General features: G+C 43.3%; 6 protein-coding genes, 2 long non-coding RNA genes and 2 pseudogenes across 27 annotated transcripts; 2 read left to right on the forward strand and 8 right to left on the reverse strand.

Annotated features, from left to right (window-relative positions):
* Nucleotides 1-20684: 20684 nt before the first annotated feature.
* On the forward strand, nt 20685-42908 carry TAF12 (TATA-box binding protein associated factor 12). Of its 3 annotated transcripts, none has more exons than XM_079776524.1 (6): nt 20685-20784; nt 32623-32874; nt 33897-33974; nt 39285-39399; nt 40740-40828; nt 42433-42908. In XM_079776524.1, the coding sequence occupies exons 2-6, from the start codon at nt 32707-32709 to the stop codon at nt 42466-42468; spliced, it is 486 nt and encodes a 161-aa protein (XP_079632650.1). In that variant the 5' UTR covers nt 20685-20784; nt 32623-32706; the 3' UTR covers nt 42469-42908. The 3 variants fall into 3 exon arrangements, with proteins under 3 accessions (XP_079632650.1, XP_079632651.1, XP_079632652.1); XM_079776525.1 differs by lacking the exon at nt 20685-20784 and adding an exon at nt 20836-21245; XM_079776526.1 differs by lacking the exon at nt 20685-20784 and adding an exon at nt 31827-31913.
* Nucleotides 42909-49120: 6212 nt separating this feature from the next.
* RAB42 (RAB42, member RAS oncogene family) lies at nt 49121-62492 on the reverse strand. 4 transcript variants are annotated; one of them, XM_079776522.1, is made up of 2 exons: nt 62439-62492; nt 49121-49858 (listed from the first exon to the last, which is right to left on the reverse strand). In XM_079776522.1, exon 2 carries the CDS (start codon nt 49801-49803, stop codon nt 49435-49437), a length of 369 nt encoding a protein of 122 aa, XP_079632648.1. In that variant the 5' UTR covers nt 49804-49858; nt 62439-62492; the 3' UTR covers nt 49121-49434. The 4 variants fall into 4 exon arrangements, with proteins under 4 accessions (XP_079632648.1, XP_079632646.1, XP_079632647.1 ...); XM_079776520.1 differs by lacking the exon at nt 62439-62492 and adding an exon at nt 50746-50842; XM_079776521.1 differs by lacking the exon at nt 62439-62492 and adding an exon at nt 50742-50823.
* A 153-nt stretch (nt 62493-62645) lies between these two features.
* Nucleotides 62646-65392, forward strand: LOC307103807. Of its 2 annotated transcripts, none has more exons than XR_013813841.1 (5): nt 62646-63098; nt 63892-63988; nt 64309-64392; nt 64663-64714; nt 65179-65392. It is a non-coding gene; the product is annotated as an uncharacterized lncRNA (long non-coding RNA). The 2 variants fall into 2 exon arrangements; XR_013813842.1 differs by having other exon boundaries at nt 62646-62933; nt 65179-65387.
* Nucleotides 65393-66309: 917 nt separating this feature from the next.
* Nucleotides 66310-79561, reverse strand: TRNAU1AP (tRNA selenocysteine 1 associated protein 1). Of its 3 annotated transcripts, none has more exons than XM_079778346.1 (9): nt 78843-79451; nt 78610-78707; nt 76123-76222; nt 75454-75506; nt 73837-73968; nt 72749-72868; nt 70219-70378; nt 69976-70009; nt 66310-66740 (listed from the first exon to the last, which is right to left on the reverse strand). In XM_079778346.1, the coding sequence occupies exons 1-9, from the start codon at nt 78879-78881 to the stop codon at nt 66604-66606; spliced, it is 873 nt and encodes a 290-aa protein (XP_079634472.1). In that variant the 5' UTR covers nt 78882-79451; the 3' UTR covers nt 66310-66603. The 3 variants fall into 3 exon arrangements, with proteins under 3 accessions (XP_079634472.1, XP_079634473.1, XP_079634471.1); XM_079778347.1 differs by lacking the exon at nt 78843-79451 and adding an exon at nt 79465-79561 and having other exon boundaries at nt 66344-66740; nt 70219-70381; XM_079778345.1 differs by having other exon boundaries at nt 66344-66740; nt 70219-70381; nt 78843-79445.
* Nucleotides 79562-79909: 348 nt separating this feature from the next.
* Nucleotides 79910-99934, reverse strand: RCC1 (regulator of chromosome condensation 1). 5 transcript variants are annotated; one of them, XM_079776699.1, is made up of 11 exons: nt 99547-99924; nt 89854-89935; nt 89260-89325; nt 88209-88396; nt 87854-88033; nt 86869-86965; nt 86632-86754; nt 85672-85827; nt 85346-85465; nt 84857-85009; nt 79910-83746 (listed from the first exon to the last, which is right to left on the reverse strand). In XM_079776699.1, exons 2-11 carry the CDS (start codon nt 89924-89926, stop codon nt 83571-83573), a joined length of 1332 nt encoding a protein of 443 aa, XP_079632825.1. In that variant the 5' UTR covers nt 89927-89935; nt 99547-99924; the 3' UTR covers nt 79910-83570. The 5 variants fall into 5 exon arrangements, with proteins under 5 accessions (XP_079632825.1, XP_079632824.1, XP_079632826.1 ...); XM_079776698.1 differs by having other exon boundaries at nt 89218-89325; nt 99547-99923; XM_079776700.1 differs by lacking the exon at nt 89260-89325 and having other exon boundaries at nt 99547-99922.
* A 3366-nt stretch (nt 99935-103300) lies between these two features.
* Nucleotides 103301-106197, reverse strand: LOC307103901. 2 transcript variants are annotated; one of them, XR_013813848.1, is made up of 3 exons: nt 106128-106197; nt 104655-104687; nt 103301-103963 (listed from the first exon to the last, which is right to left on the reverse strand). It is a non-coding gene; the product is annotated as an uncharacterized lncRNA (long non-coding RNA). The 2 variants fall into 2 exon arrangements; XR_013813849.1 differs by having other exon boundaries at nt 104655-106176.
* Nucleotides 106198-113371: 7174 nt separating this feature from the next.
* PHACTR4 (phosphatase and actin regulator 4) lies at nt 113372-181411 on the reverse strand. Of its 5 annotated transcripts, none has more exons than XM_079776513.1 (15): nt 181014-181411; nt 169552-169605; nt 139211-139238; nt 138047-138223; nt 137275-137355; nt 131211-131375; nt 129322-129720; nt 125543-126128; nt 124952-125136; nt 124195-124348; nt 121959-122014; nt 119739-119800; nt 117844-117981; nt 117185-117261; nt 113372-115477 (listed from the first exon to the last, which is right to left on the reverse strand). In XM_079776513.1, exons 4-15 carry the CDS (start codon nt 138189-138191, stop codon nt 115462-115464), a joined length of 2064 nt encoding a protein of 687 aa, XP_079632639.1. In that variant the 5' UTR covers nt 138192-138223; nt 139211-139238; nt 169552-169605; nt 181014-181411; the 3' UTR covers nt 113372-115461. The 5 variants fall into 5 exon arrangements, with proteins under 5 accessions (XP_079632639.1, XP_079632635.1, XP_079632638.1 ...); XM_079776509.1 differs by lacking the exon at nt 139211-139238 and adding an exon at nt 152389-152685 and having other exon boundaries at nt 181014-181086; XM_079776512.1 differs by lacking the exon at nt 139211-139238 and having other exon boundaries at nt 181014-181150.
* On the reverse strand, nt 156993-161848 carry LOC307102833 (enhancer of rudimentary homolog; annotated as a pseudogene). The gene has a single exon. The product of its transcript is annotated as an enhancer of rudimentary homolog (transcript).
* A 6025-nt stretch (nt 181412-187436) lies between the features above and the next one.
* On the reverse strand, nt 187437-187779 carry LOC307103519 (dynein light chain 1, cytoplasmic-like; annotated as a pseudogene). Its single transcript has one exon. The product of its transcript is annotated as a dynein light chain 1, cytoplasmic-like (transcript).
* Nucleotides 187780-203968: 16189 nt separating this feature from the next.
* Nucleotides 203969-207033, reverse strand: MED18 (mediator complex subunit 18). Its single transcript, XM_079776523.1, has 3 exons — nt 206676-207033; nt 206132-206273; nt 203969-205149 (listed from the first exon to the last, which is right to left on the reverse strand). Exons 2-3 carry the CDS (start codon nt 206202-206204, stop codon nt 204596-204598), a joined length of 627 nt encoding a protein of 208 aa, XP_079632649.1. The 5' UTR covers nt 206205-206273; nt 206676-207033; the 3' UTR covers nt 203969-204595.
* Between the last annotated feature and the right edge of the window lie 26808 nt (nt 207034-233841).

Raw genomic sequence — 233841 nt, forward strand, 5'->3', positions numbered from 1 at the left:
TCAGTGCTGTTTCCAGGATCAAAGGAGGAGACTTAGTACCCGTGTTAGTGTCTGTTGTTATGATCAAGGACTTAGACATTAGCAGATGATTCTGAATTTAATGGGGAATGGTCATGACTGGACTGTTGACCTATGTGAACTATTCTTAGTGGGGCCATTTATATCTTTTGATTATGTATCAAACACTCATTGAACATTTACTCAAGCCCTGTCCCTGCTTTCATAAGCTCTTAGTTCACCTTCTGCAGACAGAATTGTAGACACACAGGACAGGACAGTGTGATAGGTGTTATCCTGTTACTAACAAAGCACTGAAAATCTACAAAGGACCCTCCCTGGAGAATTCCTGAAAGGCTTCACAGAGAAGGGGATATTTGAACCTGGTCTCCAGGATGAGCAGGAGTTCATCACAGGGAAAAGTGAGGAAGAGCATTCAAAAAAGTACATGAGCAGAGACAAAGAAGTAAGAAATGATGGGAGATGGGACTGAAGAGGGAGGCTGGAGCCAGATGGTTGGCATAAGGAGTAAGGAGCTATCCTGAAGAGGGTGGAGACCCAAGGGAGGTTTAAGTCCTCTCCAACTGCACTGCTAACACCCAGCCCCAGCCCACAGGACTTGCCTGGACCGCTGCAGCAATTTCCCAGTAGTTAGCAACCCTGTCCACCCTATCCTCAATTGCTATTCACCCTAGGCACCTAGAGTAATCTCTGAAGAATTCAAGTTAAATGTGACGTCCCTGTTAAAAACCTTTTAATAACCTCCCATTGCACTTGGAATAACACCCAGACTCCCCTCTAGGGCCCCATGCATGATCTCCTTCCTGCTGCTGCTTCTGTGCCCCTCATTCACTGTGCCTTCCCTGATTCCCAACTGATAGTAGGGTTCCCAGCCACATTCTTCTCTATCATCGCCGCCCCTTGTTCTATCAAGGCACCTGTTATGTTCATTTGGTGGACTATTTCCGGGCAAAGACCACATCTGAGAACTCTCCTCCCCAAGCCCTAGTTACTGACTCAAGTCCCTCTGCTTACCTTCATAGCAATTCCCACAATTTGAAATTCCCTAGATGATTTACTTATTTAGTTTGTGCCTTTTGTTTACATCACATAGCATTTGGAGCAGAGTTTAGTGGGCAGCTAATATGTATTGATCGAATGAATGATCAGAAAAAATTATAAGGAGTAGATAGGAGAAAGGCCAGGAAAAGAAAGCTGTGGGGGGACTCCTATGATCACCCAGGCCAAAGAGAAGAAGGGCCTCATGCAGGGCAGAGCCAGAGGGAACACATCAGCAGCCTTGATGTGGAAGCAACAGGTGTTAGTGACAGAGGAATGTAGGGGGTGAGAAAGAGAAAGGGACAAGAATGACCCCCAGTGAAGGAACAAAGCAGGAAGAGTTGGTTGGGGATTGAGGGAAAATAGAAATGGTAAGTCCATTTAGACTTAAGTCTTAGGTGTTTGAGGGACATCCAAATGAAAGTGTTCAGAAGGAAGTGGGATTGACTTGTCCCCAGCAAGAGGCCAGTGCTGGAATTTGGGATGGAACCACAGAGTTCCATCAAGACAAGAGTGGATGAGGTAACCCGGCTGGCGAGGCTCAGTGGTTGAGCGTCGACCTATGAACCAGGTGGTCACGGATAAATTCCCATCATTGATGTTTCTATCTCTCTCTTCCTCTCCCTTCCTCTCTGAAATCAATAAAAATATGTAGATATTTTTAAAAAGTGGATGAGGTCACTCTTGGGCTCTACATTATCCATCTGTGAAGAAGTGTGGCCTATGGGTCCAAGAAAAATGTGCAGAGGGACGGGGCTAGAGGCCCAAACCTGGAAAATATTAAGCCTTGAGGAACCTGCTGGGATCACCCAGAAGTGGTCAGAAAGGTTAGGTCCCTGAACAGAGGGGAGAGAGGTAACCAAGAGAGGAGTCAGGGGGCTTTCAGAAGGAGGGGATGGTGCCAACAATGTCAGATATTGCAAAGATCTGGCAAGGAATAACAAGCCACTGGATTTGGCAACTAAAGAGGTCATCCCTGATCCTTCCAGGGCCATCACCTGGGGATGGGGGAGGAGGCCAGACTGTGGTGGATCAAATAGGGAAGGGAAGTGGCAGGAACAATAAGTAGGTACAATTCTTTAAATTTTTTTTGATAGAAGGAACTAGGACAAAGCAATATGATTATTTTGAGAGAAAAATAATGTGAAGATTTTCCTTTTGAATTTTCCCCCTTAATTGTTTTTCCTGTTAATTACATGTTCACTGTAGAAAATTATAAAGTGCATAAAAAGATGGAGAAGCAGAGGGAAAAAAAACAAACAACACTTGTATTTAACATCTGTCATATTTCCTTTCCATCTTTTTTCTCTGCATTTTTTCCCCTTTACCTGGATGAATTATCCTGAAAGTGCAATTCCATGTTATACTTCTTTTCCCTACTAAACGCTGTGTCCTAAGCATTGAAGAGAATTATTTTTTTTACTTCTTCTACTTCTTTCTTTTCTTTTTTTAAATATGAGAGTCAGCCATGGCTGGTGTTTCTCAGTGGTTAGAGTGTTGGCCGCACACGGAAGGGTCCTGGGTTCAATTCCTGGTTAAGTAAGGGCATGTACCTTGGTTGCAGGTTCGCTCCCCACCCCCGGTCAGGGAATGTGCAGGAGGCAACCAGTCAATGTGTCTCTCTCACATTAATGTTTCTCTCTGACTCCCTTCCTCCCTCCTTTCCACTCTCTGAAAAGCAATGGAAAAAATACCCTCAGGTGAGAATTAACAAATAAATATGAGAGTTGAATGGCCAGTCTAGTTATATCCTCCCTTCTAGCATTCTTGAAGTCTCCCTGATATCTGAGCAGACAAATTTTGTTTGGAAAATAATTCTGTTCATTTTGGGTGAATAAAAAAGTTGAACAATGGCCGAAACCGTTTTGGCTCAGTGGATAGAGCGTCAGCCTGCAGACTGAAGGGTCCCAGGTTCTATTCCGGTCAAGGGCATGTACCTTGGTTGCGGGCACATCCCCATTGTGGGGTGTGCAGGAGGCAGCTGATCGATGTTTCTCTCTCATCGATGTTTCTAGCTCTCTATCCCTCTCTCTTCCTCTCTGTAGAAAAATCAATAAAATATATTTTTTTTAAAAAAGTTGAACAATAGAAGGGCCAAAAGTAATTTTGGGGGCAGCTGGCAGTGTGGGATGTTTAAGACATCCAGGCCCCCTTGGAGAGATTCTGGGTCTGAGCTGGGCATAGGCCCAGTGGCTGCAATAAGTTTGGAAACAGCAGGGAAACTGAAGGCTGGTGACGCCTAGGTCTGTTGAGAGTTTACTAGCTGACAGGCATTGCTCAAAGCACTTTAGATTTTTTTAAATATATTTTTATTGATTTGAGAGAGGAAGGGAGAGTGAGAGAAAGATAGAAACATCAATGATGAGAATCATTGACTGGCTGCCTCCTGCACACTGCACACTGGGGATCAAGCCCACAACCCAAGCATGTGCGCTGACTGTGAATCGAACCATGACCTCCTGGTTCATAGGTCGATGCTCAACCACTGAGCCACACCAGCCAGGCAGCAATTTAGACTTATACAACCTCCCAGGTCCTATTATTAACCCATTTTAATGTGAGAGGTTACGAACTTGCCCAAGTTCATACATCTGCTTATTGGCTTGGTTGGATTTGAACACAGGCAGTTGTACTTAGAGCTCATGCTCCTGGCTCCTCCACTGTGGATCTTCTATCCCTGGCGACATGTAGAATCACTTGGGGAGATGCTATAGAACACCTTTACCAGGGTCCCGCCCCAGATGAATTCAAGTGGGATCTCTGAGGGTAGAGCCCAGACATTAATATTTTCTAAAATGTCCATAGATGACTCTGATGGCCAGCCCAGTATAAGAACTATGGTTCTGCTGGCTCTTGAGTATATTTATTCCATGCTAAGTAAGAACAACAGCAGCATAATGGCTATCACTTACTGAATGCCATGCCATTTTTTAAAAAATATTTTTTATTGATTTCAGAGAGGAAGGGAGAGGGGGAGAGAGAGAGAAAAATATCAATGATGAGAGAGAATCATTGATTGGCTGCCTCTTGCACATCCCACAACCAGGGCATGTGCCCTTACCTGGAATCAAACCGTGACCTCCTGTTTCATAGGTCAATGCTCAACCACTGAGCCATGCTGGTCGGGCCATTTTTTAATTTTTTAATCCTCACCTGAGGATATGTTGTTATTGATTTTAGAGAAAGGAAGGAAGAGAGAGAGAAAAACATCTATGTGAAAGAGAAACATTGATCGTTGCCTCCTTTCTTTCTTTATTTATTTATTTTAAAGCCTCCTTTATGCACCTTGATCAGGAGAGAAACCCGCAACATAGGCATGTGCCCTGACTGGAAATCAAACCTGCATCCTTTTGATATATGGGATGCCGCTCCAACCAACAGAGCCACCCAGCCAGGGCTGCCATGCCATTTTAAACTTATTTAATAATGGTATGAAACTAGAAGTCAATCACACACAAAAAAAATGGAAAACACATAATTTATTTAATCCCACAAGGTAGTACTAGTAGTGTTCCCATCTCACAGATAGGAAGATAACTTGCATAGCTGGTAAGTACTATGGCCTAGCCATTCTGATTTCCTGAGACCAGCTGCTCACCAGGTTAAAGGGAAAAGAAACTAATATTGAGCCCCTTCTGTGTCTGCCACCGTGCTAGGAGCTTTCCCATAGATGAAATTCCAGGCAGAGAATCTGCTTTCTGGGAAGGGTGTGTTATCCCCATTTTTCGGAAGAGGCAAGACAGGCTCAGTGAAATTAAGTGGCACACCCTGAGTTACGTGGCTGAGAAGGCGCAGAGCTGCCACTCCCAGCTTTGGGGTTGTCCAAAGTCAAGGCTCTGTGCCAGGTCAATTTTTTCCTTTTCTAGGGTGCCACCTTCTGCCCAGGTCAGAGTTTGGAACTCCAGTGCTGCCAGGACCAGGCCTTGAATGAAATCTGCAGCCGTCCTGCTGGGGTCAGACCAGCCATGGGGTCCATGCCCCATCCTCTGCCAGCCCGCCATGGCCTTCCTCGGATGTTGGCCTAGTTGGCCAGAACATCCAATTTGGAAGAGAAGGTAGAAATCCTGAGTTTGTTTAATTAGTTGATAATCAATTTAAAAAACACAAAAAACTTCAAGCATCTCTGGGCTCTACATTATCCTTCTATGAAGAAGTGTGGCCTATGGGTTCTCAGGTGGCAGCCTCTGGTCTCTCCAGGTATCTACCTCTAACCTGGAACAGTGTTGCCAGCTGCCTGGCCAGCCACTGATGCTACAAACTCAACATGTCCACAAGCGAATTCATAATTTCTATCCTTCCCTTTCCTTAGATTCCCCCCAACCACCAAACCTGCTTCTCCTCTTGTCTCTTCCACCTCAGAGACTGTCACCTTCATCACTAAGTCATCTCCCAAGAACCCCCTAACACCACCTCCTCTCTCAATCCCCACTTGATCTGGGCCACCATCATTGCCTGCCTGTTACCTTAGAGCCAGAATTTCCTAATTGGTCTCCCCACTTCCTGTCATTCTGCCTTCCAGTCTTCATTCTTTTTCTGTTGTTGTTGTTGTTGTTGTTGTTGTTGTGTGTGTGTTTTGGGTTTTTTCTTTTTTTTTCTTTTTACCAGTCTTCATTCTTGATTCTTCCAATGGCCTTCCTTCTCCTTAGAATTAACCTTGAACTCCTCACCACAGTCTACAAGACCCTACAGAGCTGGCGCTGGGATCTTCTCTTGACTCCTTTTCTTTCTGTCCCTCTGCCCCAGCCTCTCTAGCCTCCAAGTTCCTGAAAACCACAGATTTATTCCATGGCCTTTGCCCTTGCCATTTCCCCATGGAATCCTGGAACGCTTTCTTCCAGACCTTCAGCTGGCTCGTTCTCATCCTCTGGGTCAAGCGTGTCACACTCAAAGGCTGACACGGGCCAAATAAACAAGGTTTAAGTTTGTGTGGGCCGCAAAAAAACAAAAGCTTCAATTTTCATAGAAACGTAGGTTTATTTCGATACAGACATGCTGAGTACAAAGGGCTGAAATAAACGAGTAATCGTTAACATAAAATAATAGAACACTTTAATAAAAATTATATTTTTCTTGAACATTGACTTACCACTGAATAACTACACAAATTAATAAGCATAACGCAAATAAACCTATTTTTCTTGTTCTCCGAAAGTGAAATATTTCCTGTTGCGCACACCAAACGAGTCAGTACAGGACTAATGACGTGGCAATCGGCTGCTAAAATATTCGCTGCTAGATTTAGTGGAGAGAAATGGTGCGCCTGCGCTTAAGGCACATAAGGGAAATGAATGCAACACAATTATAGTCATCAGTCATTAGTGAATGTTGTAGTTCATTATTAATAATTATGTATAACAGGATATTGTAAAAATTAAGTTACGAAATTTTTATTAAAACGTTTCTTACATACCGTTATGTTGGCTGGGCCTCAAAAATATTCGCTGTGGGCCACATGCGGCCCGTGGGCCACGAGTTTGACATGCTTGCTCTAGGTCTTAGCTCCTGAGCCACGCCTTTTCTGTTCTGTCTTCAGTGTGTCCCCTCTCAGTCACTCTCTCACATTTCCTTTATAATCTTTTTGGTTTTTTTTAATCCTCACCCGAGGATATTTTTCCATTGATTTTTAGAGCGAGTGGAAGAGAGAGGGAAAGACAGAGAAAAATAGCAATGTGAGAAAAACACACCAATTGGTTGCCTCCTGCATGAGCCCGGACCAGTGCCTGAGCCCGGAAGAGCCTGCAGCAGAGGTATGTGCCCTTGATCAGAATCGAACCCAGGTCTCTTCAGTCGTAGGCCGACGTTCTATCCATTGAGCCAAACCGACTAGGGCTTCCTTTACAATCCTTACTGACACCTGACCTATCTTGTTCCTTATCTGTATCTACTCCCCTCTCCTCCCTCATTCCCTCTCCCTTTCTACCTCATCCTCCTCTCTAGCCTCACCCCCCACCCAGACACACATATACACTCTGCAATGAAATATCCTTGAGAGCAGGTACAAGGTCTATTTTTATTCATGGCAGGACTACAGCTCCTAATCATTGCCTGGTACATACAGAACAATAAAAAAAAAATGTGTGCTTATTAAGGATTGCCTGCAGTTAAGGGTCTGCCTCCCCATCCCCCACCCTCTGCATCACATTCCCGGGAGCCAGAAGCCCTAACAGATGGGGAGTGAATCAGAAAAGGAGGCAAAAAGAGAAAAAGGAGTTCTGCCAGTGGGTGCAAGGAAAAAAGTCTGGACTGAATCTAGACACAGTCAAGTGAATCACCTCCTCCTTCCCCCCAGCCCCACCCTTACCCACTGTCCACCACCAGGACCCAAATAAAAGGCTGCCTTTCTGGTTTTGGAGTCAGAGAGGACAAGATGCAAGCCCTGCTGGCTCTGTGACCTTGGATCAATCTCTGTTTCTGCATCAGTTTGTTAATCTGTAAAAGGAAGATGGTTAATGATACCTCACAGGGGGTTGTGAAGAGTAAGTGAGGACTTAGAATAATGTCTGGAATGTAGTAAGCACTCAAGAAATGCCAGCTGGTATCACTATTAATATTCTAACGGGTACCATCCACCTCCTTATAGAACAGAGTCCAGTCAGCTGCCTACTTGGCTACAGGACCTTAGTTAAGGCCCTCTCTGGGCCTCAGCTCTTGGCCTATGCAGCACTGTTTTGTCAACTAGAGGGTAAACCTCCTGAGTTGGTAACCAGCTTCCAGCCCAGTGCCAGCGACATCATAGGCATGCCCAAAATCTTGCTCTTCACCATCTTTTCTTTACATTATTTTATTCATTTAAAAAATTTTTAAATTATGGTAAAATGTACATAACACAGATTTTACCATTTTAACCATTTTCATGTGTACAGTTCAATGGCATTAAGTACATTCCTATAGTTGTGCAACCATCACCACCATCCATTTCCAGAACTTTTTCATCACCCTCAGCTGAAACTCTGTGTTCATTAAATAATAACTTCCCATACCCCCTCTCTCCAGCATCTGTTAACTACTATTCTATTTTCTGTCTCTATGAATTTGACTGCTTTAGGTACTACAAATAAGTGGAATCATATGATATTTGTCCCTTTTTAAAAATAGTTTATTGCCCTAGCCAGTTTGACTCAGTGGATAGAGCGTCGGCCTGTGGACTGAAGGATCCTGGGTTCGATTCTGGTCAAGGGCATGTATGTATAGTGATTGCAGGCTCCTCCCCGGCCCAGGCCCTGGTCAGGGCTCATGCAGGAGGCAACCAATTGATGTATTATTCTCACATCAATATTTCTCTCTGACTTTCCCTCTCTCTTCCACTCTCTCTAAAAAGCAATGGAAAAATATCCTTGGGTGAGGATTTAAATTAAAAAAAACACACAAATAAATAAGTTTATTGATATTTAGAGAGAGAAATATCAACATGAGTGAAACATTGATCAGCTGCCTCCTGCAGGTCCCTACTGAGCATCGAGCCTGCAACTCAGGCATGTACCCTGACCAGGAATTGAACTGACAACCTGTGTCAGGAATGATGCCCAACTGAGCCACACCGGCCAGGGCGATATTTGTCCTTTTGAGTCTGGTTTATTTCACTTTGCATGTCTTTAAGGTTCATCCATGTTGTATCTCCTTGTATATGAACTTTATTCCTTTTTATGGCCAAGTAATATTTCATTGTATGGATATTCATTCATTTTGTGTATCCATTCATTCTTTGATGGACATTTTTATCGCTTTCATCTTTTGGCAATAATGAATAATGCTGCTGTGAATATGGGTGTACAAACATCTTTTTGAGATTCTGCTTTCAGTTCTTTTGGGTAAAAACCCAGAAGTGGAATTGCTGGGTCATAGGCAATTCTAAATCCGATATTTTCAGGAATCACCATAATGGTTTCCACAATGGCTGTATCACTTTACATTCCTACCAAGTGCACAAGGATTCCAATTTCTTCACATTTTTATCAACACTTGTTATTTTCTAATTTTTTTTATAGTAGCCATGCTGATAGGTATGAAGTGGTATTGATTTGCATTTTCCTAATGATTTGTGGTTTTGATTTGCATTTTCCTAATGATTAATGATGTTGAGCATCTTTTCATGTGCTTATAATCCATTTGTATATCCTTAGAGAAATGAGTATTCAAGTCTTTTGTCTATTGTTGAATTGTGTTCCCTTTTTTATTGTTGAGTTGTAGTTCTTTATATATTCTGTATAGTAACCTCTTATCAGATATGTGATTTGCAAATATTTTCTCCAAGTCTGTAGGTTGCCTTTTCCTTCTCCTGATAGTGGCCTTTAAAAATATATATATTTATTTCAGAGAGGAAGCGAGAGGGAGAGATAGAAACATGAAGGATGAGAGAATCATCGATCGGCTGACTCCTACACACCCCCTACTGGGGATCGAGCCTGCAACCCGGGCATGTGCCCTGACCAGGAATCGAACCGTGACCCCCTGGTTCATAGGTCGATACTCAACCACTGAGCCACGCTGGTTGGGCAATAGTGGCCTTTGATGAACAAAAGTTTTAAATTTTTATGAAGTCCAATTTACTTATTTTTTCTGAAGGTCCCAGGTTCGATTCCGAAAAAGGGCACATGCCTGGGTTGTGGGCTCGATCCCCAGTAGGGGGTGTGCAGGAGGCAGCCAATCAATGATTCTCTCTCATCATTGATGTTTCTCTCTCCCCCTTCCTCTCTGAAATCAATAAAAGTATTTTTTTTAATCAACATAAAAAAAATTAGTACTAGCCAGTTTTACACAGTGGTTAGAGTGTTGGCCCTCAGACTGAAGGGTTGCGGGTTCAATTCCAGTCAAGGACTTGTACTTTGGTTGCAGGCTTGATCCTGGGCCTGGTTGCAGTGCATGTGCACGGGAGGCAATCAATCGATGTCTCTCCCTTTCATCGATGTTTCTCTCTGTCTCTCCCTTTCTCTTCCACTCTAAAAATCAATGGAAAAAGCCGAAACCGGTTTGGCTTAATGGATAGAGCGTTGGTCTGTGGACTGAAGGGTCCCAGGTTCGATTCCGGTCAAGGGCATGTGCATTGGCTGCGGGCACGTCCCTGGTGGGAGGTGTGCAGGAGGCAGCTGGTCGATGGTTCTCTCTCATCAATGTTTCTGGCTCTCTATCCCTCTCCCGTCCTCTCTGTAAAAAATCAATAAAATATATTTTTTAAAAAAATTTAAAAATCAATGGAAAAAAATATCCTCTGGTGAGGATTAACAAAAAAAGAAAAAGAAAGAAATCAGTAACAAATCCAATGTCATGAAGCTTTTTCCTGTTTTCTTCTAAGAGCTCTATAATTTTAGCTCTTATGTTTGGAGCTTTGATTCATTTTGAGTTACTTTATGTATGTGGTTCAACTTCATTCTTTTGTATGTCAATATCCAGTTTTCCCAGCACCACTTCCAGTCATTCCTATCAAAAGACCTGGGCTCACCTCTGGCTACTTTCTATGTGATCTGGGCCTCCCAGAGCTTCTGTTTTCTTATGTAAAGTGAATATAATACTACTACTTACCTCACTGACTTATGTGATGACTTATGGGAGTTAATATATCTAAGAGCATAATACAGAGCCTGGCACTTGATAAGTGTTCCATAGAGGTGGACCATTATCATAAAATACTTCTGTTTCTTTTTTTTAAAATTATTTTTATTGATTTCAGAGAAAGGAAGGGAGAGGGAGAGAGAGATAGAAACATCAATGATGAGAAAGAATCCTTGGCTGACTCCTGTACACTCCCTACTGGGGACTGGGCCCACAACCCAGCATGTGCCCTGACAGGGAATCGATCCAGCAACCTTCTGGTTCCTGGGTTGATGCTCAACCACTGAACCACACCAGCCAGGCTGTTTCAACATTTTTTTAAATTATTATTATTTATTTATTTATTTTTAAAATACATTTTATTGCCGAAACCGGTTTGGCTCAGTGGATAGAGCGTCGGTCTGCGGACTGGAAGGTCCCAGGTTCGATTCCGGTCAAGGGCATGTACATTGGTTGCGGGCACATCCCCCGGTGGGGGGTTTGTTTGCAGGAGGCAGCTGGTTGATGTCTCTCTCTCATCGATGTTTCTAGCTCTCTATCCCTCTCCCTTCCTCTCTGTGAAAAATCAATAAAAAAATATTAAAAAAATAAAATAAAATATATTTTATTGATTTTTTTACAGACAGGAAGGGAGAGGGATAGAGAGTTAGAAACATTGATGAGAGAGAAACATCGATCAGCTGCCTCCTGCACACCCCCCACTGGGGATGAACCCGCAACCAAGGTACATGCCCTTGACCGGAATCGAACCTGGGACCCTTCAGTCTGCAGGCCGATGCTCTATCTACTGAGCCAAACCAGCTAGGGCTTATTTTTATTTTTAAATATATTTTTATTGATTTCAGAGAGGAAGGAAGAGGGAGAGAGAGATAGAAACATCTGTGATGAGAGAGAATCATTGATTGGCTGCCTCCTGCAAGTCCCCCACTGGGGATCGAGCCCACAACCCGGGCATGTGCCTTTGACTGGAATCGAACCTGGGACCTTTCAGTTCGCAGGCCGACACTCTATCCACTGAGCCAAATCAGCTAGGGCATGTTTCAAAATTTCAATGAGTACATGGTATTCTATTGTGTGGCTATCCCATATTTGGTTGGACCAGGCTCTTTTTGCTCTTGAATTTGTAGGCCAGGGGCCAGTAAACTATAGCTTCCCGGCTGTTGCCTGAGAACCTAAGAACGTTTTCACATTTTTAAATGGAAAGCAGAAAAAAAAATACCAAAAGAAGAATAGTTTTGCCTTCTGGGTCAGGAGGCTGAGGTATAGAGACCTTCCTCTGCAGCTTTAGAATTAAATCCTCACACCAATAGGCCCGTTTTGAAAAGGAGAATTGAAAGAAGACAGAAAGCATAGGGCAGGTCCTGAAACGCGGTGATCTGGAGTCCATCACCCTGGGGCTGGCCTGATCTCCCATGGTGTTGGGATGTGAGTAGACAGGTGCTGATGGCTTGGTAGAAACCTTTTTCTCATCTTATGCTCTGCCTGCATCCCAAGAAAAGGCACCACATTCTAGACCACCCAGACACAAGTAGGATTCACAGTAAGGAGGGAAAACAAGAGGTCCCACACCTTGGGCTCAGACTCAGAAGTGGAGAGGGTGCAACTCACTGCTTAACCTCGTCATGCCCATACCTCTGAGTCAAGTGGGGCCAGGTGGGCAGCGCACCTGTCACTCTCCTTGTGGTAGTTGCTACCAGCTTTGCTCCCTATCCTCCCATCAAGAAGGTAAGTTGTAAATAAATACTGTCTCTTCATAGCTTCTCACTATATACCACCCTTGCTATTCTGGTATCTCTACATAGAACAAGCCTAAGTGTTACTGGTTCAAGGTACATGTGACCTATGCTTCAAATGCCAATATTCAAAACATCAGAGTTTAGAGTAAGGCAAGTTTTATTGATTGAGAAGGTGCCAGCTCAAAAAGATGGGGGACCTTAGAGTTTTCTCAAATCCATCTCAAGAGCCCAGAATTCAGGCTTCTTTTATGTTAAGGGAAGGGAGATGAGGTGGAGAAAGAAGTGTGTGAGACCTCAGACATCTAGGTGTTAACAGGGATCTAAGGAAGTACAGGGAATCTCTAAATCTCATTGTTTCCAGTCTCCTGCTAATCTGAGTCTGGTCTGGGGGCTCCTAAAAATCTTTGCCAAAAATTCAAGCCTCAAGCCAAATTTCTCTAAAATTAGCATATCTATAGCAGGAGCTATTTGCCTGAAGGCCATGGGGCAAATGCAGGTTAGAGTTAAGATAGAGTCAGAGAGATTAGCATTTCACTTTGTTACATAAGTTTTCCCCTAATAAAATAAATAAATAAGGTTTCCCCTCACACACAACTATTGCTCTCTCCTGAAGTGCCCACCTGGCCTGACATTCCTGCATCCTACCCCCTCTGCTAGCTGGCGCTGCTGAGCCAGTTCCTGCTTCCCTGGCCCTATCAAGGCTGGTGGCTCTCTCAATACCTGGTCCCCAACAGGTCCCAGCAGTATCGGAAAGAACAGAATTCCATCAGGACCAGCATACCTTTGATGATCCTTGGGGCAGGACTCACTGAAATGAGATAAAAACAGCAGGAATAAAGGTGTTATGGAAACATGTGCCTGATCTATGAAGAAATTCTGTTCCAAATCATCCTATATAATAAAAGGCTAATATACAGATTGTCCCCTCTGGAGTTCTACCGGGAGACAGGGAGTTCGATCGCTCGCTATGATGTACGCTGACCACCAGGGGGCAGCGCGAAACATGGCAGGCGACCAGCTGCGGCAGCGGGGTGCTGAGGGAGCCAGGGAAGGAGGAGGCGGGGAGGCCGGGAGTTGGGGAACCTGATCCCCGGACCTCTAGTGTATATTATACAAAAAGACACTGTTCCTACGGAGAGGAGTGACATTTTTCATCGTTTTGCAACAGTAGAGTTGAGTGGCTAGCAAAGACTATAAGGTCACAAAATCTAAAGTATGTACTATCTGGCCCTTTGCAGAAAAAGTTTGCTGATACCTGGTGTAGGTAATTTTTGATTTCTTCTGCTTTATAGAAAACACTGCATGGAATCTAATGAACAAAATGAATTGACCAAAAAAATAAGACCCGAAGCATGGAAGCATGGAGCAGACTGATACCTCAATGTGGGGATGGAGGGACAAGGAGAGATAAACCAAAAAACTTACATACTTATATGCATAGCCCATGGGCACAAGCAATAGGGTGCTAAAGACCTGGGGGGTGGGTAGAGGCTGGGAGGAGAGGAGTAAAGGGGGGTGGGAATAGGAGACATCTGTAATACCGTCAACAATAAATATATATAAACAAATAAATACTGTAATGAACATCCCAGGCTTGTGAGACCAGGCCTCAGCGGAGTCTTCAGACTTCCCTCTGTCTTGCCAAGTGGATGGTTTCACTCTGAACATCTTGGCCTTTCTTGGACTGCAGCACAGTCTCCCTCAAGGCTTTGGCTTTACTTAAACAGCCCTTCCCTCCCACTTTGCCTGATTGTCTTCTATTTATTCTTTAGGTTTTAGCTTCAAAGTATTTGCCTCAGGAAAGCTTTCCCAGACATCCCACTCAGAGCCCAATTCAGTGTTATCCTCCCTTTGCTATTCTCTCCCTTCACTAAATTTAAGCCTTGTGTAGTCAGGCACTGGACTGGGTCCGTTGGAGTACAATACATATTTACTGTTAGAATGAATCTCTATCTCTCCCTCTCCCTTCCTCTCTGAAATCAAGAAAAATGTATTAAAAAATAAGCTATTGGCCGAAACCGGTTTGGCTCAATGGATAGAGCGTTGGTCTGCGGACTGAAAGGTCCCAGGTTCGATTCCGGTCAAGGGCATGTACATTGGCTGTGGGCACATCCCTGGTAGGGGGTGTGCAGGAGGCAGCTGGTCGATGATTCTCTCTCATCGATGTTTCTAGCTCTCTATCCCTCTCCCTTCTTCTCTGTAAAAAATCAATAAAATATATTTTTTTAAAAAATAAGCTATTGAATGAATGAACCCTTACCGTTAAATATCTTAAGCATAATCTTACATAGGAGGATACAAACATAGGAGATGGGATATGTGTTGCTAAGTTGCTGTCCAGAAAGGTTGTTGCTACCAGCAGTAAGAGAGTACTACTTAATTGGCGTTTTAAACTATTGCCCCTGTTTTTAGTTTTTATTTTTTAAAATATTTTTTATTGATTTTCTACAGAGAGGGATAGAGAGTTAGAAACATCGATGAGAGAGAAACATCGATCAGCTGCCTCTTGCACACCCCCTACCAGGGATGTGCCCACAGCCAATGTACATGCCCTTGACCGGAATCGAACCTGGGACCTATACGACTCAAGGGTCCCAGCTTAGATTCCGGTGGGGGGCAGGTTGCGGGCACGTCCCCAGTGGGGGGTGTGCAGGAGGCAGCTGATCGATGTTTCTAACTCTATCCCTCTCTCTTCCTCTCTGTAAAAAATCAATAAAATATATTTAAAGAAAAAAAAAAAAAGAACCTGAGCTTAGCTTTACGAATGGACACGATGTCAGCCTTAACCTGGGGGAACACAAATTTCTTGCGTTTGTACTATAACAAAAACCCGAGTCACTTCCTTTACACCTCACAGCACGGGCGCCAGGACCAACGATCACCAGCTGCCCAGGTACCAAAAAATTATGCTTCCGAAATCTCTTGATGTCGATTCCGCACGCAGAGCAATCAGGCTGCTCTACATGTGCCACTCACGACAGAAGCCCTTTTTGCTGGGCCGCTCTGAAAGCAGGGAGGCAGTGTGAGCGAACCCCCGTTTTGGTAAAAGTGGAAAAAAAAAAACTGTTTACAAACTCCTATTCTATGCTCCAGAAATTGAGGAGGAAATTTCAAGATCTTATGAGTCAGATGTAATGCTTTACAAAGAGATTCTTATTTGCCTTTTTATTTTTATTTAGAAGCAAAGGCAAAAACTTAGTCGATATGCAAATACCGCAGTGCTTGCTGGGAAGGTGCCCTGGGCACAGAGGAAGGGGCGGAGAAGACCGGTTGCGGAGGGGGAAGGAGGAACGGAGCTCTCCCCGCTGCAGTGGGCGGGGTCGCTGCTCCTGCCCTCCGCTTCTCGGGGGCTAGAGGTACCTACCTGGGAAAACAAAGCCTACACTTATTCAAACTGAAAAGGCACAAACGTGTGCCAGCCCCAGCACGCGAGCACCAAAGGCACGTGATCATCGTAAGAGCGAAAAACGGAGCAGCCTAACCTCCTCGTTACAATGGATTAGCAGAATGTGGTGTGGTCATAAAATAGAGTGCCATCTGCTGCCCTTTCAAGGAGTTAAACATAAAAAACACTGACGGTTAGAGCATCCTCTTGTACACCAAAAGGTTGCGGGTTCCATTCCAGATTAGGGCACATACCTAGGTTGCGGTTTGATCCCCGGTGGGCAGGTAAGAGAGGCAACATATCCATATCCATGTTTCTCTCTAGCTCCCCCTTCCGCTCTCTAAAATCAATTTTTTTAAAAAATCCTCAGGTGAGGATTTAAAAAACCACACTGATGAGAGGTGCAGAATAAGGTACAGCATGATAGAAAGAAAAAAAGCAATACTGTACTTGAAATGTTGAAGTAGGTCTTTATCAACAGATATAAAAATAGTGAAAAAGGTGTTGAATAGAGTATCAGGTACTGCATGATACCATTAATGTAAGAAAAGAGCACACACGTGTATATATATATAAGTGTTGTATGTTTTCTATGGCCCAGGTTTGTGTATTTTTAAAAAAAAGATCTGGAAGAACAAACATCAGTGATTACCCCTGAGAAGGAAAGAGGGGACTCAGGATGGGGTCCAATGACACACAAGACTTTAGATCCGTGGTCAGCAAACTGCGGCTCGCGAGCCACATGCGGCTCTTTGGCCCCTTGAGTGTGGCTCTTCCACAAAATACCATGGCCTGGGCGAGTCTATTTTGAAGAATTGGCGTTAGAAGAAGTTGTTGGTGTTTTTTTTTTATTTTTTAAAATATATTTTATTGATCTTTTACAGAGAGGAAGGGAGAGGGATAGAGAGCCAGAAACATCGATGAGAGAGAAACATCGACCAGCTGCCTCCTGCACACGCGCCACCAGGGATGTGCCCGCAACCAATGTACATGCCCTTGACCGGAATCGAACCTGGGACCCCTCAGTCCGCAGACCGACACTCTATCCACTGAGCCAAACCGGTTTCGGCAGAAGAAGTTTAAGTTTAAAAAATTTGGTTCTCAAAAGAAATTTCAATCGTTGTACTGTTGATATTTGGCTCTGTTGACAATGAGTTTGCCGACCACTGCTTTAGATTGACCTGTAATGTTCCAACTTTTAAAAGCATAATGGGTTATTATTGTGTAATTAAAATATTTTAAAATATAATCCTTGCTTTATTTTCCCTGCATATTTCATTTTTTGAAGTTAGATTTATTGAGGTATAATTTACATACAGTAAATTCATTTTTATTTATTTTATTTATTTTATTTCTTTATTGATTAAGGTAAGTAAATTCATTTTTAAAAAATTATTTATTTTTTTAGAGAGAGACACACACACACATCTATTTGTTGTTCCACTTACTTATACCTTCATTGGTTGATTACTGTATGTGCCTTGACCAGAGAATTGAACTGTAACCTTGGTGAATAAAACAACACTAACCAATTGACCCATCGAGCCAGGGCCTTCACTTTTTTTTGATCTTATATTTCAGTGAGTTTTAACAAACTCATAGACATTTGTCTGTTATCACAATAAATAAAAATATCAAACATTTACATTACCCCCTAAAGTTCCTTTGTCTCCTTTTCTAGTCACCCCCTCCCCCTATCCCCCATCCTGACACCCACTGATCTTCTCTGGCCCTGTAGTTTAGCCTTTTCCAGAACAGCATAAACATTCAAAGAATGAAACCACCATTTGCAACACACATGGACCTAGAGGGTAAATATTATGCTATGTGCAATAAGTCAAACAGAGAAAGACAAATATCATATAATTTCATTTTTATATGTAATCCAAAGAACAAATGAACAAAGAAAACAGAAACAAACTCATATATAGAACAAACTGATGGTTGCCCGAGGGGAGGGGCACATGGGGGAGTGGGTGAAAAGGTGAAGGGATTAAGAAGTGCAATTTGGCTAAAGAAATAAAGAAGTGCAGATTGGCAGTTACAAAACAGTCCCAGGGATGTAAAGGACAGTATAGGGAATATAGTCAATAATATTCTAATACTATGTATGGTGTCAGGTAGGTACTAGGTTTATGGGGGGGGGGGGGGGGAGAATCACTTCATAAGCCATATAAATGTCTAACCACTACACTGTACACCTGAAACTAATATAATATTGAATGCCAAGTGTAATAGGAAAAATTTTTAATGGAATCATTCACAAGTACTTCATTTTTAATATAGAAACAATAGGTATGTGGTAATTATAAAGAAATCAAAACAGCACAGAATTTTAAGAATGCTTTCCTCAAACTACTATTGACAGTTTAGTGTTCATCTTGCCAAACTCTTTTTTTTCTATGTATGTATACATCATCTAGATTTTTTTAAAGGTTTTATTTTTAAAAAATATATTTTTATTGATTTCACAGAGGAAGAGGGAATGATAGAAACATCACTGATGAAAATCATTGACTGTCTGCCTGCTGCACGCCCCCTACTGGGGTTCGAGCCTGAAACCTGGGCATATGCCCTTGACCGGAATCAAACCTGGAACCCTTCAGGCCACAGGGCGATGCTCTACCCACTGAATCATACTGGCTAGGGCCATCACGTATTTTTTAAAATATATATATATATATTTAAAAATATATATATATATTTTTTTGTTGATTTCAGAGGGAGAGGGAAAGAGAAATAGAAACATCAATGATGAAAGAGAATCATCTGATCAGCTGCCTCCTGCACACCTCCTACTGGGGGTCAGGCCCACAACCCAGGCATGTGCCCTTGACCAGAATCGAACCCAGGACCTTTCAGTCTGCAGGCTGACACTCTTTCCACTGAGCCAAACCAGCCAGGGCCATCATATAGATTTTTAAAAAACAAATAATATAGACTGTTAGGCCTTTTACCTTCCTTAATATAGTATAATAATATGTGGAGGTCCCTGAGCTCTACAAAGTAGAAGCTGCAGGAGGAGTCATGTAAACAGCTTACACTATAAAAGGAAGCAGATGTGTAGTATAAACTAGTGGAAGCCTAGATAAAGGAGCTCTCAACTGTGTCTGCTGGGGACTCCACCAGTCATCCCCTAAAAAAAAAATAATTCTTTTGATCTCTGCTCAACCCTCCAATGCCTTCCCATAGCACAATAAATAAAATCCTATGTCCCCACTATAGCCTACAGATCCTGCCTAAGCTGACCCTGTTGCCTGCCTGTCCAACCTCAATCACCCATTAATCTCCAGCCAACTTGGGTCCTTGAATAAGCTGTTTCATAGCCAGCTAGATAAATCTAATTTATTCTGGTATTCTCTCATTTTACATTTCTGTGTACTTGCTAGTAATGTTTCCCCATTTCAGATTGTAAAATCTCTAAGGATAAGGATATTGTCTGTCTTATTTACTGACACCCAGCAACTAGCAAAAAGCTGGGCGCACGATAAACAATCAATCTATTTGTTGAATGTACTTTTAAACGAGGTCTTAAAAAGATGGATAGGAGTGCAAAAATAAAAAATAAAAGTGGTATGCTAGACAGCAATGGCAGGAAAGTAAGACTAGGAAGATGGCTTGGTGCCTAATGGTGAAGATTCCGTAAATTTGGATAGGTGGCAGTATAAGGGTGGATTAGAAATTTGGTAGGACGAGGATGGGAAAATATAAAGACTGGCAAGGCAGGTTACTGTACTAATCCAGCTGGAAGGCAGCTCTTCTCCATTCCTGCAGGCAGTTACAGCCACTTGCTCTGGACTGTCACAGCCCTTTTCACATTCCTTTACGTTTCACCATCTTAGTGTGGGGACCTGGGCTCCAGAAGGACTTAGGCTGGAATCGGGTCTTGTTTACAAGTCTAGCATCTCCTAAATGCAGCCTTTCTCACCAAGCATTTGACGGCTGAACTAACGGAAACAATCAGTTTAGTGGTTAGAGGACAGGGTTTTGGAGAATTCCGAGTTCAAACAGAGACTCAAAACTTATTAGCTAGGACCTTGCTTTATCTCTCACAGGTTTCCTTTACTCCTTATTTTATTTTCCATTACCATTTATCCCCCCTATCCCCTCTTCCACCTCCACCCACCTCACAGGTTTCCTTTAAACCATTAAAAGATTTACCCGGAGCCCCGGTGTGGCTCAGTGGTTCAGCCTCAGCCTATGAAACAGGAGGTCACGGTGGGATTCTTATGGGGCACCTGCCCGGCTAGCGCGCTGGGGGGATGGGGGAGGAGGGCGGGTACCAGCCCATCCATGATTCTCTTTCATCATTGATATTTCTAGCTCTCCCTCTCCTTTCCTCTCTGAAATCAATAAATATATTTTTAAAAAGTTTTCATATATATATATATATATATATATATATATATATATATATATATATATATAAAGATTTACAAGAGGTGAAGGGCTTGGCTAAGTCCTGACAGCGCTCAATCAATATTATTATTATTGTTAATTGCCAATTCACAGGCACAATCGGTCTCTCTGGTCCTTAGGTTCTCCTGCCAACTCCCCCTCCCCCCCCCCCCATACACACACACACGGGGCCCAACAGGATGCCTACGGGGTATTGCTGTCCCGGGTGATTATCCCGGTCCTGCGATCGCTACAAAGGCACCATGCAAAAATGGCGACCTCTAACCCACAAGAGGGCGTCCATTACCGGTCATGGTAGCGATATATACGACAGGCGGAGTCGGCTACAAACAACTAGGTCAGGGTTCCCAAAGCTTGTAGAAGGCGCCGAGGCTGCCCAGACTTCAGCCAACACCAGCGGGAAAAAGCCGAGGCGGCGGACCTCCGCCACAGCCCGGGCCTGCGACCACGTGTCCCAGGCCGATCTGCGCCTGCGCGGCTCAGGCGCGCGCCCGCCGGCCGGAAGAGCCGCGCGTTTCCGGGTTGGAGGCGGGGAGCGGTGCCGGAAGTACTCGGGGAGGGCCGAGCAGTCGGACCGGCTGCCGAGACGATCGCTTCACTGGGGCAGTCTCCGCATATCATGGGGAGATAGACCTGCTGCCTGTGAGTCTTGGGCCCTGGCAGTGGAGGAAGCAGAGCGGGAGGAGGGAGTCAGTACCCAGACCCACAGTGGGTCAGTGTCTGAAGAGGCAGATTGTGGCGGAGACGGGACCGTGAGGAATCAGGCTCTTGGGACGGGACTTGAGGGGATCGGGGATCGGAGAAGAGGCGGCTGCAGGGACCCGGGCTCCAGACGGGACTTAGGGAACGGGGACAGATGTGAGTTCTCCGGCCCCTGAGGGAAAGCAGTCTAAGGGGGACAGGACTGTGAGGACCCGCGCTCCTAAGAGGAGAGGGGTCGGAACGGAACCGGGCGTGAGGACCCGAGCTCCTGAGAGGCGAAAGCGGAGCTGTGAGGACTTGGACTCCTAAGAGGCAGAAGCGGGACCGACCGTGAAGACCCATGCGCCTGAGGACTCAGAAACAGAGCAGCAAAGCCTTAGATCGTTGAGGGGCGGAAAAAAGTAAGAGAACGTTTGGGTTTGGGAGGAACAGGAGCGGTCAGTGAAGTCGGGCTTCCCTGGGTACAGGATCGGGGCTTGGAGGCTCCGGAGTAGCTGAGGGAACACAACTGTGAGGACCCGAACTTCTAAGAGCGGCGAGGTTCGGGGGCCCTGGCTGTAAGAACAGCCTCTAAGGGAAAAGGAGAGAGTTTGGAAAAGATAGAGTGATCCATTCCCCACCCCTCGTATTCTCTGAGCCCAGCGTGCTGAAGGATGTGTTCGTGGGAAGACGACTCCTTCGCTCTGCCTACTTGGCTTTTGCCAGGCTTTTCTTGTATCAGATTCTTAATCTAGGAAGCCCACATGCAAGCATCTTCGTTTTCTGCATCAGTCTTGCGAAACTCTGATGTGAAGTTGAAGCAGTTTGAACTCAGTTATATACTTGACAAGTGCTTTAAATTCCATTCCACTCAACCCTGATCTCAGAGATGGAAGGAAGGGCCCGAAAGATAATCTTTTTTTTTAAAAAAAAATCCTATTTGACATGTAAAGAGGGCTTAGGATCACAGTGAAACAGTTTTGATTAGATCATGATTTTGGAGCAGAACCCTCCTGTACATAGCAAATAGGAAATGCTTGGTTACTATCCCTTGAAAACATGCTTCTGGAATCTATCTGCTCTAACTTCAAACCTCAGAGGGAATTTTCCCAGATTTTACTGCTTTATTTTTAGTCTTGTTACTGTATTGACATTGATACAGTGAATGTCACTACCAGTTAAGAAACCTTTAAATGAAGCTCATCCCTCCCCCCAAAATATGTCGTAAGCCATTTAGAAAGTTGCAGATACATAAGCTGTACCCTGTATTTTTAGCATAAGCACTCACTGGAGATGGCTGCTTTTAGATAAGGTTGGCAGGGAGACTTGGACCAATATCACTTCTCTTCTTCAACAGTATCTTGGACTGAAACCTACTCAGGCTAACCAGGCACCATCATAAAAGCACTTTCAAGTATCATGCCATTTAATTACCACTTACAGCCCCACACGTTAGATATTGTTAGTCCCATTGTACAGATAAGGAAATTGGTTCAGAGAGGTTAAGTACCTTGCCTGAAATCACAAGGACTAAGTGGTCCAGCCCCAGTCAAACGCAGTTTTGTGTTTGACTAAAAATTTTTTCTACTTTTCTAAGTGGATTCCTCTTCGTGTCTGAGTTTGCCCATCATCAAAATAGAAGGAATAGTTATACAAAGCATATCATCGAATGAAAGCACCCTTCCTCCTTAAGACTCAGTATCAAGTACTATAACTTATTAGGGTACTTATGTAGTGTGGTATTTAAGATTGAAATCCCTGTGTTTTAATCTGTATTATTTTTTGTTTTTATCTTTTTTTCCTTTTTAAATTTGTGTGCTTTTAAAGAAGCATAGATATTCAATGTAGAAAAACAGGACCTGAATAGAACTTTTTGGGAGGCCAACAAAGGCCAATTTGAATCAAGGGCTTAAACTTTACAATTGTAACATGAACTAGATGATTGGGGAAATTGGGCTAACTTAATTGAAACTATTTTTTTCCCAGTGAGTTAGCCTGTGCTATTTGCAAGTGCCTATACTGTATGTCTGTCAGTGATCAAAAGTTACACCAAATTATAAGATTAATTAATGATAATAAAAGGCTAATATGCAAATCGACTGAACAGTGGAACAACCGGTCGCCATGATGCGCACTGGCCACCAGGGGGCAGACACTCGACGCAGGAGCTGCCCCCTGGTGGTCAGTGCAGCTGCTCAGCCAGAAGCCAAGCTCACAGCTGGCGAGCGCAGTGGCGGTAGCGGGGATGGGGGGGCTCCCCTGTCTACACAGCAGTGCTAAGAATGTCTGACTGACAGCTTAGGCCCACTCCCAGAGGGCTCCTGGACTGCGAGAGGGTGCAGGCTGGGCTGAGGGACACCACCCCCTTCCCCACCCCCCATGCACAAATTTTGTGCACCAGGCCTCTAGTAAGATTAATAAGCATGCCCATGCCACCATTTCAAGCAAGGTACTTAATGGTTTAATGATAATTTATTACTGGGTTAATATCCTCATCTGTATTTATAAAATGTACTTATTTCACTCATTGGTGGCTCTAGTATTGATTGAGTTATTATAATAGGATTTCAAAGTACCTGATCAGAAAACCATTGTATTAATGCAGATATGAACGTGGAACATATTACTTTTGACCAGAGGTTTTTGTGGAAAGCCCCAAAATACTTTGCAGGGGACATATCAACAGTACTTACAGTCTGCACAGTAAAACAGGTATGTTGGAGGCAGAAGACAAACTTTGAACTCTGTACATATAGCTTAATTTAAAATCTTACACACTAATTGTTAGAGCTAGAATGGACTTTAGAATTTGCCCGTAGAAACTCTGGCCACAGGGAGCTCAACTCAGTGGCAGAAGTAGGATGGTATCCAGCACCTCATATAAGTCTCCTTGTAACCATTTGCCACTACTGTTTTATTTCAATCCACTTCCTTTTTCTAATGTCTGTAGTCATAAAATAGTTATAGGATGCCTTTTAGTTTTAACACTCTGATCTTTATAACTAACATTTAGAAGAGGAGAGCATATATTAGCAAACATGTTTAAAACATGTTCTCCTTTGTAACACACACTTGAACTGCTTTAGATACATAAACTTAGTGAATTCTCACAACAATCTCATACGGTATACTTTATGATTAATTTCATTTTAGAGATGAGGAAATTGAAGCAGAAAGAGATTAGGTAAGTTGCTCAAGGACATAAAGTTAGTATGTGTCAGAATTGGTACCTGCACCCAGACACGGTCATCAGAGTCCATGCCCTTGACCACTGTACTGTACTGCCTTTGTATTAAGTCAAAACCACCTAAATAGGATCAAACTAGTTCAAAAACTGGTGAGGGGAAACCTATATTTCTCTTGCTCTCCAGTCTCACAGACTGCAATTAATTGATTCCTTCTGGTTCATTTAGGCTGGGAAATCTGAGCTCATTTGGTTACATCTAGAAGCCAGTGAGGAAATAAACAACCAAGTAGAAAACCCAGTCATTAAGTCAAGTCATGCACTACAGTAATAGGGCTTTTCTGCTATCAGGCTGATAGTCCCCTGGTCTCCGTATTTTGTTTAAATAGTAACTTTCTAAACATTTCTAAGGTAAAATGGTGTAAAACCCAATTTGGCCTTCTATTCTCCTATTTTCTTCATTAAAAAAAAAAATTCTATTAATGGAACAGATGGCAGAGAGAAGGCTAGGTCTTTTTTTTTTCCTCCATGAGGAGGCCAGGTCTTGTGACTACTGCAAAGTCAACACTGGTTTCCTACCTTCTGAAAAATCAGATCTGTTTAATAGAATAAGAGCATTGCAATTGGATTTCTGTTTAAGGAACAAAGTTGCTAAAAGCAAAAATAGGGCTTTCGATCCTCAGTCGATTAACAACAGTTTAAATGTGATGGGTTACTCGCAGCCATTAATCTTGTTTTGATAAAATTAATAACTACCTTTCAAAGTAGATTACTGGGGCATGGACTTTTCTGGACTTTGTGAATCCCATAGCACGTGATTTCCACATAATAGGTGCTAGTAAGGGTTTACTATTTTAATTGTTCTCTCAAACTCTCCCAGAGTTAATGCCTGTTTTTACACAGCAGTACATCCCTATCTCTTGGCATTTTAAGGACATGAGAGTAAGAAATTTGAGTAGCCCAGAGGCAATCATGGTACATTACATAATGGAATTCAGATTATTATTGGTCACTTCATTCCATTATACTTGGTCAACCTCATCCACATGGGTCTTGATGAAAGTTGTCAGTAAACAGATCATTTGGGGAGCCATTGACCATTCTGATCAGGTTGTGATACTTTGTTTTTTAAATTTATGTACCATAAAATTCTCCCTTTGGGGGGTATGGTTCTGTGAGTTGTAACAAGTGCATATTGTCATGTGAGCACCATAGCACTTTGGTTACCTCTCAGTTCCACCACCTCAAAAATTTCCCTCATGCTGCTCCTTTGTAGATAAACCCTCTCCCACCCAAATCCCTGGCAACAACTGATCTGCTCTCCATCCATATAGCTTTGCCTTTTCCAGAGTGTCAGATAAATGGAATAATACATTAAGTAACCTTTTGAGTCTTGTGTCTTTCACTTAGCATAATACATTTGAGATTATCCATGTTGTTGCATGTATCAGTAGTTCTTCCTTTCTATTGCTGAGTTGTATTCCATTGTATAGATAAACCTGGTTTGTTTATCCATTCTCCAGTTGAAGGACATCTATCTGGATTGTTCCAGTTTTTAGCAATTATGAATAATGTTGCTATGAACATTCATATACTGACTTTTGTGTAAATACTATAAATTTTCATTTCTCTACAGTAAATACCTAGAGTGGGATTGCTGGGTCATATCCTATATAATAAAAGCCTAATATGCTGAGGGTCCGGTCGGCTGGTCGGCCATTCAACCAATCAAAGCATAATATGCTAATGATATGCTAAGGCCACTCAACCGCTTGCTGTGACGTGCACTGACCACCAGGGGGCAGACGCTCCAACCAGTAGGTTAGCTTGCTGCTGGGGTCCGGCTGATAGGGACTGAGCGAGATGGGCTGGACACACCCTGGAGCCCTTCCGCGGTCCCTTCCTGGCCTGCCAACTTCCCACATCCCTCCCCGGCCCTGATCATGCACTGGTGGGGTCCCTCAGCCTGGCCTGCACCCTCTCGCAATCCGTGCTGAGGGGCCTCCCTCCAAGTGCATGAATTTCGTGCACCAGGCCTCTAGTTAGTATATATTTAACTATAAGGAGCTGCCAAACTTTTCCAAATAGACTGTACCATTTTACATTCACAGCAGAAATGTTCATGGGTTCCCGTTGCTCCACATCCTCTCCAGCACTTGTTTGTTTATTTTTTTTATTTTAGCTGTTCTGATAAGGATTTAGTGGTGTCTCATTGTGGTTTTACTCTGCATTTCTCTAATGATATTGAGCATCATTTTCTGTATTTATTTGCTATCTGTGTATCTTCTTTGGTGAAGGGTCTCTTCAGATCTTTTGCCCATTTTTTAATTGTATTTTTTGTTTTCTTATTGTTGGATTTTTTTGTTTAAATTTCTTTATTGATTAAGGTATCACATATTTGTCCTCATCCCCCCATTCCCATCCCAAACCCCTCCCCACGCATGCCCCCACCCCCCTGTTGTCCTTGACCACTGGTTATGCTCATATGGATGCCCACAAGTCCTTTGGTTGATCTCACCCTCCCCAATCCTCCCTCTGAGGTCCGACAGTCTGATCCATGCCTCCTTGTCTCTGGGTCTGTTCTTGTTCATCAGTCTATGTTGTTCATCATTATTGTTGGATTTTAAGAGTTCTTTGTATACCCTGGTTACAAGTTCTTTGTCAGATACATGTTTTATTTTCTTTTGCAGAGCAGAAGTTTTACACAAAACTTAAGTCCACTTTTGTTTAAGTAATAAATTTTCAAACATTTCAAAGGTAAAAGGGTACTTAAGGCATTCTGGCCTTCTAGTCTCCTATTTTCTTCATTAAAATAAAAACTTGTTAATGGAACAGATGCCCAGAGAAGGCCAGGTCTTCTAACTACTTTATTGGTTTAAGTCCACTTTATCAGTTTCTTTCTTTTGTGAATTGTGCTTTTGGTGTTGTGTCTAAGAACTACCAGACCCAAAGTCATGAAAATTTTCTCCTAAAATTCTTACACTTTTACATTATTACATCTAAATCTATGATCAGTTTTGAATTTATTTTTGTAAAAGTGTGAGATGTAGGTCAAGGTTCATTTTTCTGGTTACCACTATATTTTTTGTTATATTTTAAAAATAGGGATCATGCCCGACCTATGTGGCTCAGTGGTTGAGCGTCAAACTATGAACCAGGAGATCACGGTTCAATTCCTGATCAGGTCACATGCTCGGGTTGTGGGCTCAATCCCTAGTAGGGGGGTGCAGGAGGCAGCCGATCAATGATTATCTCTCATCGTCGATGTTTCTATCTCTCTATCCTTCTCCCTTCCTCTCTGAAATCAATAAAAACATATTTTTAAAGATAAAATAAAAATAGAGATCTGTATTATCTGTTTCTTCAGAGGAAATAAACCAAATAATAAATTTTTAAAATCTTTCTCATAGGTATCATATATGCACATAGTACAGGATTTAGGGTGTACAATGAAAAGTAAGTCTTCTCCCACCGTGGTCCCATAGGCCACCCAGATACTGCCATTCCTCCACCTCCCCAGGCACCCACTTTTATCCGTTTCTTATGTATCTTTCCGGGAATAATTTATGTGTTTACAATTGTGTGTCTGTATGTTTTTTAATAAGTGATAGCAAATTATTCTCACTATTCTATACCTTGCATTCTCATTGAACAATGTTTATTGGAGATAATTTCATGAGTGTCCTCTCATTTTTTTTTAAGTTTTTATTATTCTAGTTTTTTGTTTTTTAATTGATTTCAGAGAGGAAGGGAGAGGGAGAGATTGAAAAATCAATGATGAGAGAGAATCATTGATCGGTTGCCTCTTGCATGTCCCCTACTGGGGATTGAGCCCGAAACCCAGGCATGTGCCCCTGACCAGAATCGAACCTGAGACCCTTCAGTCCGCAGGCTGACATTCTATACACTGAACCAAACCAGCCTGGGCTCATTTTTAAAATATATTTTTTATTGATTTCAGAGAAGAAGGGAGAGGAAGAGAGACATAGAAACTTCAATGATGAGAGAGAATCATTGATCGCCTTCCTCCTGCACGCCTCCCACTAGGACCGAGCCCTCAACCCAGGCACGTGCCCTGACTGGAATTCGAACCGTGACCTCCTGGTTCATAGGTCTATGCTCAACCACTGAGCCATGCCAGCTGGGCTAGACATTTAGATTTTTATGTAATTGAACATAGCAGTAACTTCTTTTATGGCTCCTGAGTTTTGGGTTATCTTAAAACTTTGAGGTATCTATAGATACTCTTGAGAATTTTTTCCCTAATTTTTAAAAAGTGAGGTAATTTTAGATTTATATGCAGTTGCAAGAAATAATGCAGAGAGATCCCTTGTACACTTTGCCCAGTTTTCCCCAATGGTAACATTTTGCAAAACTGTTATGTAATATGACAACCAGATATTGACATTGATACAACCTAGCAATTTTACTCAGATTTCCCCAGTCTTAGTTATACACTTTTGTTTGTGTGTGTATGTGCATTATCTCATATAATTTAATCACTCTTCATTTATTTATCGCTACAGTCAAGATACTGAGCAAATCCATTACCACAAGGGTCCCTGGTATTGCCCTTTTATGACCATTCCCACTTCCCTCTCACCCAGCCTCTGACAACCTCACTAATCTGTCCTCTATTTCTAAAATTTTGTCATTTCAAAAATGTTCTATGTAAGTGGAAACATACAACATGTACTCTTTTTGGATTGGCTTTTGCTTTGCATAATTCTCTGGAGGTTTATCCAAGTTGTTTATATAAATAGTTTGGTTCTTTTTAAAAATATATATTTTTTATTGGTTCCAGAGAGGAAGGGAGAGGAAAAGAGAGTTAGAAACATCAATGAGGAGAGAGAATCATTGATCGGCTGCCTCCTGCACGCCCCCTCCTGGAGATCAAGCCCACAGCAACCCAGGCATGTGCCCTGACCACGAATCTAACCATGACCTCCTGGTTCATAGGAAGACGCTCAACCACTGAGCTACACCAGCCTGGCTAGTTTGGTTCTTTTTATTGCTAAGTAATATTCTATGGCATGATGTACCACAGTTGGTTTAACCATTTGCCTGTTGAGAGACATTTGAGCTGATTTCAGTTTTTGGCTATTACAAATGACGCTACTAGGAACATTCATGTACAAGTTTTTGTGTGAACATAAGTTTTCACTTCTCTAGGATAAATGCATAGGACTGCGGTTGCTTAGTCATATGGTAGTTGTGTGTTTAGTTTTTTAAAAAAAATAAACTTTATTAAGGTATAATTTGCATACAATAAAATGTAGGCATTGTAAATTTATGGTTCTATGAATTTCGATAAATGTATGCAGCTATGTAAGTGTCACCCCACTCAAGATATAGAACTTTATATCACCTTAGAAACTTCCCTATACCCCTCTTCAGTCAGTCCCTGCTCCGACTATCAGTAGAGATTAGTTTTATTAGTAACTAGAGGCCCAATACACGAAATTCGTGCAAGAATAGGCCTTCCTTCCCCTGGCTGCTGGCACTAGCTTCCCTCAGGCACCCGGAACCCAGGCTTGCCTCTCAGCCCAGCTTCATTCGGAAGGTCATCCAGAAGGACATCCGGTCTAATTAGCATATTATGCTTTTATTATAGATAGAATTTCATACAAATGGAATGATGCAGTATTTTTTCTTTTGAGACTGGCATTTTTCCCCACTTAAATATTTTAAGATTCATCCCTGTTGTTTTGTGATTTAGTAATTTTTTTGTGTTTTATAAAGTAAACTAGAGGCCCGGTGCACGAAATTTGTGCACTGGGGAGGGTGTCCCTCAGCCCAGCTTGCACCCTCTCTAATATGGGACCCCTCGGGGGATGTCCAACTGCAGGTTTAGGCCCAATCCCTGTGGAATCGGGTCTAAACCTGCAGTTGGACATCCCTCTCACAATCCGGGACCGCTGGCTCCTAACTGCTCACCTACCTGCCTGATTGCCCCCTAACTGCTCTCTTGCTGGTCTGATTGCCCCCTAACTGCTCCTCTGCGGGCCTGATTGCCCCCAAATACCCTCCCCTGCTGGCCTGATGACCCCCAAGGCTTTTATTAGTATAGATTATTTCTTAGAAAAGTTTTAGAAAAATTGCAAAAATATAGTACCTAATACCCAATTTCTTCATCATTAGCACTTACATTAGCATGGTACATTTGTTGTAATTAACTAAAGTCTATAATTTATTCAGATTTCATTTTACTCCTAATGTCTTTCTCTATCCCAGGATTCCATCCAGGATACCACATTACATTTAGTCTTCAGGTATATTTAGGCTACTCCAACAGTACATGCTTAGATTTTTAAGAAACTGCAAAGTATTTTTATTATTATTATTTTAGAGAGAGAGGAAGGGAGAGAGTGAGAGAGAGAAACATTGATCAGTTGCCTTCCATATGTGCCCCAACCGGGGATCAAACCCACAACCTCATTTTAGTTTTAACTTGCCTTTCTTTAATGACCAATGATGTTGAACATCTTTTCACGTACTTATTTGTCATCTATATATCCTCTTTGATGAAATGTCTGGTCCATTTTCTAATCAAATTACCTTTTTGTTACACTGTTGAGTTTTGAGAGTTCTTTATACATTCTATTTGGAAATGTAGTTTGTAAATATTTTCTCCCAGTCTGAAGCAGAAAGTACCAAACCATATACATACAATGGTTTTTCCTATACATACTTTCCTATGCTAAAGAATAATTTATAAATTAGACACAATAAGACATTAAAAACAATAACTAATAAATAGGACAATTATAATAAAAATTATGTGAATGTGGTCACTCTCTCAAAATATCTTTTTGTACTGTACTTATTTTCTTCTTGTGATGGTGTGAGATGAGGTGATGATACAATGCATAAGTGAGGTGAATGACATAAGCACGGACATAGCATTAGGCTACTATAGGGTAACTTGGACATAAGCACTGTGATACTGTAACAGTTGATCTTATAACCCAGATGACTACCAAGTGAGTAAGTGCAGGTAGCATATACAGTGTGGATATGCTGGACAAGGGGATAATTCACGACCTAGGTTCAATTGAGTGGGGTTGCACAAGACTTCATCACACTACGCAGAAGGGCAGGTAATTTAAAATGTACAAATTGCTTATTTCTGGAACTTTCCACTTAATATTTTCAGACTGTGGTTGACTGAAAGTGGAAAGTGAAACCTTGGGTAAGGGGGCGATGGGAGAACTGTATTACTACTATGTTAACAATCTTTTCCTAACATGATTCTTCCCCTGGTAGCATTTCTGGGCAAGGGAGAAGGCATGGACTGTCAGTGATACTGATACTCTGCTGCCCCCCTCAGCCGGCTCTTGACCAACAATTTTCTCTTGATCATTTAACCAGTGCAGTTAGTTGCTTTTATTAAGAGTAAGCCAGGGGAAGGTGTCATATCAAAGGGGTGCGTTGGGGAAGAACTCAGCAATAGGGGCAACAGTAGAACAGATGCAAATATTCATTCAGGTTGCTAAGCATTCTGAAACCATTGCCATGATTTCTGCAAGTTAAAATTCCACCATTTTGGCTAGTTATGGTATTTCATATGCTGCTAGTTTATCCCTAACAATAGAGCATTCATTTTATAGGAAGAGAGTCTATGTTATTATAATCATTAATCAATTTTAAAAGTTGTATATGAAAGAGATGGAGATGTTTTTCTTGGTGCCCAGAAGGGATAAGGAGATGTTTCTCCGCATACAGTTTGCCTGGTTCCTGGTTGATGAAGGTGTGCCAGGCCATGGGACTGGAATGGTTCTGTGGCAAGGGTGGTGCTTGATGTTAGTTGTTCATTTACAGGTAGCTTTTGAAAATGGCTGCCTCTCATTTCACCGGGCTCACAGCTGTTGCTGATGTAATTAAAGATCTAGACACTCAGATAGCTGTAAGTAAGTTCTTTGAAGCCACTGTGAATGGAACATGGTGAATGTGCTTCTGATCTTGGTGACACAACAGCTGATGTCACCTCCTGGCTCTAAAATTTAGGAGTCCCAGCTCCTCCAGGCTAGGGACTCTGCATGTACTTAAAGATTGCTAACACTCAGAGAAAGTTTGCTCTTGATGACAAAAAAGATTTTCACAATTGCTAAAAATTGTGTTTACTAGGTATAGCCCTGACATAGAATTAAGCATGTTTTGAAATGCCAAAATGAACTAATCTGTTTTCTGAAGTTTTGTGGTTGGGTTTTAAGTATGTGACTGTGCCATGATTTATTTGAAGTTAACATTATTTGATGCTCAAAAATAATGCATGTAGTACTTAACCATGTATTCTATTTTTACAAAGTCTTCAAAAATGTCTTGCTCATTCTAGTTTATTTTTGCACATGAGATTCCTCGTTTCATTTACTTCCTTATTTCAATTTTGTGGACTTTTCATTAAGCTTTTGGAAAAGAGATGGTTTCTAAATATCAGGTGAGAGCAATCAATATTCTTCATTCCCTCCATTTTTAATGTGCAGGTATCAAATAGTCACTATTCCTGATATACTGAAGACTTTTCAAAGTCTGGTAGATCTCCTATTATTTTACTTTCAAAACTCATCCTTTATTACAGGTCTTCTGGAGCTAATCTTTGTGTTTGCCTTCCACAGTTGATTGGTCTTGGTCCTCATACCTCCAGGAAGAAACAGGATCTCGATAAGCTCTATGAGCTGAAGTCCAAAGCTCGGCAGATTATGAACCAGTTTGGCCCCTCAGCCCTCATCAACCTGTCCAATTTCTCATCCATAAAACCGGAACCAGCCAGCACCCCTCCACAAGGTTCCATGGCCAATAGCACTACAGTGGTAAAGATACCAGGCACGCCTGGGTCTGGAGGGCGTCTCAGCCCTGAAAACAATCAGGTATAATCCTCTTATTTTTTGCTCTCTGTAGTCTTTTCTTTATTTGAACCAGTAATGCTTTGAGAGATGTCCATCTCAGATGCTGCCTCTTCCTCTCGCTGAAAAAGGTCTTTTTCCTCCTTGGACTTCTGAAGTTCTATATTGGCCCAGACGGTGTGGCTCAGTAATTGAACCAGGAAGCCGTGGTTCAATTCCTGGTCAGGGCACATGCCCGGGTTATGGGCTGGTTCCCCAGTGTGGGGTGCGTAGGAAGCAGCCAGTCAATGATTCTCTCTCATCATTGATGCTTCTATCTCTCCCTTCCTCTCCCTTCCTCTCTGAAATCAATAAAAATATATTTAAAGAAAAATAAATAAATAAAATAAAATAGAGGAAGTACCATGAGCCAAGCAGGTAGGAAGAAGGGTGGAAGAGCATGTCCAAAGCAGCAGAGGCACTGTATGGTTTGTGGTGGTCAGAAAATGGCAAATTATTTACTGTAGAGGGAAAGTGAGGCACAGTGAGAAAAAGAGATGAGACTGAAATAAATTGACAGATGTTGGCCTCTCTTCCAAACTGCTCTTTCTGCCTTTCCCTAGGCTACTTCTGTCTTTTTTGTTGTTGTTGTTAATCCTCACCTGAGGATATTTTCCCATTGATCTTTTAGAGAGAGTGGAAGAGAGAGGGAAAGACAGAGAGAAACATCGATGTGAGAGAAACACATCAATTGGTTGCCCCCGACCAGGGCCCAGGCTGGGAGGAGCCTGCAACCAAGGTACGTGCCCTTGACCAGAATGGAACCCGGGACCCTTTGGTCCGCAGGCCAACCCTCTATCCACTGAGTCAAACTGGCTAGGGCGGAGGCTACTTCTGTCTTGAGAGTGTAATCTTACAGCAATGTCACCAGGTAGGCCAGACTGTTAACTCTGGAAAGCAGAAAACTAAACCAACGAATTTACAACCTTTCTGCATCATAGCATAACGAGTCCTTTTGCTTGTTGCCTTGATACTTGGCTGAAAAATCTTCTCCTAATTAACTTTAGGTGTTGACCAAGAAGAAATTACAAGACTTAGTAAGAGAAGTGGATCCTAATGAGCAATTGGACGAAGATGTAGAGGAGGTAAGAAGGGACTGGGTACCACAGAGGGTGTGGCCCTGAGAGCTAGTATATAATAGTGGTGAAGAGCACAGACTTTAGAGGCAGGCAGATCTGAATTTGCATCTTGGCTCTGCCAGTTAACAGCTTTGTAGCTGTGGATAAATTACTTAGGCTTTCTGAGACTCAGCTTCCTCCTGTGTTGGTAGGGTATGACATTATTTATCTACATGGTTATTATGAGGGTCCCATGGAATAATTATACAAGACACTTTATACTTAACAGCTGCTGCTGCTTTTGCCTGTCAAAAAGGACATAGTCTGCTTCTCATAGGCAATCACAATAGTTTTAGTTGTTCTTAGATTATTCCTCCGTATTTCTAAGTAATATACTTAAACATATACTCTTTGACTCATTAATTATTTTAAGATTTAAAAAAATATTTTTAATTACTTTTTTAGAGAGAGAGGCAGGTAGAGGGAGAGAGAGAGCTTGCACACCCCCTACTGGGTATCAGGCCCAGAACCCAGGCATATGCTCTGACCTGGAATCAAACCAGGACTCCTCAGTTCATGGGATGACGCTCAACAAACTGAGCCACTCTGGCCAGGCTTAAAAGATTTTTCAATTGATTTTGAGAGAGAGAGAGAGAGAGAGAGAGCGAGAGCAAGCATCAGTGTGAAAGTGAAACATTGATTGGCTGCCTCCTACAAGCCCCCCACTGAGAATCAAGCCTGCAACCCATGCATGTTCCCTGATCAGAACTCAAACTGGCAATCTTTCTTTCGGTGGTGCATGGGATGATGCCCAACTAACTGAGCCACATCAGCCAGGGCTGATTCATTAATTTTATAATAGTCCATTGACTTCCTATTGTGGTAGATGACAATTTTAGAGTCTTTTTCCTATTCTCAATTTTTATATGTACCTTAGTATATCTCTTTTTTTTCATCTGTTGTGCTGTTTTTGGAGGCTTCTTTTACTCTAGAAACTTCTGTGCCTTAATGCTGGGGTGATTTTGTATATTTTTTGGGATGTTTTTGTTTTGCCTTTGCTGAGTAATATGTAATGATAGAGAAAGAAAATGCAGGTTATAAAAACAGTATAACTCCATTGTTTGTTTTAACCAGAGGGAAAATATTTGCCTTTTTTGTATATGTGTGGCCATTTGGAACAGCACCTTTATTGAGATGTAAATCCTGTACCACAAAATTCATCCATTTGAAATCTATAATTCGGTAGGTTTTACTATATTGAGAGTTGTGCAACTGTCAACACAATCAATTTTGGAACATTTTCATCATCCCTAAAAGAAACCCATACCCATTAGCAGTCATTTCCCATTTTTACTCAGCCCCCACAGCCCTAGGCAACCAACTACCAATATATTTTCTATCTTTGTAGATTCGCCTATTCTGGACATTTCAAATATATGGAATCATAATACTTGGTCTTTTGTGACTGCCTTCTTTCACTTAGCATAATGAGTCTAAAGTTCATCCATGTTGTAGAGGGCATTATTTCTTCATTCCTTATTATGGCTGAATAAATATTTCATTATATGGATACTAGAGGCCTGGTGCATGGATTTGTGCACCAGTGGGGTCCCTCAGCCTAGCCTAACTGGCTCTCCGACATGCCCCGAGGGCTCCTGGATTGAGAGAGGGCAGTTCTTGGGTGACACACCCCGGAATCGGGCTCCCTCCTCTTTGGTTCTGGGTGCGTCACCTGAGAACCGCAGTTGCCAAGTCACTGCAGTTCAGCAGCTCCTGCATTGAGCATCTGCCCCCTGGTGGTCAGTGCACATCATAGCTACTCGCCGATCGGCTGGTCGGCCGGTCACTTAGGCTGTTATATGTATAGATACCACCTTTTGTTTATCTATTCATCAATTGATGGACATTTGGGTTGTGTCCACTTTTTGGCTATTATGAATAAAGTTTGCCATGAACATTCATGTGCAACCTTTTTTGTTTTTTGCCTCTTTTTAAAAAGTTTCTGTCCAACGTTTTGTGTGAACATATGTTTTCAATTCTCTTGGGTATATACCTAGGGGTAGAATTGCTAATTCATATGGTAATTTTGTTCCTTTAAGGACTATCTAACTGTTTTTCTAGAGTGCTTCACCCTTTTACATTCCCACCAACAGTGTATGAGCAGTTCATTTTCTTATATTAGGTTTGTTTTTTTTTAAATCTTTTTAATATATTTTATTGATTTTTTTACAGAGAGGAAGGGAGAGAGATAGAGAGCCAGAAACATCGATGAGAGAGAAACATCGACCAGCTGCCTCCTGCACACCCCCCACTGGGGATGTGCCCGCAACCAATGTACATGCCCTTGACCGGAATCGAACCTGGGACCTTTCAGTCCGCAGACCGACGCTCTATCCACTGAGCCAAACCGGTTTCGGCTCTTATATTAGTTTTTGATAATTTCTTCTCTATTTTTGTTTCTTTCTGGGATGATAATTGGTGGTATATTGGATCTTCTGAATTGATCCTCTTAGATTTTTTGGTCTTTTTACTCCTATTTTTCATTTCTTTGTAATTCTAAGTTCTGCTTTCGGGGGAGATTTTCTTTAGTTTATCTTTTAATCCTTTTAACTTTTTTTAAATATAAAAATTTTAGTTTCTACAAGTTGCTTCTTCTTGTTCACTGATTATTTTTTTTATTTTCCTAAGCCATTCTGTTCTTATTTTTTGGTTGTAATACCTTCTCTTATCTTTCTCTCTGAGGATATTAATTACATTTTTTGACATTTTCTTCTTTTCCCTGCATTGTCTGTTTCCTCTGGGTTCCTTTTCCCCCCTTTGGTCTGTTTTCTGTATTTTCTTTTTTGTGTTAGAGACTTTCTTCAAATTTCTGCTAATCCTAGCTATCCATCCTAATATATAAAAAGCCAGGGGCCGTCACAACCGAAACAACTGGACTGACGACCGAACACAGGCTGCATGGGGTGACCAGGCTGGCAGGGGGGTTAGTGAGGGATGACCAAACGACTGAACAGCAGACTGCGTGGGGCGACCAGGCAAGCAGAGGGGGGCAGTTGGGGGCGACCAGGCCGGCGGCGGGGGGCAGTTGGGGGTAACCAGGCTGGCGGAGGGGGACAGTTGGGGGTAACCATGCTGGCAGGGAGAGGCAATTGGGGGTGACCAAGCTGGCGGGGGGGGGTAGTTGGGGGTGACCAGGCTGGCGGGGGGGGGCAGTTGGGGGTGACCAGGCCGGCAGGGGGGGCAGTGAGGGGCAACCAGGCTGGCAGGGGGTCAGTTAGGAGTGAGCAGGCTGGCGGCGGGGGGAATTGGGGGCAACAGGCTGGCGGGGGGGGGGGGGAGGGTAAGATGGTGGCAACCAGGCCGGCAGGGGGAGCAGTTATGGGCGATCAGGCTGGCAGGCAGAGGCGGTGAGGGGTGATCAGGCTGGTAGTGGGGGCAGTTAGGGGTGATCAGGCAGGCAGGCAGGTGAGCAGTTAGGAGCCAGCGGTTCCAGATTGTGAGAGGGATGTCCGACTGTTGGTTTAGGCCCGACCGGCAGTCGGACATCCCCTGAGGGGTTCCGGATTGGAGAGGGTGCAGGCTGGGCTGAGGGGACCCCCCCCCCATGCATGAATTTCTTGCACCAGGCCTCTAGTTCTTAAATAATGAGCCATTAAAAATCTGATTTGAATCAGAACTTATTGGCTTTGTTCAATAATGTGCTGATAAATGTTTAACAACCAGCTCTGTGAAGAAAATGACCCTGATTTTCAGCATTTTCAGATTTCTGGGGTGTAAAATTCCCACTATGCCCTATGTTAAGTTATCAACATATTGTTGCTGAATGCAAAATTGGTAAAAGTGCAAAAATTGACTTTCATGAGCTTATCTCAGCTGGCTCTAGGGTACCATTGGCTCCACTTCAGAATAATTGGTCCACAAATCGACCTTTTATTGGGGGCTTCCTAAATATCAGTATCTGTAAATCTCTCCTCTGGAGTCATTTAGTATCTCTAGAGAAAAATCCTCCAGACTTCTGTCTGGAGGGCTTATCCCTAGCTCCTAACATTCTGGAAGCAAGACAAGAGAAAGGGGCTGTGTCTCCCCTTGCTCTGCCATGTCTGGTATATTCTAATCCAGAGCCACATTCCCTTCATTTTCCATGGGGAATAAACCTGCTGTGTTCTGGGTCAGGTAAGTGTGGCTGCTTTTGGAGTGCAGGGTCCAGTGGGCTGCTCTGTGTATTGACATGTAACAATTCCCCAATTTTTAGTTCCATACCTCAGCCTAGTCTTCAATGATAAATGGAACTTCCAAATCCTGGTTCTCTTAGGAGTTGTGAAGGGAACATCAGAAGGGAACATTAATTCTCATTGGTGTCCTCTCTATAGGCACTTGTGTTGTAACTTCTGTATGCTAGTTCAGTTTTCCCTCTTCTGTTATCTCTATAGCAAAAATTTACTTTAAAAGTTTATTGGAATTTCTTTTCATTAGGTTTTCTCTCCCATTGAGGATTTATATGTCTTTTTCTTTACTATTATTTTCATGGATTTAGGGAGGGAGAAGAGGTCATTTTGGGAGTTGACCTGCCATGTTTAATCATAATTATTTCCTTTAGATGGTATTCATTTGGTTCCATAGGAAAGATGACAATGCATTAATGGCCCAGCAGAACAAGGAATGTCTACATCTATGATAGTAATTTCATTTTAATTTTTGGTCAGCAAAGGAAGCCATTGATTTAAAATTTCAGTTTCTTCATGTAGACTGTTAGCTTCAGAATTCTGATTTTGTTTATCACACAGTCCAGGATTAGTATAATGAAGTGGAAAGAACCCAGGATTTGGACTCAGAACCTTGAGGTTGAAACCCACTGCTTAGTAGTTACATAGCCATGAGCAAGATAGTCTCCTTGAGTGTTAGCATCCCCTGCTGTAGAATCAGGGTAAAATTCATGCCCCATTTTTTTCACAGGATTATTATAAGGACTAGATAAGATAATGGAAATAAAAATGCTTTAAGAGACTGTGAGTGAGGGATAATAATAATAATTAACTTTTGTTTTCCCACCTAATTCATAAGACGATACGGGGGTGAGGGATTGGGCTGGTTGATGCCTGCTGGGTAGAAAGTCCAGAAAGCTCTTTCTCAGGAAGGTGTGAGTTGCACTCCACCTGGTTAATGAGTTAATGTGTTTCTGTTGCCATCCTCACGCTTCCTCTCACCTTAGGCCAATGCTAATTATAGGCCCTCTAATAGGGAGCCTGACTGAATATGTGGTTCAGGCAGATACAGTTGTCCCAGCAACAGGAGCTTAACCTGCCAGTGACATGGTTACTCTCTCCCACTTTTCCCCAGATGCTGCTGCAGATTGCTGATGATTTTATCGAGAGTGTAGTGACAGCAGCCTGCCAGCTGGCTCGGCATCGCAAGTCCAGCACCCTGGAGGTGAAGGATGTCCAGCTGCACCTAGGTACGTGGTCTCGTTTCTCCCTGAGGTGTCCCCATGATTCCTCCTTCAGGACCATCATGAGAAGTGTAGTCAGAGGAACCTTTGTGCCAGGATCAGACTTTCAGGCTCTGATATTTATGTATTCCCAGGCATTGGGTTTGCCACTATCTACCTGTGTCACCTTATCTTTCTTACTTAATTTCTCTTAGAGTCCATTTCCTCATTTGTAAAGTGGAGATCATAATATCCTCCTTACAGGGTAATTGTGAGAATTATGAATTAGGTTTGTAAAATGACTGGCACAGGACCTGGCTCAAGGTAAGAGATTAGTAAATGTAGCTATTATATCTCCACCATTCAAAAAGTGGTGTTTCCTTTCCAGTTTTTAGCTTATTTATGCATTTTTCCAAGAAAATTATAATCATAATGTGTATATAAATTTGTATTCTGCTTTTCTACATAATAGACACTAAATTTGAGCTTGGGTTTTTCTGGGAGTTACTCATCTAACACATTTATTTTTTTACATTTATAGTACTGTACATGTATTTTTTCTTCCTTAAGATTTTCTTGCCCTAGCCAGTTTGGCTCAGTAGATAGGGCGTCGGCCTGTGGACTGAAGAGGTCCCGGTTCGATTCCGGCCAAGGGCACATGCCTGGGTTGCGGGCTCAATCCCCAGAGGGGGCGTGCAGGAGGCAGCTGATCAATGATTCTCTCCCATCACTGATGTTTCTTTCTCTCTCTTTCCCTCTCCCTTCCTCTCTAAAATCAATAAAAATAATTAAAAAAAAAAAAGATTTTCTTAACATTTTCTTTTCTCTAGCTTACTTTATTTTAAGAATACAGTATACAATACATGTAACACACAAAATTATGTTTATTAACTGTTTATGTTATCGGTAAGGCTTTTGGTCAACAGTAGACTATTAGTAAACTTTTTGGGAAGTCAAAAGTTATACATAGCCCTGGAAGGTTTTCTCAGTGGACAGCCCTCGGACCAAAGGGTCCCGGGTTCGATTCCAGGTCAAGGGCAAGTACCTCAGTTGCAGATTTGATAGGAGTAAGACAACTGAAAAATGACTCCTTTTCTGTGGAGCTGCATGGAAACCTTAGGACTCGGCACCCATGGCTTTGACCCATTTACTTTGCAAGAAAGTCAAACAGTATCCGTTAAACTTTGGGGCATGACACAAGATTCCCCCGTTTGTATTCCATAGAATCCCTCTGCAGGGTTACTGTTACTTAGCTTAGCCGATTGCTTAGATTCGTCCCCCCTGACCCTTGTCTGAGGGTCACACTGCACCCTGACCCGACCCGGCCTTCCCAGTCCCTTATCTCTGTGCTGGCCTCTTCCTTGCAGAGCGTCAGTGGAACATGTGGATCCCAGGATTTGGCTCTGAAGAAATCCGACCCTACAAAAAAGCTTGCACCACAGAGGCTCACAAACAGGTGAGGAGTCATCAGAGCCCAGGGCAGCCACAGCTGATCCCTTGAGCTACCATTGCAGGTCACAGCTACCACCACTGCAGTTATCGCTCCCTCTCACAGCAGCAGCGCTCCATGGGAGATCAGTCAGATATTTCCTTGATGATTAGCTGTTCCCACACCAGGGGGAGTGGGGGTGGGGGAGTGTCTCTGGTTTCTCTCTCAATTCTGATGGGCATTGCTTAAAGCTGTTGAATCTAGCGTCTTTGATATGGATGGAACCTTATGGATATAACTTGAACCTGCCCATCTCCTTAATGAAGTCTTCCTTCATTGTTGGTGCTTTGAACATACACATGGTCCTGTGACTGAGGACAGGTTAAGGAAAGCAGAGATACGTGTACTTGCGGTGAGAGGTAGCACTCGGACTGCTCTGCCAGGCATTCTGATCTCCATCCTAGCTTAACCTTTGTTCTCTGCCTCTCTTACCGTGGGACTGAGGAGTCAGTGTGAGAATCTGACACCACTTCTGCTGTGGAGCAAGTTGTCCCTGTCACTGGTCAGTCTCGTGGCAATGGTGGCCTCCCTTGACAAGGCTGTCATTCCTGTCTTAATTTAACTGGCTACTCGGAATTGAAAAGTGAGCTTGCCCTGGCTGGTTTGGCTCAGTGGATCAAGCATCGGCCTGCGGACTGAAGGGTCCCAGGTTCGATTCCGGTCACAGGCACATGCCCAGGTTGTGGGCCTGATCCTCAGTAGGGGGCATGCAGGAGGCAGCCAATCAATTATTCTCTCTCATCATTGATGTTTCTATCTCTCTCCTTCTCCCTTCCTCTCTGAAATCAACAAAAAAAAAATACATTTTTTAAAAAGTGAGCTTCATCTAAGCTTGACAGGCATCCCTGGGAGCCTCTGTCCCTTGCTTTTCCATAGAGTGGATCTCTGGAGCAGGTATGTTTCCAGAGCTCACAGAGGAAGCCCTGCAAGGAAGCGGTCAATAGCCTGACTCGAAGGACCACAGTGTTCTTCAGAAAGGAGTCCTCCAGATAACAGATGGTCATTTGGTCTCAGTTCCCGAATTATCCACTTTTTAGCTATATATATATATATTTACCAACAAATACAATGTTTGAACAATCTCTTGGTCAAAAAGAGTGAGCCACGCAAATCAGTAATCTGGCCATGGCTGGTAGTAGTAGAATTGAAGTCCATGATCTGACTGTTTCCCTGGTGGGCTGTGGTGGAAGTTGTTGGTGTCAGTTCCCTTCGTTGCAGGTCATCAAGTGTGAAAGGGCAGCAGGTTGGAACAAAGGCCCCTTTCCCATTTCTCCCCCATCAGAGAAGAGTTGGGCGTGGGTGGGAAGCTAGAAATCACTGCTTTGATGGCTTTTCCCCTTAAGTCCCCAAAAGGCAAGAGCTGTCACCTTTTAACCTTTTTGCCATCCCGCTAGCCTGGCCCTGCAGATCGTCCTCAGATTGGGTGGAGCTTGCTGATGAGCTGCCCTACGCCTGTAGGTTCCCGCAGGCTCCAGGCTGTGATGGAGATCGTGCTGCCTGCTAGCCACACGTGAACATCCAAAAAGTTCCTGACTCTAACCCGTGCATTGCTTCTTTCTCTCCCCTTTCAGAGAATGGCATTGATCCGGAAAACAACCAAGAAATGACACATGGAGAGCTCAGGGGATGGACAACGTTGTATTTGGAGACACTTGAGCTGAGGCCTCAGCCCTCTCCCCTTTGGATTTTTTTTTAATGCTTTACAGAGAAGCATATATTTTTTATTAACAGTGCAGCAATATCTATAATGACTGAGAGGATCTGCCAAAAGAATAAAGCCTCCTGCTCCCACTTTGGCCCCTTTTCCCTGCCGTCTCAAAGAGGAGCAATTTATCTTCCAGAGAAGATTTTATTTGTGGTTTATTATATAAGTGATTGAATATGGGACAAAGCAGTATCGTCTTGTTTGGTGAGACAGTATTAGCAGGATTGGTAGAGGTTTTTGTTTCCTTCTCCCTTCCTCTTTCCCCTGTACTTTGTAATGTCAGTGTTTATATGAATATGACTTTCATTTGCTTTTCCAGAATAAAAATGTTATTAATTGAGAGACACAGGATGCATGGCTTACAAGCCTTTGAAATCCCAGAGGGAGTTAGGAGCAGCAAGTCTGATGCAGCGCCCCAGTCAGCAGGTGGCAGCAATGTTATCCGTTTCTGTGGTTAAGAAAAAACCATGGGGTTTCCATTACTGTTCTCTAAGGAAGGCTACACCATTAGTAGAAATTTGAGTTCAGTTTCTCTGCCATAGAATTGGGTAGGGTGACCTTCTCTCCTGAGCCCCAAACTGAAGAGGCATCCTGGTTTTGGCAAAGCCTGCTCTTCTGGACTTCCTAGAGAAAGTTGTGCTCATCCTGAGCCCGAAGAAGGGACGGGGAAAGGCCTGTCTGTGCTGGGGCCTGTCTGCTCTTAGTTGTTGGTATCCCTGGTCCTGGTGTTTTCACCATTGCATAGAGGAAACCAGGCTCACTTAGCATCATCCTGTCCTGTGCCCAGCATAGCCCTTGCGGGTCCTGAAGGTTTCATGGCTTCAGGGGGTGTGGCTGGTCCACGCAGGGAACACCAGCACGGGCACTTCCCCCTTGCCCTGCTTTGGTTCTCTGTCTCCTGAGGTTGGCCTGCAGTGGGCCCCTGCTTTTCACTCCCATTCAGTTTGGCCCCATGACCCCTCTCTTCACATCCTCATAGATCTCTTGAGTGAGCAGCTCAAAGGCTGTGCAGATGGTACTGTTGCTGTTGGCTGAAGTCTCGACATAGTGAGCACCCAAAGAAGAGGCAGCCAGCTTCTCCCCTTCTTCTAGCACCACCTGTCACTCAACCACCAGGTCACTCTGTGACCTACCACCAGGAAGAGGATGCCGAAGGGTTGCACTTTCTCCAGAATCTCCTGATGCCATGTTCTGTTGGTGATGTCAAACAGCAAAAGGCCTCCCGCCAAGTTTTGATAGTAGGAGCCAGTCACTGACCTCGGTAGCCAAGGATTCCAGAATTAGTGTTGAATCCTCCATTGAGGACAGAAGGGGATGGGGAATTCGGGCAGTTTAATGGAAAGAGCTGGGGTAGAGCCAAGAGACCTCAATTCTCCATCAGCTGTGTGACAGGTAAGTGAGTAGCTTCACCTGAGTTCTGTCCCATTTGCATGTGGAAGGACCTTGTTCATTCAACAAGCATTTGTGAGCTGGGCCTGGGCCTGGCAGTGGGTTACTGTGATGAGTAAAATAAAAACGCAGGGAGCAATCCTGTGATTGGATAAATATAAAACTCTCTGTGGCCCTAACTGGTTTGGCTCAGTGGATAGAGCATCGGCCTGTGTACTGAAGGGTCCCGGGTTCAATTCCAGTCAAAGGCCTGTACCTTGGTTGCGGACACATCCCCAATGGGAGTTGTGCAGGAGGCGGTTGATCGATGATTCTCTCCCATTGATGATTCTCTCCCATCGATGTTTCTAACTCTCCCTCTCGCTTCCTCTGTAAAAAAAATCAATAAAATACATATTTTTAAAAAAACTCACTGTGGCCAAAACCGGTTTGGCTCAGTGGATGGAGCGTCGGCCTGTGGACTGAAGGGTCCCAGGTTCGGTTCCGGTCGGGGGCATGTGCCTTGGTTGCAGGCACATCCCCAGTGGGGGGTGTGCAGGAGGCGGCTGATTGATGTTTCTCTCTCATCGATGTTTCTAACTCTCTATCCCTCTCCCTTCCTCTCTGTGAAAATCAATAAAATATATTTTTTTAAAAAAACAAAAAACCTCACTGTGATGGGCTGCAAAGGAGAAGTTCACAGGGCCAGGGGGAGGGGGCCATAATCTTTTTTTTTACCCTCACCTGAGGATATTTTTCCATTGATTTTTAGAGAGAGTGAAAGAGTGAGGCAAAGACAGAGAAACATATTGATGTGAGAGAAACACATCAATTGGTTGCCTCCTGCAGCACCTGCCTGTAACCAAGGGACGTGCCCTTGACTGGAATTGAACTGGGGGGGCGGGGTTTGGTCCGCAAGCCAACACTCTATCCGCTGAACCAAAGGATCTCTCGTGGCATGCATGTATGCCATCCCTGAGGCATGTGGTGGGCCAGGTCATGGTGCGCCTTGTCGGCCCCAGCAAAGGGGGTCTTGACCCAAAAACTAACATTGAAGGATTTTAAGCAGGAGCGTGACATGGTCAGCTTTGCATTTTGAAAAGATCACTGGCCAGGCAGTGGAGAACAGACAGACTGGAGGAGGAAGAGAGAGAGAAACTAAAAGCAGAAATTCATCAGAAGGCTGCTGCCTGGATTGAAGTGGAGGTAGGTGGTAAAGTGGAGAGAGGGATACATTTGAAAAGTTGAAGCGGTGCCCTCACATGCCTGGGTGACAGGATGTGAGGGTTTAGGAGAGGGTGTCACCCAGTGAGCTGTAAGGGATTCTCGGACTTGGAGTGTCCATCTCTGGTGCAGTTCCGCCCCCACCTGGGCATGAGGCCCTCTACCCCCTAAGCCAAGTAACCTCCCCGGGTCGATGCAGGGTTGATGATAAGCAACTAGCAAAAGAAGAAGCTCACAGTGTGGGAGCCCCTCCCTGTGGTAGGGGTTCATTTAATCACTTAATCCTCACAACAACTCTGTGAGATAAAAGCTATTATTATCCCCTCTTTACAGATGGGGAACCTGACATTTCTGGGGGGAGGCAGCGGGGACAATGGGCATTTTCTCTGCCTTGGAGGTAGACCCTGCCCTGGGTGGGCCGGGCTTCCTGCTGGTTCTTCAATACTGGGCCAGGATTTTGAGAGGGAATGGTCGTTTTTTTCTTCCTCTCCTTCTCCAGGGATGTGGGACTTTGTTTTGAGCACCTGACAGTCAAATCCCCACCTCCATCCCCAGGATTAGCTGCTTAGCCCCCAAGCAAGCTCCAGTTTAGACCTGTATCCTGGGTGGGGAAGCTCCCGGAGATTAAAAACCACACCAAGTTAAGGGCACTCCCTGCTGCTTCACTTCATTCTAGGGGCTAGATCTCCAATAGATTCCTAGGAAAAGCCCAGCTCGTACTTGCCTCCAGGCTCTCCCTTGTACTTCCTGGCTGCTGCTTTTTAAATTTTTATTTATTGATTGATTTTTTTAGAGAGGAAGGGAGAGGGATAGATAGAAACATCGATGAGAGGAAAGTATCAATTGGCTGCCTTCTGCATGTCCACTACTGGGTATCAGGCCCGCAACTGAGCATGTGCCCTGACCGGGAATCAAACCTATGACCTCTTGGTTCATGGATCGATGCTCAACCACTGAGCCACACCGGCCGGACCTTACTGGCTTCTTAACCTCTCTGGGCCTCATTCTCCATATCAGTAAAATGGAAAATTAAAGTAACTACCTTATACATTACACTGGGAGCCCAGTGCACGAATTTGTGCACCTTGAAAGGAACTGTGGGCTGCGAGGCTGCAATGGGCACAGGGGCGGGTTGAGGCCCATCCTCTGCACCCCCACCCAGCCCCTCCCACCATGGCCCCTGGTCCCCTGTCTGCTGGCAGCGCCGCTCTCGCCGCCACTGCTCCCACACGCTGATGGCGCCAGCCCCACTTGCACCCGCTGATGGTGCAGAGCCATTGGGGCCGGCGCCAGCAGCAGGTATGAGCAGGGCTGGAGCCGTCAGTGGGTGCGAGTGGTGGCTGCTGCCCCGATCACCCCTCAGGAGCAGGGGGAGTTGGAGAAGCCCTCAGGGGCGATGGGGGATGGCAGCAGCCACTTGCACCTGCCGATGGTGCCAAGCGATCTGGACCTGCACCAGGCACCAGCAGTGGGTGCGAGTGGTGGCTCTGGCACCAGCAGCGGGTGCAAGCAGGGCCAGTGCCGGCAGCAGGTGCGAGTGCTGGGTGGGACAGCAGCGTGTGGGAGCAAAGAATTTTCAGTAACCACCAGAGGCTCACCCCGATGACAGCGACCTGCGCCCCGCCTTGGTCTGGTGTCCCCGCTCACCTGCTCCACCATCCTGATGCCCACCATGTTCCACATGCGCCCCTGGTGGTCAGCACACGTCATGGCAACCAGTTGTTTGGTTGTTCTGCCGTTCGGTCTATTTGCATATTAGGGTTTTATATATAGATAGATAAGAAGTGCTCAGCCCTGGCTGGGTAGCTCAGTTTTAGAGCATCATCTCGATACACCAAGGTTGCAGGTTTGATCCCTGGTCAAGACACATACAAGAAGCAACCAATGAATGCATAAATAAGTAGAACAACGAATCAACATTCCCCTCTCTCTCTTAAGTCAATAAATAAAAGTAAAAAAATAAAATAAATGCTCAGTCGGTGCTGGCAGCTGTTCCTTCTGCCCAGATCTCTCGGCTCTTTGCTCCTTCTCCTCCAGGTTTCAGCTCAAAGGTCATCTCCTCAGAGAAGCCCTCCCCAACCACCTGCTCTAAAGGACCCACTCACTCTGTCCCACCTCCCTTATCTGTGATCTTTATGGCACCACAACTAGAAATAGTTTGGTTCACTTATTTACTCATTTTTTTCCCTCTCTCTTCCATTAGCATGTCAGCCCCAGGAGGCAATTCTGTATCTCCAGAGCCCAGAACAGAGCAGATGTTCATGTTTAAAAATCTGATGAAGGAATAATAATATGCTCTAAAGCAAATCTTTTCCCTCTTCTGGCCCAAACTTTCCCATCTGTGAAATGGTGATAATTGTGTCAGTCTTGCAAGATTGTCATAAGGATGAGTGAAGATTTTTTTGGAAGAGGAGGCAGGGAGAAAGCAGTGCACAGGGAGACACCACCTGTCCCAGTTGCCATGGGGAGGAAGCTAAGAAACTCATCCTGATTGAAAACCTCCCAAGAACCCTGGGATGGAGGGAATGTCAGTCACCTGTTACTGAGAAAGAATCTGAGGCTCAAAGAGGTGCAGTAACTGGCTCCAGGTCACAAAATTAAGTAGTCAGTGCTCTTTTTGCTGTGGCAACTGTCCATGCCCTGTCCATGCCCACTGACCCAATGACATCCTCAAGACACCCCCTCTACACCTGTTGAGATTCTTCCCAACACAAGCACCATCTCCTCCGTGAAGCCATCTTTGATTGCTCTAGGTCCAGTGGTCGGCAAACTCATTAGTCAACAGAGCCAAATATCAACAGTACAACGAATGAAATTTCTTTTGAGAGCCAAATTTTTTAAACTTAAACTTCTTCTAACGCCACTTCTTCAAAATAGACTCGCCCAGGCCGTGGTATTTTGTGGAAGAGCCACACTCAAGGGGCCAAAGAGCCGCATGTGGCTCACCAGCCGCAGTTTGCTGACCACGATCCTATCCTATATAATAAAATGCTAATAAGCAAATTGACCGAATGACAGAATGACTGGTCTCTATGACACGCACTGACCACCAGGGGACAGACGCTCAATGCAGGAGCTGCCCCTGGTGGTCAGTGCACTCCCACGGGGGAGTGCCGCTCAGCCAGAAGTCAAGCTCACTGCTGGCAAGCGCAGTGGCAATGGCGGGAGCCTCTCCCACCTCTGAAGCAGCGCTAAGGATGTCCAACTGACGGCTTGGAGCAGGCCTAACCCATCAGTCGGACATCCTCCGAGGGCTCCCGGACTGCGAGAGGGTGCAGGCCGGGCTGAGGGACCCCCCACTGAGTGCATGAATTTTGTGCACCCAGCCTCTAATGAGTGATAAACCTTCAGCATTGGGACAAGAAAGCCTGGCCTTTGACTACCCTGCCCCCATTAGATCCTCATTGGATGTGGGCTGCCCTGAGGGTTAGGGAGTTCCCAGAGAGTGTCTTCCTCATTCCACAGCACTCCCAGCAGCTGGGGGGCGTGGGGTGGGGATGAGGGTGAGGAGGAGGCTATGGGTTCTTCAGCTCTGCCTCCCAGATCCAGATCCAGTCCCTGGCCTTGGACCAAGGGCACTGGGCTGCAACAACCACACCTTCTTTCCATGCCCAGTCTCATCCAAGCCTGAGGACCTAAGGAGGCTCTGAGCCAGGCTCCCCCTGAAATTCCCTGCACTCATCCTCACCTGTGCGGCCGTGTACAGACTCAGCGTCTCAGCGTCCCAGCCCCGGAATGCTGCTGGAAATGGCCACATCCCAGCCAAGAGGAGCGGTGATGACAGTTCTTGTCACTTAGTTCTCAGCAAGTGCCAGGTTCTGGCTGAGCATATCCCATCCATTGTCTCATTCATGCACCTCCCCACCCCCCACGCCCTTGAGGCAGGGTGTTTTATGAGGAAGCAGGCTCAACAGGAAGCTGTACACCTGCCTCTAGAACTTGCTTTTATTGATTTTAGAGAGAGAGGAAGAGAGAGACATTGATTTACTGCTCCACTATTGGTGCATTCTTTGGCTGAGACTTGTATAGATCTAATGGACAACCTTGGCGTATTGGGATGACACTCTAACCGACTGAGCTCCCTGGCCAGAGCCTAGACCTTTCTGGTGCAAAGGGGCTGAGCTCTAAGATCCAAAATCCAGGAGCCATGACTATGCCAGGAAACTGTTTATATCAACCCTTTGGGTATTTTCCGCCATTTGCCCTTTGGAGAGACAGTCTCCATCCCACCAGCACGTCTGAGGTTGGCACTGTTTTAACCCCTTTCCTCCCAGAGTCAACACTGGCACGGGCCTGCATGCCGCTTCCTGCTGGGGAGCCTGGGAATTGGAGGCTTGTTGATGAGCCGAATGCCCCCCCAGTCCTCCTCCAACTTGATGTCCCCCTGCTGCAGGGCCTGCTGGATGGCGTTGGCAAGAGTCTGGAAAGCTAGGTCCACATTGCAGTTATTTCTGGCTGAGGTTTCCATGAAGGCCATGCCCAGGGAGGCAGCCAGCTCCTCTGCCTCCTGGGCCGAGACACAGCGGCTGCTCTCCAGGTCACTCTTGTGGCCCAGGAGCAGGAATATTGCCCTGTCGGGGCCCTGAGTGGCCATGACCTCCTGGTGCCAGTCTGGAATGTGTTCAAAGGACTTCCTGTTTGTCATGTCGAAAACCAGCAGGACACCCACCACATTCCGGTAAAAAGACCTGGTGATGCACCTGATGGGATCGAGGAGGAAGGAGTAAATTGGGAGAGCCTGATACCTTCAAGACACCCCCAGAGGCAAGAGCTCCCGTGCATCCACTGTCTGCCTCCCCTCCCCCTCTCCCCCCATTACAGCTCATTTCACACTGCCTGTCTCTCTCCCAGGAGAAGGGCTCTTCTCAGTTGGGAGTAAGTTTGATGCACATCCTCTCCGGACCATTCCTCCATCCCTGGAGGAGGCCTGATGTTTGCCTGCCTGAAAGTCCGCTTCCCCGTTCTCGGCCTGGCAAACTCCCACGCATCCGTCAAGGCCAACGCAAACCTCTCCTCCTTTCCCATCTCCGGGACCTCGCTCTCTGTGCTCCTGTGGGCTCCCTCGCACCCACATCATTCATCCCTCCAGGTGTCAGTGTGGGGACCTTCCCCCATCCCAAGGCCTGAACTTCCTGGCGGTGTGGGGGAAGGCGCCACAGGTCTCCAGCACCTGGCTGGGGCTTGGCCCGCCCAGCGGCCTGTGTAGGTGGCATGACTCCAAAGGGAAGGGCTGGAGACCCACACCTCTAATTGGGCCTCTGAGGCTGACCCCTCGGAGGGGCCCCCTTAGCCAGGTGGAGTGATCCCCAAACCCCAGGTCCCTCCCCTCCTCGTCCCTCCCCTTCTTGTCCCTCCCCCGGCAACTCGCACCCACAGCCCCCTCCCCCCCCGCCCCCATCCCGCACCTGAAGCGCTCCTGGCCCGCGGTGTCCCAGAGCTGCAGCTTGACCCGCGGCCCGGCCGGCAGCTGCAGCGCGCGGCCGTAGAACTCGACGCCCACCGTGGGCGCCGCCTCCGGCTCCGGCCCGGGCTCCAGGGTCCCGGCCGCGCCCTCCACGAAGCGTCGCAGCAGCGAGGTCTTACCCACCGTCGCGTCCCCCAGCACCACGATCCGAAACTGGTAGCGGCAGCCCTTCGCCTCCATGGCCCGAGCCTCGCCTCCAGCCTGTCCCGCGGGCATCGTCCCGCCCCGCCCCGCCCCGAGGCTGGGAAGGGGGCCCCGCCCCGCCCCGCCCCGCCCCCCGGGCTCTGAGCGACCCGCCACCCGCACGTAGAGGACTGTGGAGCCCGGCGTGTTATCAGCCCTGGAGCCCTGACTCCCAGGAAACCGGCCGGTGAAGGCACCTGGGCAAGTCACTTACTCTGCGAGCCTCAGTTTTCTCCCCTGTAAAATGGGGATGAGAGTAAGCCCGCTTCACGGGATGAAAAGGTCGGGGAGGAGAACTGGGGAGGAGCGATAATCCCGATTATCCAGCGTGCTCTGCCCAGCGACTACAGCGCTAGACCGGCCACGACATTCACCCATCTGTGGGGATGGTTTCTCTCTCCGGCCCCAGCCTCCGAAGTCCCCAGTGGGCCCTGCTGCTGGACCTGGGGACTCCACTCAGAAAGATGACGGCTTATAGGTGCTTCCTTCCTGTCCCGAGGGGGACGCCGGGGGCCTTTCTGGAGCCCCACTGATCCTGACCTGGGGCCTCCTGCTCAGTGTTGGGGTTCAATGTTCAACAGCCCCGCTGCTCCTCCTGCCTGCCTGTGCTGGGACCTCCGGCCTGGCAGAGGATGTGACCCGAAACGAGGCAGAACAGACAACTGTGATTCCACAGGGAGTCGTGGACGAAAAGGGGCCACATGCTAACCTGACTGACTCAGGGAAGGTCTGCATGGAGGCTTTGCAAGGAAAGAATGGTCCTGAAATTAAACTTTTTTAAATATATATTATTGATTTTTTTTTTTTACAGAGAGGAAGGGAGAGGGATAGAGAGTTAGAAACCTCAATGAGAGAGAAACATTGATCAGCTGCCTCCTGCACACTCCCCACTGGGGATGTGCCCGCAACCAAGGTACATGCCCTTGACCGGAATCGAAACCTGGGACCCTTCAGTCCGCAGGCTGACGCTCTATCCACTGAGCCAAACTGGTTAGGGCTGGAATTAAACTTTTAAAAATATTTTTATTTATTTATTTCAGAGAGAAAGGGGGAGGGAGAGAGAGATAGAAACATCAATGATGAGAGACCATCATTGACCAGCTGCCTCCTTTATGTAGGCCCCACACTGGGGACTGAGCTCGCAACCCCGGCATGTGCCCTGACCGGGAATTAAACCATAACCTCCTGGTTCATAGCTCGATGCTCAACCATGCCAGCCAGGCTAATTCTATTCTTTTTTAATACATATTTTTATTTGGTTTCAGAGGGGATAGGAGAGGAAGAGACAGAAACATCAACAGTTTTAAAAAAGAAAAAAGAAACATCAATGATGAGAGACAATCATTGATCTGCTGCCTACCGCAGGCCCCACACTGGGATCCAGCCCGAAACTGGGGGCATATGCCTCGACTGGGAATCAAACTATTAGGGGCAAAAATAGAATACTGGGGACTAACTATAGTTATAAGAACCGGCGAGGGCTGAATGTTTTGTATGTTAACAGAGTGCAATTGGCGTGTGGACTGGACAGCTAACATTAATAAGGCCAGATGGGCTGTTCCGTATGCTTTCTGGGCAGCAACCCTTTGTGAGGGTCAGAGTGTGCCCATTTTAATATATTTTATTAATTTTTTACAGAGAGAAAAAGGGAGAGGGATAGAAAGTTAGAAACATCGATGATAGAGAAACATCGATCAGCTGCCTCCTGCACACCCCCTACTGGGGATGTGCCCGCAACCAGGGTACATGCCCTTGACCAGAATCGAACCTGGGACCCTTGAGTCCACAGGCCAACGCTCTATCCACTGAGCCAAACTGGTCAGGGCGAGTGTGCCCATTTTAGAGTGAAGTTCAGATGTATGGCTTGTTTCAAGTCACACAGCAGAGCTAGGACTCACATCTGAGTTTGTCTCACTATGTGTAACCCCCTCGATATGCCACTAAAGGAGGCAGCAAAGTAAGTCCTAAGACAGTGATGGGCAACCTTTTGAGCTTGGTGTGTCAAACTTCGCCAAAAAACTGAGCATAACTCGGGTAGTGTGTCACTTTGAGGAAAAAACTAACTCCAAGACTCTAGTCGCAAATGTTTCATCCTCAGGAGCAGCAAATGTTTCATCCACGGCATGCGGCCGCGTGTCATCAGAAATGGCTACGCGTGTCAGTGCTGACACGCGTGTCATAGGTTCGCCATCACTGTCCTAAGAGGACCAAGTGGTCAGGTCCCACTTGGGTTAGGGGCAAGGGTAAGGCAGGCACATCTGCTTCCAAGATCCACTCCACCCTTTGCAGCTTGACCTTCTGGCAACCCAGGGCATCAAGGCTGGAGTTCTGGCTGGTCCCACACAAGTGGATTTTACCAGTTTATCTTGTTGTGGCAAATTGGTGGGCTGGGGGAAAGTACTCACTGTTGCCACCATCACATCGTTGTATTTCCTCCTCACCCCGCCTGTGAGCAGATGTTGTTATCCTGCCCGTTTTTACAAATGAGGAAACTGAGGCTCAGAGGAGTTAAATAACCATAGCCCAAGGCCACTCTGCAAGGAAGACAGACTAGCTCCCAAGTCTACCCAAGGCCAAGGCCATGCTTGCTGTTTTTGCTTCTGGCTAGACCGGTTGGGGATCTGAGAGGGCCCACGTTTTCTTCTGGCTAATTCTAAACAAGTCAATGAGGAACCATCTTGTCAGGTCTCTCGGGATTCCTGGCTGTGGGTCACCTCCGCAGTAGAGCCCGAAGGAGCCTGACTCTGTTTGCCCCCTCCCTCCAGGAGCAGGAGGGGAAGCTGAGGCCCGAGGAACCAGGAGGCGCCTCAGGAAGGTGTGTGGGTTGGAGGGATCCTCTCCACTGGCTCTGCCCAAGCGAGTCTGCCCGCTCCCACCTGCCTCACCCATTCCTCCATCAGAACGTTCTTCCCACCTCGCTCTATTAGGTGCCAGAGCCCCTTCTTCACCTCCCACTGGTGCTCTGAGCTCCAGCCATGCCGAGCATCTTTCCTCAGGCCTCGGGTTAGATGCCCTCAGAAGCCCCTCGGTGACTGGCCAATAAGGTCACATGTCATTTTGTCCATGGTGATGTCTGTCTCCCTCCTAGGCTCGAGTCCCTTGAGGGCAGGAACAATGGTTATATCCTCAGTGCTTGACACAAAGTAGAAACTCGGTAAATATTTATGGTTGAATGAATGAATGGAAGTGGCTAAGTGCCATTCACTCATTCATTGATTCAGTCAGTCAGTCAGTCAGTCAGATACCACAACAGAGTAGGACTCAAGGAGGTCCAGGGTCAGAGAAGGCCTCGCGGGGAGGTGATGCTGAAACTGGGTCTCTAAGGACAGTGACAGCTGGGAGGTCAGGGCAGAAGGGAGCTGAGCAAGGGCAGGGAGGTATGAAAAAGCCTGAAATGCAGTTTGAACCCAGTCTTCCCAGAAGACTATGGTCAGCACATGTGGGCAGTGCACTGTCAGCATCAGGCTCCTTGAACTTCCTCTCCCTGTGGGCTGGGGTCATGTGCCTGCCTGGCTGCACCTGACACTTGAATCCAGATGTCAGCTGACCTGAGGGCAAGTTGAATCCCCTCCCCATCCCTGCTCCCCCTTCTGCTAAGTGAAGCAAATCACAGTGCCCACCTCCCAGGGTAGTTCAGGAAGAACTGTGTAACCTAACAGGTAAATTTATGCATATTTGCATTAGACAGATCTGGGTTTAAGTCCCAATGTGGCCTTGGTCAAGTTTTATTCATTCATTAATTCATTCACTTAGTAATTATTTCAATAAGTGCTAGCTGTCTTATATACTAGGCATTTATACTGCAGTGACAATAAAGAGACACAATTCCCGTTCTTGGGGAGCTCACACTGTAATTGGGAAGACAGAAAATAAATACATAGATAACGTGATGACAGGGAGCAGTAAGTGCTATAAATAACAAAGAGGGCAATGGCTTGAAGGGTGAGAGCATGCTGTATCAAAATAGGATGATCTGGTCGAGCCGGCATGGCTCAGTGGTTGAGTGTCGACCTATGAACCAGGAGCCCAGTCAGGGCACATGCCTGGGTTGCAGGCTCCATCCCCGGTGTGGGGCGTGCAAGGAGGCAGCTGATGAATGTTTCTCTCTCATCATTGATGTTTTTCTCCCTCTCTCCCTCTCCCTTCCTCTCTGAAATCAATAAAAATATCCTATCTAATAAAGAGGGAATATGCTAATTGACCATCACTCCATCACAAAGATGGATGCATCCACAGCTGAGGCCAAGTTCCCATAAGGAGCCTTAACGAGCAATCAGCAGGGACCTGAGGCTATGCCCTCCCCCACTGTTGTGAGGCTTGACAGGGGACCTCAGGCTGTGCTCCCCACCCGGCAGGGCTTGACAGGGGACCTCAGGCCGCGCCCCCCACCTGGCAGGGTTTGACAGGGGACCTCAAGGTGCGCTTCCTGTCCTGGTGCTGGGCTAGGGAACCTCAGGCTGCTCCCTCTGCCCCAGGGCCAGGCTGGGGGACTTCAGGCTGCTCCCCGCACCAGGTGGGGCTTGACAGGGGACCTCAGGCCATGCCCCACGCCCCACGCCCCACACCCCAGCACCAGGCCAGGGGACCTGAGGCTGCGCCCCCCTGCCTGGCTGGGCTTGACAAGGGACCTCAGGCCGTGTCCCCCACCCAGCGGGGCTTGACGGGGGACTTCAAGGTGCACCCTCAGTGCTGGGTCAGAGGAACTCAGGCCGCACCCCCGCCCAGCGGGGCTTAACGGGGGACCTCAGGCCATGCCCCCCACCTGGTGGGGCTTGATGGAGGACCTCAAGGCATGCCCCCCATCCCAGTCTGGGCTGGGGGACCTCAGGCCACACACCCCCGTCCTGGCACCGGGCCAGGGGACCTGAGGCTATGCCACCTGCCCGCCAGGGCTTGACAAGCGTGGGACTGGCTGGGTCTGGATCTAGCCCAATGAGGGGGGGCCAGCCGGGTCTGGGTCTCACGCGATTTTAAGGTGCATGTGGGTGGGCGGGGAATTGACTCTAGGTCCCGTGGTGAGCCCCAGACTCTGACAGGAGGAAGGTTTTCATATACATTTTACTAATTTTCTTTCATCTCTGACACTTCTATTATAGAGAAAGGGCAAATAGCAATAGTAAATTATTTCCTCAAATTAATCCCCTTTTAATGTGCACGAATTTCTTGCACCAGGTCACTAGTATTTTAAAAAACAGGGTGGCCTGGCCCTAGATGGTTTGGCTCAGTGGACAGAGTGTTGGCCTATGGACTGAAGCGTCCTGGATTTGATTCCAGTCAGGGGCACATGCCTGGGTTGTGGGCTCGATCTCCAGTGTGGGATGTACAGGAGGCAGCTGATCAATGATTCTCTCTCATCATTGATGTTTCTCTCCCTCTCCCTTCCTCTCTGAAATCAATAAAAATATTTTTTTAAAAACAGGGTGGTCTGAGGTGACATCTGAACAGAAATCAGGGGAAGTGAGAGGGTGAGGGAGTAATGAGGCTGTCTGTGAAGTCCAGGGAGGATCGTTCCAGGCAGAAAGAACAGCAAGAGCAAAGGCCCTGAAGTGGAAGCAGGCAAAGCGTACTCCAGCCCTCGCTGGTTTGGCTCAGTGGATAGAGCGTAGGCTTGTGGATTGAAGGGTCCTGGGTTCAATTCCAGCCCAGGCACGTATCCCAGTCCTGGTCAGGGTGCATGAGGGAAGCAACCAATCGATGTGTCTCTCTCTCTCATTGATATTTCTCTCTGACTCTCCCTCTCCCTTCCACTCTCTCTAAAAATAAGTGGAAAGCCCTGGCCAGTTTGGCTCAGTGGATAGAGCATTGGTCTGCGGACTGAAGGGTCCCAGGTAAAATTCCAGTCAAGGGCATATGCCTAGGTTGCTGGCTTGATCTCCAGTAGGGGGCATGCAGGGGGCAGCCCATTGTTGATTCTCTCATCATTGATGTTTCTCTCTCTCCCTTCCTCTCTGAAATCAATATATCTACAATAATAAAAGTGTAATATGCTAATGAGACCAGACGTCCTTCTGGACGACCTTCCAGACAAAGCAAGGGAAGCTGGCGCCGGCAGCCGGGGGAAGGAAGGTCTACTCTTGCACGTAATTCGTGCATCGGGCCTCTAGTTTATAAAAAAAAAAAGTGGAAAAATATCCTCAGGTGAAGGTAAAAAAAAAAAAAAAAAGGAAAAGAAAGAAAGAAAAGAAAAAAGAGTACTCCAAGAGCTGAGAGACTGGGAAGAGGGAACAGAAAGGGGGAAGTAAGTGGTGGGCGATGATGACAGAGAGGAGGAGGAGGCAAATCATAAGTGGCTTCAGAGGCCAGTCTGGGGACTTCAGCTTTTGTATCAAATGTGTTCAGAGGTCAGTGATTTGGAGGCAGGCAAATTACATGATCTAAATGTTTTCTTGCTGTCCCATCCGTGTGGCTTGAACCAAGAGTCATCAGTTCAATTCGCGGTTGCGGGCACATCCCCAGGTTGCAGGCTTGATCCCCAGTGGGGGCGGTGCAGAAGGCAGCCGATCAATGATTTTCATCAATGATGTTTCTATCTTTCTCTCCCTCTCCCTTCCTCTCTGAAATCAATAAAAAATATATTTAAAATAGGTTTTCTTGCTTACATTTATTTATTTATTTATTTTTGTTAATCCTCACCTGAGGATGTCTTTCCATTGATTTTTATTTTTATTTTTTTAAATATATTTTATTGATTTTTTACAGAGAGGAAGGGAGAGGGATAGAGAGCTAGAAAGGGATAGAGAGCTAGAAACATTGATGAGAGAGAAACATCGATCAGCTGCTTCCTGTACACCCCCACCTGGGGATGTGCCTGCAACCAGGACACATGCCCCCCACCGGAATTGAACCTGGGACCTTCCAGTCCGCAGGCCGATGCTCTATCCACTGAGCCAAACCGGTTAGGGCTCCATTGATTTTTAGAGAGAGTGGAAGGGAGGGGAAGAAACAGTAACATTGATGTGAGAGAGACATGTTGATTGGTTGCCTCCCACATACGCCCCCAACGGGGCTGAGGATGGAGCCTGAAACCGAGGTACATGCCCTTGACCGGAATCGAACCCGGACCTTTCAGTCCCAGGGCCAATGCTCTATCCACTGAGACAAATCGGCTAGGGCTCTTGCTTACTTTTAAAAAATATCTTTATTGGGGTATAATTGACACACAATAAACTGCACATATGAAAACTGTACAATATAAGGAGTTTGACATGTGTACTAGTATACCCATTAAAACTATCACAATTAAGATAATGAACAGTAATTACCCCCAAAAGTTTCCCCATGTATTTAATATATATATTTTATATATATATAATTTCAGAGAGGAAGAGAGAGAGAGAGAGACATCAATGATGAGTGAATCATTGATCAGCTGCCTCCTGCACCACACGGGGCATGTGCCTTGATTGGGAACTGGATCATTACCTATTGGTTCATAAGTTGACACTCAACCACTGAGCCATGCCAGCTGGTTTCCCAATGTATTTTAAAAATATATTTTTTGTTGATTTCAGAGAGGAAGGGAGAGGGAGAAGATAAAAACATTAATGATGAGAGAGAATCATTGATTGGCTGCCTCCTGCACACCCCACACTGGGGACTGAGCCCGAAACCCGGGCATGTGTTCTGACCTCCTGGTTCAGGAGAGTATTATGCTAAGCAAAATAAGCCAGTCAGAGAAAGACAAGTATCATATGATCTCACTTATATGTGGAATCTAATGAACACAATAAACTGGTGAACAAAAAAGATCCAATCCAAAGACATAGAAGCATGGAACAGACTAATGACTCTCAGAGGGAAGGCAGGGGTGGGGGGTGGGGAGAGATTAACTAGGGTACTTATACACATACTAGAGGCCCAGTGCACGAAAATTCGTGCACTGGTGGGGGTCCCTCAGCTTGGCCTGCCCCCTCTCACAGTCCAGGAGCCCTCGAGGGATGTCCTATTGATGGGAGGCGACCAGGCTGATCAGGGGAAGGCGCTGCCCCCATCACCCCACTGCTGCTGCCACTGCCTGCCACTGCGGCTGCAAGGCCCGAGCCCCAGGCCTTGCAGACACCAGGGCTCATGCCTCATAACATACCCCGTGCCTCACAGCTGCTGTGGCTTTGTCCGGATGGATGTCCGGAAGACGTCTGTCCTAATTAGCATATTACCCTTTTATTAGTATAGATATGCAGCATAACCCATGGACATAGACAACAGTGTGGTGAAGGCCTGGGAGAGGTGGATGCAGGGTAGAGGGGGCCAATGGGGAAAAAAATAAAGGGGGTATCTGTAATACTTTCAACAATAAAGATAAATTTTAAAAAAATTTTAAAGAGAAACATGGATCAGCTGCCTCCTACATGCCTCTGTCCCCCCTTCCTGGGGATCAAGCCTAAAACCAAAGCACATGCCCTGACCAGGAATTGAACTGGTGACCTTTTGGTGGGTTTATGGGATGACACCCAACCAACTGAGTCACACTGGCCAGGGCCCCATATAGTTTTTAAATTCTTCTCTCCTGACCCCCACTCCCAGGCAACCACTAATTTGCTTTCTGCCACTAGATGTTACTTTGCATTTTCTCAAAATTTATATAAATGTAGTCATTGGCTTCTTTTTACTCAGCAACATGAAAATTCATCCAATTTTAAAAAATATTTCTTTATTGATTTCATAGAGGAAGGGAGGAGAGAGAGATAGAAACATCAATGATGAGAATCATTGATTGGCTGCCTCCTGCACGCCCCCTACTGGGGATCAAGCCCTCAATCCAGGCATGTGCCCTTGGCCGGAATTGAACCTGGGACTCTTCAGTCCGCAGACTGACGCTCTATCCACTGAGCCAAGCCAGCTAGGGCAAGATTCATCCATTTTGATGCAAATATAAATTTTGTTCCTTTTAAAAATATATATTTATTGATTTCAGAGAGGATAGGGAGAGAGGGATAGAAATATCAATAAGAGAGAATTATTTATTTTTTAAAATATATTTTTTATTGATTTTTTTACAGAGAGGAAGGGAGAGGGAGAGAGAGTTAGAAACATCAGTGAGAGAGAAACATCGATCAGCTGCCTCTTGCACACTCCCTACTGGGGATGTGCCCGCAACCAAGGTACATGTCCTTGACCAGAATCAAACCTGGGACCCTTCAGTCCGCAGGCCGACACTCTATCCGCTGAGCCAAACCAGTCAGGGCAAGAGAGAATTATTGATTGGCTGCCTCCTGCATGCCCAACACTGGGGATTGAACTCGAAACCCCAGCATGTGTCCTGACCGCCTGGTTCATAGTTCAACACTCAATCACTGAGCCATGCTGGATGGCCAAAGTTTGTTCCTTTCTATAACTGGGTAGTATTCCACTGCACTAACATACCACAATTTGTTTATCCGATCCCCTGTTGAAGGACATTTGGGTTGTTTCCAGTCTTTGGGTATTACAAATAAAATTGCTGTGAACATTTATATTCAAGTCTTTGGGTAGATGTGTCGTTTCATTTCTCTTGGGAAATACCTTGTAGTGCAATGGTTGGGTAATATGGTAGGTGCATGTTTTCCTTTATTAGAAACTGACAAACTGTTTTCCAAAGTGGTTGTACTATTTTACAATCCCGAACATTTATGAGAGTTCCAGTTGCTCTACCTTCTGGTCATCACTTGATTTGTCATTTTATTTAATTTTTAGCCATTCCAGTGGGTTTGTAGTGTTACCTCATTAGAGCTTTAACTTATATTTCCCTAATGACTGATGAAGTTGAGCATCATCCATGTGTTTATTTGCCATCTGTTTATCTTCTTTGGTGAGATGTCTTTCAAATTTTGTGGCCATTTTAAAAAATTGAGTTGTTTGGCTTTTTAGTGTCGAGTTTTAAGAGTTCTCTTGCTTTTTATTTACTTAATACTGTCATTTGAAGATCAAGATTTTAAAATTTTGATGAATGTATAGAATGCAATGCTCAACCACTGAGTCACATCGGCCGGGCAAAACAGTGATTCCTGAGGCATCTGTAAGACGGAGAATACAGGACTTGCTGATGTATTGGATGTGAGATGCTAGAGAAAGAGGAGTCCAGGGTCATTCCAAGGGCTCACTGAGAAAGGGACGAGGTTTGGAGGGGGAAGTCTGCGTTCTGAGAAGCCTGTTTATCAGACAGCCCAGTGTAGATGTCAAGGAAGCAGCAGGATAGTAAGGCCTGGAGCTCAGGAGAAAAGTGGGGCTGGAGAAACACATTTGAAGTCATCAGGAAGCTTCCTCCCCTCTGTCTGTTGCCTTCTCCATAAATTGGGAAAAAACAGAAGTACCTACTTTGTAAAGTACATGTATGGATAAAAATTAATGACTAGATTAAGCCCAGAATAGGCGCTTAATTCTTTTTTTAAAAAACTTAATATATTTTTTGACTTCAGAGAGGGAGAGGTAGAAATTGAACCCAGGACCCTTCAGTCTGCAGGCCAACACTAGTCTAACCAGAGCCACAGCAGCTAGGAAAAGGTGCTTAATTCTTCACAGCTACTATTTGTTTGTATATTGACGCTCATTCATTCAAAGGACAAAATATGCAAAGGACACAGTGATTATGACTGTGGTCTCTGGAGTGGGCTCCTGGATTCCAGTCCTTAATTCACTTGCTAGCTGTGTGATACAATCCTGTTTCCTCATCTATAAAAGGGCATAATTATAATATCTATACATAGGGTTATGAAAAGTCCCTGAGACAATTGAGTATAGTTACTTAGTAAGCACTCAGAGAAATTACTTATCTACTAGAGGCCCGGTACAGGAAATTTGTTATATGGGTGCGGTCCTTAGGCCTGGCTGGTGATCGAAGCAGGAGCATCTGGCGTCTAAGGGCAGGTCTCAGCTGACCGCTGGGCCCTGGGCAGCACCTGGCCCCCCCCACCCCCCTCTGCAAGAGTCATTGGGCCCCGCCCAGCTCCCTCAGTGTGCATGGAAGCCGGACATCCACCATACCCATCAGGGCTGCCAGCACTGCATTGTCAACGCCCGCCATGTTCCATGCCGCCCCCTGGTGGTCAGTACATGTCAGAGCGAGCAGTCGAACTCCCAGTGGAGGGGACAATTTGCATACAGGTATTAGGCTTTTATTATATAGGATTAGCGGAAGAGACAAGCCTTGAACAAATAATGCTTTCATCATATGAGCAACCAATTACCTCTTCTTTTTTTTAAAAAAAATATATTTTTATTGATTTCAGAGGGGAAAGGGAGAGAGATTGCGGGAGAACATTGATCGGCTGCCTCCTGCACGCCCCCTACAGGAGACCCAGCCTGAAACCCAGGCATGCGCCCTCCACCGGAATAGAACCCAGGACCCTTCAGTCCATATAGACCAACGCTCTATCCACTGAGCCAAACCGGCCAGGGCTCTATCACCTCTCCTTAAGGCGCCCCCTCCCTCTCCCCTCCCAGACCTCCCAGAGCCGCTCCCGCAGCCCACCCAGTCGCTGCTCCTCCTCCAGCCCACGGCGGTCCCAGCGGAGCCCTTCCTCTCCAGCTTCGGAAATCTCCCGACTGAACTCGAGGGCACGGAGAGTGATTCTTTGTAGGCCCAGCGCCCGGGGCAGGGCGCTCAGTGAGTGAACGACGGCGAACGCGCCTCCTCGGCCTCTGAAGGTACCACTTACCGGTTCCTCCATCCCCTCCGGAAAGGCCTCCGCGCCTCACGCTCCTCCGACCGGGAGCCGACGCCCCGCCCCGAAGGCCGCCGGACTCTAACTCCCAGCGGTCCGCGCGGCGCGCTGCTCCACTCGTCAGGCGCAGCCGCAGCCGCGAGCGGCGGGGCCTATATATACTCCCGCCCGGCACCCGGCCGTCCTTTCTCCGACCGCCGCGCTCCGGGAGGTTTGTGCTGTAGGGAGCTCGCCTGCTGCCGCCCACGTCCCTCCTCCACTCCCCCACCCTCCGCTCCTAGTCCCGTCGCCAGCGGCCCCGCACTCACCTGCACTGCCCCCCGAGGCTGCAGGATGTTCAGTGCGGACTGGAGGAGCCGGGCCTCCCCGCCTGCTGGGCCGGGGTCCTTCAGGGCACGGAGGCCGCATGCGCAGGGAGAGGGGCCGAGGCCCGTGCGAGGCGCGCCCTTCTCCCGCCGGAGTCCGCGGCCCTGCGCCCCGGTGTGACAGGTGAGGAGCGCGGGCAGGCCGCCGGGCGCGCGGCAGTCCTGAGCCTCAAGTGATTTAATTTGGGGGAGGCCGCGTGGCGTCAGCCAGACTTTGAATTGAACCTGCATCTGCTGGGTGACCTTGGGCAAGGGACTTCACCTTCATTACATGGCTGCACCACACCTGGTACGGAGGTCACATGTTCTGGAGGGTGGGTTATAGTCATGCACGTTCTCAGTGGTAAGGAGGACCTACAAGGGCGGCTGTTCTTCTGGCCCCAGGACGGTGAGTGTCAGGAGGCGGTAATGATGCACAGGACCCAATGGCCTGGGGGCTGAGCAGCGGCTGGGTTCTCCTGTGCGACACAGTGGCCCTTATCGAAGCTGCAGCTGCTTCCACGTAGCTGCTGCGGTCAAAAAGGAGCCCAGAGTGACAGTTTTCCTTGACGGTCGCCGTTCTGTTTGCTGTAACCGATCTGCAACATTTCAGGAAAAGACAATGCTCATTGTATCCGCCGTTTCTCACATAAACAGACCTTTATTAAAGTTGACATGTCTCCAGAGGCCAGCAGAAATGTTGATAGTGCAGCGATTTCCGACCGGTGTGGCAAGAATTTTTAAAACAATGCAATACCTGGCTAGTCGGGGGCACTGGTCTCTTTTCCCCAAGATGGTTTAGTCTTACCATGAGATGGAAAGGTTGAATATTGCTGTGATAGGGACTTGCATATAGAATTAACAGTAAGGCTTTTGAGAAGTAGCTTGTTGAGGCCAACCAAGATAGTATTGGGGGGCAAATGGGAGTGGTTTAGACATCAATACGGGGAAATCCAGTGGCAAGCAGCACAGATCTAGGCCATACTTTAGGTCATTGCCCTCAAAAGTTTAAGGCGTTAGTACCAGGATCAAAGGCCAGTTAAACCTTTATGATTCTGCAGACCAAGAAAGCTCATTCAGGACAATTTCTGTTCTTGTCTTAGCTGTGCCAGATGAAGATTGCAGGATGGTTCGAGTTGATTCTGCTGGGTGAGCACTCTGGAGCCATGGCAGTGATGGACACAACCACTGCAGGACCTGGTAGGTTTCTTGTGGAGACTTAACCCTTTGCACTCGCTTGCTTTTTTCTCGAGTTGCTACCGATGCTAACCGTGCAAAAGGTTAATTTGAGAGCTGCCTGGTGGGTCAGTGCATGTTCCCAAGGGCTGTGGCTGGTTGTAGCCATAGGCTCTCCAACTGCATGCAAGAGCAACCTGGAGAGACTTTGACAGCTCAGGTGAGCATAATACCTGCAGCTGCCACTCGCCTTTCCTATATCTCCGGACCTGGGTTTGGGTCCATGCAGGTGGATGTATTGAATCAACTTTTTGATTTAGAGCTCTCCCACTTTTTTCTTGTAGATTGCCTCCATGTTTCCTGGCAGCGTCTGATAATGACATAGCTGAGGATACCAGCTTGTTGCTGCTCCTGTGTTTTAGAATAAGGTAAAGTTAGATGTTGAAAACAACCTGACCCTCCGGTTGCCTTTCCCATCGGATCTGAACACCGATCTTGGTGGTCGTAGAGGAGGAAAAGTAACAGTGAAGTTGGCCTCACAGTGCTTGTAGTCTGTGGGCTGGTTTCAAACAAGGTTGAATTTGCTTTGAACTTGTTCCATCCTTTCCTGTAAAATGAGATAAAGGGAGGATGGATGGATGTGAATCTGGGCAGTTGGTGTACTGTCTTAAAAGTATCATCCTTTTTTTTTTTTTTAGATCTGTTACCAGTAAGCTGTCTTCGTTTATAATTAAGGATCTACAGAGCTGGGTAAGTTGAACAGCTACCTGACATCATTTACATGTGGCCTGCCTTGTGTGCTATATCTATTATAGCTGCTCATGGCCAGGGACCAGAAATAAGTGTTTACAGAATGGTTTGGTCTGTTAGGTTTGCCCACCCCAAAGCTCAAGAGCACATTCTGCTGTGAGAGTAGAGTGTAGCAGAGGAAACGGCCCTGAACTTGGGGCAGCAAGAACTGATTGCTGTGAAGATCCTCATTTGGGGTGACCTTAAACCACAATCTTACCCCCTCTCCTCCGGGAGAGGGGAAGGTAGATCGGGTGTAAACAAGTCGTGCCATGACTGGTCTGGGATGAAACCTAATCTGAGTGGACATCTATGGATGATAAATGCGGATATGGGACTGAGACCAGTTCTTACTTAAGAAAGGGCCTGGGTGGCATTGATTAATTGGGGTAGTACTAACACACTGGCTTATACTTCCTTCACAGGAGAGCTCTACAGTAAGAGGCAAGCTACAAGACAAGTTTGTGAGACTGTTCTACGTGACAAAAATCTCCTCGGCTCCTCCACGCTCCGAGGCCTGCTGGTTTTTGAAATAGGCCTTTCTTGGCCCACCCCTTATTGTGGGGCTGGTTCCTTATCCCCCGCCCTGCAGCATGGATTGTCTTGTGTGCTACGTTCCCTTAATAAATTCTTGATGTAATGAAGTTGTCGGCTTCTTTCTTTGGGCTCAGCCCCAGGAAATTCTCCTAACAGGTTATTTTAGGTGGAAACGGGACTGGTCGTGTTTTTGAATGCTGGTGTATAAGTAACCAAAGACCTTGGAAGTATGTCATTTTCTTTATGTCACACACAATTCTGGTTTGTTTTTTTTCCTATCTAAATATTAAAGACCCAAGTTAATTCATAGTCTCAGTCTTTATGTAAAAAAGTCTGACCTCTCAGAAGGGCCAATATGATCAGTTCCATAATTGCAATTGGATATTCTCCTTTGCTGAGCCTAAGATTGGATCTTTGAAGGCTTTCTGTGGTATAGGCACTTTAACTCAAATTTTATCCCCTTAACTTGCCACCCCCCAAATTACTCTGGCACAAAACTAAAATCTGAAGCAGATTTCTAGCATAGACCCAGACTTCAGGTCCTGTGTACCACATGACAATATAAGTTGGAAAAGGGGCTTTCCTGATTCATTTGGATAATGTGAGGAAGGTCATGCATTTTAGCTGACTCCCATTACTTCCTTTTATACCCTGGACTAGGCAGACACTCCCTTCCCTCCGGAAATTTGACTAAGTGGCCACATTTGAAGCCAATGTTGGCAGTGCTTAAATTGCTCACTTAATATACAGCAGGTAATTCATATATTCTGATCCCAGAGAACTTAAGGACTTAGGTGTCACCTGAGAAGGGTCCCTGGCTATACTGATTCATATGGTTTATAATTCTACTTTGGTTAGTAATTCCAGCCTTGGTCTGTCTGGCTTGGTTGAGTGTCGTCCCATGTCACAGGTTCAATTCCCAGTCAGGGCACGTGCCCAGGTTAGGGGTTCAGTCCAGATCAGGGTGTGAATAGGAGGTAACCAAAGTTTCTCCCTCTCCCCTCTTCTCTAAATTTTTAAAATGATAATTCCAAACTGTTCCCTCCAGGAGTAGATAACTACTGGATAAATGATTATTGTTCGAAGACAGATGGGAACCTTGTCCAACCCTCTTCATTGGTCCCTTGGTTTCCAAACTCCAATGGCTACATCAAATAAAGGCAGCAGTGTCGCAGTAATAGTCGTAATCTTAGGAAACCTGATTATTAAAATCGTACAAAACATTTCCCAAAAGGTGAAAGTTCTTGAATTGTTTTTAAAGAAGTCTTTTCTCCCTCACATAGTCCTCCATTCTGGCTTGTCCTCTGTCTTGGCTACATCACAGCAGGGATCTCTGAAGACACTGTGTCCAGGGGCTGCCAGTGACAATCCATCAGTGCATCGTACAGCTCCTCACTCTGCTCCATGAACTCCTTGTTGGCCTCGGTCACGTCCAGCTGTGGCATGGGGTCTGGAACAGAACCAAGCATGTATTTAGGGAGCACCCAGGGGAGAAAGTATTCCGGAGCCACAAGACCACGAGACGGGTTCAGCTCCCTGTCCCCAGGACCTCTGTTTCCTAGGGCAAGTTCCCTATCTGTGCCAGAGTTCCCTCCTAACTCAGGGGCTGAGACAAGTGCCTTGCAGGGTTCCTGTGAGGATGAAAATAGGATAATGTAAGGTGTAGTTAGTACTCAAATAATAGTACACATTTATTAAAAGTAACACCTATATTTAGCTGAAAATCATGTGCCCTGGATTTTCTGGTGCGGTTGTTTCAATTTTGAGCTTGGAAACTGATCCAAATTTACTAAGTCCAAAGCACTAGTCTTAAAAGAGAATGAATATTATATGCCATTGAAAATGAACCTTGCCCTGGCCAATGTGGCTCAGTTGAGTATTGTCTTATGGACTGAAAGGTTGCCAGTTAGATTTCCAGTTAGAGTACCTACCCAGGTTGTGTGTTCGATCCCCGGTCGGGGTGTGTATCAGGGTACATACGGGAAGCAACCGATCGATGTTTCTCACATCAATGTTTCCAAAATCAGTAAAAAAACACCAAAAAAAAAAAAAAAAAGAACCTTGGCTGCACACAACTTGAGTCTAAACTTGCATGAGTATTGAATGAAAGAAGACAGTAGTACATTCAGTATGACTGTATTATACAAAGCCTGCAAAACAAAACCATATTCTTTAGTGATACCTAGTGATAAAACTATAAAGAGAAGGGAAAAGTGGTCACTACAAGAAGCTGTGGGTTGTGATTGGGGGAAGGATGGCTTCTGGAGGCTGGCAACATTCTACTTCACTGGAATTCGGGTCTCATGGGCAACTGCTTCATGACTACAAGTTAAACTATACGTTTGCTTTATGTACTTTTCTTTCTTTTTTTAACTATGTTTTTATTGGTTTTAGAGAGGAAGGGAGAGGGAGAGAGAGAAACATTGATTGGTTATCTCCTGTACGAGGCACCCCGACAGAACCAAACCCAAAACCTGGGCATGTGCCCTGACCAAGAATTGAACCAGCAACCTTTTGGTGCACAGGACGATGCTCAACCAAATGAGCCACACCAGCCAGGGCTGCTTTATGTACTTTTCCACGTATGTGTTATCTTTCACAATAAAAGTTCAAAATAATGTTTAATTACTATGACTGATAACATTTTATATTTTTAGTCTGTGTTGGTTTAAAATGCACACACACATTGATTAAAACACATTTAAAAACGAACTGGAAAATTAAAGAATACCTAATAAACAGAAAGACATCCCATGTACTTGGATTGAAAAATGATTTTATAAAGATGGAAAAATTCTCCAAATTGATCTATAGCTGCAGCTGTTTTTGTTTGTTTGTTTTGCAGAAAATGACCAACTGATCATAAAATTTCTATGGAAATGCAAGGAATCCAGACTAGCCAAAACAATCTTTAAGAAGAACAAAGTTCAAGGACTCACGCTTCCCCATTTCAAAACTTACTGCAAAGCTACAGTAAGAAAGACCAGCAGTAGTTTAAGGATAAACATATGGATCAACTGACTAGGGTTAAGAGCCCCAAACTAAACCTATACATTTATAGTAAACTGCTTTTCAACAAGCGTAGCAAAGACAATTCAAAGGGTAAAGAACAGTTTTTCAACAAATGGTGCTGGGTCACCTATAATTATACAGGCTGGGGTAAAAGTAGGTTTACAAGTTGTGAGTATGCAAAAGTTTATTCTTATTATTTTTTGTATTGTATTTTTTATATTATTATTTTTTGAAAGAATCGTTTATTGATATTTAGAGAGAGGAAGGTAGAAAAACATCGATTGGCTGCCTCCTGCAAGCCCCGCACTGGGGGTCAAGCCCACAACCGGGGCATGTGCCCTGACCTGGAATCAAACCTGCAACCCACAGGATGACCCCCAACCAACTGAGCCACACTGGCCAGGGCTTGTATTATTATTTATTAACTGCTGTATTACTTCCCATATGAACAACCATAAGCCTATTTTTGCCCCACCCTCTATAAGGTGACTTAACTAGATTTAGTGCAGTGATCATTTTACAATATGTCAAAATTGAATCATACATCTAAAACATACATTTTGTTTAACAAATCATGTATTGGATATTTACCTGTACTGATGATTATCATTGGGAATAAAATCTTTCAAGTAAAATTACTGATTTAAAGCATATTAACATAGTAAGAACTTTTATAGAAACATGGTATATTCTAATTTGTACTTATTAATAGTGTGATAGTTGAATTTTATGTATAAACTTGGCTAGGCTATGATGCCCAATTGTTTAGTCAGCCACCAGTCTAATGTTGCTGTGATGGTATTTTGTAGATGTGATTAACATCTGCAATCAGTGACTTTTTTTTAAAGTTTTGCTTCTGATTTTAATTATTTATTTGTTATTGATTGATTAAAAAATATTTTTAATCGACTTTTAAAGACAGGAAGGAAGAAGGATAGAGAGAAACATCGATGGGACAGTGAAGCATTGATCAGCTGCCTTCTCCATGCCTCCCACCGGGAATCAAACCAACAACCTTTTTGTGCATGGGACGATGCCCAACCAACTGAGCAACACTGGCCAGGGCCATTCATTGATTCTTGTAAGTGCCCTGACCAGGGATTGAACCTGCAAACTTGGCACATCAAGATGATGATCTAACCAACTTAGTTACCTGGCCTAGGCTGATACACACACTTCTTACTGCAATTATGTATACACCGGCTCTCTCATCCTATATAATAAAAGCCTAATATGCAAATTTTCCCCTCAGGTGGTCATTTGACCAGGAGTTCGACCGCTCGCTATGACGTGTGCTGACCAACAGGGGGCAGACATGGCAGGCATCAGTGACATGGTGCTGGCAGCAGGCAGCAGTGGAGGAGCTGCTGGCACCAATGGGCCCTGACGAGAGCAGGACCACAGCAGGATGGTGGAACAGGTAAAAGGGCAGCGGCAAGACAAGGCAGGGTGCCTGGCAGGGCTGCGAGGCTGGGGCCCAATCTCCGCAGGCCACCTTGAGGACCCCACCTGTGCACGAATTTGTGCACCGGGCCTCTAGTTAGAATATAAGTTCCTCAAGGCAGAATTCACCATGCATTCCTTCAGCATCTAGCTGAAGGCACAGTGCCAGCCACAAAGCAATCACTGCATTATGGCTGACAGAGGGAATAAGTGATGGGCTCCTTTCTTACCTTCCAAAGCATCATCTCCAACTTCTTCATATGTCTGTCAAGAGACAGAGAGGTTGGGTGAGAAGGATCCTGGCCATAACAAGGATGGCTTATTTTTAACAAGAGCAACTAGGTGGCTCCATCTTTCCCCATTTTTTTTCTGAAGCCCAAGCCCCCGTCCTTATCAATCCCATCCTGGAGAATGACCCATGTCTCTAAAGGATGACAAAACCCAAGAGAGCAGACTTGCCGAATCATGGTTACCTGCATGGTGCTCTGGGTATAGCCATACTGGGGATAACTGTAGCTGTAGCTGCCTGTATTCTGGTCATAGCCCCACTGAGCGTAGTAGTTCTGGTACTGCTGGTAATACTGGTTGTAGCTGTAACTGTACATCTGACTATATTCCACGGGCTTCACACGACTACTGTGAAGAAAGAACCAAAAATAAACAAATGTGAGCAAACATTCCTATAACACTTATTAACATACAGATGAGACTACCGAGTCTGAAAGGTTAAGTGATTTACTCAAAACCACGCCCACAACTAGAGCCGAATGTAACTCCAAGGTTCATGCTAACGCCACACCATTACATACAGCAGCTGGCCTGATAGACTCAAGTCCTACATCCTGCATTTGCCAGTCAGGGCTGAGGCCCAGGGTCAGGGGAAAGCTTTCTTATTCTGATTGTACAGCTGCCCCAGTTGCTAACCAAAGACAATGTCAAGTCTGCAAAGGACCCACTGCTCTCAAAAACATAAAGAAGTACATGTGAGTAGGTTTCTGAAAAAGGCCTGAGGTATGAGGTCCCAGCTGACAGGAATGAAAGAACATAACTGAAGACATGACAATGTTCCTCCAGAGCCATTGTACTCGATGGGCCAGAGTCTATCATAGGTGTACAACAAACACACGCAGGAGGCCAAGGCTGGTTTATAAGGAAAATTATAACAGTCACATAGTGTGGGACGTGGGACGTGGGACGTGCTCATGATTGGTGCATTCTATCTCGGAGTGAAACTGAAGAAGAAGCCAAGTCATAAGCAGGAGTTGAACCACCATAGAAATCCCCATCACAGAAACCACAAAATGCTCGTCTGAATGAGCTCTTCCCAAGTTCCTTGCAAGTTCAATGTCTGCGTGGTGAGCAGGACTCAGCCAGAGCAGTTTGAGAGACTCCACATCTGATCACCTCCTGACGGGGTGGCTCGATGATGACAAACAGCATGGACTCCCTCTCCCTGCCCAGGGCCAGGCGAAAACTGACAATATTTTGTCTCCGTAACTCCCCTTCCATGGGTGCTTCCAAGGCCCACCACCCTCTGCCAGGTTCAGGTACCGCAGGTGCGGTCTCGCCACACTCAGCTCTTACAGTCTAGCTCTCAAAGGGAACTCTCATCTCCCTCAATTCCTACTGCTTGAGGACCTCCCCCTGGAAACAGGCACCAAATACTGACAGCAACATTCAATGAAGAACTAGATATAACAATGTAACCTCTCTGCAGAAGGGACTTTGTCAGAATATACAATCAAAAGAATTACCTGCAGTTAAAAATATAATGATGATTAGGCAACTACTAGTATGTGGAAAAGTGAATGTGTACTGAGTAAAGTAGGGGGAAAAGAGCACTGTTATTGTGAAATGAACAAAGAAATAAATCTACAGTAAGTAAACTGACTCATATGTAGTGTGTGTATGTATGTGTATGTCATGCATAACTATGGAGGAGCCTGGATACAAACTCAGAAATTATAATTAGTATTTTAGGGTAATGAGGAAATTTCTTTCGTTTAAATAGCTTCTTTAATGTTTTTATATCTACAATAGAGTTTAGAAAAAATAACACTTTGGGGGAGAAATCACTCAGGTTGATCTTCTCTGTATTAAAAACACAAGTAGCTATAAGGAACCTCCAAATCTTTTGCTGCTTTAAAAAACACGATCATTTGGAAGTCCCACCCTAAAGCAGCAGCCAATCTCGTACTTTTGAAAGTTTCTCAGTCTTGGCGTTACTGACTTTTGGCAGAGGGAGGTGAGCAGGTAAGTGTTTGATGTGGGGGTTGTCCTGTGCATCACTGGATGTTTAGAGCATCTATTCATTAGATGCCAGTAGCACCCTCTGAGTTGTAACAATTAAAGTTGTCTCCAGATGTTGCCAATGGCCGCTGGGGGACAAAAATTGCCCCTTAATATAGACAATCACTGCTTTGACCAAAGGATGGAAGATTCTATGCAGAAAAAAGCTGTCTTACATCTGAGTGAGAAAGCTGCTTGGAGTTGTTTTCTACCGAGCATGACAGGTACAATAGTGATGTATACACCGGTCTATAGAGTGTTTGGATCATTAATCCTCAGCCATTCCCATAGCATGGGACAGTCACAGGTTTGTAGGTTTCATTGATTTAAATAAGCTTAAAATTGGGTATAAATTTTTCCTTCTGTTCAATTCTTAATCTCTGGATCGATGTCTAACAGTGGCACTACTGGGCAAAGAGGGGGGCATTACGTATGTGGTACCGAACTGCTTCTCCGGCACTGCTATCAGCAATGTCTGACTGTATCTGTCTTCCCAGTCACAGCTCTCCCCCAACCATAGGCTCCTGGAGGGTTATGCTCATTCATCTCCAACACCCAGCAAACAGCCTGGCGAGTTCAGGCATTCCTTATTTGTGAGCTGAACTGAATCTCTGTAGCCTCCCATCCAGCATGTGATGATCAACGAACAGCTGAGGAGTATCCAGGTGGGGTCAGTCCAGAGGCCCCATACCTTCCCTGTCAGGGCGGACTCACGCTTTAGGGATTGCCACACTCAGCCGCACTGGTTTAGAGCCCAGGCCTACTGCTCCCTGGCACTCCGTCAGGGCTCGCTTCTGTTCCAGTTCATCTGTGAACTTCACAAAACCATAGCCCCTGCAGGAAAAACAACACACACGATATACAGATCACAAATGAGATGAAGGTAAAGTCTGAGAATGGAAAAGGGGCTGAAAGGGATAGAGTCCATCAAACTATGTGGGCAGGAATGAGAGCCCCATGCGGGAGGCATGTCGCAGAGCAATGTGAGATTCAAGCACTGGAGGATCCTGAGATCTATAGGAATCCCCACTCTCAGTTCACCATTCTCCCTACTTTCACTGATGAGTCTCCTGCCCAAACAGTAGCTTCCCTCCCAATCTACTAGGAAATGTTACTTTCATTAAGGTAACAGCAGTAGTAATGGTTTCTTCAGCGAATATTTACTGAGTCTGTCTGTATGCACTAGGTCTTGGTAGTCATAAGCAGACAAGGTTCTTGATCTCCTGAACTCATATTCTCCTAGGGGGAATAGATGAATGATAGCTAATATCTAATGAACACTACCTCCCAGACACTGTGCTGAGCATTTTTCCAGGGTTATCTCATTGAACGGTCCAACAATTTGATGTAGTATCCACATTTACTGAAGAGGGAACCAAAGTTCAGAAAGGTTTACCAATCTGCCCAAAGTCATAGTAGAAATGGGATTCAAATCCAAGTCTCTCAGACTCCAAAAAATGAGTGTTTTTTGAGGTTTTTCTACTTTTGAAGTAAAAATAATAAAATACAAACACCTATACAGCATTTCCCACTGCTTTATATCACCTCATTTAATCCTTACATTGCCCTGTGAGCAGACACTATGAATCAGTCCCGTTTCAGAGATGAGGAAACGGGGTCAGAGGTTCAGTAACTGTCTCCTTATACCTGGCCGGTACTGGAGCCCGGATTCCAACCCCGGCAGCTTGGCTCCAGAACCTGTGTGCTTAACTACCACGCTGCATGGCCTTTCTCTAACACCTCACCTATGAGACAAATGCTGACACTAACAGGGCGAGCGTCAGTAACACGGGAGGTCTTACTTAGACACGCCTGTCTGGTCCAAAACCACCTTGCCTCCCCGGCAGGAGGGGTAGACTTTGACGAAGAATTCATACAGCATGCCGTCATCCACGTCTGGGGTCAGGTCTCCCACAAAGAGGGAGTACTCAGGGCTGAGAGGAGAGAATGAGATTCAGACACAAAGACCTTTGTTCTGACAACTTCTTTTGGCCCATTCTAGGTAAACCCTTTCTGAGCCTTTTCAGGGCATGACACATCTGGTGCGTCCTTAACCAGGTCCTAATTTGTTTCACTTGGCAGTCCTGGCCGAAGAGGTATGGAGGTAGTCCCCTGCTCCACCCAAGTCCTCCATCCATCCACTGCACAAAGGCCGTCTGGCTTCAAGGATTACATGAGTGCAGATGGAGGTTGAGGTCAGAGGTACTCAAAATATAAAACTAGATGTTCTGCAGTCATTGCCTTTTAAAAAAACCTTACCTGAGGGTATTTTTCCATTGCTTTTAGGTAAGAATGGAAGGAAGGTGTGGGGAGAAAGAAACATCAATGTGTGAGACACATCCATAGGTTGCCTCCCGCACACGCCCCAAGCAGGTGCGTGCCCTTGACTAGTAATCGAACCCGAGATCCTTCAGTGTGAGGGCCAACACTCTAACAACTGAACCAAACCAGCCAGGGTGTCACTGCATACTTTTAACTTAAATGGTGAAACACAGAGAGAATGAGAACTGGATATTATCTACTAAACACCTTAAAACCTAGCTAAATGCAATCTCCCAAATTTTAGAATAAGGGTCATCAAACTTTTTCTGTAGAAGACCACTTTTTTTTCTGAATAGTATTTTTTCATTTTTAACTCAGCCAACATCTTGACATGTCATTATTCTGCTACAACATGACTTATTAATGGATATATCGCACTTCTACTAATGAATGTATTATAATTTAAACCACTTCCCTATTATTAGACTTGGTTTTCCCCCAATTTTGCCCACTATACATAATATTTCAATTAATACCTTTGAGGCTAATCTTACCCACATGATGAATAAATTCAGAAAAGCAGAATTATGGAGGTCAGTGGGTACACATCTTTCTAAAGATTTTGATACATTGTTTTAAAGTTTTCACACAGCAACCTGAAATGCTGAATCAAATTATACTGCTATATGCCCGGCTGGTGTGGCTTAGCGGTTGAGCGTCGTCGACCCAGGAACCAAAAGGTCGCCAGTTCGATTCCCAGTCAGAGCACGTGCCCAGGTTGTGGGCTCCATCCCCAGTGGGGGCCGTGCAGGAGGCAGCCAATTGATGAACTTCCTCTCTCAACGATGTTTTGATCTCTCTATCCCTCTCCCTTCCTCTCTCTAAAAATCAATAAAAAAATATTTAAAAAAATATATTTCTACAACAGATCAATTATTATGGAATCAAACCTCAACACTGTGGGAGTAATGGGGTGGAAGGCACAGGCCTCAACATGAAGCATAACAGTAAGGCGCCCTCCTTCAGGAGGGAGGCAAAGTGGAGCCAAACTCAACTCCCATCCTCCTCTTTGGTAGTGACCTGCACAGTGACACATCTTGTCTCTCTCTAGACATTTCCTGGGGCTTGAAGCTAGGTCGGGGCTACTCTGTACTTACCTGTTATCTGGTTGTTTCCCATAAGTAGCATAGTTCAGTTTAAAACGTTTTGCCTGGAAATTTAAAAACAAACCAACTAAAACAGAGAAAGGTGTTTTAAGAGTCAAACAATATTTGAAAAAAACTGAAATAAATTACCTTGCCAAAACATCTCCCCCTCTCTAAGCCTCAGCTTTTTCTCCTGTATAAAATGAGGGGGTTGCACGGATGACCGCTAAGGGCACTGCCAGCTCCATGGTTCTATGAGCCCCCGTGTGCCAGCTTGGTGCAGCTGGAAGCTAAGTAACTGTGGGAAGAGCAAAATGTAACTCTCTTGAAATGTGTCCTCACTACTGCCAGCCTGTTCTACTTTCTCACTCAGGCAAGAGGTCTAGTTTCAAGTCTTCCATGAAGAGAGGCAGAGGTGCAGAGTGGAAAGGGCGTGGATTTCAGGGTCAACCAATCTTCATTCTGCATCCTGGCATTGCCACTCACTACCTGTTTTGCCTTGGGCAAGTTATCGCACTTCCCTGAGCTTCAGTTTCCCAGGCTGTCAAAGATGACAATGCCTACTCCTCAGGGTTGTTACAGAATCAAATAAAATAATATAATATATAGTAGGGATTCAATAAATGATAGTTACTGATAACAATAAAAATGGCAACATCATCATTATCTAAGTGTCCTTACAGGTGTGGCTCCTGGAAGGGGTTTCCCATTAATTTTATGCAAACACTTCTCGGCTGTGGCCAAATCTGCAAATTCTACAAAACAGTAACCAGCTGGAATTCTGGAAAGAAAGAAAACAGAGAGAATGGTTAAAGATGCAGTTCCCAGCCCTAACCGGTTTGGCTCAGTGGCTAGAGCGTCGGCCTGAGGACTGAAAGGTCCCAGGTTCGATTCCGCTCAAGGGCATGTACCTTGGTTGTGGGCACATTCCCCGGTACGGGGTGTGCAGGAGGCAGCTGATTGATGTTTCTCTCTCATCGATGTTTCTAACTCTCTATCCCTCTCTGTAAAAATCAATAAAATATATATATTTAAAAATATTTTAGGCTTTGTAGGCCATATCTGTTGCATATTCTTTTTTATTTTATTTAACAACCCTTTAAGAGGATAAAAGTCATTTTTAGCTCAAGAACAGACTTCAGGCTGGATCTAGTTTTACTTAGAGATACTAAAGCTCCCACATAAAGTTACTTAATCAATCCCCTGTCGAAAGACACACAGGTTGTTTCCTCTCTTTTTGTTATTACAGATAATGCTGGTGATCCACTAAGCCAAACTGGCTAGGGCTTAAAACGTTTTTTTGTTGTTGTTTTTTTAAAATATATTTTATTGATTTTTTTCAGAGAGGAAGGGAGAGGGATAGAGAGTTAGAAACATCAATGAGAGGGAAACATCGATCAGCTGCCTCCTGCAACACCCCCTACTGGGGATGTGCCTGCAACCAAGGTCCATGTCCTTGACCGGAATCGAACCTGGGACCCTTCATTCTGAAGGCCGACGCTCTTATCAACTGAGCCAAACCGGCCAGGGCGCACTACACCCATTTAGACAAGAAGACTGAAACTTAACAGAATTATACAATACGTTGTAAAACACACAGCTGGGTTGGGTTTGAATTCAGGATAATGTGATTACATCCTTTACCCAACATTATATTATGACAAATTCCCAACATAAAAACTGAAATAAGCCGAAACTGGTTTGGCTCAGTGGATAGAGCATCGGTCTGCGGACTGGAAGGTCCCGGGTTTGATTCCGGTCAAGGGCATGTACATTGGTTGCGGGCACATCCCCAGTGGGAGGTGTGCAGGAGGCAGCTGGTCGATGTCTCTCTCTCTTCGATGTTTCTAACTCTCTATCCCTCTCCCTTCCTCTCTGTGAAAAATCAATAAAATATATTTAAAAAAACAAAAAACTGAAATAACTCCATAGCAATCATTCACATATGGATCACCTACAAATGAATATTTTATTATACTATTTTATCCAACTATCTATTCTTCTACCCATGTATCATTCTTATTTTTTTTTCTTTAATATATTTTATTGATTTCAGAGAGGGAGAGGGAGAGAGAGATAGAAACATCAATGATGAGAGAGAATCATTGACCGGCTGCCTCCTGCACATCCCCCACTGGGGATTGAGCCCGCAACCCAGGCATGTGCCCTTTGCTGGAATCGAACCTGGGACCCCTCAGTCCGCAGGCCGACCCTCTATCCACTGAGCCAAACCAGCCAGGGCTCATTCTTATTTTCTTGATACATTTCAAAGTAAGTTGCAGATATTGGTGTACTTGCCTCAATGACTTTAACATGCATAGTGTTACCTAGAGTTCAATTATCATTTACAGGTTTTTTTTCTCTCTTGGTTTATATGCAATGAAATGCACAAATCTTCCAGATCCTGAGTTATTTCTACCACAGATGAATTTTGTATATTCTAGAATTTTCAATTAGTGGAATCATACAGTAAGGCTTCTTTCATATAGCATAATGCCTTTGAGATTCATTCATGTTGTCACTATGGAGTAGTTTGATCCTTTAAAAAATATATATATCTTTACTGGAGGACATGTTTTTATTGATTTTCAGAGAGAGGAAGGAGTGGGGCATATTGAGAGAAACATAAATGTGAGCGAGACATAACCTGTAACCCAGGATGTGCCCTGATCAGGAATAGAACCTGAGACCCTGTCTGTGCAGACGCTCTAACTAGTGAGCACACCAGCCAGGTCTTTTTTTTTTTTTTTTTTTTTAAGAATTGTGGTTAAATATACATAACATGCCCTAGCTGGTTTGTCTCAGTGGATAGAGTGTCGGCCTATGGACTAAAGGGTCCCAGGTTCGATTCCAGTAAAGGGCACAAGGAAACATCAATGATGAGAGAGAATCATTGATCGGCTGGCTCCTGTTTATCCCTCCTCACTGGGGATCAAGCCCGCAACCCAGGCATGTGTCCTTGACCGGATTCGAACCAGGGACCCTTCAGTCCACAGGCCAACGCTCTATCCACTGAGCCAAACCGGGTGGGGCTAGCCTTTTATTATATAGGATAACTATAATTACGGTGAGAAGCCCAGACTTTCTGCGATGTTTATATTTACCCAAATGACACTTGCCGCATAATTAAGGGAGAAATAACTGAGCAGGTTGAAGGAAAGAACTTACCCAGTGAGGCGGTTTCGGATAATTTTGACGCTCATCACGGTCTCCCCCATGGTGGCAAAGGCTCTGGAGATGAAGTTCTCATCCATGTAGGGCTCCAGCTGTGTAAATACAAGGGCAGAGCGACTCAGGCCAGCAGGCAGGCTCCGCACTCCCGGCTCCAGGGCCCCCGCCCCTCAGCTCAGGGTTGGCTACATGCTGCGGGGGGTGGGGGGTGGGGGTGGACAGGTTCTCACCTGCAGAGCGGTCTGAACTGCAATGCCATCCCTTGCCATTAAACTTGCACCCTCGGGAGCCTCCCCCGTGGACTTAGAAACCCCACCCCTCCCGTCTTAAAACCCAAGAGCCCTGCCCTGGCCAGTGGCGGGTACCATTCCCCATCCAGAGTGTGTGCTGGGGTTGCAGGTTCCTTCCCGCCCCCGCCCACCACGGGCCGCCTGGGGGAGGCAACCAATCGACTCACGTGGATGTTTCTCTCTAGCTCTCCCTCTCCCTTCCTCCCTTCCTTCCACTCTAAAAATCAATGGAAAAAATACCCCCGTTGAGGATTAACAACAATAAAAAGACTTTAAACAAACAAAAACAAAGAGCCCTTCAAAAGCCTTGGGGTTCTCCCATTCTCAGTCCCCGAAGCACCTCCCTTTCGCCTCCACGACTCGCGGCGAGGCCCCAGGACTCCTCCCCCCAGACTCAGTCCCTAAGCCTGGATGCTGGGACCCGCTTCTGTGCCGCCCAAAGAACTCCCCTTCCTGTTCACGTCCATCTTTTGGGATTCGAGGACCCCTCCCCTTCAGACCCTTCCTCCCTGCTGACGCTAAGATTCCTCCTCGTGGGACGCGGAGAGCCGCCCTCACTCACGTCGCCCATCCACAGGCTGGCCGCCATGGCCCCAGTCGGGCCCGGACTGGGGCTGCGCCGCGCTGGCGCGAGTCCTCCGGGCCGGCACCGCCACGGAGCATGCGCTTACGACGCCTCCTGCGCATGCTCGGAAACTCAGCCCTCCGGCAGCGCCGGCCGGTGCGGCTTCGGAATTTTCCGGAGACTCGGTTGGCGCAGAGCTTCCGGGTCCCTTCGGGCCGAATTCGGATCCGAGTCCGCCGCGCGGTGCAGGGTGGACTTCACGCTGCGCAGGTTGGTGGGTTGATGGGATAACTGGCTTTCTCGGGTTTCTCACTTTTATATATTTAAACAGACGTACAAATAACATTTCAAAAGTAATATACGCTCATTGTAGAAACTTGCAAATACAAGTTTTTATTTATTTTTAATATGTTTTTATTGATTTCAGAGAGGAGAGGGAGAATCAATGATGAGAATCGTCGATTGGCTGCCTCCCGCACACCCCCCACTGGGGATTGAGCCTGGAACCTGGACACGTGCCCTTGGCCTAATCGAACCTGGGACACTTTAATCCAGGAGTCCTCAAACTTTTTAAACTGGGGGCCAGTTCACTGTCCCTCAGACCGTTGGAGGGCCGGACTATAGTTTAAAAAAAAATATGAACAAATTCCTATGCACACTGCACATATCTTATTTTGAAGTAAAAAAAAACACAAAACGGCAAAAACACCCGCATGTGGCCCACGGGCCGTAGTTTGAGGACGCCTGCTTTAATCCGTAGGCCGAGGCTCTATCCACTGAGCCAAACCAGCTAGGGCCAAGTTGTTTTTAAAGGTGAAATGTCCCCTTTGGGAGCCTATACGATCCAGTTCCACTAACTCTGTGGACAAGCCACTGGTCTGCCCCAGCCACCCAGTTCGAAAGATTTTTGTTGAAGCTGGAATGGGATTCCTCCATCATTCCTGTGACTCGCCTGAGGGGCGGTAAAAAGGACTGTAAATTGGGGCAATCCTGTCACCTCAAACCAGTCAATCCCCATCTTGTCACTCTGCTCTCTTGAGTCCCACATCCACTACCCTAATCCAAACCGCCAGGAACTTTCACCTGCCCATGGAAGGCCCTCGGTAAACACGATTTCGATGACTTTAATCTTGAGTTTAACAGAGTCCCAGGCCATCGCCTCACTTTGGTGCCCATTCCTCAGAACGGGACGCTTCTGTTGGTGATAGTTGTCTCAAATAGTGAAGTTCCTAACAAATGCTTCCGGATCCCTTTCTGGGACTCCCAACTGGGCTGATGAACCAAGAGTTGCCAAAATTGCCAAATTTCACTGCAATAGTAACATAGTGGTTGGGTGCCTTGGCTATAAGTTATTGAACCTGAGATGAATGTGGATAATAGCAGTGCTTACCTCATAGGGTGTTGTGAGGCCTTCAAATGATAACTTATAGCAATATAGTATTTAGTAGTGTTCACCAACCTGTGCTGTGCTCTTTGCTTACTATTTTTAAAGTATGGAAAAAATTTAAATACTCATTCTGTTGGGACAATGATTTCCAAATCTTTTCCTTAGAATTTCCTTGCATATTTCTAAATAACATAGTACTTATTCTTCATTTATAGTTTCAGATATTTTAACAACTGCCCCTCTCTCTATATATATACTTCTCCATCTTAATTTTTGTGAAAGCAGTATTGAACATTTACATTATTTATAGCTGAGCCACATGGGGTACTCTGACTACATTTGTTTTGGGCTAACCAATCCAGGATGGAGGAAGATGAGGGAAGCTAGAACTAAGCATTTGAAAAACAAGGCAATTAATTATTAATTCCAGGGAATAAGAAAAAGTACAATAGTCATACTAGAGAATACTTACAGAACACTTACTATGTGCCTGACAGTTCTTATATACATAAGGCACCAACAGAGAACTTTACAGTTCTTACATGCAACACAAGGAAAAGGACTGGAGTTCTGGGCTCAGGTAGAAGCTGATTTAGATTCTAGCCTACACTTACTTGACTTCAAGCAAGTCACCTGAACTCTCAGGGACTGTTTCCCGAGAGACAGCAATTACTACTTTAAAGGCTGATGTGAAGTGAGGATTAAACAAACTATTATTGCCTATAAAGTGCTCAGCACAATGCCTGGCCCATTTTAGGTCCCACTCCATAAGAGCTATTATTAAAGGCACGTCCAACCTGCTATATTGTCAAAAGGGAAAAACTCCAATAAATCTAATCCAACTGAAATTGGTGGTGGATGGGTATGAGGTGGATGGGGGAGAGGGTTTAGCAGATACATAAATGCTTCTTTACAAAGAAAATATAATCAAAGTGTGATTTTTTTTTCTTTTAAGAATTCAATTTCTAATCAGTATAGTGCCTGTATCAAAACTAAAAATTCAAAAGGGGGGAAAAAATCACAGACTACATTTTAAGTTATTTTACATCATATTCATTTTTCCAAGAGTCACTGACATCCAAGAAAAATCCTCCTGGCCCTAATAAAACTTTCTTTTTATACATATACAGACCTGCTGTATCAACAATGTCCACTGTGGCCTTCTGCAATTATAGAAACGTTCTATAGCCCAATACCATAGGCACTAACTACACGTAATTATTGAGGACTTGAAATGTGGCTAGTGCAAAAAAGGAATCAAAAATTTTTACACATTTTAATTGATTTAAATGTAAATGGCCACATGTAGCTAGTGACCATATTAGACAGGCCAGCTCTATGATTTTGTTTGCTCAAATGCCTGTGAAAATCTACATCAATATGAATAAGTTGTCTTAAGAGTTACTGTGCAGTTAATCATGTTTTATCATTTACATCAGCTGTTGACAATGACACAACAGCAAGCTGAGTAAAAATATTTCTAGAGATGTACCATCTTGATTTGGGATTAGGATGTTGAAAGAACCATTCCACGTCTCTCATATTATGCAGCATAATTTTTTAAAAATACAGTGATTCCTGAAACATAAATACCTAAGCAAAAATCAAATCTTTTTGGATTTGTATGGAAGTCACAGCTGACAGGCACACGAGGACATCCTGACATCACCGTAAATCCTAGTCTTCACAAAGTCCACAGGTGCGGGTTTATCCTGCCCTTCCCAACACAGCAGATGTTCCCTTAAAAAAGCAGGGAATGTGTAGAAAACAAGTGGCCTGTTTTATAAAACTCTAAATTTATTCAAAATGTTAAAAGATTTCACTCTCTCTTCTAAAATACTTTACATTAAAAAAAAACACCTGCTTGCTGTTTTCTCAGACACGGTACAAGCTTCTGCTTCCCTTTCTGGAAACCAGTCTCTGCCCATCCAACCCTCTCCCCGGCCCTCCCTTCACGCTCCATATTGCTGTTTGTGTATAAAACCCTCCTTCCCCTCGCCCCATGTCCTGCTCTGCAGGCCTCACTTCCTTTCCAGATTTCAGGCGGGTGAGGCAGGCTGGGTGGGCAGTGCAGGACGGAATACTTGGTGCTTCGGGGAGAAAAGCTGATGGGCCTTTTTCTTGATCAAGTGGAGGATCGCTATTTATTTGCCCCTTGGACACCTGTTCAGGACCAAATATTTGGCTTGGGCTTGCCCACGGCTGGTAGCCCTGCCCCTTCTCCAGTTTCCCCCAGGCATAGGTGCCTGACAGCTGGGTCCGACAACTGTACCATCTGTCGCCTGTGGATTGTGAAAGACATTCAGAGTGGCACATGACTAGAGTAGGGCTCAATGGAGCCCCAACTCCTTAGGGTGTAGGAAACCAACCCCCCAGGGGAGGAAGTTTTGGTTGTTTGTAGACAAAACCAAGGTCAGCCAGGACCGTGGGAGGTAGGGATGAGGGGAAAGGTCTAATCGCATAGTTCTGGGGTGAGGAACATTCCAACAAAACCCACTCCCCTCTTCCATCCCGCCCTCTTCATCCTGTAGGTTACAGGATGATTCCAGAAAGGAGGAATAAAAAAGAGGAAAGTGATTCTGTTCTGTGGATGGAAAAAAGGCAGGTGATGACAAAGTACTTGGGGTTGGGGAAGGCCTGTTGGAGTCTCAGTCATCACAGCTTCTGTGTTCCAGAAGGGAGGGGGGGGGCCGGGAGCCAGGCCCTAGAAGCTTCATCAGCTCTGTTCCTTGTCCCTGACCAGTAAGACTGTGTGCTGGCCCCCGCTGGACACAGAGAGAACCAGGCGGTTCTCCAGCTGTTTGCCTGTCATCTCCACGGGGATCCAGGCATCCTCCTCCTGTCCTGTGCCCAGCTGGTAGTTGGTGCCCATGCCCCAGGCAAAAACACGACCTGCAAGAGAAAAGAAACGGGGGCAGCTATCTTCAGAATCTGTGGTGATAGAAGCCTGGGACATAGGGTGAATCTAGCCTTGGCCTGTAGCAGCCTTTGGGAGTCCAGGGAAGCTGGGAAAAGCCAAGGAGATGATGGATAAGAAGCTTTGTCATCCTGGGACCACAGTCCCTAACCACCGCCAATCACTTCTCCCTATTCCTAGGCATGGCATTCAAGGCCCCACGTGACTAGCCACTCCGCAAACCCCTACACCACCCTCCACTCCCAGGACCAGCCACCTCTGAGACGGCTCTGGATGTTTCTGTGCCAGGATGCCCTCCTTTGCTTATGAGAAATCTTCAAGGTGTAGCACAAGCCCCACTTCCTCACGAACTCTTCCCAGATAGTCCCGCATCAAGCACCTCCACCAGCCTGACTTCCCAAGGCCTCCATGGCTGAGACCCTCATCCACTCAGGTTTTGGTGACTGCTCACTTGCACCCTCCTCTGCTGTGCTTGCCAAACCCCGACTACTAAGCCTTCTTTTTCCTAATAAAATTCTAAGTATAACTCCCTGGGACACTGGCACATACTAGGTTGTAAATAAAGAGGTCATCATGGTAGGAAATGTAAAGAAAAGCCTGAATCAGGAGTCTGGAGACCTGGGTTCAAGTCCTACCGCCTGGCCAGGTCTCGGTTATATATCCCCTTTTGCTGTTTATTTTCCCTCTACAGAACAAATCACCTTTATTAAAATAATTATTCCCCTGGCCAGTGTTGCTCAGTGGAGAGAGTATTGGTCCATCCACCAAAGGGTTGTAGGTTCAATCCCCAGCCACAGCCATGGCACATGCAGGAGGCCAACCAATTGATGTGTTTCTCAAAACAATATTTCTCTCTCCTCCCTTTCTGCCTTTCCACTCTCTCTCTATAAAAAAATAATAATTTTTTAATTCATTTTAAGTTCATCAAAATCAAAGCTTTTGACAATCAGGAGAAAAACCATGTTTTCATCAATACTGCTCTGCATCTCAGCTCCATCTCATGGTGGACACCAGAGCCTGCTGGGTTATATGATAGTCACAACCCCCAGGCCCCAATCAGACTGAATGTGGGCAGCCCCACTTACCATCCTTGGTCACGGCATAGCCCACAGAGGCCCCACAAGCCACTGAGGAGACAGTGGGCAGCCTGGAGATGAGGGTGGGCATGCTCTTCTCCTCAGCACCCTCTCCAAGGCCCAGCCGCCCATACTCAGCCCGGCCCAGGCTGTATGCTTTTCCTGCGGGAGGAGGGAGAGAGATGAGGAGTAGCAGGCTGTATTCCAGGTTGGCCAGGTGAGTTCCCATATCCATGGGAGCTGGTCCCCACTCCCTGGTGGTGAGGAGGAGGTCTTCAGTATCTCTTCCAGTTTTGGGGAGGCCTGGGAGAACCTCCACAGGCCCCCACTGAATTCAGACTTGGCAGAGCACCAGGACTCTGGGGGTTAGGTGTAACCCTCATAGACCCACATCTGGCCCAACCTATGAAGCAGACCCAGGTTCCAAGAGCCATGGTCTCAGGAGTCAGGCCAGGCCTGTGCAGAGGGATGAGGGCATTCCTGAGCCAAAGGTCCTACCTTCCGAATCCATGCAGACTGTATGGTGCTGCCCACCAGAGAAGCCCACCCAGGACTTGGTAGAGTTCTTGAAGGAGGTCAGGTTCTGGGGTACAAAGCAAGATTCTGTGCCTGAGGTTCCTGGAAGGCAAGGCCAGGAGAGAGTTGTTAGGGGTGAAAGTGTCCAAGGAGCTGTTCTTCTTCATCCCCTCCCACACTGAGGCCATCCTACCCTCTGCCAGTATATGAATAGTCTCACTTTACAGATGACAAAACTGGCTCCGAGGGGAGCCAGGATGGGAACCCAGGTCACTCTGGATATGCCTGATGCTGGGTTTGGGACTCACCAAGTTGATGGTAGTTTGAGAGGCCAAAGCCATACACATGGCCCTCGAGGGAGATGGCAAAGGTGAAGTAGGCGCCACAGAAGGCATCCTGGAATTTCACATGGCCCCGGGTTCCCCTGGATTTCAACATCACACACTTGGGGACCAGGAGTCGTTCTGCAAGCAGAGAAGAAGCCAAGGTCAGTGGCAGACACACAAAGCCTCACCTCTCTGCCCGGCTGGTTTCTCCCACATCACTAAAGCCCTCGAAGGGATGCTAAGCAGGGACTTTTCTCCCTATTAGACAGAAGAGGTATCAAGAGAGTCAAGAGCCTCACCCAGACTCCCACAGCCCTCCCTAAGAGGTAATATTTACATGGGATATTTACCAGGTGCCATTCTTCTCTGGTAACTCACTTAACCTCACAACCCAACGAAGTAGGTAGGTTTAGAGATGAGAAAACTATGTCCAGGGTCCCATAGCCAACAGGTGGTAGAACCAGGATTCAAAACCAGGATAACCTGGCTCTCTAGAGTCAAAGTTCTTATCTATCATCTATCTATCTATCTATCTATCTATCTATCTATCTATCTATCTATCTATCTGGTCCATCATAGCATGCATCATAGCGACCGGTCATTCTGCCATTCAGTCTATTTGCATATTCATCTATGAGTGAATTTATTTATTGATTTGAAAGAGGGAGGGAGAGAAAACGATTTGTTGCTCCATTCATTTATGCAGTCATTGGTTGCCTCCTGTATGTGCCCTGACCAGGGATTGAACCCATAACCCTGGGGTATTGGGACAACGGTCAAACAAACTGAGCTACTGGCCAGGGCTAGAGTCAATGTCCTTAACTACCACTGCAAGTCTATCTGATGTAAGCCTAAATGCACATAGAGAATCCCTCCTGCCTATGACCTTCATCAGGGGTTGTATTGCCGAGTTGCCCTGCCAGAGGGACCTAGCCCACCTACCAAGGCCCTGCCGGCCTCCACGATTGGCAAATAATTCAGGGACACGGCCCAGCTGACCCTGCTCCCCGCAGCCCAAAGTGTAGAGGTCACCATCAGTTGTCAGCATCACCAAGTGGTCGTTTCCTGAGGGCGAGAGGAAGGCAGGAGATGCAGGACTTGTCTGTAGAGCCCAAGGCTTGGCCAACACCAGAATGAGGTTCTCCAACTACTGCCCAGAGCAAGTAACACCAGACTCACCCGAGGCCACCTTCACCACAGGCACACTCAGCTGCACTTGCACAGGTACCATGCTCTTCTTCATGGGCTCCAAGAGCCCAATCACACCATTATTGTCCTAGAAGGAGGGGCAAAGCACTATCAGCCAGTCCTGCATGCCCCATACCAGCCAGATCAACCATAGAGCTGTCTGGTAAGGGACACTGGTGCCAGATGGGGATGGAGAGGTGGACAGCAATGAGGCCATATAGTGAAATGCTTATGAATGAAATCATGGTCTGCTATCAAAGGAGTGCCCTAGCCGGTTTGGCTTAGTGCAGTGGTCGCCAACCTTTTGGACTTCACGGAACACGAGTGGTCTGCGGGCCACCGGTTGGTTTCCTTAAACCAGCGGTCGCCAACCTTTTGGACCTCACGGACCACCAGTTGGCGACCGCTGGCTTATGGATAGAGCTTCAGCCTTTGTACCAAAAGGTCTTGGCTCAATTCTGGTCAAGGGCACATGCCCGGGTTGGGGGCACGATCCTCAGTAGGGGGCAAGCAGGAGGCAGACGATCAATGATTCTCTCTCATTATTGATGTTTCTATTTCTCTCTCCCTCTCTCTTTTTCTCAGAAGTCAATAAAAATATATTAAATAAAAATTAATATAAAAATCCAATATTACTGAGAAGCGTGGAAGACAGCTAGGAAGGGAGGAGAGGTTGAAGGTAGCAAGATGGGTGCGAACAACAGGCTTCCTGGATCAGCCTCGGCTAAAGACATCCTTGACCCACCCACCTCTTTCCTAAGACACACTTCCCAACATCAGATTCTAGGCAGCAGCCAATGGAGTGGACAGGCCTGAATAAAGAAGCCAGAGACCTGGCTGGGTCTGGGTCCAAGCTCTACTTCTAGACCTTGATTTCCTCGCCAGTAAGTAGAATAGGGGCATGGAGATAGGTTATCCTTGGGGCCCACCAGTTAACTCTGTCTGCCAGCCCATGCAGTCTTCCAGCCCATCTTACCCGGAAGGAGCCCCAGAGGAAGACACGGCCATCCTCGGTGAGCGCCGCTGTGTGACTGTCTCCTGCTGACACTTGCACCACTTTCTCTTGCAGTTCCACTTTCCCAGGAACCATCTCTGAGCCCTCCACTGATGTGTCCCTTCCCAGAGCACCCTCATCGTTGCAGCCAAAGGAGTAGACCTGTGCCCAGGATGCCCCCATTAGTGCAAGATCTGGCCTTTCAGTCCATTCTTGTTCAGACCACCCCATGCAGCTAGCCAGCTCCATCTCCACAGAGAAATGTGTGTGGCTTAAAGCTCCTTCTCCAAGCCCCCTCCCCCAGACCCTGTCCATCCCACGCCACGCCCCAACCTACCTGGCCACTTTTGCTTAGACACACGGTGTGCATGCCCCCAGCCTCAGCCTGCACAATGTCTTCCGGAATGGTTACTACAGCTGGCTTCTTCCTCTCCATCACATTCTCGCCCAGCCCCAGCTGGCCCACGTCACCCTGGCCCAGTGTCAGCACCAGGCCCGGCTCTGTGCGGTGGGACCTATGTGAGACTGAGGAGTGAAGAAGACAGCCGAGTGTGTAGGATGATGGGAGAGAGGAGAGGTCACTGCATGGGCTCTGGGTTCAATCCCCTGCTCTGCCACAGACCTTAGTATGACCCTTCTGAGCCTAAGTTTCCTCATTTGTGAAATGGGGATATCAGAAGTCCCTATCTCATAGGGTTTGCGTAAAGGTTAAAAACTGAGCACATTAATCTGAAAGGAAGGAAATAGAAACAAGGAGACTCTCAATATTGTGAAATGAATCTTGGTGGGGAGAACAGTGAGCACCTAAGATAGTTTTCCTGATTAGCTGTAAGTTCTTGATAAGGCGCATGGTGCCGAAAGTGAGGGCTCAGGTAATAGTCTACTCTTTACTGACTGCTTACTCCACTAATGCTAAAGTGTTCTGTAGGTCCCCAAATTATGCTGCAGACCTTCCTTTTTTAAGATCCCATTTTACAGGAAAGGGAATGGAGCCTCAGAGAGGTTAGCAGAGCTAATAGGTAGTAGAGTTTGCACTGAAACCAAGGGAGCCTACATGAGTCTACACAGTCCCTAGCTCCATCCTCAGGGTGTCACGGAACTCCTGAACATAGTCACACAGACAGACACCCTGGTTCCTCTAAGGAGCAGATACACAACCACAGCTGAAGAGGGAGGAGCAGCAGTAAGAGCTAACAGGTTTTTGCCGAGGGAAGCGCCAACCAGTGGGCGGTCCAGGACCATCTGCTGGCCAATGGCAACCGTCCGCGGCCCTGGACAGCTAATGTTGTCCAGCCCCTCCCCCAGGGTTGCCAGGGCCTCTGAGGCTGCGCTGGGCAGGGAGCCACCTGGTCGGGTTTTCTGGTCGGCAGGGCTCGGCCTGCAGGCACCTCGGGTGTAGCGGGCGCCTGGAACACGGTGGGAAGCAACGGCCCTCACTGCCTGGTTACGAGGGTCTGCAAAAGACAGACACTGTCTGAGTATGGGTCCACACTCCACCTTCTCAGATTGGGGTGGGTCTCTCCTCCCTGTCTCCCTCCAGGGTTCCAGAAGAGAAGAAACCACAGCCACCTCCCTCAAATGCTACCATGACATTATCTCATTTTCCTCACAACAGGCCAGTGAGGTTGGACTTGTTCTCACCTCTTATTTCATGAAAGGGGTAATCCAAGCTCAGCGAGATTAAGATACTTGCTCAGGGCCAAGGGCTTGAACCCACATCTGGAAGTCAGTGGTCCAAACCATAAGCCATTACTGCCTGGGGCAAAGCCTTAGGGTCTAGTTTTTTGCTAATGCCACCCGAGTGCTTTTAAAAAAGTCTCTGTGCCTTGAGGGTGGGATTCAATGACCTACAGGAGACCTGCCAACTGGGTGGAGCTTATGGAGTTCAGGCCCCTCAGCTTCAAATGTCAGCGGGGAAGCAGCCCAGTCCCAGATTTTGGGGCTTCAAGAGGCCATACATACTGAGACAGAAGCCAACTTACCCTTCACTTTCTTGCTTTTGGGGAGAGCATCTTCTGGGGGTGACCTTTTCTTAGCCACACGCTTGGGTGGCATCTTCCTGTCCTGAAAAGCCCAGGCAAATACTCCATGTCAGATGGCAATCAATGTCCTGCTCTGATCAGGCAATATTAACAAAAGAAAAAGCCCTTTACAAAGGCGAGAGGCACTGCCCAGCAATTCCACTTCTCAGAATTTAAGAACAAGAACAGAATAATACACCCAAAGAGTAAGTTCCACAGATATTCTCTACTGTATGCTTCATAACATTAAAAAAAAAAAGGTGGAGCAACCCATGTGCTTAATAGTAGGAGTGGCTATGTAGTACATTCATGACAGAACAGTATGAAGCCACTAAAAGTGATGCTTTCAGAGACTTGTTTATTGAATAGGAAGATGTTTACCATTGCCAAATAATATAAGCACATCAAGAAACACTCCATCCCATTTTTGAAATATAAATGCCTACACACATGTAAAAATAAGTGTAGAAAAATGTGTAGAAGGAAATACGTTCATTATTAACAATGATAACCTCTGGAAAATAAGATCATGGACAATTTTTACTTTTTTCTTTACACTTCCCTATATTATATAAGATGTTTAATAAGAAGCATTACATATTTTTATTATAAAAAATGAAAAAGCTGGTGTGGCTGTAGCTGAGGAACATTAAGTAACCCTCATACCTGCCCTCAAACCCTGAGATAATCACTAGTAACTTTGTAACTAATGGTTAACTACATAACCACTATGTAACTCTGATGTATTCCTGTTATTATCAGACTTTACAAAGTTATTCTAATTAAGTAAACCCAAACCTGCCCATTTGTGCCCTTTGATCACAAAGTGCCACTTCCGGGAGGAGCCTGGCTTTTCTAGAGTCCAACAAGGGCACTGTATACCAGTATATACACTCCCACTAACACACCAACACCAAGTGTTACAAAAGAGGGAAAGGAAATCACCTCCGGTGACAAGAAGGGTTGTTGGGCCCTAGCTGGTTTACTCAGTGGATAGAGTGTCAGCCTGTGGACTGAAAGGTCCCGGGTTCCATTCCAGTCTGGGGCACATGCCCAGGTTTCGGGCTCGATCCCTGGTGTGGGGCGTGTGGGAGGCAGCCAATCAATGATTCTCTCATCATTGCTGTTTCTATCTCTCTCTCCTTCTCCCCTCTTCTCTGAAATCAATACAAATTTAAAAAAGAAAGAAAGAAAGAAAGAAAAAGGGAAGGAAGGAAGGAAGGAAGGAAGGAAGGAAGGAAGGAAGGAAGGAAGGAAGGAAGGAAGGAAGGAAGGAAGGAAGGAAGGAAGGAAGGAAGGGAGGAAGGTAGGAAGGAAGGTAGGTAGGTAGGTTGGTTGTTGGACCCGGGATGATCCAGGGCAGTTTAAAGCCTGTCTTGAACCCCCTCCCCTCCTTTAACTGCTACAGCTCCCCAAGGTCTTCAGGTCTTCTCCAAGGCTGCTGAGAACAGAGGCATTCTCTCTCAATACTAATCCAGCCAATTTGTGCCCAAAACTTTTTCCTCCACAAATGCATCTTTATTGAGCCCTGGTCTTTAAGACTATGAAGGACAGTCAGGTTGTCTAAGCCTGGGGTGCCCAAACTCTGAATTGTGATCTTTCTGTATGGATGGCTGGAGCCAGGACACTTTAGAGCTGTCCTGATGCACAAGTGGTACAGCCTGTGGCAGTTAAGAGTCTAGCCTCTGCCCTAGCTGGTTTGGCTCAGTGGATAGAGCGTTGGCCTGTGGACTGAAGGGTCCCTGGTTCGATTCCGGTCAAGGGCACATGCCCAGGTTTCGGGCTCGACCCTCAGTGAGGGGCGTGTAGGAGGCAGATGATCCATGATTCTCTCTCATCATTGATGTTTCTATCTCTCTCTACCTCTCCCTTCCTCTCTGGGGAAAAAAAAAAAAAGTCTAGCCTCTGGCCCTAGCCACTTTGACTCAGTGGATAGCGCATGGGCCGGGCAGACTGAAGGGTCTCGGGTTCAATTCCGGTCAAATCCCTGGACGGGTCAGGGTGCACGTGGGAGGCAACCAATCGATGTCTCTCTCAAATACTGATGTTTCTCTCTGTCTCTACCCCTTCCCTACTACTCTCTCTAAAAATCAATGGAAAAATATCCTTAGGTGAGGATTAACAAAAAACAAAACAACAACAACAAAACGAGTCCAGCCTCGGGAGTCCAGCCCCGGAACCTGGGCTCAGTTACTTTCTAGCTATTTGACCTGGGGCAAAGTTATTTAGTCTCTTCTTTACTGAGTTTCCTCCTCAGTAAAATGGGAATAATAAGAGTACCTAAAAAAAAATAAAAAGAGTAATTACGTATTAAGTGTTCAGTAAACCAATATTGGATTACATGGTCTATGGCCAGGTTACTCTCCAGCACAGATCTAAACTAACCTAACCGTCCTCTCCCCGTGTTCGTAGATAAGGGATGGAGACTCTTCCCAAGGTTACAGATGGCATTTGTAGAACAAGAGCCCTTTTCAGGCTCAGCTGTGGGTCTACCCAGCAGCCCACTCCCTGTTCCTCTTTCCCTTCCTTCCTTCCAGCAGGTCCTTGAGCCTCAGTCTCTCCAGCTCCCCACTCCACAATATGTGAATACAGACACCAGTAGCCTCTAAATTTGGGGGGACATTCTGCTGACTCCCCTGAGGGAGAAGAACAAAGTACTGAAGATAAGGAAGTAGCTGTGCAGGTTGTGACTGGCCGAGTTCTGACTCTCATGAGGTGGCAGTTCTGAGCTTCACCCAACTCTTATTCTCCCAGGCCGGGAAACCTCCCCTCTAACCTACCTCTTTGAGACCCCTCTTCCCACACTCAAAACGCACACTCCTTGGGATTAGAGGGAAGTGGATTCACTTTCCAGAGCTGTGGCTTGTTCACCTGGCTTTTGTGACCATGGCTGGCTAGCAGCCTTAACCTCTCTGAATTGTATCCTCATCTGTGAAAGGGGTTGCCATACTACTTCTTAGGCTGCCCTCAACACTGCACATCCATTAGAATGGCCCAAATCTGGAACACAATGCCAAATGCTGGTGAGGATGTGAAATAAAGAATTCTCATTCATTGGTGGTGGGAATGCAAAATGGTACGGCCACTTTGGAAGACAGTTTGGCAGTTTCTTACAAAACTAAATACAATTCACCCTAAACAACACAGGTCTGAACTGCCAGATCCACTTATATGTGGGGTTTTTTCAATAAATATGTACAATGCTATAAATGTATTTTCTCTTCCTTATGATTTTCTTTTTTAAAATTATTATTATTTTTAATTGTCTAAAGTTTTACATATGTCTCCTTTTTCCCCATTGTCCTCCCTCCTTCCCCCCCCCGCCAGCCATTCCCATCCCAGGCAAGCCCCCTCCGCCCCAGTGCCTATGTCCATTTTGATTTTCTTAATAACTTTTCTCTAGCTTACATTTTTTTTGTAATACAGAATGTAATACATATAACATAAAAAAGACTTTATAAAAAACTTTTAAGTGCCAAGTACACAATAAATAGTAATTCCACACTTAACAATGTCAATAGGTTCTGTGACTTTAAGTGAACAGATTACAGTGTCTCATCAACATTATAATGAAACAATGTTGAATGCAACATTATTCAAGGACCTGCTGTATTCAATACATGGAAGCTCAAGCGTTCATTCATTCCACAAATATTTACTGAGTGTCTATTACCACTGTTTGGCTTTGGGCCCGAAGTAGTAAGAAAAACACACACCACTAACCCTCCCCCTGTTCTCACGGAACTTACATTCTAGTGGGAAAGAAAAAAATTGTTACAGAAGGTGCTGTGTGAAGGATAGCCAAGGTGATACATAGAGAATAACTTGGTCACACAACAATGTGAATGCAGTTAATGCCACCAAACTGTACATGTATAAATGGTGGAAATGGTATGCATATTTTATCATAAGAAAAGAGAGAGATTACCTGGACTAGGGGAGGAGAGTGGTCAGGGAGGTGACATTTAAGCTAAGACCTGAAATGAGAAAGCCAGGAGGGGAAGACCTGGACACAGTGTTCCAGTGAACAGTGTGATGGGTTTGGGAATCTGGGGAGGCCGGTGTGGCTGTAGCTTGAGAACAATTAGTCAAATGGCACAGGGGAACAGGCTGGATCATGCAAGGCCTTGTAGGAAACAGAAAAGTTAGAAGAAGAACGTCTCGATCAAATTTAATTTTTAAATGATTTCTCTGGCTACAGTAAAGAAATGGGATGGCCCTAGCTGGTGTGGCTCAGTGGATAGACTGTCGGTCTGTTCAATTCCAGTCAAAGGCACATGCATGGGTTGCGGGCTCAATCCCCAGTAGGGGACGTGCAGGAGGCAGCAGATCAATGATTCTCTCTCATCACTGATGTTTCTCCCTCTCTCCCCCTCTCCTTCCTCTCTGAAATCAATAAAAATATGTAAAAAAGAAAGAGAAAGAAAGAAAGAAAGAAAGAAAGAAAGAAAGAAAGAAAGAAAGAAAGAGAGAAAGAAAGAAAGAAAATGGGATGGGTTGGAAGGGGAGGCTATTGCAGGCATCCAAATGGAGATGATACTGACTTGATTTGGCCTTAGGCAACAGAGAAAAGTAGACAAAATAGATAAATTTAGAAGACAGACTCAATATGGGGCACGAGTGGAGGAGGAATCCAGAATGGCATTTCCATTGTAAAAAACCCAGGTGATCCTGGTCAGAACTGGGCTTGGCCAAACACAGACTCACAGGGTTTGACTTAACCTACTATGTGGGTGGTAGACTTCCATTTAGTGAGAAGAACACTGTGGGGCAAGCAGGAGAGGAGACCTGGATCTCCATTTTACCAGGTGCTTTCATTGAGTCTGAAGTGCATGGGAACCACCCAAGAAGAGATGTTAAGTAGACAGAGCAGGGGGTTAAGGGGAGTGAGATATAAGAGGTAGACAGCTTGTACCACTGGCCAGGCTGGCAGCCAGCTCACTGTGTCCAGGCCGGGCAAAGGCAAATCCCCAGTCACTTCCTCAGGATGACCTGTAGTTGTTGTGGGGTCCAGAACAAGTCTCCCCAAGGAGTACCTCTGTGGTATGCAGACTGTTTCAAGGATTTTGGCTAAAATTCTGGGGCATCTCACGGCAAGCTAGTCACATTGCCCTATTACACAGATAATTAGGGAAGGCTCCCACCCAAGTCTGAGAAAAGATCTGAACCAAGTTGGTCAGGCTCCAGAGCTAATGTCCTGATTCCTCACACTCTCCAGTCTCTCAGTCTGCCTGCCTGGGAACTCTCTCACATCCTCTCTCCCCGGGTGGTCTTCCTGCTCCCCACCCCCATTCCATTCTACAAGTCATTCCTGATCTTTCTAAACCTCAAACCTGAACAAGCTGCTTCCTTGCTCAATTCCCTTTGCCTGGAAGATTAAGCCCACATTTCTTAGCCTGGTACTAAAGATCTCCAGGCTCTGATACGGACTTAACCTTTGGCCTCATCCCTTATGTATAATAATAAAAGCGTAATATGCTAACTAGACCGGACAGCCGAACGACCTTCCGGACGAAGCCGGGGCTGCAGCCGCGGGATAAAGGCAGCCGCGGCGGCTGAGAAGGCCTACCCTTGCACAAATTTCGTGCATTGGGCCTCTAGTCTATTATATCCTCCTATCTCTTCCCACACAATCTTCAACTATTTCCTGTTTGCATCTCTACACCTTCCCATCCATATCCTACTGGAAGAACTTCTACTCAAGTCTCAAAGGCAACTCCACTGATCCTCTGATCCTTTCCCAATCCTAAAGGAGTCATTCTCTCCCAGAGAAACGAGGACAGACTTTTGGACCATAACTACTTTAATTTACATGTCTATCCCCCATACCAATCTACTCTTTAAACTATGAGCCTCTCTGGGGCACCGGCCACTCCTGTCTTCTATGTGCCGGCACCATTTTACTTCTCCCAGCAAGCTGACGAAGGCACTCTCACTCCTATTTCACAGCTGAGGGAACTGAGGCACAGAGCAGTAAATGTACTTGCCTAAGTTCACACAGCTGGTAAAGGAGAGTCAGAGACAGAACCCAGGTATATCTGATGGATTAAAACAAACAAACAAACAAACCAAAAAACCCAAACAGGTTGGCGAAAGGTAGTCCATGATCCCGGCACGGGTGGAGGCAGCCTGGGCAGGCCTCCCCAGTCCCCCCCATGAACTTGGCCAAACACAAAGGGCAAAGGGCAGAAGGAAGCTGAGAGGGAGAGGGTGGTGAGACCAGAGAGGAGATACTGAGGCAGCAGCGCTGGGCCAGGTGGGAGAAGAATCGGAAGGACCACGGGTACAACTCCCCGCTGTGGACCTGAGCGCTGGCTTTAGAGTCGAACAGACCCCAGTTCTCTGGGCCTGAGAACCCTCATCTCTCCAGTGGAGGTCTCTGGGCACCGCAGTGCTGCCGTGAGCAATCCTCGGGGCAGGACAGGGAATGAGAGGGCACCTTCTCAGCGGTGGAGTCTGACACCCACTACCACCTGCAGCCTCTGGAGCACAATCAGTCCTTGTGCACACTCCCTAACTGCTCCGGGTGTGTTTTCCTACCAGACAGGGAGTGTCTGGCTGGGAATAAGTAGTAGTCTTTTGTCCACCCACAAACAGCTCTTTGAGGAGCTGACAATCTGGGAGAAGAGTGAGACACAGTCCCAAATAATTAAAAATCAGACACAGAGTCAACTCTCCTAGAATGCTCACACCTGCCTTCTGAGGTAAAAGTGATCACCCTGGTTTCACAGATAAGAAAGCTGAGGTTCAGGGAAGGCACCCCAGGCCACACAGGAGTGGGGTGAAATGGCAGGTCTCCTGACCACGCCCGACCAGGGCCAGAGCCCCCCCTCCCACCTCTCCCTTAGCCTGTTCTTCATGTGATGAATGCAGGCACATCAGACTAGACCAGCGGTTGCCAAGCTTTCGGACCTCACGGACCACGGGTTGGCGACCGCTGGACTAGACAGTCTACCAGGGAGGGCCTGGTGTTCCTGCTGTGACCCCCTGTAACCCCACCACAGCCTCATTTCTGCAAAGGGAGACAGAGCCCTCTCTCTAACCACAGCAGCTGTCCCTACCACCACCCCCTCATCCCCAATGTCAGGAGGCAGACAACTGCCTGCCAGACCCAGAGGCTGATGATTCTTTGTGAGAAAGGTCCCCAGGGAAGGGAGGACAGGGGCTCACCTGTCAACAAACATTTGCTGAACTCCTGCTATGTGCCAGGCACACTACTGGGATATTCCACCTCAGGAGTTTCCTAACCAGCCCTAGCTGGTTTGGCTCCATGGATAGAGCATTGGCCTGCGAACTAAAGGGTCCAGGGTTCGATTCTGGTCAAGGGCACATGCCCAGGTTGAGGGCTCAATCCCCAGTGGGGGGTGTGCAGGAGGCAGCCGATCCATGATTCTCTCTCATCATTGACGTTTCTATCTCTCTCTCCCTGTCCCATCAATAAAAATATATATATTTTAAAAAGTTTCCTAACCAGGAGATCCCCCTTATATACAGAGCTGTGCCTGGGTTTATGTGTTTATTTTTCCCCAGAAGAAAAGGGGCCACATTTTCCACCAGATGTGAGAATCACTGCTTTATGGAAAATATAGGATATCAGTAATTCTCACCACATGCCTCTTACCTTTATTTTACAGATAAACTAATAGGAAGATTTAGTGGGAGACCCAAGCTGAACAGGAAGCTGAACAGGATTCCTGCTCTTGGGATGTCTCAGAAAACACCAGCATGAACTCCTAATTCACTGTTCCAGACTCCGTTCTAATACTCTTCTCGGGTGAAACCATCCTGCTTTTCCACCTCCACCCAGTGTCCTTGGTCCCTTGTCACCTGAGACCTTTCAAGACCCAGTCCCTGTTGTAGCATCTTGTTACGCGTCTCCTTGTACCCTGTGTTCCAGCCAGACTCCAACATCTGTGCAATCCCTGACCACTACACTCACCTAGACCTTCATGCCTTTGCATGTGCTGTTTCCTTTGCCTGCATCACCCTAATCCCTCCACCTGAACAACTCTGCAGCTCCTTTAAAACCCGGTTCAAGTGTCACCTCACCTGGAAAGCCATCCCTGACCCGCCGGGGCAGGGCTGGGTGACACCCTCAGAGTTCCTGTGTAACACTCCACACACTGGACTTCTGCTAGGACACACGGATCACACTTGGTTGGAGCGCCTCCATTACTACTTGATGAACGACTTGCCGGCAGCAGTGCCCCTGCCTCCGCGGCATACATCCGTGCTCTCACGGGCACTTAGGTAACGTGGCCCGCGTGGGCCTCCCCGAGGAGACCGGCAGTTCCGCAAAGGCCACACGGGGCCCTTCTCACCACCGTTCCCCAGCCCCGCCAGCGCAGCACGGGGTAGACAGCAGTAAATAATCTGACAGATGCGTTTATGGACACACACAAAAAAGGGGGGGGCCACATGCTAACCTGACTAGTTCAGGGAAGGCCTGCATGGCGGCTTTGCAAACTCAAAGACCTAAAGTAAGTACAAAGAATGGTCTGAAATTAAAAATTTAACTAAAAGCAGTGTATAGAAGGCCAGTATTTTCCCTGACAAAGATCAATTTCCAATCGTTACTGAGCCTATCGTCTTTCTGCATCTGAGATAACATACCTGTGAACTGTCCGGGTAACTAGTAACTTCCTCTTTCAGGACCCCTCAGGGCGCAACAAATGGCACCCGGGCCCAGACCTCAAATTCCCTCCTGGTTATTGTTATCATGTTAATTGTGGACTGTTAACTATTCTGTAACCACCTCAGTAAAAGAAGCATGTGTCCATCATTTCACTTTTTATCCAATCCCAGAGGTTTCCCCGCTTTGCTTTCTCCCACCTCCCTCATCTACCACCAATGGACTTCATGCAACCCACTTAGGGCTCCTCCTTTGACGGTAATCTATAAGAACAAGGTAAAACCCCGCCATTCTCCGGAGCATCACCCCAATTCGTTGTGGTTCTGCTTCCCGGCAATTGCCCACAGTTTGGCTCAAATAAACGCACAAAAATTCTTTACAGGTTTGAATGTGTTTTTTTACACTAGCAAGTCGATGCGGAGTTCACCGCACACCGCTCCAGCCGGTCAACAGTTGTCCGGGTGCCTGTCCACGCTTCCCGCGCAGACCTGCCCAGCCTGCCCGCCAGCGGCCCCTCGCCGGAGGCTCCTTCCCACTCTGCAAGCCCAACTCCCCTGACGGAGTCCGGACAGAATCGCCGTTCCCGCCCGGAAACGCGGCCCGCACCGGGGAGCGGCTCCCGCCGCCGGGCCATCCCGCCCGCCAGGCCAGCGGTTTGCGCACCGGCCCGCGAGGTCCCCGCGGCCCCGCGCGCCCCGGCGGCCGCGCTCCGGCCGTTTGAATCTCCCGCCCGCGCGGGCGCCGCGGGCCGGACGCGAGAAGCGCGGCGGCAGAGGGGCCACCGGGGCTCGCTCCAGCGAGGCGGGGCCCGGCCCTCGCCCGGACGCCCCGCGGGACCGGGGACACGCGCACCCGCACTTGCGCCTTCCTGCCGCCCGGCTTCACGTGGAGACGCCGCCACGCGACCGGGCGCGCGCGAGCAACTGCGCCGGCCCGCCGACGACCCCCACCGTGCTCGGGCCGTGGTCACTCGGCGCGCCGCCATCCTCCAGGACCCTTCGCCCACGACACGCGCGACCTACCTCGGTGCCGGTCAGCTACGAGGAACTCCGCGGCTCGCTGGCTGGGCCGCGAACTGCCCCAGAGCATGCGCTCTGCGGGCCTCTGGCCTGACCCGGGCCACAGAGGAAAACAAAGAGCCCAGCGGCCCCTGGCGGCCTCCCCGGGAAGTGCAAGGGACACGCTCCCCGCAAGGAGCTCTAGACCAGGTGCTCCACCTGTACTCCACAAGTCCAGTGGGTGTGTATTTTGGAGACCCCAAATCGGGAGGAGTGGACTAACAACCACAAAGACCATTTGAAAACAGGGTTTGTTTATGGGAAAACCTTGTGTGATAGGAACTGTACAGAGAAAAGAGATACTGCTCTTCCCTGTTCTCAAGATCAGACTATCAACAGAGAGTTATGACAAGGGTACGCCTAGGGGCATCTGGCTCAGCCTGGGACTTAAGAAATGCTTTCCAAGTTAACGCGGAGAAGCATCCCTTGTAATGACAGGGAGCGATGAGAGCCTAGGGTGGTTGTGGGAAACATGTCATGAAGAAGGTCTAACTGGAGCAGAGGGCACCTGCAGGAGGGACAGGGAGAGCAGGAGGGCTGGGCCAGGGATGCACGGTCTTATGTCTAAGGAGTGCAGCCTCTATTCCGAGGCAATGGGGAACTATGAAAGGGGTTTGGCCAGATGAGTGATACGAGAGGGTTTCTGTTTTCGAACAGAATGGAGAATGGACTTGGGAGCAAATCGAGTGAGGGAGACCATTTGAATTGGATGTGATTTGGGGTTGGGAGCTGGAGGAGGAAAATAGGTACCAAGCGGATGACCCTCTCTTGTTAACACACTCGTTCTCCACAGTGGATACAATAGTTCTTGAAGATTTCAGGTATTCCCTGAGGTGACTTCTCTGGCCATTTGATTGTCTGGGGGGTTTCGCAGGTCAGGGCAGTGACCTCTGCAGAAGGATACTTTCTCCATTTCATGTTGATTCTGACTCTGAAAGTCATTCTATCATAACCAGATAAGATACTTTTGATGAGTATTTACCAACTGAATTTCTTTTTCTGTAGAGTCCACCCCAAAGCATTCCCCGTCTTGAGGGTCTCTTACCTCTTCAAGTTTACCTCTGCCTCCATCATGGACTCCTCCTTTGGATGATATAGTACCCTGAAATTTCTCCAAGTTTAAGCTCTGGGATCTCTGATCTCTCTCTGCTGTCTTCCTCCAAGTTCTTGCTCATTCACATGCTTAATGTAATTATAAAAATGATTATTATCACCTATTTTGTACTTGGTATTTTTACTTTGTTAACTGCAGAAACATTTCCACCCATGTTACGTAGCACATTTGTTCCTCAAAAAAACCTCATGACAGTTGTAAAATGAGAAAAACGAGGTTCAAAGAGGTTGGGACTTTCTCTGGAGTCATCCTGCAAGTGGTAGAAGGGGGCAGAACTCCTGTTCAGAGCTGAGCTATCACTTTCTGAAAGGCCAGTCCATCTGCCCTCCACTGGAAGTTTCAGCCCTTCAGCTCTACCCATGGGACTCATCACCCCTGGATCTAGACACCGCCCCAACTTCATCTTTCCAGCCAAAGTTAAGGTTCTCTGAGAAATACAGATTCAAACCTTAAATGCTTTACCGATTCCTCCCTCTCCTCTCTTCATGTTTCTATTTCTGCCCCTCTGATCAAAAGTACCACCCTCCTGGACTCTGCTCCTACCTCTCATTTCTTTCTCTCCATTTCATCCCACCAGTATGCCCAGGTTACTTTCCCTAAATCATAGCTGGGAGACCTTGCCCTGTTTAAAAATCTTTAAAAATTTAGATGTTTTTGCCCTTCCCAGTTTGGCTCAGTGGATAGAGCCTTGGCCTGAGGACTGAAGGGTCCCGTCCCGGTCAAGGGCACATGCCTTGGTTGCAAGCTTGATCACTGGCCCCCGTCAGGGCTAGTACAGGAGGCAACCAATGTATCATCGTTCTTTCTCTCTCCCCATCCGTTCCACTCTCTCTCTCTCAAAAAAAAAAAAATCAATCAATCAATGGAAAAATATCCTCAGGTGAGGATTACCAACAATAAATTAGATACTTCTTTGGTGCTGTGCTTGCAATACCAGGTGGTCACAAAATGTTATTTAACAAGTTCATTGTACTTATGAGACTGTAAGAAGCATTTACAAATATTAACTCATTTAATATCCCCATTCTTTTATTCCCCCCAATTTCATGAGGAAATTGAAGCAGATTAAGTGGCTCGCCCAAGGTCACATGCACAGAAACTGGTGGTATCAGGATCCAAACCTAGGCAGCATGACTCCACGTTTGGCAACAATCGGTATGATTGCCTACGTGCAGGAAAAGCCTGTTTGGAAAGTCTAGACAGGTATATTGCAAGATGAAATTTAGCAGAAAGGGTGGGACCTAGAATACCTGCTGACAGCTTTTGCTTCAGCTCCACTTGGACATCGAAATGAATACAGGTATTTCCTGTCTAGCATTAGCTATCCAGCCCTATCCTGAGAAGTTGATACAAAACATTAAGATAATCTTTCTTTGGAGTTAATCGATGGAAATCTCAGATTTTGTAAAAGCATGGTCCTCTCCAAGGGAAATAATGACAGTAGCATTAATGGTGCCAGGAACAATACGGTGCATTATTGAATGAAATGGATTAACAAATAAAATGCTGTGAATTCGCTCAAAAAAAGATCTTTCTCTGGTTGTAGGGAAAAGCTAACACTATACTGGGCCCCTACTTTCCCAAGACAGTATGTGGTAATGATACCAAGATGAGAGGTCAACACTGGACTGGTCCTGGGGATAAACAGGATCCTGCCTTACTTCTGCCTCGCTGCCAGGAATTCTACAGGGGGTTGATGCTTTTGTGAAGTTCCACTTCCAGTTGTGAATTTGGGCAATGTAGCCTTTCTGTTCCCAAGTTTTCCCATCTGAAACTGGGTTAATACTCATTTCAGAGTTGTGAGGATTAACATATGCAAATACAACTAAGCATTGCAAACATTACTAGTTTAAGCATATCTACATGTTGCTTTATCAGTTCAAAAAGCCAACAAGCTGTGCTCTCCCTAAGTATGGCTATAGGAAATAGCTCCCATTCCCAAATCTATCATCCTCTGGCCCTGAACATCATTTGTGAAACTCCATCTGGGCATTCCACTTTGGCCAAACCCACCACCCAAATCCCAAATACACACACCTCCTTATATTTGATCACAAAGGCTCCTAAATGGTTTCATGGTTATGTGAACTCCACGCACCAGGTTCGCCTCTACCTTCTAGATGATCTCCATCCTTCAGGGCCTATTACATCCCATCCCTACAAGGCTAGCAGTCTGTACAAGGGCTTGACAAAGCTTCCATTGTGACCCAACCTCACATCACCCATGGCAGTGGTCTTCCAGGTTTAACTAGCCTAACAGCAGTGGGACTTGTAACAAAAATCTTGTAGTTGCTAATGTTAACTTGCCAGTACTTTATGGGAAACTACAGGTAGGTGAAACATTACCCATATTTCAAAACTTAACCAACTATCCAACTGCACAATGAAAATGCGATCTAGCCAGGGAACCATGTAACTGGGCATGCTTCTTCCCGATGGCTAAGTGTCAATATAAAGTTAAACACAAAGAGCACAAGACAGAAGCTTAGGGTTTTTAGTGTACAGCTAATGGCTGGGCACCCTTGCCCTCCCCAGCCCGTCCATTATGGATTACCATCTCTGGCTGTCACCACACTCCCCCATGTGAAAAAAGAAACCACACTAGTAAGTATATAGTCACCTTTATTGTAATTCACAAATACAAAAGGGATTTTAAAAACAACTTGCATGGGCTTCTGCTTTCTGTTCAGCTGTGCAGTTAGAAAACCAACTTTGAGGATAAAAAAAGCAAAGTACCATTTTAGTTTCAATTTTTTGCATCACACATTCTGAAGTTTTCTGGGCCTTCTAGGTCCAAGGACCAATACTGTCTTAATAAAGCTGCCCAGTCCCAGCCGGTTTGGCTGTGAGTAGAGCATAGGCATGCAGACTGAAGGGTCCCAGGTTTGATTCTGGTCAAGGGCATGTACCTCGGTTTGCAACCAATAGATGAGTTTCACATTTATTTTGTCTTCCCTCTCCCACGCTCTCTAAAAACCAGTGGAGAAATATCCTCGGAGGATAAAAAAAAAAAAAAAAAAAAAGAAAGAAAGAAAGCTGCCCATGCTCAGTGCCTTCTGTAATTACTTATACATTTCAATGGGCCATGTGGCCAACAGAACATTCTATTAGTCTACCAGTTAATACAGATCCGAGAATGACAGAATTTGCATTTCTTTTCCTTTTACTCCAAAGGGCAGCTACTTATCTTCCAAAAACAGCATCACTTTAGAGGAACCCAAAAAGCACTGTTAACTGCCAAAAAGGTGAGGTGGCTCCTCTTCTTTCCTAAATGAAAACAGAAAAAAACTATTAGAATCCTAGATTCTTAAATTTAAAAAAATTTCACATTTTAGCGTACTAGATGTTTCCTGCATGGTTTGTCTCCTCAGTCATGGTCCACAGGACTCTGAGAAGTTGTAGGAATATGCAGGCGCAGACTCGAGGCCCGGCTTTCTCTCCAACGTTGTGGAAAGGGACTGTACATCACAGGGCAGAGCCCTAAGCTCCCCTACGCCACCTGGACAGAGCCCGGGGAGAGTGACCTCCCGGGGTATCCACGTTGGGAGTGTCTGATTAATCAAGCACAAACAGTAGTAATTACAGTACAGCTAAACAGCATTACCCCTCAAAACCTTAGAGATTTTTCTTTATTACATACTAGAGGCCTGACGCACAAAATTCGTGCAAGAGTAGGCCTTCCTCTCTCTTGGCTGCCCTGGCTTCAGCATATTACACTTTTATTATTATAGATCACACTACAAAATGGTTTTAATCAATTTCAAACAAGTCACTACTATGTACTATTTCATGATTTACTTCATCAGTTATTCCTTGTTGAAGGCGTATGCAGACAAATATGCCCAGCTTCAACTCCAGTATCATGAAAAGGGACTGTGCACAAGACCAAACCCCATCTCCTGTGGATGGACTTTAAAGGGCTAAACGGATAAGCCAAAAGCAATTCAGACTTACTTACCCAAATCAAGTTACTTAGAATCTTGACTGAAGGCTGCAAAACAAGGTAGAGAGCTTAATTCAGCAGTACAGTAAAACTGGCTAAAGCAAAAAATTCACTTATCAACCTATATCCAGATAGGAAGCTCTAGAGCAGCAACTGTCAACCTTTTCCACCTCATGCTGCACACAAACTAATTACTAAAACTGCAGCACACAAAAAATTTATTTCCCTGATCTGCCAAAACAGGTCGAATTTTTCAATATAGGTTTTTATTGATTTCAGAGAAGGGATAGAAACATCGATATATAATTACTTATAAATTTCATTGGCCACATGGCCCATTGAAACATCAAGATAGAATCATGGATGGGCTGCCTCCTGCACCCCCGCTCCCGCCGAAATTGGCCATGTGCTCTGACCTCCTGGTTCATAGGTCAATGTTCAACTACTGAGCCAGGCCAGTGAATCAATTAAAAGGTAGAATTTTAATTGATTCACAGCAGTTACTGTGTTGGCTATAGATTTTAAATTTGACAGTCCAAGGGAAAAGAGGTCAGTGCTGCAAGTTTTCAATTTCTTGCAGCACACCGGTTGAAAATCGCTGCTCTAGAGAGCTGTTTCCTGCATGGTTTGTCTCCTCAGTCATGGTCCACAGGACTCTGAGAAGCTGTAGGAATATGCAGGCGCAGACTCGAGGCCCGGCTTTCTCTCCAACGTTGTGGAAAGGGACTGTACATCACGGGGCAGAGCCCTAAGCTCCCCTACGCCACCTGGACAGAGCCCGGGGAGAGTGACCTCCCGGGGTATCCACGTTGGTCACCACACAGATTCAGACTCCTGTGCTGGAAATCCCATCCAGCCCACAGCGACTTCCCGGGGATACCCACGTTGGGGTGGAGCCTAAATCCCCCCAAAGTCGTTCAAGACTGGCCAGAAGTCTTGTCAGTAACCTAAATTCACTTTCAGCCGGGCACCGCAAACACACACCCAGAAACTACAGGCCATTAGCACGCTCCCCGAGAAATGGCCAATGCAGAGTCTTTTAGACAGCATTTAATCTCTATATCTTTAAACCGGCCATCTTCAAATTACCCTAAATGTTAAAACAAATGAGCAGCACTAAGAGCCATCGGTTTCGAAATCAGGACGCAAACGCGGGAGGGGCCAGGAATAAAATGTCCTGCGTGCAACTCCACCGAGGGCAACGCGACTCCCAGGAGGCAGGGTAATAACTGGGCGACGGGGTGGGGTGGCTGCGTTTTCTGCGTCTTGGGGTGGAGGGTGCAGTTCGGCGCGAGCGCGCCTTGGTTACGCCATCACTCGCGGATCGCGACACCGCCCCGGCCCCTCCGCACGGATTAGTAAGGGCAGTCAGCACGGGTGCCGCTGGAACCAGTCCTTCTAAACAGTATCATTTCTACGGGGAAGGCTGGGTGGCAGGACAGGGTACCAGAGGTGAAGCTGGCAAACCAGGCGGATAAAAACACTCACCAGACGCCAGGAAGGCTGAGCAAAGGTCTCCTCCTAAAAGGCCGGACGAACCCAAGGCGTCCTGATTTTATACCTTTTGAAGCGAGCGGATATGTCTAGTGCGCCTGCGCCCCGCCATGCGCAGTCAGCCTATCGGAAATCCACTAGGTTAAGCCCCACCCCTACCAGGACCAGAGGATTCTCGCGATAGGAGAGCCTTCACGCGCAACTTTGCTGGGGAATGTAAATTACAGGGACTAGGTATGTAGGCGGATACGTTTCTAATAGCAAAATAGAAAAAGACATCTAGAGAAACCCGAAAAGTCTAAAAAGTGGTGGAATCTGCCCCGTCACAAGTGAAATAGACATTTGATAAATGCGGAGCTAAAGAAGGCAAGTGCTCCTCCGCGAATTGGTTAAGCTGAAAAGCCTCCTATGCACAACTACGGGAATATACGGTTGAACTGTACACTTACAAATGGTTAAAATGGTAACTTTTACGTTAAGTACATTTTAACACATACACCCCCAATATAAAGAATTAGGCAAGTAAAGAATTCTGAAGATACATGTTGCGGTATAATGTTACAAATGGGATAGAATTTCTAAGACGGTGTTAGGTGAATACATGTTCAATTGACATAGAGCTATCACAGCTGGACTATAACGAGTAGAAATATTTGTGGTGTTCCTTCTATAAGATGTTTGTGCTGGGTGGTTTACATACATTATTTACTGTCACAGCAATTCCAAGACATTGGAATTATTACCCAAATTTTAAGATGCAAAACAGGACCAGAGCAGTGGTTCTCAAAGTGTAGTTGGTAGACCTTGGGGTCTCGGAGATTCTTTTGGGGTTCCATGAGGTCAAAACTATTTCACAATAATACTTTCTTTGCCTTTTTCACCGTGTTGACGCTGCACTGATGTAAAATGAAATAGTGGGTTAACTTGGCTGGTGCCTCAGCTTTTCAAGGCCTTGTTCTCAAACTGTACTGGTAATAGTGTTTTTCATCATCAAAGATACACAGTATTTTATTTTATTTTTTAAATATATTTTTATTTTTTAAATAAATATATATATTAAAAATACCTTTTATTGATTTTTTAAGGAAAGGAAGGGAGAGGGATAGAGAGTTAGAAACATTGATGAGAGAGAAACATCACATCGATCAGCTGCCTCCTGCACACCACCCACTGGGGATGTGCCTGCAACCAAGGTACATGCCCTTGACTGGAATCGAACCTGGGATCATTCAGTCCGCAGGCCGGCGCTCTAGCCACTGACCCAAACTGGTCAGGGCTTTTTAATATATTTTTATTGATTTCAGGGAAGAAGGGAGAGGGAGAGACAGATGGAAACATCAATGATGAGAATCATTGGCTGCCTCCTGCATGCCCCCTACTGGGGATAGAGCCCGAAACCCAGGCATGTGCCCTTGACTGGAATCAAACCCGGGACCTTTCAGTCCACAGGCCGACGCTCTGTCCACTGAGCCAAACCAGCTAGGGCAATATACAGTATTTTAGAAAAGTCATGTTAACCTAAGAATGTCTTTGATGAAGCAATAATCATTAATTTTATTCTTGACTTTTGAGTATCTATCTTTTTAAAAATATATATTTTTATTGATTTCAGAGAAGGAAGAAGGAGAGACAGAAACATCAATGATGAGAGAGAATCATCAATGGGCTGCGTCCTAGATGCCCCCCACCAGGGATTGAGCCTGCAACCTGGCTATGTGCCCTGACTGGGAATCTAACCGTGATCTCCTGGTTCATAGGTTGATGCTCAACCACTGAGCCACACCAGCAGGGATGAATATCTTTTTTTTTTAATTACTTTATTGATTAAGGTATCACATATTTGTCATCAACCCCCCCCCAATATCTATCTTTTTAATATTCTGAGTAACAAAGTGAGAGAAATACACATACAGCACTTTTGCTGCATACCAAAGTACTCCAGCAAAATAATTTATGTGATTGGATTGAGCTGAAATAGCTTTATTTTTTTCATGGCATACAATTTTACTTGAAAGAACATCTGACATCTTTGCCAACTAGGTATCTGTGTAAGACTGGAATTTTTTCATTTACTTAAACTAAAACAGCATATAGTAACAGACTGAATATGAGAAGTAAATATGAGAATTGAGCTATTTTCTATTAAACCAAATATTTAAAAGATTTTCAAAAAATGTAAAACATTGCTACTCTTTTCACTATTTTTGGAAAATAGATATTTTTCATAAAAATATATTATTAATGTTAGTGTGTAATGTGTTATTTTGGAAGGTATTATAAATATGTTTTTAGATTTCTCTTTTTAAATTTTAGTACAGTATCAATAGATATCACTCACAGATACAAAAATTCTTTGGGGTTCTGAATAAATTTTAAAATTGTGCCCTAGCCGGTTTGGCTCAGTGGATAGAGCGTCGGCCTGCAGACTGAAGAGTCCTGGGTTTGATTCCAGTCAAGGGCACATGCCTAGGTTGTGGGCTCGATTCCCAAGTAGGGGGCGTGTAGGAGGCAGCCGATCAATGATTCTTTCTCATCATTGATGTTTCTATCTCTCTCTCCCTCTCCCTTCCTCTCTGAAATCAATAAAAAAATATATATATACATATATATATTTTTAAATGGCAGAGTAGCCCTAGCCAGTTTGGCTCAGTGGGTAAAGCATCAGCCTATGGACTGAAGGGTCCTGGGTTTGATTCTGGTCAAGGGCATATGCCTGGGCAGTCCACAGTAGGGGGTGTGCAGGAAGCAGCTGATCAATGATTCTGTCATCATTGATGTTTCTATCTCTCTCTCTCCCTCTCCCTTCCTCTGAAATAAATAAAAATATATTTTAAAAAAAGGCAGAGTAAGTGGATGCTGCACAAACATGCCCCCAGGAACAAACTGGTCTTACAACTAAAATACAGAAAATAAATAAATAAACAAACAAACAAACAAACAAACAAATAAATAATTGTGAAGGGGCCACAAAACCAAAATGCATGAGAACTAGTAGTTTAGAAGAAGGAAGACAAGTCTGCTACTTCTCTGGTGATATTACCAGCATTCACTTACCTTTCTTTTAAAAAAATATATTTAATCGAATTCAGAGAGGCAAGAGAGATAGAAACATCAATGATGAGAGAGAATCATTGATTGGCTGCCTCCTACAGGCCCTCCACCAGGGATTGAGCCCCAAATCTGGGTATGTGCCCTTGACCAGAATCGAGCCCAGGACCCTTCAGTCCACAGGACGATGCTCTATCCACTGAGCCAAACTGGCTAGGGCCACTTACCTTTCAATCACTCATTCAACATTCTCTTAGTGGATATGACTTATTGCTGGACATTGTGCTAGACACTGGGGATTCTAGATGAAATACTTTAGAGTTTACAGTGGAGGAAATAGACATGACAGAGAATTATGCTACTGCTTGGAGAGTTGTACCTGGCATGAATAAAGAAAACATCTGGAGAGCACAGAGGACAGAGCAACTGAATAATATGCTAAAGGCTCGGAGGGTTTTCCTGGGGAGTTAAAATTTGAGCTAGAACTTGAAGGAATTGTAAAGGGATGTGTGTGTGTGTGTGGGGGGGGGGAGTGGGGTATGGATGATGACAGTATTCTAGGTTGAGGAACTAGCAAACCTGTGGTCTCCCAGGAAGGGTGAGAAATCAGCTTGATGAGGAACATTAAAGGAAGAAGTGCCTGGATTTTTCATGAGACTGGAAAGTAGGCAAGAGCTGAATTACAAAATATTTTGTAGTCCAGGCCGTTTAAGTATTATCTAGGTAACTAGAGGCCAATAAGTTTTGAAGTAAAGGATGGCTGTAACTGTCCTTCATTTTAGAAAGTTAATTCCAGGGGCAATATTGAAGGATTGGAGAGACTGGAGATTACAAAGTCCTCCAGACTTTGGATCTGGATTGTAAACAAGGCAAGAGGAGAAATACAAATCAAGAGACATTTCCGAGGTAGAGAATTTATTGTCCTACTGCACCTGCAAGGTAAGAGAGGAACTTGCATATAAAACCAAAGTTTCAGGGTTGGGAGGCTGAACATATGGTGGTCTCTAACTCTGATAATTGAGAAAGTAGGTTGTGGGGGTAGACATTAAAGGAACATATATGTTATGTTGGGAACATTTGGATATACACAGGGGTGGGAAAAAGTATATACAAATAAATAATACAATCCTATATAATAAAAGCCTAATATGCTAAGTGTCCGGTTGGCTGTTCAACCAATCAAAGCATAATATGCTAATGATATGCTAAGGCCGCTCAACTGCTCGCTATGACATGCATTGACCACCATGGGGCAGATGCTCCGACCGGTAGGTTAGCTTGCTGCTGAGGTCTGGCCCATTGGGACTGAGTGGAATGGGCCAGACATGGCCTGGAGCCCTCCTGCGGTCCCTCCTGGCTGGCCAACCTACCGTGTCCCTCCCCAGCCCTGATCGTGCACCGGTGGGGTCTCTTGCCAGCAATCCAGGACCCCTCAATGTTGGAGAGCCAGTTTTGGCCAGATTCTGCAGGCCAGGCTGAGGGACCCCACTGGTGCACGAATTCGTGCACCAGGCCTCTAGTAATTAATAAATGTTAGAAGTAAAAACTCTGTGTATCACGTACTCACAACTGTAAACCTACTTTTGCCCCCAGGTGTGTGTAAATCTCCAAAGGTCAATTGGAGATAGGGTTGTACTCCAGCAAGAAACCTGAGTTGTAGGTAAAGATTTTAAAGTTATCAGAATAGCAGTGCTGCCTGAAGTCACCTTAGGAAAGCAGGAAGAGTGATGAGAGGACATGGAAACTCATCATTTAAATGGTGGTCAGGGAAGAAGAACAGGGAAACATGATTGGAGGAGAATCAGGAGACATGGGTGTCTGAGAAGTCAAGGGAGAAGTTTTGGGGACAAGAAACATGGTCTGAAATATCCATGTTGCAGAGTAAATACATTAAGAGCTGGAAACAGGCTTTTGATGTAGCAATTAAGAAATCACCGGTGATCTCAGGGAAAGCCATTTTTATTTTAATCCTCACCTGAGGATATTTTTTTCCATTGATTTTTAGGGAGAGTAGAATAGAGAGGGAAAGACAGAGATTGGTTGCCTCTTGCACCAGCCCCGACCAGGCCCGGGCCTTGGGAGGAGCCCGCAACAAGGTATGTGCCCTTGATGGGAATCGAACCTGGGACCCTTTGGTCTGCAGGCCGACACCCTATCCACTGAGCCAAACTGGCTAGGGCAGCCATTTTTATTTTACATTTAATTGAGCTTTTAATGAGTTGAATGAACATGGCTTTAGAAACGGAAAACATGCGTATAGATCAGAGGTCACAACCAATGTCAAGAAGCCTGTTCAGTTTACTTCTCCATCAGGTATTCCTCCTCTACTAGTTACTCATTTAGCTCAACTGTTTGGACTGTACAGAAATTTAAGTTGTTTAACATTAAAATAGATTATGTGAAGGAGGTGTAGGAAAAGCAGGAGATAGGGCAATAGGTTGAAGAGAAAATATGATCAAAGGAAGATTTTTTTTAGGGTAGGAAGAAGATAAACTTTAAACAAATTAATGGATGAATAAAGTGTGTGTGTATCCTCAGTAACAGATGGAGGGAAATTGAGGGCATTTGTTCCTGTCAGATGTTTTATGAAGGAGGCAAACATTCGTGGGGGAAGAAATGAATGGTATCCACAAAAGAGACAGATGGAGCAAGTGGTGGATCCAGGTTGCTGGTGGTTCCTATTTGCCCTCAGGCCTCCTGGAGCTGGAATTGAAACAGTGGTTGTCTGTTTTGGTGTCAGGGCTTGGCTTTTTGTTGTTGTACATTCTCATCTCTTATAAGTACACTTTCTATCTCATCCCCTCCCACTTAATATCCACTGGACACCTCCCCCCTCGCTTTTTAAAAATATATATTTTAATTGATTCCAGAGAGGAAGAGAGAGGAAGATATAGAAACATCAACGATGAGAGACAATCATTGATTGGCTGCCTCCTGCACATGCCCTACTGGGGAGGGAGCCCGCAACCTGGGCATGTGCCCTTGACTGGAATTGAACCAGGGACCCTTCAGTTTGCCGGCTGACACTCTATCCACTGAGCCAAACCGGTTAGGGCGGACTTCCCCTTTTTGATAGTGGTTTTCAAAACCTCTCACTCTACTACAGTCCTCCCTTTCCGGGGATATAGTAATCTAAATCCATAAGAACCCTAAACTCATTCATTGTTTCAGCCAACACTGGGCAATGTGCACAGGCAACAATGCTTAACCTCAAAAGGGTAATGGCAATTGAGGCCTCTTTGGAGGACTAGAAGGAAAATCGGGGAGCAGGTGGAACCCAATGACATGAGTTCTGACTCATGGTTTCTTTAAATCCTGGGTAAAGAAAGGATGGTGGACTAACCAAGGCCAGTCTCTGAAGTGACAAGTAGAAGGTGAGTCACTGGTGAGGCCACCATGAATGAAACTGGGCTGCTAGCCAGAGAGAAGTATATGAGGTATGAACTGCCTCATTGTGATGTCAGCCTGTGGTCTGATATGTGGTCCATACAGAGTAATCCTTATAGGGATGATTGGGATGCAATTGCTTGTCCTTGAATACATGCAGAGTGGTCACACAATGTGCTTTGACCTTGGGGAAGCAACTTCACCTCTCAGGTTCTTTGATGGTAAAATGAGTCTATTTCTACTTACTTCCCAGACTAGGGGTGGGATCAATCGGATAAAGGACCGAGAGCAGTACCTGGTACATACTATGGGGCTCACAGTTGGCTTTCCTCTCTGCAGCCTATTCTTTTTCTCTATGTGTGCACAGTCATTCACAAACATGACTGAGTGTCTCTGGCTACACTTAATGTTCTTCTTTTTTAAAAAATATATCCTTATTGATTTCAGAGAGGAAGGGAGAAGGATAGAGAGCTAGAAACATCAATGATGAGAGAGAATCATCGATTGGCTGCCTCCTGCATGCCCCTTACTGGGGATCGAGCCCACAACTCAGGCATGTGCCCTTGGCTGGAATCGAACCTGGGACCCTTCAGTCTGCAGGCTGACGCTCTACCCACTGCACCAAACCGGCTAGGGCTACACTTAATGTTCTTACTGTTATCTTTTCCTACTCATCTACTTCTCATTAAGGCTGTCTAGCAGTATTTTAGGTATCTTTTTTAAGCAGGCTTAAATCTTTTGGAATAAGGTAGAATATAAAATAAATACTTCATACCAGAATAGTATAGTTTTTTAAAATTCTAAAATACTTTAATAATTAATGTTGGTAGGAAGACTGATATACAATGCAATTATTTATTTTACAAGGAGATTCTGTACACCAGGGAAGCATTTTAAAGTACAATACATCAGACTTTTATTTCTTCTATACATTATGACTGTGAATTGTTACTTACAAGGAAAGGACACAAAATCCTTTATATTTATATGTATATATATAAAAATCACCTGAAAAGACTTGACCCCCAAAGTATCTTGTTTCAAAAGAACATGAATGAGATGAAAGATGAATTAGATTTCTTGGTGGCACATAGAAAGCAAACAAGAAGCTCAGGAAGTCACATCCTATTTCAAGCTTGGCACATTAAGGGAAAGAAAGGCAGTAAAGGGTTTGACAATGTCATCTTAAGCCACAGAGAATTCTGACATAAGCCAGGTAATCTCCAAACCAACAAGACTGAAAAGTTAGAAGTCAAGTTAGCAGGTAATGCGCTCCCGCCTTATATTCAGACCTCTGACAACATTGTGGAGTTGTCTCTTATCTTTCCCCCATGCCAAATGTTAATCAGTTTCAAGGAGATGTGAACTCAGTATATTTCCATAGCCATAAAGCATTTGACAGTCACTGAGAATTTATACCTCCTATTACCCATACAGAGAGAGAACACTACTTTTAAGGTCACTTGAGCGTTTTGTCTTAACATGATATTCTGACTCTTCACCAATCTTACATGGACATAAAGGAGAAAAAAGGAAAAATCTACTGAAAGATTACATACAGAACAATGGGGACTGCAGAATAAATCTATAAAACAGCCACAATTTTATGAACATTAAGAAGAAAAAGCTACATTCAATTAGTTAACTAGAAACTATTTTTTTTTCTTCCATTAAGTGTGGATAGAATTAGAGGGAAACAGTGAGGCTGTAAGGTTTTCAATAAAAATTCAAAGAAAGCAACTGAATCTTGTTTTAGGAAATCATATTAATATATATTACAAAAAAGGGGGTGGAGGCTGAGCCAATGGCCAGGCACCGACTACACTGGCTCCAGCTTGGAAGAGTAGGATGAGTGAGGTGGAAGCTGCCAGAGGGGCAGCAGGACAAACATCTGTGCTGAGGAGAGGAGCAGGGTCGTGATTGTGCCCCTCCTAATCGCTTCTCCGAAGACCTGATTTAGCACCCAACATCCCTAGGACTTTGCTGTGATTCTGGCTGGAAGTGTGGGGGCCAATAGCACACAACTCCCACAGAGCTGCTGCAACTCTGCTTTATGGAGGAGAATGTATCTGTTGGGCAAAATGATTTACAGTATCATTTGGTGCAACAAACGTACAACAGCTTTTAACATTTAAGCCATGAGTCAGTTTTCTGCCAAGTTAGCATTAACATAAAGGCATTTTTTTGGTTTTGTATATAGAAAACACATGCTTTTGCCTTTTCCCAACTTGGAATCTGGTTGCAGGTCAGATTGAACATAATTTTCCATCACTTCAAGACTAAAATAATAATAATAAAAAAAGGAAGCACTCGACAGATCCTGAGCTTCTTTCAGGCTGGACGGCCTGCAGAGGACGGTATTGCTGTTCCAAGAGGTATAGTGCAAGGTGACAGGCCAGCGTGGTAGGAAGCTTCCCCTAGAAGTGGGGGCCCCTTGTCTAGAAGGTGGGGCCCTCTCGGTTTTCCCCACCACCAACTGGATTCAATGGCTGGAATTTAGCGCCTACACAAGTGGGTCCCACAACCAGGACAGAGCAGGTAAGGCTGATGGTGCGAACTGTGCCTCAGCACAGGCAGTCACATTGGTGTGGTGCAGCCAATAAAACGCAGAACCTGCAAGTGGCCCAGAACGTTTGTGGCTGGTGAGGGAATACCCCTCAAGTATGCTGCAATAGGAAAAGGTTCAAAGCACTGAGAGTTCAGTTTTGCTCAAGGCAGCACATGAGAATCCATTCCAGTGAAACGCTACATTCATACAAGTGCCGTTCACCCCAGAAGACTCAATTCTGGCTGTGCTGGTAAGCGCTGAAGTTCCCGCCATGTCATTCTGGAGACTGAAGCAGCAAAGTAGCCCTGTTTTGGGGGGTTGTTTAGTTCCTCTCAAACTTCAGCATCATGGACGATGGTAGCTAAAACAGGTGATCAAAAAAAGCTGAGTTATCAGATATTATAGATTGTTTTTTTTAAAAATATTTTCTATTGATATCAGAGAGTAAGGGAGAGGGAGAGAGAAATAGAAACATCAGTGATGAAAGAGAATCATCGATCGGCTGCCTCCTGCATGACCTCTACTGGGGATTGAGCCCACAACCCAGGCATGAGCCCTTGACTGGAATCGAACCTGGGACTCTTCAGTCTGCAGGCCAACGCTCTATCCACTGAGCCAAACCAGCTAGGGCAGTGTGCTATCTTTAGACCTTGTTTCTCCTTGCACTCCAGGCTGAATATTCAACTATCTTCTAGGCATCTCCTCTTTAATGTGGCAAAGGCTCGTCAAATGCAACATAGATAATTTATTTCCCAGTTTGTTTATTGCCTGCCTTTCTCTTTTAGAAGCTTGTTAAGAGCAAGGACTTGATCTTGTTTCCTGCTATGTCCTGAGTGCCTACCACTGTATCTATCATGTAGTAGCTGCTCAATAAATACTTTACTGAAGAAATGTCCTAAACTGTTCAACTGTACTCCTTATTGATATTAGAGACCTCAGAAATCACAAGTGAGAAGTCTGAGTCATTTTGACTACTTCCTTTGATTCATACTGGAATCAACAGATTGCCAAGTGTCTCTCAGATCTCTCTCCCTTGCATTCTCACCATCACTTCCCTGCTTTGAGCACTAGTATGCTCACTATGGCTATTCCAGTTACTTCCTAACTGCTTCCTGCTGCTAATCTCTCCACCCTCCCATTTCACCTTCCACAGTTCCACCAGAGCTTGTTCTGAAATAAACAGAACGCCAATGTTTCTGATATTCCAGCATAACAGTCAAAGTTCTTCAGAGTGTGGCTGTACCTCATCTTGCTGGTCTCAACTTCACCACACTGTCCCCATGCATCCTCTGCTCCAACTACACTTCCTGTTACTCAGAAACATCTTGTACTTTCCTACCTCCCATAGCCTTGCTAAAGCTGGTCCTTCTACTTACACTGTTCCTTTCTTCCTTCTTGTCCAAATAAATTATTTATTTATTATTTTTTTAAAAAATATATTTTATTGATTTTTTACAGAGAGGAAGGGAGAGGGATAGAGAGTTAGAAACATCGATGAGAGAGAAATATTGATCAGCTGCCTCCTGCACACCTCCCTACTGGGGATGTGCCCGCAACCAAGGTACATGCCCTTGACCGGAATCGAACCTGGGACCCTTGAGTCCGCAGGCCGACGCTCTATCCACTGAGCCAAACCGGTTAGGGCAAAATAAATTATTTTACATACTCCACGATCCAGCCTAAATGTCACCTTCTCTATGACTCTTTCCTTTACTGTTGTCCATTATAGTACTTTCTTTTTTTAAAAAATATGTTATTATTTATTTCAGAGAGGAAGGGAGAGGGAGAGAGAGAGATAGAAACATCAATGATGAGAGAGAATCACTGCCTCCTGCAAGCCCCCTACTGGGGATTGAGCCTGAAAACCAGGGATGTGCCCTGACCAGGAATTGAACCATGACCTCCTGGTCATGGGTCGACGACACTCAACCACTGAATCACACCAGCTGGGTGAGTATCCTTCTTTTAAACTATGTCATTCGAGTCTTTCCTGTATGAACAACTCTGGTGGTGTGTTTGCTTTTTGAGAAACGGTTAGCTCATAGTATTTGGGTCTTTTGGCTCTTACCGTGTAAAATGTTTGCTCTCTTCATGAACCTCCATCTCTGAGCTTTTAAATTCATTTAATTCTTTTCTTATGGCAGCCTGTGGAGTAAAGTGAAAATGTTTCAGCATTTTCTGTCTGCTCTAGTATAGCAGTGGGATTTGCCATCTGGTCTCTATTGTACTTCACTTTGTGCGTCACTGTAACCCACAGCAGGCAACCCAGAGGGAAGAAAGAAGCCAGGGCAACACGTAGGGTGAAACACTGAGCCAACACCCACTGCCGTCCCTGACGCCAACCATCGCATAATAAGCTTACACTCTCCAGTGAAATCAAAACCCTTGGAGACTTTAAAAGAGATATTATAGCTCTTATAGTTTCCACGCATGTAAAAATGCTTTTCCTGTTTAAAAAGTGAAATACAGTAATTACTAACATATGATACCCAGACTCTCTCCAGCCAACATAATCACCATTAAAAATATGTCTTTTTTCCTTCCAGATTTCTGTACTGGGATATAACAGGGACTTTCTTCCAGTTTTGGTGGTGGTGGTGGTGGCATAATTAATATCAAGTTTTGTATTTTGTATCTTCAATTACAAATTTAACATTATTATTAAAAATAGAAATTTTGTTTATGTTTTCCTTTCCATTAGTGTTTTGCATAAAGAGAGAGACAGACCTTGTCGGCAGGGGTCAGTTTGGTCCAAGGTTTGTCAGCTCGCCGGTCATAATCTTGAGCATCTGTTACCTCCACATATTCATTAAACCTCAGAATCTTCCTGGCAAGGAGTTCGGCCACAGTTGGCCTTTGACTTAGCTGAAAGAAATGGAGCCTGTTAGTTGACTATGCCAAGAATCAGGCATCAATCATTCATTCAAATCGCCTCTAATCCAGTGGTTCACCCTTCGCTGTACACTGGAGTCACATAGGGACCTTCAAACACTACTGATGCCTGGGTCCATCCCTAGAGATTCTGGGTATTGATCGTGTTGTTTTTGTTGTTGTTTTTAAATCCTCACCTGAGGATATTTTTCATTGATTTTTAGAGAGTGAAAGGGAAGGTATGAAACAACGATTGAGAGAAACACTGATGTGAGAGAGACACATTGATTGGTTGCCTCCCAAATGAGCCCTGACCAGGGCAGGGATTGACTTGCAACTTAGGTACATGCCCTTGACTGGAACTGAACCTGGGACCCTTCAGTGCATGGGCCGATGCTCTATACACTGAGCCAAACAGGATAGGACGAGAGGTTTTTAAAAATATATATTTTTTTATTGATTGAGAGAGGAAGGGAGAGGGAGAGATAGAGAATCACTGATCAGCTGCCCCCTGGGGATGAGCCGGTAACCTGGGCATGCCCCAACTGGGAATGGAACTGTGAACTTCTGGTTCATAGGTCAATGCTCAACCATTGAGCCACGCTGGCCGGGGGAGAGGTGTTTTTTTTTTTTTTTTTTTTTTTTAAAGCTCCTGAATGCACAGCTAAGTTTGAAAACCATTGCTATAAACAAGTGTAAAGTACTACCAGTGCTTCTCAAACTTTAACATGCATACAGAACACTTGGGGGTCTGGCTAAAATGTAGATTCTGAATAAGCTGGTCTGGTAGGGCCTTAGATTCTGCATCTCTTACAAGGTCCTGGGTAATGCCGATGCTGTTGGCCCATGGGCCAGGTTTGAGAAGCAAAAGGATTAGGGCTATAAACTCACATATAATACATTAGAAAGTGAATATATTTAATATGAAAATAATATCTAATGGGTAATATTAAGGGTGAATTTATTTCCAACATGAACAATGTCCAGCACAGCAGATTCTGCAATACATTATGATTTAAAATTGCACCATCAGGTAACCTGCACAGTCTGAAGGCAGCCTCTAGCTACCCTTATTCTATCGAAGATACTTCCTCTGATTCTGGGGGAGGGGAGAAATGAGGAAGAAAATGTCTATATCCCCTCATTCTCTTGTGGATTATTATGTTTAAGAAATATCTAGAGCACTCAGACCAAATCAGAATCTACAGGAGGCAATTACAAACCATTATGGTGAGAAGAAAAGGAAATAGGTATTAATACTAGAGCTTTAGAGCTAACACACGTCTGGTACAGAAAAGATTCTACCCTAACTGATCTGGGACCAAGGAAAAAAATCCTAGTTGGTTTTTCACGCTTTTCAGATATTAATAAGGGTCAGTTCATTCTTTCCCAGATTAGAGAATAACCAGTTTGCCTTACAGAATTGAATGTTACACACTCCTGTTACCATCTCTATACTTCAACCGGTTTTAGAATCTACATCAAAATCCCAGGTCTACCAAATAAAAGGTAAAATTTTATGCATTTACTGAGCACCTTCTTATGACAGGCTTTCTTTAAATAGTAAAAGTGAAAAGAAAAAAAAAGCTCTTGATAATACTGTGTTATTTTCTATATTTGCATCATGTATTCTATTTTCACAGCAACCTATGGCAATTCAAGTCAAGTGATTTCTTTCCAATCAGTAAGGTCATTCAAATATAAGACATGCACTCGGGAGACAGACAAAAACCGAACACTGGTCAATGTACCTTTCTAGTGAGCCGACGTTTAATCTCCCGTTTTTCTGCCTGACGATCAGCTTCATTTTTAGCTATAGTTGACAGTCAAAAACAAAAAATGTTACTTCACAATGGCAGCCTGCATATCAAGCTTTTCACTAATTATAGTGCAGGTATTTCTTACAGACTCCGAGTCAGAATAAAACATGAATTTTGGGAATGGCTAACCAAGATGGCTAGCCAACTGGTAGTATAATACTCAAGAGCAAGGGTAGCAAACTATGGTACCGAGTCCGGAATGTAGGCTATATTTTTTTTTATTTTTTTTTATTTTATTGATTTTTTACAGAGAGGAAGAGAGAGGGATAGAGAGTTAGAAACATCGATGAGAGAGAAACATCGATCAGCTGCCTCTTGCACACCCCCTACTGGGGATGTGCCCGCAACCAAGGTACATGCCCTTGACCGGAATCAAACCTGGGACCCTTGAGTCCGCAGGCCGATGCTCTATCCACTGAGCCAAACCGGTTTCGGCAAATGTAGGCTATATTTTTACTGCCCATGAGCTGAGACTGATTTTTACATATTTTAAAAAATATCTTTTTCCCCCCACTGTGCTTTATTTTATTTTAAGGTTAACTTCTACCTCTGTGTAAAATATGTTTTTACTCGTTTTTAGAGAGAGAGGTAGGGAAAGGGAGAGATAGAAACACTAATGAGAGAGAAACATCAATCAGCTGCCTCCTGCACACCCCCCACCAGGGATTGAGCCTGCAACCCAGGCATGTGCCATGAGAATCAAACCAGTGACCTCTTGGTGCATGGGTCGATGCTCAACCACCGAGCCACACTGGCTGAGTTGGTTTTTTCACATTTTTAAGTGATTATAATTGAATGGTTTAATAAATAGCTAAATAATAATTTCCTTTTATTTTAGCCTGAAAAACTGAAAATATTTATTCTGTGTCCTTTAAAAAAAATCTTTGGCCCTAACCGGTTTGGCTCAGTGGATAGAGTGTTGGCCTGCGGACTCAAGGGTCCCAGGTTCGATTCCGGTCAAGGGCATGTACCTTGGTTGCGGGCACATCCTTGGTGGGGGGTGTGCAGGAGGCAGCTGATTGATGTTTCTCTCTCATCGATATTTCTAACTCTCTCTCCCTCTCCCTTCCTCTCTGTAAAAAAATCAATAAAATATATTTAAAAAAAGAAAAATCTTTGCAGCCCTGGTCAGTGTGGCTCTTTTGGTTGAGCCAATGAAAGTTTGCCTGTTTAAGTCCTGGTCAGGGCACATGCCAGGGTTGTGGGCTCGATCCCTGATAGGTGGCCATCAATGTTTTGCTCTCACAGTGATGTTTCTCTCTCTCTCTCTACCTCCCTCCTTCCCTCCCACCCCTCTCCTTTCCTCTCTAAACATTGATAAAAAAAAATCTTTAAAAAAAAAATCTTAAAAAACAACAAAAACCCCCTTTCAGAAACTTGCTCAAAGGTAACCACTTAGAAGGGAGATCACACTAAGTTTTGTGTGATAGGTTTGTAAAGACTCCCACACTTTAAAATTTACTAAGTGATTAAGTTGCATATATCCCAATAGTGATGAGAGAACAAGGTCAAACTGAGCATGCCCACAAGTAACCCTATGAAGCCTAATCCTCTTTGGTGTGTGGAGGTTTTTAGGTCCAAATTTCACCCTATAATATGGAAGAATAAGTCTGACCTAGATTAGAATGCTATTTCAGGAAGTTAATTATGTACGGGGGGGCGGGGAGGAGGAAGGGGGGTAAATAATACATGGTCCTGTTTTGTGACTTTAGATATGAAAGTCCTAAGAGATGAAAAAGGCAGCAAGTCTGCTGCCTTGGGAGCTGCTCTGGGCCTGGCCCTCAGATTCCACTCGGAACAGGAGGGCCCCTCCAACTGCACAGCCACTCTTTTCTTCCTTGAAGAAAGGGAACGTTGGGCGGCGTCTACCACACACTGTGAAATCCTCCCCAAGGCCCAAGGCAGGCTCAAGATACTGTGAGAACATGAAAATTTCCTGTAGCATCCCAGTACACTAAACAATACGGTAATGTTATCTTGTAAAGAAAGTTTGGGGAACTCTGTTCCTTCCGGGGAAAAGCTATGAAAAGTCCTTCCTTGGCTAGAACACTATCTCCTTGGCCCTTGCAGAAAATGCTTCTCTTCTCTGTTATATATATTACAGTGAGAAATATATAAAGAAAATCTATACAACTTTATAATTGGACTCACGCTGTAGTATATTTCGTTGTTCAAGTTCTTCTGGTGTTGGTCTTTGACTCAGTCGTCTAAAAAGAGAAATAAAAATATTATCTATGTTAAACCTCTCAATCCTGTTTATAAAGACCTGTTTTGGTCTTAGTTTTATATTAGCCCCTACACTGGGAAGAAATCAATAAAATCTCAAACTGTTTTGATATTTCATTTGTTTATCTGATTCACTGTTTATGAAACAAGTTTCACATTGAAAGTGTTCATACAGATGTTACAACATAAAAAAGAATCCTATATAATAAAAACCTAATATGCTAAGTGTCCAGTTGACCAGTCAGCTGTTCAACCAATCAAAGCATAATATGCTAATGATATGCTAAGGTCTTTCAACCACTCGCTATGACATGCACTGACCACCAGGGGGCAGATGCTCCAACCGGCAGGTTAGTTTGCTGCTGGGGTCTGGTAGATCGGGACTGAGCAAGATGGGCTACACACACCTTGGAGCCCTGCTGCAGTCCCTCCCCAGCTGGCCAACCTCCTGCATCTCTCCCCAGCACCAATCGTGCACCGGGCCTCTAGTTGTATGTATAAATAGGAGGCCAGAATTCTAGTTCTAGCTCTGACATCAACAAGCCCTAACACTACAAAAAAGCTCAGTCAGACTCTGAATGTACTCATCTGTAAAATGAATGTTTGGACTGGACTGGTGGCTCCCAAACAGATTTGCTTCTTCAGTAAGTCTGTTAGTAACACAGATCCTCCAGCATATTAACAAAAATTTTGATTCAGGAAACCAGGATAAGGACTGAGATTTTAAAATAAGGTCCCCTCTATCAAATATTTGATGAAGTTTCTCATCATCCACAGTTCTGAGATGTTACCAATGATGTGTCATTTTTGGAATCAGAAAATTACTCATTTCTTATCACCTATATATGTAAAACCCTAATATGCAAATAGACCAAACGGCAGAACAACCGAAAAGCTGAATAACCGGTTGCTATGATGTATGCAGACAGTATTTGAACCACATGATAATAACTAATTTTTTAAAGTTTATTTTTTTAATTTAATTAATTAATTTTTTATTTCAGAGAGAGGAAGGGAGAGGAAGAGAGAGATAGAAACATCAATGATGAGAGAGAATCATTGATTGGCTGCCTCCCGCACATTGGGGATCAAGCCTGAAACCCAGGCATATGCCCTGACCGGGAATTGAATCATGACTTCCTGGTTCCTAGGTCAACACTCAACCACTGAGCCATGCGGCTGGGCAAAGATCCCCATTTAAACTAATTCCTAATTTTGATGGTCTCTTGCTGACAATCAGAGGGCCACAGTTTTGCATTAAGAGTGCCATCCTGGCCAACAGCACAACCAGGTGTGTAAGACAGGAGAGGAGAATATATTTTAGTTAATGAACATTCTTCATTACTTTGTAAGTAATGTGTCACCAGTTCCATCTCCTTTTCCTCATTCTGTCAAGAGATACATCTGAGTTGGGAAAACACCTGTCTATATACCTGGACTCTAATGTGTATTATATGTGCAGGTAATTGGCCTGTATTTAGTTTCTCTGTTCTTTGGGTTCCAGCTGACTTGAAAAATATAGCAACATAATGAAAAAATATGTATACTAACACTTTGAAAGGAGGCAGTTACATGGAACATGTGTAATAAATATAATAAAAAGTGTGGGTGTGCTCTTTAATTGGGCTGGCATCTCATGCTTGAGCAACTGGATAAATGACAGAGGAGTCTCCCTATTCTGGGAACCACCTGAATTCTCTAAAACTTAAAACAACAACAAAACGTATCTTATGGTTTAATTTCCAAGTTCTTACAGAATACTCAACTGGGCACAATAGGTTGTTTTTTTTTTTTTTTTAGAATATATTTTTATTGATTTCAGAGAGAGGAAAGGAGGAGAGAGAGAGAGAAAAACATCAATGATGAGAGAGAATCATCGATCAGCTGCCTCCCGCACACCCCACCCTGGGGACTGAGCCCAAATCCAGGCATGTGCTCTGACTGGGAATCTATCCGTGACCTCCTGGTTCATAGGTCGATGCTCAACCACTGAGCCATGCTGGCCAGGTCACAATAGGTATTTTAAAAATATTATACTACTTCTAGAATTATAAAAAAAAAAAAAAGTAACAAAATGATAAATGAATGCTTCACCACAAAATAAGTCTCCAACATACATACTGTCCTAATCAAATCGATGTATTCTAACTAACGGGCCTACCGGATCAGCGTGTTCCCAATCTGGTGCCGTATTTCATTCCACTCCTCTTTGCTTTTGCGTGGCCAAGAATTCAAGTTCAACTCTGGTTCACTGGGCCTGTGATTCAACTTCATTGCCAGTGTGTCTTTCCTCTTCACTTTGTTGGCCAGAGCACCTTTGCACAAGAAAAGAAAAATAATGTTGAAGCTTAAGGCTCAACCTCACCTGCTTGAGCTTCAGGCAAGAGTCTGAACAAATAATATCCTATCTCCCAGCTTCCTACGTGGCCTCTAATCGTCCAGCTAACACAGAGGTGGGGGTAAAGCTAAAAAGCATCTAAAAATCTCAGCCAGATAACCAGCCTCAGATGGGCTAAAGATATCTTCTCCCTTCTACCAGTCCTCTATACTTTCATCCTTAGTAAGAATTGCTATAGGAGAGAATCTAAGCATGGGGCAGCCCTCTGAATTACAACAAAAAGTATTCATACTAACACACCTAATAAAATTCCTATCTTAAGGCTGTTCTCTCACTTTCAGGATTCCATTATTGAAAACAGATGAAAAACTGAATGACGCAATCTACTTGGCTCCCGCTCACTGGCTTGTTATAACAATGGCAATATCAGAGACAAGAGTTCTTCATAAGCCAACATCAGGTAGTCAGATGACTCAATGGGAGACGGTGCCTGTTTCCATTCATTTTTCACTTGCTAAGACCAGCCAGTAGCTTTATCTATAAAATAATTTTCTCTTTCGCTTTTCCCTCATTTTCTTACTGTTCTGGCTTTCATCTTCATCCTCTTCATCTCGGTACTGAATGGGACCTTCTGAGTCTGAGTCGCTCTCCTTCTCTTCCTCTTCCTCCTGCAGACACTGTGGTAGTTTAGGAGTGACTGAGGTAGGAGGCATGTCTTCACTGCATGCAGATGGGTGGGTTTGCTCCTCTTCTTCATCGTCTGGACTAAAAAATTAACATAATTACATAACCTTTCAGAAAGGTTAAGGAACATACACTACTACAAGCTAGTAAATAAGAGGTAGAGCTGGGATTTGAACCCAGAGCAAGCTTACGCCAAAATCCACGCTCTTAAGCACCATGTATAAAAAAATACAGGGGTTTCAATTTTCAAGTGTAAAAGTTGATAATTTTTGTATCGTCATGAAATTGTCTGCTATGGAAACCATGTTATAGAAATCAGCAGGGTAAACAAAGTTCAAGTTCTAGAACATGTCTTATTTGTTGAGTATTCTTTTTGCTTTAAATTTATTCACATTTTCTTTTTATAAGTAATTTTTTTCCAAGAAGGGCCAACTAGAAAAGGAAAGTAAAGGAGAGGAAACAAGAGGCAAGCTTTTAAGGCACTCACACTTTCAGCATTTCAATAGTGATGGGAAGTGACCTGGTACGACCCAGAGTATTGCTGTCCTCAGAAAAGTTGTCACTGTTCTCAAAGAGCAACGAATGAGCTCTGTGAGAGCCCTCCAAGGAAGAAGAGATGGGAAGTGGGCTGGTCAGGGCCTGTTGGATTCGGATATGCAGTGGGAGTGGGGGCAGCCTAGAAGGTACATGGGGCTCCCCAAAGCTGTAGTCCAATATCCTCTTGGGTACTTCCTTCTTCTGGTCTTCCTGCTGGGGAACCTCCTGGGGTAGATCTAAAGAAGGTGCAAACTCCATTTCTGGCACAACTTGAAAAGTCTTAGCAGGGAAAGGAGGGGACCGTGGGGGTTCTGGAGGTATGTGAGTGGGCAGTGGGGGGGATGGAGAGGGAGGTGGGATAAGCAGCAGCTGTTCGGAGCCCACAGAGCATGTGCTCTTCTCTCTTTGATCGCTTGGTGCTTTCGTGGTGGTGGTGGCGGCGGCAGAGTCCGAGGTGGGTACCAAGGTTGATGGAATGCCTCTCTTCGGTGGTAAGGGTGGGGATGGTTTAGATAACAATGTTCCACTGTTTATTGCTGGAAAAAGAGAGAGCAACATCTCACTATAAGATGGCTTTACAATGCTTTGAAGGGCCAGCCCAGGGCATAGAATTAGAGCTGAGCTGTCTTAACCATTCAGGCAAAAAATTACATTTCATGGCTTTGCCAATACCTAGATACCTCATTTAAAACAAAATTATTCTTCAATATCTATGAGACCTAATAAATGTATAGAGATATAGGAAGACCACTGTCCTAATACTCTGATAAGAAAGTTTTAACAAAAATAAATGTTTTACTTTTTTTAAAAGAAAACTTGGCAGCTTTTTAAAAAAGAAATGTATGAGAGAGAGAGAGAGAGAGAGAGAGAGAGAGAGAGAGAGAGAGGGCGCAATTTGTGATCAAACCCGCAACCTGGGTATGTGTCCTAACTGGAAATTGAACCCACCGCCACTTGGTGTATGAAACGATGCTCCAACCAACTGAGCCACACAGGCCAGGGTGGTAATCTGATGTTTTAATGTCATTTATCATAAGTGTGTGTGTGTGTGTGTATTTAATGTATTTTTATTGATTTCAGAGAAAAAGGGAGAAGGAGAGATAGAAACATCAACAATGAGAATCGCTGATCGGCTGCCTCCTGCACAGCCCCCACCAGGGATCGAGCCTACAACCTGGGCATGTACCTGATCAGGAATCAAACCATGATTGAATCAATACTCAACCACTGAGCTATCTTGGCCGGGCTCATCATAAGTATATTTTTAAAAGGACTTTCTAGAAAAAGAGCACATACACATTAAAAAAAGGATTCAGCCCTAGCCAGTTTGGCTCAGTGGTCAAAGTGTCAGCCCTCAGACTGAAGGGTCATGGGTTCGATTTTAGTCAAGGGGATGTACCTTGGTTGTAGGCTCCATCCTGGGCCCTGGTTAAGGTGCATGCAGGAGGCAACCAATTGATGTGTCTCTCTCACATTGATGTTTCTCTCTGTCTCTCCCCCTCCCTTACATTCCCTCTTAAAAAAATCAATGGAAAAAGTATCCTCAGGTGAGGATTAACAAAAATAAAAATAAAAAAAGGATTAAGCCCTGGCCGTTTTGGCTCAGTGGATAGAGCATTGGCTTATGGAGTGAAGAGTCCCGGGTTTGATTCCAGTCAAGGGCACATGCCTGGGTTGCGGGCTCGATCCCCAGTAGGGGGCATGCAGGAGGCAGCCTGTCAATGATTCTCTCGCATCTTTGATGTTTCTATCTCTCTCCTTCCCCCTTCCTCTCTGAAATCAATAAAAATGTACTTAAAAAAAGGATTAAAAAATATAAATCTTAGGCTCAATGAAAGAGATACTTTTGGGTAGATTGGGCTATTGCTGCCTCTCTAAAACCAGCAGTTGCTTACCCTGAGAAGAGTATACTACTGGGTTAGAGCAGTGGTTCTGGTCCCTGTATATGCAGCATCAGCATCACCTGGGAACTTCACAGAAATGCCAATTCTCAGGCCCTATTCCAGACTTACTGAACCAGAAACTTTAAGTGCAGGGCCCAGCAATCTGTATTTTAACAACCCCTCCAGGCGACTGTGATGAGAACACCTGTCTAGACAACCATTTGCGAACACAGGTGTATAGAACAGGTCTGTACTCAAGAGTTGAAAAACCTATGTTTGATTTCTATCTTTCACTAAACTGCAACCTTGAATGAGTCACAATTTCTTCTTGTTCTGCTTGCCCTAATTATATAATAGATAAAATCAATTTCCTACTTCACAAGATTTTGAAAATAGGTATATGAAAGCTTCTCAAGTTCCTCAGAGATAAGTCAATTTAAGGTGGTGATAACATGATAATAATAATAACCTTCATCCTGTTTTTATCAAGCTACTCCAACTTGTCATACAATAAATTCTAAGCCTGTTTTTCAAGGTTTTAGTCACCCCACACAACTTGATGGTTATTAGCCATTTAACAAAGCATATATATTTTTTAAATCCTCACCTGAGGACATGCTTGGAGAGAAGAAGGGAGGAAAGGAGGGAGGAAAGGAGGGAGGGAGAGAGAGAGAGAAAGAGGGAGAGAGGGAGGAAGGGAGGGAGGGAGAGAGAGAGATGGAGAGAGGGAGGGAGGGAGAAACACTGATCGGCTATCTTCTGCATGTGTCCCAACCAGGGATCGAACCTACATCCCAGGTATGTGCCCTGACCGGGAATCGAACCTGCAATTTTCTGTGCACAGTACAATGAGACACTCCAGCAGGCCAACAAGCATACTTTTTATTCCTCCAATCATTAAGAAAAACTAAGCAGTACTAAGCCTAGTATCATTTTTCCTAAAAGACTACCTTTCTTTCTCTCCTCCCGTTCTTGAAAATTTCTCTAAGAAGGTATGCATTTGCCCTAACCGGTTTGGCTCAGTGGATAGAGCATCGGCCTGCGGACTGAACGGTCCCAGGTTCGATTCCGGTCAAGGGCATGTACCTTGGTTGCGGGCACATCCACAGTAGGAGGTGTGCAGGAGGCAGCTGATTGATGTTTCTCTCTCATTGGTGTTTCTAACTCTCTCTCCCTTCCTCTCTGTGAAAAATCAATAAAATATATTTTTTTAAAAAAAGGTATGCATTTATATAAAGAAAATAGACCTAAAAAGGACTTCAGGTAAATATAAAAAATTGACTAAAACCAATTATCCTCCCTTTCTCTCTTCCACCACTAATTTCACTAAGAGTAGCATTTTTAACTCTCAAGATAAAACATAATTTTATCAGAACAATTTAAATAATATCTTTTGCAGTTCCCCTTGAAGACATTATGCCAGATTCTGAACCACAAGTTACACTGGCATCTATACAATCATCTTTTCATCTACTGGGCTTATGCTGAAGGAATGCACTGGCAGTTTAAAGTAGGTTAAAATAAATCTTTTCTTCGTGCTGGTCAAACCTGTTGTGATCTTCACATGCCCAGTACCCCAACTATAGATAGTATTTCAGAAACAGTTTTAGGAAAATAGATATGAATCCCCCACACCTGAACAGAATTTTAGTGGTTTCTGACTTCAGAAGGCTGTTTCCACTCATAGTCACCTGCCTCATTTTCAAGACCTTTCTATAGCGTGCATTCAAACGGACATGATATGGAAACTCTCTCAAAGACCAAATCAATATTGGATAAGCTATCCTATAAAATAACCATCTAAAACCCAACCCAACCCAAAATGGCAACCTAAAGACTTACTTACCAATGACAGGGTTGCTACTTCTGTGAGCTGGTTTAGGGGGAGGAACAGGGGGCTGCTTGGCAGGGACCGTATGAGGGAGGCTCGGGGTAGCAGTAGTGTTAGTGCTGACAGGAGCAGCAGGAAGAGTCCTGGGTGCTGGGGTAGGGGGCACAGAGGCATTAATAACAGTTTTTGGTAGGTTTGTGGCGGCAGCAGTGGCAGCAGGTGCTGTGGTGGGGGCGGCGGTAGAGGTGGAGGACATGGACCTTGCTGTGCTGCCAGAGCAAGTGGCATCCTTTGCTTGCCCTTCATTTGCTTCATGAGAAGAGGACAGTGGTCTTTTAGGGGGAAGTAAAGGCTGTTTGGGTGCATTCTCAGGAACGAACTCTGCTTCAGAATTAGGCCGGCTTCCAGTTGAGCCTATGTAATAACAGATACGATTTAAAAGGAGAGAGAGTAACAAGACAGACTAAAAGAGCTAACAATTTATAATCAACTTTACCCATTATTTAATTTATAGATTAACTAGAGGCCCGGTGCATGGAACTCATACACGGGCGGGGGGGGGGGGTGCCGGGGGGGGGGGGTCCCTCAGCCCAGCCTGCACCCTCTCCAATCTGGGACATCCCTCTCACAATCCAGGACTGCTGGCTCCCAACCACTCGCCTGCCTGCCTGCCTGATTGCCCCTAACCACTTCTGCCTGCCAGCCTGATTGACGCCTAACTGCTCCCCTGCCAGCCTGATTGACGCCTAACTGCCCTCCCCTGCCAACCTGGTCACCCCTAACTGCCCTCCCCTGCAGGCCTGGTTGCCCCTAACTGCCTTCCCCTGCTGGCCTGGTTGCCCCCAACTGCCCTCCCCTGCAGGCCTGGTTGCCCCTAACTGCCCTCCCTTGCCAGCCTGGTCACCCCTAACTGCCCTCGCCTGCCAGCATGGTCGCCCCCAACTGCCCTCCCCTGCAGGCCTGGTTGCCCCTAACTGCCTTCCCCTGCTGGCCCGATTGCCCCTAACTGCCCTCCCTTGCAGGCCTGGTCCCTCCTAACTGCCCTCCCCTGCTGGCCTGATCGCCCACAACTGCCCTCCCCTGCCGGCCATATTGTGGTGGCCATCTTGTGTCCACATGGAAGCAGCCATCTTTGACCACATGGGGGTGGCCATCTTGTGTGTTGGAGTTATGGTCAATTTGCATATTACCTCTTTATTATATAGGAAGGATTGACAGGCAAGTTTCCCAACTGCAAAATACTTAAGGTATATAACACTTTTTTAATCAGTAAGCGAGACTTATTATCGTAGTGATTTGTCATACAAGAGCCAGGAGGAGGCACATTCGATAGAATACCTTGGGTGGAGGAAGAAAAATGTGTACCTTAACCTTTTGCACTCGGATGTCGAGTGTGACTCGACACGGTTAGCATTAGAATAAAGGAATCGAGAAAAAAGCAAGCGAGTGCCAAGGGTTAAAAATGTCCTACCGTTATCTGACATTTAACATCTTCCATCCTTGAGAATCACAAATATAGATACTTTGTGAATGAAAGAATGAGAGGGGGGAAATTCTACTTAAAGTTACAACTGGTTGGGGAATTGCTCTAGAGAGCAGAATTCCCTCTGGGTTTTATTTCTCCCCTTGCTCTTGCAAATCCCTGAGGTAAATGAGAATGACTGACCCATGGCTCTTTTTTAAATTTTTACAGAGAGAGGAAGGGAGGAGAGATAAAGAGAAACATCGATGTACTGCCTCTACTGGGGATTGAGTCCGCAACCTGGGCATGTGCACTGACCAGGAATTGAACCAGTGACCTTTTGGTTCATGGGTTGACACTCAACCACTGACATAACGGCCAGCTTTTTTTCTTTTTTTTTTTTTAATCCATGGCTCTTAAACTCAAAAATCCAGTTTCTTACCTAGTTGCTTCTTTGGATCCTCTTCTGGAACAGGTTTCCCAAGACTTGCTATTCTTTCTGGCTCTTCCTCTACTGGGACTGGACTAGAAGATCTGGCATCCCCAATGGGGGTGGTGTGGCCATTCTTTAACATGGCATGGTTCAACTTCCCTGGTTCCTCACAATCTGCAAGGTCCAAACGGAAAGGGCAAACTGATGAAACTGGCATGGTCATCTTATCCTATTTCCTCCTCTTCCTTTTTTAAAAAAAATATATATTTTATTGGTTTTCTACAGAGAGGAAGGGAGAGGGATAGAGAGCTAGAAACATCGATGAGAGAGAAATATCAATCAGCTGCCTCCTGCACCCCCCCCCCCCCCCCCCCGCCACTGGGCATGTGCCCGCAACCAAGGTACATGCCCCTGACGGGAATCGAACCTGGGACCCTTGAGTCCACAGGCTGACGCTCTATCCACTGAGCCAAACCGGCCAGGGCCCTCCTCTCCCTTTTTAGCTTATTATTTAGATCTAGGTTGTTATTATTATTACTAGAGGCCCAGTGCATGAAATTCGTGCACGGGAGTTGAGGGGAAGTCCCTCAACCCGGCCTACACCCTCTCCAATCCGGGACCCCTCAGGTGATGTCTGACTGCCAGTTTAGGCCCGATCCCTGCACTCGGACATCCCTATCGCAATCCGGGACCACTGGCTCCTAACCGCTCACCTGCCTGCCTGCCTGATTGCCCCTAACCACTCTGCCTGCCTGCCTGCCTGCCTGATGCCCCTAACTGTTCCCCTGCCTGCCTGATTGTCCCTAACCACCTCTGCCTACCTGCCTGATTGCCCCTAACCACCTCTACCTGACTTCCTGATTGCCCCTAACTACCTCTGCCTGCCTGCCTGATCGCCCCTAACTGCTCCCCTGCCAGTCTGATCACCCCTAACTGCTCTCCCCTGCCAGCATGATCGCCCCTAACCGCCTCTGCCTCAGCCCCTGCCACCGTGGCTTTGTCTGAAAGATGTCCAGTCTATCCGGTCTAATTAGCATATTACCCTTTTATTAGTATAGATTTTTATTATTATTTGGATCCTTACAGTAGTGGAAATTAAGTAACTCCTTTTTAAAATAGACATTTGATTGCCTATTATGTGCCAGCTGCATTGCTACATGAATAAGACAGACTTATTATACATGTAATTATAGTATTAAACATTAAGAGCTATAATGGATGAAGTGGTAGGAATAAAGAAGAAATAATGATCTTGGGGTGGGAATGTGGTTAGGAAAGCTTCACAGAAAGTGATAGCTAAACTTGGTCTTAAAGGAAGGGTAGGAACCTACTAGACTGATAATGAGATAGATTCTTATAATGTATCTAGGAAGAAGGAACAGCATGTATAAAGATGTGAAATTATTTGACATTTTTGGGAACTGGCAACTAGTTAAGTCTGGCAGTAGAATAGATGCATATAAAGAAAAGTTATGTATAGGACTAGAGAGGCAAGCAAGAGCCAGGCTATGAAAGATACCAAACATCATGTAAAAGAGCCCGGACTGAATCCTGTAGGTAACAGGAAGCTAATGAATTAAAGTAGGAGAGAGATCTGATCTGACCTGCCTTTTAGAAGGTTAACTCAGAGCTGTGAGGAGGATGGATTGCACAGTGATTGAAAAGGAAAACGAATAATGAGCTACTGTTAGAATATATAGGTGAGAAGTAGCAGAGGGTGCCTGTGTGTATTATGGGTCGAGCTGACAGATGCATCAGAGATAAATATGAAATACAAACTAAACTGCAGGAATCATCACTAGGCTGAAGGCTTTGGGATGACCACTCATCACTATGAAAATTGTAGGTAAGATTCCTTCACGGAGCAATTAGACAAACATTCCCAGCTACTGCTGAGGTTTTTCTATACTCCTTTGGAGAGAAAACTAAAAACAAAAACAAAAACAAACCACACCTGAGGCTGAAGACTAAAAACTCTGTCTCAGCTCCTAGTGTGCGAACTGGAACTAGATGCTCTCTAGATGGTGCCCTTTATTTAGACAGTGTCATTCTTCATGCAGGCTAAATAAGAGGCGGAGCTTGGGCGAAAAGTAGTAAAGAGACTAAGGCAAATGAGCACTAAATAAAAATGTACTTCTAAAGCTGAGATTCTGACAACTACTTTATTTTTTTTAAAGTGGGGAGGGGCAAGAGCACAACAATTATGCAAATGTAGTAAGTTACTACTTATGTTAATTCAGACCAGCGTTAAGGAAAACAGGTCTTTCTGGAATATAGAGCAATGAATCATCTCAGTGCCAACATAGACTGCTACTTTTGAAAACAATATAGTGAAAGGTTAAGACACATCATTAATTGGTTTCTACTCAGCACGTATTAGTAAAATATATGTAAAAGCGATCAGTTCTCTCCCAAGTTACTTAATCAGGATTGCCTACTTTGAAGTAAAATTTCCTATATTTAGGGTTTCTGCAATGCCAGCAGAGTGGAGCAGAAGTATCTGGCTTGAATGCCTCTGAATGGCCTCCCTCTCAGAAAATCTATTAAGTATTTTAAAATACAGTCAAGTTAAAACCATAATCAAGCCAAAAGCCATTTTCAAGCATGAAAAGATCTTTAAGGTTCAAACACTGCTTTTGGCCTACACTGGAAATATATGTCAGGCCCTGAGGCCCATCTCTGAGTTTCTTCTTACAGAATAAAGCTTAGGTCAGTTTTTTGATTGGCATAATGGCATCTTGTCCAATGGCTGCAACTCATTTATCAATTGGGCCTTTGAGCTCCTAGGCAAAAACAACTTTGAGCCAGAGCCAATAGGAAGCAGAGGGCAAAAGAGATTGAATGAAGGTGAAAACCTGGCTGGTGTAGATCAGCGGTTAGTGTTGCCCCACACACTGAAGGGTCTTGGGTTCGATTCCTGATCCCAAGGGAGGCAACCAATCAATGTGTCTCTCTTATATCAATGTTTTGATGTTTCTCTCACTCTTTCCTCTCCCTCTCCTTCTCCTTTTCCCCCTTCCATTCTCTAAAACTCAATGGGGCCCTAGCTGGTTTGGCTCAGTGGATAGAGCGTCAGCCTGTGAACTGAGTGGTCTTGGCTCAATTTTGGTCAAGGGCATATGCCCGGGTTGCAGGCTCGATCCCCAGTAGGGGGCGTGCAGGAGGCAGCTGATCAATGATTCTCTTTCATCATTGATGTTTCTGTCTCCCTCTCCCTTCCTCTCTGAAATCAATAAAAATATATTTTAAAAAAATAGAACTCAATGGGAAAAATATCCTTGGGTGAGGATTAACAAAAAACAAACAATAAAAACCAGAAAGGAGTAATGTACAGGGTTTTGTGGTGAGTGAGCAAGAAAGGTGAGAGGCATGGAGTGAGGAATGGCTATTATAAAAAAAACAAGGGCCAACGGTGCTGCAACTGAGGGGTTAGAATTTTAAACACCTCCATACCTGGAAGGTTTTGTGTCCTACTGTAAAAACAAGCAGATGCATGATAAAATAAAAACTACATATGCTCATAATTAACCATGTAGAAAATTCATAAAAATAGAAAGAAAAAAATTATTCTCATCTCATCATCCAGAGGTAACCAATGCTAATAGTATTTTTCCTTCAAGCTTCTTTCCTCTGCTTACTTTTTAAAAAATATATTTTTATTGATTTCAGAGAGGAAGGGAGAGGGAGAGAGAGAGAGACAGAAATATCAATGATGAGAAGAATCATTGACTGGCTGCCTCCCATAAGCCCCTCACTGGGGATTGAGCCCACAACCCGGGCATGTACCCCGACTGGGATTCAAACCGTGACCTCCTGGTTTATAGGTTCATGCTCAACCACTGAGCCATGCCGACTGGGCCTCTGCTTACTTTTTATAAGGTTGAAATAATAAATCTTCAATATACACAATTTAATTAAATTGTGTGATTAAACAATATATTCACACAGTTCAAAACCTAAAAAGTATAATATGCCACCAGTTTGGCTCCTTTCTCCTATTATCCAAAGGAGAAATATGGTATATTTTAAAACTTGGTTTTCAGATGTTGCCTCATAAAAACTAACACTAATGTAGATAAATAAAATGCAACCACTGTACTATATAGTCTTAACTCTTCTGATAAGCTGCTTGATAAAAGCCAGACACTGGAGAAAGTCTTGACATTATTAAGCCAGCAATGAGTGTTGAAATACCAAAACATGATCTTTATGACAGACAAACAGAAGATTAGGACAGCAAAATGGGCATGAGACAAATTTGGTCCAAAAATGTAGAAAAGAGAGGGAGAGGGAGAGGGGAAGAGACAGAGAGAGAGAGAGAGAGAGAGAGAGAGAGAGAGAGAGAGAGAGAGAGAGAGAGAGGAAGAAAGAGAGAGGGAAAAAGAAAGAGAGAAAGAGAGGAAAGAGAAAAGAGAGAGAGAAAGGGAGAAAGAAAAAGAAAGAAAGAAAGAAAGAAAGAAAGAAAGAAAGAAAGAAAGAAAGAAAGAAAGAAAGAAAGAAAGAAAGAAAGAAAGAAAGAAAAAGAAAGGAGGGAGGGAAAGGAAGGAAGGAAGGAAGGAAGGAAGGAAGGAAGGAAGGAAGGGAGGGAGGGAGGGAGGGAGGGAGGGAGGGAAGAAAGAAAGAAAGGAAGAAAGAAACGACTAAGTACTGCAGCTGGCACAGAGAATGTGTGCTCCAACGATCCGTCACTCAATTTCAGAGGTAAAGATCACAGCCAGATAATTCAGACATGGACTGAAAGGTGAACAGTTGTCCTCTACCCCTGCCAGAAAATGGACTTTAATGAAAGAAATTAGGAGGTAATTATTAGAATAAAATAATTTTATACTTATACCCCTAATTTGACTTTTTGTCCAAAAAAAACAACAGCACTCTGTTATTCTCACTAGTATGTTTTAATCTTTCTTTCTTTTAAAAAAAATATATATTTTATTGATTTTTTACAGAGAGGAAGGGATAGGGAGAGGGAGTTAGAAACATCAATGAGAGAGAAACATCAATCAGCTGCCTCCTGCACACCCCCCACTGGGGATGTACCCGCAACCAAGGCACACACCCTTGACCGGAATCGAACCCGGGACCCTTGAGTCCACAGGCTGACGCTCTATCCACTGAGCCAAACCGGTTAGGGCTAATTTTTCATTTACTAGATATTTTTGTTCCCACAAAAATATATGCCTTCCTTAAATAAATCAAAAATAGGTAAAATGGCATTAAATTCTATAAAAATATCTTATTAATATTTAATTTTTATCATTAAGTATAATATCAATAGAGAAAAATGCATAGAACATAAATGTAAATTTCAATGAAACAGTACGAGGAGAAGACTTGTATGATCATCATGGACATTAAGAAATGTTTCCAGACCCCAGAAACCTCCTTTTCTGCCTAGTAACATTCTTTTCCTTCTCCCACAAAGCAATCACTCTCCTAACTCTGTGACGATCCTTCGTTTTTTAAATTATAGTTTAACCAGTTAAGCGCACATCTCCAAAATCTGTATTTTAATATTGCCTATTTTTCCTTCACATTTACAGAAATAATACAACATATTTTTTCATAACTGACTTAATTGCTCAATATTACTTATGAGATTGGTATTATAGCATGTAGGTGTAGTTTATTTTCACTGCTGTGTAAGTATTTTATTTTATAAATGTATCACATTATATTTTACTATTATCGGCATTTGGGTTGTTTCCAATTTGCTCTATTGTTAGTAAATACTGCTGCTATAAGAATATTTGTACATATCTTGATACACATGCATACACATTTTTGTTGGATATATGCAAAGTTCTGGACATACCTGCACATAGGTTTATATATATCCAGCTTTCACAGATTCTTTAGTGAATCCAATGCTTTTGCAGACTTTCTTATTGGATTTTTTTCTTTTTTAATAGACATTAAAAAAAATATTGTAGATTTACGAATAGTTTTTGTTTTGTTTTTAAAGTTGATCCCCCACCCCCATCAATGGCAAAAGAATGAAAGAAAATTCAAATACCTAGTCAGAACCAAAGACCAAGTGTACAGACAGGCATATACCATTTGTGTGCAAACTCACCCTGTTCAGAGTCTTCCAACAGAACCCCTCGTTTAACCAGCTCTTCTCTTGGTTTTCGCATAGATATTTTTCGCTCTAAAACTAACATTAAATTGGAAAATAGCACTTAGAAATGTGGCAGTTAAAGTTAACTTTAAGCATTCTAACTCCACAGATTAAACTATAAAGTGGTTCAATTTTCTAGTCTCTGGAAAGAAAAGAACAGGAAAACTCCCTTTAAATTAAAAAACTTAATTTCTTTCAGATGCTGTGTTATTAGGAAAATAGTATTTCCAAAAAGGAACTACCCTTATATAATTTCATCTTTTTCAATGATAAGGTATTTATGAATATACTTTCTATGGGAGGAAGTGGCCAGAGTAGGAAAAAAGAAGCATCTAAGATTTGCTATAGTTTAGAAACTCCATTTACCACTTGATAAACTTGAGTCCCATCAATATATCAACTTGGGAATGAAGCTATAGTAAATAAGGCTTAGTGAGTAACCACTTAGTCTTTTAATTCTAAAAGATTCAATTCCCTCTTCAAATAGGGGGTTATGAAAAAGTTAAGTAACTTCCAAAATAAGGACCTCTTTACTCAGAACATATAACTAAATCTTTATTTTTTCACTTATATATTTTTATTGTTGATAGTATTACAGATGTCTCCCATTTCCCTCTCGCTTTTATCCCCCTTCTCTCAGTCCCTCCCCTTTCCCCCCAGGTCATCACCACCCTATTGCCCATGTCCATGGGCAATGCATATAAGTATGTAAATTTTAATATCTCACCTTCTGATGTCTCTTTGAATTTATCGCTACTTTTTTTTTTGCGCCATTTCCAGGGCTTGAAGATCTTGCCAAAGCCTGAGAACTTGCTCTTCCTTTTGGTGGGAGGCGTCATGTCTCCTCCTGCTTCCACACTGTCCATGATCATGCCTGGGTCGGCAGTGGGCTGGCCTGCTTCTTCTGTTGCATGGTGAGAGGGAAGAGAATAGCCAATTCGTTATTCCGGCATAGTCTTGAAACTGTCCCTGCCCCTTTCTTCCTGTTGTAGTTGGAAAGGATCACAGCAATGATAAACAATCATGCAGAGACAGACTCCTTGACATCACAGAGACACCAAACATCAAAATCCATGACAGATAAACTACTGAGGAGGAAAACGAACCAAACCAAGTTGACATCATTTTAGGATAAAAATTCAATGAGATGATTATAACCAGCTCAAAATCTCTTAAAGGCACACAAACAAATGTGGATGTCTTCCCACTATGCATGAGGTCTTGCCCCATGAAGCCTACTGTTGTTGCCCTTCTCATTCTTTGGCATGAGGAAGGTCTTCCCCAGGAACACTACTATCTCCCCTGTCACTGAAGCAGGGAATTCCACCATGTGTGAGTGACTCATTATTCTTGGTTAAACACTGCCCTCTCCCTATCCTCCTCTTATATCCTGAAAGAGGATATAAATAGTTCAGAGAGGGGGTGACACATTAAGTGTTAACACCTTACTTAATCTGTTTTTCAGATTATTTTCTGCCTTCACAAGACCCTAGGGAGTTCTGGAGAACTGTAAGGGGACTGAGGTGGGGGAGCTGGGGCATAGAAGGAGAGTGGTTTAAAATGAAAAAATAAAAAAAATAAATAAAAATTTATTTATTTTTTGAAAGTAGAGTTGAGGTGAGATTCCAGTTTGCTTATCACAATATTGTTTTAGGAACAACTCTGATTTTAAGGATTTCACGAGAAACATAACTGACATGGTAAATGTACAGGATTGAAATGAAAGACCATAAGTAAGTCCCTCATAATGACTATACATGCAGGGTTTAGTTAGGTAGCTTTAGTGGCAGAGAAAGAAGCAGCCAAGACTGGGCCAAGAATAATACTTTTAAAAAGCAGGAAGGCAACAAAAAAAAGCAGGAAGGCAACACAATATAGTTTTGCACTCCACCTACTGTCCCAGGGTTCTCTGGAGAAGTCTAGAGGAGAAGAAAAAAGAGAGTCATGTGGAATAACAGTCCTGACATTAAAGTGGGACCTTTACTTTACAGAAATACATCAAGGACCACATATTGTATTATCACATGTTAACATGTTTACTGTAAAAAAAGTTTCCATCTGGAGTAAATAGCACTTTTTGGGGGGATATAAAAGGACAGAACAACTTCACTAAAAATCATTTTTAATACTGTAGATATATTTTCATAAGAGAAAATATACAATCAACATGCATTAATTTTTTAAAAAACAGTTTCAAAATCAATTTTTTTCTAATTGATAGATGTGAGTCTAGGGAAGTCCACTGACGAAGGTCAGATGTCCATAACCGTAATTACCAGGGTGAATGTAGCAATGGCTGCTGATGCTTCATTTTGATGTATCCAGATGACAGGGCAAATAGGGTCCTGGTTACTGAAGTACAGCAGATCAAGAGGACGGAGGACAGGGACTCTTTTCTTCCCAGTTGCATAATTTAGTTATGGGCATCCTGGGTCTCAACTACTTTAACTCCCATATGAAATGCAATGGAATCTGATTGTAAAAGTGGACCATATTTTAAAAAGTGTAGTTGCCAGAGACATTAGAAAACTCCTGTCATAACAATTCCCCCTCAATGGTACCCTGAGGTGAACCCCCAAGAGTAAACACATGGTATTGCTTTTAAGTTAGTGCTTTAACTAAGACAATATTCTCCCAATTGTGGAATGTCAATCAGACCTCAACATATCATAATATTTAACATATGTTAATGTAACCCTTTCAGAATGGAGCTAAGTAACATAAACTTATTTTCAAATTGTAACCTTACTTGCAGAGGGAAGGAGAGACTAAAATTTTAAATATATTGCTAACTGAATAAACTTCTAAAAGACACATAGGAAAATGCTTGTTTACTTAAGAGTAATGGGGTAGATTTAAAAAAAGACAACCCAACCACAAAACCAAACAAAAAAACCCCACCCAGACTAATAATACTTAGAAAAAATAGGTTATTAGTATTATTTGATGCTTTTACAAAGAAAAAAAGGCACTAGAGCTTTAGAAATGTTAGATGCTAATATCTTCACAGAAAAATCTGTCTGTAAAGTCCTTAACTGAAATATAGCCAATCTAGCCTGCTCCCACTGTCTTCTCAGATATCTAATCATTTCTAAAGTAGAACTTAGTTCAATCCCATTTAATTCTTCATTATATTGAACAATATATTTATGTCTCCCTTTTCTCTTAAGTATTAAAAACAATAAAATCATGATATCCTTTTAAATATATTTATGCCTGCTAGCATATGAACTAAAAACAAGCGCCGTTTATATAAAAAAGTATAGCGTGTGTGGAAAATACCAACAGCTTATGATTAAAAAAATGAATGTGTCCACTATTACATCTATTGTTAAGAAGAGCCCTCTTCTTCTTCATGAAAAGAAAGTCAGTGAGCCCTAGCTGGTTTGGCTCAGTGGTTAGAGCGTCGGCCTGTGGACTGAAGGGTACCGGGTTCAATTCTGGTCAAGGGCACATACCCAGGTTGCGGGCTCAATCCCCAGTGGGGGCATGTAGGTGGCAGCCAATCAATGATTCTCTCTCATCATTGATGTTTCTATCTCTCTCTCCTCTCCCTTCCTCTCTGAAATCAATAAAAAATATATTTTTTAAAAAGTCACTGAATATAGTCAGTAAAAAGAGTATTTTTTCCTTTGATGCTTTATGCAAATGTACTTAATTTTAATGTTTATATAACCTTTAGAAGTGGATATGCCTCTTGCCTCATGCAGTGGGGTTCAGCCATACCCAACCCTGTACTAGTTATTAATCCAAATGTATTCATTCATATTCTCATATTCTTTCTACTCCACCTCCCTCTTCTCCCTATGAGAAACAGAACATTATTTCAGTGACTCCCAAATCTGTTCAAATTCTTTGGAATCAGCCCAGTTGTCCTTTCAAAATACAGAATCTCTGGAACGTGGGACTTAGAAATCTGTTTTCTTTTCTTTTAAATATATTTTTATTGTTTTCAGAGAGGAAGGGAGAGGGAGAGATAGAAATATCAATGATGAGAAAGAATCATTGATTGGCTGCCTCCTGCATGCCCCCTACTGGGGATCTAGTCCACAACCTGGGCATGTATCCTTGACAGGAATCGAACCCAGGGCCCTTCAGTCTGCAGGTTGATGTTCTATCTATGCACTGAGCCAAACCGGCCAGGACTAGAAATCTGTTTTTAAAAATCTTCAAGGTGCCCCACAGGTGTGGCTCAGTGGACTGAGCATCATCCTGTGCACCAAAAGGTAACCTGTTCGAGTCCGGGTTGCGGGCCTGATCCCCAGTAGGGGAGGGGATGCAGGAGGCAGCCGATTGATGTTTTTCTCTCACATTGATGTTTCTCTCTCTCTCCCTCTCCCTCCCTCTTGCTAAAAATCAATAAAACATTATTTTTTTTAAAATCTTCACAAGTGATTCTTACGATCACACAGGTTGGTAAACCCAATCCCAGATTGTTATCTAGAAACCTGATACATGTTAAAAGAGACAGAGGCAAACATTTGCATGCCTGTAACCTAATACATTGTTGAAGAAAAATGAACTAGAAAATCATAGCATCATTCCAGTGTTTTTTACTCATACACAATATTCCTACAGAATTGTGAGGGTCTCCCTGAGTTTCTTAGTTTCAGATATAGTTTAAATTAAAAATAAACAATATAGTCCTGGCTGGTGTGGCTCAGTTGGTTGGGTGTTGTCCCATGCACCAAAAGGTTGCTGATTGGATTCCCGGTTAGGGTACATGCCCAGATTTCCGGCTTGATCCCAGGTACAAGACAAGCAGGTTTCACTCTCACATCAATGTCTCTTTCTCTTCTCTCTCTCTTTCTATCTCCCTTCCTTTCTCTCTAAATATCAATAAACACATGTTTAAAAAATCGATATAAAAGTTTGCAGTTATTTTAACATAGTATGTTCCATGTGCACTTAGAAAGAAAGTGTACTGTGCAATTATTGAGTGAGTGTTCTATACATGCCAATTAGGTCAAGTTGGGTAATCATAGTGCATAAATCAATAACACCCTTCTCATTTGTTGTCAGCTTACTCTATCAGTTACTGAGAGAAGTATGTTAACATCTCTACCAATGAAAGTGGATTTGTCTCTTCTTTTTAGTTCTATTAATTTTTCCTTGATATACTTTAAAGCTATGTTATTAGGTATATACAAATTTAGAGTTATATCTTCCTGTTGAAATGCCCCATATCACTCTAATAACACTTTTGCCTTGATTTTGTTTTTCTATTTAGTTTGACAATTGTTGACTTTTAGAGAGTTTAATCCATTTATAGTTAATGTACTTACTGACACAGTTGGGCTTAAGTCTACCATTTTGCTGTACTTTCTATTTGTCTTTATCTGTGCATTCATTGTTTTAAAATTGATTTTAGAGAGAGGAAGGGGAAGAGAAAGGAGTGGAGAGAGAGAGAACACTGATTTGTTGTTCCACTTATTTATAAACTAGAAGCTCAGTGCATGATTTAATCATGCACGTGTAAGCTGTCTGTCCGCTGGTCGGCAGCTCCGAAGTCCCTGGGCCCCTAGGGCGAGGCGGGGCGGGGGCGTGGTCCTCCTGCGGCTGGAGCCCAGGCCGGGGTCTTGCCTTCACCTCCGGCCCAGGAAGGCTGGGGCCGCCGCCCCGTGCTCCTGCGGCCCAACTGCCGCCAGACTCCTTCCCGGGGAGCCGCGCCGCCTGCCGCCTCCAAACCTCCAAAACGCCGGCTCGGCTCGCTGCCCCAGAGGCCTGTCTGTGCCGCAGCACAGCCATGGCGCAGACGCTGAGCTCGTGTTGCCGCTGGCAACGCGAGCTCAGCGTCCTGCCGGCCCAATCACCACCCCAGCCACCTCGAGTCCCGCCCCCTGTGTCACCCGCTGGCCCAATCATGGGCGTAGCGGAGTGATGGTAATTTAAATATTACCTTTTTATTATGTAAGATTCATTGGTTGCTTCTTTGGACATTTATTTTTTTAAATATATTCTTATTGATTTCAGAGAGGAAGGGAGAGGGAGAGAGAGATAGAAACATCAATGATGAGAGAGAATCATTGATTGGCTGCCTCCTGCATGCCCCCTACTGGGGATGGAGCCTGCAATCCGGCCGGGCATGTGCCCTTGACTGGAATCGAACCTGGGACCTTTCAGTCTGCAGACCAAACCAGCTAGGGTTAGACACTTATTTTTGTCAATCCTCACCTAAGGACACTTTTCCATTAATTTTTAGAGAGAGTGGAAGGGAGGAGGAGAGACAGAGAGAGAAAAACAACTATGTGAGAGACCAGGGCCGAGGATTGAGCCTACAACTAAGGTAGATGCCCTTGACCAGAATTGAACCCGGGACCCTTCAGTTCGAAGGCTGATACTCTATCAACTGAGCCAAACCAGCTAGCGCAACCTTGGCATATTGGGATGATGCTTTAATAAACTGATTTACTCGGCCAGGGCCTGTTCATTCTTGACTTGTTACAATCTACATTTAAGTTAGTATGTTTACTACTTATTGCAAGAATTTTACAACATTTCAACTCTATTTGCTCTTTGTGTAAATAGTCATGTTTTACTACATATACATAACAATATAACACAGAAAACATTGTTGTTGTTTTAACAAACAATATTATTTTATATTTCCTACATATTTGCTTTTTCAGATACTCTTCATTTCTTTCTGCAATTCTATGTTTCCAACTAGGATAATTTCAGTTAATCATTTTTTTAGGATATTTGCACTGGGTATAGTGTTTTCAGTTGGGAGTTGCGTGGTTTTTTTTTTTTTATTTAACTTCAGCACTTTATACTGTCATTTGGTTGGCTTTTTCCCCCGTTGGACTGCTTTTCTTTGTATGCTTCATTTTTTAGATGCTTTCTATTTGCACATAGCATAAGTGATATAAATGGGATGCAGATCTTTTATGTTGTTGATAACATACATGGGAAAGAAATCTGAAGTCATACAATTAGGCATTTTTGGTGGAGACTAGTCTGGGAGTGCTCTGGAAACTCAACTTTTAGCCATTATTCAAGAGCAACACCTATAACTGATTAAAATAAAATGTTGATAAAATTCTTTCCACATATTTTTTGCTTAGGTAGGTGCCTCCTGAAAGAAAGAAATTCTGAATCATGGGAGTGTTTTCATGCATGAAAGATATCAGAAAAAATAATAATGAAGAAATAGAAGCAGATTAATCATTCTTAATGAAATGGGAAAGAAGTAAATCATCTTTTCTTTTCACCCTCAATCCATTATGCTGACACCAAAGGGAAATCACAAAAACTTGATTCTATCAAATGTCCTACATAGGAAGGGTAGGACCTTCAAATAATTAAATGACAGTGGGGAGGCAGCCAGTCAAGCCTTCCCTACTTAAATCCAAGAGTATTTTCAAGAAGGAAAGGTAGCAGACTGAAAGTAGACTAATGGTAAAATTCATAGGAAAGACCTACTCAGCAGTCTGCCTAAATCCAACTTTGAAGAGTCTATGAAACAGGTATTGGTCTCTCACTATCAAATTCCATTTGGGCATATATTGTTTGTTATCTAACTAAGTATTATTTGTAACTTAGAATAGTGGCTAGGGTCATGCACATGTTTTTTTTCAAAATTTTAATTCCAACTCTATATAAATTATATGACTATTTTTTCTAATAAAAGCTTCTCAAAGATGTTATTTCTGATAGTGCTATTTAGGGTGGTAAATCATTGGAAATGAGTTGAATGTACAACAATAGGTATATGAATAAATAAACTGAAAAATTTATATAAAACAGCCCTGGCTGGTGTGTCTCAGAGGTTAGAGTGTTGGCCCGAGCACCAGAGGGTCTTGGGTTTGATTCCCGGTCAAAGGCACATACCTGAGTTACAGGTTCACTCCCTGGCCCTGGTTGGGGTGAGTTCGGGAGGCAACCAATTGATGTGTCTCCCTCCTATCTATGTTTCTCTTTTCTCTCTCTCTCTCTTCCCTCCCTATCACTCCCTTTAAAAGTCAATGGAAAAAATATTCTTGGTTAAGGAATAACTAAAAACAAAAAAAAGAGAAAAATTAATATAAAACAATCCTATATAATAAAAAGCTAATATGCTAATTAGACCGGACAGCGGAATGACCTTGCGGAACAACCTTCCACAACAATCTTATAACCCGGAGCCGCGAGGCAGCTGGGCTGCAAGGGCCGAGGCAGCTGGGGCTGTGAGGGCTGAGCCCCTTGCACGAATTTCGTGCATCGGACCTCTAATATATAATCATTAAAATGATTTCTAGAGTAATAATCCTAGATTAAAAGCATAATATAAATATATACATAAATTATATATCACGTTAATTAAACTATGCTAATTTTTGTTAAAAAGGAGAATGAAGGAACTAAACCAAAATGTAAATATATTGTAATGGTAGGATTATGAGAGACTTGTGTTTCTTCTTGCTAGCTTTCTATATATTTTTTAACAATAAACATGTATGGCTTTTATAATTGGAAAAAAACCATTTACTTTTTACAATGGGAAGTGAGAGCTTTCAAACCATCACAGTTAATAAATGAAGTCCAGCATACACATAAATACACAAAAGAAAACAATTCTTTCTACACGTTAGGCTTCCAAAAAAAATGAATTATTTACCACATAAAAATCATAGTCTGAAACAGTAAGCTAAGTAAACCACTCAAGGATATATTCTTTTGGTATTTAAAGTAATGACACATGTTGAAGTGAGCAGATTTGGGTTACCCAAACGACACCTTCTAGTCCTGTATTCTTGTTCTCAATACTTCTGATTTTATGACCATCTCCCTCCCATTTCCAATTTGACAAGAAATACAGGCTTGGAGTCACATTTGGATATTCCATTATTTCTGTTTAAACTAATTATGAAGTTTAAAATGGCTTTATGACCCCATTCTTTCCGTGAGAGCCAACACAAGGTAGTTTCCCTCCAAGTTTCCTTTTGTTTGACAGAAAACAGGGTGTAGGATGCTGGCTTTAGTTTTATGATTGTGTGTTCCAAAGAAAACACCTTTTTCTTTGAGTCATGCAGCTGCAGGCAACTAGGAAAGCAAGTTAGAGTTGGAGGTCTTGATGTTTTCTGGAGGGGGCGGTTGTTGGGAGAGGAAGATAACTAATCAAATCAGAGTTTGGAGTTTCCAGTTTGAGTAATGCCCTGAAACTATGCCCTGGTATTTAAAATACTTCACTCCCTCATTCAAGTTGTAGCACCTCACATTTCATAGGCTTGTTTCTATATGATGTATTATGCAGAGTTTTAGTAGTTTCTTTCTTCAACTCCCAAGTTTTTATGGCCAACATTTAATTCAAGTTTTTTAGTTTTAGTTGTTCTAGGTGAATTTCTAGGGTGATTTTAAAATAAATGTGTAGTATTATTAAAATTTACTTAGCATTTTTCATCAATAAAGTTATCATTAATTACTTGCTATAGATACATTATTATACCTACTTTACCTTCTAGAGATAAGGGATAAAACAGAGTTCAACAATAAACCCTTGGTCAAAGATAGTGCTCATTTTAGAATCCATATTACAACCAATTCTTTTTTTTTTTAAAATATATTTTATTGATTTTTTACAGAGAGGAAGAGAGAGGGATAGAGAGCTAGAAACATCGATGAGAGAGAAACATCGATCAGCTGCCTCCTGCACACCCCCCACTGGGGATGTGCCCGCAACCAAGGTACATGCCCTTGACCAGAATCGAACTTGGGACCCTTGAGTCCGCAGGCCGACGCTCTATCCACTGAGCCAAACCGGTTTCGGCTACAACCAATTCTTAATCAACCATGTTGGAAGGCAAGGTAAGGTACAGGCAATTGGAGTCAATAGAAAACTTACTTTTCAATATAGCCTTCACTACCTTCTCCCTGTCACTAGTTTGGTGATAAGCAACAAAATTATTGAGTCTTAGTTCTACCTCTATTTCTTATACCTTATTGGGTTTAAAAAAATATCTAGATTTAAAGTGTATATAGTCCCATTTTACCCATGAAACTTTTATTGTAATCAGTTATTTGCCCAAAATTTAAAAATCTATAGTTTTTTTTGCAACAAGATACTTACTACATTATCAAGAGGTGCCAATTTCTTTTTTTTTAAGTTTAAGGTGTACAGCATAATGATTTGACTTACATATATTGTGTTTCCTTCTATTTATAATCTAATAGTTTGTCTGTTTATCTTTTCTGCCCATCTAGCTTGTAACAGATCTTGCTTTTACACAAGCTTTTTAACAACATCAGAACTTTGTAAATGGAGAACATTTATAGTACTTACATTATTGTACTTACTCACTTATGCCTTCTAAAAAAAGATTATTATTGGATTTAAAGAACTGTTTTAGAAAACTGCAACAGAATTAAAGCAAAAGCTGTCACTAATGAACAAAGCAGGCTTTGTCTAGTGCAGGCCCATAACTTTCCTTGGAAGTACTGCATAGTTCTGACCTTTGGGAAACAGAATTGATAGTCAGGGAGAAGGTCTTTCTATGTAATGTTCTTGCAGGTACAATTAGTCCTGAGATTCAAACTCTGGGAAAACAGTTTTCTGACCATAATTGCATCAAGAAGTGATGCTGCTTTACCCTTGGCAACTTGATATATACACTTAAAAAAAAATTTTTTTTTAATTGATTCCAGAGAGAAAGGGAGAGGGAGAGAGTGACAGAAACATCAATGATGAGAGAGAATCACTGATTGGCTGCCTCCTACACACACCCTACTAGGGATTGAGCCTGCAACCAGGGCATGTACCCTTGACTGAAATCGAACCTGGGACCCTTCAGTCTGCAGGCCAACGCTCTATCCACTGAGCAAATCAAGCTAGGGCGAGATATATACTTTTTTGATAAAAATTCCAAGTTAATAGTAAGGTGTGTTTTTTCTTTTTAAATTGATTTTAGAGAGAGAGGAAGGAAAAGAGAGGGAGAGAGAAACAATGGGTTGCCTCCTGCACGAGCCCCCACTGGGGATTGAACCTGAAACCTGGGTATGTGCCTTGACTGGGAATTGAACCCACCACTTTTTGGTGTACAGGATGACACTCCAACCAACTGGGCCACATTGGCCAGGGCAAGAATAAGTATTTGTAGTGAGGTGCTAGAATATAATATATTCTCTCATTAAAAACAAAACAAAATAAAACCAAAAAACCCTTAAACTTTCCAAAGTTTTACTTGCAAGAAGAAGGATACATTCTTGTGACAATAGATTATTCAGAAAGTCCAATGGGGCAGAAAGAGCGGACAATAATTTTTTATTGGTATTCCACATTCGAAAAACAGAAAATTCTATAAGGAGTCCACGACAGACTTCTATACTATCGCTTCCTCCTCATTCCTGGATTCTATGCGGAAAGTATGCCGGTTCCGTCTTTCTTAGAAGAAAGCATTTATTGTTAGACCTATATAGATATGAGATAGGTCTCTAATACCTCTGATGACTAAACAATGCCAAGTGTTTTTCTTTAAAGTCCTATGAAGTTTATTTTTAATTAACCCATCTACTATTTATTCCTATGTTAATACTGTTATTCATCCAGCAATCTCCTTACTAATTTTGCCTCAAATGAATGACACATTTTGAAATCAGGATCCCCAGAACTACTCCCATTATCATGTACAGATTTCAGAGCAAAATGAATCAAGTGACAATGGAAAAAAGAATGTAAGTAAGTGGAAATATTATAATACAGTATCTTTTAAAACAATAAATTCCTATGTAAAAGAAAAGCAGAAAAAAAGAGGCTAATTAATTAATAAAAGGTATGTGAAGAGTCAAAAAAGAAGAAAAAAGCTAGAGATAGGAAATGGAAGGCAAAGAGAAGGAAAGTTCCAGACTAACTGGCTGGGGAGAGGTTATTAAAATTCTTTGGCCTTGTGCCTAATTTAAGAACATGTGCACTGGCTGTTTTAATATGATACAAAGTAAAGAATTCTAGTAAACACAGAAACAGCTTTTATGTTGATCGAGAACTACGAAGCATTATTTGAAAGTTTTAAAAAATACACTTTTATTGATTTCAGTGAGAAAGGGAGAGGAAGAGAGAGAGAGAAACATCAATGACGAGAGAATCATTGATCGTTGCCTCCTGCACGCCCCACAATGGGGATTGAGCCTGCAACCCAGGCATATACCCTGACCAGAATCGAACCATGACCTCCTGGTTCATAGGTCAACGCTCAACCACTGAGCCTCGCTGGCTGGGCTGAAAGTTTTATCTGAGTAAATCTACAGACTTTCTCCTATAGACATATTTCACTTAAGGATAATTTTTAAAATATGAACTCTGAGGATGACTACTTATTTCCTTAAATAAACACTACAGCATAAATTCCTACTCAGCAGTCAAATACTCAATTAGTTCACCAGTTGTTAAAAAGATTCTATGGATTACCTAACTCTACAACTCAAAGAGTTAGAAAGAAAAAGAAAAAAAAAGATTCTATGGTAAAAACTTTAGTTGGGTATTGACATAACAGCTCATAAATTTGCATATGAGTCTCAGACAAAGGCTATTTGTTTGAAAGCAGACTCCTCTTGGTTAATAGCTCTGGATATCCATCATAAGTCAAGGGAGTCAACTAACTTAGAAAAAAATACATTTATCTTAAACAAATTTATTAATATTTTGAATTTAATTTTTTTAATTCTCAACTAGATATGAGTTATACCTATACATGGTTTACTATTACATTCACAGTGCCTTAAAAATAATAAATCAATTCAATATATTCAGTAACTTATTTTACATCACTTGGTTTGCCCCAAACTAGTACTATCAATTTTAAAGTTCAAAACTTATTACCATATTACAGGCCTAGAAACATAAATCATTTATGTCTTAATTTACTTTGGACATGCATCCTTTCAAAGAATCTGATAAGACTTTTCAGACTCCTTACCCATTGAAATGCTTTTTTAATTTCATTAAAAATTGTTATGTTTGGTACAAGCCTTTAAAACAATGGTATAAGTCCCCAAAGTTGTCAATGTTAAACCTTCATGACCCAATCCTGATTTGCTCAAATAGAATACTAGTACATCCTAAATTCTAAATAATATAAACAGAGTCTGTCCATGAAAATAGCTTATAGTCACCTAGAAATTATCTAGGTAATAGGAAATAAAATCCCCCAAATTAAATCTAGAGAGAATATAAAGATGTTTGTTAGATACTTGAGTGATTTCTATTTCTTCTTTAGAAGAAGTCTCTTATTAGGGATACTTGGCAGTTAGAAAAATTTGTGACTTTGATTCTCATTTTTCTTTAGAAGCAGAAGAAATATCAAACTTTATCTACTCAAATGAATTTTTTTGTGTAGTATATAGATGTTAGATGGGCTTTTGTCATAAATATCACCACCCATCATTAAGTTATACCTGCTTACCCATTTCTTGCTTTTCAAAGATTCTCATTTCCATCTCATAAATAAATGCCTAGCATTATTTAGGTCCTTATTATACTTGTTAATAAAGAACTAATCTTTGAAACCACAAGAGAATTTAGTGGCCCAAAACTATTCTCACCAAATTCTTTTTTTTTAAAAAAAATATTTTTATTGATTTCAGAGAGGAAGGGAGAGGGAGAAATAGAAACATCAACGATGAGAGAGAATCATTGATCGGTTGCCTCCTGTACATCCCACACTGGGGATTGAGCCCATAACCAGGGCATATGCCCTGACCAGGAATCAAACCATGACCTCCTGGTTCACAGGTTGATGCTCAATAACTGAGCCACAACGGCTGGGCCTAATATCACCAAATTCTGTAGAGTGGTTACCTCTGAGAGCAAAGGCTCAAAATGTCATAAGTGAATGTGGACACAGAACAAGGGGTAAGATAGAGTGGGACATATCTCTGTTTTAGATTTCATTTCTAAAGCTGGGTAGTGGCCCCAGAGGGTCCTTTATATTCTTTTCTACAACTTTCTCTATTTATAAAACTTTTTTTTGAGTTAGTGAATTGATATGGACCTAGCCCTGGTGATCAAGGAAGGTAAAGTGAGTCAAGTCCTGACATCAGTGTTAAAAATCTATTGCTAAATGACTCACTTTGCAATCCATGTGCCTCAGATTCAGTAAAACATGAAAACTACTTTGTAGGAATTTCATCTGGCAAGTTCTCAGGAGAAAACTTACCTTTAGAAACTAAATCACATTAAATCATGAGACATTTGGGAGTGTTAACCTGTGTTCCCACTCTTTTATACTTTTCTTTAAAGTCACCCACATTTTTCATTTTTGAAGAAAAAAAAAAGGCAGCCTAGGACTGAACATGTTTTCTGCTGCTTCCTAAGTGTAAAAAAAAAAAAAAAAAGTATACATCTTTTAAAAAAATAGATTAATGTTAACAACCGTTTAATGAACATCCATTTAAAATTATTTTTCCCTCCTTTCTATCTTCATCTTATACAAAACCTCAGAAGTTTGGAAAAATAAGTCTTCAGTAACAATGGACTTCCACTTCACTTAAAAGCTTTGAAACTCTGAGCTACACTCACAATTATCAGCCTGATCTCTAGCTATCTCTGAGATAATAACGCTTCAAATGTAAAGTACTGACTTCAGAAATATTTATACCAAAGTATTGTCTCATGAGAAATGGAAACACCAGCACAATGGAAAAAGCCTGAGACTTATTTGGAAATTGTATAAATCAGTCTAAAAAATTAAATCAACTCTTTAAAATGGTCCTGTTTATAGAAGTCAACAGGTCTAGTTCTACATCTTATATATCTATCAATTGCCCAAGCCCTGTAAAATACTAGTAAAACACCACTGAATTCAAAATATGAGTTTCTGTAGCACTTATCTTCTGCAAAGTCAAGAAATTAACAGATGGTTTTCTAGCAATATATATAAAAACTCCAAAGGGACCAAGTAAAACAAAACTATGTGTGGTAGATTAATACAACTAAGTGAAAAATAACTGATATGTTTTCATTTATTCTTCACACAGTTATAAATGTCCAAAGTTATAAGCATCAAATTCCTTATATTCAAATCCCTTTAAAATATTCAACTTCACCTGTAGATCTGCCTTGTCTGTCAAGATTTTATTTCTTTGCCTTTTATTACTCACCAATTGCATCTGGATTTACCGGTCTGGAGACATCAGCTTGCCCCATGATTATATTGTCTGATGTAGCTCACGACAACAAACTGTCCGGGACCAAAGCGAACTTTCCTTAAAAGATAAATCCACATAAGGAGGGGACGCGCACTCCTCTCAGTGTCACTGCCAAACATCAGGAAGTGGCATGAGGTCAATCGGCCGGTGTTTCTCTCCCTGTATCCCGGCCTGGGCACTGGAGGCTCCTGTAAAAACGTCTTCACGCTGGCTCTCTTCACAGGAATGCCTGTCATTCCAGGGCGCACACTGTGAAGAGCAGAAGTGCAGGAAGGGGAGGAGACTGCCAACCACATTCTAGCTGCTGAGCGGCAAGCCCTAAACGTCCACACCCACTTTTCCTGATACTGAGCTTGGTTCCTGCTCTCCAGACTGAAGACAGAAGAAAGGGAGCTTACGCAAGAGCCTACCAAAGAACTTACAAATTCAGTCACACAGAAAACCATCAAGGTTTTGCATAGCAGGCTAATGGGAGCAGACATCCATTCAAAGGCATGTTTTAGATACAGGCTCGACCAAAAAGTACCAGACTGTTCTCACATTTCCCTGCTTGCTCTAAAATTGTATTTCTACCTCTGAGTGGCATATCCAAATCAGAAAGAGATCTACATACTGGGGATTAATAACATTAGGAATGTTATTTTAGGATTGAATATACTTTTTCTAAAAATGAAAAGAAATGTTTCTGAACACTTTGCTTACTAAGATAGTAAACTTGATATAAATATTTGGAAGGTATTATACAATATTTGTCTTTTTTGCCACAGCTCAATAACCATATTTGATCTTGGGGAATACAAAGGAGTAGTCCCACATTTTGAGTATAATACATGGACATATCAGCTAACCACATGCAGCAACCAAAAGTCCAGTTTACATACTGATATTTCATTTTCATTGATATAATTTACATATAGGCAGCATTAAGAATACAACATGATGAATTTTTATTTACATACATGCCTGTGTATACTAAGACTAAATTTTCTAAATGTAAAAAAGCCACACATAACACAAACTTACCAGTGTTTGGCCACATGCTCTGGATTATTTCACTAACACTTCAAGATAAAATGGGGAACTAACAATTTGAGCATTATATTAAGGAGTTTTACGTAGGTTATTTCATTTCATCATCATCACAACTAACCATGTGTTGTGAAGAATATATGATTTACTCTATTATCAGATAAGAAAACTAAAGCTAGTAAGGTCAAATCCTGTGTCTTATGTCACCAACTTTTTAAGTGCCGAAGCCCTAATATTCCTTCAACAAATAACAGCTACCCCAAACACGGAGCTTTTAGTTTAAATCCTTGTTCTCCAAACTGAGATCACAGGAAGATTTCTATACCTGGGCTTTCCTTTTGCCTTTTCTTAGGTAGCTTCTCTCCCCCACCCCCATTGTCTTAACCCCATTATCTGCTTTGATACAGAAGAAAAAAAAAAAGCAAAGGTAGCAAATAAGAAAATGACAATGCTAAGGCATCAGTAAGGAAACAAAGTGAAGAAATACTCAGGCAACATTTAATTGCTAATACTGATAGTAGTCAGAAAAACATGATATTGACCATTAAAATAGGAAAGAGAGTAAAAGGACAAATAAATTGAAAGAATGTTGCAATGTAAGAATTTCTAATACCTTCTAACTCTGGCACTTATATTTATTAGCCTAAAAGTGTAACATATGCAATAGCAGTTTCTACTACTGTAAAATGGGGGAGGCAGAAGGGAGCAAATAAATTGCCAGTACCCAGTAGGTACTTAAAATATTATAGCTATCACCACATCACCACCATCATCATGAAGATAATACAGCATATTGTTTAAGAGGATGAGCTTTGGAGGCAAATGAAATTTTAATTTCAAATCTATTACTTGGTGGTAACACTATGCAAGTTACTTCATACCTCTCTGAGCCTCTGTTTTCTAATTTGTAAAATGGGCAATACAATACTAAACAGTACAGGGCAGTTATAGGGATGAAATGACATGAACATTTTAAAAAAGCCCTTTGAGCCCTGGCTGATTTGGCTCAGTGGATAGAGCGTTGGCCTACAGACTGGAGGGTCCCAGGTTCGATGCCAGTCAAGGGCACATGCCTGGGTTGCGGGCTGGATCCCCAGTGGGGGGCATGCAGGAGGCAGCCTATCAATGATTCTCATCATTGATGTTTCTATCTCTCTCTCCCTCTCCCTTCCTCTCTGAAATCAATAAAAATAATGTTTTTTAAAAAGCCCTTTGTAATGTCCCTGGCACATGAAAAGCTCCCAATAAATGCAAGCAATAATCATCACAGTTCTTACAGCAAAAAAAAAAAAGAAGAAAAAAAAAAAGAAAGGAGAGGCCAGGTCAAGAGCAGCCAGATAATAGTACATGACAAAAAACTTAGTCATTACCAAGAGGTTAGTCAGAAACGGAAGATGACATTTCTGCATCATGAATCCAAAGAGCAAATTGGAAGACACAGGCCAAGGGGGAAGTGTGAACACAATCAGGGATGGTGTACAGGAACATCAAGCAGATGAACAGTCCAGACAAAAATATTACCGTCAATAAGTTGAAATCAGGTAAATTACACACACACATACACACACACACTCCAGAAAGAGCATTGTAAAATGTATGTTAACAGGACCACACAAGAGTAGAACAGATAGATTTATGGATCTTGGTATAGCTGCTGTTTACCACCCACCAAATTTAACTGTCCATCTTGGGTTGGCTCGAGGTTGATTTTAAGTTATTGTGAAGGTGGCAATAAAACTTAAAAGAATGACAAGATTCTTAGTGGTCATTTGGCTCAATCTCCCACTCCTTATGAAAAAGAAAATTGATGGTCAAAGAGGTTAAATGCCTTGCTTATAGCCAGGGCTAAAACACAAGTCTCTTGATTCTAACTCCTGGACTCACTCCAGCTCTTGTATAAGTGGTCAAGGAAATATTTACTTCCTAAAGATATATTCATTTCCCAAGGAAGTCCATATTTTACAACAAGATTTTTCTCAAAACTGCTAATTCTGTTGCCTATGTAACCATGCCAATAAATGTTCCTTGACCAACAATATTTACTTTGTGCCAACTGGAAAAACAGACAAGCAGAGAGAGGGGAAGATACTGGCCCATTGATGGCTTTAAAACTTAACAAAGCCTTGAATTCATTCTAGTTTCCCATGCGTTATATACTATTCTTAATTGTCATCCAATAAAAGATACTCTTTTTAGAGTACTTTTCCTCCACAGCTCATTGCTTCAAGGAATGGAAGAGATAGATAAAAAATTATGAATCTCTTCCTATTTTATTTTGGGAAAGAGCAAGCAGGCCTTATACAAATAAAGGTTAACAGGTAAAGAAATTTAACCTGTTAAATTTAGCTTAGATTAAGACAGCACTTGAAGCCCTCTAACCAGAGCCTCATGTTATTAAAAACTATTTGTAAACACTGCATGTAACCTGCAAAGAGCTGAGCATGCAGAACCTTCAGTGACATTTACAACTTCAAACTTTCTGTTGGCAAGCATTTCATAATCTAACATAAAAACATGCTTTATATTTTCAGTAAACAGTTTACAAGATCAATCAGGAGAGTATTTTCATTTAAATGTGCTTTATGCTAAAGTACCAATATAAACTGGATTACCTAGAAGAGTAAGCTTTTAGCTATTTTAATCACATCTCTCTCGGTTTAATTCAGCATACTATTTTCTTATGTCATGAGATGTCTCAAGGAGGTGAGCTCTAGTGGGAGGTTTGGGAAAAGTGACTTTCCTCTAAGAAAGGTTGACCAACAGAAATTGTTAAAAGGTCACACAGGTTCATATTCAAGTAAGAAACTAATTTTCAACTTTTGCATTTATAATTGGGGGAAGGAGCAGTTTCCTATTCTGTACCCCATGATCTAACTTTAATCTAGTTGGCTCTGGATAGTTTAGGAGATATCCTACAACTAATAACCTGTGTCTAAAAATTCATGTGGAAATCAGAAAGTCTTGCTAGTCATTTGTAAACTCTTCAGGTCTCATCTATTTGTAGAAATTGTTCCCTTGGCCTGAAATTTCTTTCCCAGATCCATCTAGGAAACACCTACTAATCCTTTAAGAACTGGCTCAAATTTTGCTTCCTTCCTTCCTGCTTTCCTTCCTTTATTTTAACAAATAAAGAACATTTATTTGTTTTTCACTAGACTTTATCTTAGCACATAATTAAACTGCCACTACCCCCGATCCAACTTGAAGAAGGGTTAGTACAGTGAATGTTATAAAACAGATATAAAGGATTGGAATCAACATTAACTGACAAAGAAAAACTTCCTTCTAAGTCATCATAACAATGTTTAAGTAAAAAGAGAGAGAGAGAGAGAAAGAGAGAGAGAGAGAAAGGAGGTGATGGGAGTTCAGATTGAACAAGATCCTCACATTTCATCTAACACAGTCAATCCTGGCTAGAGTGTACCAAAGGGGAAACAGGATTACTATAATACAAAACTTCCACTACAGATAGCTGTACACACCTGTGCTCCAAGCCCACCCCCAACCCCCAAATGCTTCCAACACAACTATTTCCCGGCCAACTGGGCCTATCGACGAAGGAGCACGTAGATCTTCTCTTTAATCCAATCTTTGTTGTAAGGCTGGTATGTCTGGGTATCAGCTCGGTAAACAAGACAGCTGAGGTCTGCCAGACCATCAATAAAATCTAACAACTGGCTGATATCATATGTGAAAGAGGGGCTGTTAGGATTCATTCTCTTCTCTTCAGATGTTCTTCATACATTTTACAAACGCTTTCCATGCATTCATTCACTGATCCATAGTCAGCATAAGTTCTGCTTTCTGCTCTCTTGGTAGGCTGTACCAGCAAAATGGTGTGAGACATCGCACCAAACTCTTCCCCTGCAGCCGCCGCCACACCGCCACACATGAGCTTAACCACAACGCTGCCAACAGCCAACCCCCGCGAGAGGATGCTTCCATTATTATAAGCCTTTCCTTAGTCACTCGAGCAGAATCCCAATAAAGATTTACTGATCACTGGTTATGTGCTCAGCAATGTGTTGGTGCTAAAAACAACAGTTTTTGTCCTTAGAATCCAAGTAAATAGGATCTACAATAGAGTCTGATGAGTACTTAGGCACTACGCAAACACATACTGGGATGTGGATGCCTATAACTTTGTCTGAGAGATCAGAGAAAATATTTTGAAAGAAGTAAGATCTAAACTGAAAGAGTCAGTCACAGATGGGATGACAGAGATGAGAAAAAGGAACAAGCATCAAGAGATACGACTGCAGAGGTAAAGAGCTAGTCATGACTGATTGTACTGGTTGGACACTGTACCCTGAATTACAGTGATCTTCAGACTTTTCTAGTGGGCTAGAAACATCTCCTGGGCAGGGACCATGATGCATTTATCCTTAAACTCTCTTAGCATAACTTAATGCATAGTGGACATGTGGCAAGTATTTATTAACCTTGAGTAGAAGGGAAGAAACAGCATTCTTCGATTTTAAGCTTTACTCAGAGAATCTAGCAACAAAAGACAATTAAGGTGAAAAGTGCTACAGATGGAGGCTGGAGGCAATCTAGAGACCATGGACTAATTCCATCATTCATTCCAAACCACTCTGAGATTGCTGTGAGATCTCACTTTTGTGGGGGAAAATGGCCTGTTCATGATCGTTTTTGAGAATTTACTGTTTTGCAGGTAGTAGCTTTCAAAGGAGACAAATTTGTCAGGTGAATATTTACATCAAGCATGTCAAACTCAAGGCTAACATGGGCCAAATAAACAAGGTTTAAGTTTGTGTGGCCGCAAAAAAACAAAAGCTTCAATTTTCATAGAAACATGGGTTTATTTCGATAGAGACATGCTGAACACAAAGGGCTGAAATAAATAAGTAATCGTTAACATAAAATAATAGAACATTTTAATAAAAATTAGTATTTTTCCTTGGACATTAACTTACCAGACACTGAATAACTGCACAAATCAATAAGCGTAACACAAATAAACCTATTTTCCTTGTTCTCTGAAAGCGAAATATTTCCTGTTGCGCACACCAAACAAGTCAGTACAAGACTAATGACGTGGCAATCGACTGCTAAAATATTCGCTGCTAGTATTAGTGGAGAGAAATGGTGCGCCTGCGCATAAAGTGCGTAAGGGAAAGGAATGCAACACAATTATAGTAATCAGTCATTAGCGAACATTGTAGTTCGTTATTAATAATTATGTGTAACAGGATATTGTAAAAATTAAGTTACAAAAATTTTATTAAAACATTTTTTATATACCATTATATGGGCTGGGCCGCAAAAATATTCGTTGTGGGCCGTGAGTTTGACATGCTTGAGTTACATAAAACCTCATATAATCACTACTCTTAGGTTCAAGATACTCAGCAGAAAGCCCTGTACTTCATGTGAACTAGCCTGAAAGAGACAGAGCAGGTTAAGGTTGGTGCAGGGCCAGTGGTATCACCAGATATTCATTCACTTATCCCAAATAACACTGGTTTCTTTCTGTGGCTAGCTCATTGGATGCAGGAAACAAACAAATACACCAGCCTCCTATTCTATATCAAATACTGTAACTCTGGTTCCCATGCCTTCTTTCTAGTATGTTAGATGGTGATAAGTGTTATAGAAAAAAATCATTCAGGAAAGGGAGGTAGGGTGGGCCGAGAAAGAGAATGCTGTGTATTAAACTGTGTGTGCAGAAGGGCCTCATTGGAAGATGACAGAGAAAGTTAATTGAGGAATTTGTTGTTTACTGCAGGTCTTTTTTCCCCCTTTTTTAAATCCTCACCCGATGATCTTTTTTCCATTGATTTTTAAACAGAGTGTAAGGGACAGGGAGAGACAGAGAAAGAGAAACAATGTGAGAGAGACACATCAATTGGTTGCCTCCCGCATGGGCCCTGACCCGGCCGGGGATCGAGCCTGCAACCGAGAATCAAACCCGGGACCCTTCATTCCTTGGGCTGACACTCCAACCACGAAGCCAAACTGGCTAGGGCTCAGGTTCTTTCAGTTGTTTTTTAAAAATATTTTTTTATTGCCCTGCTGGTGTGGCTCAGTGGTTGAACCTCAACCCATGAACCAGGAGGTCACGATTTGATTCCTGGTCAGGGCATATGCTCAGGTTGCGGGCTCATTGGATCCCCAGTAGGTGATGTGCAGGAGGCAGCTTATCAGTGATTCTTTCTCATCATTGATGTTTATATCCCTCTCTCCCTCTTCCTTCCTCTCTCTGAAAATAAAAAACAAACAAACACATATTAAGACAGAAGGGTCCTGAGTTCGATTCCAGTCAAGGGCGCATGCCTGGGCTCTATCCCCAGTAGGGGGCATGCAGGAGGCAGCCAATCAATGATTATCTCTCATCATTGATGTTTCTCTCTCTCTCCCTTCCTCTCTGAAATCAATAAAAAATATATTTAAAAGAACATATTAAAATATTTTTATTGATTTTTAGAGAGAGAGAGAAACATCGGATATCGGTAGGCTGCTTCTTGCACATCCCCCACCTGGGATCAAGCCTGCAACCTGGGCATGTGCACTGACTGGGAATCAAACCGGCAACTCTCTGGTGCACAGGCTAACACCAGTCAACTGAGCCACACCAGCCAGGGCAGTTGCTTCAGTTTTTGTGTTTTGTGTTTTTTTTTTTAATATATTTTATTGATCTTTACAGAGAGGAAGGGAGAAGGATAGAGACTTAGAAACATCAATGAGAGAGAATCATTGATCAGCTGCTTCTTGCACACTCCCCACTGGGGATGTGCCCGCAACCAAGGTACATGCCCTTGACCGGAATCGAACCTGGGACCCTTCAGTCTGCAGGCTGACGCTCTATCCACTGAGCCAAACCGGTCAGGGCAGTTCCTTCAGTTTTAACCGATATAAAATAAAAAGCAACATTTCCAAATGTACTAAAGATAAATATTAACTACACTATAATATATTTTAATGACATAGTTATCAAATGTGCTGCTCAGTTCTCAACTATTTAAAGATGTTTATACGATGGTCAATACTGTCCAATACTATGATCACTAGCTACATATGATTATTTACATTTACATTAATATTTAATATGTTTCTATTAAAGCCAATGTGTAATTCAGTTTCTCAGTTGTGCTAGTGACATTTCAGGTGCTCAACTGCCACACTGGACAGTGCAGATATAGAATATTTCCATTACTGCAAACGTTCTATTGGACACGCTGAACCTAAAGGGGTTTTAAAGCACACAGAAGTCTTTCAGTAATAAGAAAACAGTATTTCAAAGCACCAACTCCACGTTTCATCAGCATGTGGTATCTATTTCCATGGCACCAACTACTAAATATCAACTACTAATGGCAGTATACTCTGAAGGAATCTTGATGGTTAAAAAAAAAAGTTTCCATTTATTCAGTACAAACTGGTGATCTATTTATACTCTTTATTTTTGTTTAAAAGGAAAGGCCAGAATTTATTGAGAATTTAAAGTTTGGTTCAGCTGGGTCTTTCTTTTTTGTACTCTTTCTTTAGTAACTGAACCACTACTTCTTTTTCTATTCTCAGTTAAAGTCTTTGACTATTAATAATAACTCAAAGTCTAAGGAAAAATAATGGTTTTATTTCAATTTACAGAACTACTGAAAATTATATCCATTTGTTATCAACCAAACAACCTCCATCTTACTGGCCACTCATTTAATAATACTCTTTCTACTCCAAATTGTACTTTTTCATGAGCTGAAGGTAGATTTTATGTAGTTACAATGAAAGTGACTGAATAGTCTTACCTTAAAGGAAAACATGCTTTATAAAATCACAAGACATTCATGCAATTGGCCTCTATTAAGGAACCAGAAGATATCAATGATGTGTAGAAACTAACAAGTCAGAAATCAAGTAATGTTCCCAGTAAAGTGGCATTCATTGCGGGTGACTCAGAGAGATGACTATTAGCCACTTCTCTCCTTCCTCCTCTCTCTTTCATAACTCTTTGAAATTCATCTGGCCCTTAATTTCACATTAAGTGACTAAGAAAGGAATATAAATATTACCAACACTCAGCCACATATCCAGTGAGAATACAAGAAATGTCTGATGACAGCCATGTTTGTAAACATTATTCAGAAATTTCTAACATATGTGCAGGAGGATATAACCATCTTCTACCAAATAAAAATTCTCAGTACTTAACACCTGGTTACACTATGAGCCAAAATAATTCCTGCAAAAGAACCAAGGATGACTACGTGAAGGGTATTTCTAGCAAACCTGCTTTAGCCAGTAATTTAAATGCACCTTATTCTTTGTTTTCCAATAGGAAATATCCATCTCTTTTTGTACCATTCCCTTCCCTCAAAACCTCAGTCTTTCACACCTAGGAGATAAGCACAGGAAAAAAAAAAAAGTTATGTATACAATTGCTTTTTCTTTTTTTTTTTTAAATATTTTTATTGATTTCAGAGAGGAAGGGAGAAACATCAGAGAGAATCATTGATGGGCTGCCCCCCTGTACGCCCCCCACTGGGGATCGAGCCCGAAACCCGGGCATGTGCCCTTGACCGGAATCGAACCCGGGACCCTTCAGTCCGCAGGCTGGTGCTCTATCCACTGAGCCAAACCAGCGAGGGCCAATTTCTAAGTTCAAAGAGAGATAATGTTTTGGATTATATATACCTTCCTAAATCTTTTTAAAATATATATATTTTATTGATTTTTTTACAGAGAGGAAGGGAGAGGGATAGAGAGAAACATCGATGAGAGAGAAACATTGATCAGCTGCCTCCTGCACACCTCCTACTGGGGATATGCCCGCAACCAAGGTACATGCCCTTGACCAGAATCGAACCCGGGACCCTTCAGTCCGCAGGCTGATGCCCTATCCACTGAGCCAAACCGGTTAGGGCTACCTTCCTAAATCTTGTTTTTAAAACTGTAATAGTGCAAAACAACAATCTAGGAAAACAGTCTAGTGAGGTGAGAGAAAATAAGGACAGCTTGTGCCTTTGCTCACCTGTCTATGCTACAGCAACTAGCTCAATCCTAGTTTCACTTTTCTCAAAAGCACATCTTTATTAGTGCTACTACAACTGTAAAAATGTAGCCACCAAACAAAACCTTTTCAGATGCTCCCTGGCTCAGGTGGTTGGAGCGTAGTCCTGTGTACCAAAAGGTTGCAGGTTCGATTCCTGGACAGGGAACATATCGAGGTTGGGGGTCTGATCCCTGGTTGGGGCATGTATGGGATGCAACCAATTGATGTTTCTCTCTCTCCCTTCACTCTCTCTAAAATCAATAAAAAATATCCTCAGATGAGGATTAAACACACACACACACACACACACACACACACACACACACACTCCTTCAAGATGCAAATTTGATTGTGTTTTCAACGTGAAAATAATTTATTTTATTGAAAAAGCCCTAAATTAAACAGTATCCAATTAGCTATTAAACACTGTACCCATACTTGCCTTGTTTCCAGGCCTGGGCCCCAAAAGCCTGCAGAATACCTCCTATCCTAAAATCCAAGGAAGAGCTGACTACCAATTTGTTGAGTTGATTTAAAAAGAAAAATGAGCCCTGGTTGGTTTGGCTCAATGGATAGAGCGTCGGCCTGCAGACTGAAGAGTTCCAGGTTCGAGTCCAGCCAAGGGCACATGCCTGGGTTATGGACTCGATCCCCAGTAAGGGGCGTGGAGGAGGCAGCTGATCAATGGTTCTCTCTCATCATTGATATTTCTAACTCTCTCTCCCTCTCCCTTCCTCTCTGAAATCAACAAAAATATATTTAAAAAATTTTTTTCTCTTAAAAAACAAACCAACAAAACCAAAAAAACTTCTGATTCTGACTTGGTAACCAATCAATGTCTCTTTCTTTTCCTCCCTTTCACTTGCCCCCCCGCCCCCCCCCCAAAAAATAATAAATCAATGGAAAAAATATCCTCGAGTGAGGATTAACAACAACAACAACAAAAAAACAGATCTTGCCCTCCATAAGTTTATAGTCTTATGACAGAAGATATTTAATATATGTTCATAACAATGCTGCATTAAATTTCTACTGAAAACCCAGGGAATAAAATAGAACTAACATCATTTTGGGCATTATTTAATTCCAGAGGCATTTATCTCCTACACCCTAAGGATCTCAAAACTAATTAAGTTCATACTTTGCCCTTCATTCTTAAAGAGAAGGGAGGGAAGGACTGCGTCATTAGCACATTTTGAGCTTCAAATGGTAACAACATAACATCACAAAATTTTTCCCATAAACTTTGAAGTGAAGTGCATGTATTAGCTTTGAGCATGGCTTCTTCTTCTTTTTTTAAATATATTTTATTGATTTTTTTACAGAGAGGAAGGGAGAGGAATAGAGAGTTAGAAACATTGATCAGTTGCCTCCTGCACACCCCCTACTGGGGATGTGCCCACAACCAAGGTACATGCCCTTGACCGGAATCGAACCTGGGACCCTTCAGTCCGTAGGCCGACGCTCTAGCCACTGAGCCAAACTGGTTAAGGCAAGCATGGCTTCTTAACATATGTCCTTAACAGCTAGGAAAAAACCCTTTATAATATTATATGATTTATAAATTCAGATATAGAGCAGGAAGGAAATAATTGATTTCATTTGTTTAGGATATAGCTTCTGTTTTCTACCTCAACAAATGCTTCTCCTATTTCCTATGTGATATAAATTCTAATCTAAAGGAGAAATTACCTTGTAAATCTGTTTCCAGAACACCACACATATGAATAACCTATTTTTAAATTCATATTAATAATCTACTCATTAAATTATTATTTCATCAAACACATACCAAAAAAAATTTTAAACAAATTGTGTTCACTTCTATAGAAGGAAGGGTACTACAGAAACTTAATGAAGTCAGAAGATTTAAGACATTTTGGGAAGGCCATTTAGTATACATACAGATCCTCTCCTAGATCAAAAAACCTTTGCCCAGGCGCCCCCACCCCACCCCTGCCTTTCCTTCTTTCCCGCTTTCTTCCCTCAAGGTGCAGACCTTCGCTTTCTTCCTCTCGCTCTAAGGGCCCTTCCTTCGCCTGTGTAACTTCCTCCCTGAGCTCACACAGCCCCGCTGGCTCACTTCTTCCACAGCTCACTTCTTCATAAAAAACCCCAAAAACTAGCCTGGCTGGCATGGCTCAGTGGTTGAGCATCAACCTATGAACCAGGAGATCATGGTCCGATTTCCAGTCAGAATACATGCTGGTTTAGGGCGGGATTCCCAGTAGGGGCGTGCAGGAGGCAGCCGATCAATGACTCTCTCTCATCATCGATGTTTCATCTCTCTATCCTTCTCCCTTCCTCTCTCTGAGAATCAATAAAGGGAAAAAAATTTAGAAAGAAAGAGGAAGACATAAGATTTAGGAAACGAAAGAGGAGACACAGGAGAGAAGCAGAGTCGCCAGGTAACTAGGAATATTTTAGGACGACAGCTGTGTGCCACACATAGCGGGCACCAATCCAGACTGGAGCCGTCTCACTCAGGGCTGTCAGCGCCAAGATCGCTGTGGCCATCTATCCTCTTCTCAAAGGTAAGAACATAGTGTCCGGGTGAGCCTGGCCCACAACTTGTCTTGACTACATACTGGTGAATTTCTTCTCAAAATACTCACTTGCCTAATGAGCTCAGAACACTCATTTCACTCCACAGAAGTGTTCTTTATCCTACAGCTCTGGGTAGGTCACACTCAATTTAGGAAGTACCACAGAACTACGCACTCCCTCGGACCGTATTTCTGCCAAATGTCCAACAAACAGTGTTCACTTCTGTAGAAGGGAGGGAACTACAGAAACTCAATGAAGTTGTCAGAAGCCTGGTCCTACTCAATACAATTTCCAGGACTAAGTCTTGACTTTGCTCATGATTTTCACAGAAGAAACTCTATGAACCTCAGGAAGCTGAAGTAAGTATGGTCCATCAATCCCTGGGGATCCCTGAGATCCTTTTGGGAGTCCAAGAGGTACAACTATATACTTAATAATACTAAAGAATTGTTTGCCTTTTTCACTGTGTTGACATTTGCACTGATGATCCAAAAGCAATGGTGAGCAAAACTGCTGGTACCCGAACACAATTCAATGCAGTACCACCAAATTGTAATAGGCCTCATATTCGTCACCACTATCCTATCTAATAAAGAGGGAATATGCAAATTGACCATCGTGCCATCACAAAGATGGCGGCGCCCAGTCCCCTCAGCCCTGCCAGAGTCCCCCAGTCCCGGGGGGCCGCACCGCTTGCCTGCCGCCAGAGTCCCCCAGGCCTTTCACAGAAAATGGGATGCCTCAAAAGTTGGTTAACTTCTTAGGACAAAAAGCATTCAAAATCTTTGAAAAGGGAATTCCAATATTTATAAAAGTTTGGACTAGACAATTCAAGGTTATTTCCACTACAACCTTCTATGATTTTGTGATATTAACATTCTGAATTCACATAGTACCAACTGTATTGTATGTAAGCAGATATTATTTAAAGGAATGGCCATTGTTATTAAAACAACTCATAAAACCACACTGTTTGTATGTCAAGGACATTCTGTGTGATTTTCCTAATGGCTGGAGTTAATGCCCCTAAACTGGCAGTCGGACATCCCCCGAGGGGTCCAGATTGGAGAGGGTGCAGGCCAGGCTGAAGGACCCCGCCGCCCCCCCCGCCCCATGCACGAATTTCGTGAGCCAGGCCTCTAGTATAATTAAAGTTAAAAATAACACCAGCTTTAAGAATGTCCTTGATAAAAATATAAAAATTATTAGTTTTAATAACTCTCAACCCTTTGGTACATGTCTTTTATTATGTGTGATGAAATGATAAGTATGCATAAAGCATATACTTAAGTGCAATGGTTACCTTCAGAAAAGGCACTTGCGTGATTGAGTTACAAGCTGAGATAGCCAGTTTTTTTCATAAGATACCATTTTCAAAGGAAAGATTGAATGACAAATTGTTATTCATGCTTAGATATTTGACAGACATTTTCTCAAAATAGAATAAAAACAAAACAAAACCTGATAGTATGCATTGTCAGTGATATTAAGTCAAGCTTTCTAGAGAAAATTTAAAATTTGGAAAACATATCCACTAGAGTGAGCTTGACAGCTTCTCAAGATTTAAAGACTTTTCCAATGAGATCAGTAATGGTATTAACAAATGTTAATACTAACAAAATTAATGGATTTTAAACTATAAATAAAATGTGTAAACATTTGTCCATGTAGGAAAGGTCCTAGAGGCCGTAGGTCAGTCCCACTAGAACTTGACGGATAAAAATCCCTCATTTTATTTTTAGAATAGAAAACATAATTCTTTTTCAATACATCTACATAACTGTTAGCTAAACCAACTTAACAAAATTCTCACCCATATTATACAGACCCTATCTTCTTAGAAACAAAACTCATTTTACATTCAGAATCTTTACTTTGTCAAATGGCATGGAGTGGACTGTAACTCCGTAAACCAAATTCTTATCATATGTATGTTTTGTAAGCAACTAAGAAAAAAATCAGTATAACATTTGAAGAAGGAGTGGAGGAAACAGAGAATGAGACTGGTTGTTAAATATGTAACTATGAATCATTTCCATTTTTTCTAAAATCCACAAATGAATGTAAATGTTAATTTACTAATTCCAAGATTTAAAGTATTAGAGGAAAAATCTTCTCACTAGCACAGAAGACAACTTTTTTCTCAGATTAGTGATCAAAAGCACATTTCAATTTATGTTTCAATTGACTACTGGCCGACTTTAACTTCCATAGCAACTCTCACTATGTTATTCTCTAATAAATTCAAGTTATAGTTAATTTAAGTTAAATTTAACTAGCTTAATGATAAATTTAATTACTTACATTAAATTAAATTTAAGTTATGCTTGAGTTAGGTGATGTAGAAGGTCAGAGAGAAAAACAAATTTCCAGTAAAAACCTTTGGAGTTATTGTATGTTACTCTTATTGGCCATATAGACATGTTCTTTAGGATTTGTCACCAGACAACTACAATCAACTCGATTTACTAAGTTAAATTGTTCATAAATAATCCTCTCAAGAATTACTAGTAACTTGGGCCCTAGCTGGTTTGGCTCAGTCCCAGGCTCGATTCCGGTCAAGGGCACATGCCCAGGTTGTGGGCTCAATCCCCAGTGGGGGACTTGCAGGAAGCAGCCAATCCATGATTCTCTCTCATCTTAGATGTTTCTATCTCTCTCTCCCTCTTCCTTCCTCTCTGAAATCAATAAAAAATATATTATATTTTAAGAAAACCACAAATGTATTATTAAGAAAAAAAAAAGGAATTAACTTGGTAATGAAACTATAAATTTATGAATAAAGTACTGACTGCCCTCTGGTGTTCAATATAAGGATTTCACTGATGAACTAGATGTAAGTACCCTCTCTTCAGGGGGGAAAAAGAAAGCCAAGATCCTACAGAAGCCACTTAGGATCATTAAAATCAAAGGAGCCCAACCATGGTGGTTCAGTGGTTGATCATCGAACTATGAACCAAGAGGTCAGGGCACATGCCTGGGTTGCAGGCTTGATCCCCAGTAGGGGGCGTACAGGAGGCTAATCCATGATTCTCTCTCATCACTGATGTTTCTATCTCTCTCCCCCTCTCCCTTCCTCTCTTAAGTCAATAAAAAATATTTTTAAAAAATCAAAGGAGAAATTCTGATTTTGTAAGATTTTCAAGAACAGTCTTCTCTGAACCAAGTGGCTCAGTTATCTGGAGCACCATCCCATACACCAAAGGTTGTGGATTTGATTCCCCTTCAGGGTACATACCTAGATTGCAGGTTTCATCCCTGATCAGAGGCAATGTATGGGGTGGAACTGATCAATGTTTCTCTCTCTCCTCCCCACTTCCTCTCTCTCTAAAAAAGAAGAAGAAGAAAAAAAAAGTCTTCTCAAAGCCTGGCTATTAATCTGAGCTATCTGATTACTTGTACAAGTAGGTCAAAGTGCCAACTAACCACAGTCATCTGTGGTAACTGGACATGACAAGAACGTAAACTTGGTAACATTTTTACTATACTTCTTCAAGTTACACTGGCATTTTTTTCCCCATTTGGCAAAATATATTTACCAATGATACATCTAATAAGGGGTTAATTTCCAAAATATATAAGGTACTCATGTAGCTTAACAAAGGAAGACAAACAATCCAATTAAAAACTGGGCAAAGAACTTAAATAGACACTTCTCCAAAGTGGACATACAGATGGCCAAGAGACATGTGAAAAAATGCTTCAAGTCACTAATTGTCAGAGAGATGCAAATTAAAACGACAATGAGGTATCACCTCACACCTGTCAGAATGGCTATCCTCAACACATCAACAAATGACAAGTGCTGGCGAGGATGTGGAGAAAAGGGAACCCTAGTACACTGCTGGTGGTGGGAATGCAGACTGGTGCAGCCACTATGGGAAACAGTATGGAGTTTCCTCAAAAATTAAAAATGGAACTGCCATTTGATATAGTGATCCCACTTTTAGGAATATATTCTAAGAAACCCGAAACACCAATGAGAAAGAATATATGCACCCCTATGTTCATAGCAGCACAATTTACAATAGCTAAGATCTAGAAACAGCCCTAGTGCCCATCAATAGATGAGTCGATAAAAAAGATGCGGTACATTTATACCATGGAATACTATGCAGCTGTAAAAAAGAAGGATTTCTTACCCTCTGAGACAGCATGGAGGGACTTGGGGAATATTATGTTAAGTGAAATAAGTCAGTCAGAGAAAGACAAGTATCACATGATCTTACTCATCTGTGGAATCTAATGAACAAAATAAACTAATGAACAAAATAGATCCAGAGACATAGAAGCATGGAACAGACTGACGAACCTCAGAGGGAAGGTGGGGATGGGTGGGAGAAATTAACCGGGGAACTTATAGGCATATACTGTATATGCATAACCCATGGACACAGGTAATAGTGTGGTGAAGACCTGGGGAGAGGGGGCGGGGGAAGGAGAAAGGGGGTCAATGGGGAGGAAAAAATGGGAGACATCTATAATACAACAATAAAGATAAATTTTTTAAAAATGTGGATGATACTCACCCAATGGATCTTCCATGCCACTATTAACCAGTTTAGGGAGGTAGGGTATAGTTTCTAAAAAGAGAAAATAGTAAATAATATATTTAAAACATAAAATCCATCATGCTTTTTTAAAAAATAAACCCAGTTCAGTATCAGTGATTATAATTTAAAACTGGAACATCATAGAAATGTACAACTTACTGAGAACATTGCCAACTGGGATTTATTTTCAAGGGGTTGAAATATAGATTCATAATATAAAAATATCATAAACTTGAAGGGCAATTTTTATTTTAAAATATATCATTCTCGGTTTTCTCAAATAAGTTTCCTTTCCAAACCCCATCTTGAATTTACTAGAGTGTAAAAACCAAAATTTTATGTTACAAAAAAACACCTTCCAAACTCACATAAACACCTGAGAAAGGATATGAGAATATCTTAGAAGGAATTGGTTTGCCTAAAAAAACGTAGAAGTTATTTTAGATATAGAAGGATGGTTTAGTAAGTTATAAGTTTAGAATGATCAAATATGAAAATAAAGCAAAAAAAATGTTTTGAAAGAAATGTAACTAAGTATAGATATCCAACCTCCTTCACCCTTAATTAAGAGAAGGATCTAATCTGCCAATCTTGCTTCCTATCTCTTTCATGGTTTGGATCCCAAGGGAATTCCCTAATAAACAGTCTGAATTCTAAACTCCAATTCAGAGTGTGTTTTTTTCAGAGAACAAGTACCTACTAATAGTTGGTGCCACGTGTGATCTGAGAAAATTGGAAATATGATGTGGTTTTGGAGTTGAATTGCTCACAGACTAGGTGGCAATGAGGACTCCATCACTGGTGGTGGGTGTAACACAGATAATCCATGGCACAAGGTGCTGGTCTAATTCTTACACGTTCTCCAGTGATGAACAGTGTTGTCTATCTGTGGAAGGGAATACTCTAGTTGACTAGATGTATCAGGCACGTGAAAAGTCAGAGGAAACAATAACGATGACAATGAAATTGGATAGCTATTATTAAATTCAATTGAAGCTCTGAAAAAAGCTAACAAAAAGCTAAGAGTGATTAACAGTCAAGTGAAAGTCAAAAATGAAAGCCACAGGACCTCCCAGGTAAACATACAAAGAGGCTTTTTTCTGTGGCAGCAGGAGGACAGAAAAAACCGAAGACCAGGCTCGTCAGAATAGCCCAGCTGCAAAGAAAGTTAACTCTCAACCCGGGAAGTATGCTATGGCAACATCAGGACTCTGGTTAGGAAAAGAGGACTCTAATCCACAAGATGGAGACAAGAGTTGAAACCCCTCCAAAATCTCCAATACCCAAATACTCCGTAACCCCTTCTGACTACAAAAGTGGCCCTTAGAGCTAGCGCTCTCTCCTCACTTGAAGATAATGCATAGGACTCCCCCACCTGCTCAATAAAACAGTGCCCCCTAAGGATCTGCCACCTCCATGCCCCCTGGCTCATAGGCCTTTAATTTACAGTAGGTCAGTACTGTGTCTGATACGGTCAGAACTATAACATCAGAGAGTTACGCGAGAGACTTAGCCAGCATGTACCAGGGGAGTAGAAATGTGACCGAATTCTGAGTGTGTCTGAACATGAGGATCAGAACATCTATATATATAAAAAATCAGTGTTTGTAATGACCAGAACGACCGGTTGCTATGACGCCCACTGCGGCCAGCGAACTGGCCCGATCAGGGGGCTGGGTTGGCGGCCAATCCCCCCACGGCCCTTCCCCCTTGCTGGCCCCACCCCTGATCACCTCCCTACCCCAAAAGGGGGCAGGGCTGGCCAGCCAACCTCCTGCAGCCCCTCCCCCGAGCCAGCCCAGCCCTGATCGGGCCCCGATCGGGGTGGGCTGGCTGGCCAACCTCCTGCCATCTCCTCCTCCCTACAGGCCTGGCCCCAACCTGCCCCAACTGGGGCCGGGCCGACCAGACCCCACTCATGCACGAATTCGTGCACTGGGCCTCTAGTATAAGATTATAAAGAAAAGTGATTGATCATTCTCTGGAGATACAGGATTTAACATCCTGGTCAAAAACCTCAAGATCTGGTGTGAACTTGCTACCACTAGGATGGTTCCTGAAAGCTGGAAAAGTGATGGTCCATGTTAAGTAAAGTAGCAATGCCAAAACTGTAGTGGCAGACAGTGGAGGAAGGGATTAAAAGGTTCGGGGAAGTAGGCTTGTTGAAGTGGTCAGAAAACCCATCAAAAGATTATGTTCCTGCCCTAACTGGTTTGGCTCAGTGGATAGAGCGTCGGCCTGCGGACTGAAGGGTCCCAGGTTCAATTCCAGTCAAGGGCATGTACCTTGGTTGCGGGCACATCCCCAGTGGGGGGTGTGCAGGAGGCAGCTGATTGATGGTTCTTCTCTCTCATTGATGTTTCTAACTTTCTATCCCTCTCCCTTCCTCTCCATAAAAAAAATCAATAAAATATATTAAAAAAAAAAAAAAGATTATGTTCCTTGAAATAGCCAAGAGGATATCCTAAGGAATGTGCTAGTGAGAAGGGTGAGAAGGGGCACCAATATTAAGAAGATAATAGCTGTTCTCCATAGGAGAGGTTGTTACACAACTAACCTCACTGACAGCAAAGGTGATGGATGACAAGACCCTGAAACAAAGGAGACCAGCCTGTGGTAGTTAACTGTTAGAAGCTAGATGGACACAACCCTATCTAATAAAAGAGTAATATGCAAATTAACCATCACTCTGCTACACCCACAAGCCAATCAGGAGCGAGTATGCAAACTAACCCAACTAAGATGGCTGCGGCCATGGAGCCAGCAGGAGGCTTGGGTTTCCCTGGCAATGGAGGAAGCCAAGCTTCCTGCACACCCTGGCCTGCCTTGGCCTCCGCTCAAGGCTACAAAGTTTCAATTATGGAAGATAAATAAATCCCAACAAAAATGGTGGCAGCCATGGAGCTGGAGAGAGCAGGAGGCTACAAAGTTTCAATTATGGAAGATAAATAAATCCCAACAAAAATGGTGGCAGCCACGGAGCTGGAGAGAGCAGGAGGCTTGAGTTGCCCCCGGCGATGGAGGAAGCCAAGCTTCTTGCGCACCCTGGCCTGCCTTGGCCTCCGCTCAAGGCTACAAAGTTTCAATTATAGAAGATAAATAAATCCCAACAAAAATGGCTGTGGCCACGGAGCAAGCAGGAGGCTTGGCTCCGCTCAAGGCTACAAAGTTTCAATTATAGAAGATAAATAAATCCCAACAAAAATGGCTGTGGCCACGGAGCAAGCAGGAGGCTTGGCTCCGCTCAAGGCTACAAAGTTTCAATTATAGAAGATAAATAAATCCCAGATACCAGGGCCTCCGCTTGGGTCGCCGGGGGGCATGGCCAACCTGCAAACCACCACAGGCCCCTCGCCCAGGCTGCCCCACGCCCCAAGGGAACCCCCACCCTGATCTGGGACACCCTTCAGGCAAACCAGCTGGCCCCCACCCATGCACCAGGCCTCTATTCTATCTAATAAAAGAGTAATATGCAAATTGACCATCACTCCAATACACAAGCTGGCTGCCCCCATGTGGACACAAGATCACCGCCAAAGATGGCCAGAGGGGAGGACAGTTGGGAGGGACCAGGCCTGCAAGGGAGGGCAGTTGTGGGCGATCAGGCCAGCAGGGGAGGGCAGTTGGGAGGGATCAGGCCTGCAGGGGAGGGCAGTTAGGGGTGACCACACCTGCAGGGGAGGGCAGTTAGGGGTGACCAGGTCGGCAGAGGAGGGACATTGGGGGCGACTGGGCTTGCAGGGAAAGGCAGTTGGGGGGAGGGGGGACACCAGGCCTGGAGGGGAGGGCAGTTGGGGGCGACCGGGCCTGCAGGGGATGGCAATTAGGGGGGGACCAGGCCTGCAGGGGAGGCCAGTTGGGGGTGACCAGGCCTGCAGGGGAGGGACGTTGGGGGGCACCAGGCCTGTAGGGGAGGGACGTTGGGTGATCAGGCCAGCAGGGGAGCAGTTAGGTGTCAATCAGGACGGCAGGGGAGCGGTTAGGGGGTGATCAGGCTGGCAGGCAGAAGCTTATGGCCATTCATTAGGTAACTGTAAACTGTTTTGAGGACAGGCTGACATTGACATCTGGAGTCTGGAAGTGTCATCATGGACTTAAGAGGACCAGGAAATAAATTGAGCCCTTGCCCAAGATCCAGCTCACGATGGGCCCACTGGGTCTGTGGACCCTTCTGGTGGTCATTTCTCAGGGCCCTGAGTATATAACTGAAAGAGATATACGTGGAAATTAGCACACCCCCATTCTTTAAAATTTTTGAGAGTACGTTTATTAAAGCTGGGGACAATGAAACAAGGAAGGGCCTAGGATAGAAAAAGCAACTGGAGAGAGCCTGAGCCTACTATGGCTCTCTAGAAACAATGTGGGCAAGAAGTGAGCTGTTAGCTTACTGGGAATTCAGAGAAAAGGGGGCTTGGAGGCAGATTCAGGAGGTTAGCCCAGGACGAGCTGCTGCTACCCATTGTTCTTCTGGTTGCAAGTATCGTGGGGACCCTTAGAGTTTAGGAGGAAGAAAATTCGCTTAAATAGGAGATTCGATGGGTGTGCTCCATGGAGGGTATGCCAGTGCAAACCCCATTTTGAATGCTTGGCATGTGGGATATTATCTAATATTTATAACTATTAAACTGGAAATATATTTATTTTAAAATATTAAAATCCATTATTAGTAAAGTTGGTTGTGAATAAACAAGAACTGTAAATTGTTAGTAGCACTGAATATTAAAGGACTGATGTTGGCAAACAATTTGGTAATACCAATAAAGCAATATATAAATGTTCATATCTGCTAATTTCATATTAAAAGAAAAACAACACATTACAATAAAAAGACCTATATGTGTCATTATTTGTAATAACTATTAACCATTTGTAATGGTTAAATAAATTGAAACCAAAAACGTAGGAACCTTTAACTCAGTTTATTTGCATATACGGGTACTGTTCAGTAGGGAGTATGAAGAGATAAACTACATACGAAAAAGTGCCTGTAGATATATAGACAAAGTGCTTTGGGATCATTCAAGGTATGGATGAATAATTAATTAATCCTTTATACCAATTTTTAAAAATGTTTTTATTGATTTTTAGAGGATGGAAGAGGGAGAGGGAGAAAGGGGAGGGGAGGGAGGGAAAGGGGGAAGGGGGAAAAACATCAATGAGAAACATCGACCAGCTGCTTCCTGCAGGCCCCTTACTGGGGATCCAGCCCGCAACCTGCAACCCGCAACCCGCAACCCGGGCATGTGCCCTGACAGGGAATCCAACCAGTGACCTCTTGGTGCATGGGATGACACTCAACCAACGGAGCCACACTGGCCAGGGCCTTTATACCAATTTTTGACACTGTGTTGCCAAGCAAAGTCAAAGAAGAGCGTAAGCAGCTGAGTAGGGAAAATCAAGTACATTGGTTATCAACTAGATGGCATGTGCAGGGTAAAGTCTGGCTAGGGAGTCCTCTGTAACAGATTAAATGAGTTCTGTTAGAATTAGCTATCCATAGAGAAAATAAACCAAGTAATGCACTGTTCTTTCAGACAATCATAAAATTGTTATCTACCTTTAAACAAAATACAGTCAGTATCTTTCTAAAAAATACTCCTGGAAATTTGGCTGACAAGTACACATTTGAGAGAATAAATGTAGAAAATCTTTAACAATAGAATGTTTTTAAGGCATAGATTTGATTCAAGATTAGATTCTGTTTTAAATGTATGCCTGAAAAAACATCTAGCAACATCATATACTACAAAATGAATTTCTAAACTCAGTGCACTGACAGTTCATACACCCTGAGAGATTTCCTTACCATAAAGTACTCCAGAGTCCAAGGATGCACTTTAAACCAGTGCTCCCTCTGCCCTAACCGGTTTGGCTCAGTGGATAGAGCATCAGCCTGCGGACTGAAAGGTCCCAGGTTCGATTCCGGTCAAGGGCATGTACCTTGGTTGCGGGCACATCCCCAGTAGGGGGTTGTGCAGGAGGCAGCTGAATCGGTGTCTCTCTCATCGATGTTTCTAACTCTCTATCCCTCTCCCTTCCTCTCTGTAAAAAAATCAATAAAAAATATATTTAAAAAAAAAATAAACTAGTGCTCCCTCCCATACTTCCTCCCTCCTGCAGCACTGATCACAGCACGACCCCCTTTTCCTTTGCCAGAGAGAATAACTTTTCTCATACTTATTAAACAGTTTACAAAGACCTCTTACATCCATTATCTCATCTCATACCTTTGAAGAAATTATTATCCCTATTTTACAAATGAAGAAACTAAAGTATAAAGAGGTTAGTTGACTTGGACATTCACAGCTAGGAATGTCCCAGGTCTTCAGACTCCAAAGGTAGTAAATGCATTATATATTGAGTAAATATGTCAGAATTTTCAAATTGTCAAAATAAACACCTGGTGCTTTACACAATAAAGAAGTTAAATTGAGCCCTGGCCGGTTTGGCTCAGTGTATAGAGCGTCGGCCTTCGAACTAAAAGGTCCTGGGTTCGATTCCGGTCAAGAGCACATGCCCAGGTTGCGGGCTTAATCCCCAGTGGGAGCATGCAGGAGGCAGCCAATCAGTGATTCTCTCTCATCATTGTTTCTTTCTCTTTCTCTCTCTCTCTCTCTCTCTCTCTCTCTCTCTCTCTCTCTCTCTCTCCTCTCTGAAATCAATAAAAATATATTTAAAAAAAAAAAAAAAAAGAAGAAGAAGAAGAAGCCCGGCTGGCGTGGCTCAGTGGTTGAATGTAGACCCAGGAACCAGGAGGTCACGGTTTCGATTCCTAGTCAGGGTACATGCCTGGGTTGCGGGCTCAATCCCCAGTGTGGGACGTGCAGGAGGCAGCCAGTCAATGATTCTCTCTCATCATGGATGCTTCTGTCTCTCTCTCCCTCTCCCTTCCTCTCTGAAATCAATAAAGATATATTTTTTTAAAAATAAAAAAAAAAGAAGTTAAATTGAAAACCAAGCTTGAATCTGAAAGCTCTATAGTTTCAACCATCTCTTCCCTAAAAAAGTCCCACAGCCATGACTAGTAGTCACAGAGCGGTCCATAATGGGACACCAGACTCCCTTAGACCAACCTTCTCTCAAGGCTCCTTCTCCTTTTCTAAGAGCAGTAACAGTAACTTACTATAGGAATTTGGAGGGTATAATACAACCCTACTTGCTTCTGGAAACAATTCCATAAGCTAGGTACAGCAGGAATCATTATCCCCATGTTAAAGATGAGAAAAATAAAGTTCAAAGATGTTACTTACCCCTTGAAGTTGCACAATAAATAAGACAGATGTTATTTATTAAGTCCTTACTTACTGTCTGACTCCTCTGTCTTTCACCCCACCCCTAATCAGTCTATAAGCTCCCAAAAGGAAAAGACTTCTCTTGTTTTCAATGCTCTATCCACAGGGTTGGTCTACAATAGTATTTAGAACTATTTCAGAAAGCCTACTGTGTTCTAAATACTGAATGAATGAATTGCTTTGAAAATGAAGAAGACCAACAGCAAAAAACACAAAGGAAAAAGTTCCTTCCAGCCCTGGCTGGGTAGCTCAATTGGTTAGAGCGTTGTCCCAGTGTGCTGAGGTTGCAGGTTCAATCCCCAGTCAGGGCACAAACAAGAATCAACCAATGTCCATATTACCCAAAGCAATCTATAGATTCAATGCACTCCCCATTAAAATACCAACGGCATACTTCACAGACCTAGAACGAACTCTCCAAAAATTCATCTGGAATTTAAAAAAGCCACCGAATAGCTGCAGCAATCCTGAGAAAGAAGAACAAAGTAGGAGGGATCTCAATACCAGATATCAAGCTGTATTACAAAGCCACTGTTCTCAAAACTGCCTGGTACTGGCACAAGAACAGGCATAGAGACCAATGGAATAGAATAGAGAACCCAGAAATCGATCCAAACCATTATGCTCAATTAATATTTGACAAAGGAGGCAAGAACATACAATGGAGTCAAGACAGTCTCTTCAATAAATGGTGTTGGGAAAATTGGACAGATACATGCAAAAAAATGAAACTAGACCACCAACTTACACCATACACAAAAAGAAACTCAAAATGGATAAAGGACTTAAACGTAAGAAGGGAAACCATAAAAATATTAGAGGAATCCATAGGCAGCAAAATCTCAGACACATGCCGAAGCAGAATCTTCACCGATACAGCTCCTAAGGCAATGGAAACTAAAGAGAATCAACCAAGGAATGCATAAATAAGTGGAGTAATAAATCGATGTTTCTCTTTCTCTCTCCCTTCCTCTCTCTAAAATCAATCAGTAAAAATTTTTTTAAAATTCCTTCCATTAGGATGGCATAGTAAGAGATTTGAAACAGGCTTCTACTAGTTAGAAAGGCTAGACTAATTTTACTGACTCAAGTCCATTGGCATGTTAGGTACTTTACCTAAAAAGAATTTAAGTAAGGGAGGTGAAGTAGGTTTCTATTTCTGATGCCACATTCATGGCATGTTCTGACATAAATCTAAGACTTAAACTGCATGTTTGAAACTGATTAAAATTTTTACTAAAAGCAAAAACGAAAGGTAACATTTTCTTGATTGTTGACTCTTTGGCTAGAAAAGTATCTGAATTTCAGTTATTTCTTCAATGTTAGTTCCAGCAGCCAAAGCTGCTTTATATAATTTGTTCTCCAACATATTTCTCATAAACCTATAAGCAAAGATTAGTCAAAACCTTTTAGTAAATAAATCTTTTAGTAATAATTAGTGAAAACCTCAGCCTAAGAACTGACTACCCTTTCCCACCCCTAGGGAGCCATAAAATTGCCATTCTGTCTTGGTACAAAGTAACCTAGCATACCATAAGCCAACGTAATGGCACCAACTTTCAGTATGACATTGTTTATAATTCTGGAAACTACAGTTCCTTAAAAATCAGTTTGCTCTGGTTGGAAAATATTTCCATTATTTTCTCCAATATTTAAATGTCAGTAAATCACAAGGTGTAGGTGGTGGTATGATGTGTAACTGCAATAGGTGTGAGATAATGGAAAGAGCACTTTTCCTACCTAGTGAACTCTGTGACCTTGGGCAAGTCACAGAACATTTTAGAGGCTGCAGATTTAACATTAGTCAGCCATAAGATGAGAGAACCACCACCTCACGGAATTATAGTGAAAATGAAATCACACAATGTATATGAGGCCCTACCCAGGTAGCTCAATTGGTTAGAGTGTCCTCCCCATAAGCCAAGGTTGCTGGTTCAATCCTGGTCAGAGCACATACAAGAATCAACCAATGATGCCAAAACCGGTTTGGCTCAGTGGATAGAGCGTCGGCCTGTGGACTGAAAGGTCCCAGGTTTGATTCTGGTCAAGGGCATGTACATTGGTTGCGGGCACATCCCCGGTGGGGGGTGTGCAGGAGGCAGCTGGTCGATGTTTCTCTCTCATCGATGTTTGTGACTCTGTCCCTCTCCCTTCCTCTCTGTAAAAAATCAATAAAATATATTTAAAAAAAAAAAAAAGAATCAACCAATGAATGCATAAATAAGTGGAACAATAAATCAATGTTTCTCTTTTTTCTCTCCCCCTTCCTCTTTCTCTCGAAAATCAATCAATAAAATAATAATAATAATAATAATAATATATAAGCTGTTTTTAAAAAATAACAGTACTGGCATGTTTGAAGAAATAGGTAACAGCTGTTCCTTAGATAGTTTTTAAACTACTAGAACAATTCTGTGGATGCTTCAAAGTATAGCCAGGAAAACACAACCAATCCCCACTCATTGCTAGATTAAAAATTGAAGAACAACTGTATTAAAGACCTCTATCCCTGCCCTAGCCGGTTTGGCTCAGTGGATAGCGCGTGGGCCTGGAGACCTTAGGGTCCCTGTTCCATTCCAGTCAAGGGCACGCATCTTGGTTGCAGGCTCCTCCCCCGCCCCTGTCCCGGCGTGCGTAGGAGGCAACCAATTGATGTGTTTCTCTCACATCCAAGCTTCTCTCTGACTTCCCTCTCTTCCCCTCTCCCTAAAAATCAATGGGAAAATATCCTCTGCTGAGGATTCACAACAACAAAAGACCTCTATCCCTATACAATATTACTAACACAATCTGAGATTCTCAGAATAAATCACTTCCATTATGAGCTTTTACTATGAGATATGTAAATAAAGTACAAAGGGCTTTGTTTGCCTACATGGCTAACCTGGGAATTTAACCTACATAACTTCAATAACCTTCCCTGATTTGTGTAAAGCAGACCTGGTTGTCCTCATTTCAGAGACTTGAAATACTAAATCCTTTTCAAACGGAATATCTGCGTTATAAAGCGTTATCTTAAGCTGAATACCTGCAATTCCGTCTTCCAACGGGACATACATAGTTACCACTATCTAACAAAGTTTGGTCAAATCCACCAGATTCACGCGTTGCAGTAAGGACCGTAGTATTACCTCTCTTCTAGCAAACTGACTTCGTTCCTTTTACTTGGTGAAATAGTCCTTTTATTTTATTATTATTATTATTATTATTTGCTTTCTAGAAGCCACTACGTTTGTTTTCTCTATAAAGCAGACCCTTCTATTAATGGGCGTTTTCTTTCGTCATTTTAAGCAGAATCAATAAGAAAAGATGTCGGGGGCGAGGAACCGGGAGGCTGACGTACTGTAGCCTCTTTCTGCAAGCGATGAATGAAAAGGCTGCTCGCGGCTACCAATCACTCTCTCCTCCGAGTTTCGGGAGGTGTGCTGCCCGGGAGCCCATCCGCGTCGGTTCTTGGCTTCTCCGATCACAGCGGCGCCCCAGACACACGTCGCAGCAGATTCCAACCTCTCCCAGTCTCCCCGGGAGTGGCGCTCATTTCTTTTCCAAGGACAATTCCCCGACCAGAAACCCGCCGGAGCTCCGTGCCCTAAGTCGCCCGGGGCTGACGTGAAAGAGCTAGACAATAACCCCGAGTTTTCAACACAAACTCCGTCTGCCTCTGCCTGGTTCCCGAGCTTCCGCTCCGCCCGGCCGGGAGGCGGAGGTCCGAAGCCGGGCGGTTCTGAAAAATGGACTTTGACCCGATCCGGTGACCGTAACCGGATCCCCAGGGGCAGGTCCCAGCCAGGGACCGGTCCCGGGGGCTCCCCCGAGGAGGCAACGCCAGGCACAGGCACAAAGGGACGGAAAGCAGCCCAGACAAAAGGGCCCCGCCAAGTCGCCCGGGGCGGAGAGGGAGAGCCCGCGCGGGACTCCCGCTCAGCAGGCGGAAAAGTCCCCGCCGGACCGTTGTGGGAGGGCGCAGGAGGAGGCGGCGGCCCCAGCCCGTCCCGTCCGCCGCCCGCGGCGACCGCGGCCCGAGCCATGTCCCTCCCCCGGGCTGCGACCCCCCGGCGGAACCAAGAACGCGACCCTAGCCTAAGAGGCGGCCGCATCCGGACCCCGGGCACTTCCCGCTCACTTTTCCTAGCTCGTTGAACTCACCGGGGTCGCCGCCGCCGCCTCCTCAGCCTCCGCAGTAGTTTCCCCCGGAAATCCTACTTGGCCCACCGGCCGCCAGCGGCAGCCAGAGCCTTCGGCCCCCGGGAGGGGGGAAAGAGGGAGCAGGCCGGACAGTGAGGGGTAGGAAGTGTCGCCGCGGGGGCTCACGGAACTTGTAGTCTCCGGTCCCGGCCAGCTCTGCTGGGGCCGACAAAATGGCGGAAACTTCTCGCTGTTTGCTCTCCGGGCGGTCGCCCCACACGGCCTCTCTGGGCATGCGCCGCCCACTGGAGCCCCGCGTGGAAAAGAATTTGGGCACTTTTCCTGGTGTTGAGGGGGACAAAGGTCTCTGGACTTGGAAGGGCAGAGTTCGCTATACTGAGCTCCAGGCAGTGCCTCAGGTGGCAGTTGATGTAAGTGTTCTGTTTTAGAAAACTGTGCGGTCCAATTTCAAGTATAATCTCCCCAAAAGGAAAAAAAAAACTATTCACGGCCAATTTGAAGTGCAAAAAATTTAGAAGCAAGTTCCCTCAGTTTTGTGCATAAGGAAGAAACTCATTCTTAATGCCGTCAGCCCGTTAAATCCAGTTATTCTACATTGCAAATATCTCAGTTCCTTTCCATTTTCTCCACTACCATCACTTGGAGGAAGTCACCAACATCTCCCTCCAAAACTCACTAGTTTCAGGCCTCCAGGAGAAAGCAAGGTAGGGAAACCTCTGTGATTGGGTTAGGCCCTAGGCAGGGGATAGTTAACAAGGTTGTGTGCTCCCTCTCTTGTTTTTTTTCTTTCATTTATTGTGAAGCATGGGGGTCCCTCCTTTGGAAAACTGCTGTTTGAACTACTCTGTTATTCTTAGACAGTCTCTTATTCTGTAGGTCAACTCTGTTATTTTTAGATAGTCTCTTATTCTGAAAAATAACTTTGTCTTTTTAGCTTAAATAATAGAAGAGATAAACCTAACTGTCTGACCTTGCAAGCTAGCCATCTAACGTAAAGGGCTGATACGCTGATACTGATAATACTCCCATGCCAAGTATCTGTATAAATATGGTTTGTACTCAGGGTTACAGGTGTTTGTTAGATATGATATGTACTCAAGGTTACAAATTGTCTGTAAAAATAACTTACACAAGGACCTAAATTCTGAACTCCTTTGGGTGTTCAGAATTTGAAGAGGTAATCTGCTCTGAACCTGCGTGCAATAAAGATGACTTCTAACTAATTGGCTCATTAAGGCATCTTGTCCAGCTTGCTGATTTGGGGATACAAGAATTGAGTCTAGACAAAGAGAGGAAAGGAGAGAAAAAAACATTTGATTAGTTGTTCCACTTATTTACGCATTCATTGCTTGCTTCTTATATGTGCCCTGACCAGAAATCAAACCTGAAATGTTGGGTTATCAGGAGGATGCTCTAACCAGCTGATGTATGTGGCCAGGGTCTGTGTGCTCTCTTGAAGGTGGTTATGCTTCCCAGGAATCTGAAAAAGAGGCATTTCAAAAGTGTGTTAACCTTTTACTAGGGAAGTGATAGGCTTGAGGGTGACTACCCTTCATGACCTGCCCAGTTATGAATTTATGATCAGATCATCCTGTGAGGTTACTCTCAGATTTATTACAGAGCCCCTTTTTCATTCACATGGAAATACTCAGTTTGTGGAAACTCATCAGTTGGGATATAAATACTTTTGTATACTTATCTATAGTTTTCTGCATGTATATTATACTCCCAATATAACTTACTGAATGGAAAGTGGCCTGGACCAGGCCTCTCTTGTCTTCTGGGAGGCCAATTAACAGTAAAGACTACTTCTAATCATTATTATTTCTGGGTTTAGGGCTTATGGGCACTGTTGGAGCATAATGTAAAGAGCTGAGGCTTTGGCAACAAACCTGTTCTGCCACTTCCTATCTGTGTGCTAAGTTATTTAAACCCGTTAGGATTCAGTTTTCTCCTTGTACAATAGCAAACATAACAGTACCTAATATATAGGTTGGTGTGAGAATTAAATAAAGTTAATGCACATAAAGTGGCCAACACTATACCTGATACATGTTAAATGCTCAGTAAACAATAATTTACTGTTATGGCGGGTAATATTAGTTTTCATCTTTTTTTGTTTAAGCTTCCAAGTTTTCAACAATGAACATAGACACAAGCTACAGGAATAAGGATATTCATTGTAGCACTATTTGCAAATAATAATAATAATAGAGCCCTAGCCAGTTTGGATATAGAGCATTGGCCTGCGACTGAAGGGTCCCAGGTTCTGTTCCAGTCAAGGGCACATACCTCGGTTGCAGGCTCCAGAGCAAATGCAGGAGGCAACCAATTGATGTTTCTCTCACATCGATATTTCTCTCTGTCTTTCCCTCTCTCTTCCACTCTTTCTAAAAATCAAAGGAAAAATACCCTCGGATAAGGATTTTAAAAAAAATGATGTTGAAAAACAGATAAAAAGTAAAATAATTTAAAAAATAATAATAATAGAGACAATCTACTGGAGAGTGGGCAAATCAACTGTGATATATCTATACTAATAAAAGGGTAATATGCTAATTAAACTGGATAGACCGGACGTCTTCCGGGCGTCATTCCAGACATCCTTCCTAACAAAGCTGGGGCCCAGGCGGCGTCACCCAGGGTCCCAGGTGCCTGGGGCCAGCCAGAGGGAGGGAAGCTCGGGTCCCGGCCGGAGGAGGAAAGCCTGAGTCCTGGGTGCGGGGGCTGAGGCAGAGGTGGTTAGGGGCAATCAGGCAGGCAGGCAGGTGAGTGGTTAGGAGCCAGTGGTCCCGGATTGCGAGAGGGATGTCCGACTGCCGGTTTAGGCCCCATCCCGCAGTGGTCCCGGATTGCGAGAAGGTGCAGGCCAGGTTAAGGCCCCCCCCATGCAGAATTTCGTGCACCAGCCCTCTAGTTCATAATATAAAATACCACAAAACAGTTAAAGTGAATACACCAAAGCTATAGGTATCCACATGGATAAAACAAAATGTTAAGAAAAGTTGCAAAAGGTTATATACTAGTACAGCTTGATACCATGTATATAACATTTTTAAATATGACAGACAACACTGTATACTATTTAAGGATTCATACATACATAGTTTTTTGTGTGTTTTTTCTGTTTTGTTTTTTAATATGGAACACTTCACGAATTTGCGTGTCATCCTAGCACAGGGGCCATGCTAATCTCTGTATCTGTATACCATGTATATAAAATTTTAAAATATGACAGATGACACTATATACTATTTAAGGATTCATACATGCATAGTTTTTTTGTGGTTGTTTTTTTTTAAATATGGAACGCTTCATGAATTTGCATGTCATCCTAGCGCAGGGGCCATGGTAATCGTCCCTGTATCGTTCTAATTTTAGTATATGTGCTGCCGAAGCGAGCACCATCCATACACAGGACAATGCAATTCTGAGGAGAAAGGAAAAGGAACGGGTGAGCCAAAACCGGTTTGGCTCAGTGGATAGAGCGTCGGTCTGCAGACTGAAAGGTCCCAGGTTCGATTCCGGTCAAGGGCATGTACATTGGTTGCGGGCACATCCCCGGTAGGGAGTGTGCAAGAGGCAGCTGGTCGATGTTTCTCTCTCATCGATGTTTCTGGCTCTCCGTCCCTCTCCTTTCCTCTCTGTAAAAAATCAATAAAATATATTAAAAAAAAAAAAGGAACGGGTGAAAGGAGGGATAGATACATTGGGGCTTAAAACATATCTCTGATTATTTTATTTCTTCAAAAGAGTTGTAAGAAAATAAGGCAAAATGTGAAGATTTGATAACATTGGTGAAAGGTGCTTAGGTGTTTGTTATAAAATCATCTATTTTTCTATATGATTGAAATAGTTCTCTATTTAAAAGAAAGCATGGAGCAGAGCAATGTACAAATATGCTATCTTTTTTTTAAATAAGGAAAAAATAGTAATGTATTTATATCAACCACATCTGTTATGCCAACCTGAAATCAGTGGCTTTCACAATAGTAGTAGCGGTGGTGGAGGCAGAGTATAGGGTTTTTGTTTTTAAACAGTTGTTTTTTTACACACAGTGAATTTCATTCTTTTTGGTGTTCAGTCCTATGAGTTAAATGCATACACTTGTGTAACTACCACCATTATAATTTAAATTATCCATTTACTCCAAATACTCCCTCATGCTATCTTTTATAGTCAACCTCTCCCCCAACCATGGCATGCACTGATCAGTTTTCTATTCCTGTAGTTTGTTTTTTTCCGGAAAGTCATACAAATGGAATAAAAAAGTATAGCTTTTTGAGTCTTACTACTTTCACTTAGAATAATGCATGTGAAATTCATCCACATTGCATGTATCAGTAGTTTGCTCCTTTTTATTGCTCAGTAGTATTTCGTTGTATGGATGTATCACAATTTGTTTCTTCATTCACTAGTTTAGGACATTGGGATTGTTTATAGTTTTCGTTGACTGTGAATGAAGCTACTATAAACATTTGTGTACATGTTTTTGTATAAACATAAGTTTTTATTTCTCTTAGGTAAACACTTAGGAGTGGAATTGCTGAGTTGTGTGGTAAATGTACATGTAATTGTATATTTAAAAACCCAAACTCTTTTCCAAAATGGCTTCACCATTTAGAATTTTCATAGCAAGAATGAAAGCTCTAGTTGCTCTATGTGCTTATCAGCATTTGATATTTTCATATTTTGAAAGAATTATTGTTTTTAGCCATTCCAATATGTATGTAGTGGTACCTCCATAAAGCCTACATTTCCTTAATAACTAAGGATATTCAGCCTCTTTTCATGTGCTGATTTGCCATCTATATGTCTTCTTTAGTGAAGTATCTGTATTAGTCTTGTGCCCATACATTTACAGGGTTGTTTTCTTATTATTAATGAGTTGTGAGAATTATTTTTTAAATTCTAGATATGAGACCTTTATTAGATACTAGAGACCCGGTGCACAAAATTCATGCACTGATGGGCCTAAGCCGTTTAGTCGGACATCCTTAGCGCTGCCTCGGAGGCAAGAGAGGCTCCCGCCACTGCTGTTGTGCTCGCCAGCTGTGAGCCCAGCTTCTGGCTGAGCGGCGCTCCCCCTGTGGGAGCACACTGACCATCGGAGGCAGCTCCTGCGTTGAGCGTCTGCCCCCGGGTAGTCAGTGCACATCATAGCGACCCGTTGTTCCACCATTCGATTGATTTGCATATTAGCCTTTTATTATATAGGATGTGATTTGCAGATGTCTTCTCCCAGTCTGTGGTTTGTCGTAGCATCTTTCACAGAGCAGAGTTTTAAATTTTTAATTACCGTATTTCCCGGCGTATAAGACGACTGGGCGTATAGAAGATTTTCCTGGGTTAAAAAGTCGTCTTATACTCCGGAAAATACGGTAAGTTCAGTTTGTCTTTTTTTTCTCTTGTGAATCATGTCGTATCTAAGAAATCTTTGCTTAACTCAAGATCACAAACATTTCCTCCTATCTTTTCTTTTACTAATTGTTTTATAACCACAACAAATGAGTACAGAGAATGCCCTGTACAAAACAACACAATAAATGCCCTGGCTGGTGTGGCTCAGTTGTTCCATGCACCAAGAGGTCACCGGTTCAATTCCATGGGTTCGGGCACTATCGGTTGCCTCCATGTGAGAGAGAAACATCAATCGATTGCCTCCCATACTTGAACCCGCAACCTGGGTATGTGCCCTGACCGGGAATCGAATCAGTGACCTATTGGTGCACAGGACAATGCCTAACCAACTGAACCACTTTCACCAGGGTTTACAGAGTTTGTAATATACTGGAGAGAGTTTGGCTTGCTAAAAATAGTAGGTTACTCAAATTTTTCATTTTCTTTTGGAACCTCCATTTAGACAACACCCCAGCTCAGTGGTCGGCAAACTCATTAGTCAACAGAGCCAAATATCAACAGTACAATGATTGAAATTTCTTTTGAGAGCCAAATTTTTTAAACGTAAACTTCTTCTAACGCCACTTCTTCAAAATAGACTCGCCCAGGACGTGGTATTTTGTGGAAGAGCCACGCCCAAGGGGCCAAAGAGCCGCATGTGACTCGCGAGCCGCAGTTTGCTGACCACGGCCCGAGCTGAGCTACATTTGGATAAATCATAATTCGGTTTATACCTCAGTTTGCCACTCAAAAGATTACATGAACATTCTGTTAAGATGCTTTGGGCCCAACTGATGTTACACAGTGGTTGAGGGTCAGCCCATCAACCAGTAGGTCACAATTCTGTCCAGGTCAGGACACATGCCTGGATTGTGGGCTCAATCTCCAGTAGGGGGCATGCAGGAGGCATCCAATAGATGTTTCCCTCTCCTTCTCCCTCTAAAATCAATAAAAAACACTTAAAAAAAATAACACAATAAAAGGTTCAAGATCAAGGTGTTCCTTTCGGCAAGGCTGAAGATTTCAGTCTCTGGTATTTAGAATTAAGGCTGCAATCTTATTTTTGGGTGGATCACTGGGTGTGTGGGTACTATCCATGCTTTTAATCAGATTTAAAAACAGAAGAATGGCCACTTGGCCCAGATAGAAGTAGATGAAGTGTTTGTGTCACATAACTACCGAAGTTCCTTCCCACAATGCAGTGCCAGGTGGGGTTGTACTTCTTGTCAGATTCCTTCTTAATATGGGCCACAGTGTCCTTCTCTGTGTTATATTTCTTCAGTGCTTGAGGAGCACATTCCACGGAGTCCTGTTGCATCTCCTCCTACATACCAGCATTTTTGATCACTGCCTTTCGGTCACACATGGTTACAGTGGAGCAGGGCTGGCTGACTGCAGCCGTCTCCTGAGGGAGGGGCAGTCCAGGCTCAGACCCCAAGAAGCCTACCCCTATATTTTCTTATAGGCTTAGTTTTAGGTTGTGACATTTCTTTAGGATTTCTGCATATACTTTTATATTCGTGGTCTATACCTGGAAGTATACACAAGCTTTCCTCTGGGGTGGGAAAATTGTGTGACTTGGGATAAGCATGATATAGAGACGAGCTTTACACTGTGTACACTTTTGTTCTATTGAATTTTTCCTTAAATGTATATCTTACGGTACCTTAAAAACAACAGCAAACTAGGGGATTTTTTTAAAAGCTAAAAGCTCAAAAAGTGTTGGGGGACTACTGAAACACGGTTCCAGCCAGCATAGTTGAAAATTATCAGGATGGTTGTTGGACTGGAAGCCAGCATAGTTGAAAATTATCAGGGTGGTTGTTGGACTGGAAGACTTCACCATAGTTTCCAATCCTCTGAGCTCTCTTCTGTCACAGCTGTGAGTGGCTCTACAAGCCTCGCAGTTCTTACTGGGCTAAGAACCAAGTCCAATTAACTGGTAAATAATTAGTTGGGCCAATCAGAGAACAACATGCAAATGAGTGAATCTGACTACCGTAAAGCTTCCTCACTATAGCTGCACATTGCAGAATTTAGAGACGTGGTGTTGCTGCCACCCGCAGGCCACATCTCTCAATAACAGGTTCATGGAAATAGCTGAGGGAAGGGGCAGAATTCCTCTCAGAATTGAGTCCTCTGTGGGACTCTGGATTGGAGGAAGAGTGATTTATAAAATTTTCCCTTTTCCCCTTCAGCTCAAATCCACATTGGTCAGAGGGGTTCCTAAGAGTGGCAACTGTGGCATCAGATCGTCTAGGTTTGAATCCTGTTCTTACCTTGGGTAAATCAGATAGCCTGTTCTATACCTGTTTCCTAATCTATAAAATGAGGATAGAAATAGCAGTAGCTCCTTGGTATGTTGGGAAGATTGAATCAGATCATGTGAAGGGTGTAGCACAATGCCTGGCACATGGTGAGCACACAGAAATAGTAGTTGTTATTAGGCAGAACTTGAGAAACCTTGGTCATTCTAAACTGAGAGACTGTACCTTGATGCACAACAGTCCGTTGGGAAGGCCTTTAGCATCTAACTCCACCACTTAAGGCTTGTAACTTGGGGCAAGTGTCTTAACCTCTCTGAACCTTACCTCACCTCAGGGGTGGTTTTGGATATTACATGAAATCATCCGTGTAAAGCACCAAGCACAGTGCCTGGCATGGAGTGGACAGTTAACAAGTGGAGTGACGATTAACACAACAATAGTTTCCAAGTATAGCCAAAGGTTGGACAACTCAGGTTGCAAACAGGCAGGCCACCGGCAGTCGCTAACCTACAGATATTTTGGTTCAGCCCTCAATATTTGCACATTTTAAATTACCTGCCATCATTAAAAACAGAAATTTCACATTTAGTCCAGATTCTTAACGTCTCTTTTAAAATGTGAAGCTCTGCCCTGCCCGTGTGGCTCAGTTGGTTGGAGCGTTGTCCCATACACCAAAAGGCCATGGGTTCAGTTCCCGGTCAGGGCACATACCTAGGTTTCACCTTTGGTCCCTGGTTGGTGCTAGTATAGGAGGCAACAGATATTTCCGATATTTCTCTCTCACCTCAATGTTTCTCTCTCTCTCTCCCTCCCTCCTCCCCTCACTTTTTCCCTCTGTCTTTCTCTAAAATCAATAAGCATATCCTTGCATACTAGCATAACCAATGGACACAGACACTGGGGTGGTGGGGGCTTGCCCAGGGTGGGAATGGCTGGGGGAGGGGAGGGGTCAAGCGGGGAAAAAGGAGATATATGTAAAACTTTAGACAATAAATTTTTAAAAATGGAAAAAAACACCATATCCTGGGGTGAGCTTTTTTAAAAAATAGAATGAAATGTGAAGCTCTGATAATGTACCACACCAGATCTGGAAGAAGGGTGGCATATAACAGGGAAAACTACTTCCTGTCAAGGGAGCCAAGTAATGCTCCCCGAAGAAGCTGAGACGGGAAGGTTGCGTAGGGGAAACAGCGCTGCAAGCAGAGGCTGGTGGGTCCAAAGGCCCTGAATGAGGAAGATTAGTGCCACCGGGTCACTTCAGGAAAGCCTGGTGGCTGGAGCACAGTGAGCAAGAAAACGGTGGGAAGAAGATGCAGTTCCAGTCAGCACAAATTTTTTTCTTGCAATGAGAACTTTTAAAATCTACTTTCTAAGCAACTTTCAAGTATGCAATACAGTATTATTGACTTCAAGTTTTTTATTATATGGATTATGTAGCTTTTTCCATACTTTAGCTTATTTCCTCAGCCTAGATTACCAAATGGGCAATATTAGACCAAAGGGTATAAGGATTAAAAAAAAAAAAAAGAGGGCCGGGACCGGTTTGGCTCAGTGGATAGAGCGTCGGCCTGCGGACTCGGGGGTCCCGGGTTCGGTTCCGGTCAAGGGCATGTGCCTTGGTTGCAGGCACATCCCCAGTGGGGGGTGTGCAGGAGGCAGCTGATCGATGTTTCTCTCTCATCGGTGTTTCTGACTCTCTATCCCTCTCTCTTCCTCTCTGTAAAAAATCAATAATAATAAAGAGGGTATAAAGATTTGATGATTCTAGATATTTACTTATAAATTGGACTTGATTGTGAGGACAAGTGTAGTTCAGGGCTGAAAACTAGGAGATAGCCAATTGGTGTAAAAAACGGAGGAGCCAGATAGGATCAGAATGGAGAAGGGTCAGAAGTCAACAATTAGCAGCTGAGAAAGCAGAGGAGTACTAGGCAGTATAGGATCTCTATCTAGAAACTCTGGGCATACACAGGAGAGCCTGTCGGGTGTGGTCTGGCAAAGGGCAGGTTTTATTTTATTTTTTAAAATACTTTTTATTGGTTTCAGAGAGAAGAAGGGAGAGGGAGAGAGAGCTAGAAACATCAATGATGAGAGAGAATCATTGACTGGCTGCCTCCTGCACACTCCCTAATGGGGACTGAGCCGACAACCCGGGCACGTGCCCTGACTGGGACTCAAACCGTAACCTCCTGGTTCATAGGTCAATGATCAACCACTGAGCCACACTGGCCAGGCCAAAAGGCAGACTTTATAAGAACCAAGTTAAGTTGGACACCACGGTGAATATTTTATGTCCATTTTAATAGTGGAAAAGTGAGAAGAATGAAGATTTGGCCAAGGATTATATATAAAAAATGAGATATAGAGCTAGATTCACAATACCTACCTCTAATTTGTTGCTCCTCTAACTATATTAGTTTTCTCAAGGTGAATAAACTCAGCACCAATACTGTGTTGTTAATAACAATATGTACCTTTTATTGAGATCTTGCTAAATTTAGCCTCTGTGTTTGTGTGCACTATTATCTTATTATTTCACTCAGTTAATAGAGTTCACCCAAAATACTATGTACCAAGGGACTGTTAGGCAGTGGGGACATGAAATAGTCACCATTCCTGTCCTGTGGGAGTTCACAATCCAGAAAGGAAGTGAGTAATTATCAAGAGTAATTGGCAGGTACTATAGGGAGAGTATAACAGTGAACCCAACCTACCATGGGCGGCAGGGAAGCTCCCTGAAAGAAGTGACTATTCTCACAATAACCTGGTAAGGTAGATGCTATGAATATACCCTTTTCATGGATGAGAAAACTGATGTTCTCAGAGAGATTAAATAGGCAGTGCTGGAACCCAGAAGTAAGCCTAGATCTATATACCTAGACCAAAGCTCATTCTTTTAGCTAAGTTTTTTCTTAGCAGATATTTCCATTAGTTTGTCCTTTTCTTCTAAGGGTCATGTGAGTGGAATGAACTATTACTATAACTGGGATGTCTGCAATGCAGGAAGTTGAAATCATGGCTTACAAACTGTGCAAGCATGTCTGTGTCAGGGTTGGCTGTCAGTTTTGGAATGACAACTATTTAGTGATACAGCTCTTTGGCTAATGTTTGAATAGCTGTTCAGTTCAATGGAATATTATTCAACAGCTATGTACTGAGTGCCTACTAGGTACCAGTAATGGTGGTAAGTGCTGTCAGAGTTACAGTGATGATAAAACAAGTTCCTAAGTCCTAGGCTAAAGATTGTCTTAATCGCTAACAAATTAAAATATTTAAATAACAAAACCATAATCCTGGCAGTTAGAAACTGTAGGTAACTTACTGTAATAGCTACCAGGTTTTGAGCATCAACCATGTGCCAAGCATTGCATGAGATACTTTAATGAAAATAAACATGATCATGATGATAATTAAAAACTAAAAGACACATACTGTGAGACTGTGTTGAGAGGTTTACATTATTATCTGTTTTAACCCCATTCTCTTAATCCATGTTCATTCTATAATGCTAATATCATAGTAATAATGATTCTAATATTGCCCATTTCATAGATGAGAAAATTGAACTTCAGGGATTTTTGCCTGAGTTCCCAGAGCTAGTAAATAGAAGAGCTAGAATTCAAACCCAGGTCTGTCTGACTCCAAAACTTGGGCTCTAGACCACTGCAACCACACTATATCTGCAAGGAGAATTAGCTTGTTAAAACCAGGGAAATGTGGTATGATCTGCATAGATACACATCCATACAGGAGAAATAAACATCAGGGTTTTTAAAACCCTCCAGGGAAGTAAAGAAACAAGGGGGAAAAAACCCAACAATGGGTCTAGTAATTAGATACTAGTTAAGTCTTAAAACAGAGTGTCCACCCAAAATATTTATACTATTATTTATATCACTCAATTCTGCTTAAATTTACCTCCTGAATTATCTTTAAATTTAATTAGTAATGAAAGCTCGGAATTTTTGGTATTAAGATACACTTCCTGACCTAGCTGGTTTGGCTCAATGGATAGAGCATCAGCCTGCAGACTGAAGGCTCCCTGGTTCAATTCCAGTGAAGGGCATGTGCCCGGGTTTCCGGCTGCATCCCCAGTAGGGGGCGTGTAGGAGGCAGCCAATCAATGATTCTCTCTCATCATTGATGTTTCTATCTCTCTCTCCCTCTCCCTTCCTCTCTGAAATCAATAAAAAAATATTTTTAAAAAAGAGATACACTTCCTTCTGTTACTTATTTATTAAAATTTTAATATTCAGGACATGTTTTTATTTATTTTAGAGAGAGGAAAGGAGAGGGAGAGAGAGAGAAAGAGAAACATTGATGTGAGAAAGAAACATCAATCAGCTGCCTCCCATAAGCGCCCCAACCCAGGATCAAACTAGTAACCTAGATATGTGTCCTGACTGGGAATTGAACTCGAAACATTTTGGGGCACGGGATGATGCTCCAACCAACTGAGCCACCCAGCCAAAGCTAGATACGCTTCCTTTAATTCTTGTTTTATATCTATGTGGAAAAGAAAAGAAACTTAGTATATAATAAAAGTCAATGTCAAGCAAATAAGTGACCCCATTAAGGATGGGGTGCAAGCTGAGCTTAGTAAACTGGGAAGAAAAAAGTTCCCTGAAGGAAGCAATCATCAGCCATGGGCCATATGAACAACCTGTCACCGTGATTACTTGTGGCTGTGGGCAGGGAGGTATGCAGCCTCATTCCAGATATTCAGATATGGCCAGAAGTGAAATCTGTGTAGCTAAGGAAATGCCCAGAATTGTCTCTGTGACAGATGGACCAGGAAGATCACTGTTGCGTTCAAACATATGATGTTTTCACCTGCTTGTTTACCCTTTGTCTCAACATAAAAATGCAAGAAAAGGCCCTACAGGTGTGACTCAGTGGTTGAGCATCCACCTATGAACCAGGAAGTCGAGGTTCGATTCCTAGTTAGGGCACATGATCAGATTGTGGCTCGATCCCCACTGGGGGGCATGCAGGAGGTAGCTGATCAATGATTTTCTCTGATCATTGATGTTGTTGTTGTTTTTTAATCCTCACCTGAGGATATTTTTCCATTGATTTTTAGAGAGAGTGGAAGAGAGGGAAAGACAGAGAAATATTAATGTGAAAGAAACACATTGATTGGTTGCCTCCTGCACGGGCCCTGGTCAGGGCTCCAGCCAGAGAGGAGCCTACAACTGAGGTAGGTACCCTTGACCGGAATCGAACCGGGGACCCTTAGGTCCGTAGGCTGATGCTCTTGTCCACTGAACCAAACCGGTTGGGGCTCATCATTGATGTTTCTATCTCTGTCTTCCTTTCCCTTCCTCCCTTAAATCAATAAAAATATATTAAAATTTTTTTAAAAATAATTTTTTAAAAGCTAAAAGCAATGAAATCCACTTAGATTTTTAAAAAATTACCCATAAACCTACCTCTGTAATACAACCACTATCATTATGGTGTGTTTTGCTTATCTTTCTTTAATATAAAGTTTTGAAAATAGTAGTAATAGTGTACAAATAACTTGTAACATGTTAAACTAACTTGATATATCTTAAACATATTTTCATGTAGCTGTGGAGTCCTCATAATAATAATTTTAATGGATGTGCCAGAATTTACTTAACTATTAGTATCTAATTCTCTTTTGCTGAATATTTAGGTTGTTTCAAGTTTCTTTTTTTCTTAATTGAGGTATAATTGACATATAACATATATATATATATATATATATATATATATATATATATATATAAAAGTTTCAGTTATACAACATAATAATTCAATATTTGTATATATTGCAAAATGATCACCACAATAAGTTTACTTAACATCCATCACTGTACAGTTACAAAATTTTTTCTTGCAATGAGAACTTTTAAAATCTACTTTCTAAGCAACTTTCAAGTATGCAATACAGTATTATTGACTTCAAATTTTTTATTATATGGATTATGTAGCTTTTTCCATACTTTAGCTTATTTCCTCAGCCTAGATTACCAAATGGGGAATATTAGACCAAAGGGTATAAGGATAAAAATAAAAAAAAAAAGAGGGTATAAAGATTTGATGATTCTAGATATTTACTTATAAATTGCTTTTGAATAGGCTTTTACTAATTTATACTGACACTAGAAATATTAGAATACCCATTTGACTGCATTAAAAAAAGCACTTGGTATCACAATTTAAAAAATATATATATTTTTTTATTGATTTCAGAGGAAGAGAGAAGGAACGATAGAAGCATCAATGATGAGAATCATTGATCAGCTGCCTCCTGCATGCCCCCTGCTGGGGATTGAGCCTGCATCCCAGGCATGTGCCCAGACCAGGAATAGAACCGTGACTTCCTGGTTCAAGGGTTCACACTCAACCAGTGAGCCACACCATCCGGGCAGTATCACAATTTTAATACATTAGGAGCCAGAAAAATATTTTATACCAACTGATTTTGAAGTCAATAGGTTTGACTTCCCTTTCCCCCTGCAAAATAAAAAAAAATGTATTTGAACAAATGGTAAAATTTGTAAATAATGTGTGAGTTTTCAAAAGAAGTACTTTGAAGGGAACCAGTTATTTAGATGTTTATCTTCTGATGTATTTGTTTGTGTTTTTAATTAATCTCATCACTTCACATTCACACCTCCAAGAAAAAACACAGAAACAATTGTAGTCAACTTGACAAAAAATGCCAATGTGATGACTCACATCCTGTCTACCTCTGGAGTTCAGCCTTGGCTCCATATTGTTGGGCCCCATGTTACTAAGAACCCGTCACTGTCTAAGAGCATCTTGGGTGTGGGAGCTTCTCAACTTTGAAAGAGGTAGGATCACATTTTAAAGTGAATCGAGAAGACTGACCCCTCCTTCACATTCTTGTACCAGCCACACTGGCTGAAAATCAGGGCACAGATAGGATGGGAAGTTCTAGAAACTCTTGCTCCCCTACTAAAGCAATAATCTTTTTCTATTTTGTTTTTAGTTATTATTATTTTAAAATTACACAAGAAATATAGTCATCGCAAAAAAAGATAGGCAAAAACAAAAAGTACAGCGTATTTCCAATACCAAGCAGTAACTATTAACATTTTGAAGTATTTACTTTCATACTATTTTCACTATGTACATTTTTAAAATATATTTTTTAATGATTTCAGAGAGGAAAGAAATTGGAGAGAGACAGAAATATCAATGATGAGAGAGAATCATTGATTGGCTGCCTCCTGCACAACCCATACTGAGAATCAAGCTCACAACCTGGGCATATGCCCTGATCGGGAATCGAACCAGTGACCTCCTGGTTCATAGTCTGACACTCAACCACTGAGCCACGCCAGCTGGGCTCTAAGTAAATGTTTTATAAAAAATAGCAAAACATACATGTTGTTTTGAGACTTTGTTTTTCACATAATAATTACAGCTTATATCTATATAATGTTTCCCATGGGCCAGGTAGGCTAAATGCCCTCAAAAACAGCTGCATCCGTTTTTATTTCCTCCAAAAAGGTGTTCCTTTCTCCATTTTCTCCATGACCTCGAATGTTTTAAATTTTAACACTTTTGCCTGCAGCAGCTTTTAAAAATGAATTTTACCAGTTTTGATAAATAAATTAGAGCACTAACGGATGAGTGATTTCTCCAGAGTAAAAAAAGCCATGCTGTAAAAAGCCCCCCTTTCCATCATCTCCTCCAGCTTTTTGCAGATGCTGAATCTCATGGCTTACACACTAACTCATCACAGAGGAATGAGGAGTGTTAACCTGGGACAAACCAGCTTACACAGGCAAGATTCTTGTGGTAGGCAACTCAGCATTCACTAATTCACTCACTCATTCATTCAATAAATATTTGAAAGATTATTATATGAGTTGCACTTAGGTAGGCAAGGGTTGTGGGGTTCACAGAAATAAAATATTTAGAGCAATGTTAAATAAAATATTTAGCACATTACCTGGCACCTAAGAATTGATCAATAAATCAGTATTTATGCCAGGCACTGTGGTAAATGTTAAATGAGTGAATTATCTCAATAGAACGCTCTAGGAGCTGGGTTCTGTTATCCTCCCCATTTTGAAAGATAAAAAAACTAAGGCCTAGAAAGGTTAAGGTTACCCAGCTTGAGCAACCTACTTGTAGTTGAGTTTAGTTTGAACTCAAGACTCCAAGGTCTGTGCTCTTATGTTAGTTACAGTACTACAAACACAATTCCTTTCCTTAAGAAGCATACAGTCTTGTTAATCATACTAAACTTGAAACTGGCTAAGTATTAAGCACTTATGTGTTAAGCACTCTGTTAGGTCTTTATTTATTTTGATCATTTACTTCATATGACCACTCTATAGCATAGGTATCGTAATTATCATTTTTTAAAAATATATTTTTATTAACGTCAGAGAAGAAGGGAGAGGGAGAGATAGAAACATCCATGATGAGAATCAGTGATTGGCTGCCTCCTGCATGCCCCCTCCTGGGGATCGAGCTCCCAACCCTGCATGTGCCCTTGTCCGGAATTGAACAGTCCGCAGGATGACGCTCTATCCACAGAGCCAAACCAGCTAGGGCTATGATTGTTTTACAGGTGAGAAAATAGACATTCTGAGAGTTTAAATAATTTGTCCAAGACCTAAACAGCTATTAAATTGTAGCACTAGAAGCCAAGATACAAAGAATTACTGTATAGGGAATATGATGAAATGTGAAACAAGTAATGCTACTTAGCTGCCATCAAATATCAGAAGTCAGAAGAAAGACACTTTGTGATCCAGGAGTAATCGCAGAAGGACAGAAAGGGAAATCCCTGGCGACTTGTCAGGCATGTGTCGAAAGCCTTCACATAGGTTAGTTCACTGTATCCTCTATGTGATGAAGGTATTATTATTCTCAATTTGACTGATGAGGAAATGGATTCTTTGGGAGGTAACGCAATGTGTCCAAGGTCACATAGCTAGTAAATGATATGGCTAGAATTGGAACCTATTTGTCTCTCAAGCCTGAGCCTTAACCTCTATGTTACATGCTTCCCGTTGTTGGATCTTGCTTTTTGGTTGTGTAGGAGTCACATAGGCCGATCTGAGTGGAAAAGTCAAAGGTGAAAGGGCATAAGCAAGAGTACTGAGGTCTATCCAAGGAAAGGGAAGCAGACCTGCTTGGTCACTGTTAAATATTTATTTGCTTTGGGAAGGAGCCTTTTGTTCGCACAGCTTTTATGACTATACAGATTGTATAAATGTCTGTTTCTGCCATTATAATGGGCACTATTAAGGACAAGGACTGTATCTTAGCCATTGCTGTAACCCAGCATGTGCTCACACAGTGCTTACATTAGAGTTCCAGGGAGAGGTTGGAAAAATAGGGAGTAGTCACATTGCATATATCTCTGGATGGCAATTAAGGTAGTCCACAATGCAAATATCCTAAACAAAATAATAGGTACTCAAACCCAACAGTGTATTTAAGAGATAATATTATGATGCATAGGAATTATCCCAGGAGTACAATAGCCCAACAACAAAAAATATTTTGATATAATTTACCACATTAATGGACGAAAGGATAAAAAATCACATGATTTTTTTCATTCTTAATAGAGAAACAATGCAATAGCATTGAGATTAGGACTAAGTTATGGATGCTCATTATTATCAGCAGTGTTATCTAGAGTATTTGAGAGTCTGCCCAATTCTTTTTGTTTGTTTTTTGTTAATCCTCACAGAGGATATTTTTCCCATTGATTTTTAGAGAGAGCAGAAGGGAGGGGGAGAGACAGAGAGAGAGAGAAACATTGATGTGAGAGAGACACATAGACTGGTTGCCTCCTGTATATACCTGACCAGGGCCAGGAATTGAGCCTGCAACTGAAGTACATGCCCTTGACCAGAATTGAACCTGAGACCCTTCAGTCCACGGGCTGATGCTCTATCCACTGAGCCAAACCAGCTAGGGCTGCCCATTATTTTAGACAAGAAAAAGTGAGAGAAATATGTACTCTTCCTGCTTGCCACTCTTGCCAGTGATATGATAGTCTATATGGAAAACATCAGCAGCAGGCCAACTAACAGAACTATGGAAGAGTTATTTTTTAAAAATGTATTTTATTGATTTTTTACAGAGAGGAAGGGAGAGTGAGAGAGAGTTAGAAACATCGATCAGCTGCCTCCTGCACACCCCCTACTGGGATGTGCCCGCAACCAAGGTACATGCCCTTGACCGGAATCGAACCTGGGACCCTTCAGTCTGCAGACCGATGCTCTATCCACTGAGCCAAACCGGTCAGGGCATATTAATCACATTTTTAAGAATAGATATCATCTTACAAAAACTAACAGTGTTCTTGTAAGCCAGAAATAACTACCTTAAGTGAAAGGAAACTATAACACAATCTATAATAGCAACTAAATGATAATCTATAAAGATCAGCAAACTTCTTCTCTAAAGGGCCAGACAGTAGTTTCCACATGGTGTTCGTTGCAGCCACTCAACTCTGTCATTGTAGTACAAGAGAGGCCATATACAGCCTGACCGGCGTGGCTCAGTGGTTGAGCATTAACCTATGAACCAGGAGGTCACGGTTCGATTCTCGGTCAGGGCACATGCCCAGGTTGCAGGATCCCCAGTGGGAGGCGTGCAGGAAGCAGCCGATCAATGATTCTCTCTCATCATTGATGTTTCTATCTCTCCCTCTCTGAAATCAGTAAAAATATATTTTCTTAAAAAGCCATACACTATATTTAAATGAATGCATGTGGATGTTCCAATAAATCTTTATTTACAAAAACAGCAGGCTCACAGGTATAATCTGCCAACTCCTGATCTATAGTAATTGGCCCAAAAGCAATGCCCAAGAAGTTTATCAAGAAAAAATTTAAAACTCCATTAAGGGACATAAGAAGACCAGAATAAATGTCACAATTAGGATAACCTCAGTACTGTAAAGAATTTACTCATTTGTTGAACAAATATTCAGAGTGACTACCATAGGGTAGGCATTGTTTTGGGTGCTAGGGATACAGCAGAGAACAAATTGCCTATCATCATGAATCTTACATCCTGAAAGAAAAGCAGTGAATAAATAACCTAAAGTCATTTAGAAGCAAAAGCTATGAAAAAGATTAAATAAGATAAAGAGAGGCTGAAACCGGTTTGGCTCAGTGGATAGAGCGTCGGCCTGCAGACTGAAAGGTCCCAGGTTCGATTCCGGTCAAGGGCATGTACCTTGGTTGCGGGCACATCCCCAGTAAAGGGTGTGCAGGAGGCAGCTGATTGATGTTTCTCTCTCATCGATGTTTCTAACTCTATCTCCCTCTCCCTTCCTCTCTGTAAAAAAATCAATAAAATATGTTTTTTTTAAAAATAAAGAGAGAGTGATGGGGAGTGAGTGTGCTACTTAACTTAAGATGATCAGGGAAGCTTCTCTGACATGTTAAGCAGAGACGTGAAAGAGGCGAAGCAAGCCGACCACGCTGAGTTCTGGGGAGGCATGTTCCAGTCAAAGGTGTCAGTTCTCCCCCAAGTTAATCTGTACCTTTATAATAAAATTCCAATAATAATGTTGAGAAACTAAAACTTACTCTAAAATGAATGTGAAAGAATAAAAGGTCTACGAAAGCCAAGTCTATTTTGAGGGGAAAATAAAAGTAGGGATACCTGTCCTACTGGTAGAACTGGCTCTACCACAAAGCCACAGTAATAAAAACATTTATGTTGCTGGCACTGACACAAAGAAAAAGACCAAGGGAATAGATTGGAGAGCTTAGAAATTAAGTACATACATGGGAACCTAATATGTGATAAAGGTGGCATCACAAAGCACTGAAAAGATTGTTTTTCAGACGTGATAGAAAAAGGAATTCACCATATGGGGAAAATAGCTGGATTTTTACTTGAAACCATGTTACAGGTGGACTCCGGATGGATTAAGTACCAAAATGTGAAAGTTAAATAAAGCTAATATAGGAACATATATATTACCTAGGAGTAAATATAGACTTCCTAAACAAGACTCTAAACTATAAGGCCAAAATTTAGGACATCTGCTTAATTAATGACATCACAAAGTTAACATTAAGGAAGGTGACAAAATGGGAGACAGTATCTGCAATGTTTAATATAAACACAGAATAATGTCTAGAAAATACACAATTCCTGCAAACCAACCAGGCACGCAATCAAACAGAAAAAAATAGGCAAGGACATAAATAGATACTGGGAGGAAGTATTTGCAGTGTTTAAAACTAACAAAGGATTAATGTCTAGAATATACCAAGGATTAATACAAATCAAGACAGGAAAGCAACTAGAAAAATAAGCAAAGGTTATAGATATCTTAGTTTCACATACTAAGTAGTCTATACAATTTCATATATTAAAAAAGTACAGGAAAAAAGGCTCTAATTTCATTGTAATCAGAGAAATGCAAATCAAACAACCAAGAGCTTTAGGGTGGTTGAAATGGATGAAGGGGATCAGAGGTACAAACTTCCAGTTCAAAATAAATAAGTCACAGGGATATAATGTACCACATGGGGACTATAGTCAATAATATTGAATTATTAACTTTGTATAATGACAGAGGGTAACTAGACCTATGGTGATGATCATTGTGCAATGTATAGAAATATCAAATCATGATGTTGTACACCAGAAACCAATATAATGTTGTATGTCAATTATTCTATATAATAAAAGGCTAATATGCAAATCGACCGAATGGTGGAACAACTGGTTGCTGTGATGCGCACTGACCACCAGGGGGCAGGAGCTGTCCCCTGGTGGTCAGTGCGCTCCCACAGGGGGAGCACCACTCATCCAGAAGCTGGGCTCGCAGCAGTGCTAAGGACCCTTTGGGGGATATCTGACTGCCGGTTTAGGCTCGCTCCCCAGGGACATCCCCTGAGGGGTCCCGGACTGTGAGAGGGTGCAGCCGGACTAAGGGACCCCCCCCTCCCAGTACACGAATGTCACGCACCGGACCTCTAGTACTTAAATAAAAAAACAAAATAAAAACGTAAAAGCAAAAAATAAGATATACCACTTTCCATCCATCAAACTGACAAAAATGAGGAAGATGGATAACACCAAAGATTGGTGAGGATGTTGATATGAGTTCTTGTGCACTGGCAATAATCTATAATAATAAAAGCATAATATGCTAATTAGACCGGACAGTCGAACAACCTTCCAGACGTCATTCCAGATGTCCTTCCAGACGAAGCCGTGGCAGAGGCAGTTAGGGGCTATCAGGCAGGCAGGCAGGCAGGCGAGTGGTTAGGAGCCAGTGGTCCCAGATTGTGAGAGGGATGTCTGACTGCTGGTTTAGGCCCAATCCTGCTGGCATTCAGACATCCCCCAAGGGGGTCCCAGATTGTGAGAGGGGGCAGGCCAGGCTGAGAATCCTCCACCCTCCATGCACGAATTTTGTGCACCGGGCCTCTAGTAGTACAACTATTCTTAAAAGTAATCTGGCAATATTTGGCAAAAATTAAACATGCCCATAGATATATGGCTCAGAGGAATATTCACACAATTATAAATTTGCTTATTTTAGCATTTTTTATGGTAATAGAGGTGAAGCTAATCTAGGTTTCTATCTTCAAGCAACTAAAACATGTTGAACCCACAGTGGTTATGTTCATGGATTCTGGAGTGAGGCTGCCTAAGCTGAAATTCAGGCTCCACCACTTATTAGTTCTGACTTTGAATAATGGAAGTAGATAATTTTATTAACCAATGTCACCCCAATACATTTAAAAAAAAAATGGAAGTAGAAAATTTAAGTAACCTCTCTGTGTCTCACTCTCATCTATAAAATGAGAGTAATTATCTACCTTATATGGTAGTTGTGAGAAATATATGAGTTAAAACATTTAAAGCACCTACCAGAGTGGCAAACTGAGGGATAAACAGAATTATGATTTATCCATATGTAGCTCAGCTGGGGTGTTGTCTAAATGGAGGTCCCAAAAGAAAATGAAAAATTTGAGTAACCTACTATTTTTAGCAAGCCAAACTCTCTCCAGTGTATTAAAAACTCTGTAAACCCTGGCCAGTGTGGCTCAGTTGGTTGAGTATTATCCTGTGCACTGGTTCAATACCTGGTCAGGGCACATACCCAGATTTCGTTTGTGTACAGGAGGCACCTGATCAATGTCTCTCTCTCACAGAAGCAACCAATAGTTTCTCACATCGATGTTTCTCTCTCTCTCTCAAATCAATAAAAACATATTTTACAAAAACAACTTTGTAGGTATTAAAATGATCAACATTTATCCCACTAAGATGTTACTCTAAAAGAATCCATTAAAAGTCAAATGGTAAGTGGGAAAAATTACATAAAATATTCTTATAAATTAATAAAGATGAGCAATGAAGAAAAGGGAATTTAGATAAGAAAAAATGCTCAGTAAAGATAAAAATTTAAACCTCACTGATGAATACTTTGGAAATTACGATTTCATAGCCACACCCAGTTTTGCCAGCAGTGTTGGAAACCTCATTTACAGCTGGTAGGAGTGGAAACCCGGACATTTCTGGAAGGCATTTGGCAAGGCATGGCAGAAGTCTTAAAATAGTGCATGTAGCCCAGCTGGTGTGGCTCAGTGGTTGAGCATCAACTTATGAACCAGGAGGTCACAGTTCAATTCCCGGGCAGGGCACATGCCCGGGTTGCAGGCTCAATCCCCGGTGTGGAGCATGCAGGAGGCAGCTGATTGATGATTCTCTCATCATTGATGTTTCTATCTCTCTCTTCCTCTCTGTAATCAATAAAAATATATTTTAAAAACATAGTGCATGTTGTGCATACTCTGACTCAGCAGTTCCCTAGAATTTAAAGAATAATCATAGATGTCAACAAAGATTTAATTAAAAGCACTAACATTGCAGGACTGTTTGGAAAAGCAAAGCATTGGGATCAAACTAAAAATCCCAAAGTAGAGGAATCAATGTAGTTATGGAAAAACCATGTGATGGGAAATAAATAGCAATTAGAATTCTCAGTATTTAAATATCTGCTCTGCTGATTAATATCTGTATAGCTCAGGGAAAGCTAGTTAATATCTTTGCACTTCAGTTTCCCTGTTTATAAAATAAGTCTAATGTGAAGATTAATTAACATACATAAAGCACTTAGGATAGCGCTGACATATATAAGAACTCAATAAATGAATTTTGTGTTTGTTTTTATAGAAGGACACTGTAGCCTAATATCCTAGAAAGATGTTAATAATAAATTAAACAAAAAAGGTTGCAAACCAGTATGTACAGAGTATTTTTATAAAATAAGTGTATCTCATATACATAAACTTACAAAAATAAAGACTAGGAAGATATAGTATACCAAAATAGAAATAGTACATTTCTTTGAATATTAAGATTACAGGTTATTTTTCTTATTTTTATATTTAAATTTTTTTCAACAAATACATGCTTTTATGAGAGGTAAAAACAATCATCTGTTCCAAAATTAAAACTTAGAACTGTCAGTTTTTTAACTCCAAATAGTAATGAATCCGTCCCAAACTAGCAGAGTAATTGGGTAGAGTCAGAAATACAGACATTTCCCTTCATAGCCTTTATTACCACATAATCTGAGCTCAGTCTTATTTTACAAACCTTACACACAAATGGCAAAAACAATTAAGAGATTTTTCTTTCTAGAAGTTCATTTATTCTCATTTCCTCTCTTTATGCAGAAGGATTAAACAGATTCTCCATGTGTTTCTGAGCCTTTAATTTAGAAAGGCTGTCACAAAAGTGAACTTGCCACATGAGGAAAACAGAAAAGAACCAATTAAGTTTTTACTGTCCTCCTTCCTGAGGGAAGGATGCCTGGCTGGCAGTAGTGAAATGGGACAATTATAATGTCTTTTTTGTAACAGGGGAAGATAGGCCCCAATGGTGGACAGACTGTCTTAGTCACATGAGCCGTTTGGGGTCTATTTTCTCTAGGTGAACTAGAGGTTTTAGCTGCTCTGCAAAGTTCCTCATGTCATCAGAGACCATGTCCTGCCCAGCCGGTGCAACAACACTTAGTTCCACAAGATAGGAGAGTGACAAGGCCTCAGTGCTGTCTGTGCTTCCGGGCACCAGGATGCGGAAGATCTTGTACACCACAATCTTCATGATGCCCTTCCGGAACAAGTGTCCCTTGGCTACAAACTCATGGTCCATGCGAAAGCCCATTTCCATCAGGAAGTCAGTGAGGTTCTCAGATGTTGCAATGTCCACGCAGTTTCTCACCAGGGCATGGCGGTTTTTGTCTCCCACTTCAGGCTGTCCCAGGTAGCGTAGATGCCAGGGCGCCCCTGCCCTATCCATAGAGCGCCGGGCCCTTAGAACAAATGGACTGGCCTGCTGGCCTTTAAGGAGGAATACCATCTCATGGTCCAGGAAAGTCTCAGGTTCCATGTTGTCACACAAACCACGAAGGCGATGGATAAGGCTTTCCAAGCTGTGATCTAAAACACTTCCTTAAGAAGGAAAAAGCACTATTGAGTCTCATATTTCATTTTGGGTTATGGAATTAGTAAAAGATTAAAAGAACGTAAATGAAACAAACAGTTTAGTGCAGTGTTTTGTAAAGCATAGGCCTAGTGTATAAGATTTTATAGAGATTATGCTGCCAAGGTATTGCATAACATAAAACAAGTTAATCCCTTGTCAATGTTTTGCCTTGTCTTGTTTGGTACTAGAAAGTCTTCAGGCCTTCTCTAACATTGCTAATCACCAGCAGGCTTGGGGCACAAAATCTCTGTCTCCTGATCTAGAAGATGGAGCTGATAACAGTATCATAGAATTACCATATAATCTAGTAAGCTCACTTCTAGGTATATATCCAAAAGAATTCATAGCAGGATCTTGATGAGGTATTTGCATACCCATGTTGACTGCAGCATTATTCACAATAACCAAGAAGTGGAAACATCCCAAACGTACATCAACAGATGAATGGATAAAGAAATGTGGTATGTACATAAAATTATGCAGCCTTAAATAAGGAGATCCTGTCATGTATTACAATATGAATGAACCTCTAGTACATTATATTAAGTGAAATAAGCCAGTCATAAAAAGACAAACACTGGACGATTCCACTCATATACAGTATCTATCTAAAGTGTCAAAATCAGAAACAGAAAGTAGAAAGGTTGCCAAGCGCTGGGGTAAGGACAAAGGGAAATTAGTGTTTAATGGGTATAGTTTCAGTTTTGCAAGATGAAAAAGTTCTAGAGATCAGCTGTACAACAATGTGAATATACTTAACACTACTTAAAAGTGTTTATGATGGTAAATTTAATTTTATGTGTTTGTGACCATAATTAAGAGTAAAAAAAAATTGAAGTCTATTGGAATGCAGAAACTATGCAGGCTGCCTTTGTAAAACAGCGTGTCATCTCCACAGAAGCTGAATAGAAGGGGAAACTGGTAATCGAAGCTCCCTGGTTCACTTACCCTGCAGCAGGTACTCCATCATGTTAATGGTGCCCCCGGTAACAGGCATCATCGTGACGGGGGGTGCCTCCATGGTGTCTGATTCAGTTGAAGAACTGAGACTGGATTCGGTGTCCCCACTCAAGTAAAGCACAGGATACACCTGGAGAAGAGTTACACTTGTTAATACATCAGAGAGATGGAGACACCAGATGTGCTTATGTCACTGACCTTGACATAAAAAAAAAAAAAAAGATTCATCATCCATTCAGAACTTTTTGAGTAACTGCCATAGGCCAGTTGCAGGAACTGATGATACAGAAATATACACAGGAGACCTGTTCCTGGAGTCACAGCATCATCTTCTAGTCCCAAGGTCTGAAACCTGTACAAGTTTTCTGTGTAATCTTGAGGAAGTCATCAAACCTCTCACTCAATGTCTTCCTTATAAAATGGGGCCAACGATATTTAAAACCCCCAAAGCTTTGTTGCTCAGATAGCATAATGAACATGCAATAACATTCAGAAGAACTGAATGGTGACGTACGGGACTTGTTCAACTTACAGGTGAGGATGTTGAGATTCAGAGGGAACAAGGGCGCACAGAAATCGGAGGCAGAGGCCGGACCAGAGGGCAATCTAGGCCTCCCGCCACTCTGAACACACCCCTTACAGCGAGCCAGGCGGAAGCGGGTGGTTTTTAGAACGGTTTCGGTGCTCCTAGGCCGGCATCGCGAACTCGGGTCCACGGACACCTCCGCGCGCGCTGTAGCCGCCTCTCGCCAAGCGAGGAGCTACCTCCACCCAAGCATCTCGGAGCTTCTGAGAAACAATTCGCCGCCAGCCCTAAAGTTAAAGCCCCCTGTACAGGGCAACACTTCCTCCTCCTTTTCCTGCTTCCGCCACAAAGCCGACGTCGCGCAAACCTCCGCACAGCCGTCCCGCGACGTAAGGGTACCGAGAGGGCTTAAAAGGCGCTCTTCTGCCCGGCAAGCAGAAGCGCATGCGCGAGATACGACGCCGCAGGAAAGATGGCGGCCTCCTTTGAAGCGTAAGGCCTGCGGGGCGGGAGGGGGCGGATTGACGTCATAGACTCGCCTCCCGGAAAACGTTTATTTTTTTTTCCGAGTTCCACGACAAGGAGGTGTTTTTGTCTAGGAAATCTCTTGGAACTGACGGGGAAAAGAGAGCCTGGGGCAGGGACCTGACGACAAAGGAGGAGAGACAGAAAACACTTGTTGTTGGGTACCTGAAGGTGAAAATTGAAAGACCCCCTTTACTGTTTAGCATAAGGTTATGAACAGTTAGGGAGCTCAGCAATAGACGTCATATTTGTTTGCTGTGTGTATTTCACTTCAATTTAGAAATGCAGGGAGGTAAGTAAATTCAAAGAATACTTATTGAACGGAGTTCATCTGTAAAGTGGGCACTAGAGTTAGGTGAATGAGGCACTCTCCTACATAGAAAACTGTAAGGGGACACCAGGAATCGCAGTAACTAAGAGAAATAATATTTTAATGCAATATCTTGCTAGTTTAATACAAAAGTCCTTAATAAACAAAATATCAAAAATTGATCTTCACAGCAGCCTGATGAGCCAAGTGCAGTTCTTACTGTAATTTTACAGATGGGGAAACTTAAGAGAATTTAATAACATGCAGGGAGTGGAGAGCCAGGGATACAGATATAAGCTGCTGACTTCAGAGCCAACCTCTTAATTATTATACAATCTGCCATTTCTAGCCCTGACCAGTCTGGCTCAGTTGATTGGGTAGATCCCCAGTAGGGGGCGTGCAGGAGGCAGCCCATCATGTTTCCCTCTCACATCCATGTTTCTCTCCCTTTTTCTCTCTCTAAAAATCAATTTAAAAAATCTTTAAAAACAGTAACAACAGCAACAAAACCCTGCCACTTCTAGTTTCTCCACTGTAACCTGTACTACTTTTCATTGGTGTGTTTTTAAAATTATTTTTATTGATTTCAGAGAGGGAGAGAGATAGAAACATCAATGATGAGAGAGAATCATGAATTAGCTGCCTCCTGCACGCCCCACACTGGGGACTGAGCCCACAACCCGGGCATGTGCCCTTGACTGGGAATCAAAACCGTGGCCTCTAAAAAAAAACAAAAAAAAAAACAAAAAAAAAAAAAACAAAAAACAAAAAAAAAAACCGTGGCCTCCTGGTTCATAGGTCGAAGCTCAACCACTGAGCCACAGTGACTGGGCTCATTTGTTGTTGTTTTTTAATTGAATATTTCTTGGAAGTCTAGTGTGCTTTAGCTATTGACTTCGTCTCTGCCCTCAAAAGAGTTTATTAAACGAAGACAGTACCATGTGATTGATTCAATGGGACATAAACAGTTCAACTGTTTCAGAAGCAATCAGGACTCTCGATTCATCTTGGGGGCACTTCTGTTCTCTACCACTTCCCAGTAAAAGTAATTAATGCCCAAAGTAACTTCAAGGAACAATAGTGTCAGCCAGATAAAGGAGGAAAGGGACTTCCAGGTAATGGGAACAACATTTACAAAGGTAATTGAATTAAATAGAATTAGGACATAGAATTTGAGGTTGGGAGGGGTAAGAAATGTCTGGAGAAGGGGTCAGGCCCAGATCCTGGAGGAATTTACATGTCAGATTAAAGCAGAGATGTGAACTTTAAAAGGATCACTCTAGCACTCCCTTAGAATGTCCAGTTGGTTGAGCATCGTCCTGTACATGGAAAGGTTGCCCATTTGATTCCCCATCAGGGCACATATCTTGGTTACAGGTTCCATCCCCCAAGTGGCAGTGTCCAGCCAGAGGTGGGGCCGGCCAGGGGAGAGAGAGCTGGGCTAGAGATAGAGATTTCATAGAGCTTCATAAATGGTAGCTGAAGGCATGAGAATAAATGAGATCATCATGAAAAAAGTGCAGAATAGGAAGAAAAGATGGCTAAGAGCTGGGCTTTGCAAAAGACTCTGACAGTTATTAGAGCCGCATATACCCCAGGGCTCAGGATATGCCCTCTGGTCAGCTTGATGATTCACAATATTGGGCAGACTGACAAGCTCTCAGTGCAGTAATTAGTGTTTAGAGGAGGCTCCAACATTGCTGGGCTCTCTTTTCCTATTCAGACACTAACCTCAGAGTGGAAAGCTCAGTGAATTATGGGTCCTTAGAGGCATCGTAGTATTATTCAAATTTTAGCTGGCATTGTGAAGTAGGGTTAAATTTTTTAAAAAGGTAAGAAATGGGTGAACAATATAGTAAAATTTGGTTAAGGCCTAGGAGTTATAGAGATAAGTTTCTCTGATAAGGATGTGAGGTCTGGAGCTTAGAATGGGCTCACTTCTGTTCCCTACCACTACCCAGCTATGCAGCCTTGGGCAATTCACTTCCCCTCTCTGAGTCTCAGCTTCCTTTTTTGTAAAATAGAGATTTAAAAAACTTTCTAAGGCGGAGGTTGCAAAAATGAGATGTTTATGAAACACTTAGCATAGTGTCTGGCTTATTGTAAGCAATAATAAATGGTAGCTATCCTATATAATAAAAGGCTAATATGCAAATCAAATGGCGGAACAACCCGTTGCTATGACGTGCACTGACCACACGGGGGCAGACACTCAATGCAGGAGCTGCCCCCTGGTGGTCAGTGCGCTCCCATAGGGGGAGCACAAGTCAGCCAGAAGCCAGGCTCACTGCTGGCGAGGGCAGCGGTGGTGGCAGGAACCTCTCCTGCCTCTGCAGCAGTGCTAAGGGTGGCTTAGCAGGCCTAAGCCATCAGTTGGACATCCCCCAAGGGCTCCCGGACTGCGAGAGGGTGCAAGCTGGGCTGAGGGACCCCTCCCCCTCTAGTATTATAATAACTAGAGGCCCGGTGCAAAAAATTTGTGAACAGGTGAAATCCGGCTGGCCCGGCCCCAATCGGTGCAGGTTGGGGCCAGGCCTGTTGGGAGGAGGAGACGGCGGGAGGTTGGCTGACTGGACCGCCCCAAACAGGGCCAGATCAGGGCCAGGCCAGCTGTGGGGAGGGGCTGAGGGTAATTGGCCAGCAGGCCCCGCCCCTAATTGGTGTGGGGAGGGCCGATCAGGGGCGGAGCTCGCTGGGGGGAGGGGCTGTGGGCCGATCGGGGTGGTGGGGGCTGATTAGGGGTGGGGCTGGCCATGGGGAGGTGCTGTGGGTGGTGGGCCAGCTATCCCCATCCCCGAATGGGGTGAGGGGGGCCGATCAGGGGCCAGCGCCTGGGGGAGGGGCCGAAGGTGGTTGGCCGGCCAGCCCTGCCCCTGATTGAGGTGGGGGGCCCATTAGGGGTGGGGCTGGCTGGGAGGAGATGCTTCAGGAGGTTGGCCAGCCGGCCCCACTCCCTGATCAGCCGGTTCCGCTGGCTGCAGTGGGCGTCATAGTGACCGGGGGTTCTGGTCATTACAGTGTTCTGGCCGCTGGCTTTTTATATATAGAGATTTTATATCTCTAATTTGAGCAAGTACATTCTGTCTTACTGAATATATTATGTACATGTTTCATCTCCCTGGATAGATTGTAAACATCTTGGAACGGAGGAATCATGTATGTTTTTGTTTTTTTTAAAATATATTTTATTAATTTTTTTACAGAGAGGAAGGTAGAGGGATAGAGAGCTAGAAACATCGATGAGAGAGAAACATCGATCAGCTGCCTCCTGCACACCCCCCACTTGGGACGTGCCCGCAACCAAGGTACATGCCCTTGACCAGAATCGAACCTGGGACCTTTCAGTCCGCAGGCTGACGCTCTATCCACTGAGCCAAACCGGTTTCGGCTCATGTATGTTCTTTATAAATGTGTGTCTTAGCACAGGCTAGTATAACAAAATACCACAAATTAGGTGGCTTTTAAATAACGGAAATTTATTTTCTTTATTATTACAATTAATGTAGCAAAGGAGGAGAAAAATTCAGACATTAATGCCTCCCAGCCAATCACTAGACTGGCTTAAAGGAGTAGGATCAGTTCTTGACCAGCCTTCATCAGGACAGCAGACCATCAACATGGATTGCAAGGCACACATACATAGTTCCTTCATCAGCTTTCTAGAATAGCCTTATGGGTAATAAGATCTACCCCTATTATTTGCAGTGCTAGGCTCTCAACTTTAGTGTTGCAAACTAATATTTCCCCAAGAATGAGGTGACATTTATTGAGTGCTTCCTATATGCATAGCCCTTTGCAAAAAGTATAACTGTTGCTTTTCAACCTAATTATCTCCAGCAATTCTCCACTCAGAATTCTCATTATGCCTACATGATCTGCCCCCATCACCTGTTTCCGCTTCCACCATATTCCAACCATCCCCATCTGTGCTTGCTTACTCCCTACCCTCTCAGCTCTAGCCACTCTGTTCTCATGGCTCCTATTTGAACAAGTCAAGGATGCTCCCATTTTAAGTGTTTTGTACTTTTTGTACAATCTGCCTGGAACTCTCCGTTTTCACTGAACTGCAGCATTCACTCCTGTGCTTCCTTCTGGTCTTTGCTCAAATCTTTATTGGAGAGGCCTTCCCTGGCCACCTCTTTCAAATTGTAGCCCACTATCTGCCCTGCCCCCGACCCTCATACTCTGCTGTATTTTGACTAGGTGACACAATGCCTGGAGGAGAAGTAAACTTCCTTCCAGTGGAAATATTAAAGCAGAGATTATGGTAGAAATAATTCTTTCCTAGACTGGGAAACTGAACTATTATATTGTCTCAGTTCTTACTAGTAGATACTCTCCATTCTAAGTCACAGCATCCTATCTAATAATAGACAAATATGCAAATTGACCGCACCTTCACTATGCCAAGCCACGCCCACCACCCACGCCACACCCACCAACCAATCAGGACGAATATGCAAATTATCCCAACAAAGATGGCGGCTAATTTGCATATCAAGACAGTGTAGAAAGAAGCCAAGAGCTGCAGAAGGGAGCAAAGCTGCGGAGAAGCAAGCAAGCTGCGGGGAGGAGAAGGGAGGAGTGGAGGCGGGGCCGGGGGAGAAGGGAGGAGCGGAGGCGGGCCGGGGGAGAAGGGAGGAGAGCGGGCTGGCGGAGAAGGCGAGGCAGGGGAGAAGGGAGGAGCGGAGGCGGGGCCAGGGGAGAAGGGAAAAGCAGGCGGGCTGGCGGAGAACTCGGGCCGGGGGACAAGGGAGGAGAGCAGGCAGGGTGGGGTAGAGTGCAGCAGGAAACCCTATTGCAGGATTTTTCCTGCAACGGGAACGCTAGTTTACTTAATAACAGAGTTCCAGGCAATTGAGAAACACCTCCATATACATGTACATATGTATTATAAGTCAAGGCCTAATAAACATGGACACAAAGTACATGTTAGAGTTGAAAAAATATGGTAGTTGAACATTATGATTTCATAATTCATAGAGATACCTAGTTTAGTAATTCTTCACCTTTGGACTTTTTCCAATTATGAAAATGACAGCATCATTATTAATAGTAACTACTAAGAGCAAACACCCAATGACAAATAAATGATACAATTCTTGCTCTGAAGGAGTTTGGTTTGCTGAGAGACAGGTAAGACATGCCAGGTAATTTTGTGCCTAGTAGTCTTCATTGGCTGCTGACTCAAGAGTTACCTCCCTACCCAGTATGACAGGCAGCATCAGCCATTTCACCCTTTTATTCTTCTTAAGGCAGGGACCTATGAAAGTCTGTTGCAGAAAGGTAATTGACCTATTTAGTTGCTCTTTTCCACTTAGCCTGGCCAGCCCAACCCAGCCTCTGGTTGACCAGGTGTTGAGGTGCCTCAAGGGGGATAGGCTGTAATAGTTAATGTATTACACATATCCATAAAAGATTAACGATTAGCTCTGTTTTAGCTGAACTGTAACTGTCTGTTTGGGTTTCTCCCCTCCCAGGTCTGTCTGGGGAAGTCAGTGTTGTTTTCTGTCTAAAGATAATTAACCCGCTGGTTCTTGAATTTCCTAGATGGAGGCCCGTTGGATAGCTCCCCTTTAGTGCGTGCTTATTGGGAACCATAACAGCTCTGGGGCAAGCACTTTCTGTGAATCTGGATCACTCATTTACTTCTCATACCAGCCTTCTGAAGCACGTGACGTTTCCCAGTCTCATAGCTGCAAGAATTGTGTCTGTCATGCAGGATGTTTGGCAGTGGAAGGATTTGTTTCTGGTCCCTTTCATCATCATTAACCCCTTCCTTGGGACAGATGGTCCTATACCGGCATCTATACTATCAGCTCAAACAGTTCCTGGGGGAGACTCTCTGTACAGTACAGAGGAGATGAAGAAGGCCAAGAAGACTGCATGGAGAAGCAGAAGGGCATGGGTTAGCATGCTAGTGTGTAGTGTTTAAGACGGGCCATGGAGTCAGGCTGACTGGGTTAATATTTCTACCACTGGCTAGCCATGTAAGCGTGGGCAAGTTACTTTCCCTCTGTGAACCTCATATTCTCATCTCTCCAATATGGAGAATACTAGTACTTCCCTCTAAGGTTGTTATGAGGATTTGACTGATACATGTGGCACCGAGCAAGTATCATTAAAAAGTCAAACTATTCCCAGTATTGTGGGATTTGGACTCTATAAAATGTGGGTTAAAAACAAACACGGGCCATGTCTAGACTCAGCTACATGCTGGTGTGTGGCCTTGACCTCGTCACTTAATTTCTCAGAGTCTGTTTCTTAATCTGTAAGACAGGAAGATTTTCTACTTAATAGGAATGCTGTGAAGAGTATAGATGATTTATACAACATGTTTAGCATATAACAGGTGTTTTTATTTTATTTATTTATTTAAAGAATGTTTTCATTTTATTTATTTATTTTTGTTATCCTCACTTGAGGATATTTTTCCGTTGATTTTTAGAGAGAGTGAAAGGGAAGGGGAGAAACAGAGAGGAACATCGATGTGAGAGAGACACATCAATTGGTTGCCTCCCATACACACCCTGACCAGGGCTGAGATGGAGCCTGCAACCAAGGTATGTGCCCTTGACTGAAATCGAACCTGGGACCATTCAGTCCAAGGGCCAATGCTGTATCCACTGAGCCAAACTAGCTAGAGCTGTAATAGCTGTTTTTAGACACTGCCTTCAAGTAGCTTGGCTGGAGAGCCAGGATGTAAACATTAAAGAGAGAACTAATGAAAAATGTTAAGGAGAATTGGCATGTCTCTATATGAGCATAGCCAGGCAATCGGTAGAATACAATTCAGTCAACACTTATTGTGTGTCCTTTGTAGGCCAGGCATTATTTTGGGCTCTTGAACTATAAGAATAATCATGACAGCCCTGGCTGTGTAGCTCAGTTGGTTAGAGTGTCGTACCAATAGGCCACGGTTTCAGGTTCGATCTCCAGTCAGGGCACATACAAGAATCAACCAATGAATGTATAAATAAGTGGAACAACAAATCGATGTTTCTCTTTCTAAGATCAAGAAAAATAAAAAAACATGAAAGCCTAAATTCTTCCCTTGATAGAGCCTACATTTTAGTAATAAAATATTAGCATTGAAAATGGTTACAAAAGAAATATGTGAAAAATGCTTACAATGTCAACTAAACAAGGCAATTACAAAGTCATATGTGCAATGTGATTTTAACTATATAGAGTCTCTAAAACATCTGAGCATAGAGGAAAGAAACAAAACATCCTAATGCTAACAATAATTGTCTTTGTTTGGTTAATGAGGCAAGAGATTATTTTTCCTCCACTTGTCTCTGTTTTCCAAATTTTTGATGAGTATGTGTTACTTAAAAAAAAAAAAACACAAAACTTAAAACAGCCCAGCCAGTGTTGCTCAGTAGTTGAGCGTCGAACCAAGAGGTCACTGAACATGCCCTGGTTTGGGGCTCAATCCCCAGTAAGAGGCATGCAGGAGGCAGCTGTTTGATGTTTCTCATCTATGTTTCTATCTCTCTATCCTTCTTCCTTCCTCTCTTTCTCAAATCAATAAAAACATTTTTTAAACACTTAAACCAATTGTCCATTTACAGGTACATGGATAAACAAATTATAATATATCCATACAATGAAATGTTATTTAGCAATAAAAAAGAACAAACATATGTGCAACATGATAGATTAATGTTACATTCTAAGTGAAAGAAGCCAGACACAAAATAATATATAGTTTGTGATTCCATTTATATGATGTTCTAAAGCAGATAAAACTAACCTATAGTGAAAGCAATTAGATTTCTGCTTGCCTGGAGTGAGGAATGGGAAGGATTGATTGCAAATGGACACAGGGAACTTTTTGGAAAATGAAAATAATTCTATATTTTTATTGTGGTGGTGATTACTCAGCTATGTATACTTGTCAAAACTCATCAAGCTGTACATTTAAATTGGTATAAATAAAATTGATTGAAATCATGAAAAAATTACAGTTATTTTCTGGTTACAAAAGCCTTACATGCTCAGTGTAATAAATAATAACATTTTATTTTTTACTTTTTAAAAAATGTTTTTATTGATTTCAGAGAGAGGAAGGGAGAGGGAGAGAGGGCTAGGAACATCAATGGTGAGAGAGAATCATTGATCAGTTGCCTCCTGCACGCCCCCTATTGGGGATTGAGACAGAAACCCGGGCATGTGCCCTGACCAGGAATCTAACCATGACCTCCTGGTTCACGGGTTGACGCTCAACCACTGAGCCTCACCAACTGGGTAGAAATTATAATGTTTTAGAAAAAAAATTCTAATATTTAGAACAAAATTACTTCCTACATTTTGAAAAATTGAAAAGTCACTCCAAGCACAGGGTTGGTACACAATAAGTATTGATAAATAAATGAAACAGAGTAAGAGAGATAGTTAACTCCATTAGGAAGCAGAGAAGAGTGAATAGAGTGGAACACCCAGTAAAATCTGTAACTCTAAGTGAAACCCTGCTGGAGGATGAGGATGTCAGGGATGATAGGACATGTGTGACCTCTATAAGCCCCTAACAGGTTTGGAAAGGAGGGAGAAAAAAGGTCAGAACAAGGGAACTGATAAGGAATTGTGTTTGATTGGCTTCTCCATTTGTTCTTAGGGTTTTTTCTTCCATTTCATTGGGGAAAGAATGAGAATGTGGCCATGGTAAAATCATAATGGCAGAGAGAAGCTGAGTACGAGTGAAGGAGGTAATGGGCACAGTGGTATGTTCTGCAACTGGATTGCTGGTATTATAGTCACCCCAATTTTATGGATGTGAACATGGGTCAATGCAAGTGATGAAGAAATTGTAAGCCAAAGCTGAGACTTCCTGGTAAATCTCCAAGTTAGAAGAATTCATCAGTGTTTTCTGCTCTTCGACAAGAAGAAGCAAGAATGGGCTGTGTAGGGAAGAGAGACCATGTCCAATGGGTGACTTAGGGAAAGACCTTATAATATGAAATCATAGGATTATAAACTTAAAAATGAGCTTTCAGCCTCTTAGTCTAGCTCCCTCTCCTCCACCCCAAAGAATACAGGGGGAAACCAAGGTCCATGGAGCAGAAGGGACTTACCTAAATGACTCAGCATAGAATGGCAAGCCCTGAGCAGAATTTTTCTTGCTATTTCCTTCTGTACCCTAGCTCTTTAGTCATACAGACTTGGGGTTGGTTCTTGACCCTGCACTAACGAGTTATGTGAATACGACATCTCTGATGCTCAGTATGTGCATTTGTAAAAGAAATAATAACATCAACCTCATTGGTTTGTGGTAAAAGCTAAATTATACTAGTTGTACCAGTTAATGCGGATTTTTTTCAATAGATGGAGTTACACTAAGGTGACCAGATGTCCCGCTTTTGGCGGGACAGTCCCGATTTTTAACAATTTGTCCTGCGTCCCGCGGCGTTTTAAAAAAGTCCCGATTTTTGGAAAGAATGCACGACAAGCTAGGGAACGGCGGGAGAACGGGAAGGGAATATACGGTTTTCGGCGGCCATGTGGCTATTTAGCCAGGATATGAGTTTTATATTATTTTTGTTAATTTTATAATGTTAAACTTTAATAATAACAAATAATTGTTGAGAACTGATTATCGAGAACTGCTTATCAAAGTTCGCATTGTTGATCAGTTGTTAGAATTTGACCACCATTGTTTGGACTTAATGAACAATGGCATTTTTTGGGATTGGCAATGACAAAAACATTTTGTAATTGTCTCTCAGACAATACACATCGTACTGCGTGCTAGTAAGCTAGTTAAACAAGTGATGTCATTACACATCAGCTATTCAGATAATTTAGGTAAGTAATTTATTTATTTATCTCATAAATACATAAATTTTCTTGAATTTAGCAGACAGTACTCGCATTATTTATATTTTATAGTGGCGGCAAAAAGTCTAGCGCCAGCCTTGAAAGTGACACTTACGACTTACGTTACGGCAAATTCATGACCTTTTAAACGACAGCAATCTACTAAAAAAAATTCACTCAAATGAGAAATATGCCAAAGAATAAAATAATACTATACATAATTTTTTATTTATTATATTTGTAAATTGTACTTATGTTGAAATTTTAAAAAATATATTACAATACTATTTTTGCGTTCTATGAAAATTTTTGTTGCTCCATATAGACCAAATTTTTAATCAAGAACACCCCCCTTCCCCCTCCCCGGTCAATGGTGTCCCGTTTTACCAATGTTAAAATCTGGTCACCTTAAGTTACACATACGTTGATATATATGCAATTTGATATGTATGCTATTTTGTTGTATTGACAGCAAACTTCAAAACTTCATATGTCAAATTTTCTGAAGGTGTTAATATCATAGATATTTTTACCCTTACAAATGTCAAATTTCGTGCCAAAAAGCATTTGCGGGAAGTTTTAATTCATTACTTTATTTGAAGAAAAGTGCTGCTGAAAGTTATTGTATACTTCGGGAAGCTTATGGTGAACATGCTCCATCTCAAGATACTTGTGAACGCTGGTTTAAACGCTTTAAAAGTGATGGTTTCGATATGAAAGACAAAGAACATCCAGGTCAACCGAAAAAGTTTGAAGACCAACAATTACTAGTATAGTGTATGTAGAGTGCACAATAATTTAAATATGTATACACTTCCCACTTTACAGATGTGGAACTGAGGCTTGCTGAAACTTCCTTTGGTTCAGGATTGTAGCTAAAGTAAAAAAGAGAGCCTAGAGCCCTAGCTGGTATGGCTCAGTTGGTTAAGCATCGTCCCGTAGACCAAAAGGTCACCCAGTTCGATTCTGGGTCAGGGCATATGGCCTGGTTTGTGGGCTCCATCCCCAGTAGGGGGCATACAGGAGGCAACCTGTTGATGTTTCTCTCTCACATTGACACTTCTTTTCCTCTCTCTAAAAATCAATTATATATATATATATATATCTTAATTTCAAATTAAAAAAAAAGAGAGAGCCTAGAAGAAAGGGAAGAAACTTCTGAGTGAGGATTGGGTGAGCCAAGCTCTCCTTGCACCTGTCTATCCAGGAGCTCAAGAAGACACTAGCCACAGTGACCTTCCCTGCCTCCGCCACCTCAGTGCACAAACAGGTTGTGAAACAACCTGGGCAGTGACTCAGCCGGAGGACCTGTTCTGCTGGTCAGTGCGGGCGGGCTGGGGCTGTTTGGTTGAGTCTTGAAAGGACATCATGTCTAACAAACACATTGCTTGTCAAATCCCTGACAGGGGTACCAAGCACAAACTGTGAACTCTGGTCCCTAAGGCGTCACAGGTGACTGAACTGGGGTGCCTAAGTTGTTTACATCTTTGGTTGTTATTCTGGTCTAACAACTGTCCAGGACCAATGTCAGGAAGAGGGGAGTGTGTTAGAGGCTGGGAAGCGCCTATTTCTCAAGAGGCTGCTTGCTGTGGTGACCAGGGCCTGGACTTTTGGTGTCCACATTATGCAGACCCGAGTTCCGATCCCGGCTCTGCTGCTTATTGTATTTGTGACCTTGGGCAGATGGTTGACCCTTGCTAAGTTTCAGTTTCCTTATTCTACAAAATGCCCACCTTGCAAAATTGTCTTTTAGAGATAAAAGGTGTAAATATCCTGGAACATAGAAAACTCTTTTTTTTTTTTAAAATATATATTTTATTGATTTTTCACAGAGAGAAAGGGAGAGGGATAGAGAGCCAGAAACATCAATGAGAGAGATACATCGACCAGCTGCCTCCTGCACACCCCCTACCGGGGATGTGCCCACAACCAATGTACATGCCCTTGACCGGAATCGAACCTGGGACCCTTCAGTCGGCAGACCAACACTCTATCCACTGAGCCAAACCGGTTTCGGTGGAAAACTCTTCATAAATTGTTAGTTAGGATCCTGTGCCCCATTTTCCACTCCAAACCGAAATTGCACCTCCTGAGCTAAGGGTTTACATTGCAATGGCACTTTCCCACTTAGCTAGACATGGTGAAAAAACAACCAATACCATTATCATATATATATATGCCCCAGGCTGGTTGTATCATTGATATTCTATTGATTCCAATATTTATTTTCTAATATTAAACGAGAAAGACATTTTAAACTAAGGGGTATGGGAGACGGATAATTGGTCCCCTAATCTCAGAAACCTGTGAATGTTACCTTACAAGAGACTTTGTAGATTTGATTAAGTTAAGGATATTGAGATGGAGAGGTTATTCAGGTATGCCCTCTCCCCCAGCCCCTGGGAACCACCAATCTGTGTTCTGTCTCTGTGAATTTATCTATTCTAAGTGTTTTAAGTGAATAGAATCACAAAATATATGGCCATTTGTGTCTGGCTCCTTTCACATAGCATAATGCTTTTTGAGGTTTATCCATGTTGTAGCATGCAAACTTCATTCCTTTTCATGGCTAATATTTTTATTATTATATTTTCAAATATATTTTTATTGATTTCAGAGCGGCAGGGAGAGGGAGAGAGAGAAACATCAATGATGAAAAGAATCATTGATCCGCTGCCTCCTGCACACCCCCTACTGGAGATCAAGCCCGAAACTCGAAACCCAGGCATATGCTCTGACCGAGAATCGGACTGTGACCTCCTGGTTCATAGGTCAATGCTCAACCACTAGCCACGCCAGCTGGGCAGTAATATTTTATTGTATGTGTATATACACAATTTGTTTATCCAGTCATCCATTGATGTATACTTAGAACCATACAATATGTAATCTTTTGTGACTTGCTTTTTTCACTTAGTATAATGTTTCTATTCATCCACCTATAACATGCCAATACTTTATTCCTTTTTATTGCTGAGTAATATTCCATTATGTGGATATATATTACAAGTATTAATTTTATAATTAATGAAACAACTACAGCCTTGATTAGTTTCCTATTGCTGTTGTAACTACCACAAATTTAGTAGCTTAAAACAACAGAAATGTACAGTTCTGGAGGCTAGCGGTCATAAATGAGTTTTATGGGGCTAAAATCAAGGTGGCAGAACTGGTTCCTTATGGAGACTTCAGGGGAGAATTCATTTCTTGCCCCTTCCTGCTTCTGGTGGCTGCTCAGACTCCTTGGCTTGCAGTCATAAAAAATTAGACAATATACATAATCAAAATGAAGAAAACACTTTAAACAATTATAATTCTACTACTCTTGACACGCATATCAATTTCTGTGTTTTTAGCTGCAAGTGAAGTAAAAAAATCAACCACAATGAGATACCACTTCAAATTGACTTTAATTTGAAAAATGAAAAATGAGAAATAACAAGTGTTGGCGAGGATGTGGAGAAATTTGAAACCCTCATCCATTGATGGTGGGATCGCACTGTGGTTCAGCCTCTGTGGAAAACAATTTAGCAGTTCCTCTAAAAGTAAAACATAGAATTACCATATGACCCTGAAATTTCACTCCTATGTACCCAAAATAACTAAAAACGGGCGCTCAAGCAAGTACATATACACATATGTTCATAGCAGCATTATTCACAATAGCCAAAGGTGGAAACAACCCAAATGTCCATCAGTGGGTGACTGGATAAACATTGTGTACATACACATCCAATAGAATATTACTCAGCTATGGGAAGGAATGAAGTATTGACGTATGCTACAACATAGATAAGCCTCAAAAAAACATTATGCTACGTGAAAGAAGCCAGACACAAATGGCCATATATTTTATGATTCTATTCACTTAAAACACTCAGAATAGATAAATCCACAGAGACAGAACACAGATTGGTGGTTCCCAAGGGCTCGAGGAGGAGGGGTGGGAGAAACTGCTTAATGGGTTATGGGGTTTTACTCTGGAGAGATGGAAATATTTAGAAATTGGAGGTGGTAGTTGTACAACATTGTGAATATACTAAATGTCACTAAACTATGACATTTAAAGTGGTTAATTTTATATTATGTGAATTTCATCTCAATAAATTATTTTTTAAAACTACTCTCTGAGCTCTTGCCAGGTAGCTCAGTTGGTTAGAGCGCCATCTTGATACCCCAAGGTTGAGGGTTCGATCCCCGGTCAGGGCACATGCAAGAACCAACCAATGCATGCACCTCTATCTCCACACCCCTTCCTCTTTCTCTCCCTGAACTCAATCAATCAATCAATATTTTAAAAACTGCTCTCAGAATTGTTTAAGAAAATTTTATTGTCTTTTATATTATGAAGTTCTGAGTTAGAGAAGCTCTAGAATTATTTCAATAGCTTAAAGATTTTGTCAAGGACCCAAGTTCTTTCTTTCTCTGTTTTTCCTTTCTCAGCATATTGGCATTCTCCTCTTTTTTGTGATTGAAAGATGGTTGTCAAGCACTGTTTGCAGATATAACATCTAGCTCCAATAGATTATAGTGGAACAAAAAAAGGATACCTATTCTTGTAAGTATCTATTTTTAAAATAGCAGCATTGTTGAGATATAATTCACATACCATACAATTCACTCATCTAACAATACAATTAAATGATTTTTACTATATTCAGATATTTGTGCAACCATCACCACGATCAATTTTAGAACATTTCCATACAGTTTTGTAACTTGATTTATCATGTAAGGATATACTGGCTATATCTTCCATGAACATACATATTCATTTATAACATGGTTTTAATGGCTAAATGACATTTGTGAGTGTTTTGAGTTCTGTAGCATAGAGAAGTATCTCTAAGTTTGTCTTGGTACACTTAACATCAGATTCATAAAAACATTTAAGTGCTGGCTCAGAGAGAAAGAACTGGATGATGCAGAGACTAATTTATTGGATTCTCTGTCTCTTTAAATCATGGCAAAAAGTCAGGTGCCTCTTTCCCTGACAAGAGGGGTCCATAGGTGCTCCCTCTACTTTCCTATACTTTCACTTCAATTCTCTTACCCAGGAGAGAGCTTGCGTCAGTAATTATCACATCCTTTTCCTTCTTGCCGGCTATTTTCCCTCCCTTTCATGTCTATCTAGACTCTACAGCAGGCGTCCTCAAACTACGGCCCACGGGCCACATGCGGGTGTTTTTGCCGTTTTGTTTTTTTATTTCAAAATAAGATATGTGCAGTGTGCATAGGAATTTGTTCCTAGTTTTTTTTAAACTATAGTCCGGCCCTCCAACGGTCTGAGGGACAGTGAACTGGCCCCCTGTTTAAAAAGTTTGAGGACCCCTGCTCTAGAGCCTATGTAAAACACCTTAGAATGACATTTGAGACCCCCCCATAATCATATTAGCCGGAAGTCTTCTAGTTGCAAGTAACAAAAAGCCAACCTCATATAACTAAGGAGCACAGTTACAGGCCTGTCTGGATCCAGAGACTCAAAAACAATCATAAAGAATCTTTCTAGACTTATCTGGCTTAGCTCAGTGGAAAGAGCGCCGGCCTGCGGACTGAAGGGTCCTGGGTTCGATTCCGGTCAAGGGCACATGCCTGGGTTGTGGGTTTAATCCCCAGTGGGGGCGTGCAGGAGGCAGCCGGTCAATGATTCTCCTTCATCATTGATGTTTCTATCTCTCTCTCCCTCTCCTTTCCTCTCTGAAATCAATAAAAAGATATTTTTAAAAAAAATCTCTCTCTTGCCCAGCGGTTTGGCTCAGTGGTTGAGTGTAGACTCATGAACCAGGAAGTTATGGTTTGATTCCCAGTGGGGGGCGTGCAGGAGACAACCAATCCATGATTCTCTCTCATCATTGATGTTTCTAAATCTCTCTCTCTCTCCCTTCCTCTCTCTGAAATCAATTTAAAAATTCTAACTCTCTGTCTTTTTGTCTCTTTCTCTGTCGCTGTCTTTGTCTCTGCTCTCTCTTTAATCTCTAAACTTGACTTTCCTTTCTCTTAGCTCTCCTGGTGAAACAGAGCTTCTTTTTTACCAAAGTTCCAATAAACATGCCTAGGAGGATTCTCACTGGCCTCGCCTGGGTTATGTGTACATCTTTGTGTCAGTCGCTGTTGTGCTCCAAGTGGGCAGACCAGACTCGATTGTGCCCCCGCATCTGGAGACATCTAGGTGGGGTCAGACCCACCAGAACAATATAGAATGAGAGCAGGGTACGTGGTCTCTAAAGCAAACTAGGATTGGGCTGTTCCCAAACGCTGTAAAGTCGTCTGGGTGGGTAGATGCTGACATCCTGTCAAGGATATTAACATGGTATTCAGTTCGTCCCCACCAGCTTGGTCATGGGTTGTGTACAACTCAGTATCCATTCTGATCAATTGGTGCCTATGCCCTTATGGTTTTTAACTATTTTGAACATGACCCCTTTTCCATTTCCGCCAAACAAATAGTTTTGCTCCAATTTATCCTGCCCCTATAGACACACATCCTAAGGCCCAACCCACTGGTCATACTTCTTGGGACAGCACTCCAAAGGAAGAAGCTGGCTACCTACTTTCAAGCCTGCCCATCTTCAAAGACCACCAGTTGAACTGCCATTTCCTCCATGGAGCCTTCCTGATCGCCCCCACCTGGAACTGACCTCCAGCCTGCCCTACCCCACCTGCATGCTCTTTGATAGCACCTCTCTCATTGTTTCTTTGCTTGGAATTAGCAAGAAACTGTCTTTACCTCCCCTATGAGACTCTAAGTTGGTTGAAGACAAGGACTGCATCTTATTCATCTTTCTGTTTTCCAAAAATCTGTCACAGTGCTCCTCTCCACTTAATTAGTCCTGTGACACTGGGCAAGCCCCTTCACCTGTTTGACCCTGGGTTTATTCTTTTTTGTTTTGTTTGTGTATTTTTATTTTTGTTAATCCTCATCTGAGGATATTTTTCCCATTGCTTTTTCAGAGAAAGGGGAGGAGGGAGGAGAGAGGAAGGGAGAGATGGGGGAGACACAAAGAGAGAAACATTGACGTGAGAAAGACACATCCATTGCTTGCCTCCTGCACGCACCCAGACGGGGCAGGGAGAGAACACGCCATTGATAAGGAATCAAACTTGCAACCCTTTGGTGCATGGGCTGACGCTTTAACCACAGAGCCACACGTGACAGGGCTGGTTTATTCTTTTGTAAAATAGGGGTGATAATATCCCTTATCTCAGATTTTTGTGTGAGGACTGAAACACACATACATGATTTATTGAGCACATATGTACTAATGTGTGTCAGAGATGTGACATGCCTTATAAAGGTCAAATACCTCATGCTGGCAAACCTGGGTCTCAAATGTCCCTTTCTCAATAGACTCTGCTCCTAACCACTATTCCAAAGGGCCTCCCTCAGGGGAGAGGGACAGTGCCTGGCACACAATGGGAATGAATGAATGTTGCTAAATACTTAACTCCATTGAATTGTTGAATTCAATCAAATTCCGCTTTGGCTGCACTTTCCCCTGGACTGTGGTTTGTCCCTCTCCAATTCATCCTGCCTGTGTCATCAGCCACGGGACACACACACACCCTGGGGGCCCCACTTAATTCCTGCTGACCTAGAATATGTCTTCCAAGCACTCCTGTAAACTGGGAGGGACTCATGGGCGATAAGTTCTGAATCTGGGACAGCCCAAAGGTCTTTGTTTGCACTAACCCAGACAACAGCTGGAACTCTGGCCAAGGCAGATGCTGCCTGGGTGGGGAGGGGGATGTGTGAGCCTTCCCATCCTCCCCCACACAGAAGAGTCCAAAGTCCAAGGCTGTAGGTCTCCTTCGTGAAGGTATTGCTCACCCTTTGCTTTCCCAGGTGTTTGTGGTGATAAAACCACTTCATTGTGAGCCTCCTCACTGCATAACAGCCACATGGCTAGATATTTGGGGAAAGCCCCCTGAGGATCTAGATCCACCAAACTCATATTCCTCCTCTGGAAACATCCCCCCGCCCCCCAAAGTTACTATTTTTCCTTTTACCAAGCAGTTGATATGTGCCAAGTGTTGTATTGAACATGGTATGTACTTTATTTAATTCAGGATCCTCAACCTTGAGACTATTGGCTCTTTGGAGTGGATAATTCTTTGTTGTAAGGGACTGTCCTGTGCACTGTAGGGTGTTTAGCCACATTCTACCCACTAGATATTAGTAGCACCCTCCCAATTATACAGACCAAAAAAATGTCTCCACACTTTGCCAAATGCGTGGGGCAAAATCGTCGTATGATGAGAACCACTCATTTAACTGAATATACTCCACAATATACTGTGGTTGGGGAAAACAGATTGTAAAACAGACTGTTTAATATGTTGCCACTTTGTTAGCATATTTAAGCATAGCAGGAAGATCTAAAAGATAAATTCTACAAAAAATAACAGTAGTACTCCGTAGGGGTGGATTATTAGTAATTTTTGTTTTCTTTTTTTAAAAATATATTTTTTTATTGATTTCAGAGAGGAAGGGAGAGGGAGAGATAGAAACATCAATGATGAGAGAGAATAATTGGTCGGCTGCCTCCTGCACACCTCTTATTGAGGATCAAGCCTGAAGTCCAAGCATGTGTCCTTGACCGGAATCGAACCTGGGACCCTTCAGTCCACAGGCTGACACTCTATTCACTGAGCCAAGCCAGGTAGGGCATTTTTGTTTTCTTATTTCTGCCTATTTGTATTTTTTAAATTTATCATTTTTGTTGAAAGTATTACAGATGTTCCCTTTTCCTGCCCCCCGGCTTCCCCCCGCCCCCACCAACTCCCTCCACCCAGCTTCTGTCCCACCCCCAGGCCTTTCCCGCACTATTGTCTGTCCATGGGCAATGGAGACTCCTGCCTTGGTTGTTTTTTTACTTTGTCTCTGAGCTTTATTTTCCCCAAATCTAACCTATCTTTTCAATAAATCTTTATTGTTCAGATTATTACAATTGTTTTTTTTAAAATATATTTTATTGATTTTTTACAGAGAGGAAGAGAGGGGGATAGAGAGCTAGAAACATTGATCAGCTGCCTCCTGCACACCCCCCACTGGGGATGTGCCCGCAACCAAGGCACATGCCCTTGACCGGAATCGAACCCGGGACCCTTGAGTCCGCAGGCCGACGCTCTATCCACTGAGCCAAACCGGTTTCGGCAGATTATTACAATTGTTCATCCTTTTTCCCCCATAGCTCCCCTCCACCAGGTTCCCACCCCACCCTCTGCCCTTACCCCCCCACTGTCTTCATCCATAGGTGTACAATTTTTGTCCAGTCTCTTCCTGCACCCTCCACACCCCTTTCCCCCCGAGAATTGTCAGTCCACTCCCTTTCTATGCCCCTGATTCTATTATATTCACCAGTTTATTCTGTTCATCAGATTTTTTATTCACTTGATTTTTAGATTCTTAAAGAATACCTTTCAGCATTTCATATAATACTGGTTTGGCAGTGATGAACTCCTTTAGCTTTTTCTTATCTGTGAAGCTCTTTATCTGACCTTCAATTCTGAATGATAGCTTTGCTGGGTAGAGTAATCTTGGTTGTAGGTTCTTGCTATTCATCACTTTGAATATTTCTTGCCACTCCCATCTGGCCTGCATAGTTTCTGTTGAGAAATCAGCTGACAGTCATATGGGTGCTCCCTTGTAGGTAACTAACTGTTTTTCTCTTGCTGCTTTTAATATTCTCTCTTTGTCTTTTGCTCTTGGCATTTTAATTATGATGTGTCTTGGTGTGGTCCTCTTTGGATTCCTTTTGTTTGGGGTTCTCTGCACTTCCTGGACTTGTAAGTCTATTTCTTTCACCAGGTGGGGGAAGTTTTCGGTCATTATTTCTTCAAATAAGTTTTCAGTATCTTGCTCTCTCTCTTCTTCTGGCACCACCATAATTCTGATGTTGGTACGCTTGAAGTTGTCCCAGAGGCTCCTTACACTATCTTCATATTTTTGGATTCTTTTTGCTTTTTGCTTTTCCGGTTGGGTGTTTTTTGCTTCTTTGTATTTCAAACCTTTGACTTGATTCTTGTGATCCTCTAGTCTGCTGTTGGATCTCTATATATTATTCTTTATTTTAGTCAGTGTATGCTTAATTTCTAGTTGGTCCTTTTTCATATCCTCGAGGGTCTCGCTAAATTTATCGGCCTTTTCTAGGAAATTCTTGAAAAACCTTATAACTGTGGTTTTGAACTCTATATCCAGTCATTTGCTTTCCTCCATTTCTTTCATTTATGACCTGTTTCTTTGTCTCCGCATTTTGGCTGCTTTCCTGAGTTGATAGAGTGGCTTTGTGTGCTAGGTGTCCTATAGGGCTCAATGGCTCAGCCTCCCCAGTTACCTGAGGTGTACAGTCTTGGTGCACCCCTTTGTGGGCTGTGTGCACAATCTTGTTGTAGTTAAGCCTTGATGGTTGTTGGTATCACTGGGAGGAATTGACTTCCAGGCCAATTGGCTGTGAGAATCAGCTGTGTCTACGATGGGAGAACTTCTGTGCTGGAGACACCCTTATGGGGAAAGACTTGCTTCAGTGGGGCTTTGGTGCTCGCTGGGTCTGCCCCCTGAGTGTGTCCCTTATGGATCTGAGGAGTTGTAATCTGGATGGTCCTACTCTGACCCCTGGGTACACTGGCTCTTGGATCTCCAAGGGGGTGCTAATTTAGCCTCTGCCTGAGGCCACCCAGCAGGAGCTACGGAGAGATCTGCAGATTCCTCTTCTTTGTTTGGGTTTTGGAGGTGCCCAGATGAGGCCCAGCTGTGAAGCAATGCAAGCTGCTGTGGGGCTTTGGGCCTTCTTTTGGATGTTCTGGGTCTCACTGACTCAGGTGCAGTTTGTTAGGTAATTTTATATTTCAAAGGACCAGGCCATTCATATGCAAAAGCCTCTGCACTCAGCTTGGATGGGGCGGAGTCTCAGGGTGGAGCAAACAGCAATGGCTTTCCGTCAGCCCTGCCCTAAGAGACCCCCGGGTCTCAGTGTCCCGCGGTAATCGCTGCAAGCACCTCTAAGAGAAAGCCACCCTCGAGTTTCGCCCGCTTCCAGACAGTCCACTTTCTCCTCGTATGAGTCTGGGTCCCCAGAGTCTCACCTGGAACTGGAGTTCAGAGCAGTCGGGAGCTTTTGTCTCCCTCCCGATTGAGAAAGCCAGCCGCATACTCAGTTGCCAGCCCTCTCCATGCGCGCCTTCGTACCTCTGTCTTTATTTCCGCAGCTCCTCTGAGTCTCAGTGTGCTTTTCTCTTTCCTTCTAGTTGTAGAATTCCCACTCAGCCAGCCTTCCTGTGGTTCTGGATGATGTCCGTTTTGTCTTTTAGTTGTAGTTTTGAAGTTGTTGTGCTCAGCAGCAGTTCAGGTGTTTACCTATGCCACCATCTTGGTTTCTCCAAATCTAACCTATCTTTAAGTCCTATCTGAAATGCCATAGCTTCTAGGAAATTTCCCTGGCTTCTCCAGTCCAGAGATTTATCTTTGAAGTAAATGTTAATTCTGCATATTAATATTTTAAAATATATTTTTATTGATTTCAGAGAGGAAGGGAGAGAGAGATAGAAACATCAATGATGAGAGAGAATCACTGATCGGCTGCCTCCTGCCTACTGGGGATTGAGCCTGTAACCCAGGCATGTGCCCTGGACTGGAATTGAACCTGGGACCCTTCAGTCTGCAGGTTAACGCTCTATCCACTGAGCCAAACCATCTAGGGCTGCATATTAATATTTAAAAACCCTCAATAAACAAGTATAGTGTTTTCAGTTTATGAAATGCTTTCAGCCCATTATCTCATCTGATTCTCATCTTAACCATTAACCAGTAAGGGCAAGGATTATTCTTCCCATTAAAAAAAAATGTTTTTATTGATTTATTCTTCCCATTTTAAAGTTGGGGAAAATAAGGCTCAGGAAGGAAAGAAACTTACCTAAATCCTATAGCCACAGATTGAAACAGAGCCCAGGTTAGTACCTGGGCCTCCAATGCTCCTTCCCATATACTGCAGTAGAGGGTGGGTAGAAATAGCACTAGCCAACATGTCTAGAACCCCTGCTGCTTTCCTGGGGAAATTCCTGGGAAAGTATTAATATTGCTAGACTTCATCAGCCACAGCTGTAGAATGGGTAAATCGCTGCCTGCCTATGTCCCAGGGTTGTGGACAGGATTGCCTAGAATAGTCCCTGGATAATAAACAAGTGATCAATGAACATTTATTGCAATTAAAAAGCATTTATTGAACACTTACTCTTGGTCTATGGTAGACACTGGGGATACAACAGTGAACAAAGAGTCAGGTAAGAAAGAATGAAGATAATGACAGGTGCTAAAGAGAAAAGAAATGAGCGTCGGTCTGTGGACTGAAAGGTCCCAGGTTCGATTCCGGTCAAGGGCATATACCTTGGTTGCGGGCACATCCCCAGTGGGGGTTGTGCAAGAGGCAGCTGATCGATGTTTCTCTATCATCGATGTTTCTAACTCTCTATCCCTCCCTCTTCCTCTCTGTAAAAAATTAATAAAAAAATATATTTAAAGAGAAAAGAAATGGGAGGGAGTGGAGTTAGATTGAGAAACAAGGATCCCGTCAGGACTCTGATGAGATTATATTAAAGTGAGAACTTAAGATTTAGACAGAGCTAGCCCCACACAGGTCTGGAGAAGAACATTCCAGGTTGTGGGAATGCTATGTTATCTTGCATTTCACAAGTCCCATTTCACAGATGTGGAAACAGGTTTTTAGTCTAAGAAGACAACATTGACCCAATCCCGGTCTTCCACCAAAGGGAGGAAGTAAATTAAACAGGCTCTCTGTAAGCATTTTCTCATTTGATCCTGACAACAATAATTTTGTATGGTAATGTTCCCATTTTGTAGATGAGGAAATTAAAGAAAAGTATCGAAGGTCATATACTTGGTTCTGTTTATTTATACTCTGCCTCATTCCAGATGGACTTGCATTCAGATTTGAGACTCATCTGTCTGGTTCCAAAGTCCAAGCTTTTTCCCGAGACCAACACCAGACTGACACAGTGTCTGCGAGCTGGCGACACAACAGACAACCAGCCAGGGAAAGACAGCCAGAGCAGAGGCCGAGTCCAAAGCATGCGGAGGCTGTTGTTCCTGGAACACCGCTGCCAGGACCCAGCACTAGACCAGGCATCCCGGTGGATACAAACATATATTCCACACTTTTTTTTTTTTTTAATCCTCACCCGAGAATATTTTTCCATTGAATTTTTAGAAAGAGTGGAAGAGAGGGAAAGACAGAGAGAAACATCGATGTGAGAGAAACACATCCATTGGTTGCCTCCTGCACGCGCCCTGACCAGGGCCTGGGCCAGCGAGGAGCCTGCAACTGAGGTACATGTCCTTGACCAGAATTGAACCCAGGACCCTTCAGTCCGCAGGCCGATGCTCTATCCACTGAGCCAAACCGGCTAGGGCTCCACAACTAATTTATTTGCTCAGCCCCTAGTACATGCCAGTCCTGCTCTAGGGTCTGGAGATACTTGCTAAACAAAGACCTCTGCTTTCCACGGGCTTGCAATCGAATGGGGAGAGATGAGTGAGCCACACAAATAATTATAATATTAGACAGAAAGAAATGTCTTGGAAACACAGATGCAATTGGTAAGCTTAGGTCAAAGGTGGTAGATGTATGCTCTGGGTGGGGGTGGGAGAACCCTCTTTGGATGAGAGGACTTTTGAATCCAGATTCAATTATGCCCACCTATAAAATGGAGATAATAGATCATAATGGGCTCTACTGTATAGGGCTGTTGTGAGGATTAAATGAGGTCATGAGGTCATGGCTGAGAAGTACCTAGTGGAGTACTTGGCACATAATAAGTCCTAAATAAGCCCTATTACTTTGTCTACTTCTTCTTCTAATAAATATTATCTATTGTCTTAGTCAGTCTGGGCTGCTATAACAAAAATACCTTGGAGTAAGTGGCTTAAACAACAGAAATTTATTTCTCACAGTTCTGGAGACTGGAAAGTCCAAGGTCAAGGTATCAGCCAATTGGTTCCTGATAAGAGCCCTTGTCTTGGTTATGTCCTCACATGGCAGGGAGCCAGAGGGAGGAAGAAAGAAGGGGAGGGGGGAGATCTCTTCACTCTCTTCTTATAAGGGCCTTATTCCCATTATGAGGGTTTCATGATCATGCCATAGTCACCTCCCAAAGGCCCCACCTCCAAACACCAGCACACAGGGATTTGGGGTTACAACATATGAATTGGAGGGGGACATGAACATTCAGTTCATAACATCTATTTTGTAATAACCAACAAAATTTCCTTTGAAGACTTTTCACTGCCCATAGGATAAAGTCCAAAATTCTTAACATGCCCTGCAAGGCCATGCCAGATCTGCCTTGGGCTTCCTCCTTAGCCTCGCCCTTTCTCGCATTCTCTCTGCTCCCTCTGTCCCCATCAGGCTGCCTTCTCCTCCTGCCTGCCATCTTCTCCCATGCTGTTTCCTCTGCTGGACTTTGTTCCACACTTCTCTCTTCCCTCCCGTCCTGTCGTATTTTTTAGGTCCAGGGTATTTCTCTGGGAACTCTCACTCTGAATGTGGGGTCTCCCCTGCTGTCTCTCTCACAGCTCCCTGTGCTGCTTATTCTCCCAGGACTCACCACACGTTTCTGTGTGATGTTCATCTTTCCCACTGACTTCAAGGCCCAGGAGGGCCAGGACCATGTGTGTCTCATTCACTGCTATACTGCCAGCATCTAGCAGCGTCTGGCCCAAAACAAGCACTCGATAATGTTGACATGAACAAAGAAAAGGGGTTCCTTCTTGACATGTGAGTTTAGCTACTCAGAATTGGGACTGAAGCTCATGGCTCCCCGCAGCTGGAACCAACAGTGAGGTCTGAGGTCACTCAGACACAAGGGGGAGAATTTCTGCTGCTATAACCAGCTGAGCCATGGTTTTTCTCAGGACCAGGGACATCACACACAGGCTGACTTGAGAGAACAGGAGCATTCAGGCAGTACATTTAACCTCCCCAGAGAGGGGAAGTGATTTGCCCAAGGTCTCCAGTCATGCGCGTGGGGATGGCCTTCCCAGCATTGCAGCTGTTGCCTCCGACCTCAGGAAGAGAAGTAAAGACAGGAAGTTGTAGGGCTGACGCAGAGTGGTGGCAAACTATGAAGAGGATCTGAAGGTCCAGGTGTGGCCTCAAGCGAGTCATTTCCCCTCTCTGGTCTGTATTTTCACCATCTGTAATAAGAGAGTGTCTTAGGTCAAGTACCTTGGTAAGCAGACTCTGAGATGGAAATTTGTATACAGGGGGTGTACTGGGGGTCAATGTCATAGGACAGTGGGAAACAGGGCTGGACAGAAGAAATGGGGCTGCAATGGTGGCCTCGGCTGATCCTGAAGGGAGCATTAGAGCTGGGAAAATCCTTCAGAGTTGTTCCAATGGAGGTAAAGGGGCCAGGCCTTTGTATACTCCTGTCCCTCCACTCGGTCATTGGAGGCAGACTGCCTGAAGGGGCATAACCATGAGCTAGGCAGCCAGAGAGGGCCTCCCCTGAGGCTTTTCCTGGTTGAGTTGGGAGGGGGAAGGGATGAGAGACAGTCTGGGATGCTCACCACAGCATCCATTAGAGGAATGTAGTTTTCCAACTGTTCCATGGAGCCCTTGGGTTCCAAGGTGCTTCATTGGGTGGGAGACTGCTCTTCTTGGGTGTGTTTTAGTTTTTGCAAAAGTCCAACATATTTCATTGGAAGAAAAAGCTCTGCTGTTAGGTTGTAAATGCTCTTAAAGCACCTTGTCTTTCTCCTTGGAGGTGCCGATCACAATTACATAATTAGTTGTGTCATGATCTAATGTCTGTCTCCTGCACTAGACAGTAAATGCCAAGGGAGCAGGAACCGTGCCTGTTTTGTCCACTGTTCTGTGTCCAGGACATTTACATATTGTGCGCACAACATCTACTGAATGAAAGCATGGTCTGGGCATCAGCACACCAGGGAAGCTGTTAAAGATGCCAATTTCTGAGCTCTACCTCCAACCACTGGTCCTTTAAGAGATTCTGAAGCACAAAAAGTTTGTGAATCCCAGGTCTTCATTCCACTTTTCCTCGGGCTCTGACGAATGTGTGAAACCTGCTGGAGGGGACTTACTCTCAGCAGGCCTCAATCCAAGCATGGCTTCAAAGGCCACACAAACCATCAAGCCACTAGCAGCCTTCCAGACTCCAACCTGGGGAGATGTGCCCAGGTCTTGGATTTCGGGCTGCAGAAGACGGAAACAAAGTCACTAGATCCAATCTTGGGCCAAGAGTTTTTAATCCCACATGCAAATGGACTTGAACATGGTTTTTAAAAATGCAGATTGAGGGCATAGGGAATTTGGGGACAGAAGTGATGCTCTGGAATGAGATGGACAAGGGTCCAAATCCTACTTCATTTCTGTGACGTTGGGCAGACATCTGAGTACTAAATGGCTCACTGGTGCTGGGTGCTAAGTACCTGAACTGTTAGGTGATTTCATGCATGATTTAGTTCACACAACCCTCCTCTGGCTC

Source organism: Cnephaeus nilssonii (genome assembly GCF_951640355.1).
Source record: "Cnephaeus nilssonii genome assembly, chromosome: 7".
Classification (NCBI taxonomy): Eukaryota; Metazoa; Chordata; class Mammalia; order Chiroptera; family Vespertilionidae; genus Cnephaeus; species Cnephaeus nilssonii.

Excerpts from the sequence above, each read along its gene's own strand:
- TAF12 (XM_079776526.1), top strand. The coding sequence starts at position 31,842 with ATGGCTGCCTCTCATTTCACCGGGCTCACAGCTGTTGCTGATGTAATT. Across the intron at positions 32,875-33,896 it reads TCAGCCCTGAAAACAATCAG|GTGTTGACCAAGAAGAAATT; the intron begins GTATAATCCTCT and ends AATTAACTTTAG. Across the intron at positions 39,400-40,739 it reads GGATGTCCAGCTGCACCTAG|AGCGTCAGTGGAACATGTGG; the intron begins GTACGTGGTCTC and ends TCTTCCTTGCAG.
- RAB42 (XM_079776519.1), bottom strand. The coding sequence starts at position 50,802 with ATGGAGGCGAAGGGCTGCCGCTACCAGTTTCGGATCGTGGTGCTGGGG. Across the intron at positions 49,859-50,563 it reads GCGGGCCAGGAGCGCTTCAG|GTGCATCACCAGGTCTTTTT; the intron begins GTGCGGGATGGG and ends CGATCCCATCAG.
- TRNAU1AP (XM_079778345.1), bottom strand. The coding sequence starts at position 78,881 with ATGGCAAGGGATGGCATTGCAGTTCAGACCGCTCTGCAG. Across the intron at positions 70,382-72,748 it reads AGTGTGGCAATCCCTAAAGC|TAGTCGTGTGAAGCCCGTGG; the intron begins GTGAGTCCGCCC and ends CTTTCTTCACAG. Across the intron at positions 66,741-69,975 it reads TGGAGATGATGCTTTGGAAG|ACCCCATGCCACAGCTGGAC; the intron begins GTAAGAAAGGAG and ends GTTCTGTTCCAG.
- RCC1 (XM_079776698.1), bottom strand. The coding sequence starts at position 89,926 with ATGCCACCCAAGCGTGTGGCTAAGAAAAGGTCACCCCCAGAAGATGCT. Across the intron at positions 85,010-85,345 it reads AGTCTGCATGGATTCGGAAG|GAAAAGCATACAGCCTGGGC; the intron begins GTAGGACCTTTG and ends CTCCTCCCGCAG. Across the intron at positions 83,747-84,856 it reads CTATGCCGTGACCAAGGATG|GTCGTGTTTTTGCCTGGGGC; the intron begins GTAAGTGGGGCT and ends TTTCTCTTGCAG.
- PHACTR4 (XM_079776510.1), bottom strand. The coding sequence starts at position 152,434 with ATGGGGCAAGCTGATGTCTCCAGACCGGTAAATCCAGATGCAATTG. Across the intron at positions 129,721-131,210 it reads GGATCCAAAGAAGCAACTAG|GCTCAACTGGAAGCCGGCCT; the intron begins GTAAGAAACTGG and ends GTTATTACATAG. Across the intron at positions 124,349-124,951 it reads TGAAGATGAAAGCCAGAACA|GTGCTCTGGCCAACAAAGTG; the intron begins GTAAGAAAATGA and ends TCTTGTGCAAAG.
- MED18 (XM_079776523.1), bottom strand. The coding sequence starts at position 206,204 with ATGGAGGCACCCCCCGTCACGATGATGCCTGTTACCGGGGGCACCATT. Across the intron at positions 205,150-206,131 it reads GATGGAGTACCTGCTGCAGG|GAAGTGTTTTAGATCACAGC; the intron begins GTAAGTGAACCA and ends TTCCTTCTTAAG.